Here is a 267015-nt window from a genome sequence, read left to right on the forward strand (position 1 = left end):
TGTTCCCTTTGTCTGCCTTTTGCTTATTTGAAGATTATTGCAAAGTTTTCCAAACCCATCTCTTCCAAATTTTCCTCTTAATTCATAGTTCTAGGCCTCTAATATCCTTGCCTTTCTTTTCACCTTCTCAGGTTTTCCTGTCCTGAAGGCAAACCTGATTGTGTTGAGATTTTACCAGTGTTGAGTAGGTAAAAAAGATTTCGTATGTCTGGTAGTCTATACATCTGCTCATAGTTTCCAGTACGACACTTGATTATTCTAATGTAGTCTGTCTCTCTGAGATTGGCCAACTAACAAGACACTGCAGACGAAGTTGGAAGAAGCACCCAGGATGAAAGTCTGAAATTATCTTTTTGCTGTAACTTGGACAGTCTAATATCTTATAGTCAGGATGAATTTAGATAACATAAGGAAAGTCCCACTCCACCTTCTCTCCTTTCTTTTACTTTCCTCACTCATTCCTTTCCCTAGTTCTGCTCTTATCTGTGGGACTCCCACCTGTCCGCTTTGCTGTCTTCCTTTAACTGTCCAGTAAGGCATTAGAACTAAGAAAATCAGCAAATGCTATTTGCTTCATTTACTACTTTAGTTTTTCTCTGTATTTACAAGTAGACATGGCTCCCTGTGCAACCTAAACCAGAGTAAAAGATGGGCAGAAGTGTGAAGGTGAGAAAGACAAAAAGGGAATAGGATATTGTTTGTCTGTCTACCATAAAAAGTTTGTGTCCTCTCTCAACATTTCTGGGGCAAAGAGCTTTCAGAGAGTGCTCAGTAAGTTTCACAACATTCCTATAGAGGAATCTTTAGAGGAATCTATATCTTCATCTTTAGCAGAGGAGTAAAGCAAAGTCCAGAAAGAACCTTGCTCAGGGAAATTAAGCAAGGTAGGAGGAAAGTTGGAAATAGGACTATGTTTAAAGCTTCTTGTTCAAGCTACTTATTTTCTGCTTTATCTCCACAGCGCACTTCTCATACCAGTGCTGCTTTGCAAATTTACAACATCTCAGGCATCGAATGTTTTAAATACTACTACTTCAAATAATGTCCTTACATATAAAATATGCCAATAATATGGATTTTGTCCAAGGGCATATACAATAAGAGAGGTAAATATTTAAAACCTAGGCAATGTAATATCTCTTAGATTTCTGGACCCTGTAAAAGAATTCCCAAATGATGGGCAACATGTTAACTTTCAAAACAGAGCAAGCTATAACATTATTGAAAAATCAAAGAAGCAAGCAAAATATAGGAAAAATTTGAAAATATTCAGGCCTGATCCTTTGAAGAAGACTTCCCATCCTGTTAGCACTAGTGTGAAGCAAGATTTGTCTGGAGCTTACAAGATTCATGCATTAGCCTCTATAACCAGGATCTGCAAAGACACATAAGAGATCTGCTTACAAACTGGTCTTAAAGCCTCAGCCTAGTCAAAAGTCACTTATGTCTGTCAACTGTTTGTATATCCCTAAATAAAGTGATTAGAAAATCTATTAAATGGCTTTGATTTGCCTTTTCCCTCTGTTTCAAAAACAAGGTGGGACACAAATTACCCTCTGTTTCCTACCCAGATCCAGCTGAGTCTCCTTAAATGATAGCAGTGGAAGGACCTAGCCTAGGCCAGCGGGCATTAGTCTTGCGACTTCTCCCATCTGTGCCACGTATTTGTCAGGTGTTATTTGTAGGCAAGATATCTGGGGAGAGGGTTTTGTTGCTGAACCACTACCTTCGTGCAGGAGAAGAGCCCTCCAGGGCCAAACCCACCAGCTTTAGGTGGGGTTCAACCACCAGAGCTGGGCCCAAAGTCTTGGCCTTGCCCTAGCTGCAAATTCGAACACGTAGTTGCTGATGTACTAATCCCACATTAATAGAAGTAAATCTATGCTAAAAAAAAAAATTAAAAAATAAAATAAATAAATAAATAAATCCTCCCTTAAAATTCTGCTTCTAGTAACCAAGCTAAATATGACATAAATATCCTGGACAAATGTGTAGCTCTGGAAATACTGAAATCCTGGCCCCATGACATGGCTGCTGGGATTCCTGCCATTCGCTAAAAAGTTAAGCTAGGAAACACTTTGTCCAATTACTAAAAAACAATGAAGATATAAAGGAATTATAACCTAAAAACAGAGGTGTTGAAAGAAAGAAAACAGACCCACGTAATAAACAATATTGTTTTAATTAAGGCAGTAGAGAAAAACGTCCACAAGTTTGGATGCCCTTAGTGTGCGTGTGAGCACGCATGCTTCTCTTGGGAGCAGTTTCTGCCTGGGTCCAAAAACAGGTGTCAGAGGCACTAGGGACATAAACTTCAGCTCTGCTGCTCCAACGCTGCTGCAGAGAGCAGTCCTGGCACCACTCCTGACATGTATTCATGGCCTAGACCCTATCTGCAAAAACCACATCTGGTTGTGTGTGGAGGGTGGACACTGAGATGGGCTTTCATGCTCTGAACTTCTGAACTCTGTAGGGCATGGGCTTGGATACCCACACTTTGGTTGTTTGTGAAGAGACATTTATTGAGCTCCATCCTGAAAGAAACCACAAGACATTCTGAAGGGCAAAACTCAGCAGCTAAAAATATTCCTCCAGAATTGGGTATGATGAGAAAAGCTTCAAGATTTAGACAGATGCATGTTTCCAAGAGCAGTATTTCATTCTTCAGCTCAGAAAGTAGTATTTTAGTGCTCTGGTAATTGGTACAAAGACGCATTCAGCCCCCATTGCGTAATATCCAAATGATCAAAGGAGAGCTTCTGTTTTTCCTTTTCAGGTGATAACTAACAGCAATAACATGTTTGGTAGCTCACATTTCTCTAACAGGAATCTCCAGCATGCTTGTGAGTGATGTTTGCTGGAAAGGTGAATAAACAGATACATCAGCAAAATGATGCAGAGAGAGCAAATAAGAGGGGGGGGGGGGGAGGGGGGGGGAAGTGGGGATCTTTTTAAGTGTTTAACTTTGAAATTACATGACTACAAAGACACATGATTTTTTTCCTTTGCCCTGTGGTTTCTGACCATCTCAGCAATACCTGCAGTATGTTTAGAAGATTTCTTTCACACACATGGAGTCCAGAAACTTACTTTAAAACAAACTGTAGGAATTTTAAGATTATCATATGATCACTCTAATACTGCAACAGAGGATCCATGGCCACTCATTCTTTTCACCCTTACCTTTACTGCAACAAAATCCACATACTGTTTCACTGATTTTTTGCATTTTCCCACATTCAGCTACTTTTTCAACATTCTCACCTCCTAGCCTGAACTTCCTTCACAGAAGTTTTCTGCTTTATTTTTTCCCTCCAGTCCCCCAGATGTCACTTTTTATGACTTGTGTATCATGGCAGGAAAACATTCCTATTACCCTTATCCATGCACCTCTTTGAAAGGCCATTCTTTACCTAGAAGAGACTGCAATATGCATCTGATTTTACATGTAGTAGAACTGGGCAGCTTGGAGAAAATCTGCCTGGCACGCATGCATGCCTTCTTTTAACAAAACAAACTGCCCATGATCACCATGAGCACATGCCCAAAGCAAGTGCTGTTAAAAAGTAAGGAGAATTTTAATAAGAGGAGGGAAATGAAGGCAGCCAGGAAAAACACAACTTCTTAATTTTTCTGCAAATTATTCTCCAAACCTCCCTTCTCCCAAACCACCTAGATCAAACAATCAGTATGCAGCATTCACTATGCTGGGTCAATAGGAGCAAACATCCAGCTGTGCCTGGAACACAGGTGTTTGGGTTATGTTTTGCCAACTACAGGTGGACAGATTGATGTGGTTGTTTTTTTCTTGGGAAGGTGGACATGCAGGAAAGAAGGTGAGGGAACAGACCTGGGCTGGGCATGTTGTGCATAGCAAAGCTTACCATCCACTGGAACTGCAAACTTCCCTTACAGAAACAGTGCTGTATCAAGAGCCTCTTTCTCATTTCCCTGCCCTACCCTGATTACTGGGCAATCTGACACTTTTCCACTACTTGCAGTTTACCTCTGAAGTGCAGTTCACTTTGGGTGGGATTAGGTGGACACATAAACATGTGCTTGCTAACAAAAATTCTTTGAAAGACATCCTCAGTTCTGCAGCCCTTCTCAGATACTTAGGCATTCAGGAAGAGCAGATCATGTTGCCATGGGCAGGGGTTCCACACAGCACATGGCAGAGGAAGCAGCCATTGTTCTAGATTGCTTATTGCTGCCTGGATTTTTCCTGTGGTTTTAGTTTAAGAAACAACAGTTAATTCCTCCTGAGTTCCCTCCTGCCTTATCATTTCTCAGCAATATGTTAAAAATCTGAGAATTTCCAGCTGTTGGTATCAGTGAGAGGGCTAAATCTCTTCACTGACTTTAAACCTGAAATGTTTGTATGTTTGATGAAAATTTATGAAATTCTCCTGGTGCAGCTGTTATTCTGAGTTAATTGAACAACTCTGTTCCTCTCTGTTAATATTTCCTCTGAACGTTTCTGCAGTAATGTGTCCCTGCCCCAAGGATTCCCTTTTGACTTGTTCAGAAATTAAGTTTCATTGATGAATTAGCAACTAATTAACAATTAGCAAAAGGGCTTAATTCAGACTTCTCTGAGGTATGCACCACACAGTAACATGAAGAGGAGCAAAGTGTCTTTGGCATTAGACACTGGGAATGCATGAACATCTCTCCAAAAGTGGTTCTATTTTCAAAAGCAAGCTCTGTAGCAATTTCTAGTTCAATATGTTCATATTCCCTGGAATATAGAATAAATTTTGCAGACAGTTTCTATCCTTATCAGGTGTGGAACAGTGTTCTCCAAATTAATGCCACTATCTCCCAGTATCCTAGATAGCTGGAGCAACTTCCACAGTCCTCTGTCTTCTCTCTTCCCTTCCAGCTCACTGTCTTCCACTTTCAGTTGGTGCACTCTCTCCTCTGCTTCCACAGAAGGCAGGGAGGATGTTGGCAGCCCTGCTTACTTGCAGCTCTCCAGCAGAAGGGGCAACCTCATGCAAGCTAACTCTGCTTAGCTCTTTAATGTACAAAAGCCAAAGTAATAAAGCCATGGCATGGGCACAGCTCTCAAGACCAAATCTGCTGTTTGCATGCTGTGCTGCCAGTACTTTTATGTCAATTAATGCTTTTCTGCAGTCAGGTGTTTTTCATTAGCAAGGAAAGAGAGATTCCAGGTGAGGATTTTATAAATGTGTTGACAAATGCCAACATTTTTTATTCAAGTTATGATTGAAATGATTGTAACCTCCTAGGGAAAATGCTAGGAATGCTCTTGATGTGGTTAGCAGGGGGAAAGAATGACTGAGGTTGCCAGAATGAACTCTTTGATTCTGCAGAAAACTGGACACCAGGCCAGAAGGTAGTTTGTTCACATACACATTGTGGATACGCAGCTTAGCACAGTGTGCTGTGTATACAGTTTTATAACTGAACAGAGGTGACATTTTGATCCATGTTACATTTTAAGCTAAATGCTTACATTCAACCACTTTCCACACCCTGAAGTCCAAACCCTAACCTTCTGATATAGATACTATTACATATTATCTGCAGGTTCTTCTCATCAGTAACAGGGCAACAAGAAACAGGACTGACACTTGTCAAATGCTTCTACCACCTTTCCTTTAAGATACAGGCATACTTAACATGCATGTCTTTGTGTTGCATGAGGAGGCAAAGAATTGTACCTTTCATTTAGAGCAGATGTTCATGTTTTTTGATAGAATCACAGAATCACAGAATTTTCTAGGTTGGAAGAGACCTCAAGATCATCGAGTCCAACCTCTGACCTAACGCTAACAGTCCCCACTAAACCGATAGCCCCAAGTTCTTGTTCTATTTACAGATCCAGTCAAGACTTCTGTTTTGTGTTGCACTATATGCAGCCCTTGCATACACTACTGAGAGTGGGTGTGTAGTTTTAGCTAATAATTGAACCTATTCCTTGAACTGGCTCACAGGGGAAGCTCTAACTGTGTGAAATGATTTTCTGCCCAAACAGAGGCATAGAAATGGTAACACTAATCTCATCCTGTCTCTCTCATATAGCGAAGCAGTGCCATTGCTGTCTCAGATAGTGTAATGGAGGATTCCTTCTGTAACCCGAAAAAGCTCCCTTATTTTCTCTTCTTTTACACTGATTTTTATGCATTTATAAAAATGTCCTATTATGACCCTTCAAGTTCAGAGCATCATTATTTAGCAGACTTACCATTCTTCACACCGGGATTCTGTCATGAGTAATGCTTATGTTTTACAAGTGTAGGATTTCCAGACAAAGGCATTTAAGAAAGAGCAAGAGCTGCTGCTGCTGCTGAATCCAGGGTGCACAGGTGGAGGGCTTGCACAGCAGGAACCCAGCAGCCAGCAGCAGGGCTCATTGCTGAAACCCCACTTTCACTTTACTTTTGGTCTGCTCTGGCACCTCTCACACTAAATGTCATTAGAAACCCTTGCATAAGACTCCAACGCTATGGCAAAATACATTTGTATAGCAATTGAAAGAGGTCATCTGTTTTACAAGTACTGCAATCCAGCAATCGTATCAACCCAGTAACCTGCTTATGTCTACTTTCCAAGTCCTTCTATTAATAACCGAAGCTATGAAACAGCAGTTTACTTTCTGTAGGTGAACACCTAACCTAGTAACAAGAAAGGGAGCATGCTCTAAAAATAGACGCAACATAACACTTAGCACTCCAAGGCCTGCGTGATGAAGCTCTGTTGCTTGTCAGTGGATGTGAAATGTGTCTCCTTTGTCTTCAGCTTACACACATGACAGTGGCCCCAGAATTAGATTAGGTCTGTTACTGACAGAGCCAGGCTGAAGTCAAAGTGGATGTTTCTGATTCCTGCCTCCCCATTTCCAAGCCCCTCAGAAAAAAGAAAAAAAAAACAAAACAAAAAAAAAAAAAAAAAAACACTCGTTAACTGCAAGCTGTCTAGAAACAATAGGGAGAAATTAATAAATTATTTGTCAGTAGAAGTACAAAAGAATAAAATCACTATGGAAAGAATTTCTACTTTCAAAAGCAGACAGATGCTCTGTTGTGGTTTTAAAGGAGAAGGGAGGAAATGTTGGTTTGGCCCATTTTGATCTCTAAAGGCTTGTAAATCAGTGATAATAAGCTTTCCTAGTCTAGCCTGGGAGAGGCTGTCCTGGAGTGATTCACATTTCAAAGAGCTCAGGATAAACAGAGCACGGCTCTCCAGTGTGTTCCTGTGGAGTAACCAGGGCAGCACAAACTGGGGAAGACTGCTATTCAGGGTGGACCAAATCTTCCACCAACCTCAAAGCCAGCAGAATAAGTACAGTGGATCACAACTGCTTTCATATTCCAGCCAAAATCACTCCCTTGTTAAACTCTGGTAACTAAATAAAGGATAAATAAACTAAATAAAAGCAAAGGATGATTGTTCTCTTGGTTTTGTTACTGGGTTGTATCACAGGATCTGTTTCCTCCAAGACCCCATACGGCTTTGTCTTTTAGACAAAGTCTGTTTATTTGGTTGGACTCTGCAGAAAGACATTGGTCCTGAGAAATAGAAGAGATTTATGGTAAATATAATTCATCCACAAAAGGTAAGCACACCAATCCCTTTTTGAAAGGCCATGAAAAAAGTGGTATCAAAGCTAATCCCACAGTACCAGGAAGGCATAAGACAGGGCTCAAAAGGGCAGCAATGGAAAAGGTGTCGTAGGGCAGGAATACTGACTCTAGGTAGACCTGAAAAACTTAAGTCCTGTGTATGGAGGAAAGTTTTCCAGTCTAATTTAATGACTACATTTTAACCAGTAAATAAGAATATAGTATCAATTTTTTTCTGATGAAACCTCATTTGTTATACAACAAGAGTCTCAAATGGGTCTCCAGTTGAGAGAAGAAAACAAAAATTACATCTGTATCGGTGCATCAGATATTTAACAAAAACCAGAGATATTCAATTGGATTAGCTGAGAACAGAGAACAAAATCTCAAAGAGTTTTGCAGACTAGGCAGACACAGCAGAACTTGAAAGGCAGCCAGCTGGCATAAAAATTACTATGGAGTATCAGGTCTGGGTAAAACAAAATAAATGGTATAAACTCTCCATCCCAAAAGTACAATAATTTTAACATCCCTGGAGTAGTCACAGTTTTCCAGGGACAGAAAAGGTGCGTGTAAAGACTACAGACCTGCACGGACCATAGAGCTAGTGCTGAATTAGTAGAGTTCATTATTTCTCTCTCCCTACGTGGCTTTGCCGTGAACATTGCCATGTAGAACTCAACACAGAACTGCATGGCACAGGCTCAACATACCTTACACTGTATATCTACTTACATCTATTTTTGTCTTAAATATGTGCCGCCTTACTCAAATCTTTTCAGCAGCATATGGAAACAGACTGACAAAATAGAGAAATCTATTCAGAGAAAAAAGATGTCACGGTAGCAAATGGGCAAAGTGGCCCAAGGAAGAGGTGGGTCATTAGCAATCAAAGGATGAGATTTTGCATTTTGTGTTTGGTCTGCAGACAGCAAAAACAGAGTACTTTGGAAAGACTGAAACTCTCTCCCTCCCTGTTATTTATGTTAAGGTAGTGCCTCGAGACTGCAGTGAGCATTGAAGTTCTGTTGTGCTAGACGTTCCACAAACATAGTGAGAGATAATCCCCCAGCTGAAAATAATTTGAAATCTAACCAAAAATACAAAACAGAGAGAGGAGAAACAAAGAGACAGAGATGGAAGGACTTGGCAACAGTCACACAACAAGTCAGTGGAAGAGCTGGAGACAGAATCATGTCTCCTGTCTTTCAAGTGAGTGCCCTCACTGCTAGCTCATGCTCCAGCTCTAATCCAGGCAGTTTATATGCTACAAACACTGCATATACTGCTGCTCCCACCCTGTCCCTGAAAGGCTCTGGAAAATAACTCTCCTTTCATGAAGGTATAAAAAAAACATCGAAAGACAAAAATAGATTGTGTGGAAGGATGTTGATTCACTTTTTGGAACAAAATTCGTATTTGGGACATTAAATGCTTTAAGGTAGCAAACCATGCTGAATTATAACCATCTTGTTATTCATGAGATTAGATCTATACACACACACACAAAAAAAAAAAAAAAAAAAAAAAAAAAAAAAAAAGTTCTCAGAATTTAAATAAGATCTGTAGAAGAAAGCAAGAAAGAATATACTGGTCCATCCCAGTCCATCTTCCTCATCTTTATTTTTTACACACCACACACTAGAAGAACGAGATTATGTCTGAATTTCAAGGCAGTAAATTCTGAAACAACTACTTTACAGACACATTCTGGAAACATCTTGTGGAATTTGCTTGTCAGGAAGGTCATGCAGTCAAACAAAAGTTGGTCTTTATGAAGGGTTGAATAACTTCGTGAATCATTACCACTAACATTTGCTGTTCTGTGAGGGTAAGTATAAAAAATCTTATGTTCTAGAGGATGACTCTTTACGTTATTCATTTTTAACAGAATGAAAGACTGTGAGTAAGGGAATAAGAAAAAATGTTACTGTTGGGTATTTATCCATTTCTCCTAGTTCAGTTTGCTCTTGCACGTTTATGGTGTCCTTTTCTAGTTGTGTATTTATCCTTTTAGGGAGAGGTTTTATGCTAGTGGTGACATCCCAGCATACAGAATGTAATTATATACTGTTTCAGATGCACACATTCTATATTTGAATTAAATAATAATAATAATATTTTTTTGCTCTACAGTTGGTTCAAATCTGTAGTTGCATGGGGCATGAACATTTCATATTTTGTAAATCCCAAAACTTGGCAGCTTCATATTTTGTACTGTATTATTACTGACTATAACAACACTTCATCCCTTAAAACCATACCAAAATTAAATCTCAAGTGTGAGGCTTGCCACTCTTACAATGTTCACTTAAAATGTCAACAGAAAATCAAAACAGAGGTTCTTATCATTTATTACAAACACAAAGAGAAATCTGTATACTGCCAAAAAAACACTAAAAAACATTAAAATACTATTATTTCAGTAGTTTGAAATTCAATATTCAGTATAATTATGATTCTTGGTTTCAAGTAACCTCTGGAGATGACAAAGAATACAGTATTTCCAGCCAGCTCTCCTATGTGCTCTGCAGTACCTCTGGAGGCACATGCTTCTTCCTGTTGACAATCTAAAGGAAAACTATCCCCCTAACGTTCTATGCTCCCGAATTCCATATTCTTTGGCTGCCTAAAATGATTTAAAATAAATTATGCAGATACCCTTGGGTGTGTCTGCTGCTGCTTATTTTACTCACAGAAGGAATATGACTAATTCTATTTTAAGGCCAATCAGTCCTGTTAGGTCATTCAGTCTGCATCCTGTATAAAACAAGGCATGGAATTTTTGTCACTCCTATACTAAGCTCAATGAATGTTACCTGGTTAAAGCTTGCTTTTAATTTTTTTGGTCTGAATTCCCCAAGAACTCCAACAATTGTTGTATCAATGTAGATTTTTACCTAGATATTACCACTTCCTTACAGATCATCAATAAAAATTTTGGAGTTGACAGAGCTCCTACAATCCCTGTAAAACAATAGCAAAAAGAGACTCGTTCAGTAAAGTTGTCCCAGGAAATTTGAAGAGAGAGAAAAGCAATGTCTCCGTTTACTTCCAAACATGAGAGATTAATCACCATGATCATTTTAAAAGATGGAACTTTATTTCTAGAAGGTGAATTTGTCTGGGGTGTTTAACATCAAGACATTGGTTTCTGAAAAGCTTCTATTTCACTGATTAAAGAAATCTAAAAATTCCCACCCCGTCAAAGTAGTTATGACCCCTAAATAATTACAACTGGAGGTTCTTGTTATACCAGAGAAACAGAGTATTTTTAATCTCTCATTTTAAAGCATTTTGCCAGCCATTCTCATACAGCTTGCATTTCTTCTCCCCAATTTTCCCATCCTTTACGAAAGTGAATATAACCTTCCTAACACTGGCCCAGCAAGCTTTCATAGAGAGACAAGATCACCCCTGCTTCTCCATTGCCTCCCTTCAGCCACGCTAATGCTCACATTAAGTTTCTTCATGCCTCTGTGACCCCTCATATTTGTTGGAACCCTGCTATCTGAGATGTGGTCCTCTCCTCTGTAAGTATAGCCAGCAATCCCAAGTGCACCCAGCTGTCCTCAGGAGGAACTGTCTTCAAACAGGCTCAGAGCAACCAGCAGCCTTCATGAACCAGGCTGCCTGCTCTGCCTCACCACCATTTACAACCCCATCAAGTCATTTTTCATAACAGCATCCTACTACAAATGCCTGCTTGCTATCCAAAAAGCCAATTCTTCAACCGCTCATCATGTGCTGCAACAAGTTGTGTAACACTTTTTCTTCTTTTTTAAACTCAAGTGAGTTTGTATTTTGTAAGATGAGAATGGCCCAAGTTTCACTGAGTCATTTCCCTACGGAGTTGGGGAGAGAAGTAGGCTTCAGATCTTTGGGGTACCTGTCTTGTAGGCTGGGTCATGGCAGGGATAATCCAGATGACTACATCTTTCCTATCACAATCTCTTTCCCTCAAGTTTTCAGAAATGTAACTACACTGGAGTGAACTCCAGCTGGGGTTGTGTTGTAGTGCAGATACCACACCACAAAGCTTATTCCAGTTTCAAGGATACAAACACAATGAGTAATTTCAGACAAGCTACAGCAGCCTAAACAAGAACAAAGGGCTGGTATATATAAATAATAACTGCATCCTCTCAGACTGAAGACTCTAAGAGACATTAAAGAAAACATAAAGTTTCTGAGGTTTTTCACCTTAAATAGAAAGACTAAAACACTCACAGGCTGGAAAAATAGAGTCATCCTGCCACAGGACAGAAGCAAAACAGAGTCTTTCACCAGACCAGTATTCAGGGATCTCTCCTCTCTTTGCAGCAATTTGGTTGTGAAGCCACAGCCAAGCCCTCACTCAGGGCTGGTGTTTGGGTTAACCATTGCCAGATGATACTGGGTTATGACTGCTAATCTTTGTCTTCTCAGACTTGAGGCTGGTGGCTTCACCAGTACTCTTCATCATTCCAGCTCTCTCCATCGCTGGACGGAGTGGACACCATCACTGTTAACCTGAAGCAGGAGTTAAAAGTATAGTTTTAACTTATCTGGAATAAAGCAGAAATTGCACTAAACATTTCCATATCAAAACTTTTTTTTTCCCAGTTACTCATTTTTACCATGTTTTTAGGTTGCAGTTTTTTCCACCTGGCTTTTGCTTATGCTAAACGATTGTTTAAGCTTTTGACCACAAACAGTTAAGCCATTTCTGAGCACATTGGCACAAAAGTGTGTTTGTAAAAATTTGCTGTTTTTTTTTTTTTTTTTTTAATATATATATTGGCAATCTTTTTTGTTTGTTTCTTTTGAACAGTTCAGCATCTCAGCAGGAAGTGGAAGAGAATTAAAATTTGACCTTAGGTCAAAGATGTTTTTTGATGATTGCATGAAACTACTTTTCTTCTACCAACTCTGTAAGATACAGAGCTTGGTTAGTATGCAATTAGATAGTTTGTCAACCAGACAGTGGATCATTCTGGTTTTCATTGTGTTAGCTTTTGAGGTCTAACACCATGCCACTGTTCCTAACTAGCTCTGCTCTGAATTTTCATATGGTGAAATTAATTATTTAGGAACTAGTTGGTGCTAGAGGCATGTTTCTATCATTGTCTAGGATAAATAAAACCAGGAAATAAAAACTTATAAACTGGGTGAACTCTTATGAGTATGTTAAAGTTATGGACTGATGCTTTCATTTATGAATGAAGTTGCTTTAAGTCATGATTTATTGAAAGTATAGCAAAGCGGGATGACCTCTGCTTTGAGAGAGGGCAATTATAAATTTTACCAACACATCCTTCTTCAGCTTTTTTACTTAACCTCATCCAATACTCATCTTAGCTCATAACTTTTGGTATAATATAGAAGGCCAGAACTATATATATTCACTGAACTGTTTTTTAAAAGGGTAGGAAAGAACAGTGTTTTGACATGCTGCCTTTTCTTTGTGAGAGCAATCTAACACTTTGTGGTTTTATCACTCACCAGGTGCTCACACAGGTGAGGTGAGGCACTCCAACCCAGAGCCTTGCCATCTTAAGATCTGCCGGCAGGATGCAGATATAAGTTGTAGCTTGTGCCCAGCAGGAAGCAACTTGTAAACACAAGATAAAGCAATGCATACAAAGGCACTGGCAGAAGCGTGTGTGTTAAAAAAGTTAGCAGTTCTCCCGTCTGAAGTGGTCAGGCCAGTAGATAATACTTTGGAGTAGTTTCTTCCTCTTCAAAAAGTACTCAAGTGACCTTAAGCTGCTGAGCTGGCAGCAGATATGGCTCGAGTTCAGTGGATGCACATGTCTGCACTGCGTGATTCCACCATAGGGACCCGAGACCTTAGGAAAGCACTTTAATTGAATAAAGCCATCCAGGGCATGGACAGCGCTCAAGTTGAATGGCTGGAACAGAATGAACTGAAAGACGCACTATGGCCTACAAGCTGTAAAACTGTGCTGACCACATCCTCCAATCATTTTTTTGGCACTGAATTACACAAAGTTGTCTTTTCTTGTTTTGTTGCACATATATATGACACAGATTATTCATTCATTTAAAAAAAAAAAAAAAAAGAGAGAGAGAGAGAGATCTTAAATAAAAATTATCTTCAGAATGTCCCTAGATACACTGCTGGAAACAGCAGCTTAAAATCCTTTGCAGAAAGCATTCTTTTTTTTTCTTTCCCTCTGTAAAAGAAATATAACAGAAATATATTTCTTCAATTTTGAATGTATGTGTACCTGTTTATCAATATAAATATAAATATCAATATAAATACAGATACACACACATGCAGAAAATGTACATATATTAAACTACTGCAAGGCAGACTTTCTACCAGTTTTAATTTGGGTTTTACTATCCTCAGTGGAACAGCCTAAAGTTCCTGGAGTGTTCATAGATTGAGTATACAATACATGTGGAATATCACTGATAATAACTGACATTGACAGTACCAGCTACAGAATAATCAGTTGAAATTGCTTACTCACTTCCAAAGGGTATCAGTCTCATTTCTTTGCATTTTAAATGGTATCATAACCTTAGTTTTCATTAAACACATTTTTTATACTACATTATAGCCAGAAGCAAGCATGTGAAACCCCAACTTAATTCTACATGGATGATTAAAAAAAAAAAAAAAAAAAAAAAAAAAGTTATCCTCTGTAGAAATCAATTATAATTTTTGTCTTCCACAGACGACACCAACTCTACTTGAAAGGACTTGAAGAAGCTTGCACATGGCTCAAGTCAGAGATTCTTATGTCTTCTGACTGCTCAAGGAGTGAAAATTGCATATTACAAAGTCTAAATCAGTTGGTATTGTGCAGTGAGGAAGTTTTTTTGTTCATTTTTAACCAGACAAAAATAAAAATTAAAAAAAATATATATAAATTCTAAGCATCTTCACTACAGTTTTGTTTTGTATGAGCTTACAAAATTCTTCCCCTGGTGAAATTAAAGCTAAAGAAATGAAATAGGACAAGCTAGAGCTGTAGTCTAACACAGTTCGTATGGTTACTAAACACAATCATATAAGAAACATGAAAATGTTACCTTAGCTTATTTAGACAGTATTGTAGGTCATGCATTATTCACATGTTTAACTTGAGAGTGAAAATAGATGTTGGAAATTTTGCCTCCACACTAATCCTTTTGGCTTAGAAGAGGCTCTGTGATGCTGTTCCAGCAACATGCAAGCTAAAAGGCTGTCCTGTTTGGATGGGTAAAAGCAGCAACAGATGGAGCTATCTAGTGTGAGGTTCTCATAAATCTTGAACTTCTTAAAACACTGAACAGCTTGATATAACCTTAAGAAGACCTTCAGAACACCTTAAGGAACAAATATAAACTTGCTGATTATTAAGTCTTGAACAAGTTACAAATCCTTTGCAGCAATACACAAGAGGCATCAGTAACATTAACTTTAGATCCTGTTGTCCTTGCAGTTAAGCAAACAGTGGACACTCACGAGCATTTTTAAAAGGCTGCTGCTCGTGCCCTCTGATGCAGACTGAGGACATACATCAATCAGTTTTTGGATATCTTTCAAGGCCCTAAGTCCACCTGAGTGTCACTCCAGAGATGCAGGCTATGCCTGCCCTACTGGGCTGCATTCCTTCACATCTTCTTTAGAAAAGAGAGAGGTTAATTACATAGATGGCAGTCTTCCATGAATCTTCCTTGAATCTTTATTAAACAAGTGACCCAGCACAGTATTAGGAGGCATTATTGTATGGTTAGCATGGGCTCTTCTTTCCAGATATAAAGAAAATAGAGGTTCCTTATATCGTTAAAACTACCACATACCTTCCTGTAAAATGACTGGAGTGAAATTTCGGTGTATCCTGTGAATTCTAGCCTTGATAATAAGAAATTTGCCTTTTCATAAGGTTTTGGCTGGAAATATTATTTTTCTGCACAAATTGTGTTATGTGGTTCAGTTCTTCCTCTTTATCATAAGTGACTTCAACTGAGGAGTTAGGGAGGTTGCCACTGCATAATTCCTTGTTTCATCATACTGCTTTAAAGCTTCATTTATATTTTTTACTATGCTGTATATCAAAATCATGATCATGAAAGCTCACCTGTGACATTTCAACAAAGTCAGCAAGTATTGCTGCAAGAACCTTGAGTCTAAACACCTTATAAAAACACTTTCTTAAGCAAAAAATTACCCATAGTTGAAAGCCTGCTCAGTCAGTTTTTTATACCAAGATTGTCATTGAGATTCCTTAGAAGCTGTGGGTTTTAGAAGCATATTTTCATTTCTTTGTCTTATTTTTCTTTCCTTTTCTCTAAAAAGGTTTTTCTGCTCAATGAAACATAAATAGAAGATCTTTCTCATCAAAAGACAGAAAGATGTCTTGGATAACACTGAATGTATTTCCAAACCATTATTATTTTTAAAAAAATATTAGGGCTTGAAAATTTATTCCTTTACTCCAGTATTCCATTTTGTTTATCAAATAAATATAGGGGAAAAAAAAAAAGCATAGAAGTGTTTTTGTCTTTGCGATTGGATATGCTGTATGAGCTATTTGAACTAAGAGAAACTGTATGTGACACTGAAACATGAAAATTTGATACTCTGGTGGAGCACCTCCTTGTAGGGAATAAACTAGCCCCTGTTGGTAAATGCAAAAGTTATACAAACCTCATTCCTCCATATTTCATTCTACCACACTGTTTTTTTTCACAAACAATTCAGTGTTTCCAACTGCTACTAGAACTTATATTATTCCAATATACACGTTTCAAAGCAAATATGGTATATACATTAACTGCACACATTTTTTCAAAGGAATCATGTATGTCAGCTGGTGTTAGAAGCATTAGAAAACACTGTATACCAATTAGCTGTTTAAATGATGCTCAATAAAAAATCTGAATGGAACAAATGCCTTTAATTTGCAATTAAAGACAGCTTGATCCCTCCATAAAAGCATCAGTTCCTCAGTTTTAGCTTGGTTCAGCTTAATTCAGGTTTTAACTATTCATCTATCTATTTAGAGGAAAACATGATACTCCTGTCCTAATACAAGTTATCTAACCTATCTTTTCAGATGTATCGATTTTAAACAGGCCATGTAAGATTTTAGAAAGCCATCCTCAATTTGGAATCCCTAGTAGGAGCAAAGCCCAATGCTGATACTCACAGGTAACAGCTACATGTAATGGTGAATCAGGGGAAGTTCTTCCATGGTATTCATACAATCTCCTTCAGGATAGCTCAAGCTGTTTTCAAACACATTAAATAGATAGATTGGTGACTGAGGAAAAGCTATCTTTAAATGGTAATTGCAACTATTTTTTACCTTGTCTTTTCATAAAACATTTCCCATTCTCCTTTTTGCTTGCTGAGAAATGCTGGTTAGTTCAGCAGAGTATCTGGAACATTTTCAGTGATATTCAGCATACAGAGAACACTTTCTATTGGTCTTTCATCTTCCAGGAGAAATCTTGTCTTCATAAAGTTAAACACAGAACACTAGCTGACTTCAATGGGATGTTTGAGGTTCTTCTCTTGCATCTGTTACCATGGTACGTGAAAATCTTTGGGAATCACAACTAATAATTATGTTTACTATACATGGGCAGTAGTGTCATCCCTTTTACAGAGATGGAAACTGAGACAGAGAGAAGCAACACATTCATATCCAAACACTAAGGACTTACATTCTTAAAGAAGTCTTCAAGTTTTTTTGTTTTCATTTTCAATGAATAGATGTTCCCTGTCTTTTAGACAGGGGAATACCTCTTCTGTTAAAAATTTCCCTGTATTTGTTGGATGGCAAAAGAGAATTCTGGGAATGTCACTGCTAAACATTTTTGAACTCATATTTTAACTTTCTAGTTAAAAATTATGCTCAAAACTGAAGTCAGCAGAAAAAGTAGAGGTTCCAGCATGAAATTCCATATTAACTTTCCTGAACAGTCTTTGTATTCCTTTCTATCATAGAATCATAGAATATCCTGAGTTGGAAGGGACCCACAAGGATCATCCAGTCCAACTCCTGACACCGCACAGGTCAACCCAAAAATTCAGACCAAGTGACTAAGTGCACAGTCCAAACGCCTCTTGAACTCCTATGTTACAATCCAATCTGTTTAGACTGTCCCTTTCTATTACTTAGTCTCCTGTGCAGTGTGGTAACAAATAGTGTTACAAAATATTTCTGAGTCTGGTGGCCATTAGAGAGTGCAGGGCGTGGACACAATGAGCTTAAGACCAGAGTGTGAAGGGATTTACACTGGGGATAAATCTATGCAATCAGAAAAGACTGTCTTAACTCCTTCCAAACGCATTGGTTATAGATTGTGTACTTTTTTTATTCATGTACACAGTGATCTCAGCCTTATGCAGCCCTGCCTCTTGAATGCCCGTATTTCAACTGAATAGGCTTTAAATAGCCAAGAGGGTTATGAAGCTTAGTAGCCTGATAAATGCACTAGTTTTTGACAAGCATTTTGTATGTACCACTATAAAGGCTAGAGAGAGTCAGGAGAGTAACTTATTCTATCACTTCTGTATACTTCAGGTGTTCGGTTTTGCTTTCAAATACATCTGATGAGAGTCTCATTTGCAACTTTTGTCTGCAGGCAAGTGCCAAAGGCCTCTAGCAAGGAAGCATTACTCTCTGAAAAGGCCTACGTGCAAATGACACTGCTGGTTTTTGGTAGCCCTTACTCATCTTTCCAGGGCCTTGCATGACTAAGGTGTACTATGGAAGACTCTTTCTACAGAAAACACCTGTAGCAAGTATGCACACAGGGATTGTTTAACACTAACAATGGGTATGTTTACTAGACCATGATGCATTCATGACATATAGTTGCAGATATTCTACAGCATGAATTATACATGAATCGCTTAAGTTAAGAGACACCTATAGTAGACATTAAAAGGGGGACCGCTTGAGATAGCTGCTGATACATCAGCTCATGACGCTGAAGAAGGTTGTGTTTGCAGGATTCTCACAAGTCTTTTGTCTCAGGATATGCTTCTACTTTCTAATTTTAAATTTGAATCTGTCTGCTGGAGAATGATTCAGAGAAAGGTTGGGTGACTTAGTATGGAGGAAATTAGAAGTTCAGTCATAGTCAACCCAGACTTTTGATCCTGAGCCTGAGTCACATTAGTTGTACATACTGTAAGCCCCACAAATATACAAAGAATCAAATAATAACTTAAAAAAAAAAAAAAAAAAAAAAATATCTGGGCTTTCATGAAGCTCTGACTCTGGCTTAGTCTGGAACTGAAAATGGAGACGAGGAAAAAAGATACCTCATGCAGTTTTTCCAGTCCTATTTAATGAAAAAGTGCATACAGAATCTTGGCCTCACCATAACCATCAGCAACATTGTGCTTGGCTTCACTGGGCTACTCAGAAGTCCAAAGCATGTTAAGCATGTTTGGGATTCTCAGTTGACACAGTATAAATAAGGCTTCTTATTTCCTTCAGAAAACATCATCACAGCTGGTCTTGCTTGTCATTCTCAGAAAAGAGGGCAAAGATGCAAGGGACTGAAAGACAAAGTAGCTTCTCTCTTTATAATTTTTTAAATAAAAAAAAAAAATGTTATGAGCAAAACTCTTACCCTATAATACCATACTAATTTTAAAGTGATTTAAAAATCAGTTGGAAAGATATTTTCCCCATTTTAGAAAGGGAGTAATGGATGAATTTATGGAAATGATCTGCTTGCAAAAGGTCGCAGATAGAGGAAGATACAAGTAAGAGCTCATAGGCTCACCAGCAATGCACCAGTAAATCCATATAATTCTTGCTGATTCGTTAAAAAAAAAAAAAAAAAAAAAAAAAAAGCCTTGAGAATTCATCATGTTACTGTCCCCTTACTTAAAAAATCATATCTTGTGCTAATTTGGTCCCACATGCCCCCACTAAAGACCTCTTGTCATTTTATCTGAACATAAAGTTAATTTTCTGTGGCAATTTAAACCATGAAATATGTAGGAGATCACAGCCTGTACAGTTACAGTTGCTGGAATAACTCCAGTATTCATGATTTCCTTATTTTAAACCTTTTCTTTTTTTTTCCTCACAACTGGGGAACACTGGTTTTGTGCAAATTTCCCCTCAATAACAAGACAATGGAAAGGAGAAAGAAAGTTGCCTGAATATTCCAGAGAGATTCTGAGAGTTAGATCAGAAATTGTGTCCTTCAGGGTGCAATCTTCCCAGCTAACCAGTGAGCTCTTATGAGTACCAGACTAACAGAGAGAATTACTGAACTCTTTTCTTGGAAGTATTCCTCCTCCCCCCTCCCCAAACACACACACTCTTTCACCATCTCATCTTCATGTAATCTTTTCCAAAAGATTAGAGAGGAAATCAGGGACCTTTGGAGGCTCTCAGGACACATCCTCGATGAGAGGCAGACTTCACTATCCAGACCCTTCTCAGCAGCTCTGCACTTTGTAACTCTCAGTATGGAACATGAAAGACAAGTCTGAGGAAGAAAGGTCAGACCACAGAATGCAAGGGGAGATGTCCCTGCTTCTTGAGAAGATAAAGTATCTATTGCTTCTCAGACTTTCTTATTTCAATAACTTCCTGTAGGAACACAATTGTACCCAGGACCATGTCTGCAGTGACAACAGCGAGGAAAGACGTACTCTGTTACCATCAAGAATGCAGCAGTGAGTGCTGCCATCGTTAATCAGTTACTTCATGGCTGGTCCCACTGAAACCAGTGAGCGAGTGCTCTCAGTCGACGTTGAGCTGTTCCTTGGATGCCCTAGGGCAACAGTCCTGTTACACAGTCCCAAAATTATTGCCTTTACTTTAGCTGCAGCACTTGCAATAGTACTTCACAGCCTGAATCAGATAGCAGTATGACCCTCAGTTCTCTCTAACAGGGAAGATGGCAAGTCCCTAACTTTATAATAGAGAAGAGTTTAAAAAATAAAATATTTGAAATTTTAAATGGTGCCAAAGAATGCCTTTAAGAAAGGGAAAGCCCACAGCAATATCCCAAGACAGGTCCCTAACACTACTGAAATCTGAATTTTTCCACAGTCAGAGACTCATTTTTCTATTTTCATATCAAACCCAGAAAAGTTAACAGATTATTATTGTCCACTACACTTTTGCTGAGCTTAAATGGAAAAGGACCAGAAAGAAAGAAAAATCACTAGGCTACCCTCTCTGTGTATTTTAAATCTAATAACTGGTTTGCCTTACTCATTGTGACAGTGAGTCTCCTCTTTAAAAATTGTTTCCAGCAGTGCAGCCCTGAATTTTCTATTCTGTTTCTGCCCCTCAGGGCGGGAACTGTTATGATAAATTGGAGACCTAGTCTGAGATAATCTGTTCAATAGATGTAGTCACTTACTCAATTATATGAGCTCTACTTCGCTGGATGAGTTTCTGGGAATAGGAGAACATGGATTTGGAGAAAGTTTTCTTCTAAGAAGCTCAAATCTCTAGGGATCAGATACTCATGAGACTGCAACCACTCTACATAAAAAAAAAAAAAAAAGGAGCATCTTCTGCCCCCAGTGAAATGGGATGATGGCTCCTTCTCACCAAATAAACTATTTGAATGTTTGTTCAAAGAGAAACCACTTCTACAGCCTTCAGAAGCCATTTTAACAATTTTCTACATAAGTGACATGTAGTGCATTAGACTATTTTCTGGAAGTGAACGTCTGGTGAATATTTTTGTCTGTTTGCACAGGAAAGGTTTCATATGCAAGAGTTAAAGCAGTCATCCCAAAAATGCTGAATTCTTTCCTCCCATTTATTAGCATTCCAGTCAGCAAAACTGCAGACTAGTCATACCCCACTAGTCAGACTACCTGAACAAAGAGCAAATAGTTCATGACAAACTTCCAAATCCAAATGAAGTGATTCACAATAACTAAAACTGAATAGCTAGCTATTCATAAATAACTTACAAAGACAACAAAGGTTAACCTTTGGAAAGTCATTTAGTACTCAGAGTTGGCCGTGATCTCTTTCTCACCCCTTAAAATAACAAGAGTGATAAAAAAAAAAAAAAATAAAAATAAAAAATAGCAAGCTTTGAAAGACAAGCAACCTAATCTCAGAGAGATGAGCCCTTAGATCATGCTTGAAAGGCAATTGCTGGCTGGGAGCAACAATTACTCTGTGCCATTCTATGAGAGGTGGGACCCCTGCGCCAAAAGCCAGAAACAAGGCCAGAACAAGCACCAACTTGCCACTAGCAGTAAAGAATGCAAGAATGTAAAAATGCTGCTTTAACTAGGCATTTCCAAATCCACAGGGCTCTCTGCCTGCTGATTACTTCAGCTTTCTTATTCTACCTGGCTCCACACAGGTCTTTATGGCACACTCAACACAGTATTTGATTATTTTTTTTTATTCCTGTAGTAAACAAAGTGCTTGGCATCTCTGAGCTATGATATTTTATTTCATCTATCCTTTTCCCCAGACAAAGTATGAAGAATCAAATATTTGAGACTTTCTTGAGCATGATTCATGATTCATCATTCCAGCTGAGTAATATATAACTCTCTCTTCATCTCGCACATCTTGTCTGATGTTTTGTTCCCAATGTGACCTTTCATATCACATCTTAACCTAGTCTGTGATTCTTAAGAATTATTGCTGAATAAGTATTACAATTTTCTTCTCTTTATAGGGAGCTATTTTTCAGGTTAGATCTGTTTAATGAAGACAAAACACTTTTGATATATACAATATGTATGTTTCCTGTGATACATAAAACTACTCTTGTGTGTGCATACCAGATCATGGTTGACCTGTATTCACCCATCTGTGTGAGGGAAGACAATGTTAAAGAGCTAAACTGTAGGGGATGGGATGGCATTTCACTGATGATTTTGTTAGGGCCACCTGTATTATTACTACAGCTACATCTGCGATCAGTGTAGCAGAAGAGTCTGTTAGTTATTAGTGTTCCCAGAGGTAGCAAAAATAAACACATCCAAAACACTGTCATCTTTTGATTTCCTTTAATCATAGGTTTTAAAAGCCTGTGTCTTTGGAGCTGTTTTTAGACCAAGATATCAAATGGGTTTTAATTACATTTTTGTAATATTCTACCATTGAAAAGACCTTAATGGGTGTGATATACATAGATCTTCAGTAAGGCTTAGCTTTGCTCTTCTTTACCTCCATAATATATAAAATGTTGGCAATCTAACTCCTGCCCCATTCAGTTTGGTTCAGCCATTGCCTTTACCTATCCAACCCTGCAACATTTTTAAGCTACAGTGAGCCATTTTAATGATCTCTCTGATCTTGATCACTCATGGACTGGAACATCAAACTTATAAAAGATCTCTTACATGTGGCCTGCTTATTTCTGAACTAGCACAATTATCTTTGATAAACTGAGCAATTTCAGTATTTTAATGCAAGTAATACCTTGATTTATGAGAAAGACACATTACATAAAATAGAAAAATAAACCTTTCCAAGTTCTGTCTGCCAGACCACCGAGAACCAAGTAGTGAAGCATGTAGCATGGTGTAGCATGGGTACTGTTTAGATAAGAGAGTCATATCTTGGTACCTATACAGGACACAGCAGAAGTTCACCCTGATTACCTCATCAAACTTTGCACTAATTAGTACCCACTTAGCAATGTACAGGCTTACCCAGTGCCCTATGAGATCCCCACAGGGTAGGAAGGATCCTAAATTGGAGGAGGGGCATTAAAAACTTCCCTTAATTGTTCTGCTTGTCTCTAATGAACATTACAGTTTAGCAGATTTTTGGCAACACATTGCTGAGGTATTATTTTAAACTTTGCTTCCTAAATCAAATAGCCTACTGTTTCAAAGCAATTTTGTTCCCTAGCCTAAGGATTAGCTCAAACATTAACAAAGCTGGCCATGGAGGGCTGTGACAGAAACGGCGTGTGGGCAGTACTTTTGCTAATTTGACCTCTTTTCACAGAAATGAGAGGAAACTGTGATCTGAAGCTGACATTTCCTTAGAACATCGCCCAGCTTTCCTAACACTGGGACCACAATTCACTGATAACAGAGCTTTGAAGTAGCTGGAGCAGAGCCAGGAAACATTGGAAGTATTCTTCAGAGAATATCTGTTTCAGATTACCCCAATTTATAGTAAGCCACACATGCTAACTTTAGCATTTCTTCTGCCTTTAAAGCTTTTCGTCTTCTGGCTGATTGATCTTGAGCCTTTTCCTTTGGCTCAGTACAGCAGCATTTCTTGTCCAAACATTGCATTCCTACTTTGCATCCAACTCCTTCCCCACCATGTGTCACTAGGTTCACTTATCTTTCTCATCCTCTGACCCACATTAACTTTTGCAAATATATGATTTTGCTGGAGTTGAAACAGAAACTGTGCAAGCACATTGCACTGGATGAGGCTAAGCAAGTGCATTTTGTGGGGTGGTTTTTTTGTTCATTTGTTTGTTTTGTCTGTTTACACCTGAAGTCTTCCAGTTCTACTCCTCCCCTCATTGCTATCGGAGGCTGCATAAGGATGTGTATGCAAAAGATAACACAGACAGGAGTTCAGTTTTCTAGTCCCATTTGTACCGGAGTTGTACATTCTGCTTTTTTATAAAGTAATGCAAATCACTAGACATTCTCACAAGTGAGCCAGCTGTTGATGAGAATCTGATTTCCAAGATATATGCGCCACAGCATGTGGTGTTTCCTCATGCTAAGTCTGATCTGAGCCCAGGTACTCAACATTCATGTTCACCTGCAGGGCTTTACATGCACATCTAATTTGGTTTCATACAAAAGGACTCCAGCCCATGAGTACCACAAACTTGCACTGGTGCAAATCAGAGTTCAGTAAGAGGTGATGGCTAGGAATGCTTTCTGATCCAGTCTGTAACACTAGTGCAGTCCTTTAGAAATCCTGGCTGAGGAAGGGTGCCAGGACACTCATCAGAGTGCTTATTGCAAGCTGTGGCTGTACGAGCATCCCTCGCTTGTCCAGCCAGCTTTGCATGTCCATAGCTCTGACCAAGCACTTCCAAAGCAAGGCATGATACGTTGTCTGCTCTTCCATCACTCCACAGGACTGCCAGGAAGCATGAATGCCCAATGCATGTAATCATGGCTGACTATTAGGGCATGAATATTGATATCTAAACAGAGCACATCAAAACCCTTTGCCAGGACCATGGAACAATCAGTGCCAGCATGGCTTTGCATCTAACCTATGGAAATGTTTGATGTGAAAAAGTTTACAACCTACTAAAAAGAGACACTCTGTTGGCTATTCCCCAGCTGGAACTTAATATTAACCATTGCTATAGAGAGCAAGAAAATGGGATGGCAAGCTGTTCTGCTATCACACACACATCTTGGAAATACTTAGGTTTGATATATCATATCCAAAAAAAAAAAAAAAAAAAAAGAAAAAAAGCAATCCATGTAAAAAGGTCCCTTCTTTGTTAAATACAACAAAAGCACTTGCCTTCTTGAAGGAAAACAATATTTTATTTTATCACCACTGCTAATAATCCAAGTTGCTTTGCAATCTAATCAAAGTAGAAATACCAAGATGGACTTTTGGACCTATTGGGTTGCTATTTTCAGGTCTGTCATCTACTGACTGCGATATTCTCCTCTGTCTGGGGCACAGGAGGACTTTCTGAAGCAGTGGGAAGACCAGCTCATGCAAGGGCAAGGAAGAGACCCTACACATAGGAGGTTGTTGTTGTTCCTCAGAAGCCATGAAATAAACAGTGGCAAAAAAAGCATGCACCCATTTGTGTGTCCTGCTCACCAGAAAGCACTATGTACTGCAGTTAGGAAGTGCAGTAGCTTGGCCACAGCCAGATACTGGCAGCAGCCTGGAAGCTTAGGAGAAGCTTTTCAGAATTGGAAAGTCCACATAACAGTTTGAAGAATTTAAAAAAGGTCCAGAGAACTCCAACTAAATCCAAGTGCTGCCATTAAGCAAAAAGCAGTCTCATATTTGCCCAGAATTAGGACTAACTCCCCACGTTTCTTACCCTTCAGCAGTTTTCATTCTTATATAAAATACTGTTCCCAGTGGTTTCAGCAGGACTTCCTGTAAAAAAGTTACTGCTGAACATGAGTAAGATATTCACCCTGTGCACGAAGCCAGTAAACTTTGGGAGAGAGTAACTTCCCTGCTGTTATCATGTGTTTCCGCTCTTTCTCTCCTTCTTGTGAAATTAGACTATGATTTCACAAAAGTCTGTCTCCTGAAGTTTCTGAGCTTTCTTTGCTCTCACAAGAACAGCCAAAAAAGTAATAATTTTGGAAAAAGACAAAAATGGAATGAATCCATTTTCCAGATTGAAGCAAGATTTTGAGACCAAATTTACCTACATTTATTTTCAGTGAAAAAAATATTTCTCTTGATGCATTTTATTTTGAATTGAACAAATACTTAATTACAAAATGTGATGGATGAGAACTGATCTCACCAAGAAAACTGTAAGTCTTTCATTTCAGGTTCACATACATGATGTTTTTTCCTTCCATTTTTTTGTTCAAATGTAATTGTTCAGACTGCCATTTGGCAGATGGCATCAACATTTCGGGGGGGGAGAGGGGCAGTTGTTTATCAAAAGCAGTTGTGGAAGCAAGCAATCCTGTTGGGGCAGACACAGAAACTGATAATACCTTGAAAAATCATGAAATTTGATAGGAACCGCACTCTCCATAGTGACCTAAGAAGTTCAGTAAAGGCATTGTCCTTATTTCTAGTTTTGGTTGCCATCAAGATTATTTTCTCAATTTTAAAATATGCAGTAACTGAAAAGTTGTAAGCAGGGACACTTATTAAATAGCAGTCAAAATGAGTATTTGTCATGAAGAGTCACTTTCAGCTCTTCCTCTTTGAATTGCCTAAATGAGGGCAAACTAGTGCTCGAAAAGACATGGAAGACTCCAGGCAAGGGAGAGGTGTCTGCTTGATCCTGGAGGTCTTTATTTACTGTATTGCATGGAACCCTGTACATTTCAGTGCATTACACTCATTAAATGTTACTCTATGTATAAACCAGAATTAAACTACCTTCCAAATTGCATAAGCACATTGTTAATGGTGATAAGTTTCCCACACACAACTGCAACAACTTTTTCAGGAAGCTGCCATCCAGCACATGAGTTAAAAAATGCCTAAGTACCATGATGTCAAGTCAGGGGGAGGAGTGGTTTTGTCAAGGTCACACAAGGGTTTCACAAGGAAGGTGAAAACAGTTTAGTTCTCCTCTGTCCCAGTAAAGAGCCTTGACAGCAGACTATGGTCTTTCACTGATGTCAGCCTCTGTAATAAATGATGTCTCCTTGGTGGGGAACTGCCCAATTTGACATCATTAGCAGATTTGGAATTGCTAAAAGGTTTAGGACTTCAACATGTTTTGTTTTTAATTGAGCATGAAGCTGTCTTGGCAATAATACCAGAAAAAACCTTACACCCAAATAAAATCTGTTTGGGTTGGCTGGTCTTCATGAAGTGATTCAGAACAACAAAGAAGCACCTTCTATCTTCATGTCGGCACAGTTGTCAGGGCTAAATATTGTGGGTTGCACGTCTTTGAATGAGTGATTGCACAACATTTGCAAAAGCACAAAACATTTGAAATGCATCTTGTGTGGGAAGAAAACAAATGGATAAACCCTTCTCCCTTTTGAATCTATTTGGCTCATTGTAAAAACAGATAAACTGCTGAGTAGAAGACAAATAAGTACGGTCATTCTTGCAGGAAAGTGTGCTTGTGTCACTCTCACCCTGGGTAAAACTAATATATCCTCATATAGCTTTGGAAAGCTTTCTTCTTGGTTCCTAAAATGAACAGTTGACAGTCCATGAAAGCAATCTTAAAAAATAAAAACACATTTCTAAGTTTGGAAAAATAACACATTAAACCCTGAACTTAAAATCATCTTTAATAGCATTAGTTTTCCAGAGATCATTGTTCTTGCTAGAGCACACAACTTACAATAACACATGCTTTTGAAGAGCAGAATCCAGCAAATACTGAAAGACATTTCCCCCTTCTGACTCCTGGTTCCCCAGCTCATGAAGGCTTTCCACATGCTCCATATGCCACACACTTTAATTTCCAGGATGTATATTATCCATAATTGATTTAATCCCTCAGCATTGGGAACTGTATCTGTATAATAAATGGATTGTGTCTGTTTCTTGTTCTCCTCACCCCCATAATACATACATTTTACACAGACGACTAAGATTTTTCTTCTGTAGCATCAGCAGATTTATTCAGTAAGAGTCCAGTCCCACCACATGGGAATTTTACTGCTCACTTCAGCAAGAGCTGACTTCCCAGTTTGCAACTGTATATCTAATGAAGCATTTTCACAGATGTCTTAAACCAATCCATGAAGCACCATCAAAAGGGGTGCCTTGCCTTTTCCCTGTGTACATTCTTGCAGCCATCCCTATAAAAATTCCACTAACTGTATGGCCCTGCAGTCAGGCCAAATCAATAAGCTGACCTGGTGTAGTGGGTTTACGTGGCAAGGTTTTGGTAGCAGGGAGCCATAGGGGTGGTTTCTGTGAGAAAGATCTAGAAGCTGCCCCATGTTTGGGAAGGGCCCCATTGTTTTCCAGATCTGAGCCAATAAGCGATGTTGTTTTGCGCCTCTGTGAGAGCATATTTAAGACAGGGAAAAAACGCTGCGCCAGACAGCAGCCGGGAGTGAGAGAACAGCCTTGCAGGTGCCAAGGTCAGTGTAGAGGGAGGGGGAGAGGTGCTCCAGGCACCGGAGCAGAAGTCCCCTGCGGCCTGTGGTGAGGACCATGGTGAAGCAGGATGTCCCCCTGCAGCCCATGGAGTACCACGGTGGAGCAGGGTTCCATGCTGCAGCCCGTGGAGGAGACCACGGTGGAGCAGGTGGCCCTGCACCGACGGAGGCTACCGCCTGTGGAAGACCCCTGCCGGAGCAGATTCCGGGCCGGACCTGTAGCCCGTGGAGAGGAGCCCACGCAGGAGCAGGTGATCTGGCAGGAGCTGCTGCCCGTAGGGGAGCCAGGTTGGAGCAGTTTTCTCCTGAGGGATGGACCCCGTGGTACAGACCCATATCTGGAGCAGTTCTGAAAGAGCTGCTGCCTGTAGGAAGCCCACGCCGGATCAGTTCATCAAGGACTGCATCCCGTGGGTGGGACCCCACAGCACAGGGGACGAGAGTGACCGAGAAGGAGCGGCAGAGAAGAAGTGCTGTAGACTGACCATAACCCCCATTCCCCGTTCCCCTGCACCGCTCGGGGGGAGGAGGTGGAAGAGGGTGGATGGGGGGGAAGGTGCTTTTGTTTTTTTTTTCCTTTGTTTTCTCACTTCTCTCGCTTGTTAGTAATAGGCAATAAATCTTACTATCTCCTTATGCCGAGTCTGTTTTGCCCATTACAATAATTATTGCATGATTTTCTTGTCCTTATCTCAACCCTTGAGCCCTTTTCACATATTTTCTCCCCATTCCTCTTTGAGGAGGGGGAGTGAGAGAGCGGCTGTGGTGGAGCTCAGCTGCCCACTCAAGCGGAATCCCGACACCTGGCAGAAAGGGAACTCTACCAAAAAAAAAAAAATAAAATTCATCATTTTTACATTTTTAGTCAGATCAGCTTGCTGTATGACTGTTAGTGCCAAAGCAAGGGATGGATGTGAGCACCTAGTTAGAGGCAGCAGCAAAAGTAGACCAGTTGCTTCTGTAACAGCTTGAAGTCAACTCAGCCTTGGAGGGCCATCAAGAAACAACCTTCAGATGTACTGGACCACATCCTTTACTAATAAATCAACACAGTTAGATGACTATAAAGGTCTGGACTTAAACCAGCTGACAATTTGACCCATTATTGCCAGTCTCCCCATGAAGATGAATATACTGGGTAGTTGTCCAGTGAGAATGAAATATATCCTCACCACCAATCACTTCTATTTTCAGAAAAGTCTAATTAAGAAGATGAATTCTTAATCACATATGACTGCAAAACATACTGTACTTATCTGTTCATCAGCCCACAACCATGATTCGACAGTAATTATGATTCTACCCCTAAAATGGCAATTCCATCTATCATTATTACTGCATTTTTTTTTTTAAATAGCAAATAGAATCTACCTATGTGTAATGTAGGAGGACTATTTTCTTTTTGATATTAAAAATTTCTCTTGTAAATTAAGTAAACATTGGCTGAACCTCAGCATTGGTATATTGTTTAGGAATGCAGCCTTGCACAGAGCCAAAGGCTTTCAGGAGTCTTAAGAGAAACCTCAGGCACTGGAATCATCCCCAGTAAGTATATGAAAACGATGTGTACATGTGTCAAAATGCCAGCTTCAACTGTGTGAATATGTCAACATGATTTGAGCTGGTAGGAAGACCAAGGCTGTATGAAACAATAAAAATAAAATTAAAAAAAAAAAAAAACACCTTTTAAAAGGCTGTTTTTTCATATGTATTAACTCAAAGGAAGGAAGGAAAACAAAACAAAACAAAACAAACAAAAAAAGCTAAATCACAAATTAAGAATGAATTCCTGCTGCTCTATAAGACGAGGTTAGCAATTTCAAGTACACAAAATAAATAAATAAATAAGTAAATAAATCTGGAATGTCATACATTGTTCATTCACAGCTAAATGCCATAGCTGTCTATCCTTCTCCAGGACAGCTTAAGATAAACTTTACCTTGTGCCATGACATTCACCTAAATGAGTTAGGCAGTCATAGATACCTCTCATGAGCACTTTTCTGATGAGATATCCCAGGTCAGAGGAGCCTGTCTCAGAGATAACCCAAACACTACAACAATACACCACAAACAAAATGAGGCTGATGTTAGGCTTTAAGAATCTGAAGGGTGCTTTCCGTCTTGATTTCTTTTTTCCATTTCCTGTCAAAAAAAAAACATCATTTTTGCACACACAAAAATAAAAACACATTTCTCCCTCATATTTATAATACAACTGAGCAATAGGGATGACTCAAAAGCTGAAATTCATGACCTAGCTGGAGACTGAGCTCCTTGAATTATAAGAGTAACATGAGCAAGGTATATTAGATGAAGATTTCTGGCTGGTAAAGGAAGGATAGAAAATGTTTATTGGCCTCTCATTAGTACAGCGAAATAACTTACAAGAAAAGAATTTTTTGTCTATATAAGTGAAAGGTAAGATACAAGATAATGATGTGTCTGACCTCAAAAAAAAAAATAGCAAAACAAAATCCATCTGCACAGATGCAGTAATGAAATGGCTCAGTAGTCATTACAAAAAGATGCAAGGATTTGTGGTTAGGGAATCAGATGGGAAAATAAGATAGATATGAGCAATTCTGCCCTGAGTAGTGAGCTGCCGTGGCAGGTAAAATGAATGATACAAGACATTTAACAGAAGTTGCAGGTGTTTAGCCACATAAAATAAAATAAAATAAAATAAAATAAAATAAAATAAAATAAAATAAAATAAAATAAAATAAAATAAAATAAAATAAAATAAAATAAAATAAAATAAAATAAAATAAAATAAAATAAAATAAAATAAAATAAAATAAAATAAAATAACCACATATTGTTGAAACTCAGTAGGGTTGTACCAATGACATTCAGACTTGTAAACTTATTATAGTAAAACATTCAGGGAGCTTACTAGCACAACAGGAAAAATATTTTCTCCTCCTTTTTCTCAAATTAATGAGAAGTCACCATAACACAGAATAGAGACCACCTCCTCTCCACAGCTGATGAGAGTAATTCATTAGGTTCTTCTGTTCAGGCTTGCACACTCTTACCACTGCAAATTCCTTGAAATATGAAATGCAATTCACAATATATGTTACAAAGATATTGAACGGAGTTCATTATGAGCAGAACTACATGTCAAGTCACATGAAAACTAGCACTTTCACCTGCATAATATGCAGTCATCATGTGTTTCACACTTCCTGTTTCTCACTGAAATTAGGTAACAGTTCAAGAAGAAAAACAGTGATATCAGAAAATACAGGGTGTTTAATGGGCATAATGACAAGACCTGGACAAAAAATTTTGTCAAATCCAAAGGATTTTTAGAGCAAAAATTTCTGCACTGTGCACTAGCAAAGGACTTCAAGATTTGCACTGTTCATTTCCCCCCAAGAAAAAGCATTGAAGTCCCAGAAAAACTCAGACAATTCCAAGAGCATACGACAGTCACTGAATTACACAAAGTTGAGGTACGTTTTTTTTGTGGTAGTTTTTCTGATAATTCTTCTGTCTTTGTGACTTTGACCTAATAGTCAGTATCTGCAAACCAAGTTTTGAACTTGTGCCTTCTCTATAAAAAGTCATAAACATCCACATATTTTAGCTCATACTCTTAACGTAGATAAAAGAAAAATGAAATACTTTATGAAACACATGTACACATGACATAAGCACCATTATAGTCACAAACGTAGCCAAATGCTAGTCTTCATTCAGTAGGGTAATAATAATTACAACTATATGTGTGCATATATATATATATATATATATATATATATATAAACAAATTCATTTCCACTGAAATATCCCGCTTTGGTAAAGGTAAAATATTGCATCTGATTTTGCCTTTTTAATATCTTTAATTTCCTTTTATATATATATATATATATATATATATATAATATACACACACAAAAACCTTTAAAAAAAAAAAAAAAAAAAAACAACTTTCAGAGGGAATTGTTCATTGTTTTTTGTTTGCAATGAGCCCAATATATCAATGAAATTTGCCTCAATAACCTGAAAAAAAAAATGCATTGAGATAATGGGACATACTCCATACTCTTCAACCTTATCAAAGCACAGCATTTATTTTTATTTCTTTATGAAGAATCATTTAAATAAACTATTAAAATTGTTAATTTTTCAGCACCCCCTGCCCAGTCACATATCCACCACCCCATCTCAGAAAAGTAACAATAGCTTTATTTCAGAGTATTTATATACATCAAAGGAGCAGAAAGTCCATGTAGCACTAAGAGCAACCTCCTGCCTGTCAGGACATCGTTAGCACTGGCTGGCACAGAGGCAGCTCGTAGCCCTTTTTCATCTAACAGCTATTCGATGTAGCACATTTGTTATTCTTCGCTGCCAAGGAGACAATCTGTTTTTCATTTCCTCTGAAGAAGAGCACAATACTATGAGTAAAACATCAGATATAATTAGACAAAATGGTTGAGTGCCTCACTGAACAGAGAAATGGATCTGTCCCGGATATGAAGAATAGCCACACACCTGAGAAAGAGGGAAAGGAAGAGAAAAGCACTACCTAACCCACTGGAGTATGCAGAGGCTGTCACAAGTTATCCTTTCTTCCTGCAGGTGAGATATTTCCTAGGGCTTTTGCAAACTAATTATGTCCTCTCATAACATCTGGAAAAGAAAACATATATATGCAGATCCTACATAATGAAGTAAAATGTAGCTCAAGATGGAAAACCTGATTCCCACACATTTATAGATCTGTACACAACCCGGACACCATTCCCCAGCACTTTACATCAATTATGTGTGCACTCGTATCTGAAAAACGTCCCTTAACTCACACAGTGAGAAGTTTGTCAAAAGCCTTTTGCTGCTAACAGCAAATATCAATTGATTTGTTACAGTTCATTAAAGGGGAAGATTTTGGAGCAAGGAAAGCTGAATTCTCATATTCCTCTGAGCCACTACTGTGAGCAGCTCTGCCTCACCCATGAGGTTGTTCAGGGCTACAAGACCCTGCTGAAAATGCAAGGATCCTCCAAAAGAAAGCAAAAGGGTCAGCTATCAACTATCTAAAGCTTCTGCTTCAACTCAGGTGGGTGCAGTTCTTGTACCACAACTCACTTCTCAGTCTTCTCCATCAAAACTCGGTAGCTTACTAAATACAGTATTGCTTTGTCCAGTAATAGACCACAGGCTTAACACTATCTCTGCAAGGCCTCAGATCTTGTCTGAACTCATCTTACCCTGCCTAAAGCTTGCTTTCAGCTTTATCATCATGAAAAAACAATTATTTTTTTTGCCTAATCACCACTTTATTTTGCTTAATTTTATTTGTGTTGTACAGCCATCATTTTTATTGAGACTGTCGGAGCAAACAGCTCGTTTGTAGAATGAAATACTTATGAATGCAGCATAACAATATAGTAGGGCTGAATACAGGCAAGATATGGCAGCAGAAGGCTGGAAAGTGAGGACACAGGTTACAGTGCAGAGCAGTACAGGCATTGGATGGCCAGAAGGGGACTGGAGGCCCTGTGAAAGTCAACGTCCTACCAGATGAAGAAAGGTGGACCTTGGCAATGGGCAGAATGGGCTGTAGGGGGGAATAAAGTGAACAACAAATATCCACCAGATGTAAGATGCTCCAAACAAAAATAAATTTGGGTGCAGTGTGGAGCTGCAGACTAATGAAAGAAACAAATGGTAAAACATGTTAGGGAAAAAAAAAAAAAAAAAAAAAAAGTAAAAATAATCCTAAATGTATGCTAGGGTAAGAGGAAAAAGTCTTCAACACTGCCATCAATGTCTTCTCAGTGGAGAACCTGGGACATTCATTTCACACCATAACTCCTCTTCCTCTTTCACACACAGATGACCTTCGTACATACCCTGAACGCCCACAGATATAAGTGTGGTATGTCCATCCATATTAGTGATTGATTGGGGGCAGTAAATTCAGCACTGCCAGCAAGAGGAAGAATCTCAATATTTTTTGCCTGCACAAGGGCATGCCTGCATCACATTTTGTGGGCTGAAGCAAGGTGGCTCTGCTTATACACGAAGTCTGCCAGACACAACCATCTCCAAACATGAAATCATACAGTGGTGGGCAGCCCAGCAGTGAGCCCAAGCCCTGCTGACACTCAGGTTTAGACTACCTCAGGTTCAACTCTTCCCTAAGGTAGCCACAGTGCTCTGATTACAGCTGGCTGGTTCAGAGCACAGGCTTCTGTCCACCCACAAATCACCTCAGACATTAACTCACAACACTCATTAAACTTTTTGTATTCCCCACTCCTTCCTTTTTATTTATTCCTCTCTCTCCCTCCCATCCCTCTCATCACCGATTTTCCCATGAGGTACAATGCTCATCAGCTACAAGAGGCAAATGGCTCTGTTGTTCACTTCAATAGCACATTTGAGCTGTGGCCTGGATGAACACTACTCCATGAATGCTTTCAGATAGCTGAAGATGGAGGTGTGGCTCAGTCTAACTGTCATAGCTGACAGTATCAGGAGGTTTACAATGGTTCAGCAGTTTGGCTTTTAGCCTTAACGTTTTGGGTGGGGACTGTAAAGAACTGGCAGCTGATGATAGAAATGGAATGAAATCAGAGTATCTATCCTTTGTTTATTCATCATCTTAAAACATTTACTGTGGTCCAAGTAGCCCTCCACACACCCCACATCAGAGTCATTGGAGCTTTTAAATATGTGTACAAATTCAAGACTGGCAGCATCTTGAGTCCATCTCTGGATTAACTAAAACCCTTCTCCTTAGACTATTAATGGACACTAACAAGATGAGACCAGAATCTCAGCTAGCCTCAGCTTTGTATTTCTGCCTAAATCCAAATTAACATTGGGTGTTGCATTACTAAAATTATCCTTAATGAACCCAGGAAATGGCACCCTGGATGAAATCATTCAAGGCCTGATTCCAGCCAGCAAGCCTCCACCCTAAATATAAATAAATATATATAAAAACATTTAGGGCCAACTGTCCTTATTAGGGCAGTCTATATTACAGTACCTAAACTGATTTCAAGTACCCTTCTGACTTCAGTTAACATCTCTCATCTCTCTAATTATTTTCTTTCAAAAAGAGCTGTACACACAGCATCCATATTAAAATCATAAATGTCCACAACACTCCTAGAGATCACATCTGCAGTTTTCTTTGTTCTCTTCAAGGAGATGACTGCCAGCAAGGAAGATTACACGTTGCCTTAAATTTTCCCAGATTATGTCTGGATCAAACATTATTTTTCAGCCTCTTGTACGCATGAAGAGGGCAGCTGGAACATTTCAGATACAGATGTGAACCTTCCCAGAGTTAATTATTCACATCACAGTTTGCATCTTCGATTTGAGTTACCCAACTTGTATTAAAGCCCTACATACCGTGCACTGGCTTTGTTGTGTCAATACCTTTTGAGGACTGCCGGCTGCAACCAGTGCTTTAGACATACATTCCCAGACACGTCTTGGTTTGTGTGGTAAAAGACTGTGAGCCTTTTACCAGTATAACAGTTATTTAAAGAATTAGCAGCACAAAGGAGACTAAGAACAGCTCTTCTAAATACCTTTCTTTACTCTCCATCTTCCCTCATACCACCTCTTCCTTTTTGATGTGAAATTCCTAACCTGAGAGTAAGTGAGGAGACAACAGCACTGTGCAGACTACTGTGTGTGTGCTGTTTCTGCTAGAACTGTAAGAGAGTTTATCAAAACACTTTCAAAAGAAGACAGTTTCACAGAGTCACAGAATCACAGAACTGTAGGGATTGGAAGGGACCTCGAAAGATCATCAGGTCCAACTCCCCTGCCAAAGCATTTCTCAAACCTGAAGGAACAGCTAGTTCAAGCCCCCTCCCATGTCATACACACACTTTTTACAGAAAATCTGTGAGGTGTTTATGATGATCTATTTCAGACTTCAACTTCAAATGTTCTGGTCTCATGGTCTGACAACCGATTTATATGTTCTTTTGTGGACTTTTTCCCCTTGGATTCCCGGTAAGATAGCCCAGTATCCACTTTCTTAACCTAATACCATGGGAAAGAGGGTATACAAAGACAACTCAAAGACTGATGTATGAATTAAAAAGAAAGAAGGAGGCAGCTCTGAAAATCATTCAGCATGACTGTGCACACTAAATATGAGTCTTTTTATCACGTAAGGACTCTTCCCTCTCTGTGCTGGCCCTGTACCTTGAGATGAATTTTGCTTTAAATAAGTTTCCCTGGATATGTCTGATTGCTAGGAACACTTTCAAACATATTATCCACTGGGATCAATTTCCAAACAAAATCCATCACACTCAGAGCATAGATTTCCAACTTTACAAGCCATTAGTTAAGCTGGAAGAACAAATTGCAAAAACTACTGTAGGTTTCCCTAAGCTCTTAAGTTATATGATCTTGTCAGTGTATCAGAGGCCAGCAAGACCATTACTGCTGGAATACCTAATGAGAGGCTGAAAGGAAGGACGAGCCAGCCACTTAGGATGTGGAGAAGTCACTCAAACTGCCCGTGAAACTTCTAGGATTCCCTCTGATTTGATGAGGTGTTTTTCATCCACCACTTACGGCAAAGATACAGTTTCTCAGTATATCATAAAACATTTGGTAGCTTATAGAACTGCATTACCTGATTCGTATCCGTAACACACTTCACCCATAACTGCACATAAATCAAACCCTTTCTGAGCTTCCAGAAAGGTCAGCTGGGTGTGTATGTGTTTGAAGCTAAAAAGCTACAAGAAAGAAAAGAAAAGTTGCTTAAATACCCAAATTAAAGATCCTGGTTTAGAAGGGGGAGACAGGTTGTTAGTTCTGTGTGTCCCAGAACAGGAATAACATAGCAAAAACTTATCTTGCAAAGTATTCAGTCCAATACCTGTATGAAAGGTATCACTACAGTTATCCAAGCTATCCAGAACTAATCTTTTCAGACTGGATAAGGGCTTCTGATGCATTTGTTTTTATACCTAGCCATTAAACACTTCTCATGAACAGCAATTTTTGTTAGAATTCCTCATTTTTGAGGATCACCAAAACACCATGCAAATGATAGAATACTAGGAATTTAAACAGGGATTCACCTTTAAAATCTATGTTTACATGTTTCTGTCACTGAAATGTGTGCATGGATTTCAATTTTGTTTACCTTGTGTTTCTTACATATGTAACAGATGGAAATAGCTCATTAGTTCTACAGCTTAAAACCTCTCACAACAAGGGAGACCAAGGTAAGCTCTGGGAAAGCAATGCCCTGCACAATAACTCAGGAATCTGTCAGTTCATATTTTGTTAAAAGTTGATAGGAGAAGGGCAGAGATGGAGGGATATCTCTTACATTACATTTTGCTCTCTTACATTAACCAAATATTTCCCTAAACCCAGCAAGATGCTCATCATACCATTGCTGATGAAACCCCTGTACCTGTGGTGCTCACACCGCTTACAAGTTCAAGTATCCAAGGAAGTGCAAAACAGAGACCTGAATCCAAAAACATGTAATGGATGTTTGCTATGATAGTATAAATCTGACACCAGAGATCAAGTCTCTACTGATCTCTGGTACATCTACCATCTGCTGGCCATGGGAAACAAAACCAATTTTGGCCATAAAGACTTTTGTGATACTAAGAAGGAATCACAAAAAGTGAAACACCCTGTGTGTTGTTATCATAGCCTAAATTGGGCTCAGTTGTAGGATGGACAGGCTTTTATTCAAGATGAATGAATTCTGGGAGCTGCTAAAAGAATTCATTCACCCAAAGCTCTGAGCTTTTTACTGTTTTCAAGCAAAAGCTGGAAGGTTTTCAGATGCCAAGGAAGAATTTTGTAAGTTGGGACAAGAGAATCTTAAACCCTTTTCTTTTTTCTTTCTTTCTTTGTTGTTGTTGTTGTTGTTGTTGATCCTGAGAGCAAGGAAAATTCAGCAGTTTTAGATTATTTGAAGTTTATATTTGGACAAATCACCTGGCACTGAATATGACCACCTATAGAAATGCTTAACTCTTACCTCACATGATTTTTTTCTACTGAAGAGCTTTTAGAGATTAGAGATGAAAATACTTATATGAGTTTGAAATACTATATTAGTTTGAAATTTCCAGAAAAATAAAGTAATTCCACTAAACAAACAATAACCACTATAATAAAACTAAAATACCAGTGATAAAGTGCTTTATGTCTGGCATTTATGTATTAATATTTTATGATTCCACACAAAGACAGACATCCCAAGCTTATTTATTTCAGTATTTATCAATATCGCTTTAAACCTTGACACTGCTTCATTGGACTGGACTATGTATCCAGTTAATTGTGTTTCCTGTAGGACCAAAGTCTGAAGAGGGTTAACAGACAGACTCAAGGACTTGATAAGAAGGGATAAAAACTCATAAAAGGGTACCTCCAAAGGAAGAAAAACAGTACACTGTGGTAAAATGCCCAAGTACATGTATATCTGAAGAGGAGGGGTACGTTTCTCCAACATCAAAGGTGACAGAGCAATGTCCAATTCAAATGTCTGAAAAGTGTAACAGCTGAAAATTAAAATAAACTGTCAGTTTGCTTTAAAAAAAAAAAAAAAAAAAAAAAGATTTTTTAGTTCAAAATAAAATGGACTAACAATTTGCAGATGTTTGGAAAGAAAATGCTTGGGTTGCTTGCTTTCAAAGCTCAAGCCCTCCCTACTTTTGGTTTTCCATTTGCATTTTAACGGCTGTGGTGGCTTTCTGCCATTGCCTGCCCCCTCCATAGCACAAAAGCCATGAGTCAGCAGGTCCCGCACTCACTTTTGACTTTGAAATCACATCATTTCTGTCATCCTCAGAGTTAAGCAGTGGAGGTAGGGAGAGAAACCCAGGAGCTCATTATTTCTGGACAATAGGAATTTATAAAGCTAGAAAATCAAATGTGTATTTACATACATATAGGTCATGCAAAAAAAGTTATACTGGAAAATACTGTGTTGGTGGAATGGTGGAAATCTTTAGTAGTAAAGTAAATCCTTAGAGAAAGGAATATAAGACAGCTTTAGGGATTCATGCTAGCAGTTTCTAAAAGCACATGTATGAAGCCAACCTGTACTGCTAAGCCAGAAATGGACTATGAACAATGATTTGAGTCTTTAAAGTTCCTACATCAAGGCCAATCCTTCCTCCTCCTAGGGAAATAGCAATGCTGGTGACCAGGCAGGTCAGCTCCATAGAAGGTGTTTGCCCTCACCCAACACAGTATCAACCTCAGCCTTCCACAATTTCCAACACAAACAATTGAACAGGCAGACACAGGACATTAATCACTGCAAGAAGAGAGCTGTCCCTGCAGATGCATCCATCCACCCCCCTTTATAAGCCTGTCATCCCTGAGCTCTAGCTCAGCATCCCACCTATAGCGCTGTGTCTCTGCTCTCAGCCAAACCTTAGGCAAGGAATGAAATGGCTACTACCTGTTGTGCCTATTGGTATTTCTTTTAATACTATCCAGTTTATACAGGTCCTGTTACCCAGCTAGGGATTTTTTTCTCTTTTTTCCTCCATTACTGGAATATATGGGATTTTTCTATGTGGAACTCTTTTTTTTTTTAACTTCAAGTTTTACAAATTTGGCACCCTGACACACCCAGCTTCCTCAATGAGAGTGGAAAAATCAAACTTCACTATCTTTTCAACAGATTATTTTCCTTTCTGAAGTTTTCTCTTGGCACTAGTACTTATAGAAAAGGGGAAAGAAATGCTTTTTCCTGACAAATCTTACTCTCTACCCTCCCCCAACATCTTCTACTTCTGAAAGGGATGAACGGTGGGGAATTTCCAAAAATTGATTATTGGCATGGAATAGATATTTTAAGTGTGAATAAGAATATAAAAGCTGAGATAACTAAACTTTTTCCCCAAATATTTTCCCCTCTCCAACTCAAAAAAAAAAAAAAAAAAAAAAAAAAAAAAAAAAAAGTGTGCCTTATCATCTTTACTCTAGTGTTGTTCTGATGAAAGTTTTTCTTTCCATGTTTCTGACAACCTGGGAGAAGTTGAAGAATGGTGGTTATGAACACCAAAGAAATGACTACAGCTGTTTGTATCAAAGCACTGGTAGAAGATTTACTCAGACAGCTAAGGCTTACCCCACTGAACCTATCAATATGGGTCTTTCTTCAGAAATGAACTTTGGAGCCCAGATCATTCTGAAACACATTCAAAATCACCCTGGATACATTTACAACATACCCTGCAAAACTGCACAGACATTTCCAACTCAATCTCTTAACCATTTGTGCCACGTAGTGAAAAAATAAGTAAATAAATTTTTGAGAGAAGGAAGATGGATCTTAGCCTCTCTTAAGAAACTCTTGCAAACCAGCTCTCAAGAATTCTTTGGTAGCCCAGAGCTTTTGTCTAATGCAGATGGACTGCCAGCTTCAGATCTTAGAAACACATGCAAATGAATGTGACCTGTTAATCCAGAGCCAGCAAATCCTTTTCTGTGTCACAGGGCGAATGAAATAACTGGGCCTCACCCTCATCCCCTCACACTAAGTGTGTGAATTGTTCATTACGCTATTGCAAAGTCATCCTGATTTTAGGGATATAGGACTTAACACCTAAACTTAGACACCCCAGAATCTGCTATTCTGCATGAATATTATTCAAATGAACATCTACTTGATTGTGAAAGACACAATGGTATTATCCTGGGGCACAGCTTCCTAAATAGCCTGTTGTTATTTTGGGACCATAATACATTATGAAGACATAGCATTATTCATAGTATTAGCTGTGGTGAGGCCCCAGCCAAAAAAAAGGGGGGGGGGGGGGGGGGGAAGAAGCTTGAACATAGCTCAGATTTACAGTCTAATAAAAGAAGAAGAAAGAGAAATCCTCATTTTACAGGTTAGATCAGTAAAGTTAAAGTCAGGCAGGGTATATTTTAGGCCAAAACCACCCAGAAATGACAGTGAAAGTGTCTGAGGCTCAGAGTATACGTTGATGTCTACAGGGTTTAAGGACCTGCATTGGTTTAATTCTTGCATGGCTGTGATCTGTAAGGAGCCCCGTGTCACAGAAGAAGGATTTTGGAATGGGATAGATTTCTCATGAATCTCTTCCCTTAGCCACTCCTTTTCAGATCTTTACCTACTGGAGGACCCATTTTAGTGCTGGCAGCTGTGTAAGCCTCAGACATGACTCAGGCTGCCATTGGAATGAGCACACCATGCTGGCTCTGCAGGGCCAGGCTGTTGCACCCCCCAGCCACCAACACCAGTCCTCAGAGATACTGTTCTGCTCTGGAGGGGGGAAAGGGCACTCACACCATGGGCTGCAGGTGACAGGGGGCTCAAACAGCCACTCAGATCATTTTAATCTTACATCTAGGTTGCTCATCAGGCAAACCTATAAAAGAGAGTCCAAGGAATACCTTTTCCTTGGCCTCACGTCCCTGAACTGCTTCCAGCACTGCTCAGACCAGGAGCTGAGGAGGGCCACGAGGGTTTGAAGTCCTCAAACCTTTCAAAAACATTAGTTTCTACGGGTTCAATTTGTATGATTTAAGCTTCAGCTCTGAAGTTTTTTCCTAGATTCCAGACCAAAATCCCTAACCAAGTGTTTGAGTATTTTGTCATTTATTATATACGAATTGACCCATAGCAATAATCAGATGCTGTGTAAGGCACCAGTTTAGCTTACCAGTATTTCAAACATAGTTACTTGAGCACTAACTTTCCCTGCAGAGTAACAACCTCAGTTCCAGGACAAACGACAGGTACTTGCACTATTAAATAGTGCCATCTAGTGTATACTGAGCGTCAGATTAAGCAACTACTTTCCCAAGGAAAAATATCCTGAAGGTAACTGGTAGACTCAACCTTAACACATTTCAAATTTCAATTGGTTATAAAATTTAGGCTTCAGCTAATGCAAATTAATTTCATCTGTCCAATATTCATGTCCTTTCATTAAATTCTTACATACAACAAATTCCCAACCACACTGATGTCAGGCATACCTTTTATTGCAACCATATCATTTTCACAGCTTGTGTCCTGAATTCTAAGTGTAAAACAAAGACAATTCACCAGGGAGTCTCAAGCAAAATATGAAGACTGCTGACCAACAGTATCCAATAAGACATTTACAGGAGCTAAACATCTAAATTTACAAACCTTTGCTTTACTTGTAAAAGCAACATTTGCCACAGAGAAAGACTAAAGATAACACTTACAGCACAGAAGACAAAATAAAAGCTTTCAGGGTAGCACCAGATGATCCTGAGCAGACCTGTGAGAAGGCTCACACCTCAGGAAAATCTAAAGGGGTGCTCATCCGGATTCACTACTCCTTACACTGGATAATAGTAGAGTTCCAGATCATAGTACAATGTATTACAGTGCGCGTCAATCACAGAAAAGGGATGTCTACTGCCCCCATGGCCAGATTTGTCATCTCTCCTTAGTATCAAGAAATTTTCTGCACCTCCCTGCTCATGAATGCTCTACCAGAGCTTTTGCAATGTTAGCTACAAGTATAATTTAAAAGGCAACGGATGCCACATAAGGAATTACAATCTGCCCACAGAGGAGAAAACAGAGTTTATCCTTGCATCTGTTAAGAGCTGTATGCTTTTTTGGTCCCAAATACACATCAGTATCTTGAGCCACATTCACATGAGCTGTGATCTCAGCAGTTTCTGTGTGGTGTATCATTCCTGCAGGAGGTGTTAGCATGCAAAAAACATACAGACTGCAGCACTGATAATTCAATATACAGCTGTCTTCTGAATCTGCAGTGATCCAGCTTATCCACATCAGCAGGAAAGACACTGGAGGACCACAGGAGGGCCCAACACTACACAAGGTAGACAATCCTGACCATTTGCTTTGATCAAAGGGTTTAGGGGCTGTTTCAGCTATAGGAGAGATGTCAGCTCAGGTGTCTTGGATTAAGTCCAGGTACATAATGCAATCTTCCTGTCCACATTTTCCTTTTGCTTTCAGTTGGATAAACTACCTCTCATGCTACAGCCTAAACTATCATGTTTTGCTGCACTGCACTCTAAATAGCTGCCATATTCCACCCCAAACTTGGCTGTATTTAAAGGATGGATTAACTGTTCTTTACATATGCAACTTGGAACTGGAGTGCACAGCCCATTGTGTGTTTTAAGATCATTGTTATATAAAATAGCCATTTAACACTGGTATCTTCATCTTCCACTCAATGCTCGAAAGGTGTATACAAAAAAAAACACAGCACTGCAGAGTGGATTAATACCCACAATGAACCAAAATCAGTGTTTAGTTAGCCTGATTGCTGCAATGTTTTTCTGGAGGGGGCTGGGAGAGAAAATGGCCTCTTCAGAATTAAGGAAAAAATAATCCACTTACATCATAGAAAGCTGGAATCACATCAAAGGCTGTGAAAGCTCAGAAATTGGCAGCTTGAAATCCACTAAGAATTGAAATGAATTTATACCTTTTTTTAATAGAGCTGGAACAATGATTCAAACAACTTAATCCCTGAGCAATTTCACAACCTTTTGTTACTTTTCAGAAATCCCTCTCTTGTCCTTACCTCTCAAATATTTAAATCTTTTGCCTATTTAGGACTAAATTCTGCTCTAAGCATTTGATCTTGTTGAGTTCAACAACACCGTAGAAGTGTTCAGGAGAGCTGTAGAACGTGACCTCTGGTTTTTACGCAAAAAGGGACAGCAAAAAAGGCCACCACAGTCTGAGGACAGCACACAAGCTGGTTCCAGGCATAGAAAGCCAGGCAGCCCTCATTTTTAGAGTGGGAGTACTAGCAACCTGCTTCCTGGCAGAGCTGAAAAGCTACAGCACATCCCTGTGACTCCTGGGATGAACTTGTAACAACAGGCTCATCTACCCTTCTAAATGGAGTGATTATAAATGAGTGACCTCTTCAACTCCAAATTGCCAGTGAAGCACCATGCAGTTGCAGGGTGACTGGTGAAATTTAGTATCTCAGACCAAGTGTGAAGTCTTGTTGGTGTTTGAATAACCACTGCCCTGAAATAGCCATGCAAGTTCCTGCTGGCACCAGCACTTTCTACAGCAAACCCTACTGTTCCCTTAGACAGGATGAATTCACACACAAGCACACACATGCCTTTATTGTTTTTCTGCAACACTCATCTTGTTTGATCTCTGCACATTCTAGGTATAAAGTTACTTCTGCTTTCCTCTGATGATAGACACCTTTAGTATCCAGCAGGCCCTCATTGCCCTTCTGAAAGGGCTTGAGACCTCTGTACTGCCAAAGTAACATAACAAGATCTGATGCTTCTGCAGAGCTGCCAAGGGTTCTGGGAAGGCTGACTTGCACTCAAGGGACATCATTTCTGTAGGAGTGTAGCTCTGGAACCTAGGAGAAAAGAATGGGGAATGTCACAGGCACATCTTCTAGAGACAAGTGAGACAGGGATTGCCCAAGGCTTATAGGCTGGACTATTCCCAAAAGCCAGTATCTTTGCTACAACACACTGAGTTCCATGATAATACACTGAGGGAGATCAGCATCTGCAGGGGTCAGTGACCCTCTAAAAACTTAATTTATTGCTGAGCGCCTTGAAAGGTGATGAAATCAATTAACATTCAAGAAACTTGCCAAGGACTAACAGTCCTCCGTTACATTTCTTCCTATCTGGAATAGATGTTTTTAAATATTTAATGGCACATGGGCTAGAACCCAGTTCTTCCGTATTCTCATGCTGGGGAAGAATTGAACCTTGAGCTATTTGGTTATTCTTACCCGAGAAGCATTTAAGTTGAAAGATTAAATGGTAAAATTCTGATTTTCCCACAAATTCTGGAGGGTAGCGTAACATGTTAGTAAACAATGGCTTAGCCTCTTCCGGTTTCAGATTCAAGGTCTTAGCCTGACTGACAGTCACATTCAGATGACTGCAACTGCCAGTAGCAATGTCAAAATAAGGTTCCTTACTGGACTGATAATTACAGTAGTTAATTATTTGCAGTGTCATAGGTGTGCACAGCAATACATCGTTTAGACAAGTCCCTACCCCAAGGACCTTGTAATCTAATCTGGATGGACACAGTATAGATAATTAAAGAATGAGCCATGGAAGTAGGAGCAGAAGAGAATAGAATTTGATCCCATCCACTGTGGCTGTGGGACATGTTTACCCCTTTGACCACTTATTGTTATGGCCAGATTTGCAAACGCATGGCACTCACAGCAATCGCCGCAGTTCACCTCCGTGGATGCAGCCCCACATCTTTATTTCTCAGGCTCTGGAGCCCTCCTGTGGCCATTCGGTTTTACACATTTGGAAGTGTTACAGCCCGCACTTGATTTGAGAGTGTTATTTGCTATTTATTTTTGTAAGATCTTGAAATCCCAGTTACGTTACCACTCCTCAGCCAGCTGAGTTGCACCCTGTCTTTTGTGGGACTCAAAATTTTCCCTCCCGAAAATATAAATTGCTCCTGTTTCCTTCAAAGAAACAAGGAGATCATGAAGAAAAGAGCTAAAGTAGTTCAGGACATGTTGATACTATGTGGTCAATAACATTGACAAAGGGACAGACCAACACCTACACCAGAATCATAAACCTCTGGAGATGTCATCTACATGGCATTGCAGGCTTGCATTAACCATTTAAAATACACAACATTCCCAGGCCATAGGAAGAGGGATAACTACTATATAGTAGTACTAATATAAGTAACAAATATTTGACACTTAGTTATGTCAAAGCATGAGGAAATTAGAAATTGTTCTGACAAAAGCTTGAAAATACATTTCTTTTGCTCTGAACAAACCAGCATAGCAAGCTTCTCATTTCTTGCTTAACTCTTCTCATTTCTGTTCATCATTTTGATTTTGTTTAACTTCCTCCTTTCAAGACAGGAGAATTATTCTATAGCCATGTACACATGTGCTTACTGTAGTCCCAATTTCTCCAAATCAGGCGAGAAGAATCCTCTACAAGCAATTTTTCTGATTTCCAGATAATCTTTCCATAGTCATAACATTCCTATTATCAATCTTTTTTTTTTTAACCCCTTTTATTCTTTACTCTCATAGAATGCCACAACTAGCATTCAGATACTATTTCTAATTGTTCAAGAAAAAACTGGACATTTCTTACCTGTAATGGGGACATTATGATTTATGATTACTGTGCAACAGCAGACTAGCCCATGCATTGTATCTTAACTGATAATAGCACAGTATCAAGACAGCTCTACACCACCTGACTAAAACACACCTAAAGCCTCTATCTGTCAAGATTGTTACAGGCTGTGGTAGATGGGAAACATTAAACAGCACAGAATAACTCTGCTCAGCTGCAGCATGGATAAGCCTACATAACTGAAGGGCCAGAAGACGGGTAGTCACGTATGCCTTCCTGTGCAAATGTCATGAAGGCTGAATCTTTAACTTGCTGCAAGTCACAAATGTACACAATAGTCCCATAAAAAGAGGAAAAAAAAAAAAAAAAAACATCACACAGGAAGAATTCATTTTCTTAAACTATACTCCATCAAGTCACATCTCTGTGAAGCACATTAGTACTTCAGTTGACAATTTACTGTCCTTCCTCCCCCCAGTAAGAAACTTTGTCATATGTGTCTCAGAGTCTGAATGCTTCATGCAGTGCAGTATATAGAATAAAGTCATGCTGAAGACAAACATCAGTAGTGAACTGGACATCTGTGCTGTCTTTCACAGAATCACAGAATTTCTAGGTTGGAAGAGACCTCAAGGTCATCGAGTCCAACCTCTGACCTAACACTAACAGTCCCCACTAAACCATATTCCTAAGCTCTACATCTAAACGTCTTTTGAAGACTTCCAGGGATGGTGACACCACCACTTCCCTGGGCAGCCTGTTCCAAAGTCTAACAACCCTTTCGGTAAAGAAGTTCTTCCTAACATCCAACCTAAAACTCCCCTGGTGCAACTTTAGCCCATTCCCCCTCGTCCTGTCACCAGGAACGTGGGAGAACAGACCAACCCCCACCTCTCTACAGCCTCCTTTAAGGTACCTGTAGAGAGCGATAAGGTCGCCCCTGAGCCTCCTTTTCTCCAGGCTGAACAAGCCCAGCTCCCTCAGCCGCTCCTCATAGGACTTCTTCTTCTTCTTGTTCTTTGCCACAACAAAAGACTAGGAGATTGTACCTGACAAACCAGTATGATCATTTAAGTAGGAAATCAACCTTCTTTACCTGTTTTAACATTTAAATAGTGCAGTTTTAACAGAAATCAGAAGCTCCAACTTATTCACACACAAAACATACAACTTAACATATCCCAGCCCTTCTAAGCTTACAGCCAGTTGAAATTCCTTGTAAAACGCATTATTTTGAAAACAGGTTGATTCTACTTCAAAATAGCAATTCAGCCTTTTGAAACTTTTCTGAAGAATGTCCAGTATTTTTTTGTTTAGAGAAAAAAGTGAATTGATCTAATAAAGCAATTGGCTTTTATTCTTCTCTCACCTCAGTTCCTCAGAGGACTCCAGAAATGAGAGCTGCTTGAGATAGGCCCCCATAACCAAAGCACTGCCAGAAGTCAAGGAATCCATGTGTTCTGTCCACCTCACTGGCGAGCAAAATCAGAAATACTGAGAGCCTCTATTCAAAGAAAAGTTCCAAGATAAACTGACAGAAGTCTGAGACACCCTAAACTCTTCTCTCAAAGGTTCCTGGTAAATCCACACTAGCAAACACTGAAGCCCTTCAACACCAATGAAGACATTAAAGCATCACCTCAGCAGTCATCTACTAAGCTTCAGCCAATATAATCCTTATCACTACTTGACTACATAAACTGAGCAGTTGCACAGAAAGAGATACTTAGAGGCATAGCTTTCAAAGCACTTTCCTCCATCAAAAAAGATTCTCATTTTCTCAGATGCTTCTAGCTAAGAAACTAAGCTAATTAGTCAACACCAAAGTAGATAAATAGCAGATGGTTCATTAAAATCCATCAGGAGAGAAATTGGTTTTTAAATTGCCATGTTGAATCTTTAAGGAAATTGCATTCACCACTGCCCTTCAAACCTCCACCACCAAAATACAGACATACTAGGAAGTCAGATAAGATACTGGTGTAACATGCTCAAACTAACCAAGAACCATCTTGTGCAACTGACATAGCATAAGAGTTTCCAGAAGCTGAAAAGAAAGACATACTAAAGTTTTTTGGAAACAGCTTACTTGGTGACTTCAAGTCATCTCAAGCAAATGTTACAAGAAGAAAAAGATTCTGTAACAAAAACTTTTACTTTAGTACAAGTCTATTCATACTTCATTCATTCCAATGAAATATGTAAAACTCACAAGTTCTATTCTGTAAATACTATTAACTATTTCTAACATTCATTGTTAGATTTACACTATCCCCCAAACAAGAGAAAAGAATCTAGCACAGCACATATGCAATTGCACACCCTAAGCATCAAAACACCCATCACCTTAGAGTTACGTGTGCTGCGAAAATATTTCCTAAATGAGCTGGGAGTTCTCTCCACTTATCTCTGTCAAAGTGTAAGTGCAGAATAACAGCTTCCAAAGGCAATAGACAGAGAGTTACTATGTCATTGTTGTGGATAGACTTTCAAACTTGAAAGGATAGATGTTCTCATACAAAGGCTAAAAATAAAGCCTGGCTCTAGGAAGAAGTTACCATCTTTTCTCATTCTTCAATTACACAATCACCTTCTGATTGCCATCTGCTAGCTATACAGAAATTCATGAATGCCTTCCTCAACAAACAGGTTCTTAATCTAACACCTTTAATCAATACTGTGCTAACACACAGTCAGTGAAAGTCATGTTATACCTAATCTGAAAAAAAAAGCCATTGGAAGAAGACTATTAGTCTTAATAATGCCATATAGTACCCTGGGATGGAGAATAGCTGAAGCTCTTGCCAACAACTGACGAGTTCCAGAACACCCTCATGCTCCAGTGATTCTGTAACCTGCCCCAGCCCTCTGCACTGCCGCATCCTCCAGTAACTACTTCCAGCCTTCATATCCAAATTACTCACAGCTTCCACAAGTGCAATTTGATCTATGCTAATTTGCCAATTAGTTCTGTATTCTGCTTTCCAACATTCTCACCCCAGCAGACATGAAAAGCAGCCATCCAGTTCTACACCAGGATGGCAGAACAGCTGAATGCTTAACGAATTAAATAGTTCAACTCACTGCTGATTAAATCCAAGTGAGGTTTCCAAAATGAACTACATAAACTATTTCCCATCAAACAAGCCCAACTGCAAGGCAGTGAACTTTAGTTTAGAATTAGTGGAAAAGAAATAAAACATTTGCATGTTTGGGGAAATAGAAGTTTTCAACAGGGTCTAGAACTGTTTTGTTAAAAGTCCTATTAGTCATGCTTTACTCAGCTAAAGTGTTAGTAGCCCAGATCAAGTCTGTTCCTTGGAGCTTTTTCAGCTACCTACACAGTTGCTCTTCGGAGCTTTCCTGTCTAGAACCTAGTATTTTTGAATGTGTTTCTTCCAATAGCCCAGTAATTCAAGTGTTGTGAACCTTTCAAAACTGGATTGTCACCTATACTTACAAACATGTTGCAGCTTTTCATCCTCAACCTTGTAAGTGAATGCTCCTGATCAATAAGAATATTTGCCAAAACTTTTTAAAAGAAAATTTGAAACTGAAATGGTTTTTGTACTTCAAGCCAAAATTTTACCATCCTTTCAAAACCCCCACATCAGGTTCACTTTACAATAACCTTGGGAGCATTTGATGTTTACATTGTTGACATGCTTTTAGAAGGCATGGCAATCACAGAGCTGTGCCAATTCCAAGGTTGCACTGCACTCATGGTCCACTGCAAGGGTACAACCTTTAATTTTAAAAAATAAACTTTCAATAGTAGTAAAATCCTGTGGATGATGCATTTTGGGGTGTTTTAGGGATGCTTTGGGTTACTGGCAACAACTGCTTGCCTTTGTTACATTTGAACCATGTAACAGCACTCCCCCAAGAACCATGTTCTGTCAGGTCTGATTGCTTAGGAGCTCTACATAATTACATAAATTGCTTTCACTTCTTGTACACTACTCAGGCATTGATAGAAGAGATTGGGCATTATTTGCCAGCATACCCTCTTCTTTACTGCAAACGTGTCATTAGACTAATTAATATTGATTACTTAGCATTGCATGGCTCAGTAAGGCAATTACCATCACTACAGAAGTTGGCAAAATAATTTGTATAAGTCATATTTTGCAAGTCTGAAAATAAGGAGGTGATACTTTGTAAAATTTTTCCTTTACCTGACACAGTACAAGACAGGGTATTAAGCTTTAATTTCCCTGAACTTGAGTCCCAAACACAGAGCATATTTCTGCAATTCATGGTCACTTTAATGGAAATAGAGCTACCCACAGATGCTTTAATTCTGCAGTATCTGATCCAGATCCTTCTGGTGAAGATGGAAATGTTACTAAATTTACATATTCATATAAACACATAGCTAAACACAGACAAAATGCTAACTCTCCACACACAGCATGGGAGCCTCTACAAAGCTAACAGCCTGCTCCACCTTCCAGCTATGTTCAGTTGCCGGTACGGAAGCATCCATGAAAGATGTCCCTGAACAAAACCAGAAAGAAGCCAGCTGCAATCCTGCCTAACATCGCTTTGCTCTCCATGTTGTGGAGCATCCTTTTACAGAATTTCTACAAGCAGCTGAATTCAGCAGTCTCTGGAAACATGGTTCTCTTGAAGTACAGTCACAAAACATTCTTTGTCTGCAGAGCAAGAGAGAAGAAATCCCTTTATTTTTTAAATACCATCCTCACTACAAAGACAGGGAAACTCCACCAGCACCACTCACTGGAACAGCCCTTGTGCCTCTTACAGGTGTGTTAAGTCAAAGCATGATGGGACTTTTTTTTTTTTTTTTTTAAGTAATTTTCCATAGACACATTGAATTCAGAAGTCTTGCCTGAGATCAAACATTTATTCTGTGAGGAGTACCTGGAATGATCTAATTCCATACATTTCAGTAGTTTCAAACTTCAGTCTAGTAAACCATGAACACAACAAATGCTTTCAGTTCAGCTATGATTTAAATCTAAACTAAAATATTACAAGATAATAACATAGCCTGTGATATCAAAGCAAATTAGTCATCAAAGCTTCAGACTATTCTCAAATATTTAATACACAATGCCTTGCAGTGGAGTTCTCTATTGTCTGACAATGGCAGAACCAGTTTCACTTTGAATTAAAATCATGTTTTCCTCCCCCCTCTTTGAAATTGAATTAAAATTCCAGGGAACAAAAGTCTATAGCGATACCAAGTCATCAGAGCCTCAGGCCAGTGCCAAACCACTGCCTTTATTTCCCATCCCTTTTTTCACCACCAACACACACTTATGTGCCTATATGTCTATAGTTTGTATGTGCCTATATGCCTATAGTTTGTGTTTTTGGGAATATAAATGAAAATATCTCTATGCTATCCCCCGGATGAGACCAAATTAGTAAAGTATAGACCCTCCAAAGACAGAACACAAGGACATATCTAGAGAATAAAAATATTTGTAGATTATGCACAAAATGAAGCTGCAACATCAGTTTAAGAATGGATCTCCTTTACTAATGCTACAGGAACCAACATGGACAAGCACAACTCACATGTGGCACAGCTTATCAAGATGGTCCTTCTGCACCGGAACACAAAGTATGAAGTTACCACTGTCTGACCAGTGCATGAATGCCTCCTTTTAGGGCCTTCCCTTTTCTTGTCACATAAAGGAGAGTCTGAAAATAGATACATTTGAAAACAAAAATGCTTGAAACTCTTACCTTGAGAGGAGTTGTTGGTGATGCAGTCACAACACGTGGAAAAGAACAGCTCCAGGAGGACCTTCCTTGGCCATGCAACCAGAAGTACTGAAGCACCAGTTTAGATTTTGTCATGAACAGAGGAGGGTTTTGTAGTTTATTAGGTAGAGCAGGCTCCACTCTTTCCTGACTGCAGTCCACCAAATGGGAGAACATGGTGACTGCCAGCCTCTCTCTGCCTTCACAGGAGATGCAGAACAGCTGCAGGATCGCAGACCTGAAAAAGGAAGCACTAGAGTTAGGTACAGGAGAGGGTAGAAGGAAATACAACATGAACTGATAAGGTAGCAGATTTCAGGAGTATAACTCCTTCCGCCAGCAACCTGTGCAAGGGACTGGTGGCAGGAGCTATATTATAGTGATACTATGATATCATCTAGAGGTTCGTCCAAAAGTTGTCAGGTTTGTATTTACACAAGGAAGCACTACTTGTAATGTAGGATTACATTACAGATCCTGCAGGAAACTGCACAGGGATACACTGCCAGGTCAGAAGGAGAGGAGCTCACTGCTGAGGGTACTACGTGCCCTCCTACAAAGACTCACCTCAGTGACAGCAACAAGAAAGTTTTAATTCTAAATAACTACACCAGGACAGCTAAAAATAACTAACATCTCAGATACTGTCTAAGAATTTCACTCATTCCTATACCTATGCAAAACACATAAAAGTCTTCAGTATACATTACATTATTACAGGGGGGCCAGCAGTCTTGATCTTTTATGCTTTGCTCTTGTAACAAGATGTGCTGACAATGACTAATGATGGTAATGAAAAGCACATGATGTCTCTGGCCCAGAAGCAGGTGTTGCCTGTAAGGCTTGCTAAAGCACAAAGCCTGACTTTATTTCTTGATTGTAAATTGTTTGCATTTGTTTAATAGAAAAGACTGAAAAATTAAAAAGTAATTTCAATAAAATATTTAAGTGCTCTTTAAGGAAGAAATCATAGCAGTTTGGGTGGTGCTTTTTCACCTGAAAATTCATGAAGTACTTAATTAATATTTTCCTTTCCAAATAATATTTAACACAATCTCGTGATTTTAATTTTTAAAAATAAATAAATAAATAAATACAAAGTGTTTTAGAGGGTTTTGCAAAAGTCACTGAATGAGCATTTTGGTGCTGTTTATCATTCACCATAACAATCGATTTAAAATCTTTTTTTTTAATAGTAAATTTTAAGAACATTTAATCTTCATTTTATGTTGTTTTGTTCTTTTCCCCCAGCCTTGGGCATTTCTTTCATTTATCCCTTCATCTGGCTTTCTGCTTTGTAAAGGGGCAGCACCGGTTGATTTGGGAAATTTCCACTAGAGGGCTCGGTACCACAGGACTTCAAGAGCACAGCAGGCAAACCTCTCTCTAAGCATCCATCCCTGCCAACCACATCATGCCATTACGAGTAAGACACCACGATTCAGCAACAGCAATAGCTCAGCTGTCCAGCGCATATTTATTGCCTGATTTATGAGAGTGATTGTTAGACTCAGTTTTTCGACCTACTTCAAGGTGACGTGTAAGTATGGACATCTAAGGCCCATGGAAATAACTGGAAGGTTTTTCTGACAAAATAGGAATTGGTCAAGATTGAGGGAGGAGTGAAAATTCACTACACAGGCAGTAGTTCTTCATATTGTAAAATTCTCAGTTTCGCTCAAGAAATGTAAAACACCAAAAAGTACACCACTGCCCTAGTGTCCATCCCACAAGTGGATACAGCTTCTGCTTTCCATGTGTCAAATCACCCTTAAGGAGTTTGTCCACCTCACAGCCACACTAATTTGCAACAAAGCACACCTGAACCTCACACGCTCCCACATTAGCTGCTGGTCACATTGGCGGTGGGCACCTGAGAAAATATAAAGCAGGACCAGGTGTCAGCAATTGGGCAGGCAGTTCTGTACCCTTGGAGAACATATTCATCACCTGCTCACCACATCTCTGCTAGGAGAGCTGGGTTCCACAGTATACTAATTGTAGTGCTACCAACAGGAATAAAATTATGGCAAGTCTCACAACATGGCATGGATTTATTAGCCGCCTACTTGCTGAAATTGTGGGTGGCTTCAGCTTTCATCTGGGAGAAATTAAGGTTCTAGTGTTTCTGGTGCGGGAGGAAAATGACAGAAAAAGCTGAAGAAAGCACATCCTGGAGGCTAAGGTATCCTCTTTTCCCCCCTCTCCTGTGACAATTCAAGCTATTTTACGGTTTCAAGGAGGGAGGGAGGGAGAGAGAGTAAACTGCAGTCATTTGGCCTTCACTTACCCCAAGTGCCTGCACCAGTATATGTCAGCGTGCTGCCTGTTCAGACATCACCACCCAGTACAGAAGACCCAGCTTGCAGGACCACTGAATGCATCAGCAGTGTAAATGTGCTGCATGCATCCTTGGCCGTGCCAAGAGCCAACGGTCCTTCTGTACGTGTGTTACACATTCCATGTGTCCCTTCTCTGCCCACCATGAGATGTCACAAGTGGAGGAGGGAACTGAGAGCCCCTTGCTGCCAGCAGAGCCATTTATGTAGCTTGGGGCTTCAGCAAAGCACAAGCTTGCTGAGCACCAGTTTCCTCATTTGTCCATGGGGTTGCAGCTCTGCCTTTCATCTGTTCTCTTTCTAATGTGAGGTGATGGCCTTTTCCCCTAAGAAACACACAACATAAAGTGGCATGCAACAGTCCAAAGTGCTAATAAAGCAGCATGAATTATCTCCCCTCCACCCCCCCACCCCAACCCCCTGAAAAAAAAAAGAAAAAAAAAATGTACCTTTAAAATAAAAATGAGATCAAATAAAAAGATACAAAAAAAAAAAAAAAGAGAGAGAGAGAGAGAGAGAGAGAGAAAGAAACCAAAGGCAGATACCTATCCAAAGGACAGGTTTCCATACAGTGAGAGGCAGGTGTCATTCAGGCATTGGACAATGATACCAATAGGGGCAGTATTGGCTGTGTGGCTGTGTGGATGTTGCCTGCACCCCTGAGGAGAGCTCTGTTCTAGGAACACCACAGGAGTAGGGATGCAGACAGCCCAGACTGGTGCCCTTGCTCAAGGCAAGTACTGAATGGGCCTTGTTTGCAAAAGCAACACAAGTGCCAAGGACATGCAAACATTTATAACATCCAGAGATTAAGAGAGTTCAGGGTATACAATTCATCTTTACATACAAAGAGCAAATTCTTATGAGGTTGTTAGCCACCTCATATGGGCTGCAGATGTGAACTCAAGCCATGAGGTGAACCCAACAGCTACTGAGAAAGGCTGATAGCAGAGGAGCAAACTCGTTGTCACCAGACTTCTCTGATAACTTGCACAAATGGGCCCCGGGATTTGCGTCACCTGAATCTGAAATCTGCTGCGTAGGCAGAGGTTTTGTCATGGTGTCTTGCATGTAGATGGGTTTTCTCATGCAGTGAGACAACCTCCATGAGAGACTCAGCAAGGCAGGCTCATTCTGTGAACTCAAGAACCTCATCATTTGTGTCAAGTAAACCTCATTCCATGAGGGCAATGTCTTACATCCAGTCAGAAGTACTTTAGCCATCTCCAAAGAAAAACAGATATGTCCATTGTACTTGAGAAAGTGCAATGAACATTTTTTGCATGTTACAGTTATGATAGTTACTGGGTTCAAACTGTGTTAATTGCTCTGGGTGATCCATTCAGTCACAGTATCTATCATTTTTATTTAGAATGCTTGAAACATCAAGAATGTGCAGAAATGTGCAGAGATGCTAGCGTCACAAGTATTGTTACCTTTGCACCAACTGTTGGTAGCATGCAACAATGATAACAACTGAACTACTTTTTTCCAGTTTATGGAACAGAGAAGAAACAAGGACATTCACATAGGAACACACACACACACAAAAAAAAAAAAAAAAAAAAAAAAAAAAAAGAAGACTGCAAGACTGCCACAGACATTGAGACATTGGGGAAGAATCAGTTTAAAAATGATATTTTTTTTCTAAATATATATAAGAAAATATTTTTAAAATACCTTTAGTCAAAGGGACTGGGTTTGGGGTGAGGGATTGGCCTGGTTTATTTTTTAATTCATAATCATGTTGAGCCTTTTGGAACAACCAACTTCTACCTTGGCTCAGAGGTAGACAGTCCAAAAGAGAAGATGAATGACTGTGCAAGAGAAATGATTTCCAGAAAGATTTTGGAGGAAAGATTTCAAATTAAAGGAAATGCAATAGTATTAGTATTAAATTAGTATTTCTTACATCTCTTTCCTTAGATGGTTCCCAGACTTTGAAATAATTTTTTTCTACACTGTCTTGTTTTCAAATATTCCTATACATGGAACATTTTACCACTTCTACTGTAGAACTCTAAATTCCTCTGGAAGTTCCTTCTTAAAATCCACTACTTCCCTGCACATTGGTCTCACCTCCATCATCACAACCAATGTTTAATACTTAGCCTTCCCTAAGTTAGTAATTTAGCAATTACAGTTCCAAGGCAGGGGTAGAATGAAAATCTCTTTTCTAAGAAATTAGAATAATGCAAACAATGACTAGGGTGGAAAAAAAAAATAAAAAAAAATCTAAGGATCATCATAGTCTGGTGCAATTGGGTATAAAATACCCTTCCTAGGACTTCTCTCCCAAATTCTAATGACAAGGTCCAGAAATGTATATAGAAGATACTTTTAACTTCATGCCTCATCAGAGTTTAGTGATCAATGGACAGATTTATGAAAAAAAAAAATGTTTCCAAAGGCAAAGAGAAAATGTTCTCTCTAAGGCTTTTTTTGAGATGAAGATCTAATTTAACAAAGATCACCTTGGCTGAGCAATTTCTTAAGACTTTTATACCTGAAATTTGTTGTGTTCATCTTAGATAATTACAGCATTGCTTTTCTTTCTGTAAATTATTTTAGCGCACCACTATTCTTCAGCATTGCCAGCTAGAAAACATAGTGGCTTATTAAATATTTGATTAAATAATCTTTAATGCCTCTGCTTGCTATATGAATATGTAATATTGTTCAAAATACTGCATAGAAACTCCCTGGATAATATTATTTCTGTAAGAGAAAATTTTCTAAATAAGATTTTAAATCGGATTTTGGGGGAAAGGGAAGTTAAGAAATAAAAGTACTGTGCAAAGATCTTCCTTTACATACTTCTTCATTGATGCGTACTTCAGATGAGGACTGAGCATTGGGGTCAACAGTTTATTCGTTACAATTTCCTGGAATACTGTTATAATTTCCTTGAACGCTATGAGACCATACACCAGTTAGCTTACAGCAGCCAATCAGCACATATCCCCTGTGCTATTTCAGCCACTTTTATCCAACAACATCTTGAATCATTTGGATATATTACTTTGGGATTGTTTGCACTCAGTACGCGTTAAGTGTTGCTGGAAGGGGAAGGGAGAGATGGACAGACTAGCACTCGATGACCTGTCTGTGCTTTAAACAAAGGTATTCTTTCCCTCAAATAGTGAGCTGAACTATAGAACAACTGAGGAGTCCAGCAAGAGGTCCCTCCCACATCCAAAAAGGCATACACTCAACACCTGCTCCCCAGGACAGTGATGTGGAACACCCTGCAGGGACTTCAGTGAATTTGGATCTTCAACAGACTGAGAGTTCAACTGGTCATAAAATCACAGAATGGCTCAGGATGGAAGGGACCTTAAAGATCGCCTAATTCCAACCCCACTGCCTTGGGCAGAGGTGCCACCCACTAAATCAGGTTGGCCAAGGCCACATCCAGCCTGGCCTTGGACACCTCCAGGGGTGGGGCATTCACTCTTGGCAACTTATTCCAGTGCCTCACTACCCTTACAGTGAAGAATTTCCTCCTAATGTCTAGTCTAAATCTATCTTCTTTTAGTTTAAGACCATTCCCCCATGTCCCATCATTATCTACCCAAGAGTCCTTCTCCATCCTTTTTATAAGACCCCGTTAAGGGTCTTTAATGTTTGCAAAGACTTGATATTGCTCTTGCAGAGGGAACTCACCTGTAGCTAAAGTATCACAGATGGCAATGTGACCCATGTAACAATTTGACCTGCAAAACCTTTAATAAAGAGGTGAAAACAAAGAACAAGGAGGAAAGATTATGAGACCATGTCCTTCCTGGTACAAGAACAGCAGTTAGTATGGTTGTGAGTGCCTCACAGACCTGCTCAACACTGCAGCTCCTCTGGTACACTGCTGGAGGACCACCCCTGGGAGGCAATAGTGTGGTGTTACAGGTCTCACTGTGTGCAAGGTTAGTGTACAAATATACAGAATTATAGGTGTAACAGAGACTGGCAGCAAGGACAGAAAATTCTGGCTTTAAACAAGAGCAAGACATTTTTGTTTGCAAAATATTGGTGGACAATAAATACAGAAGCCCCTGGAAGCTGTTCTCAGATGCTTTCCAGGGGACCATTATTCTTCTGAAAAGAGGAAACCCCAACACTTAGGAAAGTGTGGATTGGTAGCAAAATGGAGCTTGACTGACACGATGATTCGCCTCACCTTTGACCACCAGTTTCAGTTTTTCTATGAATCATTATTATTAATTATTAGTGAATCAAGAACTAGCCATACGTTGATAACTAAGGTACATGAGTCAAGGTGAAACTTAACTTTGACCATGAATCCAAGATCATCAGGATTTTACATCTGCTGTGCTTCAGATTAGACTTCTACTGAGACTTCAGGATATTGTGGTACTGATTCTCTTCTGATTTATTCCAGCATGAACCACAATTAATTAGTCATCAATTAATTCAATCATCATCATGTTGATTAGCAACATCAACATGAAGCCAGTGCAAGTAACAGAAGATTTAGCTCAGTGCAATGTTTATCAGGCTTGCATCTCTGGCCTACGTCAAGGCAAAGAGAGCGACACTGAAGGCCTTGCTGTTACATCACAGCTCAGGAGACTGTATTGATCTTCGAGTCTAAAGGTGGAGAAGGGCTGACTCAGCCCTTACTTTCCACACCTCAATGACCTCCCACTTTATTCCAGTATTTTACTGGCATCTCACCTTTCCCTGAGGGATTTGGTACATGGTTTGGGATAGGGTGAAATGGTATTGGTCACCTTCCATTCTCCAGAAATAAACCCAAAGTCTAAGCAGGCTGCTTTACATGCTTTAAAGTGAGTCCCAAACTGGACCCTGACTGGAGGGCAGCAGGGTATATGGTGATACAGGTTCCTTCCTTATTCAGCAGAAGCCTATTTAGCACCATTCCATAAAAACAATGTTGCTGAGTGTTGTAGTATGATAAATCATGCATTCCAGCACACATGGAGGAAGCTGTTGAATTCCCACCCACAATGTCAGCACGTTCCCTGACCTTATTTGTAAATCTAAAACTATGTCTATACTGCTTACAATGATCAAGGAAACGTGGCTCTAATTGTCTGGGCTGCAAACCCAGCACTTAAAAGAAGATTGTGGCCAAATCATCTTAGAATAGGGAGGCAAGAGAGAAGGTGAAAAAGGAAACTGGGAATAAGATGGGGAAACGGCAGAGGATAAAAAACTTGCTGGTCAAGCAGACTTAAAAAAGCAGAGGGATGAAGACTAGGACCTGATAATGGGGATGTGGAACCAAAAAAAAAGATTTAAAAAAAAAAAAAAAAAGATGGAAACATTGAAAAGAGTTTGTGTCTAATAGCAGCAAGAAAAGTGTTAGAAAGGCATTCAACAGTTAGAAACAGTTAGAGCCTGAAAAGATGAGAAAGAAGGAAAGCTCAACTATATGAGGATGAAAGGGAATGTATTATATCAAGTGCAGAGGGATAAACACATCAGATCCTATGTGTCCTGTGGTTTTCTGCTAATTTGAATCAGGCCCAGACAGATGCATGTGTAACCACTAAGATAACAATGGGCTGGTGTGGCCTCACCTTGAGTACTGTGTGCAGTTCTGGGCACCACAGTACAAAAAGGACGTGAAAACAGCTACAGCTTCCTCACGAGGGGGAATGAAGGGGCAGGCACTGATCAGTTGATCAGTTCTCTTTAGTGGCAAGCGACAGGACCTGAGGGAATGGTGTCAAGCTGCCACAGGGGAGGTTCAGGCTGGATATCAGGAAAAGGTTCTTCACCAAGAGGTTGGTCATGCACTGGAACAGCCTCCCCAGGCACATGTTTCATGGCACTAGACCTGTCAGAGTTTAAGAAGCATTTGGACTGTGCTGTTAGTCACATTGTCTGAATTTTGGGGTAGACCTGTGTGATGCCAGGAGTTGGACTCGATGATCCTTGTGGGTCCCTTCCGACTCAGGATAGTCTATGATTCTATGATTCTATGAACAATGATACCATAACCCATTCTGATTTTGTTTTTTTGAGTAAAAACTAAGGTGTCATTCAGTTTATATTAAATTAGCTTATTTCACTCTGGGTCACAAGTGCCTGACTGAAAATGCAGAGCAAGTATGGAGCAGGTCATTGGGGAGCACCTTTGAAGTACCACCCAATACTGCCAGGGAATTCCCACATAAAGTCTAGGTTTCTCTTACTAAGTAGCTTCTGATCAGAAAAACAAGTCTGACAGAAGCTGTCAAAAGCCAATACTCTGCTGTTTCTTGCTGCCTCCCCTAATTTGTCTTGGTGTGAAGATCCAGCTCTTCAGAGGAAAGCCTGTTCTTGTGATAGTCAAGTGGACCCACACAATGTGAGTCTTCCTGACTCCTTGCTGCCTCCTCATGGTGATACTATCTGTACCAGTCCTTCCTATACTAAAAAGAGGAGAAACAAAGCCTTTTGTAGTTTAGAAGCCCTGCAGTCTACACAGAACACCTTCCTAGTATTACTCTGACTTGTAAGGACTAAGCTGTCACTTGTTTCAACAAGTTCAGTTTCAACAAATGAAATCAAAGAAGAGAAGGAAGTCATCAGAGAACTGCTGCACTTAATTTTAAGGTGGCTTTTTCCCCTCCCACCTTTGGAGAAGCTTTCCAACTTTAGTGTAGTTGTTTGCCTTGTTGGTACTCTTTGCTATCATACTGGAACCCACTATTTGACTACAAAGCTCAAGGCCCATTCAAAGCTCCCAGCAGCAGCAGCACTGTGTTTGGGATTTCCAGCCCCATGTGTGCAGTCCAAAACCTGGAATCAGTTACAGAAACTCTGCAGCATGAACGACAAGGTACATTTTCCAAATAGCAGGCTAAATAGACCAAGTAGTTTATTAAGAACCCCATATTGTCTAAAATAAATGTTTAAGTTGTTCTGTGTATAACATTCAAGCTCAGCAGATTTCTGGCTACATGGTGTGGTAAACAGATAATAAATAAGGGAACTTGTTCATGCAGATTATAAAATCCTTCATAACACAGAACCTATACTTGCAGACAAATCCCATTCAGCATTCAGTAAAGGCTGTTTCCTGGCTGCTTTTGTTTGTCTTTCACTTAAAACTTCATCTTTCATTTCCTGAAATACATTAATTGAATTGTATGTACAAAACAAAGTCTACAGAAGGGCATCATCCCTTGACTGCCACAGGCCTGGGACCAAGGACCAAATGAATGGATTCCTGATGCAACAGGTGAAGTACATAGCTCGACACAGGTGGCAGCTACCAAGACTGAAAGCCACACTGAGCACTCCTGTCTGAGGGCTGAAGAGTAGACTCATGAACTTAGTCTTTGCACTAAACCTAAGCTATTTACATAATAACTGATGTCAGTGAGTTCAATGATTAAAATATATCTACATGCATAAACTCTGGTGTGCTAACTTGTAGCTGGACTCAACATCACAAAGTCTGAAGTCAAGATGTAGCAACCAAGAAACAAAAGTTACGCATGCTTCTGAGACACCTTTCACTGTAATAAGACTAACTACTCAAACCAAACCCTGCTAAAAGCAAAATTCACATAAAAAAACAAACAAAACCCCCCTAATTAACAGGAAGCTTGAGAACTTTGTCTGTGTTTTAAACTCTTCAGGCTCAAAAGTGCCATTCATGTTATGTTTACAGTATGTCCGGCAAAACAGGGTTCTGAGCTTCACCAGTTCTCAGGTGCTTTCCTAATAAAGGAACATTTCACAATACTGCATGCAATAAATTGTAGGGCATTTCTATACGAGTTAATGTTTTTAAATGTTTGCTCCTTAGTACACATTCAAACAACTTCAGAGAGTTTCTTAACAATGCTCAGCTGCACAAACAAAATTTGGCCTTTCTAATATAGTCTTATCAGTGAAAGCCCAGAGGTGGGGGGTGGAAAAGAAAAAAAAAAAAAAAAAAAAAGAGAGAGAGGATGAAGGTATTGGTTTAGTCAGGCAAAATAAGCAGCAGTGATGAGTGTCAGAGTGGAGGTTCATATAGTTCAGTTCTGCAGCACTTACAATAACCCTTGGTCTCAGAGAAGGCAGAATCACTGGTCTTTCAGATCAGCAGAACTTCTTTTTTAAGTAATCAGAGTGAAAGGTTAAGTGTCTGGAACCTTTACTCAAAATCTGTTTGACTTTTTTCTTTAAAATGTATAACAGCAGACAAATTAGTCACATTTGTTTAATCATTCATACAAGAAAAGTTGCCTATCTCAAGGGAAGTGCCCTTGTAATCACTTCGGTAAATACAGTTGTATTAATCTGGTATAGGATAACAGGTTCAAAGTTGTAAACCCTGGAAATCTTTTACTATATGAAATGTTATTATAAGCACTAACTCATTGTGTCTGCTTGTTATCATGACAACAGCAGTTCCTTAGAGGTCAGGAGGTTTATGCTAAGGTGCATATACTTCAGAGTGCTGAGTAAAGAGCACATGTAAATCTCTATTGTAACTGAACCCCAAACACCTGCTTTCCTTTCCCCCCACAGATACAACTCACTGATATTGAGACACACACAGATGCATCCTTCTTGATTTGTATTCATCCCAAGCTCCCTAAAATGTCTTGAGACAATCACAGATTGGAAGGACTTTCTGTACTTGATCGAGTGCTGCTGCTGGGATGCAGCTGGCTGAGGTGGCAAAGGGGCAGAGGAACTGTCTGTGTGTAGGTCAGCTTCCTTGCAGCCCCAGCTGAGGGTCAAGTTCTTCCTGTACTCCTGAATTTTCATGACTACCATTTTTGAGGTTTCACAGGTATTTTCTTAACAAGCATTATTGCAGACTGTCTGTATTGATCACCTTCTCCAAATGGCTTGCAACTAGTCAACACTGACTTTTCATTTCTTGTTGTTATTATTATTACTAAAACACACTTCTCCTTGGTGGTGGTAACTGGACTCAAGCTTTTAATGTCCAACCTCCAGCTCTAGATATAAAACTGAAACACAGATGTGTCAAGAGCAAGTTCATGCTTGAGCTGATTGCTCATTTAAGCCCTAGACTTAGCTGTGCATGTCCCTTTTCATTTTTTCCAACTCAAAGCAGACAGAGAGCAAGTGTTGGGTGGTAAGCAGAACAGGCACAGCTGCTGCAGTGCCAGCACAAGAGAGATGGGCAGCCCTGGACAGATGGGCAAGGGATAAAGGAGATTAAGGAGGTGCTGGGTTACAAGGGGAAAGAAATCTGAGGAGAGCAAGGGGAAGGAAAATAATCAAAGGATCAGGTGGACCAGAGCTGGGAGCTCTCAGATAGAGTCAGGGTGGAGCACGGACCAGCAGGCTTGAGGAAAGGTGATAACAACATGTTGGCTTATGGGAGTTGTCAACAGCCAAAAGAAAAGTGCAGCCAGAGTGACTACCCACTGAACCAAGTAGCAAGAGGACTTCTCTTGGAGGACTGACAATTGCCAGCACTTGGCCAGCCACAATCTTTTTCTTTTCCCCCAGGCATGTCCAGCTAACATCTCAAGACAATTTTTAGCTCCTCTCCACCCAGATCAACCAGAGCAGTGAAAATTAGCGTGAACCTCATGAATCAATTGGTCCTCTTTCAAAATGATAAACAGAGGAGGGATGTAACAGATAGAAGGCATCAGGGATATACTCAGCAAGCTGTATCTGTATCCCGCTGGGACTCAAGTAAAAACTCTTATTTGTTGAATGGTGATGGATACGCTCACATGTATGGTGGTATATGTGTGTGTGTAAGCAGAAATATATGCATGTATACAAGTGTGTGCCATAAAATAATGAGGTTTCTCCATCAGACCCTCCCTGCTGACTCCCTTTCAGACTGCTGCTGGCACTTACTGTGGAAACAACCTCCGTCCTGCGAGAGACACACTCCGCTCCTCTCACAGCTCACCGTCCCCAGGCCACCTTTGCCGCAACTCCTTTCTGCTGTGTGTGTGTCCCATGCCAAGAAGGCTACCCTCAGCCCTGCTGGCTTCACAGACAGCACAGGCAAGCTGCCGAGCTCCTGGGCCAAGCGAATGAGCCCTCTGAAAGAGCTCTGTGAGCCAGGCTCTTCTTTGTTCCCCTCAGCCTCCTGTGGCTGCTGTCTCACGCGATTGCTCTTTGGCCAGGACACAGAGTGCTCAAGAGAGCCAGTATTTGTCTTTCAGAAGGAAACATAACATAAATGCTAGTTGGGGGTTGAAAATATAACATAATTTGGGGAAGCCTTTGACTTCTGCCAGAAAGAGTATGTATTTCAGAAAGCTGAAAGAACGAGGACAGCAGTGTTTGGGTCTGCTGGAAGACACCAGCCTTGCTCCCCAAAATCACCCATTTATTGGAGAAGCTGTACCCTGCTTTGCAACCAGGAGGTGGGGTTTCTGGGTCCATGAATGTAAGGAGCTGGTTGGTTGAGACTGGATTTAATATTTTGGGCACCAGGGATGCAAACTGCAAACAAAAAATGCTCACATCTGAAGACAAAAGCAATTAAGAGAAAAAATAAGGGAAATCGTTTAAAAAAAAAAAAAAAAAAAAAGCCTCAGCTCTTTGACAGTCCCTCCCTTTCATGTCAAAACCATCAGCAGTAAGACAATGTATGCACCACTGCCCACTTCTGGACGGACTCAGAAACAGTGCCTGAAAAGAGCTGATACTCAGGGAATGGGGTATGTGGGGCTCTGACATGGAGAAGGCAGAGGGCTGGGGAGCAACTTCTCAAGGCACTCTGCACAGGCTCACTTTTATTTCGGCGACCCTGCATTTCTTCCTGCACCGTGACTTATCAACCCAGATGATTTAGGGCTGCCGAGCTTCACTGTTAGAAATGACATAATGCCAGAGATGTTTACTATCAGAAGGGTGATCCCCAGCTAGTAGTGTGTCCAAAATCATTTTGGTGCAAATGCTGCACCTCTGTTTGAAGCACAAGAGCTGCAGGGATGGATGGTGTAAATTGTTATGGGGCAGATCCTGTACATTGCTGGCCTCTTACGCCAGACTATGCCATAAGAAAACATTTTCTGTGAATATGGGCAAGTGAAGGAAACTGGCCTATACAGAAAGGATGACATCCCTTTTTCACATGTCATTTTTAAAGAGAAATTGCTATTTAAAACAATTTCTGCAAGATTTCACAACATCATTTGGTTTGCTGATTTGCAGTAGCCTGGCGTGCTTTATGTTTCAAAACTTGAGGGATCTCATCTGCACCAGATACTTCTTACAAGATTTATTTTTAGTATTTATACTGGAAAATAAAATAAAAAAAAAAAATTGTTTTCTTTATCTTTAATTTTTCCATCCTTTAACCACTAAACTTGCTGTATTCTAGGCTGTGGACCTCTTCTGCCATTTCAATAGCTTGTATAAGGTCTTCATGCTTTCATTGTGCCATACATCCTCCAAAGCCTCATGCCATCATTCTGTTCCCATCTCTTCACAATGAGGTGGGCAGCAGTGTGTGGCCAGCCAAATACAGAGCCTTCTAAAAATGGGTGGACAGTAAAAGTAAATATAAAAAATGTTCTGGGACTGGAAGCAGGTAAAGCAAAGTGCAGTGCCATATCGAACGTGCCACTTGCCTTGCACTTCTTGTTTTCAGAGCCATGCAAGCAGCTGCAGTGATAGCGTTATCTGCTGAGTGCATTGCTGATCCCGGCAGCCTTTCCCCTCCCAGCCCGCCCTGCACTGACACAGCACAGCATAGGCGTGGAGAGAGGAAGCCCTTCAGCCCCACTGGCTACCAGAACTGTTCACGTCCTAAGAAACCACCACCTATTTCATCTCCTTTGTGTTTTGCAGCTACTGCTACCTTGCAATACACAGCAGAGGCTCAGCGCCCGAGGGCCACATCAATATTAGTAAGTTAAATAGTGCCTGGGGGTGTTTCCAGGCACTGAACCATGACCATCTGCATTAGTAAGCTGTTCAAACATTTCATGGTCTGTGCCAACTAGCACTCTCCCAAACAGTTCCAGGGCACAGTCCAGAGTCAAGGACCTTTTTGTAATTGGCCATTATCATGCAGCCACCCCCTTTGAAGTGGACAATATGCAAGCTATGCCACGCTGCTATATTTAATGTACTATTATAGAAGTAGTCAATAATACTTCACTATTATAGAAGCAGTTGATAATACTTCACTCTTATAGAAGCAGTCGATAACGCTTCATGGTCATTCAAATGCCTGCTATGTCTATAAACCAAGATATGTGTTTCCTTCATCAGACATTTGCTATCTCACTGAAGAAGAAAAAAAAATCCCATCAGCGCAAGGGACCACACTTCCATGGCATTGAAGTTTCACCACACTTTAACAGAGACAAGTACAGCCACATAGTAGCAGGGCTGTTCTAGCAACTTCCAGACTTCACTGGAGAGTTCATGGTGAGCACTACAACCATGCATCTCCACCTAAAATTTTATAGCAAAATAACTCTCTGGTGGTAAAATGCAGTTAGGACTCAACAATCAATTCCATGTTTGCATCAAAAGGCAAAGCCGGTGTCCCTGAAGAGACAGAGGCTGATTCTTCTCCACTGGACACCTCATTCACACCTCTCAACATTTCACTGCACATCTCCTGTCCTCAGATTGATTGAACCTTCACCTTGCCCTAACTAGAAGAATTAGCAACTTCATCCTAACTATGTTCTAAATTTGAAAGAGATCTTAAGAGACCCTTCATCTTCCCCTTGTGACCACTATTATTTCCCCACTTCCTACCATGGCCTTGGACCAGATCAGGACTCCATTAGATCATAAAGAATTTGTACCCAGCTGTGGGGGACCCATAGCAGTCTCTTAAAATATTCTTAGACAGGTATGTGTCTAAAACCATATGTGAAAGTCCAAAAAACTGTAATTGTAAATAAACATTAAAACCTGAATGCATAAGCAATCACTTTGATGAAACCATACAGATTGTGGATATTTTTAGGAATATTTTCGTATAACTTTTTAAAAATGTAACCTATTATGTCCAGCCCAAAATCTTCATTCTTCTGTGGATTCCTGGAGGACAGGAAAATATTGAAAAGCAGCAGCCCTACAACACAGAAAATATCTTCTGCTCCAGGAGGACAAAGATAGAGAATAAGGGCCTCTGTGTAGACGAGAAGACCTTGAGTTCCAAGGGCCTTATGCAGACTGTGCAGCACGGAAACTGTCCATTAAATGCCAGGGTTAAACCTGCACATTCCACAGCCATAGCCCTTGCTCTTCTTGCCTGAAAATGGTGGGTTTTTTTTCAGCCTTTATTAATATAAGCATAACCTTATCTCTATGAATCTCTAGGATCACTCAGGCAGTGTTGATGCAATGGTTTTCATCAACCACCAACAGAAGTTAGGTTAACAACCGAAAACAAATGTTGAGGGTTTAATTGATTTTTCCTTGAATGTATAGATTTTAATTTTACAGATTTGTGTTAGTGTCCTCCAAACCACTAGTGCTCTACCAGCTACAGGCTGAGGGACATTAACTAAGCTTATACAACTTGCCAAGCACTACCACTCCTTTCAAACCTTCCCTTATTAAAAAAAAAAAAAACCTGTGGAGCTACATGGACAACTGAAGAATCAGACATTGTCAGGTAGGCCCCAGGCAGCAGATGACAACACTGATGCTAAGGAGAGGGAAGACACTCCTTATTGCTACTAGACAAACAATGGGTTTATTTAAAAATGCAATTTATTTACAACACATTCAAACTTTATTTTGAAAAAAAAAAAAAAGTAAAACTGTACATAAAATTCGGTTTTCTACTAACAGTTAATAGAACCACAGTGAGATTTACAATTCATTGATTCAGCAATCATGGAAATTACATTTTGGCACATTATTTAAATCACATTGTGAACAGAAATGCTGAAGGAAGTTTTAAGCAACATAACTCCATAAATGTAACAACTTCATAGAGTGACATCCTCACATCAAGGTGTCACTGTTTAAATAAAGTATTTAACACAAAGTGCTTCCACTGTACAGCAGAGTAAATACTAAAACCTATAGAAATCTTCATAGTATTTGGATTACTTTTCCAGAAACATCCCTTTTACCTGCTTTCTAACAAGCGGTCCAAACTTTCCCTTAAGGTGTTTAGGAATGACTCCCCTGACTTCATTATACCTTCTGAGGTTAAGAAACCAACTTTCTTTAAAAAGGTGGTTCAGGGGGAGTGTGGTGGAATTTATATATATAGAGTCCCAATCTGTAGACAACACTTCTATGCTGAAGAAAGGACATTAAATAATCCCATCCACAGACCTTGGCCTCAGAATAAAAGGGTGCATTCAGAAAGGTAAGCATTATAATAGAGAAGGGAAGGGGGGAAAGTGTGGGAAGAACTGAACAAGGTAAACAATTGGTTTGCAATGGTAAAGTACATTACACAGCAAGAACAGACAGTGGGGGGACTTGAATAAAAATGGAGTGAAGAAAAAAAAGCCAGTACATAAAAAAGGTATTTGTAAATTGTGTTACATATCCATGACCAGAAGGATAGCAAAACTGATCTGCTTTTATTAAAGAAAAAAAAAAAAAAAAAAACATATTAGGAGGAAGGAAAAAATGGCTAGACTAAAAATCAAAATAAGTATCTCAAAGGACACAAGGAAATCAACTGAAAACTTGGCAAAACAAAGACAATACTGCTTTAAAAAGGCCATAGTTATATATATTTTTTTTACACAGAAGAGCAAAGGCAAGATCTGCACTTTGTTGCTGAAGAAAGATTTAACAATTGAATTTACACATTTGGTTAAAGAACATACGACAAGGTGACAAAAGTTTGAATTCACTTTAAACAAGGCCCACAATTGATGAAGGCCAGTAAATTGTTTTTACATACAATGTCATGTATGCATACATGTTAATTTATTCCAGATTTAACTCTTGTTCCAGAACTATCTGCCAAGGCTAGCACATTTTGTTGCCATACAGTTAAGTCACTTGTGTCCCCCAGATCCACAACCTGCTATATATAAGCTGGTCAGCTGTTTGAAAAATCACCTGTGTTTTAAGCACATTTCCTTTGCTAAAGGACTTGGAGGAGGGCTGAAATCACTGCAAGAAAATCTGACTGCAATAACAGTGAACTCAGAAGGGAGTACTTGAAGGGGACAGGGTAGCACAATCAACTTGCAACAGTCAGAAACTTTACATTACTGAATTGGAGGGGAAAAAAAGCAATTAAGTTAAAGAGGCCAGAAAGGAGAATTTATGACAATGCAATATGCTCCAAGACTGAATTTAGAGTAAGTGCCACAGGTAAGTGCAAATACCGAAGCATACTGTATTTCAAAATGAGGTAAGCATACTTCAAGAGAATTGGAAGAGATGCTAACAACTGAAGGGAAATTAGCCAACACAAGATAGACACTTATTGGAATGATGTCTACTATGAAAGTAGAAAGGGACCACCCAGCAGAGCGCACACCCAGCACACATTTAAAACAGGACAAAAATATTCTGTTGCAGGGCTCAAAGACAGGCCAGGATATTCAGTCAAAAACCCTATCTGGATACCCTGAAAGCCCCTACATAGAAAATGCAAGGTTCATCTCATCAGTAACATAGCTCTGCTGGTTTTGCTTGCTAATAAAGCATTTTTTTTTTTTTTTTTAACTTAGCCTGTTTTCTAGACCTGAAGATTTCTATATTCCCTGGTATTTTCCTATTTATTTACAGACAAAAATTACAGTACATTCAACCAGACATGAAAGTTCAAGAATGTTACTTCATTGTGTTTTCAGGTTACACCACTTTTAAAAACTTAAAAAATAGATAACCACTGTTTTTACAAACACCGGAAGGATAGAGAAAAAGATAGTCCATTTTATCAAATACCCCAATATTACACATATTCTTTTTCTCTAATTCCAGGGTAAAACAATACTGACACTCCATCTTTCAACCATTAAGTAAAAGGTGTATATAAAAAAAGATTACCTGATTTAAGACACAAATGCATAATTATGAAAGGGTGCTTGTTTTAGAGGATATCTTGGAGGTAAGTTCCTGCACAGACTTTGTTGTTATTTGGGGAAAATTCTACTCCAGTTCTCAGAAAACAAGCAAACCTATAAATACATTTGTTATTTAGATCTACACTCCTCCATTTAAACATCACAGTAAATGAAAATAAGTACAAAAAGAACAGAAGCATGAGCTTACTTCATGCCACACATTTTAAAAGGACAGAGCAGTTCTTGAAATGTTTCCTGATTTACATTAATTTGTGCAACAAATGCAAAGCAAAATCCTGCTGCTGCTAACAGAACCAAACACACTGGAGGATTAAGTTTTTAATGTTATTAACAAATAGTTTAATTTATATAATACAAACCTACCATGAAAGACTATAAAATACATTAATTCACCCAAGAATTGGTTCAAAAGGGGTAAGTACAAACCTAGAGGTGTGCAATTTAGACTGCAGTCACTGGTCCAGTAAATATCATTTTCCAAGCAGCAAAATACCCTGCTGTGTGTTTTAATGTTCATTGACTTTAACATAACCATCCTTATTAAGGAGCTGGCTTCTTTAGAGCCAGTCGTGGTCCTACCAAGCCCTGGTATTTTCCCAGCCCAGCAGGAAATCAATTTGCCCTTTCTACTAAGCAGTCCCTGAGGTAAAGACACCACTGTTTTTTTAAAAGGTGTCTCTGTGAACTGATAACTAAATAGCCTGTCCAGGCCACATGGAGCACTGAAAAGCTGCTTTTGAAAAAAAATATATTTGAAAGCTTCTGGATCAGATCCACAGTGAGGCTAAGCACTGCACTCAGTGAGTATTAGGTAGTGGATCCCCTCTTCCAAAAACCCGGGGAGCAGACCTGACCAAAATCCAACACTGCTGACAGGGCAAGTCATCTTGTTTTCCTTAAATCACCCTTGCATGTCTTCAAAAAGAAGCAGCAAAAAGGAGAATGGAAACGCTTCACTAAATACTTCAAAATGCACCTTTGGGTTTGGGAAGGAGAAGCAGGGCAGAGGGGAGGGCGTAAACTTAAATAAATCAACTAGAAATAATTGAGACTAAAATAGGAAAATCTCCCAGTATTTCTATATATATATAAATTATACAAAAGCTCCCTGTAAGTTATAACACTGTTTTAAAAAACTTCAAATGGAATTTCTCAATTAATATTAAATCATCTCTTAATAATAGAATTGCAGAATTGTAACTATTCATAATAGACACATTAGCTTATTTATTCAGCATGAATAAGGACAGATGCTCAGTGTTAAAGATACTGCAATCATTCCACACAACAAATGAATTAAGACTGTGGCTATTATAACTTCTGTTGCTTGGGAGGTTGGGGGGTAGAGGCAAGGGATAAGAACTGAGTTGTTTAATCACAACAATGAACAAGATAAAAGTTAATTGGATGACTACTTGCATTTTTGCTTGCCAAAATCAATAGAAACAATGCCAGTAATTCCTTAGTTTTATGACACAGAGCATATTCCTTAGCATCCTTCATCTGTGATTAGGTTGGCTCCAGCAGTTCTAGTAGAGAAGCAAGACCAGATTCTGCTCTGTCCCCACACACAGGGGTCACAAAAACAATGCAAGCCAACCCTTCCCAAGGGCTTCCCCTCTAATCAGACACCATTATTTTCATTCATCCACTTCAGAAGCACAACAGTTACTGCTAAAAATGAACTGTCTATGCAAAGTGGGTTTTAAGGATCAGTAAAACATTTCTACATAAGTCCTTTATAAACATACAGTACCTCAGCCCAGTACAATCATTAACTTGCTACAGGGCTCTCAGGAAACAGCTCACTTTGACAGAAAGGCAAGAGTTTCGTTCCCAGTAGCACTGGTCATACACTGCAAGCACCAGGGTGGACAGCAATACACCTCATCCACTCTAACAACAGGAATTCACACACGGTTTGGTAAGGAACTCTGTTAGGCTGTATCTGAAAAACGTTTAGATGAGTGCACACTTTTCATGGAAATATTAACCCTTATTTCAGATATGAGCTTTTTTAGGTGTATTTTGGTTTACAGCTAAAGCACAGAAATCTTTTCGCCACATTAACTTCAGCTACAACCACTGATGACCCGCTTTCCTGCCTGGACACCTTTGTTCTATGAAAAATTTTTACAGAGTAGACCAAATTGTTTAAAATCGCGTACTGCTCAACTGTGACTTGTCAGACACTTCACAATTTTTCTCGTCTTTAACACTATTCTCTGTCAGTGCACACTCAATAGGGATTTCAATATCACTTTTACTTGAACCATTGTCTTTATGCAGTGCAGAAAGGCAGCTATCATTTTTCTCAGTATAGCCATTACTTTTAGCCAGCGGTGCCTCCTGCTGACTGCAGCAGAGCTGAGAGTCACAAGCTTTTGAGATGCAGGGCGAGCTGCACAGGAGGTGGGAGGTCTTGCGGTCAATGTACTCAGGTTGGATGGTCACAGAATGGATCCCTGCTTCGTGGAAAATCTTTCTTATTTTATAAGCAGCATCCTGGTAATCAGTAGGGGTTTGACACTTGACATGAAGAGTAGCAATATTCTTGCCACCTGCAAGCTCCCACACATGCACCTCATGAAGGCTGATAACCCCTGGTACACGAGCTAGTCTGTCAGCTGGAAAACATAAGAGAAAGATGTTAGATGGTTTGGTGTGCTGGCTAGGCCTCATTGAGAGCCTAATCCAAAAAGAGCTGTCTCTAAACTGTCTTTCAAGGAGCTGTACTTAATAACATACATCTGCTACCTGCTGACTTTGGTTCTTATGCAAGGTGACCACGCAAGCAGTCCCCTCCATTCTTTCTGAGCCCATACCATCTCTGCCCACTGGCCATTTACCCACAGCTTATAGAAGCAATGCTGGAGTACCACTTCCTTGGCCAAGGTCCACGTATTCTGGTTTGTTTAGCCCTGAGCATGGTAGAACTCCAGAAAGACATATGTGCTATGCTACAGTTAACCAGTGCAAACAGTGCTAGAGAGCTACAAAATTAGCCAGCCTTAATAGAATTTTCGAAGCTGTTTTGGAATCCCTTCAGAAGAAGCAACTGCAGGGCTGGGAAATATTATAATTCAATGCTGTTTCTTTCACAAACACCCCACACAAAGCATTAACAGCTCAAGACCTGGTATTTTTGATGTTGTTGGAGTACCACATTCTCAAAATGCATGCTTTAACTAATCCAGAGAGATTTGAGTCATGTTGCTAGGACACAGGCACGTGACCATTTCCTCACAGTTCTTGAGAATTTAGGGCTATTATGAGTAAATACTCCAAACATGTCATTCCAGAAATAACATATGCATTGAAATCTATCATTAAAATTAATAGCATTTCAACAACAAATTTGACTTACTCAGTAGTTGCATATTAACACCTTTGGGAACCATCTGCAACAAAATAATTGAGGTCTCTTTGATGAGTGGGAATGCAGAAGACAAGATGATGACCACCATAATTATTGTCAGGCTTGGATCAATGTAGCACTGCCAGTTACAAGGAGCATTAGGCCCCAGAGGAAGTACATGGAAAATTGTAGCAGCAACTACCACAACCACAGACCCAAGTGCATCTCCCATAACATGCAAAAGAACACCTGAAACAAATGAAAAATTCCATTAGTTTTTTCAGACTTTTTTTTTTGAGCAGCTATAATGCTGTATTTTTCAAGTCTGTTCTACCTGACATGAAAAATGCAATATTCCAAGCACTCAAATCATTACCAGATTTTTCAATAACAGCTTTCAGAACAAAACGTCAAGGGAAATACTGACTCCGAACCACAGCTGCTTAAGTGGGATGCATTATTAAACACATAGGGTACACTAGCAACTGCAGACCAACTCCAATGCCATGGCAACACAAAGTGTCTTTGCCTAAATGCCTACAGATTATTAAGAGATCCTGGCACGTGAAATCTCAACTCACAATTAAAAATTGATGACTAAATCTATCAGTTCTACCCTGGAAGCTAAGTCAGCCAGAGACCACCCCCAGTGACTAATAATTATTTCTCCTCAATCAGTTTCTACTACTCTGTTGAAATCCCAAAAAATTACAAGAGTGAAATGTAAGGAATGACTATTCTTACAGTTCCAACTGCTCCCAACTCGATTTTTTTGGATCAAGCTTGATTACTTATATTAAACTTTGTCCCACCAACACTACTAGCACTCAGACTCAAAAAAGACCAGAACCCAGTTCAACAGTTAGGTGCATGGATGCTACAGGTGTTTTTGTTCAGTTCATTTTTTTTTAAAGAATGTGCATGTACTATTCTAAATTCAGAGAAATGCTGTGTGCCACTTCTTATGTCTATAGATACATTTTTGCACTCAATGTAAAGACAGAAAACAGTCTCTTGTAATAACTCTCTTCACTGCTCTTTCAAGTGCAATGAACAAAGTAGTGTTCTTGCTACAGTTACAATAGTCTAAAAACTTCATTTTTTTTCTTTGTTTTTCTCACTGCATAATCTTGCCTCTTCCTGTCACTGCTAAAAAGCACTCCAATTTTTTCTGTCTTTACTATTCAGACAGATCTCATTCCAACCTGTGTCTAATCTGTAGTACCTTTATATATATGAGGTTAATTCCTTTGACAATACTTTTTATTCAGAGGATGAAACAGGCCAACTCCTTTTAATGTCCCTATTACAAGCAATTTCCAAAGCTCCGCTCCAATGTAATCCCTTCCTCCAGGCCAGAGAAGCTGCGAATGGCTTCCTCTGAAACTCATTAACAGCACAGCTAAGAGTTCTGACTCCTGTGATGATGGATTCTGGGTCTCTTCAGACCTAGAACCATGCCCATGCTGGTTCTCCATGCAGGAATGAAGATCCTTAGCATGAGTAATGGAAGCAATAACCATTGGGGTTCCTTGGAACCACTTGGATAAGATAAGAAAGCATAAACTCGCACTGAATCCAGCTCTTTCTGCTGGAGTCAGGAGTATTCTGCCCCATTTGGCAAACTCCCACAGGGTTTCACTTGCCGTAACAGTGTTGCAGTGTTTCCTCTTTCATTTATAAATAATCTGGATTCAGCATGTGCCATCAGCTATTGCACTAACAAGAGGGATAGGCAGGATGCAATTTCTAAGGTAACTAACTGAAGAGCGGGGCTTGAGAAGAATAAGAGTGTTCCAGGAAGGCTTATTTTGAATTGAGAAAAACAGCACACACTTAAGAATTTGGAAAAATTATGGATTGAGAATATAAAATTTGAAAAATGTGTATTTAACTGACAGGCAAAGTTAATATGGTTAATACATATGTCTCAGTTATGCATCACATGAGGAAAAAGAAGTGATCCCATTTCCCTGTAGACCCCCAAAAGCTTTAGATATAAAAACAGAACTGGAAGGCAATTCTTATTTAATAGTTATTAAGGTAAGACTATAGACAACAGTGTCTAGACAGTTTATAGACAACAGTTAACAGTGTCTGTTAACTGAGTATAGCTATATAATTAACTTCCAGCAGCAAAGCAAAAACCAGTTTTGAATTTTAAAGACACATCTGTAATGCTTGCTAACAAAAATAAATTTTGCAAAGACAAAGTTAAAGTAACACCTAAAGAAAAATCATCTTTTTAGAATTCAAGAAAGACAGACATCTTAAAATAACTGATGCAGAACTCCTCATTCTTCAGACATTTTTGACACTTGCCAGCATCAGTATGCTTAAACACTGTAGTTCAGGCAAATACAGCCTTCCCTAAAATACTCCTTGGTTTCTTATCCTTCTCTCCTCCTTCCCTGAAGATGGCAGTTTGCTATGCCAATACTCTAAGCACTCTCTAATGCCATAAAAGCCAACAACACTAGTGCCTAGATATTCAGGCAACTGTTGTCACTCTAGCACGTGGTTTAGTTTGCAAGGTGTCATCCCCTACACACATATTTGCATAACTCTGCAAGCATTTTTTTTTTTATCTGTTTTGAATAAACAGATAAACAAGCCAAAAAAATAGGTGCCTGACTGCCATGACAACCTCATCAGATGAATTCATGTGATGCCAACTTGTATGACTTTAGAGGAACACCACACCTTCTCATATGCTGTTATGCGACCACAAGAAGCCTGAGGCTATCACTTTATTTTTGTCTTTGCAACAGCCCTTTCCTAGAAGGGAAAATTATTGTTAAATACACTACTTTCGTTTCTGTTAGGAATAGGTACATAAATCTGTATGCATATGAATACCTATATGCAAGGACTTGGTTAATTTATTCCTAGATGTAGTCATAATGTTTCTTTTTGCAGATAACAGAGATCTGCCAAAGCAGAACATAAAAGGGGCTTGACTCTGTCCCAGACTCTCTCAGGAAGAGGTTCACAGTTCAAGGACTTGGAAAAAACACATGCAGAGATACCAGTTTCAACACCTTTCTCCTCATGCTGACTACAAAACTTGTGATTACCATTGCTGGGATTTAAAGAAGCTCTGTTTTCTGCCTAACAGCATTTAAAACTTGAGAACTGCCCAACTAGTCATGCAATGACAAAGAAAAGTCTCACAGATACCTGCATGACCTTCCTGTATGGCCTCTAGTGGCTTGAGCTAAGTGCAAGGAGCTTTGCTCCTTTCCAAGAAGTCCAGCTGCAGTCTTCTACAGATCCAAAACGAGCCAAACCAGCACCACATTGATTTGCCATTACCCGTGCTATCTCACATGACCAAAACCTTTTTGCCAACTGTGCCCAGACATGCAGAGGGGTCCTCAGCTCCATCTCACGCTGACATTTTGGGGGAGAAACTTAAATGGAAGGTAAAAAGTGTTTAAAGTTAATGCAACATTAGCCTCCTGCTGCCATGCCATACATACCTCTGATGTTCAAGGCTTCGGACTTTTTCTCTACTTTCTTCCCAGACCCCTCTTCAGGGCTTTTTTGGTCGTTTGGGGATTCACCTGCATTCAAAGAAGAAACGCTGTGTTGTGTATAAGTTCTACAAACAGAAAAAACATCAACCTTCTCAAGACCAGCTCCTTTCCAAGAGACGACGAGAAGCCAAGCCCGAGGCCACCCCGCACCCCCACGGCCGGCCGCGCATAGAAGGGGGGGCCCGACGGGGAGGGGAGGCACCGGGGGCGGACAGGGGGAAGCCGGGGCTGGGCAGAGGGGGACCGGAGCCGGGCCGGGAGCGAAGCGGGGGGAACGGGGAGCGGGGCCGGAGAGGCTGCAGCCGAAAGGCACCTGCTCGGTCGGTGGCGTCCCGCGGCTCGGGCGCCCCCCCCGTCGGGGCGGCGGCGACAGCGGGCGGCGGAGCCGGGGTGCGGCGGCAGCAGGCGGCCCAGTCCTGGAAGACCAGCAGCCCCACCAGGTTGACGGCCAGGCCCAGGGCGCCGACGATGAGCACCAGCTCGGCGTCGTCGATGCGCTCGGGCCGGGCCAGGCGCAGCAGGGCCTCCACGCAGATGGTGAAGCAGAGGGCGGTGAGGAAGACGGCGTTGCTCAGGGCGCCCACCGCCTCGGCGCGGCTGTAGCCGTAGGTGGCGCGGGGCCCGCGGCGGCTGCGGCGGGCGATGCGGCCGGTGGTGAGCCCGACGCAGAGCGAGATGAGGTCGGACAGCATGTTGAAGGAGTCGGACACCAGCGCGATGGAGTTGCCCAGGTAGCCCGACACCAGCTCGGCCACGAAGAAGCCGACGGTGAGCACCAGCATGAAGATGAGGCGGCACGTCTTGCCCGAGTACCGCCCCATGGCCCGCACCGACACCGCCGCCGGCACCCGCAGCGACCCCGGCCCGGCCCGGCACGGCCCGGCACGGCCCTTAACGCCGCCGGCACCGCCCCGCCCCGCGGACCGCCCCCGCCCGCCCCCCGCCCGCCCCGCCCCGCCGGTACCGGGGGGCTGCGGGGAGCCCCGGTGGTGGCGGCCACGGGGAGCTCGGGGACATTGTGGGGGGGATGCCCGGGGACGACCCAGCACGGGCGGCGAGGAGAGGTCGGGGCTCGGGGGGGGCCCCCCCCGGTTCGCCCGGAGCACCCCCGCGCCGCCCCGACGGCGGGAGGTTCGGTGCGGAGGGGCCGGCCCCGGCCGCGGTACCGACGGTCTGGGCGAGGAGGGCGAGAGGGGGGAGACAGACGGATGGACGGACGGACGGACAGACGGACGGACAGAGCCCCCTGCTGGGCCGGGCGGCGGCCGGGGGCGGTGTGCGCCATCCCGCGGAGAAAAGGAGGCTTCGTGCGGGTGTGTCCGGCACGGGGATCGCTCTGCTCCTCGTGGGGGCTTTGTTGTGACAGTCCTCGGGACAGTGGCAGCCCTGCCTGCAAGGGGAAGAGGACAGAGCCCGGCCGCCGACACAGCGTTTTGAGGCGAGGGGAGCGGCTGGTGATTACAGGGGGTGCCAGGAAATTAAGCCATTCGCAACTGCTTGGTCCTCAGAAACAACAGCGGATGTCACTAGACTACAGCGATCCCAAACTGGGCTTGGGGTCATCATGCGGTTTATTTATTTTTTCCTCTATCACTTCAGAAGCAGATAAAGTAAGAAAATCAGAACCAGGCCTAAGCAGAGTAAACTTAAATAAAAGATGTCGGGCCTAAAGAAAATAAGGTCCTTGAAGTTATACCCTGTGAGATGCCAAGTGTTTCTGTTACCCACAGCACACAGCAGTGCTGGAGCTGTGCTTCTGCAACTACAATCCTCACTGAAGTGCCACGTCAGGCACTTCACCATGCTTGACAAACCATATAGTGCAATCAGGTTATGGACCAGCACAGCTGGGCAACGCTGTCATGTCCCTCCTACCGAGCTGCTCTTCTCTACAAACAGAAATTAATTAAATGCCACGAGAATCTTAAGTCCAAAGCAATTGCATTGGTACTGTTGTTAACTAACCTCGATGCTTTGCTTAAATACGTCTTTTAAATGAGGCCTCTTAGTTCCATCTAAATTCTGTGTACACAACCAAAACTTTTTTCTTTTTTATAATGTAACCCAAAACACATCTCAAGTTGTGGAGTGGACATAAGCAGCCATCCAGAGTATGACCTCTCATGTATTTGCAAGGATTAACAAGCACAACTCCCAGTTACTGGACATTGTTGTCTACGTCCTTCCCACATTCAGTGCCCAAGTGATGAAAGTACCCTGCAATATTCAAAATTAACAGATGCATAAAAATAAATGTATTGAAAAGAAGACTTTCAATAAAAGCTTATAAAGACAAACACAGTAGTGTGAGCAAATAGCACAATTGCATCAACGCACATTGCAGCTACAACATTAGACCTAGCGACATATGATGAGAGACTTTAAATGGTAGTGCCAGATAAAAAGCAGCGTGACGGAACTCGGAAAAAGAGAGAAGAAAACTATGCACAAATTACAAGAAGTTTAAGCAAAAACTTAAAGAAGACAGCCTATATCATCTTTAGTATAATTAATGACAGCAAACGCTGCCTCTGGCACTTCACTTTACAATCAGAAAAATCACTAAAGCCCAGTTTATTGCAACTGCATAGAACCAGAATGAATTATCAGTGGTTCTTGTTCTAGGAGTATGTATAATACAGTAGCTGAAACATCATTAATCCTCCTGTGCAAAATATACATTCATTCTCTTTGAAAAGTATGACATGTCATAGCCCAGAACTCACTTCAAAAACATACATATATCGCAGTTGCTTTGAAGAAACCATGCTAAAAATATTATTTTCACCAAATAAGGTTGTGACTAAGTTCCCTCAGATGGAGCACAATTAAAGATGACTCACTGAACAAGTCAGGAGCAGTACTTGCTGAGAGCCTCAGCTCCAAGTCTGTGTCTGCTGATCCATTGATTTTTCCTCCTTCTTCTGGATAAGGGTCTTTACTCTTTCCCCACTCCTGCCCAACATTTGATTTACTTTCTGTCCTCTAAGCACTTAGCAAACATTTCTTTGGAGCATTCAGTGAACACTTCTTTCAACCTGATCATTTTCTCCTGCTTCTTGTTTCCTGGCTTCTGACCAGTTTATCCATGCAAAGAACTTTCCCTTCATCTTGTGGCTGCTAGAAAACCTCTGGTCGGAAACATCTCAGAAACCCAAGCCTTCAGTCACCCCATAATGCACCCCACAAAGCTCCCCAGGTCTGTTCGACGCACCACAATCACTTCCAACAGACTCCCCAAACTATCATCTGAACAAATTTACATCAACCATTCTTGTTTAGTAAGTCAAGTCACTTTCAATAACAAGAATAATTAATTTGGTTCATTCTCCAGAATAATGGGTCTTATCCCTGTTGCTCCTTTGCATTTGGATTCCCTTCCACATAGACCTAAAGAAAGGCTTGATCCTGCCCATAGGAGCCACCAACCCTTTTACCAAGGATTTCCCTTGTGGGCACCATGGTTCCGCTTGCACCGATCCACTTTTAGTACTGGGGAGTTGGACCTTGAATCCCTTTAGAAAGGAACCAATCCTTTTAGAAAGGAACCATGGTCCCAATTGTTCTGCAGAGTGCTTCACGCTGACTGTAGGCATTCAACAGTATAATGCTGTAGTACCACTCCCCCCTCCACAACTGAGATTGCCTGAGCAAACTATGTGCTATAAAACAGAACAACCAGTCCAAATATCCCCATTCCCTCTACTTCTGAATACACTGAGTTGAACAAGTCCTTAATGGCAGGTTCAGAAAATGTTGTCCAATGCTTTTTGAATTATTTGTCAACTTCATTTTCAGCTACAATACTGCTAGAAAACCTGTTGCTGCAGTTTCCCCACCCTAATCAGAAGCAGGAATTGGTAGAATTCTTCTGAACAAGACAACTTTCCTTCTGAACAGCAAAGTCCCAAAGCACTTTTGCAAGCTTCAGGATTTCTTTGTGTCAAGTGTTCAAGGCTCTCTGCACAACTGTTGTTAACACTCTTAGGTGAAACAGCCACGAGGGGTCATCCCCTATATCTAACAGCCCACTCCAACTTTGGCCATATGGGATGCTTAAGTAGCAGTAAGAGTAGAGTAAGCATATACAGAATCATAGAATATCCTGAGTTGGAAGGGACCCACAAGGATCATCAAGTCCAACTCCTATTGATATCATATCCTATATGATACTGCCCCATAATACTCTTCCATCCTTCAAGTGTTTTCAGCTCAAGTGAGTTTCTGAGCTAGATACCTCTTCACCTAGTAGCTTTCAATGATTTTCTCTTCCATGTACTTGCCCAGCCTTTCACTCATCAGTGTAAACTTAATATATCTTCTACCCATGGTGACTTCACCTCTTTCTCTCTGTTTTGGACCTGGATCCTTAGTTCTTGAATCAGAGAACAGAATGAACAGGCAAGGACTACTGACCTTCCCCATGCCACTCATGCTTTTGCAGGCTGTGATCACCTCCTCCTTAAATTACCTATTTTCAAGATGACAGGTTAAAATCTACTTAGCTGTTCCCTGCAGAGAAGTCATTACCAGCCTTTGAAAATAGGATATCTCTGAATTATTATGAAGTATTAGACAACAGTAGCAGCAGTAACAACAGTAATGTCCTTCCACTGCTGAATGAAGAATGAAAATAACATTACTCACAGCCTCGTGTTGCTATAAGATTTAGATAGTAAAATAATAATAATAATCACCAAAACAAAGATGTAATTATGGACGCTATATTTAAGAGAGATCAGTTAATGCTGCTTATCAAAGTCCTGACTGAGATTACTTTTTAACCTATCATAAAAGTAAAATGATTTACGAAAGCTATTTCGGGAACAATCTGGAAGAACCTAAAGGATGAAAGAAACAAACGCCCACACACCACCAGACGTGAGGAAGAAGAGTCGTGCCTCTTTAAGGCTGCAGGAAGAAACTATTGCACTTGCAGTGAGAAGCCAAGGCTGACACTAGGCACATCGCATTTAAAGACCATCTCTATCTGTAAGAGCCTGAAATCCAGCAGGTGGGTGAGACAGGACCTTTGTGCTTGTGTTTCTCTTCTTGTACAGAGCCCAAACCATGGCCATTCCAACAACACCTGGTGGCAGCCTTGGGAGGTTCTTGCCTGCACCTTGCACAGCAAATTGCTCTGATGGGCTCTGTAAAATAATCTTTTGTGAAACGTATTTCCGTAGATTAGGAATATTGGGTCAAATCCATAAATGGAAGCAATGTGGTTGGCTTCTGTCACAGATAAATTTGACTGCAAGATGAGTCACAAAATAAACACCAGCAAACTTTAGTGCACAATACAGTTGATACAAGAGCACTCTGTAGGTCTCTTCTTCCTGGGCACTGTATGTTCACTGATTTGTATCTCCCTCTAGTTCTAGTCAGGTCAGAAAGGGGTTTCTTGGCACACACCAAAGGGCTGAAGGACTGAAGGAAGGGAAATCATTAGGTCTGCTTCACTCGGACAGCAGAACCCTAAAAATTGTCCCTCCAGCAAGACTCGGCAGTCTGGGTGAGAGCTTTGCCAGCCTCCACTACCACATGCACAGGTGGCAGCTCCTGCTTGCTGCCAGGGCAGCTGTGACTCTCCACAGCAGTTCTGGGGCTGTCCCAGGCAGAGATCACCTTCCACCTCCTTCAGGGCATACCCAGTCAGTACATGCTCTACCACCTGGCTAGTGCTTTCTTGAATATTCTGACTACTTGATAATTCACTTCTAAAAATGTGTTGTTCTGCTAAATTTCCCATATCTACGTATTCCCACATAACCTTTCCAACCCTGATTTAATTTTGGAAACCAGGCAGTTATGTAACATGTTGCACAGACCATGAGGAGAAGACTGCCAGTCACTGATTTCATCATTGTAAATTATATTGAGTCCTACTGCAAGAACTTCATTTTCTGTCCCAGCAGCATTTCTAGTCTAAAGCTGATTAAAAAAAAAAAAAAAAAAAAAAAGGCAAATAACAACAACAGAACCGTACCTGTGCAGAGTAGCTGTCCAAATAAAACAATAGCAATGAACATATATAGTGTGTCCTTAAAATTGCTGTTGTATTGAGACTGTTTATGACTTTGAACTTAGTTCTCTTTCAGTCCTTTCATTTCCTTACAACTCACCACAGATACTGTGATGCAACACAGCCAATCTGTCTGTGCCATTACTATGAAGCTGGTTCAAGGTTGAAAGAGAATGTAGATACCCAAAGTTCAGTAGTACCAGTACTGTTGGAATCTGGGTTCACAAGTTTTGAACTTACCCTTATATGATTGTTTAGACCATGCAGGGATAGTTTTCTTTCTTTCCTTACAGACTTAAAAATGCTCATCCTGCACTTTCCATTTTGGCCAAAAGTTAGCCCTAAAATATTTGGGTTTGCTTCTTTGGATGCAAAATATTCTGCTTGAAAATAACTGGGGAAAGTGAAAAATCTCCCCCTTAGATCAGCTTTTGAGGCTTATTTGAGGAGAATAAAGCATTCAAAAAAAAAAAAAAAAAAAGGATTAACTGAAGAAAATTCAGAGAAGCATGCTGCTATGTAGACTTTCACAGTCTCTTCCCACCTGTCTTGTCTGTCTTGAAGACTCTGCATTACAGCTTCAGCTAACATGTTAACACAGATCTGGTCACCTTTGGGGGTAGCTGCTCAGAAAAACTTTGGAAGATTTTGGTGAGGATTATCTGGCACACTATTAAAGTAAAGAAGACATGCAGCAAAGATATGTGTCCAGTCTTATGTATTTGATAAATGCTAAAAATTACTTTGAGAGTTTCCCTTGCATTTTTGTTCTACTTGAGAGGACTAACTCCAGTGATGCTATAGAATTCAAAGCCAGAAAATCTAGATATTTGGTTAGAGTGGGCTTTTGTTACCTGCATGCCAATACCCTAACACCTCTGGGATTTATGGAAATAAACACATATAAAAGGACATTTGTCCCCTTATTTATATATATTACTCTGGTAACATCTAGGAGTTGAATACCATGGTGCACTACATAGGTAGCACAGATCTGTGAGGATGCATTGTGTGACTGCAGCAACTGTTTGGTGGTAAACTCGGGTTCTGCACATGTGACCAGCATCTGGCTGTAAATGCAGTCAGGGCATGAATTGGCATGAAGTGTTTACTAAAGATTGATGCTCTCAGGGAAGAATAGCATCAGCCTGATGAAGATATATTTGAAATAGAGGTAAAATAGATGTAGTAATGCTGACCTTCAGGAACAGCTTTTAGGCTTATGTCAGAAAAGCATGGTAAGCCCAAGGTTTCTTGTTATAGGTGTTAAACCCCAGGGCTCTTCACCATTCCTTGAAAAAGTCCCCAAGCCATTGGGCTGGTGCAATCTGGTACCAGTTCAGCAACACTTTTGAGAAACTTGTTCAGACCAGAGAATGCATTCTTCTCTTCTTAAATGGAGGTGAATAAAGTGATTGGTTTTAAGCATTTACATGGTGACTTCTGCATTCCAGAGACAGACCAATCTCATGTATTGAGCACTGGTTTCTTCCATTCATTTTTCCTTGCAGGGAGACGTGTCAGTCAAGTCACATTTTCTTTACACCACTAAAAATGGGGATAAAGAAACAGTTCCTTTAGTGAGTTGTTTTGAGATCTGCAGCTCAAGCTGCTTTGTAAGGCAGCCTTTACGGGAAGAGGATGCAAAAATTAATTAAGTGCTAACAGAGCACCCATTTCTATGCTTGTGGTCACACAGCAGTGTAACTCCAAGTCTCCATTTAAAATACAGTTTTGAGCATTTTAAAAATGCTCAAAAAAATTTCCAATCCCTAGAGCACTTTTATCTCCTGTAGTATATATATATTGCTGGTTCTGCTCAGTCAGCGAGCGCAGAGCAAAATACAATTGTGTTCCAATATCTGCATGGTTCTGCTCACCGGGTCTGCTCTGGGATGGCCCATGGCATTAAGACACAGGTCAAACAGCCGCTTATCCACTTCTTTTGGCCTATAAATGTTCTCACATACCCTGTGATCAGTATGTTTGCAACAATATACACAAAAATTGAGTTCAGAACACTATAGCAACAAAACCCTCTCAAATCACCCAGCCAGTTAAAGATGCTCCCTTTCTTCATCTCAGTTCATTCACACACATGTATCCCCAACCCAATTCTACCTACAAAAGCAAAAAGAGATATGCCTCAGAGCAAGGCTCAGAATAAACGCTCTTACTCTGCATAAGGTCCAGGAGGAGAAAGTATGCATGTTTTCCATTTATGTGACTGCTAGCTTATATGCTACCTCTTATCTGAGAGGCAGGCTGCTGGTGCAGAGTGAGATAGGAGAATGAAGACCCAGGGTCTTATCACGTAAAAAGCTCACATAAAATGCATGCTACATTGCAGCTACCAACATAAAAGCAAGCCACTTATCTTTATTTAATGAATTGTGAACTGTGCAAGGACCATGAGCCCTTTTATTAGAAGATTAACTTGGTTTCTCACAGCACCAGATGCTGTATGCGTGGCTCAGTGCTGAACAGGTTGGGCTGGGCGGTGTCTTCTTCAGTCCCTACTGCCCCCCAGTCTTCCCCTCAGTACAGATCACAGGACAACAGGACAAATGTTTCCTCCACATTAAATCTTTATTATTTTTCTCAAGACAAACAACAGAGAAGTACTGTAACCAGATTAATGTGGTGCTTTTCAAACTGTGGTCCCCCAACTGTTGAAAATCATACAGAAATGAGCAGAAGAGATGATTACACTGAGCTACACAAACAGAAGTAAACTGATTTCTGTGTGCAGTAAAACAGGCTTCTGCACCTTTATGACTGACTGTAAAGTGTATGGTCAATTGTCTGGTATTTATTGTAAGAACCTGATTTTATTTTCAGCTGCTTATTATGCTGTCATAATCTTCATTTCCGTGCAAGATACCAGACCTCAAAATTGCCAGAAAACTCTGGCTAAAGCTGCTCTGTCACTTCCAACAGCAACAGTAAAAAGAGTGTTTTGTGAATGATAATTCTGGTAGAAGTTTCCTGGGGAAGCTTTAATATTTCTACGTTTTAGGAACTATTTCCTGGATTTTCAGTCAAAGCAATAACCGGGCTGTGCTGCCTTCAATGCTGCCGTGGGCAGCCCAGCTGGCCTAAGCACCTCTACAGGGCAGTTCCAGTAGAGTATAAAAACATTTTATACCTGTAATATATAATGTAGCATGGGGAACTAGACTGCCTGAATCAAGTGCAAAGATAGACCTAGACGTCCCTCTCGCTATCCAGGATGGATTCAGAGATCATCATTTAAGCAAGCAGGGAGAGGTGGGTGCTTACAGCTGGCAGACATGACCAGTGAGAATCTGAATGTCTCTCTTTGTGAGAGACAAAGGAGAATGCATTGGATGAATACTTAGGACCTGGACAGAGCCAAAGGATTGCAAGAACCAGAGAAAAGACCAGAGCAAAGGGAGGAGTGGAGGAGTGAGGCGTGAGAGGCACGCCAAGCCCAGCCAGAGGGCTGAGGATGTTGGCTGGGCCTGCCTGGGTGAGCAATGGCAGCTGGCTGTGGCAGCTCAGGAAAGTGTGCTTATGCTTGCTTGAGAAGAGTACATGTTTAAGACAAGAACCTGAGGAGCAGATGTTGCAGTGAGCTGAATGAGGAGGGGCAGAACAAAGGAAAAGGATGGTGAGGCGGGTGGGCGCTTGTGAGCAGCGCTGTCGGTGCCCACTGGCGCTCAGACCTGAGCAGCCATGTTCCTTGTAGGCACGGCTCTCCCAGCCCCTGCTGACTGAACCACTCTGTTTTTCGCTTTGAGTTTTTCAAAGTGAAGCAAAATCACATAAAAGAGAGAAGAATGCTGTTTAAGTCCATTCCCTACACAGGGAACGGATATCTGAAGCCAGCTCTCCCGCTTCCCAGAAAAGCCTAGCAAGCAGAGAGCTTCTCCGCAAACCTTTAGCCTTCATTGATCACTGGACGTCGAGAGATTGCACAGGTGTCATCGAGGGTATCGCCTGTGCACCACTGGATTGCTCCAGGGTGATTCAGAGACCATGACCACCCCCTTCCATTTCTGCTAATGCTGTTGATGCACCAGAAAATTTGCTTCGATTTCCGCCTCCTAAGTGAGAGGAAAGAGTGTCTTTTCCTCATACGCAGAATGAGGAGAGGAAGAGAAGGAATCCCTCTTTTCTTTCACATTTTTAATATATATATAAAGTATATGTATAATGTAAAAGCGTACTCATATGCTTTCAGGATACAGTTTTTTGAGCATTTCTTTTCAAAGAAACATTAAAAAAATCCTACTCAGGTTGAATTAGAGGAAATAAATGTGAAATTTTACTTAAAGTGAGGATTATAAAATCAAGTCCAGAAAAATAAGCATTCTCTCTACAGTACTAAATGGCATTGTTTTGCCATTACCACAGGCAGAGAAGACCTACCCTACCAGAAAAAAAAAAAAAAAAAAAAAAAAAAAAAAAAAAAAAAAAGACAAAACCTAGACAAAACTATGCACTGTATTTATGGCACAGCACAACACTCATCAGTGGCTTATACAACTGAAAGCAAAATGGAGCTGCCAGGCATTTCTCAGAGCAAAACCTGGATGTATGTCCATGGCTGTGCTGTCCCAGTGAGCTGTTACAAGCAGCATCCTTGAAGTTCAGGGAGAACAGCATTTACCTACACAATTGCATTAATTTTGGTTAATTTCCTAGTTAGTTGCCTGACACTCTCCATTTGTGGCTTTAAGTACTGATGTGTTTCTCCACCCTGACTGCACCCAGAAGTACAATTTTCTGAATTTTCTGCTGGGATGAAACAGGTTTTCTTCCATGAAGCCACCACAAACAGAGATCATGATTTTGTGAAGAATTGGTGACAGTCCCAAAGGTAAAAGACCATTATCCCCCATTCTTGCCCCCCTCCCACTCACCCCCCCCCTTCCCGGCTAATTACATCCTGCCACTACTTTCGTCTAAGAGCAGCTCAAATTTTAAAGAATTGTGCATCTGAAAAAATGGACAGACAAAAGCTGTGCATGTGGCTTTGGTGTAAAACACCAGTAAAATTAAACCTTTAATATTGTTTGGAAGTAGCTGTAATGAACAAAAATATTTTCCACTTTAAGTCATACAGGAAACATACTAAACACTTAAATGTAAACTAACAAACTTTATTTTCCAGCTTGAGAGAACAAGAACCTCCAAAGCCCTGTCCAGCCTTCAAGTTGAACCTCATATAGAGCAGTGTATAAAAGCAGCTGCTTTGTTAGACAGGTCTCTCAGCTATTCCACCAGGATGTCCAGTTAATGTTTTGCAAATATCTGGTTCCTATCCCAACTCAAATATTTGTCTTTTTAAGAAATATGGTTGTATGTATGTGTGTAGATATAAATATGTATACACATGTGCAGAGAAAGAGACAGTGTACACACAGGTCTATCTTAAGTGAAATAAAGTGAGGCATTTTCTGCAGGAATAAAATAAAGGGTCCTCAGCTCTTTGGATTTGGAATTCCTATGCTAAGATTTGAAATTTGAAAAACCTGTCATCAGAAAAACAAACTGAAAGGCTACACCTCCATGAGCTCAACAGAACCTCCTGCAAATTCTTTACAAGGGACTGTTTGCAGTCTGACATTTTTGCAGGCATGCGGACAAAGTATTTAGGCAGCAGAGTACCCGTGGTTCTCCTCTGCCTCCCTATAAAGCTCATGCTAATGAACAGCAGCAAAGAATTCACAACTTTTTCATCGTTCCAATATTCTCAGAACAGGTTTCCTCAACTGTTTAGCCCCAAATCAAAGAAGGCTGAGACTCCCCTTTTGTCTTGACCTATTCTTTCGTCTTGTAAAAACTGTGAATTCTTTGCAAAAGATAATCAGGTCCTGGACAAAAGTTACAGCAGAATTACTCAATTATTGAGAGTTATTGATTGTGGACAACTGGTATTTCAGGAATACGTTTTTCCTAGTAAGAATCTCCTTATGGCCATAGCACATCTGTACTACAGCTTGTCCAAGGTTTTGCCAGCCAGAGGATTAGGGAGAAAATTTCTCTAGCATGTCACTCTTCACTTTAGAAAGCCACTCTATACACAACTTACATGTTATTTACTGAGAAGCACATGTAGTAATAGCTGCCTTACAGAGTAAGTGGGAAGCATGTACAGGCATTGCATTCATTACCCTTGCTAATAAAATGGAAAAAAAAAAAAAAAAAAAATCTGACATTTTACTCGCCCATCTCAGAAAAACAGCCAACAGTCTCTAGAAAAGTCATTAATTGGAAACAGCATGCTGAGATGCATAGTGACTGTATTTGATTATTTACCTTTTTCAGGGTCTCCTTCGGGTGCACGACAGTAACAGCAGTCCATGAAGATAACATAGTTGAACACATTGAAGAACAGACCTGTGATCCCAACAACGAGGACAAGCAGAGCTTTCTCTGTCTTCTGAGGATTGATGTACCTCTTGATAGCCTCGATGAAGATGCTGAACATCAGAGCGACAGCAAAAACGGAGTTGCCGAAGGCTCCCAGCACATCTGCCCGGGAGAAGCCAAAAGTGTTTGCCTTGTGCCATCTGATGCGGCTGAACCTCACCCCAAGCAAGCCGATGATCATGGAGATGAGGTGGGAGAGAACTGCAAAGGCATCTGAAGCTAAGGAAAGAGAATTGCCAACGTACGCTACCGAGATCTCGACAGCAAAAAGGACCAGGCTCACAAAGCACATGAAGATGAGCCTGCTGCTCCTGCCCGAGTAGCGACCCATTCCTACTGCTCCCTGTCCCTGCAGGTCTGTGGGACCAAGCTGTGTGGGGGACAACTGCCCTCTGCGCTTCTGCCCTCCGCCTGTCAGTGCTGCTCACACGTGGGAGCCACTTTTATAGGCAGCGGTAAAGCAATAAATCAGTCTAAAGGGCAGCTTAGTGAGATTCATCATGTGAAGGCAGCTTGAAGGCTCCACTCCCGTGAGTGCTCCACCCTCAGGAGACATTTTGGTCCTGCAAAAACAAAAACAAAACAACATAATACCAGGAGCACTGGCAACATGCGCTGTAGAAATGGATCCCTGGGATTCTGGGCACTGGCTGCTGTAAAGATGGGCCAGATCAGATCCCAGTGTCTCAGAAAGAAAATAAGGCACAGAGAGGAGATCATATGGCCCAGAATTTTAAGCAATTAGAGAAGGCATTTCTTTTTACGTAAAATGTGTCCCCTGATACCTGTTTCAGCCATTTGTGTTGTCAGTAACTTTAGGTCTGAAAAGCTCCTATGTACCTTTGAAAAAAGACATTTGAAAACCAAGCTGCGTTGACGTTATTTTTAAGAACACAGTGAACACACGCTGCTTGCGAGTGTGGTTGAAAATGTCCAAAAGGCACATTTTGAAGACAAAGGAATTGTTCCTCGATTTTAGCAATCTACAGGTCTCAGCTGCTTGTACTGTTGGTACATTTTAACATTACCCATGGAAATGGAGCCAGGTTTGAAGCCATTTTCTAAATATGTTGCCAGTAGACATGAAGGTTGAACAATAAACCCAAAGTGCACTCTTTATTTGCTATTTAGAAATCCCTGCCCATCTCAAAATCCCATCGTAATCCTTTTAAACTTGCAAGGAAAATAAATAGATTTGGGGAAAACACGACCAGAAGTTAAAGGGAAAATAAGAGATACAGAAATCTTAGATTATATTTGAAGCCATTTCTGGAACAGAGTGAAAAGAACCTGAAGCAGATACTCTTCTTTCCAATCACTGCAGTGACTGTTGAACTCAAGTGTATGCCTTGCTGTTTTTGCACACTCCCAAATCAGAATGTTTAAGGAAATCTGTCCGCTAACCGCAAACTAGGCAGTATAGATAAGAACAGGTGCCTTCCTTGAAAAGTTTATGATCCAGTTTTTGTTTGGAAAGTTCATCTGTGTAGATACATACACACAGTTAGTTACAAGATAAAACGGAAGGAAATGGCATGCAGCACCACCATAGAGAGATAAGATAATAACACTGATAACCTGAACTGACCAACTGTCCTTGCTGGCCTTAGATTTACCCAGTTGAATTAACTTAAGGTCAAAAACTCAAACACTCACCCCCAATTTTCATTTATTTTTTGCTCACCGGGATTCAACAGCCAAAATATTTATGTTTAAAGTTCAGTATGCTTGCAGCATTGCCTGCCAACAAATGTAATTTTTAACACATGGTCATTTGTCTACCTAAACAGTGCAGCTTCAACTCCTGAGGTTGGTTTTGTTCACCCTGTTTTCAGAACACCAGTAACACCTTTACAATAGCCAATAACAACATTGAAACTAGTACATGCTCTTCTTCCTCTCCCACATGTACAATTTTATTCCAGCTATTTTTATGGTGCTTTCTTCCTTTTTCAATGAAAGTGATGTTCAACAAAATTATTTTATCTGAACTACATAGCATGAAAAGCGAGATTTTTTCAACTATTATTCTCCTTTCAATGAGAATAGGCCAAGTTCAAACTTCAGAGCTCTCAAAAGTCCTATCTTCTATATACAAGGTTTCAATTACCAAAACATGAGCCCCAGCATTACCTTTTCAGCAGAGCTAAAGTGCTCAAGTGTGCTCTATTTTGTCAATAGAGAGCAGCACTATCACTGTATCCCACCTTACAAAGTTTAACCCAAACTTATCAACCCTAAGAAAAAGAAAACTATCTGCAATTCTGTTATAAAGTAGTATCAGTTAATCAACCACATGATGTTATTCTGATTCATTTACTTAGTTTCTAATAGATAATTTACCAAGAGATAAAGTTTTTTATACTGGTGTAATTAAAAGTATGAATATTTCTACTTGCAGACAGCTCAGTTTGTGCTTTTAGTGGAAGGACACCTGAGACAGAACCATCTCTGCCAGACAGGCATTAGCCTCTCCTCTGTGGAAGATCACCACAGGAGATTCAATCACCTTCAGGTACTTCAAGTCCTACTGCAACAGAGAGAAACATGCCGGGGGGCTGCAGGGGAAGCTCTGTCTTCAAACCCATTACAGAATGAGAGCACCTCAGTTCTAAGAACAGCGTCGTCAACATGTTTACTCATGAATTTAATCAAGTCAACTGGTTGAAGGTTGGCTGTTTGTTCAAACTGATAAGGTTGCAGTATTTGAGACTGTATTTAGTTTTGCCTTTTCTTTGTTCTGTGCTATTAGCAGCTTAAACATCTAATTTTTAAAATACCAGTTGTAGTGTTTTGATGAGAGCTGAAACTGCTTATCAGTTCTTAATAACCTGTTTTGCTCTGCCAGAAACTCTTGGTGCTCTTCAGTCACTTATGCCTGAGGACACCGAAGCTGAGCGCTCAGTGTGTATGACAGTGTAAGCAGTATGCAATAGCTCTTAAAACTAGATTGATTTAGCCATTATGAGAGTCTGGGAGAACAACACTCCAGTCCTCCTACTAAAACTTATCCTCAAAATACAGTTCCAGTCCATGCTACAGGCAGGATACCAGGACAGAAAGGTCTTAGGGACACTCTTCTGTTAAGTCAGCTGTGAAAGAAGTTGAACACATAGACTGATGTATCATTTCCCAAATCCTTTGCTAAATACCACCCTTGAGACTTTGTCTATATAGTGAGAAAAAAAAAAATAGATGATTTTAAGATGCAACCAATGCAAATCCTTTAGTACTAATCATCATCAGAGAATTTGCAAGTGTTCAAGCATTCTGAGCAAGGTGGTCTGAAGTATTTAACCATTTTTGCAATTTTCTCGCAAAACCTGGGGTATGACCACAAGTGATAATATGCTGGACAAGCCACTGGTTCAATTTCATATTCAGTATTTTGACAATATTTTGAAAGCTGGCCACATGCATCTATGCAAAAGCAAACATTTTACATGTTTTTGAAAAGGTGAGAAGTATGAAGACCTGCACTGTAAGTCTCATATATGCTTAAGACTTTTGGACTATTGATACAAAAATTGTATTTTGGAAACAGGCAGAACAGGGAGACATGTAGTATTGATCTAGGAAGAGTCTGGGGAGGATCTTACTGGTGTAATTTTTTAATTGCCATGTTTTCACTCAACTCTTCAGGACAAGGGGTTTAGGTAACCTTCCATCATGCAGCAAAATCAAGAATGAGGAACAAGCTAAGTATGCACCATTCAAAAGTTACTCTTTGGTGCTATTTATTGCCAGGACTTCCTTCTTTAAGCCAATCTTATGCTAAAAATGATAGGTTTTTTTCCTCTTCAAATCATTTCATACCTCTGCAACATTCAACCTTCTCTGCTAAAGCTACACATAGTAAGTGAAGGAAAAGAAAAGGGACTTTAAGGAACATGGCATAGATATAACCACAGTCTAAAATCTTTAGCACTTAAAATACCTCCCTTCAGATTGCCTATGCATTACTCATTGCAGTATCACTGTGAGACAGCTATAAATGCCAATTTATAAGATAACAGAAACAGAACTTTGCAAAATACCTGCAATGTCATTAACCTACATCCAGCTAACAATGTGGCATTTATTTTAAGATAGTCTTTCAAATGTGATTCAGGATGGGGTGGATATATTCTTTGAAACATCTGGCTCAAGAGGCAGTTTCCAAAAATAGTAGAATTTACCTTGCCTAAAAGTTAACAGCAAGTTTGTATTGAAAATTGAAAAATTTACAAGCTTTGAAGGCAAAACTAAAAGCAGTCATTTTATGTGTAAATTTTACATAGGAACACTGAACTGGAGTGTTTATGATGTTCTTTCCAATCTTTCAGACATTTTCTCAGAGTACAAGAAAATATGCACCAAAAATGAAAAAAAAAAAAAAAAAGACAGACATGAGCAAGGTATATTCCATCCTTCCCATTCAGCAACATAGAAAAAACAACCAAAGCATATTACAGCTCACGATACATGTTTATTATTAGAGGTGTTTACAGAAAAATCTGCGAATTACTGCTAGTCTAAGACTGACAACTGGGGGTGTTTATGGTTTATGGCTTTGTCTTTTGAATCATCTAAAAAGTCACAAAACTGATTAAGTTTAGGGGCTATTTCAGTCTTATTAAAAAAAGTTCAATTCACAGATAAAGGAGAAGGTGCTTTCAATAGCAGTTTAATAACTACGACCAAATAGGGTGTAAAACTTGGCAGGGTTTTTGCCGCAGACACATTTTGCCCCGCTCTGTAGTTCACGGAGAGGCTGAAAAGGTATGCAGAGACTTTTTGCTCCCATGGAGGGGGCGCCAGGCTCAAGATCTTGATCCCTGAAATAAAAGCATATTAATAAGTAAAAATCTTTATTTAAAAACGAAGATACAATAAAGTGTATTATGTATAAACTCTCAAAAACACACTAATTAGACTGAAAGTTTCAAATCTAAGGGTGTAAGTATACTGTATTACACAGGACAGCAAGAGTCAAGGACAAAGACTGTACATGAGTGTTACACCCACAGGCATCTTATATGCCTGTTTTACATTTGGAACATTTTTATTTTGATCGTGGCAGATCCTCTGCAGTTTGGTTATATTTTACCTGGCAGTGGTCTTCTTGATCCAATCCTCACACTCAATTTCCCCACAGAAAGGGATTTGTACAATCTGAAATGAAAGGGAGAAGGGGTAGAAAAAGTGAGCTATGCATCTAGAAAAACTTCTCGTCTCTGGAAGACTGGAGGACAATGTAGCTACTAAATTCTGCTTGCAGAATCATTTTAATTCTATCAATATTGTGAATAAGCTTTACTGATCTGTGGTTTTCTTTCACCTAGTTTACATCATTAGTGCAGAATTCTCAATTTGCCTTGAACTGGAGCACACCTTTAGTAAGCTTCACTTCATAGCTTCACTTTCTTGCAGTGAAAAAAGGAACCATTACCACTCTAATTTTGCTCACATTAATCTTTTGTTAGTTAAAGTTTCAATACACATGCAATTATTCTTATAGTTTGAACTAAACTTTGCATGCAGCTTAAAAGAACAGAGAAGCGGCCCATATTTTTAAGGAGTTAATAGCCTACATTTCAATTACAGTCAGCAGAATACAGTAACAGGAATTAGGCAGGAGTACTTCAGCTTACAAACTTTCTTCTTAAACCACAGCCAGTGCTAACAATATAATTTGAAGAAATTACAGAATACACGTGGCATAAAATATCATGCATACAACATATAATGGTAGATGGGGAGTCATAAAATGACGAACTTCAGTTTTCTCAATTAACTTAGAAATCTAAAAATATTTATTCATATTTCAAAGTTTAATATATAAACTATATTCAAGTTCTAATATAATATAAATAGTAAAATTCCCTTGGCACTCTCTAGAATCTAGCTGTACATGAACCTGAGTACTGGATATTGAAGACCAGGCATTTTACACATTGGCAGACAGTATCATTTGATAATTCTGCAGGAGGAGAAAAAAGGGTATACCTACAGCATTCATGAAAATTAAAAGGTAACAATTTACGAACGTGTACAAATATACAATTAACTCCACGTTGTATTCTTCCTTTTGGATTGAACTTGACTCTCCATTTAAACTGATTTTTAAATAAAAGCGTATTTTTTCCTCAACTGTTTCTCTGTCTTGAAGACTAGTATGGTTTAAAGGAGCGCTTATTTTGGAAGCATATCTTGAAGTCACATGTAGTTATACTACTCAAAGAACAGTAGTACTATTTGAACACCTATGTGGAGTAGAATTATTTGTTAAGCAAAGGCTAAAGATTTTTATGTTAAAATCTACCACCAGAATCATGAGATGCTTTAAAGAGAGCTGCTCTAAGCAAACATTACTTTGTAGTCAGCAGGAAGAACCCCAAACCATTCCAAAACAGAGTATTTTACACTTTTATTTAGTTTTGTAAAGGAAAATAAGACAATACTGCTACTTCAGCACCTATGCACAAGAACGTCTAAAATATCCATATCCTCAACTTCGTAAGCATGCTAAATCAGTCCCACCTCTGACATTCACAATCATTCCTTCAAAACTAGCTATAAATCAGATTCAAGTGCAATAGAAGCAAGAAAAGAGTATGATCAAAAGTCAAGGCTAACTTAAAACTATTTTTGAAGTCAACAAGAGTAACCGAGTTCTTGACACTATCACTTTCCATCAGAAATTCTGAAGTTTTCAGAGTAGACCTAATTGGTGTACAAAAAAAAAAAACAAAAAACCTCAACAACCGATCTCTCTATAAAATGCAGTCTTAATGATTGATTCTGAAGATTGTACTACTTGAATACATTCGCCTAATATATGAAGAATTTCACAGGCTGACAGCCGGTGACAGAATTTCAGGGTTAATGGGAGCAGATCTCTAAAAAAGAATGAGGCTCAAATCTCTGGTGAAGATTTAATCACTCATGTAAGTTTCAAATGCTTTGCCAGAACTTTAAGTTTTTCACAGATCTCTAGCATGTCTATAAAGATAGATCAGACGAACTCAATCATCCACCATCATGGGTTATTCTTACTATCAACCCAAGGAGGGTTCTGATTCCCAGCAATTCTCAATGAACTCAATGGCTTCTACTCAGGTCATAAAGGCAAATCTTCTCTGACGTAAGTAGCATGTACTTTAGACTCTAACTTGGACGCTATCACAAGATTTGACAAGAGTTTTTCGCTGTTTTTATTAGCACAATGACAGTAGCTTATCTTAATCTGAATAAAATATTTACATTAATCTCTCTGAAAAGCACCTTCTAATAGAAATACAAACACTTTAAATGCAAATTATCAAATTGCAGCAACATAATTCACTTCAAGGCACTCTCACCTCTTAGATAGCACTAGAATTTTACATCATATTTAATAAATACAGTATTTCAGCAAAAGAAGAAATAAATAAATTAGCTTGGAAAAGATTATTTTTCTTTGTGCAGCTCTACAGGCAATGCTTCATCTGCTTGTTAGGGGAGAGTTCCATAACAGCTACAACATGGATGGATGTATACAGTCTTTGAAGCTTTTAGCCTCTGATTATTTGTAAGGGACAGGAAGCGTATGAAGGCACTTAGAAGGATTTTGGAATGAAGTAAATACCCTTACCTTTCCTGAATCAAGCTCTTTTTGAAAATCTTCCATATTATTGGCCACCACCATATGACTTTTTAGGTCCTCAGAAGCTCTATAAAAAAAAAAAACAAAAAACAGAGTCACGGTAGGCTTATATACATAATCTCACTGGCTAACTGAACCAAGTTTTCAGAGCTAGCCAAAACAAAAATTACAAGAGAAGCTATATATTAATTTGAATCTTCTTAATCAGATTATGTTTTTCCACCATTCTGCCCTCAAAGAGATGAAATCTTGATTAATTGCTAATGGGTTGTGCTGTTAGCTGCATATTTTACTATGTTAATTCACAGTTGTGCACATCATTTCAACATTGACCAACTGTACGCAGTAACAGAAATACTACAGGCAATTGTGTTTTATTTTGTTTTTTAAATTACATTCCAAATCCGAACAACAGAATGATTTTTAAATAGATAAACATATTCTGCCTGTAAACAACCTGATCACCATGAAAGGAAGAATATTCCAGCAGTCAAACTCATCTGACATGACGCTTGATCAGCCAGTTAGATCTTTCCAGGTGTGCTTTGGAACAAGAATTTGCAATAACAGACATGCATGGGATTTGGGATATGCAATAACCGAAGGTGACAGAACACTGGAACAGGCTGCCCAGAGGGGTTTGTGGAGTCTCCTTCTCTGGAGACATTCAAAACCCGCTTGGATGTGATCCTGTGTGACCTAATTTAGGTGTTCCTGCTCTGGCAGGCAGATTGGACTAGATGATCTTTTAAGGTCCCTTCCAATCCCTAACATCCTTTAATTCTGTGTGAAACAACAGTTTGAAAAGCATTTGATTTCTTATGAGAAAACAATTGTATGAAAGTCAAGAGGACATAGGGTCTTACCATACACTTCTGAAAATAGATCTTCAACTACTGAAGCTTCTTTGACAACTTTGTATCTTTCAAAATTCCCTACCAAAAGCATCTTTTGGAAATGAATCCCATAAAATACCATCCAATTAACTATTTATGATATATACTTTTTTTTTTATTAATACTTTACAAGAATTCAAAGAAGTATTTTTAAAGTCAGTTCACAACCTTTAACATTGTGTTTCACAAGCACTTAAGGAAACTTCTGTCAATGTATGTGAACAAGTTCTGGAGGCGGAATATGAAACATCACAAACAGAAAGATGGGCCAAACCTGTCTTTCTGAACAGTCTAACCAATAAATCAAGAAATTCTTCCGACAGGTAAATTACATGTGTGATTAGCATAGCCATTTGTTATATCACTCAATTTACCTGTTATATAGGTTAGTGTGGATCTCCTCCAAAATCTGCTTCAGTTTATCTTCTGCCTCATGTTCTGAAAGAGTCAGCTTCTGTCCTGTATCTCTTCTGACAGCTACAAACTGTTGGCTTTTCATGTCTCGTGGTCCCACTTCAACTCTGACTGGAACACCCTTAATGAAAAAAAAGTGAGAAGTTACAATGAGTGATTCTCAGAGGAGTTAATATTCTTTCTTTTGTTTTTTGAAGCACAGTCCTAACACATTATTTTAAAAACTTAAGTTTCTTTGAAAGAAATCAGCACATATTGCACCGCTTTTATTAATTTCTGTCTTTCCCATTCACACTCTCTTGCTCCAGTCTTGTTTCGCTTTCAGATGTGTATCACTTTCAGATGTATGAATAAGAAACAGCAGTTCTGTTAAACACAGACTTAATATCAGTGTCGATGGCATGGAATACTTGACTATAAACAGATAGCTTTTTTTATGTAAAGCTTTTATGCTTCATAAACTTCAGTGGTAAGAACCATGTAATTTCTCATCTCCCTTAAACAGGCAGACAGAAAGTTCCCATTTTACTAGTTAGAGTCTATTGAGTTCTATCTATTTTCCTCTACATCCTGATGTCATGTGTGTCATAAGCTGTACGTTTTTTCAGTGGAAAGGGTAAGAGTGCATAGGAGAGTGGGTACATGAGCATGTGTTGTGTTGTGCGGACTTTTTGGTGCTGCCCAGAGGTAGGACAAGAAGTAGTAGGCAAAAACTGAAACACAGGAGGTTCCATTTGAATATGAGGAAAAACTTCTTACTGTGAGGGTGACAGAGCACTTGAACAAGTTGCCCAGAGAAGTTATGGAGTATCTTTCTCTAGAAATAGTCAAAACCCACCTGGACATGAACCTGTGCAACATGCACTAGGTGACCCTGCTCGAGCAGCGGGGTTGGACTAGATGATCACCAGAGGTCCCTTCTGACCTCAACCAGTCTGTGATTCCCCATACCCCATATTCTTCATGCCATGAATTAATACATTAAAATCCATCTCAAGGATGCAATATCTACTCCTCCTGCAAAGCTACATAAAAAGCTGTTCAAAGTTATTCCTAACAACTTAAAAATTTTAATTTATGGTATATTAAAAAAAAAATGTATTTATCATTTCCATCCCATTTTCTAACTGTAACAATTTTCCAGTGAAAGAAAGAATCTTAATGGCCACACAGGAAGACTACCTAAGAAAGAGCAATTGAACTACAGCCAGACACTATAAAACAACTAGCAATGACTTGTCTGTCTTTAGAGGTAGCGTGAGAAACCTGGTAAGCTGAGAAACAGATAAGGTAAAATGCTTCCCAGTTCATTCTTGTACTTATTACTCTAGTATCCTTGTATGTTTTACCCTATTAACTTCCTTATCAGTACTCAGTAAAATGAGTTCACTCTGTCTGCAATTACTTTGATGATGCAGTTTATGTATTCTACTTGTTCTTAACCATGTCAGAATTTAAGACAAGGAGATAAAATAAGTTTTTTTGGGGGGGAAACATACAGGTTGAAATTCAGAAGGGGTGAGGGGCACCAGGTAACTTAGTGAAGTAGCACATAAGCCATTTGTGAAGTTATAGCTGCAGGAGACCTGAACTATGCTGGACTACTACCAGGGCAATAAAATTTTTCTCGTTGTAAGCTGAATACCCAAAGTGCTTGTCTACTGCCAAAGCTCTATGAAAACCAGCATTCATGCTGAGAATACTAATTCATTGTTTTAATTAGGTCTCTTATTTCTCAACATGATTCTAAATGAAGGTTTTACGTATGTATTTTGATGACATCTAGCTACAGTTCAAATATAAGACGACACGTATAAATGGCTTATTCTGAATACTTTAGTATATTTTATAAAAAGCATCAAGTTTGCCCCCTGCTGCACCTCCTTGGTAAACCTATTTAAAAAAAAAAAAAGCCTCATAACATGGGTTCTTGGCATTAGAGCTTCATTTTTTAAAATGTAAGAGGTTAGACAAAAGAAAAAGAACTTGGAAACAACAGGAACTTTTGACAACTCAGGGAGCTTCTATCATCTTATAACGAAGACAAACATATTAATTTCAAATTCCAAATGAAAACGTGATCCTGTAACATCACTCTCTACATTGTTCAATTCCTAATTATCATAGTTTCGTTCCATTCTGCTATTTTTGTTTTACAAAAACCTCTTATAATTGTTGAAACAGAGCTGTTTCTTTTAACTGCTATATAAAGGGCAACATAATAGTGTTTTAAATCAACAAAATTGCTCCTTTCTTTGTCAGCGCTATACAGGTTTATCTCCTCTGTTCCACTGTGTGCAAAGAACACACCATTGTGATCCTGAAGACACTTTGTATTTGTACAAATTTTTAAACATGCAGTTGATTGGTAGTAATGATGCCATTTTCTAAGTATATAAGGTGAAGACTTTAAAGTTCAAAAACTGCTAATGACATGTTTATCCTAGCAAATAGCAAGTCTTGGAAAACACTTGTTCTTCATATATTAATAAAGAGAAACCCTAATAGAGGTGATCACTGATTATAAGGCAGTAATTGTCCATTTAGAGAAAACATCCACCTTCAGAATAAAATACACACATACATACCCCACATTTCAGCTTTGAAAAACCTTCTAGAAGAAAAAAAAAAAAAAAGTACCTTAAGTTCCCAATGATTAAATTTCCAACCAGGTGAATAGTTGTCTCTTAGATCAGCACGTACACGGATATTAACACCAAGCAGCCTTTTACGATATTCATTACATTTCTTCAATAAAGCCTCTTTGTCGTCTTCAGAAAGGGAATTTGTGATACCACAGGGAATAATTACGACCTGCAATATAACATGACAGGTATTTCACATTAATATAATAATTATGAGATAATTTTATTAAAGCTTAAGAAATTATTGTGGCCCAGTAATTTATTTCACTATCTCAGAAGTAAAAAAATATATTTCCCTTTTCTTTGAAATGATAGAGATAAAATTATTTTACATGGATGGACTATTAAAGGGAGCTTGTCCATCTCAAGCACCCTAATGATTTGTATCAAATTTATACAGCACATTCTGTAATTAGACAGCTGTGTTAAACTCTTCAGTGCGTGATAGGAAAAGCTCAAGAATTCCAAGACAGGTAAGGAAAAGAAAGGGTATTTGAAGTCATATTATGGACAATTTTTACATACCTGAACACAAGCTACTCGAGGTGGGAGCACCAATCCCATGTTATCTCCATGAATCATTGTCATTACACCAATAGTTCGAGTTGTAATGCCCCAGGAATTCTGATATGCAAACTGTTTTTCTCCTGGTTTCTTGGGATCTTCAAATACAATTTCAAACATCTTTGAGAAGTTCTGTCCTAGGTGATGTGACGTTGCTCCCTGAAATAGTGACACGCAGAAAATTCTGCTCAATTGAAAGTTAAGTCTCACTAGTATCAGTTCAAGGCTTCCATCTTACTGTAATTACTGAAAAAAAATCTTTATTAGATAAATACCTGGATAGCTCTTCCACTGGCAGATATAAATGCTTCTACAGTTGTTGTATAATCACCCCCAGCAAACTTCTCCTTTTCTGTCTTCTTTCCTTTCACAACAGGTATTGCTAGGAGATCTTCATACACTTGAGCATACAGATCAAGTATCTGCATCACCTATGATGAACATGCTATTTTAAGAATTATTTAGTATTATGTTTTTCATAAAATATGAAATATATTTATAATCAAAGTGTTAGCATCTAAAAATCTTTAAGAAAACAATATTTTCCTCAAAACTGTGATAAAAAAATAAGATTTCTTCAACTGCTTTTCATTTTGCCTCATCTTCTATGAATGAAATACCAACAAATACAAACCATAACAGATAAGAAGAGTCATGGCAAGAATGTAAGTCCAATGGTTATATTGACTCCTACTTTCCATCTCAAAGTTTGAATATCTACTATATAAATAAGGATACACCATGATATTCAATGAAGCACCTGTTTCTGGACAAAGTACTAAAATTTCTTACAACTAGCAAGTTAACTTATTATTTAGACTTTCAAGGAAAATTAACATCCTCTATGAAGATCACACTCTTCCAACTTGTCATACTGTTTGAAATGACTAAAGCCTTACACACAAGGTACATCTGAGATAAAACAGCTGCTAGCATAGTTGACGTTTATCATGATGGCTCCCAAAATAAAGTGAGACCGATTTCCACCAGGTCCTAATTAAAAAGATTTGTTTGTGTTGCCATGGAGTAAGATAAGATAACTTTCTGAAAGCAAAAGCGTCAGTGCATTTGCTTTTTTACCTCCTCTGCTGCTTCTTCGTATGTTGCAAATGCTGTGTGACCCTCTTGCCAAAGGAACTCACGAGTGCGAAGGAAAGGTTGGGGATGTTTGAATTCCCAACGCTATAAACAAGACATAACAAGGAACAAAATTGTATGCCATGATTAACACTAAAAGGTCAAATTATTTATTAAAAATAATATTTATAAATATGTTGCCACTTAAAAGTTCAAAAAATCTGAATAAAGTTAAAAAAAGTCAACTATTTACAGATTTGTACTTAATATCAATATACCTTAGTAACATAGATTATATCAAGTGATAAAAACAGATCACAAACCATGTTTATACTTGTGACATGAAATATGTGCTGTGATTAGTATCATCATGCCACATCCACATAAAATAATTGCCATACACTGCACTTATGATAGAACAGTTCAGTCAGAAATTATGTACTGACATACCACAACATTGCACCACTGATTAAGCTTGATTGGAAGATCCCTGTGTGACTGCACCCACTTTGCATATGCAGGATACATGACTGTGAAAAGAAAGCAGTTTTGGTTCTTTGCACAATGCAGCCACTTCATGCCAAAATTTTTTCTTTGATACATGTAAGCTTAACATTCTCTGCTGTGAGAATTACACTTTTATTTATAGTTTTCTTTAAAACATATTTTTTGTCTTAACACATTTTCACTGAAAAAAACTTTAATTTTATCCTGTCTCTCTAGAGAATAGCTTGATGTTTTTATGCAGGATGTGGATCAAAGTACAATCAAACCAAAGCTTAGTATATATTTAATTAAAAAAAATAAAAAACATTTTTTTGAAGTCAGTTAATTTTCAGGGTAGTAATGAAAAAGTTCCTGGAATGTAAGTTTCCCAGAGAAGTCCGCTGAAGGGAACTAATAGTGTAAGTCACATTTGCGGCAGACAGCAGTAAATTTTAGGAAATATTTTAAGGAGTTACAGTAAAACATTCAAAAAGATGGGTTTCCACTTTTCAAAAGGGACTTCATTTATCAGCTTCACTATATCAGTAACTGTTTTCTTTACAGTCAAACTGAATGACAAGACGTTTACCTGTTTCACTTGTGGGACGTACAGCAATTGGTTCAGCCAGATCTGTTTTCCCAGATCTTGTGACCCACGCAACCTAAAGGAAAAAAATAATTAAAAATCAAATAAAACAAGTTTGAGGAAAACTTCCTTTCATAGTCATGTGCAGACTAAGGGGTTGGGTTTTCTTGTACTAAGATTAAAATAATGTTTTGAAGTGTACCTCAGGGGCAAAATCAGCAATATGAGTCTTCTCTTTCTCTAGTGCAGCCTGGGATACAAACATGGGGAAGTAACAGTTTTCCACGCCAAGTTTCTTGATCTCTGCATCAAAGAAGTTCTTGATAGATTCCCAAATAGCATAAGCCCAAGGACGAAGCACGTAGCAGCCACTCACATCATAGTATTCTATCATCTCTGATTTTGTGATCACCTTTCAAAAGAGTCAGATACTGATGTTTCAATTTCATACAGAAAAAACACTCGATAATTCAAGCCTATAGCATGCAACTCCTATTTAAAAATATTTGTGCTCAAAATTTAGCAAAGATATGTGATGAGATTGCTTTTGTTACCTATACAAGAAAGTTAAGCAGGAACATTAAGTTCTATAATAGATCTGAATACTGTAAGAACTTAGCTAAAATTGAATTTCATGAATCCAAGGTAAGAGTCAGTAGCTAATTTCCATGAACCAACAAACTGCTTTTGCAAGAACTTTCTCTAGCTCACATCAGAAGATTTTTATTCCTTTGGGCTTATGCAAAAATTGTAGTAGAAGCAAGAAATAATTTATAACACTGATATATATTTACAATCTTTAAGTAACCTAGTCATCTCTTTTCTGCCCTTGTATGACAACAAACTCCTTCAAGTATCAACAGATCATAACTTTTGTCATACATCATCTTGAGATGAAATAAAACTTCCAAGCCTGTGAAATTCCTATCACTTCACTGAAGTTGTGTGCACTTAATGAAAGAGGAATTTACACATGCACGCAAATTATGAGAACACACACACACTCATACTTTTTACAGCCTACTTTAATTTATTCAGCTCTTCAATCTAGGCATTTCATTATTTGAGACAATGATAACAACATAAGAGCAAGTACTTCAATACGCATTTGAAAAAACAGAAATACAATATAATATATTAATCAATATCTGCTTCGGCTTTATAAGAGAATGGAATAATTCTTTATTAAAACTGGTGTGCACTTACCTGAGAGAACCAGTCTGCAAGATTTTCTTCTTTCTTAGCTTCTAGACCCAGCCTATGGTATTAGAAAAGAACCAGATTTGTGCCATTGAGCATTTAGCAGTGAAATTTATCTTAATCTTTCTTTTTTCCAGCCCTTTGGTTGAGGTGGTGGGACAAGGAACAGAATATTTTAGTTTTATTTCATAATGCCAACTTTTCTCCTTTTTTTTTTTTTTGTTTTTTTCTTTTTTTTCTTTTTTTTCTCCTGACAGCTCAATATGAATTGGCTTGTATGAATTGCTAGTAGTTCCTCACTGAGATAACAAGTATTTTTAAAAACAGCTCAGTTTCTTTTCCAGTGTTTGAACCCTTCTAATTCTCACTCAGGGTTTTATCAAGGAACCTCATTACAAAAAAAAAAAAAAGCACCACCAATAAGAACATAAGACTAACCAGATATATACACACACAAGCTGTTTTACCATGTATTTTTAAAAATTTCTTACCCAGCCTATGGCTGTGGTTTCAATAAACAGATGCAACTTGAGCTATCCAATTAAACATATCAGACACTTTAAGACAGAAGACTGACTCTTTAAAAAATAAAATAAAAAATAAAGATAACTAGTAAATCTCCAAGATCCTAAAGAAGGCTAAAGCCATCCAATTTTAACCAGATTCAAATGACAATAGACCAAAGTAAAGCTTACGTATATCTGTAAGCAGAGATGTTTTTTAAGGGTGAAAAATACCTTTCTCCAGAATAATTTTGATACAAAATAACCACACCTCTAACATGTAATCTATATATCTGAAACAGGAAACAAATAGTATTGCATAATATTTGTTGTGAAAAGATCTCTAAACTTTCAGCACATGGGCAGGAGAAGGGATGCACCGCAGTCATCGCTGGAGAGTTCCATGTGCAATAGGGGTGCCAAGCTCTGGGTTGGGCTTACACACTTCTCATGGTACTCACAGTACGTATTTTGGAAACCTTGGTAAAATAAAACAAATACAAGGCTTCACCCCCCCCCCCCATGGTTTATACTGAGCAAAATATAGCAGAAGCTATTTATTATTATTGCAGAAGCAAATAATGAAACACAGCAAGTTCCTAATAGACTGTGTGTATTGCCTTATGATTTCTACAGGCTAAGCAGGAATTCTCCTCACTAGGAGGATGAGGTACAACAGGCACTAAAGCTTCGGTCACTTGCTTTTGCTTGATCCCAAATATAAAAATTAATAATGACTTTGTAATTGTTCATGCTTTCAAGTGAAACAAGAAAGTTGTAAATATCTAAAAATCTGAATAGATGTAAACAGTTCTGGTTCTTAGCAAATAGATTAAAGGTCATATCTTTACCTGGTTTGTTTCTTAGGGCCTTGACCTTCTCCTGATCCACTTGAGGAGAGATCACTACCACTCTGTCCTTGCAAAGGCTCTTTTTTCGGTCCATCATTTTGCTTCTGTTGCTTACTCTGCTTTTCTGACTTGTTCTCTTTCTCTTTCTTCTTCTTGTCTTTGTCATCAGCACCACTAGCAGAAACTGGTTTATAGTCAACTCCTGCAACAGACTTATACTGGGCCTTCAACTGAAGAAGTTCCTTAACAGCTGCATCTATCTTTTCCTTGAAGGACAAACAAAGAAATTCATACAGAAACCACAGAAGTAAACGCTTTATCAAAAAAGCGAAACAGATCTATGTTTGGCATTATGGACATCCATAGTGTTGGGGGAAAGCCTCTGCAAAAGCTGATACTTAAATGTTTTAACATTTTAAGGACCATATCTGACAGGAACAATTTAAAAAGCACATTTCAGATCTCGAATTCAATTGCTGCCTATTCTGAATGCACATTTCTAATTCCTATAATCACACTGATTTGAAATAGATTTTCAAATTTAAATACCCATATAAAATTTAATATTACAGTATTTTATTTTTATACCTTTTCTGCTTTTTCTGCTTTCAATTTCCTAACTTCATCTCCTTGAAGAGCTACTTTGTTAAATAGAGCTTTAGCTTCAGGTGTGTCAGGACCACTCTGTGCTGTATTTGATGCTTGGGGCAAAGCACCTTGAGCTGCTGGCGGATGTCCGGGCTTGTAGTCCTGTCCAGTCTTTTCCTTATAGTCAGCTTTTAGAGAAAGAAGGAGTTTTACTGCTTCATCTATTTCATCCTATAGGGAGGATAAATAGCAAGATGTACTAGTGAGAACTAAAGACTGAACCGACAAGAAGCATTGATTTTTAAGCTAAGAAAATAAAATTTCCATCTAGCAATCAACAGAGGGCTTCATAGTTAAGGAAAGACTCAAGTAATAGCACAACATTGCCCCTAAGCAGCAGAAGTGTTTTTAAGCACTATCACGTTGTATGAGAATGCTTCCCCTACCCCACCAGGCCAGCTACAATCAATAATTGCAGCAGAATCTACACTGAAAAACACAACACAATGTTTTAGAAAATGACTTTAAAAAAATCCGCAAGATAAAAGGATTCTACAGCATAGAAATAGAGAGAGGAAAACAGCAGCAGCTCCTGAAAACACATAGGTTTGTCTCCTGCTCCTTTCCACAGCTCTCACAGAATGTGCTAAGTTTTGATAAATCTTGCTATCGTTGCAGCACGCTAGATACTTTTATCTTCATTTGTTACAAACACAGCAAGAAGTATATTAAAATTTTCTGCAGGATTGACATCTGTCATGCTTATCTCTGACATCTAGATGAATAGACAAGTTTGACTTTTTATATCAGTAAAATTTAGAATGAAGTTTAGAATGAAGTCTTGAAGTTGAGAAAGTATTCAGTATCAGAGTGAACTTGTGTGACATTACCAGACCATGCAAGTTTGATAGCTAAGCTCTGACCAGGATATAAGGGAGTTTATTACACCATTTGATCATTACTTGGTGAAATATTTCCCCCCAGCGGCAAAATGTGGTAAGAATTGCAACTGATTACTCTCTATTTACTGTTATACCTTGGAAGCTTTCTCTGCTTTCAGTCTGCGCACCACTTCACCTTGTTCAGCTACATTATCATAAAGTGCTTTGCCATCCACTAAACTACAGGATCCCAAGTTACTGCAGCATACAGAAGATGGAAGTGTAGCAGAAGACACACAAGGAGAAGCTGTAGGTGGATTTCCAGGCTTGTACTCTTGACCTGTCTTTTGTTTATATTCTGCTTTTAAATTGAGAAGAACTTTCACAGCCTCATCTACTTGTTCCTGAAGCAAGAAAGGAAAAAAAGCAGTTGCAGATAAAGACAGAAACAACATAGATACAACACAATAGCTAACATAACATAACCTTTACTAGAGTGGGCACTAAGGTAGCTGTTGTAATACAGCTTCTAGAGGTAACATGTTAGTAGCAGTTGTCATTACCAAGATCTGCACTAAAACTTTTTAGCCAGAATACCTATGAGCTGAGTCATGTAGGATTTAAACAGGCAGTGTATATGTGAGGGCTGATTTCAGTGCCAAGAAAGCTCCCCATTTAAGTAGCTTAGTTCCATGCAGTTAGAGCAGTGCATAGCTCTGTGCACAGGAGAATGGGAGCAAGTTCTCACGCTGAACGAAGAATGGGTTCCCTTGACACTATCAAATTACCACCAGATTCATAATTGCCATTCTAGCCTTCAACCTACAGACCTTTTTCTGAAGTTACGGCCTATATTCTCCTTCACTTAGCTTGTACCATTAAAAAACAAAAACAAAAAAATATTTTGTTTTTTTTTTTCAGGCTCGCCATGCACTACCACAGAACTTGTGAAGTCAACCATATCAGCTTAAGAGAATTCACGAAAGCATTTTATGGAATTTTAAAGTATTTGCTTAGATTTTGTTCCCCAAGTTTCACAAAGCCTGTGATTAGGTTTTAATCTAAACTGAAAATACTGTTCCACTCAGAAGTATTCACTGCTATTACACCTTTGAAGCTTTCTCTGATTTAAGTTTGCGGACCACTTCGCCTTGTTCAGCTACTTTGCTGTACAGAGATCTGCTGTCTACTGGACATGGGGGTGGAAGAGTAGAAACAGGAGAAGACTGAGCAGGGACAAAGACCACAGGTGGGCTTCCAGGTTTGTACTCCTGGCCTGTCTGTTGTTTATATTCTGCCTTAAGGGATAAAAGGACGTCCACGGCAGCACCTATCTGATCCTGAAAGAAAGAAAAGGGTAGAAAGAGGGAGAAACAAAGATGTAGAGACATGAGACTCTGAAGTACACGTTAAACGCTTTTATGAAAAGACCTGCAGATTATGTACACCTATTCTGTTTTCTTAAGTATGTAGTAGTTGTTTCATCTATTATTCTCCTAATGCAACAAAGTATCTGAAGTTAATGAAACCTCTTTATCTATCCTGAATAAAATCATAACAAAGTTTAGATCTTCCCATTGATTTAGATTTTATGGTGCCACCAAGACACTATTATGAACAGTATTTATCCACCAGGCACAAAGTATATTACTTCCTCTCTTTTTTTTGCTTTGCATTAGAAAGAATGAACACAGCTACTAGTAGCTATGTTTCTTATGCTCAGATCCAGCCAAAAAGATGTCTTGAAGATATCTGTTGTATTTGGATCTTTACTTTTCTTTTTTAAAATAATATTTAAATAGCAACAAATCAATCCTATGAAGTCACATAATTTGACTATATTTAATAAAATTAATAAATAAAAAAACTGCAGGACATTTTTACCCCAAGGACCAAATTCAGATAATCAACCCATGCATTGGCATAAATGCTTCAGAACTAAGAAATGTTTGTTAATATCCATAAAAATGCAAGCAAATTCCTAGCATTTTGTCATATTTCTAGCTAAAAGATTAATATTGGAAAACACAAGTCTTGATAGAACACAGCTCAGTGCAAATTATGATCAGTGTGATCAACCCATTCACCTCCAAAGGCAGAGGACAATGGGCTACGCAAACCCCCAAAACCCAAACAAAATAATAATTTAATCAGCCACCTTAGGTGCCTTCTCAGCTTTCAGTTTTCGGACAACTTCTCCTTGCTCTGCTACTTTATCATACAGAGCTTTACTGTCCAGGGTACCAGAGGTCTGAAGCTTTGAAGACACATACTGTTCATTCACAGACATTGGAGGACTTCCAGGCTTGTACTCCTGGCCTGTCTTCTCTTTATATTCTGCTTTCAAGGCCAGCAACTGTTTCACAGCTTTATCAATATCTTCCTTTGCTGCCTTCTTAGCTTTCAAGTCACGAACTACATCACCCTGTGCAGACACCCTGTTGTAAATAACCAGATGGTCTTCAGATGCTGTACAAGTTGGAGTAGAGGTACCACCACCAAGAGGAGCAGACTTTCCTTTTACTGCTGAACTAGCCTTTAAAAAAAGAAAAAAAAAAAAGCCAAATATTCAGCATGACCACCTTGTATAGTAATACATTTTACAGCACTTTTTAAAAACACAAATTTACCTCTTTCTTCGCACTTTCAGCCTTGGCCTTCTCTTTTGACCCAGATGTTGGCATTTCCTTAGTATGTCCATCAGGAATGTAAATCAAAATGCATGGGGCTTCTTTACAGCTGTAAGGACTATAGGAAGATTTATAAAAAACAACAAGAAATACAAGATAACACACAAAACATTTATTGCAACAAATGTTCTGCTCTTCAAGTCTCTCTTTCACAACTCCGTATTTGCCTTTGTATACAGTTGTAGCCATTCAAATTTACGTAGCTGGGGATCCGTATTGATCCCTGTTACGAACAGCAAGTTCTCTTTATATAATAATGCTATGCTGAACAGCAGTGTAATTTTAGATGTTTGATAATTCTGTAAAGAACTGTTACAAAGAATATTTGTGCACACTAATTGGGCAAATGACTGTTTTAATCTGTAACATTGTTTCTTAATTTATATTCTTAGAATCAGAACAAGGAAACCTGATCTCTACCAAATCCAAGCTAGTTGAGGTGCACCAGAAAGTGCCACACGCTTGCCTTAGACAGTTGAAGACACAGAAACATAGACAAAAAACATGATAGTCCACAAAAATAACCCACAGAAAAGTGGTAAAGAGGAAGATATCTGCAGCATTGGCGAAATATTGGCAACATTACTGTTGACATGACGTGTGAACATCTTAAAACACAGCAAATTAAAGCAAATTCTGTGATGTCTGCTTGGCCTGTTCTTAAGTAGCTTACCTCACTGGCTCATATGGTTGATCACAAATAAAGAATCCTCTTCTCTGAAGTTGTATTATGTCCCCTTTTTTTAAATCCCTAAGGCAAGGATCGCCTAACATCAGTTCTTCTTGCTGTAAGAGTTAAAATAAATCAGTCCAAACCTAACAGGGCACAAGAAACAGTAAGAAAAATGGTAGAGCTGTTGAAGGATAGTGCTAATTTTTCTAAGTGTTGAAATGTCAGTTGATTGCAGAGGCAGCGGAACAAGTACTCGCAAGAAGATGCCATATTATAAGAATGCAACATGACCAAAAAAAATTAAACTATTACTCCCACATGTAAGAGCCAGGTAATGCATGAGTATACAAAATCGCAATTAAAGTCATATTACTACATTTCAATTAATGTTATTATGAGAAGCTGAATGGAAAACATACAAACAAGAAACACACCCTTTGCTTGTTTGACAAATTAAGTTTGTCAAAGTTTTAAAAACTGTCAAAAACCAGTAACAAGAAATAGCAATGGCAAAAAAAAAAATAAAGCTTTGTAAAATATAAAGGGGAAAAACATCTTACCTTGCTATTTTGGTTGATATATTGCTTGAAATCCTCATCTTTACCTAGAACTGGCTTAGTGATTAGATGTTCATAATTAACACAGACAGTTGGGATGAGCGGTGCACGTGGAGTGTCTGCTAACCAAGTGATCTTAGTAGTTTTTTTGAAGTCCTTATTCTCTAAGTTTAACTTGGTATCAATGGACAGAATTTTTCCACTTGAATTTCTACAGGAAAACAGAAAGGATAAGAGCAAAACCTAAATGATTTGTTCTCATTTGATACTAGAGTACATCAACAGATCCACTGAAAAAAAATTGTTCAGAGTTCAATTTTGAAGTGTAGGAAATGGAAAAGTATAGTCACTGCTGTTGAAGTTCCCCTTTACTTCTGATTTTTTAAATATCACAAGACACTTTGGAACATGAGAAAAATCTCTAAATCTCTATGTATTTGCTTTACATTCTCTGTACCAACTCACTCCGTTCTGCCACTGCCTCAACATAACTATTTCCAAAATATTATGATTTCCTTCCCTCACCAAAAGTTCTGCAACTTACATTTTGATCGGTTTAATTTTTTAGTATGTAAAAGCATGTATTTCTACAGAATAAAAATTGTTAAAATTCCAAGGGTTTTTGTTGTTGTTGTTGTTGTTGTTGTTGTTTTTTGTTTGTTTGTTTTTTTGTCTGACAAAGCTGTTTCACAGTAGAACACCACCAACAAACACAGAACACTGAATAAGGGAGACATGCAGTAGGACCGACCGGTGATAGACCTGATCTATAGTAAAGTATGCTCTATGCCAAACATCCAGCTTTGTGATATATTTCAAAGTAGATATCTCTATATAAATGGACACCCACTGAAACTGTTAAAAGATACTTACTACAGACATCAACAAAAAGTTGAAAAACAGAAGTTAATTTCATCTCCCAGTATTTTTACCTGTTTAATTTAGTGATGATAATATTGCCCCAATTTATGAATGTAACCACCTCTCCCTCTGTCAGGGTCTCTGCATCTGCACCCTCGATCAGCACTCTGGAGCCATACCACACGGGTTTCAACCCAACATCGGCATTCTGTGAAAAATGATGTTTATTTCAAAAGAGAGGCTATTACACAAACTGGCTAAATTTAATGCAGTGCTCAAACACTACTTTCCTTATGACAGAATACAGACGAATATAAAAGACTTAAAATAACAGTAAGTTACAGTATTCCTCTATATCTATCTCTCAAGTTTCTAGTTCATAAGCACTGTATATGTTCCTCTGACAGTACATTCAAAAATTACATCCCCAACAATAAGTCCATCACAACTGACAGCACGCCCTATTTCCTTCAAGTCCACACATTTTCAAGATCTTACATGTAAAGACTAACTAGCTTTTAACAAACTTGCATCTTGTTATGCAAGTTCGCTTCAAAACAAGTTTCTTAACTCTCAGCTTCACTTTTTTACTAATAATATGGAATTAAATATGCATCTTCTCTCAGCTGGATAGATCCTTAAATATAGTAATATTACTGTATTGCTTAGAACAATAAAAATACTCAGCTTTATAGCATCTTGTTTTTGCATTTTGTTTGTTTTTAATTTAATTTTATTTTTCTTTAAATGCAAACAGATGGGAGCTCAGAATTGTTCAACTGATCATGAGTTTGAAATTTGTTTCTTCTGGTCAGTACTCATTTCATTACATACTGGAGGCATCATTCTTAATAGCAATATTTTAGCATGTAGGCTTGTATCTTACCAAACTTCTTTTTGACTCTAAGAGTCACAATTATCACTTGTATCTACTCAAAACCTGTTTCCCCATGAATCCACCACAAGGAAAAGGGCAAACCAGAGGCTGACCTTTACATTAAAAGAAATTGCCACAGATGTATTCAGAGCAACAAAGTGAAGAAAAAAAAAAAAAAAAGATAAAAACTTGAAAAACATTTACTTGCTTCTTGGTTAAGTTTGATATCTAAGGGGTGCTTTCAGAGAAGCTGAAGCATAACTTCAGATGTCATGCTCAAAGTAAAGCATCTTTCCTAACTGTAGCGGAAAGAAAAAAAATTGTACCAGCAACAGAGGCCCCTTCTTGAGGAATATTACTCTGAATTGATTACTAAGAGTTTCAAATCAGTAAGAACCGAACTCTTGCTAATAACTATTTGCTATCTGAATTTAAAAGCCACATCCAAAAAATCCAGATAATGGTAGGATTAACAGTTTAATATTTCACTTTTCTACTTAAGTCTAATTTTACATAGTATTTAAAAGAAATCTTCCCCTTCATCCTTCTCATCTCACATTCTTCACTCATGGATAAGCATTACCTACTGTATTGTAACAATAAAGCTTGAATTAAACTTTATATTTAAACTTCTCTGTCAAAGTTTATATTAAACAATAATAAAAAAGGTCTTAGCCTCACTCCGCGTTTGTAATATCTCGCCTCTTCTCAAAACTCCCTTTTGTCATGACTTCATCTATATGCTTTTGTAAATATATACACTGCAGTTTCCTACATCATTCTCTTAAATGAACAAACACATTCAGTAATTGCTGACTTTCTGACAATTTTATGAAAAAAGCACACCTTGGTTTTATCTCCCATGGTCCAAATAAGTTAAAATGAGGGACTCTCCTTGCTGACTGCTCTAAGCCAATGTACTTCCAACCTTACTGATCTGCAATACAAGAATATTAAGAGCAAAGCGAGAACCTTTGGATGTTTAGCCACTTCTTTCATCTCCTCTTGAGCTTCAGGAACATTTACTGGGACCACTGCATCTTTCAGTAAAGCAGTGTACCGAGGAGCTACTGGGTCTATAACCTACAGAAAACAAATGAGGGGGATCATGAATATATGCCATTGATAGAGAAATAAGATGTTGTATAAAACAATAAAAAAGGAATATTAATTGGTATTCTTTATGTTACTGCATTTTTTTTAATGTATGCCCTAATGTTACTTTGATCCAAATGTATAAAAGATAAAAAGTGAGAGAACAGTGATAATAAAAAGAGTTTCCCTTCTTTAGTTTTTACTTTGAGTAAAAACTGTGCACTGGATACTGCCATCAGAAGTAAGCAAATTTATGAGCTGTTACCTCATCAGGAAGATAGTAAGAAGTACTTTGATAGTTTTACCGGTATTAAATCTGGACCACTTTCTTTCTAGGTAGCTGAATTTAAAGCAATGCAGTTTGGTGCAGTTTTCTCTTTTGTCCAGCAGCACAAAACCTGATCCCATACTAATTTTTCAAGTGAGTACTCCAGGAATCAGGGACAGACTTAGCTATAGAAGAAGCACCAATTAAGAGTAAAATTTTAATACAGCAGCATCAGATACTATAATAAGGCAACATCATAATATTGGCTTTGTCAGGATTTCTACAACTTGAGCCTGGCAAGAAAAAGATACCACCAAACCTTCTCCCTATATTTTTATTGTCCATTCTCAAAGTCGGCCCAAGCAGTTTTCCACGGTGTTTCTCATACCTGAAATACTGGTCTGACTAACTTTTCCTAGGAACTTAAAAATGTAATCCGAGAGAAATTGTTCTCTAGGACCAAAAAAGAGATCTACCAGTTTAACTGGAAGCTAACACAAAAGAAAACATCTGCTTTTATTAATATAGTGACTTCCCTCCCACCAGTTTATTCCTGCACAAGTGAAAAACTATGCAGAAAATATAGGAAAAAATATTTAGCATCTAATTACTTGATATAAGCAAGTAAGCTGAAGCCAGACTCCAAGATGTTAGAGACATTTTTAAAAAGGACTTTTGTATGCATTTCCAAGTATATGTATTTTGTGATTTAATATCGTAATTTTCATAACTAAACGACTGAATTTTACCATGTTCTTACTAGGCTCTTTTATTTTACTCATAACCAACAATCCTGCCTCAGACTGCAAATATTAAAAATTTTGTAAATGTAAATTTTGTACTGATTAACAAGTAAAATAAGTTCTCACACTAATCAAGTTCTCACACTAATCAAGTCTTTGAGCTCATAACTACCTGTGTGCAAACAATAGCTTGCAAACCACAGTATGAACAAAAGCAATCTGCACAGACAGATGTGAATGAAACTGACTAATAAATGTGGTGCTGTCTAAGGAGTTGGAGATCTAAGAAAGTCAGTTTAAAAGGTGATTCGAAAAATGAGCCCTGGCAGTCCATCGTGGATTTCCCTCTCAAATTCAATTCTTCGTCATGTGTATGCAGCAACAGAAAGAACCAATTCATAAACCTTTGTGTATATAGAAGACCAAATGCAAAATACATGAATGAATACAAGACGCATGCCAGACAAGCAAAAGCTACTTAAATGAACAGATCTGGGTACTACCTAAGCAAAAACGAGCAGGAATCCCAATGCAAAATAACAGGTGTTTCCACAATCACACAAAATATGCAATCAGCATTCTAATAATTCGCCTTATTATAGTGTCCAAGCATCCGCTGCCAAAAAGCAACTAACCATGTCAAGATGCAGTATTCCTTATTTGACATTCAGTTAGAAACATCAGCAGTGCTGGCTTTATCTACACAGGCAGTATACCCAGCATCTTAGACTTTTGCCACTGAAAGGAAGAGTGGCTAACATGAATCAAATTGAGCAATACATATGTTTACTTTTACGGATAAGCCAAACCAGAAACGGGCAGCATTTTAAAGCTAGGAATAATGCATTTTCAGTGGGTTTGTAGAGCTCCTGTTATATACGCAAATGTGACTGTGCTATGAAGCTGCAAAAATGATTGCTTATGCTATGTATGCTTACAGCACTGTAAGCTATATGCTAAGGTAAAAAGCATTGAGTAATACCTTCTTACAGATAGCTCGCAGCTTGAAAGCAGAAAAATGAAATGCAGTTTTCATATCAGCTTTACATATATCATTATATTTTCCCATACTAATAATTAAGGCAAGTAAGTATTGGTTTAGGATAATCGACAGGATTAGTGCTAATTCAGGTTAGAAAGGGGAGGCAAGGGGGACATTCCATTTTCCTGAAAGTGTGCCAAATGATGCAACATATTGCAACTGCTACTTGTGTTGATAAGCACTCCAATGAATGCTAGATTTTCTACATATTCCAGACAGAGGATATCACAAGTAGTTTCAAATTCAAGTAAACACATACCTTTTTGTTAAAGGACCAGATTTTATCCCACTCCATATTCACAACAGATCGAGAGGAGCCCTGGAAAACAAAAAACATCCATGAATACACAGTCCTTTACAGACTAAGAACCCTCTACTATTTGCATTCATCAAAACAGTTCAGATTGGCACCTCAAGCTTGCAAAACAAGTAATTTTTTAAACACAAAACCTGTTACAGCATTTTGCAAGGACTTGCTCCTATGTTTTAAAGCAGTACACGTGAAAGCAGCAAGCCTTCAGAAGAAATCTAACAGTCACACAAGTATTTTAACTGAAACTTCATGAAAACTTGTCCTTACCAAGTGAAACTCAAATAATCAGAAAAGAAGGAAATACCCACCTGAGCAGCAATAAACTGTTTTAGACCTTCAACTGTCATGCCTCTTCTCAGGACACCACGCACAGTGGGAAATCTTGGGTCATCCCTAGCAGAAAAAAGTTTTTATCAGTATCACGTGTTAAATTCTACCTATTAGTTAGATCATTCAAAAACTTTAGTAATACTGCTGCAAGTGAAAAGCACAGCTTCAATGCACTGTGCTTGTGTGAATTAGATGAGAAGACCTAACTGAAAAGACTAAGCTCTTATCCATAGAAAATGTCTGGTGCAAATTCTCATCTACTGTGTGTTCCCACAGCCAGGTCACTGTGGGGAAGAACCAAGGAGGAGTCTCTCTACACTTTGACCTAACTGCAGAAGCATAAACCCACTGCTCATCCTTTCTAGGAAAATACATAAGGTACCAGGCCACCTAGAAGCCTCTATCTTCTGCAGAAATCCAGTTAACAATCAAAAAAGAATGTAAGAGGAAGAAGCAGGGAACAGAAGGGAGGAAAATTTCTGGCATAGCTCAGGAATGTATCTGATGACTCAGTGTGGAAAATGTGTAAGTTGCAAGAGCTACAGCCCCAAAATAAGCTACCTTATATTTATTTTAGGATACGAAAATGCATATACACAGTTACTGTAGCGTAGTAAACAGTCACATTGTGCATTCAGAAGCCATTGTAATTAATCTGTTCACAAATTCTGTTTAAATTCATGCTGCTTTGATACTTAAGCACTGTCCCAAACATGCATGCATCAGTCAGAAGTATCTTCAACAACAAAGCTGAACTACAAACGAGTAACATACCATCCATCCACGAGCCCTTCATTGACAAACCATGTAAGCTTTCTCTTGGATAACACAGTGTTGTTGAGGTTTAGCCTGCTGTACTCCCATATATATGGCTTTCTTATGCCCAGTGCCTCGATGATCCAGTAGAATTGTTCATCTCTGTCATGGTATTCAGTTGTTCTAAGTGCATGTGTGACACCTTCAATAGAGTCAACAATGGGGCAGGCAAAGTCATATGTAGGATAAACCCTTGAAAATAAAGACCTTCGATTTGCAAGGCAGAAGAACAAAACACTTTCCTCATATTTAAACATTTAAAATAAGCATCGTTTATATTTAGATATTAGAAATATTTAGCATATGATCCTAAATATCTTCAGATATATCTCTACAAATCTTTTTTATTCTTTATAATATCTTCTTTAGGAGAGCATGTACAAAAATAGATAACCCACAAAAAAACAGAGCAACACATTTTTAAAACAAAGAAAGCCATCAGGAAATTAAATTATCATAGCATTAATATTCAAGACTAAAAAAATCCTATACTACTACTGTTTTCAAACAAACAAGTTTCAGAAAGTCAAGAGACTCATTACATATTCTGACAGAAAAATGCTAGCAGGTTCCAATTATTAAGTTTACTATGGAATGGTAAATACCCTGAAAAAAGTAAAAATTACATGCCACACAAGAAGAAATTGAACATACTTGTAGGTACTACCAGTACGTGGGTGAGGTTGGTTTTTACAACGATAAAGAGTTGGATCCCTCATACATCCATTGTTACTATTCATATCTATTTTTGCTCGTAGACAACAAGTTTGTCCATATTCTGTTCCCTTTTTCATTTCTTCCCACATTTGTAGATTCTTATTAACACCTAAAACCAATAAATTATTTTCTAAGTTATTCTGAAGTTGATACAGAAACACACTTTATTACTGCAGTAACGAAAGACAAAGCTACCACCTCCCTTAGACACATTTTACATTTTGAGTTTTTTTTTTTTAAGTGGTAACGAATGGTGATGAATTCACACGTACTCAGATTTACTGCATCTGTCTAAAGGTATAGTTACTTCAGCCCTATAGCAGTAAACATTTGGGGGTACTGTTGGATGAAAATTTCAATGTGGGTTAGCAATGTACACTTGCAGCCCAGAAAGACAACCTTCATCCTGGCCTATTGGTGTGACCAGTAGGTAGCAGGAGGTGATTCTCCACCTCTACTCTGCTCTTGTGAAACCTGACCCGGAGTACTGTGTTCAGCTCCAGGGCACCGAGCACAAGCTAGCGCAGGTCCAGAGGAGAGCCACAAAAAAGATCAGGGGGCTGGAGCACTAGCCATATGAAGGCAGGCTGAGGGAGCTGGCATTGTTTAGCTTAGAGAAGAAAACGGAGACCTTTGTAAGTGTTTTTTTTTTAATAATTAAAGGGAGCCTATAACAAAGATGGGGAGAGACTCCTTATCAGGAAGTATACTGACAGGATAAGTAAGGGGCAATGGCTTTAAATTACAAAAAATGTAGGTTTTGATTGGATAAAAGGAGGAAATCCTTTATTTTGAGAGTGGCGAGACACCGCAACAGGTTGGATGAGGACTTGGGCAACCTGATCTAGTAGGTGGCATACCTGCCCATGGAAGAGGGTTGGAACTAGATGATCTTTAAGGTCCCTTCCAACCCAAGCCTTTCTATAATTTCCAGGTTTCTAGAAGAACCTTACAGTTACGCAATTAGTTAACTCATTCAACTTTTCATAAAAATCAAGTTTTGATGCCAAATTAAAAAGATACAAAAGCAAAAAGGAAGCTTAAAACTGCTTACAGTTATTTCTGTGCTTAGATTCCGTTCTTTGCTCACGCTCTGCTTTCATTTGTTCTGCAGGAGTATCATCTACATATGCCTTCCCTTCTTGAATAAGCTGCTCAGCATATTTCATTATTGTTTCAAAGTGATCTGAGGTATATGTAAATTGATCTGGTTTGATATGCAGCATAGCAACATCTTCAAGAATAACCTGCAAAGTGTGAAATTGTATACTGTAATATTCTAGAAAGTTAATTTTCTTAAACCTCTATCCTCTTCATGCCAGATGAGGTCTTTTAATGCTCCATAGTGCTAGAATGCTAATGCATAAAAATAATATGACATGTATGAAAGGACCAAGAGGCAAGCACTTACTGATTCACAGCCTATGATTATATGAGATCAGACAGATAACTTCAAGAAAGAGGTAGGACAAGAAAAGGAGATGAAAATTCAATCTGTAAGAAGTAGTTTCTTTAAGTGATATTTATAATGAAGACACGAGTATTACAGGAGTTGCGTATCTACATACTGTAAAATACACATTGGAGAAAGGGAAGAAATAAGCTACCAATAAAAGGTATAAACCTTTTTTATTTATTTTATAATAAATAAAAGGTTTTTAAGGTAAAGATTATGTAAATTTCTTGCAAGCGTGAGACTTAAATGTAATACCTTTGCCCTAAAAATCTAGTGCAAAAAAAAAAAAAAAAAAGTGCAACAACAGATCTGTATGTCATTTACCTTTGAATTTGCTTAATACAGTCAATGTATTTCCCTGTTCTCTTATCATACCTTTTCAAAGTCTTCCTTCTCTTTTTCTGGATTCGTGTCATCAAACCTCATAATAAGTTTTCCTTTGAAGTTAACTTGGTAGTGCTGATTTAGCAGGGCAGCTTTGGCATGACCGATATGCAGATATCTAAAAATAAAGAAAAATAAACAAACACACTAGCACTATTTTGGTTAGACTTTTTGGTTTTGTATGGGAAGAAGGATGAATAGAAAGCAATACATAAGTTAAACAAAAAAGAATATTTTTTAAAACATGGTACATTTATGAAAATAGATTATGCTTTTTCTACCATAAATTTACTAGTTAACCGTTTAAAGTATCTAAATCAGTAAATTTCAGGGTCATCATGAATATAAAATTAGGACTTGAATTATCTCCAGTTTTACAGACTAACTTAAATTGACTATTGATGATACTTAGTAGCCACAAGATAATCTGAACCTATTGCATTCAGAAGATTGGAATTTTCTAAAATACAATGAAACCACCATTTTTGTGTGTAAGCTACTAATAACTTAAACCAAATATAAAAAAAGTCTCTCCCAAAAATTTAAAATATACAAGCCCCTAAAGAACAGTTTTAACTAAAACACCAGAATTAAAACATTAAGTGCTACTGAAGTAATGTGAGAACCATCTATGTTATACACATATACATGTATAACTCACGATAGAGTGACAGTTTATACTGGACTAAAAGAGTAAGATCCACAAGCACAGAAGTCACATGATACTGAGCAGACAGTTTACTGAAGAAGTGTAATAGGAATTTCACAGCTTCTCAGTCACTTCTTAGAAGAAGCAGAAAATTAAAAGCTTGACAAAAATTTTGTTTATGAAATTGGCTGCGCATTTTTAAATTGTCTTCCCTATGTATCTATAGATAAGAGTAAAGTTCTATGTACGTGACACATTTGGTAAATAATATCTCTGCTGACTATACTCCTAAGTCATTTCTGGCTACCCCTGCATTAACCATATCAGCAATTAAGATGATATAATAGATGAGATCAACAGATCAAAGAGGCTGGCTGTGAGGCTCATCACATCTCCACTGTTTGGTCTTCATGGGTTTGTTTGTATCTTGGACTACATATAATCTGGATGCCCAGGCTAAAGGCCTCTGTTACACATTTAGTCTAAAGCTTCCTAAAGGGATGCTATCCTATACACCTTTCCCTTCTCCGAGTATTTATGCCTCTTACCCGCTTGCTTCAGGAGGAAACCTTACGATGACCTTTCCCATCTCTGCACCAGGAAGTTCAACAAACTTCCCAACATCAGCTTTCTTTTCTGTTGCCTTAAAAAATAATGGAAATATAATTACAGATCACAGTTGATGAACAAACCTCAGATACGTGCCTGTGCTCCAACATCATCTTTCAAAACAGACAACAAAGAACTGTCATACTGGACCCCAAATTAATCTCTTCAAAACTTTCACATTACTCTTAGCACATCAAAACCAGATTAATTCTGGAGTTCCAAGTTACTCTGTCTTCAGATTTGATCCAGGACTGAAGAGTCCTCTAAGTTGTTTAATTTACTAGACAGAAGAAAACAGTTGCTAGCTAAGTTTATCTCAGTGTTTTTAACCTGATTAACAAGTTCTATCAATTAAAGACTTTGCAGGTCTATCAGGATGCTTGAAATCATTGTTAGATAAAGGAAACAATATAGCTAGAGAGCGTGCTGGCTCAGAGGTGGCATTTTTACATTATTCCATTTAAGCTTTGAACTACATCACTCAAGCCCTTCTAAATACAAAATCGTTTGTTTGTTTTTAAACATGTGTTTACAAAATAATAATTTACATTGTAACTAATTCCTTTTAATTCTCTAAGTTAAAAAAAAAAAAAGTTCCTTATAGTATATTCATGCAAATAAAGCTACTGTCCTGAGAAGATCTGAGTAAAGCTTACCATTTTGATCTTTGGTGTACTGGAAACCCACTTGGCTCCTACAGACTGAAAAGTTTGTTGTACCTCAAGAAAGCCGTACCATCGCTTTACATGGATGGGAGCTTCATTTTTCTGTAATTGTTCTTGCCAGATGTTATTGTCTGTTAGAAAACAAAATTTTCAAGCTATTAAATTATCAAAATGGAATGATTACCAACAGTAGTTTTTAAGACCAGTAAAAGATTATGATTTTTTAAAATGTACTTACTCCTTCTTCTGAAAAGACTTTTAGCCACAAGGACATAAGTCATTTTAAACCATATTAAATAGGCCAACTCCCTCCAAACCTAAAACATAGTGCATTCATTTTGGATTCAGCAGAACACAAGGTGCAGCAGACTGCACAGCATGCACTTCTCTTTGTATCACTCACTCCAAAATTAGTAACTTTTTATTTTCAAAACAGAAATGCAGGGTGAAGCATGTGTCAATACTGCCGTTTATTATTGAAGACTCAATTCCAACACTAATATTCAAGGAGCAACTTCACTAAAAGGACTCACTAAAAGAAATGCACCCATTTCAGTTCTCTCTCAAGAGCTATAACTTTGAAAAACTACTGAATTATGCTACCCTTTACCCTTGAACATGCATTTTACTTTCAAGAGGAATTTTGTCATACTGAATGATGGACTGGCACTTATCAGTTTTAGGCATACATCTGAGAGAATATGAAAAAACAAATCCATAAAGACAGACCATCAAAGCTTATTTTATCTTCTGAAGAGTATTTCAAACTGTAACATATACATCTTTTAGTAACTCAAATTAATCACCAAAGAAATGCAGTCTGCTAAGGTAACAAAACTGCAAAGTCTGTGTATACAATTTTAATTCGTAGTCCAAAATTCAAATACGCAACACAACATTTTGGCCCATGGAAAAGTGTCTTATAGAAGCAGCTGGTAATAACGACATTATTATAGTTAACACAAAACAAGTTTTTGTGCTAAAAATAGTATTGCCATTCATAAATACATCATGTGAATTTCTACATATACAAATTCAAAAAACTTCCAAGGCTTCCTTGTCCATACTATTCCCATCTCTAGTGATGTGTAGACCAAAGCAGTATGCACGACAGTATAGACTCTAGCATAAAGCTAAGAGTTGCTAATAGCAACCACAAAATAAATAAACTAACTATCAAACATACATACATACATTTGTGAACTCCTGCTATACTATGACAGGAAACCAATGAGAATGAGAACATATACCAGTACCTTTTAGGACAGCCCAAACACACAAGTCTGCAAGACTCAGCGAGTTTCCAACCAAGTAGGTTCTCAGAGATAGACAGTGGTTGAGCTCCTGGACTGCTGAAAGAAACTGGGTGGCAGTAGATAACTTTGTAGCACTGAACTCCAGCCAGTGGTCAACCTAGTTTTAAGGGACATATTATGAGATACTAAAAATTAGTAAAGGAATGAGAAAAGTTTGTCAAAAATCTGAATGTACACTTAATAGCCGAACAGAAAATATTAACTGGAATATTAGTCTTACATATACTGGACATTAAATCCAGCAGATGCATAAAGAACATTTGAAATAAAATATACTGAAACATTCACCCAGAGCTGTACTAAATGATTAAATTCAATTTCTTCCTTCAGGATGTATTCAAACTGCTGAAATTATACTGACTTAATTGAAACTTTTCCCATTGGAAAAATAAATAGTAGTTCTTAAACATTTATTTTATCACATACAGTATACAATAATGGCAATCCTCCAACTGTTAGGGACCACATTTGTGCACTAGTTGATCATTCCGGTATCGCTGCTGGGTAATTATGCCATTTCCCCTTCAGTCCCTATCTTCTCTGTGTCAGTTCCTTTTAGGCTTGAAGAAACCAAATACCTACCCCACCTCATTTCCTTTCCCCCTTTCCCACAAAAGTCTTTTTTTTTTTTTTTTCCCTATAAAAGGAAATACATCTTGCTGCATAAACTCAAAAAAAAAATAAGAATCAGGTCCTTGGTTGATACATTGCTCCGTCCACAAATTGAATCCTTCAGTTCTGTAAGAGACATCTCTTACAATCCTCTGTCCCTGTTTCATATTCAAGTGTTCTATAAACAGTGTAAAGAATCTTTCCAACATCTGAGCCTACGTGGCAAGCACAGACATAATTACATTGCTACAAAATTGAGTTCAGTTGTTTGCAGTTATGTTCCAAAATATTTTGACTACAAATGCAGCTGTGGATGTACTTCTCAAAGTGCAGCATTATTTTAAAGGTGCAGAAATGTAAAGTATTTTATCAGAATTACCAATCTTAAAAGTGTGTTTGCAGAGGTTGTGGGGTTTAATTTTAAAACAGGTTTTGGGCAGAAAATTTAAGTAGCCACAAGACACACTATAACTTTTTTAATGCCTTACAAGCAATATACTAAAGACAACACTTCCCTTAAGACCAGCTATACAGGATGAAGATCGATTTGTACTAGCTTCAAGTGGTTGTAGAAAAGAGTTGAATAAAGTCCTTCTGTTCCCTCCCCAGGTTTCAGAGGAAATAAATTTCAATTCATCTACTAGTTCCAGTCACCAACTTAAAATTCAGCTAGAGTCAGGAAGAATTCCATCTCATTTCACACCATATCCACAATTTATAACAACTTTTTACAATTCCTGTAAGGAAGGATGACCAGGAAGTCCCTCTTTGGGAGAGAAAAAAAGTTCAGTGCCTTCATGGCACCACTGGGGAAGCATTATGGAATATAGGACTTTATATAAGGGAACATCCCATCACTGTGGTAAGATTCCTGAGCCAGAAGGAGCCAACTTGGATCTCAAGCACTGAATGAAATCAGGGTCAGAATTTTATCTGTCATATACAGCAAAAACCAACTTAGTACCAAATCACAAGTACTTTACACGGTGACATACTTTAAGTTATAACATACTTCGCTAAACAATTATTTTCTAATTTGTAGCTGCTGTAGGTAGCATGTACATATACTGTGTTCTTTGGTGTTACGCTGAAGTGTAACATGGTAGAGGTGTTACATGGTAGTAAGCAATGGCAACAGAGCTGAAAAAACTGCAGACATCATCTTAAAACTTCAAGTATCCTGTGTTAATGAATTGTCAGGTTAAGAGTAGCTGTTGCAGGGGTAGGAAAGGGCAACCCTTTCAAAGCTCAGGTTTATAACTCTTTTAAGCAGAAGCAAGATTGAAGAAAAAAAAAAAAAAAACACATAACCCCAAAAAAACCTTCAGCATCCCACATAATTAGAAACTCAGCCTAATAATAAAATGCAGAACAGATTCAAGACCTTTAAAAAAAAAAAAAAAAAAAAGGAAGAGTGATCACAGTCAAATAATGGGGGAAGGCATGATTCTTTCTCACCTCAGTGTGTTCCAAAAGGTTTGAACCATACAGGCCAGCAGAACTAGCAACTCTAGCCAGGTAACGAGCTATTGAATTCACATCAGTAAACGATACATTTCTAAAAAAAGAAAGAGGCAAAATAAAGGTATAATATTAAATCCAATCTCAACTGTACACACATAGTTGAAACAAGTGTAAGGCAAAGAACAACAAAATTTCTGGGTGAAACAGAAATTTCCAAGTCACCAGAAAAAATATCTAGCAGAAGAACTTATCGATACTCACTTTTCCATTACCAGATGGAACAACAATCTCTTAATAAAAAAGCAATTTTGTTTAAATAGAGAGAAATGAAGAAAATAAAGTTCTTCACGTGTGACAGAATGTGTAACTTGAGCTATATATTTTCCAGAATATAAGGAGCTAAATTGACTTTATTCTTTTCTTTTCTCCATTCTCTTTTCTTTCCTTTTCAGACATGATGGATGACTTTGAAGAAGATTCCTAGAGAATCTGCAGTGGAATAAAGCAGTCTCCACCCCGGTTCTAAGGGCTAGTCAGAAGAGGGGAAAAAAATAAAACTGTTCATTTACTTCACTCAATTCATACTACATAGAGACCATCCTCTGTTGAACAGACTTGGCTGTTCCCCGTTCTGTTCCCCAGACTTGCTTTCCCCATTCTGCTATTGAAAATTCTTCAGAGATCTGGAGGCCAATGGCTCTCTGAAGAGCATACTTCTTCCTGTGTTTTAATCTCCTTTCTCCATCCTATATATAGCATTTAAAACCTGCATATTCTCAGAAACCTAGCTTCAAAATAGCCTAACATAAAAAGTGAATATTTTTATTAACATTTACTGAAAAGCTTTGGAAGAAATAAGCACCACAACCATCAGTTCTCCAGATAATACTGACCTCCACAGACTCACATAGTTTACCAAATTATTATTTCAGTTAATTTCTAAAATGCACTACAGAATGGTTCTGTGCAGAGGTCAGAAATACCAGCATAATAGTAACATTACTCTGAAGCATGTACATGCTCATGACACAAAACAGAAAAGCTGGACTGCAGTTTGTTACCTGATAGATGCAGGTATACCAGAACACTCCAGAAAGCCATCAATGCTTAGCAGAATGGTTTGTTTGACAGCTATTGCCACACGAAATTTTGAAACTCAGGCTTCAAAAACAACCTTTAAAATACTACTAAGCACCTCAAGTTAGTGATAAACTTTACAGACAACTAGCTGACAGCCACATTTCAGCTAGTTAGCTGAGATTTAGATTTTAAATGCACTTTAAATTATTACCTAGGCCAAAAAAAAAGCAATTAAAATATTGTCTTGTTCAGGTTAAGCCTTTTCAACAAATGGTCCCCCCCCCAAAAAAAAAAAAAAAAAAAATCAAAGTCTGTAATATCCCAAGTGAATTTAAAGTCATGCCAAAATAAGATAGCTTCAGCAGAATTGATGCCATGAAATCCATTTACCAGAAGCATTAGTTGAGGTATGCATTCAGCTGATGCTTCTGAAGTTACAGATACACTTTTAACTGACTTTAAATAGAGAATCAATTTTTTTCAAAATGATGGTACAACTGAGCAAGAAAAAATTAATGCAATTCTGAGGTTTGGAATAACTTCTGAAACATAATCCAATGCCAGGAATGAGATGATACTAATGCACAAAAAAATCCATGCGATGGAACCATGAATTTAGACCTTTTTTGCCTGGGACCAAAGAGATAAAGGAGTTCTTTTGCTTTACGTTTCTGACCATTTCCATAAGAGCTAAAATGAGTGGTTTTGCAAGGCAGTGGAAGGAAGGCAAATTAGTATAAAATTATTTAATAGAATAGAGGAACAGATTATTTCATAGCTCATTATATAAATTTATAATATTCCAAGATCACCCTGATGTATTAAAGAAATGTGTATGAGCATATCTTGTGTATATGTATATCTTCTCATACATACACACACATATACATACATATACACATTATCTAAACTGAGAAAGGAGTTTGAATTCAAAATCTAAGACTACTCAAGAAAAAAACACTCGGGCAACTGAAAAGTATCCCATTATATTCTTACTACATTCTATAACCCACATAACGTGCACTAAAAATTATTAATGCTGTACCAGTTAAGTCCCCGCCACATTGCTGTAGCTGTCAACACTGCAAATTCAATACCATTGCTAGATAGGTCAAGAGACAATGTATAAGAACAGAAATTACATTAAGGAAAGAACTCTCATTTGAGCTCAAGTCTAACATTTTAACAGTATCTTCTACTGGAACAGCTCACAAAACATGAGTTTGTGAGCAGGTCTGTGAATAAAAGATTATCTTCAACTGTTCTTCTAAACAACAATCAGGTACTCAAAAACTACAGTTAAAATAAATGATACTGAAGTCATCACAGTATCATTATATTTTAAGAATTTAATGTCCGTGGGCCAGAATTTGTCCCTTACTTACAAATATGAGAGATTTTCATGGATATGTCAATGGTTTTTAGGATACTGGGACACCTCTTGTTATATCCAGACACCTTACATGATATAGAGTCCAAGATTACAATGCAGCTTCCCAAAACTTACAAAATTAGCCTGCATTTCTGATATGCATCAGAATTCTGTACAGATCATATAAAACACCCTCACATACCAAACTTGAAAGTACTTATTGCAATGACAGATAACTTTTAAAAGGACAGACAATAAATTTCTACAAAAAATTATAAAAGTATTTCAACAGGATGCAGATGGATACAATGGATAGCATGGCACAGTTAGTTAGCACTTTTCTGAGATAACATCATTTGCTTACGTGCAGGAGTGAGACCAAAGCAATGTCATATAAACCTTTAAAATTCATTCTATCACATATGTACACGTCGAAGGAATCATTTATACCACTCTTTTGAAGTATAAAATGGCCTTTCTTTTCGTAAATGGTGGTACATCAAAAAGGTAAATATTTAAACAACAGAGTGATAGGTACTACATAAATGACTGAAAGAGACATAAGTGTCTGCAAATAAGATACATTCTTTCCATGAAGAGGAAGTTTAGGATATATTGTAAATGTTTTGTCTGTGCTACAAAAAGAAAACAGTAATGCAGTCATCAATAAAGCGATTCTTTTCTTTCTCCTACCTGAAAAGGTTACCACCAGTCTTAAAACCACGTGATTTTAAAAACTGCTGACCCAAAGCCAGAAGGAGAGATGCAAAGTCACTTACTCAGATACACGAAGGATGGTTTCTTTGCCTTCTTCCACTGAAATTTTGATATCATTCTTCACATGTTCCACCGTCAGCAGAGCTCCTTTAAAAAGGAAGAGAAAAACATGCTCACCTTTCTTTCAGGAAAAATATATTTCACAGGAACAACGATACAGTAACATTCCTTATCAAATAGGACAGAGCACCAGAACTGGCTCCTTCAAGTAAGATTGCTCAGGGGAGAAAAAAAAAATAAAAAAAATCAGTGTTCAATCTCACACACAGGAGACTTCTTATTCTTGGCAATCCCTACGGCTTCAAATTGATAATGCCCAGCATACAATAATCTGCAGTGAGCTCAGCAATTGTCAGCAGCAATACATTTTGCTTCCTAAGGGTACTGTAAAAATGAGTCCTGTCCTCCAGAACGCAAAGAGAGCATGATCAAATTAATTTCCTTTAACAGTACAGAAACTTACACCACCACAGCCCTGACAAATGCATCAAAAGAGATCAATTATCGAATATACCAGTACTTTCTGAACATGGATGAGACTATTTTTAACCTGATTTAATGTTTATGAAATGATTAGCCATCCAAAACCAATAGAATTCTATTCATGACAAATACAGGAAGCTTATACAGGGTTTTCAGAGTAGTTCATCAGTGACAGTAAAGGATGGCCTCTAGAAATAAAAGAATTATTGACGTTTTTAGGCTATATCATCAACTTGAAGACAGCTCTGTCCATATTCAAAGTAGTGGTTTGATGCAAACCTGCTCTGATCTTGATGTTCTATAGCACAACACAATAGCTCAAACAGAGCACCGAGATAACTTGGCTGTCTTATTTCTGGAGTGGCTCTGGTCCAGACCCAGCCTGCTGAGCCTTAGTAGAGGAGCTGGTGTTCTTTTGCTCTGCTCAGAAGCACGTCCTGACAGCAAGCTTTCCATACGCACGTATTACTTAAAGGAAACTAGCCAAAGGGCTATGCGCTAGGTCTGGAAAGGCACCTAACCTGTTACAGTCTGCACAGTGCACCACGCACTTCGTCTTCCCTGACGAGAACAGACAGACCACCCAAGGCAGCTGATGTGGCAAGCTATAAATACACCACCCCAAACACAAGTCTCCGGAGCTAGGAATCCCCTAGCTCTCACCTCGGCTGCAAACCCTTCTGGCATTAAGCTTACGTTAACAGTAATCCATTCGTGAAAGTCAGGATGACGACACTTATGCAACGTGCTTGCGAGACACGTTCGGTATTTTAATAACATGCATGGCAGTGCTTTGAAAACGACGAGCATTGTGCACGCCCGGCTATGTAATTAATACTAGTGACACTAATAGCTACTACACTCTTCCCAGCGCACAGCCATGACGAGTAACACCAAGTAGGATGAGTGTGCTCGTCCTCCTAACACATACGCTTGCCACAGCGTTTCATCAGGAAATTGCAATATTTCTGACATAATTCTATAATCTTCACAAGTAGATCTCCAGTGACACTTACCGGCCATTAAAAAACAAAAAACAAAAAACAATTCCCCTAAATTAATGGTAGCATCGCTCGTGTTGTGTCACATCTTCTCTATCGAGCCTGTAGAAGCAGGAACCTGGAGCAACCTTACCCAAAGCGTCGGTGCTGCCACACCTCGAGGCTGCACCGTGCAGCTTGCACCCCAGCCTGAAACGCACCGGGGGTAACAGCAAGGAAGCAAGCGATAAACTACGGCGAAGAGCGGGCAGAAAACGCACTCTGAACGCGGCAAGATGGAGAAATGGCACGGAACGAGCGTGAAAGGCATCATCCTCCCGACAGCAGGGAAGGCTGCGAAGACGGCTCTCGGGTTTTAAAGGCAAATAAAAGACGGACAGACCGGAGAGGGCGAGACCTGCAGCGCCGCTCTGCCGCGGGAGCCCGGTCCGGGGGCAGAGCGGGGCAGCAGCCTTGCACGAGTCACGCTGCGGGGCCGAGGCAGGCCCTGCGGGGAGCTGCGGGGCTGAGGCCGCCCCGACCCGGCCCTCCGGGGGGCTGCCCGCGGCCCTGGAGCCGCCCGGATGGCCGTGGAGCTGCCGAGGGCCGCATGATGCAAGGCGGCGGCCACGCGGCAGGACGGGAGCGGGCGGGGAGCGGGGTCCCGAGAGCCCCCGGGGGATGGGGAAGGGGCAAGGAGGGTCCGGGGGGATGGAAGGAAGGGGACGGAGGGGGAACGAGGGGGTCCCGGGCCCCGGGGTGCCGGCCGCGCTTACCGAGCGGGGCGCTGCCCGCCGCCACCGTCAGGCTGAGCGCCGCCATCCTGCGCGGCACCGGGGCGGGGCGGCGGCGGCGCCAGCTCGGCGGGGCGGGGACTCGCGTCACGTCCTGGGGGCTGCCCCGGGGGTGGCCGCGGCCGGCCAGGAAGGGGGTTGGAGCGGGGTGAGGGCGTCCTCACAGGATGCTTAGGGTTGGAAGAGATCATCTGGTCCAACCATCCCCTTTCTACCAGTGTCACCCACTAAACCATGTCCCCAAGCACCACGTCCAACCTTTCCTTGAACACCCCCAGGGACGGTGACTCCACCACCTCCCTGGGCAACCCGTCCCAACGCCTGACTGCTCTTTCTGAGGAGAAATGTCTCCTCATTGCCAACCTGAACCCCCAAACAGCAAAGGCACAGCGCACCGGTTTGCCTCTTTTCTCGCCCTGTTGTGCATTCCCTTCCTCACAAACACGCCGACCCCGCAGTGGGTCTGACCGGCCTTGCAATGGGTTACAGAAACACCGCTCTCGCAGCTTCTGGCAGGGGCAGCCCCAAGTTCACATTGGTGCAAGGACAATGCACTGTCATGGTGCTTTTTTTTCCTGCTCTATTTTATAGCTGATATGCCAGCATCTAATTTGCTCGCAGAGAAATGGTGAAATGCTTGATCAGTGGGCCAGAGCTGTCCTGGGCAGCAGGCAGCGAGCATGACAGCACCCGCTACACCAGCTGGTGCCCCTGGTCCCTGTGTAGTTTCATCTCGTTTTCTCTGTATCTACCCCCATTAGAAGGCATTTTAGTTTCCATAAGCATGGGAAATGGCTCCATGCAGAATTATGTTTATATCTTGGATAGGAGCTGGTGTACGCTCTCCTTCCAGTCAAGCAACAGCAGATGAGCAGAGATCAGTTACAGACAAATTAGAAAGGGGCTTATGCAGAGGAAATCTCCAAACATACATCAGATGTCAGTTGAAAATAAAGATATAGAGACACAAGTGAGTATTACTAAGCTCTGTACTTGTATTTTGGTGACTATTTCAAGGAAAGACACACGAAAGCAGGCTTTAAGTCATTCTACATTTTAAAGTGTTTTGCAAATTCGTATGCCAATTTTGATGTGAATTCTAAAGCATGCATATCCAGGAATCCTGGAGAGAATTATGTAGAACTGAGTGAAAATTAGTCTGTACTTACTAGGTAGCAAACCTCAATCGCATTCAGTATATGGAGTGACTCAAGTTATGAGAAGCCAAAATATGATGAAGGCTCTAATTAAAGCAGGCTGAATCTGTCTTGTGCGCTCTTAGTAGTCGTGCACTTGTGGAAGGAGAAGAAAGGTAGGCTCTAGATGAAAGGATTAGAAGCATGTGTTGTTCTTCCATATGCAGCTTTAATCCAGTGTAATGATAGCATTATGGACTGGCTGATGATGATAGGGTGAGGTAAGTGATATTCTTGCTAATTTATCAGTAAATGTTATAGGGATAAGCTGTCCTCACAAAGGAAAGAGCTTCCCCTGTTCCTTTTCCATGTTTGCACATAGAGAGACTGGGAACCCTTCAGCAATAGCTGCCTCGTTCATATCTTTTGATGTTAAGATATTCCTGCTTGCTGGAAATACAGCTAGCTTTAAGCCAGTTAGCTTTAAGAACAATCTGGAAAAGCCTGGAGTTGCTTCACTGAAGTCATGTTGGTACTACCAATGAGAGGAAAACATCAAATCCAAGGACTCTAGTTGCAGTTAGAAAGGTCAGACTTAAGTATGTTGTTTGATGACAGTAGGAATAAATTTGTATAACATGAACACTATCAAAAACTGTATTTGGAAATTTTTATGGAAATTTGTATGGAAAACAGAGCATTTGTATCTTTAAGTTCTGTGATAGCTTAAAGACTGAGTGGACGCAGAGTGTGGTTATTAAGAGGACTTAATCCTGTGGGCAAGGAGGACATAGAAGGGGTTCAGTGCAACTTGCAAGCTACTTTGCTAGTGTCAGGCGAGATTAAAGGAAACAAACCATGCTGGAAGAACTTTGCTATTCAGGCTTTAAGAAAGTAAGCAGACAAATTCAGACACCCTCCCTAGCACCACAAGCCTGAGAACTCAGCAGATGTCACTTCTCTGTGCACAGAGAACAAACAGAAAAGAACAACTGCATATAGTCTGTTGAAACTGGCAACCACTCAGTATGTGTCGCGTTTTTAGGGGAAGGGGGGCCCAAAGACTCCTTGATTTGAGGGTGAAGGGCTTACATCATAAAATCTGGAGAAAACAGAAGTGTCCCCCTGAGTCAAGATACTCCAGAGCCTTCACTCTTCTTAAAGAGACTTCATCTGTATTAACTAAGGTTGCCAATTTTAGCTGATGATACCTAACTTCCTTCTTCCTGTTCTCTTCTGCATTCAAGTAGGCTGGACAATTCAATGCTGCTTCTTTAGCCCTCACACCTATGGGGGAAGGCTGACTGAAACAGTCTTTCAGTTTTTAAGTTCATTTTAGGTCGTCTTGACCCCTGCTGTCCTGTCTTTTAACCTGCACTCCATTAGAGGGGAACATGGTAGTGTCGAGTTCATTTGCTCTTAGAAAGGCACCTGGAACTTTTGCTCTCAATTTAGACACAAAAAAAAATCAGATTTCTGTGGTCCACACATATGAGAGAGTAACCTAGGACCCCCAGTAAAGATGCTTATAACTCTCCAGGATTGAGGAGGCATAGACCCTGCCAGAGGAATCAGAGGAAAGCTGGGAATTCCTTCCCCACACAACATTACCTCCAGCACACACTTTCTAGTTTCAAGCATGCTAACTAGAAATGTCATAGAAGTGAGTTACAAATTTCACAATGCTCTCAAATATATCAGTGCATTTAATACCTCACAGTTGTAATCGTGTGTCTATTCTGTACACAACTTTAACTTGGTTGGTACATACCTTGAACTGAAAGATACAGTCTTTCATAAAGTGAGAGCAGGCATTAAACACCAAAGAGAATCTTAAAATATTTGGTAAGCAAAATAAAATGTATGATCATAAAACAGCCAGATGAAATGGTTACTATTGGCTGGTTGAGTTCAATGAATGCAAAAATAGCTTTTAAACAGCTTAACTGTTTTGGAATTATGAAGCATATAGAACCCCTCTAGAACTAACTTAAAATACCCTAGTTTGGCTAGATAGAAAGGACCACAGCATCATTGTAAAGGATTACATTAATTACTGCTACATATATATGACAGAAGTCCTGCAGGAAATAAATTACCTCAGGAGTTGCCTGTATAGAAAACAGATCCTGGTCAACATTTTTAAGGGAATCCAAACAAAAAACAAAACAGCTTCATTCCATCCTGAAATACACATGCCCCTGCCTATAAAGAACACATTTCACTTCTAAGAATCAAAACAATCAACTTTATAATAATGAGTTAATCCATCCAGACAAATTCTTACTCCATTTGCATTTAACACAATAAACTCTTGTTGAGTACATACAACAAAAAACATTAAACGAAATTTGTTAAATGACTTAACGTGATTTTGTGCCCTGAATTTGAAGATGATTTTTGGATTGCACTGTTACAGTTAGCAGTAGTTTACCACAGTCATATCACATGAAGAATGAACACTCTACTTCCAAAGAGCAGGGAAAACAACTATTGAAGAAATGTCATTATTGTGTTATCTGCTAAACACAGCAAAACAATCTGATCCAACATTTTATGTAGACGGTCTGCAGGTAATTTTGAAATTATTGAACTGTTTAATGTAAGAATTAGGTTCAGATTTTGTAAAACAATTTCAAGCTCAGTTTTCTTCTTCTTTCTTTTCCTCCAAGCTTACTTTCTCGGCTTTCCAGGCTGAGTGAAGATGCTTTACTGCTTTAAGGCACAAGAGATTGTTTAACGGTGCTAGGAATACGACTGGCATAATAGTCATAATTTCTCAAGGTGGCAAGGACCCCAGCTGAATTCATGTGTTTCACTTCCTTGTTATACTGAAATGAGTTTCCATGGATATCAGTTATCTTGCCTGAAAACAAAACAAAAACATTTCATTCCAGCAAACAGCAGTTGGAGAGGGATAATCTAATTTGTTAGTATAGTGATATAACTAAAAAAACAAATCAGTAAGAAAACAAAAGCCAGACATTCTTTGAGGTACAAACGCCTGTCTTTAGATGTGAAATACGATGTTTTTGCCCTGTTTGAGCACAACAGTTTTTTATTCACTGAAACCAAATAACTAATCAGTTGTGTTTTCTTTCAGCAATACTTCAATTCCTCATGTTTCAGGAAACAAAAAACAACAGCTCTGTCCTATGGATAAATTAAAATGCTTCCTGAGTATTTAATACATTGGCAGTTGACAAGAAGGACAGTAAAATTCTCAGTTCAGGTAAAAGCCAGGGCGTATCTATAACACAAACTACAGCATAAAATAGAAATACCCCAGCTGGTTTTAAAAGAGTTTAGAGAAATCCCTTAGCAAGAGCAACACAGATTTTAATGCAAGCTAATTTAACCACACGATACCTGCATAACTAGGAGGCTAAATACAGCACTGTGCCGCCCCAGATTGCTTGTTTTTTTGTGCCTGAGCTAACCTGTTTAAAGCTTTCCCAGTTATCAACACTATACTGTAGACTACAGAGGAGATAAATAAATCATGTTGTCATGAAGCCCATATATTTGCTTGACAGAATTCAGGAGATTAAAAAACAATATTAGCATATACTGGTTATCAATGCAAACAACAGGAAAATATTATATTCAAATTCTTGTTAGTCAAACTTTTCAGAACTTCTCTATCCCATTCCTCCCTAGAACGGTGAAGTGACTTATGTTGGCTGGAGACCACTAATTTTACTGAATTACATTAATGACTCAATTTTGGAGTTTGTATATCCAAGGAACAACCGCATGATTTAGCCTATTTTTGCTGTTATAAAGAATGCAATATCCACATGTTACACAACAACATGTTAGCAATAATGAACTCTTGTGTCTAGTTAGTAGGACAATGTGATTTTACTGTATAGTAGTAGCCAATAGAAAAAATGCTTTGAAAATACAAAAAATAGTATACTCAAAATTCTGGAATTTGTTTTTTTCATTATTTGACTATATTAGTGCAGGGTAAAACAGACAACATAATGCTTTCCTGAGCATAATTTGCTGCCCCTTTGGAGTTACTGTTGATTTCAGAGGGCTCAGCCCCTAGTGAACCATGACCACACACACATATATACATAATGTAATTTTTCTTTCCAAAGGCATGTTTTGAAATTCTTTTCTTTCTATGAAAAGTATAAATGATTTTAAACTGATGCAGTTTCACTTACTTCAGAGAGAAATTTGAATACTGTTAACTTACCTCCCACAGCATGTAAAATAGCTTCAGGTGCACATGTATCCCACTTCTTGCATCCAGGACTGGCATATACATAAGCAGATGCCTTGCCTTCTATCAGCTGAATGATCTAATATGAAAACAGAGTGGTAATCATTGCAAAGAATCTAGGCATTTAGAAACAGTTAAAAAATAACACTAGGAAACTGGGATTAGATCAGTTTATTCTGTAAATTGAAAATAAGTACCAGTCCTTTCATGTATGACAGAATACATATATATTAAGATTTAGAAAGATACACTGTATTACCATCCCAAGGGATCTATTTTGATTGTTAGATAAACATTCTAAAGGGTGAAAATCTGCTTTTAGTTCCAGAAACAAGATTCCTTATCTTGTGCAAGTATTACAAAAGTAAAGTGGAAACTCTCTCTGTGTTATCTTAGAGACATTTGGGCCTATGCACATGTTTGAAAAAAGACATTCAAGGGTCTTTTTGACAGCCATGACAAAAGTAAGCTTTCAAAACTGTGGTACGAGAGTATTCCGTTTGCAAAGAAGGTTTGCAAAGGACATATTACTGTGTACTGCTCCTACATTTATCCTTAGACATGTGTTTCTTACAGGGCTTTTTCTCCAACTATCTAATGTGAACAGCTGGAAAAGTCTAGTTATGATTATACTGCATTCCCATTAGTCATCCTGGTCTTTTCTTACCTTTTTAGTTTCTCTTCTAGTAACAGAATACTAGGGAAAGACAGACTTCAGCTATGTCCAGCATGACCATTGTTACAAATGGTATCTGTACCAAATTTTGACTCCTTACCCCATGGCAGACTGAGTGCTAGGAAGACAAGTCATGCCAGGGAAGGAGGAGGAAGACTCCTGTACACTCATGCAGGTAAACAACAGTTTTCTTTCATAATTATCCTTCTTCTTCCAAAGGTACCACCTCCCAATCAAACCAAAAGATTTGGAGTTTTCATACCTTATTTCCTGCTCCTCCAACTCTGATGACGCTGTCTGGGTTCATAGCACTGATGCAGTCATTTACCAGGGCACTGCTGTGAGAACGGGTGGTAACAATGATGTGTTTGCCGGCAGGTGCTTCTGTGAGCTGAAATCCAAAGGCACCTAGGCCCAGGACTCCCCAAATTGTCCTGCCCAATGCAGCATTAGCTCCTGCCTATGGAAAAGGTACACAGGTCCAGATGATGGTTAACCACAACAGTCAGTATTTATAGGACAAATAGAAAAGAGTAGCTAGAGACATCTTTCCATCTTAGGGAATATAATATTAATACTGGAATATTCATTTAAATGGTGGCACTTAAAAGGAAATACTCTAGAGTCCAGAGCAGAAAATCAGGACACCTCAGATCTCTTTCCCTCTATGGCAATGATGTCATATAACCTTCAGAAGTTCATTTACCATTTCTCATCTGTGAAATCATGGTGAGGCATTATATTCTGCCTCCCTCCACTGATAAACTAATACGTGCATATTTCTCTACTTAATTCTAGTTTCAAGTGTGCTAACTAGAAATGTAATAGAAGCGACAGTTACAAATCACCAAATGCTCTCAAATATATCAATGCATTTAATACCTCATAGTTGTAATATGGCTGGTTAATAACTCCTGCTATTGCTTTGCCTCCATAAGCAATTCCAATGAGAACTGTTACATGGTCAAGGAGACCTGTACAGAAATAATATGAATACAGTTATGACTGAAAAAGAGAAAGTATTAAAAAAAGTAAACCATGAATTGATATGCAAAGTGGTATCTTAAAAATACAAACACTAATCAGGATTTTCCAGTGTAAAATGTTTGATTTAGTCAGTTTGCCTCAAGGTCTGCAAAAAACACTCCAAAAAGAATTTCTCTAGTGTGAGCTATGTTATAATTAATACATAATGAGAAAAGTTTCAAGGTACAACTACACAGCAGCATACAGAATGGCCTGGTTTGGAAGGGACCTTAAAGCCCATCCAGTTCCAACCCTCTGCCATGGATGGGCAGGGACACCTCTCACCAGACCAAGTTGCCCAAAGCCCCATTCAGCCTGGCCTTGAACACTACCAGGGATGGGGCATCCACAGCTTCTCTGGGCAGCCTCTTCCTGTGCCTCACCACCCTCTGAATAAAAGTATTTAGTCCTTATACCTAATCTAAATCTGCCCCCTTTTAGTTTAAAGCCATTCTTCTTTGTCTTCGTCACTCCACTCCCTGACAAAGAGTCCCTCCTTTAGGTACTGAAAATTTGCTATAAGAATATGATGACATTCTTCTAAAACTGTGAGTATAAATTCTTTAATGGTTTTCAAAACCAGCAACTGGATGACAGTTTTACATCTCTCTCCCTGAAAATGGGGAAAAAAAAATCTCACTAAAAGATTTTATGTTAACCAACTAAAAGATGCAGCAGGAAGGCAGGCCATTTTAATAGTTTGAAGAGGATGATGTAAATGCAATTGAGCATATTCCTGTGTGTACAGGAGATTTAATCCTCCAGTTCAAAGCATGTAAGAAATTGTAAGCTTATTTAACTAAAGAATTTTTTAAGACAACCTGCTAGCAATTAAAAGCAGCCCTTTGCTCCTTGAAATAATAAAAACTGGTGGGAACTTGGTAGCCCATCAGGAATATTCAATACTGGTTGGAACTGAATGTAATGATTAAAAAAATCCATAGTACTTACAGAGTACAGAAACAAAATCAGCTTTATGAAACAATATTGTATGCAGCTTCTATCATAAACGTACATGCTACTTTATTGCATTGCTGTAAGTTTTTGAATCTGCAGAACTGAGAAACCAACCTTCAGTGTACTCTTTGGTTCCATCCAAAGGATCAACCCATATTACAAGCTGTTAAAAAAAATAAAAATTTAGGAACAGCATAAACTAATACAAATCACGTAATAAACACATGAACTATGTATTTTACTTCAGTGCATTTTATTTCCTTACAAAAGACAGCAAACAAATACATTCAAATTTTTAGCATTATGATATAGGACTGAAGCCTACATTATTAGTATTTTACCAAAAAAAAAGGTCTTGAAAACTGATTGGAACTTGTCAGCAAGTATCTTAACAGAGGTATCAATATTTAAATTGAACATGGAAATGACATTACTTTCTCATGTCCAAAGTCAATCTGGTTCAAATAAATTTGAATCACAAGTTGTAAGAATCAAATTTCCGTTTCCCTTTGTTGCACAATGGGATATCCACCACTCCAGAGGTGTGATTCTCGAGACTATATTTCAGTTTTCAGACCAAAAAGAAAAATTGGCAACATTAAAATAATCTTTCTTCTCAATGCATTCTTAAAGTCAGTAACCAGTAAATAGAATAGTGTAAAATATGAAAGCCAACTTATAACATTACCTCTTCCTCTTTAATTCCAGTGTACTGAGCAGGACAAGTTTTCTTCAGTATTTCTTCACAGTGTCCATCCTCAATTAATTCCTCATCTACCTCATCAGGGGGTAGTTCCTAATAAAAGGTTTTATTATATTATAGTAATTATAATATTAATATAATAAATATAATAAAATAAAAATAATAATTACTATATTTTAATTTAAAAGGTGCTGGACTCTCCTCAATTTGCCTTACGGATTGGCTTGCAACTTACTTGACAAAGCTAATGCAATGGAAAGATAAAATGGGATGGGTATCTATGTCTTTTTTCCAAAGAGGTATTTCCTTAAACTTGCCGAAGTAAATTCCACCGTGAGTTACCACATCCTAAATTGTTAGTAAGAAATAAATCAGGTACTTACTTCTTCTCCTATGATCGTCACCTTGGGAAACTTCCGTGCCAGTGAAGCACAAATGCTCTTTTGTACCAGTCGGTCAGCTTTGGTCTGCAAGTCATTGGCTCCAGTCTGTCAAAGGACAGTTAGAAACTTAGGTGCTTCAAAACAAAAATAGTATAACGACTCATATTGCAACCTGAATATCTACCTTGTAAAGAAAAAGAATTTTAATTTGACAAATCATTAACCTAATGATATTTATTGTCCTGAGAGAGGCAGGCTAATGACTAGAAGTTTCTTTCCCTGTATACCTCCGAACTAAGATACACTGGTATGATATGGGAACAATACATGCCGTAAATGCTGCATTCTTATTCATGGATGCAAACATACTGAACGTGTATTTGTGCAAATATTACACTACGTAAAGAATAAATTAATACAAGTATAAACCCAGATATAAGAAGTACAAAGGCAGAAATTAAGGTGTTAACAGGTAAAAATAAGTATTTTAAGGCACACTGGAAAGATAGAGAAAATTCAGAAAGAGAAGCGAGATAGAGATGATGGTAAAAGGTGATTTAAAGGTCCAATTAATCTAACTTGTAGTTCTTCAAAACAGTCATCAATAGTAAAGGAATAGCAGGACAAAATGTCTTCCTAATCAAAAAAAAAAAAAAAAAAAAAAGTAGAAGGGCTACAAAGAGAAGCAATAAAAATGGAGATTTTTGAGTTGACTGGGAAAAAGAAAACTCTGAACATCAGGGGAGGGAGTGGAAGAGCTAGCTAAAAATTCAACTGTCCTTGGACCTTTTTTTTCCTCATTGTGATAAATGGATGGGAGGTCACTGTTGTGAGGGAAAAGGTGGAACACTGTCTTCCTAGCTTTTCTAAAGCTTTCAATAAAGCCAGATGGAATTGGTCTCGAGGTTTCCTGCCTGCAGAAAGTGAATAAATGATGAGAACTTTACGTTCTTTTGCATCTCTCTTCTCTCCCAACTATAACGCATAGGCACATACAGGTTCTCTCTTACACTCTCTTTCTTTCCCAGCCACCTTTGATAAAAAGCTTGCAGGAATTCTTTGAGATTGCTAGCTCCTAAGACAGGAACCTTTCCTGTTGGTCACTGTTTTCAACCTGATTTTGTGTGTTTGTAGTATTCATAAAAATAAGGTAGGTACAATCAGTGGTCTTATTTAGAAGCTATATCACCTATTACTTCTGCCAGTTTTTGTTACACTGTACTTACAATTATTCACTTGATCAGAGTTCAAAATTGCTTGTTTGTTGGTTTTATTGTTTTAGATGATGATTAAGCAATGCATCTCTGATTTACTGGGAAATAATATTAAACTTCCTGCATTAAAAAAAAAAAAAACACAACAAAAAACTAAGCTGATGAAACCAAACAATTATTTTTAGGTAAAATTACCTTAACATATGTGGACTCTCAATAAATAAAAAAAAGAAAGAAAAAAAAAGTAAGCTTAATGAAATCTGTTTATGCATTTAAAGTTAACCAGTTAATCTAACTACAGATAATGGTTCCTTTTAATCTCTGAACAGAAGTATTTTAGGGCTTACTAATGCAACTGCACTACAAGATTTTCCAAGAACCTAAAAAAGCAGGTTATGTTAGAAAGCATACCGTATTTGTTTCAGAGAACACTGTTATACATCTAAGTTCTTTTGAAATTAGATCATTACCTTCCAGGTTTTCTAAATCCTCTCTCCCCATACACCTGATTTTAAATGCTCAGAAAAAAAAATGGGGAAAAAAAGGAAAAAAATGCAAATATTTTCTCACTAGTGAGTATAACTGATCAAATGGGAAGAAGTAAAAAGAAAGCTTACTTTTTTGCATCTACTCTCTGATCTGACAATAAAAGTCATAAAGGGTCAGTCTTCTCTGTACAACTGGCTGAAAGTGCTTACTTCTAGAAAAACATAAATATCAGCAACGGCTTCAATGTAAAGACCAGGGCAGGTTCCTGGAATGCGTTGATGCTAACTTCCTTCTCCAAGTGGAGTCAAAAAGGAGAGGTGCTATGCTGGACCTTGTTCTCACTAATAAGGAGGGGCTGGTGGGGAATGTGAAGCTCAAGGGCAGACTTGTCGGCAGCAACCATGAAATGGTGGAGTTCAAGGTCTTAAGGGCAGTGAGGAGGGCACACAGCAAGCTCGTAACCTGGACTCCAGGAGCAGTCCTTGGCCTCTTCAAGGATCTGCTTGGTAGAGTACTGTAGGACAAAGCCCTGGAGGGAAGAGGGGACCAAAAATGCTGGTTAACATTCAAGGATCACCTCTTTCGAGCTCTGGAGCAACGCATCCCAACAAAGAGGAAGTCAGGCAAAAATGCCAGGGGACCTGCACGGAAGAACAAGGAGATCCAGGCCAAACTGAAATACAAAGAGAAAGCCTACAGAGGGTGGAAGCAAGGACAGGTAGCTTGGGAGAAATACAGAGAAATTGTCCAAGCAACCAGGAATCAGGTTAGGAAAGCTAAAGCACTGATAGAGTTAAATTTGGTCAGGGACATCAAAAGTAACAAGAAGAGCTTCTGTAAGAATGTCAGTGGTGAAAGGAAAACTAGGAAATGTGTGCCCTCTCCAGAAAGAAACGGGAGACCTGGTTACTCAGCATATGAAGAAGGCTGAAGTACTGAACGACATTTTTGCCTCAGTCTTCACAGAAAGTACTCAAGCCACACCACCCAAGTCACAGAATTAAAAGGTAAGGACTGGGAGAATGATGAACTGCCCGGTATAGAAGAAGATCGAGTTTGAGATCAACTAACACACCTAAAGGCGCACAAGTCCTTGGGACCTGATGAGATGCAGGTCCTGGGGGAACTGGTGGATGTAGTTACTAAGCCACCGTCCATCCCATCTGAGTAGTCGTGGCAGTCTACTGGAGTTCCCACTGACACAACCCCATTCTTAAAAAGGGAAAATAGGAAGACCCTGGGACATCTTTGTTGAGGACATGGACAGCGGGATCGAGTGCACCCTCAGCAAGCTTGCTGATGACGCCAAGCTGAGTGGTACAGTCAACACGCTTGAGGGAAGCATCCAGAGAGACCTTGACAGGCTAAAGAGACGCACCTGTGTGAACCTCATGAAGTTCAACATGGCCAAGTGAAAGGTCCTGCATCTGGGCTGGGGCAACCCCAAGCATAAATACAAGCTAAATACTAAAAGAGGGTAAGTTTAGACTAGGTATAAGGAAGAAAATCTTTACTCAGAGGGTGGTGAGGAACTGGAACAGATAGCCCAGAGGAGCTAGCAATGCCCGAACCCTGGTAGTGTTCAAGGTCAGGCTGGGTGGGGCTTTGGGCAACCAACCTGATCTACTGGCAGGCATCCCTGCCCATGGCAGAGGGGTTGGAACTAGATGATCTTTAAGGTCCCTTCCAACCAAAACCATTCTATGATTCCATAAAATAAATAAATATTTAATGCAGACCACAACACTGTAACCTACCCATAAAGCTAGAATTAACCTTAAAAATTAATTCCACCACTTCCAGTACTGTAGTCATAACCCAGATCCTGGTTTATGCAGCATACTAACTTACAGCAAATTAAGAACTTCACACAGATTATTGTAATTTCAGGTCTATTTCCTATTTACAATTAATTTTGAAGTGCCAAACTAACTTTGAAAAGCATGATTTACAATAAATGCTAAGTTTTTTGTGTTTTTTTTTTTTTTTCTTAAGAAAAAGAGATTGGCTTGTCCTAACACAAAATTCACAAGGACCAGTAACATATGTTGCATTACAGATGTTAGAACACATGTGGAAATTAATGGGAAAGATGCATTAGTATGAACACTGATTTGAAATTTGGATTTGCTATCCAAACCTTGTGTTTTGTGCAAAGTGTCAGGAAAAAATGTGTTCCTTTTAACCATCATAACATCCTTCAGAAATACCAGTCAAAATATACTTCTACTCCAATGCTCTTTTAATCCTTTAACAACGGTTTTTGTATCAAAGAGGTGAGGTCAAGCAACTTGAATCAACTGCATTGCCTTTCCCAGTTCTGATCTTCAAAAATACCAGCTTGACCTGTATCTTGATAAAAGAAGTGGAACTGGAACAAAGTAAAAGAAATACCTTCTCCACTATCCCCAGGTCTCCTGTAGCCATTACATTTCTAACAATTGTCGCAGCTTTTTCCGCAACGGAATATGCAGAGGCAACCACACGCATAAGCAGAGTTGGAGACGCCATACTGAATGCTGAAAAGAAACAAAACCAAGTTTGCACACTTCTTTAAAAATAAGGGATGACAAGAAGGAAAATATTTTATATAACATTCCAAACAGATACAGGTTATTTCAGCTGAGTAGGAAGGGGGAAGTGAATTACAGTGGGTAGTAATAGTGAGCTGTGACTTTTCAATGCAATTCACTATGCCTTCAATTTGTAATTAAAGAATAACTATCCCTGTAGCTCAAGGCCAGTAATCACCCTTTCCTCTCAGGTTTTTGGTACCTGGAATTATTATCAGGAATAAGAAGTGTTGGCAATCATTCCATAACCTTTAAAATGCAGAGTTAATTGCTTTTTATGATTTCCTTACAATTTTTCTACCTGTGTAGACTGCAACTTTTTTTGGAAGACCTCACATACATGATTTACTTCCAAGGAAAACACATGAGCACAGAGCTAGAAAAAATGCAGAGGAAGCAATTAATCACCAAACAGAATACGATAAGTATTAGCCTCCTCTCACAGCCACAGACTATTTGCAGCACTTTCAGCAAGTATTGCTTAAGTGGCAATAAGTCGTTATACAACACCGCTCCTTTCTTGCTTGAGATATCTACTAAGTATAATATAATGAGGTGATAAGTCCAGCTACTGTATATGATGTTGATGTGACCCCAAATTCACCTCTATTTAAAGCAAAGGCAAATGGCAACGTTAGAGGCATCAAAATCCCAAATGCAGCTGGTTTAAGGGCCTTTTCAGCATTTTAGAAACACTGCAGAGGTATCTTTAAAAGTCAGAAGATCTCTGAAGCTAAAAGAGTAGACCATTTGTATATTCAGAAAGTACAGTTGCTAATGTTAATTATTATTATTTACTGCTCATGGATAGGAGCAAAGTGCTCTGGAGTCATGCACAGAATAGCCAAGGTCCATACCCAAAGCATACACTGCCTATCTTGGACAGGCAGCAATGGCTACAGAGGAAATTTTGGAAATGCTATCAGTGGCAAAAAGCTGCTCCCAAACAACTGAAAAAGTGCAGAGCAAGTATGCATCATAAAATGTAGAGAGAAATACACTATTATAACATACCCCCACATGAAATAACGTAGAAAGAAGTAAAATAAAATGTCGCTTATTACATATTGAAAACATCTGGATCACGCACACTTTTCAGAGCAGACAAATTAGGACAATTAGATGGGAAGTTTGGGATAAAGAACTGAGTTATGAAGAAGATAATTCAGGTTTTAACCCCAGCTCCCCATCCTTTGTGTGGCCTTTCATTGCACATTCACTTCTGCTTCATAAAGTGAGGCTGAAACTTAGTATTTCGCTGCTCAGCGCATCAAACGTGTGCATGAAGATGCAGAAGCCTCAGAAAGCAACAGGGAAACGCTGCCTTGGGGGCTAGAAGCTTGACCCAGCGTGTTCCTTGGATGCACTTTCCTTGGATTTTCAAAGCTTTCTATGGAGAAACCCTACGAAACCTTTAGGCAAAGTTTAACATATCCCCATGAAAACCAAGATTTGCTGAGGAGGAACCGAAAAGGCAAGTTGTATGCCCCTCTCCCCGGCTGGGAGCAAGCGATGAGGCGAGAACACGCAGAAGGTGCCTCGCATCTCCGTAGGGCTGCACCTCCCCGCGCGCCAGGCCTCGCCATGAGGGCACTTTTTGGTGTGAATTAGGCCAGATCCAGCACCCAACCCGCCCCCCCCTCATCCCCCAGCCCTCACTCACCCGCTGCGGCCCCGTCCCGGCGCCTCCCGGCCGCGCTCCCCTCTCCTCAGCGGCCGCGGGCCCGCCCCTTCCCACCGCAGGCCCTGCCCCGCTCCGCAGCACGCCCTTGCCGGCCGGGCCGCCGCCTGTCGCGACACACGACAGCGACCTGGCGGCGGGGTGGCGCGACCCAGGGGGCCGTCCCCTCGCATCCTCCCCCCCCTTCTCCCACCCCGCCTCGTTCCTCCCACCGCGCGGCAGGGAAACGCGTTGCGGCGCGGCGTGTCCCTCGGCGCGGCCCGTCGGCGCCGGCCGCTCGCCGTAGCGCAGGCGGAAGCGCGGCGGAGCGCGGAGATGCTGCGGGCCTGGCGGGCCCCGCTGGCGGCCAGGGCCAGGGCCGGGGCCGGGGCCCGGGGCCGGGCCGGGGCCGCCTCGGAGGCCGGGAGCCGGCAGCCCCTGGCCGAGGGCGGGTACCGGGACAGCGTGCTGCTGCCGCGCAGCCGCTTCGCCGCCCAGCTGCCCGGCCGGCTGCAGCCCGACACCGAGCTGGAGACGCAGCAGGTGGGGTGGGGTGGGGCGGCGTGGGGGCCCGGCCCCGGCCCCGGGGCGCCGCGCAGGGGGGGTGCGAGCGGCCGCCGGCTGTGCTGTGTGCTTCTCTCCGCAGAAAAGCGGCTTCTCGGAGCTCTACGCGTGGCAGAGGCAGCGGAAGGCGAAGCAGGAGTTCTGCCTCCACGACGGACCCCCATACGCCAACGGAGACCCCCACGTTGGCCACGCGTTAAATAAAGTAAAGGCGCAGCCCCCGCCTCCTCCGGCGCTCCCCTTACCGCTCGTGTTAAGCACCCGTCCCCGTGTTTGGGCACACAGGCCTTGTAGCTTTCGTGCCACAGATAAAAGAGAGTAACCTGGTGACACACAAACTGTACAGTATCACATTGATATGGGCACCGTACCCTGACCTAATGCATGCCCAGATATCGCACCTACATGCTAAGCGTTCATCTATCGTGCTGAATATTTCAGTAAATGAGTAAGCATTTTTAGAGAAAGTGTAGCCTTTAACTTGTTCTCAAACCATTTTAAACGCATGGTTTGTGTTTAATGAACTTATCACACGTACACGTGTAGGTGAGTGTATACATGTACATGTAAATATTTACTGTAATGCATAGTTGACCCATGTTTTATTCTTCTTTATGGGGGGATAGTTTGCAATTTCATTACACTGCATTTAGTCTTTTATTTTATCTGGGTATCTTCAGTAGAACCACAATGATTAAATGTAGGCAGCTTGTAAAATATGCATTTCAGGTTCAAAATAATATTGCTAAACAAGTGTGGGTATGTTTAGGTTCGATCTTGAGAATTAGAGTGTTGCATATACTACAGAGTGGAAAAGAATAAAATGTGACCCACAGCTTCTTAAGGTACTAGTTCAAAAGGCTGGACTTCTGAAAACCGCAGGTTTTGTTAGGTGATCATTTATATCAAGAAAAAATAATGTACACTAAGCAAACTAAGTCTAGCTAAATGCTCAAAAAAGAGGGCCAGTAGGATTTGCTCACTTAAAGTCCTGCAAGTTTATAAGCTGCATCTTTCAATTATGCTGAATGTCAGTTCTTTCGCTGTGAGGCCCTTTGAGGTTCTGCCAAAGTGTAAGAGAAAAATCAGAAATATGTTAACTCTAAAATAATTATGCTACCTTTTGTATTTAATTCTAGCATAGTAATAATGTCGCTCTTCCACTTGGGGGAGCCAAAGTGCTAACTGACCCTTCTATCTTTTCAGATCTTGAAGGACATCACTAATCGTTTCTATATGATGAGAGGTTATAAAGTACACTATGTTCCAGGATGGGATTGTCATGGATTGCCAATTGAGTTGAAGGCATTGTCAGAAGTCAAAGGAGCTGAAAATCTTTCACCAATGGAAATTAGGCAGAAAGGTAAACTACTGTTTGTAATATCCTTACTGGAAAAAAGTTGGCTTAGATATTTCTACATCCGACTCACCATATTTTGAATTTTATTCTTTATATATAGCTTTTATACTTTTTTGTGTGCTTTTTTCTGTGAGGTATTGGTGACATTTTTGAGGATCACTGTATGTGTTTGCCAAGCAGACTGAGTACTGGTTTTGTCAGGACAGTTTGGCTCAATATCATACTTAAGAATGTATTGACTCTGCTTTCAATAACTCTGCAAAACTATATGGGTGATCCTTTCAGAGAAAGTTGGTCTGCATTATATGGAAACTTTTAAAAAAAATGCATTATGTATTGAAAGACGTCAACATTCAGCTGCAAAACTATTTGCAATGAGCAATTGAAACCACTTTAGCGTGAAATTGCAGCAACGAAATCAGCTAATAATTTAATGTGCATATTGCATTGAAAAGTTTAGATCAGCATCAAAATCAGGTGGTTTATTTTCATTCTTATTTTCTGGTATTTCATAGCACATTTTGAGAAATTGTCTTCATGGTTAAATACGTTTATTTTTTTCCTCTCCCTTATAAAGGCAGCTTATCTTCTAGAGACGTTGTGCTGTACGTCTTCATATTAGTCAAATAATGCGTCCTCTAGGCCTTTTTACCCTTTATGGTCACTTTATATAACTAATTCTCTGAAATACATAATTTTTTGAGCCTTAATAATTATTTAATACATATCTGTAATTAGTGCATAGTTTCGATATGCTCAGCTCAGGCTCTTCTCCAAAATGCCAATAGCGTATTTTAAATGACATTGTATTGACCTTATCAGACTTACCAGAGAAACCGTATACTTAATGGAACTATTCCTTTCAGCCAGAAAATTTGCAGAAAGAGCAATGGAGAAACAGAAATCTGCTTTCATTCGTTGGGGTATAATGGCAGATTGGGAGAACTGCTACCGTACATTTGATCCAAAGTATGAAGCGAACCAGCTGAGAGTCTTCCACAAGATGTACGATAAGGTATGCTGAAATTCTGCTGAAGTACGTTTTTGATTGTGTTATGAGTTTTGATTCTTTTAACTTTCTTTTTCCCCCCCTTTAGGGTTTCATTTATCAGGACTATAAACCTGTGTTTTGGTCTCCTTCAGCAAAGTAAGAATCAGCTTACTATTTTGTCTTAAAATTTTAACAAGGATATCGACAGCTTTTCACGTTCAAGTGTGCTAACGTAAGTTTGATATCTACCCAGAACAGCCTTGGCTGAAGCAGAGCTGGAATACAATGAGCAGCATGTCAGTCGTTCTGCGTATATAAAATTTCCCCTGTTGAAGACACCGCCTAAGCTGACCTCTGTGATAGGTATGATTCTTGGATGTTTTTTAAGTCTTAGTGCTTTTATTTTTACGATAATTGTAAGTAAAGCACTTTTTATTTGCATCTGTAGATGGATCGTCCCCTGCTAGTGTGCTGGTCTGGACCACACAACCGTGGACTGTGCCAGCGAATCAAGCAGTTTGCTACATGCCAGATTCAGCGTAAGTCTTTAGCTTAGTTCACTGATCTGTGTCATTCCTTAGCAATACTTGACAGTAAAATGAAATTAAAACATTTTGGACAACCATTAAGTTTTATTTGATGCATCTTACTTCCTTTTTAATTGATGCAATTGTAAGCTTTGTTCTGTATCTCTATTAATATACTAATTTATTCTTTCATTTTTAGTAATTTCTTCTTTCTTATGTTGTTCTATCTTGAAGTTGTTTTGACATTGAGTAAATTGAATATATAGATCTTAAAACCCATTATGCCATCTTTTTAGAGATTGTTTAAACAATTTTAAGCTTTCTGGTGTTTGTAATTATTTAGTATCATCATAAATATATATTTACGTTGTAGATATTCAATTGTGAAATGTACAACTACTGGTGAATACTTCATTCTAGCTGCAGATAGAGTTGAATCTACAGCTGCTGTTTTGGACACACAGTTTGAGGTTATTTCAATGTGCAAAGGTAGGTTTTAATATTGTTAAGTTGCTTAGAAATTGTGTAGGTAACTGAAAACTGATTCCATTTTGATGTTTTATTATGTTTGTTGATATTCTGAGAACATGCCTCCCTGAAACAATATGAAGAGTAGTCTGTCAGACTCAGTCTTGGTGTGTTGAAATCTACGATTGAGAATTTCAGATACAGGGTACTTTTTAAAATCTGGATTTACACTTGGAAAATTTAAACGTGGAATGGAAGTGTGTTTAGGCTCAAAATCTTCATTACACTGACTGCAGTATGTCTGTCTTTCAGCCCTTGTTCATGAGAATAAGCAGCTAGTTACAAGTATGCTTAATGACTGCATAATAGCTAAATTCTATGAAAACTATTGAAAAAACACCTAGCGCAACATAACTTGTAGTTCTGTTAGCCATTGTCATTTAGGATTCCTAAGTTTCTTCTTGTTAAGAGGTGTCTTAAGCTTTCTTCATAACTATGAAGACTGCATCTGTTGTCTGTACTAAGGTACTAAAGCCATTAAGTTTGCATCCTAACATACTGCATAGTAATATTTCTTAACAGGCAGACTTCTGATTCAATGTTTTGCGTTGGGATTTAATATGTCATTTGTCAATTTTATTCATTTGCTTATGTCTGTGATGCAAAGCTGGAAATATGTGTACCTAGAGGAGGTGAGAAATCGGTTTCTATGACTTTTCATGTTATTCTGGTCTTTTGCCATGTCTTATTTTTGAGAGCATTGTCTCAGGTAGAAGTAAAGCTTTTACTTCAATAAAGCTTTTACTTCAAAGAGAAAAAAAAAGGTTTGCAGAATTAAAAATGTAGATTACTTGAAAGCATTTGGATGGGGACCTACAAATAAGATAAAATAGTATTAAATATGGAAGTATCAGCAAGCATATGCTGATGATCAGTTGTTCAGTTTCTGCTCTCTGATGAGACAAGCTGAATGCATTAATTGTTTCTCTATTCTCTCCTTTTTTCTATTATTTTTTTTCTCCACACCAGGTGCAGATTTGGCAGATGGTTCCTGTGTTCATCCTACAATTCCTGGCAGAGTATCTCCCCTGCTACCTGCAAATCATGTGACAATGGCAAAAGGAACAGGATTAGTTCATACAGCCCCAGCTCATGGTATGGAAGACTACAGTGTAGCTTCTCACCATCAGCTACCCACGGTACTTTTTTCAGCTTTTGTTCTTGCTTTCCTGTAACTGTTGATCACATACCCTTAAAGCTATTGTCAAACTTTGTGTATAAAACTTGAAAATGTTTAAAAGCATTCAGATAAGTGTATCACTAACAGCCTAAAGGAATGCAGGACTAAGCTTAAAGTGTGTATCAGAATAAAAGGATAGTTTTCCAGCCATCTGTTAATTAAAGCTTCCAGGAAGGTGATAGAAGTTGATTTTTTTTGTTTCTATGTGTTTTTTTTGTTTGTTTGTTTTTTTTTGTTTGTTTGTTTTTTGGGTGTGTTTTTGCTTTATTTCATCTTTTTTTTTTTAAATGATAATATAGACAACAATTCTGTCAGTACAAGCTGTACCTTGCAGACTAGTAAATAACTGATTATGTAGGTATTACTAGAATTAATAATTACTATTATTTTTCGGTAAAGCTTGGAGTATTCTTGAATAAGGAAAAAAATTACAATTAAGGGACTAAATTTCTTTTAATACATAGTATCCTTGTGTGCCAATAGTTTTTAAACATACATGCTATTTGGTTATGCATGCTCAGTTTGTGTTTGGTGGAAATGAAAATACGGGATGTTCTTTTGGGTTTTTGAAGAGTTGGCTCTTGAGATGTTTTAAAACCTGTTTATTCTCTTATTTCTTGTTTTGCTTTGGTTGCTTTTGTTTTTGTTGTTTAACTGATAATTTGAAAAATCATTGAAATACTAACCAGGGATTTGCTGGAAAACAGTTGTGGAATTTTTGTAAACCTCATGGTGCTTGTTTCTTCTCGTAGGTCAAAATCGCTTGTCTGTCTGGTAAACTACTAAATTGCAGTTTGAAGTGTATGTAAATAAAACATAGTTTGCTTTTCATCAGAAAAGTAGCTACTTAGCATAGCACTTAACTCGCTTTTGAATACCAAAAATAGTAATTAATTGTCATGTAGTATTTTATTGATACAATTAGCATTTTTATTTTTAGGAGTGCCTTGTGGATGAAAGCGGATATTTTACTGAAGCTGCAGGTCCTGAACTTCAAAAGAAGAATGTACTCGAAGAAGGAAATGAAGCTGGTGAGTATTTGATGTTCAGCCATTTGTTACTTTATTATCAGTTACATTCCTGCAGGTTCTTGAGGGTTCCTATGAACATACAGTCATATGTTTTGAATATGGATGAGACACAGGCACTTCTTATTATGTGTCAGTTGTGGAAATAAATGAATCAAGGTTAACAGGACCACTATGGTTAAATCTGATTTGTATCTTGCCTCATTTTTTCACTCAGTCATTAAGATGCTTCAAGCAGCTGGGAGTTTGTTGAAAGAGGAGAAATACATGCATAGCTACCCATATGACTGGAGAACTAAAAAACCAATGATTATTCGTGCCAGCAAGCAGTGGTTTGTAAACACAGCAAGTGTAAAAGCTGCAGCACAGGTATGTTTTACTTTTTTTGTGGGACATTCCAAATGACATCAGCTGCTGTTAAATCAGGAAAAGTCTTGCTGTAGGTCACTCTGAAATGTGTTCTGAAGTGTTAGCAACTTGTAAACTAGGTAGTGTCTGTAGTTATTTGTAGAAATGACTAGTGCTGTCATTTTATTTTTTGTCAGTATTGATACATTTCGGGATAAATAAATGACTGAGATGTTTGTTCATAGCATTTATGGGGGATGCATAAGATTCTTAAAGAACTACTGAATTTCTTTTCCCCAAAAGAGAGTTTAAAAAAAAAAAAACTCTTCTTATCTAATACCTTTAAGCATGGTGTTTCTGTCACTAGTAAAGTTACCTTTGTTATTAAAGTAACCTTGCATGGCCATACGTCTTTATTTGCTCCTCTGTTCGTTTGGCCATGGTCTTATTTAAAATTACTTAAAAGCACTTTCTTTTTTTAAATGAAATTATGTGTATCAGCACAGAAAATTCTGACCAGCGCATTGGGCTGTCTTCGGTAACAGTGATTTTATTCTAATTAGGGCATGAGTCATTCATTCCATGTCTGTCATTGTCTAGAAAGAAAAAAAAAAAGACACTTATTCAGTGTGATTGGGTGTGAGTATCAAGATGTAGTTTCAAAGACACAATGAGCTATTAAGCATCAGATAGAGATACTGAAGCCACTTCTAACTCACGTTAGTGTGTCTGTGAAACAGAGCTGGCAATAAAATATTGGTTGCTCTCTGGGAACATGTACATAGTGTTCTAAGTATATTACTGAAGAGCAATGTGTGGTGGAGTAAATTAAATGTGACAGTTGCCTGAGAACATACTACTCAGTACTGGGAGTAGGACTGTAGGCATGGACCTTTCTTTACTGATAGCACAACCACCGTGTGTCTGAATGCTGAATCTTGTTCAACAACTCACTGTCTTACTTTATAGGAAGTGCTGAAAAAAGTGAAAATTGTTCCTACGTCTGCAGTGAACAGAATGCTAGAAATGCTGGATAGAAGGACGTTTTGGTGTATATCACGGCAAAGATGTTGGGGTGTTCCAATTCCTGTTTTTTATCAGAAGAACACGGGAGAAAGCCTGATAAACAGGTATTTATATAACTTCAAATACTGAAAAATGAAAGAAAGAGCACTGTGGTACTGCAGTTATAAAATATTATGAAACTTCTAAATATATAGGTATAAATACATGTTATTACTTGCAATTGTTTATACACACACCTAATAATCAAAAAGTCATTACTGAATATGACTTTTTAAGTGATAGGAATCAAATTGCTTAGGTACTGAAGTTATCTGAAGAGTCCCTTTCATAGCAATTGCCACTTACATCTCCCATCTTCAAGTTAAGTGACCTGGCATTAGTCACTGGCTTTTACATTTAAGCAAGGAATAAAATGCAAGTTGTAGCTGGTTTATAGATTATAACTGTAATCTTAGCACTATGAATTGAATAACGTAGATATTTTGTCAAAATAACTTTTCAGCATGTCAGTTACTGAAACTCAGTAACTGACACTGAGAAATCTGAAGAGGAATAACCAAGTCAGTTGCAAAATAAATAACTATACTTTGTTTCAAAGTAAAATGAGAGTGTTTTTGAAGGAAGAGACAGCCTCAATAAATGTGAGTGACCTTTGGCTGTATGAGTTGGTAGGTAGGTCTAATGCTTCAGATGCTAGCCTTATTCTGCCATCTTCTGGTTAAGTTAATAGTAGCCAGTTATTGCAAACATTGTGTTTTGGGAATGCCAGGTAGTGAAATGTAGAAAAAATCCAGCTATGGAAAACAAGAAACCTCGACCAAATGCAATCCTTTTTGTCTCTGAAGGCGTAATAGGGTGCTGCTTTGTACCCCTTTGGCGAGCAGAGGAGTATCCAACTGTGAATGTTCATTCTTATGAAACGATCTCTTAATAACACTGTGGAGTTCCACATTCATTGCTTTATTCCATAATAGTCTTCTGCCTTAATATATGCTAGTGTAACTCCACTGAATACGTCTTAACTTCAGATTTTTTTTGTGGAAATTCATTACAGGTAGTACAGTAACACAATTTAAATTGTGTTCCAGAACTTTTTATTACTACTGTGTTGAATAAATATACTGCAAAGAGACAAACTTATTTTCCAGAGGATAGATTGAGAATGTAAGTAGTGGATAGTAAGGCTTGGGGTGTAGGAAGGAGAGAATGGACTTTAAGCAGTTAGTCCTAAGCTTCACCTGGCGTGATAGGGTGTGTTAGGTGCACAGATATGTACTTTGCCTCTCTCGCAGCAGGCAATAACTGTGAGAAATGACTACAATAACTGTAGTCATTTATGGTACTTGAGTAACCCTGAGGCACATCAGGAAATAAACGGATGGAGGCCTCGTGGGGTGTAAAATCATTTTACCTGCAAAAATTGTGACTATATTTTAAAAGAAAGTATATGTTCACATCAAACGTTACAATTTCTGAGGAATATTATTGTAGTCTGTCTGCAGAGTAGGCTTGATGCGTTCCTTGTACTTGCTTAAAATTGCTAAATATGCGCTTTTGCAACAAACTAAGAGTATAGTGAAACACAATCTAGCAGTTCTCAGTCAAACATGAAGTGCACCATGAAGCAGTAACTCCACCAGATGTTAGAGGAGCTGTCCCCCAGTGGTTTTAAAAAAAAAAGATGTCTTCTGTAAGCGTTTGAGCTGTGTATAAGTATCAGTGGAGTTGTATATGCGCCTGTCAGGGCGTTTTGATGTGACAGACTGTGTGTAGGTACCAGGTTAGAGGTTACACATGTTAGTGACTGAACAGAGGGATGGTATGGCATGTTTGACGGGCATTAATCAAGGGGAAAAACAAAGACTTAACCAATATACTTGAAAAGTTTAGATTTATTTCATTCAGCTGACAGTTTCTGATGCTCATTTATAATCAGTATTCCGTACTTCTAAAATATTTTGCCCCAAGGTGAAATTTTCAAAGAAAAAGCGTAGAATACTTGTTAAATATGTAAAGTTAGCCATAGCAGACTTCTGCAGCCAGAGTAGGAAAAGTGCGCAGAATATTGGCCTACAGAAATGACAGGCAAATTTTGAAAGCAGTCTGTCAATTCATAGGTCATTTTCCTGGGCACCAGTTCTTACTAAAATACATAAATAAGCCTAAATATTTTGTTGCATTTGCGTTATCATTTTTGAGAATAAGCTGCTGACATATTTCTAACACCTGAGAAGTTTCATTTGTAGGTTGTACAAAGAAATATCATTAGAACAACAATAAATAACTTACATTTCAAAACACAAGCTTGTTTTGTTAGAGTGCTGGATGAACGTATTTCCAGTAGCATCTGCTCCGCAGTCTTTGAGTGGCTATCAAAAGTAACAGCATCTCCACTGGAAGTCAGTGTAGTCCACATGGAGTTGCTGTTACATGTGAGAGCACCAGTGGTCTGTCTTGAGTGATGCTGTCTAAGTATCACCTGTAAAAAAAAAAAAGAAAAAAAAAAGACTTTAAAAAAATAAATACATAAAATAAATTGCTGGATTTCCCTCTGTAAGTCAGACCATATTCATTTGGTATGAGAAAGTCCGCAGGAAACTTCTCTTTTAAAATGCAACTGCTGATGTCTAACAGACAGGATTTTTGGTAACTGAAAAATATTCTTTCTAATGTGAAAGGTAAGAGCTAGATTGTAATATTACAAATGAGATTATATGCAACAGGTTTGATGCCAGATCTCCATATGAGTCTTCCCATTTGCTGCTGTGGCCCCATATAGCCCTTAAAGAGATTTGAGTGTACGATACAGTTGTCTGAAGTTATAAATTCAATTTTCTGCTGAAGATTAGATCCATTATATACAGAGTGTATCTCATTACATTGCAATCAGGAACTAAAAAATAGTATAAAATAATAAAAACCTATAAAAGAGAAAATATTTTTTCATGATTGCAATTTGTGGTAAAAATTATGAAATATAAAGGCACAGGTCTGCAATTTTTCTGCACAAGGGGAGAAAAGGACCTTAAGTAGAATAAATGCACAAATGAACACGCTGTTTGATCGCTTTCTTGAGAAAAATGTTCTGAGTCTAGAAAATTGTGTAACTCATGAAAAAGGAGAGAGAGATCCAGAAGTGAAACTAGAGATTTATATTTCCAGTAGTAGCTCAGACCAGGCAATAAGTGTGAGATGCATTCTTTATTTTTATTTCATGCATTAACTTATTTTAAAATTCGCTGTTCAGATATTTGTAACAGTAATACCAATTTTGCAAATAAATATTGCAAAGGTTATTCAAATGCCTGAGAGCTCGTCCCCTTCTCTGTGACTCTGATTAGCAAGTAACTTAAATTTTGATATATGAAAAAAAATGGTTTTGATATATGTCTACCCTGCAGTCTAATTTGCTTTTTAAAATATTAAAACATTTCAGTCACCTGTAAGCAATAACAACTTACCGTAACATAAATACTTACAGCTGAAGTATCAAGATTCGTATGAAAAAGGAAGGTAACTTGTCTTCTTTACTGTCGTTGGAAAAGAGGTTGAGAGAACATCAAGAACTGTATTCTTCTCCTCCTGGCTATATCTTAATGCTGTCTAATTTCTGTTAACACATTAAATAAGTGTTCAGCATAATCAATATCAGACTTCAGAGTGATTGGCTGGTGTCGTGGTAGCGTGAATTGCCGTAGGGGTTTCGGTGTTAAAAACATAGCGAGTGACACGTAATGCAAGTTCTTCTAGATACGGTGTATGAATACAGGGCAAAGTTTTACAATGGTGTTTATTGCTAACTCTGTGAATTATCATGCTCACGTTGAAGCCCACAGATTATAAAGTGATGAGTAGTTATTTGAGAAAGGTGGTTTTCACTTGCACCTTGAATAAAAGTACTCTGCAAAAATCTTCCTCTTACAATACAGATATCTTACATATAGTTACTTCTTTCTCTTGTGATCACAGCTAGTTGTATGGATCCTGGGAAGAATGAGAGGGATAGGGTGGGGCATTTGTTTGTCTTGGATTTTTGAAAATGTAGGAGGAAAAGGTTTCATGAAATTATTTCCTCAAAGTTTTAACTATCTTCTCTTTAAAATGTTTGATTGGGTGATGGTTCATGTTTACTCATATTCTGTGGGGAAACTGAACATATTGGAAAGAATGCACTGCCAAAATATTTATTACTTGATTTGATAAAGTGATGTTATTGATCAATATTCCCAAAATTATAAGTTGACCTAACAGTCATGGGCTCCTTATTTCTTGTAAGTGATTCATAACATAAATTGGACCTCTTAGTTGTCTGGGAACCTTAATCTGTAGCAGAATCATACCTGCTAGTCACATCTGTGTCATGAAAATGTCTCTGAAAAAATTTGATAAATTAATACTATAAACTTTTGCATCACATAATGATACACTTGGTGAAAGGTTAGTTCATATTATGTTTTGTAGAAATGGTGTATGTTCAATGGTAGATAGTTGTAGTTGGCTACTACACTTACAGCAAATGAAGACAGTTTTTTATAATGGTTTCCCAAGGGAGGCTGACAGCAGAGTTTTACTTCCTCCTTTTTCTTCTCCCTGCCTCTGATGAGAAGGGCATGCTTACTACGGGCAATTTGGTTTGCACTACCATAGTGCTTCTGTCCTGCAATTAATTTCTGTTCTGTTCTGCAATTAATTTCCTCAAATATGCGTGATAGACCATAATCTCCTCCACTGAGGAGAGATGTCTAGCAGAGTGGAATTAGAGAAAATGCTTCTTTTTACTCTAGAAGAGTTAAGTAGGTAGTCAGTACTCAATTTAAATATAATCTTTTCCTCTTATTGCTGCAGGACAGTGAGCATTTCCTATGAGATCTGAAAGGATCTGATGCATAGTAAAAGTACATGTATGTATCTGTACCTATACATTTTATATATATTATATATTATTTTAAATAAAGAGCAGTCTTGATTAGAGACAATTTTTTTAACAAATGCTGTCATACAGCTCATCTTGATCAAAGTGAAATGTTCAGCCAATAGAACTACTAGCAATTGCAACTCCAAAACAGCCTTGCCAGCAGCAAACATTACAGTGTATTTCACAGTTCCCCTCCAAAAGACTTAGAAAATTTTTATTCAGACGCTACCACTGTAAATCACCAGCCTGTATATGTTCTGAAGAACAGGCATTGTATAGAAATGTACTGAATTTTATGACAGATCTTCTCATGCTAATGGATAACTGTCAGTCTTCCTTAAGACTGTGTTGTTAGTTAGTTTGCTTGCTTTGAAGCTGAAGGAATCAGAGAGCTACCAGACTGAACATAGATTTAGAGCAGCTTTGTCACATCTAGGCTTTTGCTCTCCAGAATGAACCAAAGGGGGGTTTCGGGGTTATTCTATTTGGAATCCCACATTTGTCAGTCCTTTTTGTTTGTTTGTTTGTTTTTATTATTATTATTACTGTTCTGTTTTAAAAAGTTTCCACTTCTGTGGAATTCTGGGTTAAATTAATAGTTGCAAGTCAGAAAAATGAATTAGAGAATATCCAGAGTCAGAAGGAATCCACGAGGCTCATTAAGTCCGACTCCTGGCTCCACACAAGACCACCCCAAAATCAGATCGTGTGTCTGAGTGGTGGTGCTTCAGACTGTAATTCCTTAAAGCTCAGAATATCTAACAAACTGATTTCTGCTGTCATAATGGTTTTTTTTATTATTATTTTTTTCCTGAGAGCTCTCTGAATTTGGAGATCTAGCCAGAAGAAAGCAAGGGACAGTTACTGGCTAGCCTTGGAGAAATTTACTAGGGCTGGATTCGTTGTTTGTATTTATCTTTGAGAAGTAACACTTCACAACTGAAAGTATAGGCAAATAGGCCTCTGTGCAAATATTTCTGAAAGGAAAAGATACCAGTCAGAAATGGAGCTCTAAATGTTGTTTTACCAAGATAAATGTTAGCAGATACATTACGAAGCCATAAATTGTGTCCCACGATCATTGAACTGGAAAGTGAATGGCATCCATTCAAGTCTGAAAGGGTTAGAATGGCACTGGTATGTTAGCTGGCTGTCATTTTGAGAGTGTTACTGGTTAGTGTGCCTTCTCTCCATAAAGTGTACTGGGACATTCTGCTTGGATTTACTTTGAAAAGACTATGACAGGTTAATACAAAACTGTTGCTCTGACATAGGCATTTTATCTCCACAATGAACAGTAAAATCGTGTTTTCTTCTCACTGTCATGTCTCATGTGGTGTTATTACGTAATAACTAGTTTTACATCTTCTTGGAGAACATAGGTTTTCATGTTTAAACTGTGTGTAAGAGTTCACTAAATGCTGTGGTGATGCGGCTCAGCTTATTGTAGTACAGCAAAAACATGGTGCTGATGTACAAATAGAAAACCAAGTGGTGACCCAAAGCAAGTTAGATTATAGGCCTTTTGTAGTTTCGAGATAATTGTACAAGATCCTTATTTTACTGATTCCCGGTTTGCAATATTTTTTCAAGAAATTAATTAATTGAATAACTTGAAGAGTGAACATTTAAAAACAGATCTCTGGTGACTTGGGTAATGCAGTGGTTTTAGTTTGATGTTTTCAGGTCATGATGGTCTGCTGTACTCCCTAGGTACAACAGGAGTTCTAAAAATCACTTCTTCAGTAAATGCTCTGTGAGTCAGCAAGATAAAGTGTGTTTTATGGTGTGTGTTTTATTTTTATTTTTTTATTTATTTTGTTGTTGTTGTTAAGCTATCTTAATGTATGCCCAGACTTGCCATTAAATAGTACTAAAAATCACCTTGCCTACTGTGGATGATTAAATGTATCATAAGCAGTGAAGAGAACTGTTCGCTTTTTGGTTGTGTTATCTGTTCACAGCAGAAAGAAAATGCTTTTTTTTTTTTTTCTTTTAATTTTTCCATAGTGTGTATATGGTTCAGAACCTTTGTCCTTACTGGAGCTGTACCATATGGATTCATATATGCCTCAGAGTGTCTATTGAATGGTTAATTACATTCTTCCTCTACTGGATACAAAAATTGCAGTTTTCCCCACATTTGGGAATAATATTATATATATACCTATGCTGCTGCTTATAAAAAAATAAAAAATTAAAAATTAAAAAGGTAGAATCCAGCCAAATGGAAGTCTGATGTGAAATCTGTACATTATTTTAAATGCTGATGTTTCTTAATTCTCCATTTGTTTGCTCTCTATCCAGTGGAGAAAAACCTACTGTCAAAAAGAGCAAGTGTTTTTTGGAAAATAGTTGTTTATTTCTCTGTAAATCTGAGATTGAGAAATAGCAAGTGAAATGAATTTTAGAAGTCTTCAAGCTGCTGGTATCTTTTCCAAGTGCCCAGTTACTGAGTATTTGCAGAAAAAGCTGTTCAGATGCATCTGGATTTCTCTATGTCCAGTCTTTTACATAACCCTGCAGCTGGTGTCTTGGAAGACCGAAGTTGGAAATCTTTTCTAATACAGGCAGAAAGTCTCTGGAGACTTGCCTGGATTAGAAGCTGGAAAAATCAGAGGTTTAAATAGCTTAATCTCTTTCTCAGTATATCTCACTGCTTTGGATCTGGAATACTTGTAGAAAGATATGGTTAATTCATCAATTCATAAAACCCTTTTTTTTTTCCCTGCTAAACAGTGAAACAATCACAGATGTCATCAAAATAGTGGAGCAGCAAGGAACAGATGCATGGTGGACCCTTCCTATTGAACAACTATTATCAAAGGAGGCTGTAGCAAAGGTAATTTTTTTTTTTTTTGTTACTTAAATACAGAAAGTGCTTGAGAGATGGTTCAGTGATGAGAAGTAATATAAAACCTTTGTATATTCTCGTGATCCTTTCCAGTCTTTTGCCTTTATGTGAATGTATCCTGTGAAAGGAATATTCAGAAAATGATACCTGAATGTGACAAGAATCAGATTTCAGCCATTAATTCTGGGCTGAGATCTCCAACCTCCTCCTTTTAGGTCAGGAGGAAAATAACATCCTACTTAACTAAATTATGAGTGCAAAATATATTGAGCCTTTGTAATTAAAATAAATCTGAATTTGTATTTAGTTATTCCTATCTTTATATTGTTGCTTTTACATTTTTGTTCATAAGCTAATAAACTGCAGTGTTACTCTGCCATCTCTTTTCTTTTTTTTGTATTTTTTTCTTGCTCCGTTTGTGTTTTCCATCAGTAATTATCTGTGAATCATTGTTAAAAATTATCTGAATTATTTTTTCTCATAATGTCGGTAGCAGAACCTGTACAAAACTGGTCCAGAAACCAAATATATTTTATTTCTAGCTTTGAAAAACACTGATGATATGGAGTATTCTATTTGCATTTTTTAATAATTGTTTTTCCAATAGGCTGGTGGTGGTCACGATGTTTTGGATTATGTCAAGGGACAGGATGTCCTGGACATCTGGTTCGATAGTGGAACCTCCTGGGCTCATGTTTTGGAAGGTACAGTATTAGTATGTTGATCATTCTTTTATAATACTTGGAGAACAAAATATAATTATTTTACATGATGCTGTTGGTATCAGCAAAACTGAGTCAGATTATGCCAGCAACAAACTGGTTGTGATTTCTTGTAAAGGTGCTTTTGCTCGTAAAGATTATGGTTTAATGTTGGCAAGCTCATATTCAGTATAGTTGAAGTTGAGATTTTTATAACATGCTATTCTGACTGTGGCATACAACGAATCTCCTCCTGAGAACATATTTGTTCTATTGAAATTTCATGGCACAAATAGCCAAGGTATTTCACTGCTAGTTGGTAACTTTTAAATTATTTTTTTCAGTAATAAATTTCAGTTTGTGTTAGAGGATTCTGTTTGAAGCAAAACAAAATTGAGATCAACAGCCGAAATCTAAGAAGGTTTAATCATTTTAACAGTGTGGGTATACAAGAGTACTTCTTAATTTCAGATTACTTTCAGTAACTAAATCAGTATCTTGTTGCTTAAAATATGTTATTTGTTGTATTTTATGTATAGTTCCAACAGCCAGTAGTTGCTACTCAGCAGGTCTGCTACAAGTGAAAAATGTTATTACAGAAAAATTGGTACAAATTTTGTATTCAGCTCAGGTAATATATACTATATAACATGTATCGATCTGTCTGTCTATCTAAAACACACTGTTTGCCTGGAGGATAGTCCAAAGTCAGGAGTCCTTTCTAAAGGAGGAGTCTGGTCCCATGCATAAAGTCTGTTGGACTTTAAACCCTCAGTACACAATCGTGTGATAACAATCTTGTTGAATTATAAAACACGTTAGTACCAGAGGTTTTATTTCTTAGCAACATGGTCAGGCAACAGTACCATCAGCAAACATTTATTTTCTGGAAGACCTTTACATATATTAAGGTTCATGATCTTAAAGAAAAAAAAAAAAAGAAAAAAAAAAGTAAAAAAAAAAAAAAAAAAAAAAAAAAGAAGAAGTTTCTGGTTTGGTTTTTGAAAGGAGTAAGGAAGTAGTGGTATTTTATGTACGCAGTTGCATCCTTGCATTCCTTGATGGCTTAACACCTCAGGATGCAAAAAGCATCTCTAATCCTGTATAAAGAAAGGACAGTGTTTTTAATAAGCAATAGCAGAATCAAGACCCTTGATTAATTTGTATAATGCTCCCATATGGATTCTGTAATGTCTAATAAATGTCTTTCCCAATATCAGATGTCTTCCTTCACAATACCATTAAAAGTGCCTCTTCTCTATCTACTCATGTATTTTCATGAAACTTGTTGGGACTTGATGCGTGTGAGGCTTCTTATTTTTGCTGTCTGACATGACTGGAGTAGCCCAGCTGGTTCAAAAGCTATGGGAAGGACTAACAAGCAGTGTGATTTCATAAGCCTCTTTATCTGCAGAAATGCTGCAAAAAGTTGTGTTACCTTTTGTTTTGTGTAGTTGAGGCTCCCAGACACTGCCAGAAGTGGAAGTACAGAGCCAGAGATTTGTATAAACTGATGGATTTAATTTAACCTTTATGAAGAATGCAATTTGCAAGAGAATTTGTTGAATTAATAGTTTTGTATTCTCAATATACTCCAGATTTTAGAACTTTTTTCAGAACTTCTTCCGATGTAAGTAAATTGGCAAGGCTTACAAACTGACTAACTGGTGGGATTCCTTTCTGAAATACTTCTCGGGGGGGGGGGGGGGGGGGATGAAATCCATGGAGAAATCCAAAATTCCGTAGTGATTGTCACAACAGGAAGAAGAGCTTCGTCTGGTTTAGACTCATGAAAGCACGCTGGCATTTGGGAGCTGGCATGCTACCTATTAATTTTGTAGTAAGAGGTCAGCTATAACAGCAGTTACTGCTTGCCTGGTGAGGACAGTGTCATGCGTGGCAGTGGTTCTTTTAAAGGATTGCAGCACATGAGTTGATTTCAGGACAGCCTGAAGATATAGTAGATGACTAAAACTGTGACTAATGTTTATAATTGTTGTGCTGTACAGTGAACTCAAGTTATTGAAAATTATAAATCCACAATTTTTCTGCCAGTAACCAATAAATAATGTTACGGATTTTCCTGCCGGTTCCAGTCTCACAAGAACAAGTAGTTTGCTGTCAGCTCCGTGACTTGGGGAATTTGCGTCTGAGCTTGCACAGGACTTGAACTACCTGTCTGAGCAAAACACTCATGAAATGAGAAGTAGCGGTTTTAAAATTCATCCCTTTAGCTGTTGGTCACACAGATTGCTTTCAAAAAATAGGGCAGGCTGGGAAGGGAGAGAGGAAGAGAAAGAGGAGAGATTCTGCCATCTGAAGCGTTTGAATGGATTGAAGGAATTGCTCAGTGACAGCAGCCTCAATGGCCTAAATCATAGGCTGCATGGGTACAGTAGTATTTCAAAGACTTGCCATGCTGCATTTCCTTCCACAGATAGTGTATAGTTCCAATGGAAATGACCTCGAGTTGCTCTTTTTGCACTAAGTTACAGGTTATCTTTCTTTTTTCAGCTTAGTGTTATCGAAGGTTCCACTTCCAGCTAACTGACAAATTGACCAAGTTGAGATTACTGTGCCATTCTGCACTGGCACCGTGACAGTGAGGTGTGACCTGCACTCTGAGATCAAAGATTTAATTACTGTAGTCACAAGCCTAAAAATGGACAACTATAACTAGAGCGTGTGTAAATTACGTAATAAACAGTTTGCACCGCTGAGAACACAACCGTAAAGTTCTTTAAGAAAAGATCTCTGCTGCTTAAAGTTTTCTGGGGATACTTTTTTCTTCATTAATGCTCTGTTTGCATAGCACTATTTTCACTGAACAGTTTATTGTTGTATGATCTACTCCCATTTGTTTTTGCTACACATGCTTCAAATATTGTTTGAAAGAAACCATTTCCACATACTTTCATGCAATGTTAAAATTATAATGTGAATGCTTTGTGTATGAATAAATTCCTTTTCACAGTACTGCTGCTGTGAGATAAGTGTTACTGGTGCTAATACACTGCATACAGAAAGGTTTGGTAAAGGCAAAATTTGGTTCTAAAGCATTTACTAATTTGAAATGCCTTGTTCTGTGATCTCAGGGACTATTTGCTTGTTTCTCCTTCTGATAGTGCTTATTCCAGTAGCTGTGTTTGGAGTATCTCTCTCAGAGAATTCTGTCTTTAAATTATCTTACAGATCTTATAATTTTCCTCATGGGCAGAGTACCAAGTGTATTACAAACTTGAGATTACTCTTTTTCAAGATATTTCATATAAAAAATGCCCACTGAACTGTATTGGTGTGTAATCTTCTGTCAGTAAAAGTTGTGCAGCTTTTTACCCCTAGTTGTGAGTTGCAGTGATGGTGGTTTTCAGCATAACTTTTTCCCTATCTTATTGACTAATATTTAACCAAATGAATGTGACTATTTTACAACTTACCTATCTATGTGTTTAAACTTTTGTGCTGACTGAGAGACTTGAATTTATCTTAGCTGATTCATTCCTGGCATTAAAATACAATACGTTTAATCTAAAAGTCAAAGTCTGTAAGATCAAAGATACAGAATCTTGAAATCCAAACCAGAAGGATCATAAATTGTAATTCTCTTTAATGACCTATGTACTACAATTCAATGTAAGATAAACAACGGAAGTCTCCTCTGGCTTCTTGAACATATTCCTCCATTTAGAAAGAAATGTGCACTGCTCTAAATAATTTATATATAACCATTGTAACTTTAACAAAACTGAGAAAGGAGAGCTACCAGTATGCTTGAAAGGCAGTCTTTGTATATGCAAATCCTATGTTTGCGCTTTACAGAGATCAAATGTTCAGGCCCCCATTAAACGTGCAAGTTACATTAGCCAGCTTGCCAGACATTCTTGTTCCTGTCAAAAAAGACCAATACAATTTGCTGTTTGTAGTCAGTTGTTTGTTTAAATTCTTCTCTTCTGTAAGTTTTAACTTGTCATTGCTCTGAAAATGTCACTTCGCTAAAAACAGTGTGAAGGAAACTAGCTATTTGTTACTTACAACAACTTTTTGATTACAACAAATGTGTTGCTGCTGTTTTGTTTCAGAATTTACACTGTTATGTTCTTCATAGTCACAAATATTCTTTTAAAAAAAAAAAATCTTGTTCTCACAGGTAATTTTGCAGTCTGTTAATACAAAGACCGATCCCTACTTCTTCTGCTTTTAAAACCCAAATTCTTTGTAGATTTTCTTGAAGAACTAAACAAATGCGTTAAAAACCATTACATCCACCCACACATTTTTCCTGTGCTAGCTGTAACTGCATGGCCTTGACCTTTGTAATGTTGAACTTCCTTTTATTGCAGGATGGATCTAAATATCGAAACTTCCATTAAGTTAAACAAATAAATCAAGTGTGTCAGCAGCAGAAAGAAGCATTGTCTCAGGGGTCCTAGGCAGAGGACAAAAGGAACTATAAGATAAAAACTGATAAAAGATTAAAAAAAAAAATTATCTGAATATCTGGAAAATTATGCCAACATCTTTTAGAATCCTGCGTTCTTCCTGATAGAATGTTGCACACTTGTGGGTTTTGTGACCTGGATGTTCTGCTGTGCTCTGCATTATTCTGTTCTCACTCTGCTGGTGACCTGGCTGAGATTGTTTAAGACTAGGAGGGACTACTGGAGTCAACAAATCTTGCACCCTGTCATACAGTGACTGAATTCCACCAGCAAAGCCACTAAGGCTTTGCTGCCCTCTTTCCAGCCCTGTGGGAAAGCTGGTTTTGCTCTTCTGCTTTAAATGTGCAGCTAATACTTGCTCTTTTTTTTTTTTTTTTTTCTGATGCCAACAGTATTCATTAGCTACAGTTGTCCTTCTCTAGCATTCCTCTTTGTGTGCATTTATAGAGAATAATATTTCTACTTGGCCTTCACATGGATAAGCTAAACAAGCCAGGCTCCTCCAGACTGCCCTCTCACACAACACAACAGGCTTTCTGTTTCCCATGTCTCCACACTTTCCCGATATTTTTTAACCTTCCTGGAACACCAGTGACCAGAAATGTAAATTCTGTCACAGGTGAGCTGTGGTCACAGAGAAAACTTCCTGGTCTCCTCTGAATATACCTGATGCAGGCTAGTCAGTCATGTTACATCTGTGACTTGTATCCCGAGTAACTCCCAACTGATGAAGTTTCAGGCTGTAGCATAGTTTTTTATTAATTTTGAAGTATGTGATCTTTTCTTGGATCCTTCATTTTGATTATGAGTATTTGGAAAGTAATTTCAGTCAAGCATTCTGAGTGTGATAGCTTCTGCTTTCATAACTTAATATTTTGTTCACAGGAAAGCAAGCTTACTTGCTAAATCCTGGAGTTCAGCCAGCATTGGATTTTAACCAACTTTGTAATACTGATGAATCACTTGTATCATGTTGGAGTAACCATACACCATTTATAACAGTAAATCTAATTTGAATCTCCTGGATTTAAAGAGCAGAATAAGTTTTAGTAATCACTTGCAAAGAATTTGTTAGGTATTTAATTGTTCAGAGTTACAGGCTGACGATATCTGAAACAAACAAACACTCTCACAAATCTCCTATTTTTAAAGGTACGGAACAAAGAGCAGATACATACCTTGAAGGAAAAGACCAGCTGGGAGGTTGGTTTCAGTCCTCACTATTAACTAGTGTGGCAACAAGGAAAAAAGCACCATTTAAGTAAGTGCATGGGTTGCAAATATGTCACTAGTTCATTTATTAAATATTTTGCTTGTGGTAGTGTAGACAGTAGTGCAGAAAGAAAAAAAATCAAACCATTACTATGTATCTGACTTGTGTTTTTGTTTTTTTTTTAAATTTTCATTATGAAGTTTCTTGTGGGTTAGATTGCAATGGATTTATTGTTTTAAAAAATTGTGTCTTAATAGATGTTTTCTTAGTCATTCAGGTAATATCCTATTACTTTATCAGATACAGGTCTTACAGGTCTGTTCTTCAGCTGTCTCTCGCTTAATAATCAAAGGGATTATTATGGGAGATACAGAATGAAAATCACTTACGATCATTGGCAGGTGTGATAGGACTAGAGGGAATGGCCTCAAGTTGCACCAGGTGAGGTTCAGGTCGGAAATGAGGAGACATTTCTGCTCAGAAGGAGCAGTCAGGCACGGGGATGGGTTGCCCAGGGAGGTGGTGGAGTCACCATCTTGAAGCAAAGGTTGGACCTGGCACTTAGGGACATAGTCTCGTGGGTGATACTGGTGGTAGGGGGATGGTTGGACCAGATGATCTTGGAGGGCTTTTCCAACCATAGTGATCCTATGAATGTTAGGCTATAAGGCATTCAGAATTACCATTTGCATGCCTTATAGCTGCGACGTACTGCCTGTCCCCTTGAAGACAAAAACACAGAGGAGGATAGTATGAGTCAATTTGCAGGGAGGCTGTGCAATTTTTAGAAATGCATCGGCTTAAATAGTAAATAAGACTTTAGTTTTTAATACATCTGAAACATGTGCCCTGGATATCTGTTAAAAATGTATTGGTCACATGGTAAAATGAAATGAGGAAAAGGAAGATATAAGTGCTACTTAGATGGTATATTCCTGGTTGGTTGAACTCTACAGATGAAGCCTCAGGTTTACCAAAGTAGATTTCCTTGTGTTTTCACTTGCACATATCCTCATTGGAAATGTATTCTTAACATAGATTTTTTGGTGACTTTTTTTTCTTCTCTAAAATTTTTCCTTCAGGACTCTGGTAGTTCATGGATTTACTCTTGGGGAGAAAGGAGAAAAGATGTCCAAATCCATTGGCAATGTGGTTGACCCCGATGTGGTAGTCAATGGAGGTGAAGTAAGTCAAACTCTTGTGTTTCTTAGAATTACTTGTTAGAATTTTTCGCCACCAGATTTTGCAACTGTCTCCTGGCATGTATTTCTCTATACAGCTGTCTTGCAGCAGAACTCTAGAAAACTTTTCCGAAGACTTTGGCTACATTGCAATTCTGTTTGGCTGAAGTAAAAACTTTGTGTTGTTTTATGTCAACTGTGGTGCTTAAAATTGTTCCATGCTAAGGAAAAAGAAAGTATTTAGAAGATGTAGATAGTTCCTTTTTTATTTGAGAACTTTGTTGTTGAAATGATGGGGAGGTGGGATTTAAAAAAATGTAAGCATTGCTTTCAAATCAATTGGCACTTACAAGCTGGGCCTAGCAATGCAGCAGTCAGAACGGGCTGCATCCCAGCAGCCTGCCTGCTCTCAGCCTGGGCTGGTTATGGATTCAGGGATCTTGATTTCATTCAGGGGTCAAGGAATTTATTCCTGTGAATTTATTCCTTCCCCAGACCCGCTGTTGCACCTTCTGAGGCTTCTAAGCAGATCTTAAACTCTAGACAAAAGAATCAGTCCTCACAAAGGCTTATTTATCTGATCCAATAAACCAGCAAATAGTTTCTATTCTTTCAAGGAAAGAAGCCATTTCCAGAGTTGAAAACAGTATGAAGCGAAAAATATATAATCTTCAGATATAAACATTGATGTTTCAATGTCAGGTATTCAAAGGATTCAATATATAAGATTAATTTATCTTAACTTACCTGAGTTCCAACATTGCTCATACACAGACTGCTCTGAGCACATGCTATTGTCCTGGCTTAACAAGAAACCTTGCTAAAAGAGGAGTGAAGGCCTCCAAATACATTGGCCTTCTGGGCACTGTTGCAGATAACATTCACAGCACTGGCAACATGGAATTGCAGTGTTCGCCATGCTGCATAACCCTCCCACAAACACACCAGTTTTTCTAGTGTGCCTTTCTATCTCTGCTTAGGATCACACCAAGGATCCCCCCTATGGTGCTGATGTTCTGCGCTGGTGGGTAGCAGAATCCAATGTTTTTACCGAGGTGCTGATTGGGCCGGTGGTACTTAATGCTGCAAGAGATGATATTAACAAGGTAAGAACCAAACATGCTAATCTTCTTCATTTTAAGAACAGGTTCTCTTCATATTTGGTGTCAGATGAGTAGAATTCATTGCAACAGATTACAGTGTTTAGACTAAAAATGACTTTTCCAAACTCATTTAAGTAGGTGCTACTGCTCTTTACATCTGTGAATCAAACAGTAAAGTGTGCTAATGAAAAGAGTGCTTTTTGCAGCATGCCTAGGTAACATCCAGTATTCACAATTTCCATACATCCTTTTGGCATATGTTCTTCATGGTATTTTGTAATTATTCAACCAATCCATTTGAAAAACAACCAAATTTAGTTAATTCATTATAAGGTATTACCAATTTGTGTTTCATTTAAAGTGCAAACCAGCAATATTTAGTTTGTCTTGTCTGTTCCTAGCTTCGGAATACACTACGTTTCATGCTGGGAAATATGGCTGACTTCAATCCAGAAACTGATTCCATCCCACCTTCAGAGATGTACATAGTAGATCAATACATGCTACATTTATTGCAAGACTACGGCAGCAAGGTATGGGTAAATTTTATTTAGATGAGTACGTGTATGTGCCGTGCTTTTGACTGGGTATAGACTCTAGGGAACTTGCTTTAAGTATATGAGTAAAGAGTATGCATCCTGTAAGCAAATTATGACCACTAAGGTTTCTTTAAAGTAAAGTGCACTTCTTTTAGTACATATCAATTTCTGAGAGGAAGGCTTTGTTATTAACATTCTCAACTTGTTTTTGACATCAACGTGTTTTTTGCATGTACCCCCACCCAAGACCTCAAATTAGAAATCTTTAGAAATAGTTAGGAGCTAAACAAACAAAACCGAAAACTTAATCTTAGAACTTAATCTTTAAAACTTATCTGTTGTATTCCAGAATTTAATAATTTATGTCACTTGGAACCCTTCTACTGAATGGGAAAGTATGGACGTAATTTTTGGGGTTCCCCTGCCTCAAATTTGAATAGAATTTTTTTCTTTGTTCTAACTAATTAATTGAATTAATTGAATTAATGCTTTTCCCCTCCTACAACCTTTTAAAAAAAATAATTCTCCCAGACTTCCCTTCACTCATCACAGCTTCACCAAGTTCAAGTTTCATCTGGGATAGTCATTGTAAGCTTTGTGATAAAAATTAACACCCTGTTCTCTCTCTGCTCCCTCTCCCAGGTTACAGAAGCATACAAAGAATATGACTATAGCAAAGTTGTTCGATTATTGCAAGCATTCTGTTCCAGAAACTTGTCTAATTTTTATTTCAGCATAATCAAAGACAGGTAAGTTTATTACTGCTGTCTTAAAGCCATCATGGAAAAGGGGGGAAAAACACCAAGTTAATCATTTTGAGATGGAGGTGATAACACTTCAGGCAAATGTTGAGCGAATCCAGACCTTTTGGGAACATTTAATAGTTCTGTGTTGTCCTGTTGTACACTAAAATCCACAGGTGAAAGTTTAGCTGTCAGCTGTCTTTGTCATCTCTGTTTCTACATTCTGTCCACTAGGGGTACTGAATCATTTTGAAAGGTAATCAAGTATTGTACACTTTCAAAACTACCTTTTAAGGATAGATTTTTGAAATTGTATTTCTACCTAGAAATGCATACATGTATGTTATTTGTGAGTTTACAGGAAAGGTATTTTTTTTTTGCATTTATCTAGGCAACTTGATGTCTTTTAGTGATCTAAAAAACTAATGAAAAATCCTAAGGATGTGACCTTAAGCACGGATTTAGTATGGTAGCTTTGTACGTTTTGAAAGGGCTGTATCATAGGGCAAGGAGGTCGGGGGTTATACTAATCAGGCATTACACTGATCTGTGATTTCCAGAATGCACCTAAAGGAGCAGGAAAGCCCTAATACTAAATTTTATAAATAGACTAGAACAGAGGGCTAACAGACCTACAGGCTCGCCTCCCTGTGAAAAGATTATTTTCTATACAAATGAAGTAAATTAACATGCCATGTACAAAGTCTCCCTTCCTATGACAAAATATGGATGCACATGCAAATGCTCTTGTACCTGTATCACTGTGCTTGCCTAGGAAATTAGAAATTAGGAAAAGCTTTCCTTAGGCAAGCTAGGTCAGACTTGTACGCTTTCAAGATGCATAGTACTACATTCCATTTAAAGTATGGTTCTTCAGTAACAACAGTAACATGGAAATACTAAGATATAATACTAGCTATAATACTAACAGTTTTCATCTCTGTCTTCCAGGCTCTACTGCGAAGAGGAGAAAGATCCTAAACGTCGCTCGTGTCAAACTGTACTAGCGGAGGCTTTAGACATAGTAGTTCGATCCTTTGCACCAATTCTTCCTCACTTGGCTGAGGAGGTTTTCCAACACATCCCTTACAAGAAAGGTAAAACCTGTATAGTTTCTAAGGACTTCTTCTAACGTACTATTTAACTGCATAGTTGAAAAGAATGCAAATACAGAGATAAGCCATTCTTTTTTATTCTTTTAATAAACACTTGAATAGAAAAACACTAAATTAAAAATTCCTTTGTTTGCTTTGCTCTCAAGACTCAGAGGGTGTGTTTCGCACTGGCTGGATTAAAGCAAGCTCAGGGTGGAAGAAACCTGGGATTGAGGAAGCAATAGAAGGTGCATGTGCAATGAGAGATTCTTTCCTTGGGTCCATCCCTGGCAAGAATGCTTTGGAATATGAAGTCGTCATTGTAATTGAGCCGGGATTGCTGTTTGAATTAATGGAGGTAAATTTGCAACTTAGAATTAGTTGTCTGTGCAAAAAAAGCTAATTTCTGTAAACATTCTTCTTCAGTCTGTGCCTTTGTACTCGCCATAAAAAATTGCAGAATCCCAGCATAGTTGAGGTTGGGACTGCTGGAGATTGTATAACCCAGCCCCTCCGCTTGAGCAGGGTCAGCTAGAGCAGGTTGTCCAAGGACCCTGTCCAGCTGGGTTTTTAATGCTTCCAAAGACAGAGACTCACATCTTCTTCATGCCCTCTTGTCAGATAGTTATATACATTAAGATCTCCTTGAGGCATCTCTTATAGGCTGAGTTGCAGCTCTCTCAGCCTCTCTTCATGTGAGAGATACTCCCTCCAGTCCCTTCATCATCTTTGTGGCCCTTTGTTGGACTCACTCTATCAGGTCACATCTCTCTTTTACTGGGTAGGTCAGAATTGGACCCAGCACTGCAGATGTCTTGCTGGGGCTGAGCAGAGAGGAAGGCTCAGACCACTTCCCTTGACCTTCTGGCAGCACAGGCTGTTGTTGATCTGTGCTGCAAGAGCACATTGCTGGCTCACGGTCAGCTTGTCTATGGCGACACTTTCTCTGCCAAGCTGACTGTTGCTGTGTGCTGGTTCTTCGGGTTATTCCTCCCCAGGGCCACACGTTGCATTTCATATCACTGAACTTCGGGACATTTCTGCTAGCTCCTTTCTCTATTCTGCTGAATTCCTTCTGACTGTTAGGGCAGCCATCTGGTGTGTCACTTCCTCTGAGCTTTCTATCATCTGCAGACTTGCTGAGGGCACGCTCTGCCCCAGCATCTAGTTATTACTGACTATGTTGCACTGTGCTGCACACCTCACTGACCCTGGGCTATACTGCTTGAATAATACCTGTTCTAGTGCTGCTGGCAGTGATCCTCCAAAGTAATCTGCTTTCTTGTTGTGAGGGTCAAAGTAACCTGAACACATTTGACCAGGGAACTTTGAATGCTGCCATTCACATGTGTAAAGGGTTGGGGGGGGAGGTTAGCTTCCTGGCCAGGGCAAGTAAATTGGATTGTTGGTTCAAATCTTCCATGCTGATGAGGAGCCATCATCGTTATTCTTAGCATTTATTTTAAAGAATGGAGCATCTTAGAGCTTGCAGTGGCAGACCTCAATTTTGATGCTGGATTTAGACAATGTTCTATATGCATCTATTTATACAGATGTACATGGATGTGTAAACAAACTTGTGTTCTCTTCCCGAGAAGGCTATGGCAATTCTTGCAATCATCTACATAATAATCTTTTTTTTTTTTTTTTTTGCTTTAACCTTTGGTAGCAGGAGGATGCTGGGGAGCAAACACAGGTTGCAAGTCTGAAAATTAACTCTCTTCCCTAGGCATTGCAGGCTGAAGAATCTTCTAGTGTTTCACAGCTCAATGAAATAATGATGGCTTCCCAAACAACCCTGCTGAGTGAGCTACCGAAAGAAATACCTACAGATGCAAACATTATCAAAGGGACCTTTCTGATTAATTTGGAAGGTAAGAGAACTATTCCAGGTACACTTCTCTCTGCTAAGCAGTATCTGGATCTTTTCTGTACTACAACCTATTTGATTGTTTACTTCATGTGTAGAACTGAATACTCTAACTACACCTGCACTTAATGACCTCACTACCTCACTAATAATCCTTTTTTTTTTTTTTTTTTATAGGTGGTGATATCCGTGAAGAATCTTCATATAAAGTTATAGCCCTACCTACTGCCAAAGCAAAGTGTCCTCGCTGCAGGAGGTACACTTCTGATTCCTCAAGCACTCCTTGCCCACGCTGCCTGAAAGTCCTTGCTGGAAAAGGAAGCACATGAGGATGAAATGCCTTTGTGTGAGCTGCTCCAACATAATAAGTATTGAAGTGCATAAAAGTGGTGGTTACCTGAAAGGTCTGCGTACTGAAGACTACAGAACCCCCTATGCTTAAGCCCCAGCTGGAGCAGAATTATCATGTGCTTTGGGCAGAACCGTATGTGTATATAACTAATTGTGTATATCAATTTTCAGCTTAATAAAAAAGATGGTTTAAAGTAACTGATTTACTTGTTCTGATTTACTAATGTGTATTGTTTTAAGTTCACCTAAATGAAAGTGAAACTCCACCATGAGACCTACTGTTTCTTTCTATACTGGCAGCAAGGAATGCTGTGGAACCACAAAGAAACAGTCCTCCATCCTGAAGCATTTCATTTAGAAGAAAACTAGCAAGAAGAAAAGGTGTTAACCGCTACCTACTATAAAGAAGGAACAAACACACTGAAACCTCAAATTTTATTTAATCAATTTACACAAATCCACAGCAAATTAGACACAAAATAGCACTATATACAGAATATTACTTACAATACATTACAGATTTGATTGGTGTTGAGTGTCAGCTCTGACCAATTCAGTTACAGTAAAATCCTTTACACAGCTGTACCAGGATACAGGAATGTAATGCAACTAAGACACGTTTTTGTTTTTCCTCAGGTTTCATGATGACTGATTCGCTCACATATTTGTTTCTGCAGAAGTTTGACGTGCTGTCAGGAAAGGTGGTACAGTCGCTGCCCGATCTTGCATTTTTCCATTTTTCCCCTACAGCCATTTTTACTTTACTTTCATGACTGAACTAATCTGAAAGGCAGACTGGTACCAGTCCCTTAGTCTTACTGGAACTCTTACTATTCTTTAGTCACTCATTTCCCATACCGGTGTGGTGTCATAACACTCAGCATCAAATTGCTTCAGGAAGCCTCATCACCTACATTAAAGTGCAGCGATAAAACAGGATGCTGAACAGACAGAAGTCTATATAGAACAAGCCACCTATAGAACCATTTTTAGGGGGAATCTAACCCTAAGGTGACAGCAGCACATACTTCAGAAAGATAAGACCAACTTCTGTCTCTAACAAGGCAGAATATGTTCTTACATATAATGCAAGAGCAGGTTACAAGATGGAGACAGTAATTTCAATTGACTTCAAGACAAAAAACAGCTTACACCACTATTACACCAATCTTTCCTGGCTTTCCTTTAGGTAGAAAATAAACTACTAAATGATGCAAGATAATTTTTAATACCACTCCAACAGTGAAGATACTCACTATGCAGTTCCCTGTAGGTATTATACATAAGGTTTGCTTCTTTTTTGTTTGGTTGTTTTTATTTTTTTTTTAAGGCTAAGGTATTCAGTACTGTAGAGCTTCAGTGAAGTTGGGTCAACTATTTAAGCAATTTTTGACTACAAGTCAACATGTGCAGAGATCTATAGCATACTACATCTTCTATAAGGATAAGATGGGAACAATCTTACAGTAAGACATTCCTTGACCTACTTAGACTCAGCAGAGCTTAGTAATAAAGGAGAGAGTTGTAAATCCAGTTTTAGCTGAAGCCCAACAACCTAGAGACAATGCTGGGAAACTGAAACTGGACTAAAAGATGTGTCTATGTCTGGAGAAGTGAGTTCTCCCATCCAAGCTGATTCTTACTACATGGGATCTTCTTCCTTTGCATAAGGCCCCAGCACGTTTCATTCTATGTCTAGTGCAGTTGTTATTGTCACACACAACACAGTTACTAGGAATGAGCCCCACACCCATTCTATCTTCTGAAAAAGCAGTATTGGCTTTACATTATAAGAGACTGAAGTTTTTCCTCAGGTTTAATTCTGCAGCTTGTTTTGATAAATCATACATGGAAGATAGTAACTGTAGCAGTTACTGCTAGCATGAAATACAGAATTTCACAAGATGTGATTTTGTAAATAGACTAAAACTGCTGTCAAATATACCCAATTTAGACTACAGCAAAAAGCGTTCAAGTCAAATAAATAAAGCATTTGAGATACTGACAAGTATACCAGAAACTAAACATCTTTCTACTAGTGCAGAATTTAAAATACGATCCAATTTTATTAAATTATCTTCCAAAATTCTGGGGTGGGTAACATTGTTCTTTTTGTTGTTTAATAAAAGCCACACAAAAGTTGATTTCTGTAAATTTCAGCCTCATTCTGTAAAATCATGCATTGTAGCACTATATAGTAGAACCATTCCAACAAAGAATGTCATGACGAGATTGCTTCTACAGCCTCTATCAGGTTCAAAGCAAGGCTATACTGCCCATGATTCTCTGGTAAGTTCTCTATTACTCTATTAATTAGTTTAGCTGTTGTAGCAATTGGCACTTCTACATTTTGAAGTTCCTGGGGGTCCTATATAAAAAAAAAAACACAGCATTAGAGTGTTTTTACAGATGATGATCTGCATATATGCCCTGCTGGTTTTGTATAAACCAGATTACTACCCGAGAACTAAGCTGATGCTTTGACCTAGAATTTTGCTACTGATCATTTTGCTCCTCAGAGCCTTCTTAACTGGCTCCTCACACTGCTGAACAATATTCTCAACCAAATTTATTCATGCAATCTGGAAAACATCACACCTATGATTTGGAAAAACAGAGGCACTGACTTCTGAATATTGCCAATAAAACAGATTGGCAATAGCCTTTTCAAAACAAGCACATATTTTACTACAACTTCAGAAAAAAAAAGGTATTTCAGTGTCCCAGGGGCAATTCTACATCCAACACTCTCAGTTCTCTCCAGTGAGTCTTCAAATTGTATTGTCATGCTGTGTAAACCGGCAAGACTCACTGCATTTATGGAACTGAGTGCCTGTCCTTTGGAGGAAGAAACAGAGAAGTTTAACTGTTGTTGTTACAAAAGTCATTTTCCTATTTCCCTACCCCATCATGCTCTCCCCTCAGAATTTAGTCAAGTTAGAGTTATTTAGGTAAGCTCCAGAAACATTTTCCACAAAAATTTTCCACAAAAAGTTGAAAAGTCTGGTATACTAGATATTTTGACTTTTTAATATCTAGTTTTCACATGGGCTATTTAACATCCTGACAACTCAATAGAAAGGAACACTCCCAAAAACAAATTAATTACAACTGAGAAGTGGAGTTTTGCTGGTTTTATTCTTGAAAACTAACCATAGAATATCCCCAGATGGGAGGGACCCACTCAGAAGGATCACTGAGTACAACTTTTGGCTGGAACCACCCAAAGAAACAGACCTGAACATTTCCCAGAGAGCAGAGCTCAGCACCTGCCCCTCTGCTCCCCTCGTGAGGGAGCTGCAGGCCGCCATGAGGCCTCCCCTCAGCCTGCTCTGCTCTGGGCTGAACAAACCAAGGGACCTCAGCCGCTCCTCACACGTCTTCCCCTCCTGACCCTTTACCATCTTTGTAGCCTTCCTTTGACACTCTCTAATAGTTTTATGTCCTTTTTGTATTGTGGTGCCCAACCCTGCACACAGTACTTGAGGTGAGGCTTAACCAGTGCAAAGTAGAGTGAGGAACCACCAATTACCAGAGCTACCCTGTTTTTGCTAATAGAACTTGAGTTAAAATTGAGAAACTTTCTCCAAAATTTACTTAAAGAAATCGGCTTTAAAGTCTGAATTAACTAGCACACAATGCTTCGCTACTTTGTTTTGGGTTTCTTTATTACTTATTTGCTGACTTTTCTGTTATGAAAAAACAATGCAAGGAACAGAACTGGCATCAGATAAAACGAGAACTAGTTCTTGTTTCCATTAGTAAGAAAGGTTAATTCAGATGTAATCTGTGTCTGAATAAACAGAACCTTCTGTTAGCCAACCTGTTTTCCTAAATCGAGCTTAACTTACCATAGCTTTAAGCCAAGTACATAGTGTTGGAGGAAGTCTAGCGAGAAGTTCCACGCTCTCTTTTGACTGTACGTGAAGTAGAGAAAAGGCCAGTCTCTGTCCAGCCAGTATGAGCAGCTGTGATGCAAGCACTTCTTTGTCAGTCACCTGAAGAAAAGCCTGAAAATAGAGAAATACACAGAATTAGATACTATTTGAGCACGACACAGATCACCTATCTGTAGGCTTGAAAAGGTTAATCTAAAGAAGTCTTTAGGACATTAGGAAAAATGGCTTTGAGACCATTTCTTGTGTTACCTGTCACTGTAAAGAAAGCATGTTATTAAAAAGCTTCTCAGCAGTGGAAGAGAGAACAAAGGCAGAGAATTACTCTGTACTTTACACAGTGATTAGCATGATTTGGAGGTCTGTTTTGCAGTTCAGCAGCTTCCTCTTAGTTCTGTTTGCTTTTCCCCTGAAAAAAGCAATGGATTTTCTGCCCAAGGACTGGTAAACTTCCTAAAATTCTAATCAGAGAATGCAGATGAGTGTGGTTTTTTTTTCTGTCTAAACTATATATTGGTCTCATTCTCTTTATAGGCAGTTTTACGTGTCTTGTATGAAGATGACAGAAAAGATGCCTACTTAGGCAAATTTTTCAATCCATATGTCAAATTGAAGTAGAACATCCCCAAAGGAAAAAAAATATATATAATTTCTCATTAATTTCACCACTTATTCCTATATGAGTATGATCTGCAAAGGTTTCAGATCTACTTTGCTTTTTTACTAAGAGCTCATACTAGGAATTTGCACATTTGTTATCATGATTATCTCCATTAATTACATGCATGAGAATAGCTCATCAACTCTTGATGGACTTCCACCAGAGGTTCCACCTCAAGATTTTGTCAGTTGCAGAGATTACAAGTGAAGGACAAAGTCCTGAAATATCAAATTCAGTATTTTGAATACAAGGAGTTGTACTAGTTCAGACCAACAGTTTAACTCCCTGTCATGTTTCCAGATTACTGTTGAGAGGAAGGCAAAGTAAGGAAGATTACTGGTCTTGAGAAAGTACTTCTCCGGCTTGACTTTTTCAGTCTGGGCATTTTTTGAGCCTGGCAATTTTTTGAGCCTGGCAAGACCTGCCTAACCCTTCACAGTAAGTGAAAATGTAATTAGCAGAGTATCTGACATAATGCCGTATTGATGTAAAATTAATAAAAAGGTGTTATTACCTCTTCACCAAGATGATCCATCCCATAACTATACAGTTCACAGACATAATGTCTTCTGACCACATCCTCACAGATTTGAAGATACTGAGCTAGATCCACAGCCAAAGTTGGCCAATTCCTTGCCTTTTCAAAGGGAAACAATTCATCTTCTGAGACTTCTTTAGTCTTTTGTGATGAACATAGTTTTTGAACCGCTGCACTCACAACTTTGATCAAAAACTTGAAAGCAAGAGTTAAAAATTACTTCAGTAGTATTTGAAATTTTAGAAGTTTAGCAACTTTCAGTACAAAACATATACCTACCTGTTGCCGTATGGATAACACACTTTGATCCATATCCCCACTAGGTAGCAGCTGAATTGAAGTAAGGTCTTTGAAAAATGCATTCTTGCCCTAAAATTGAGAACCAAAGACAACTGTCACAGATAAAAGTAAAGGAAAGTAGTTCACTTAGATCCAATACAAGGAAGCTGAATTTTTTTTTTTTTTTTTTTACATTTAAATTGCACTGCATCTTCCATTTCTCTTTGGGAATGAAAATTAGTATTTTAAGTTAAAACTACAGAACAAAACAATCCTTTACTCATGCAATTCTTATTCAAGGATTTCCTTTCAAGCTTACATAATTTAGTGGGCAGGTGTTTGTATCTGATACACTACCAGCTGGAGATGAAGTCGATATATATTTATTATTCCCCAGCTTATTGTTCTAGATTAACATGCTAAGCATATGGAGGAAGAAATACCAACTAGTTAATACAAATTTTTTTTTCAGTTATTATCAATTGACTTCACTTAAAATTAAAGTCTCCTTGACTACAGATTAATCAAATTTCAGGTAAACCGCTGAATGATGGCATATGGTAGCTCTCGTTTCAGCCCACCACCACCTCCAGTGATGATACACTAAATGACAAACATCTCTGGCAGTCCTGCTCTGTACTGACACATGGAGTCAGAAAATAAAAAAAATGGCTGTTTTGAAAGAAAAATCTTTGTAGCGTTGTTCTTATATACTGGGGCCATTCTCCAAATTAAAAGAACAGCCAGGAGAAATACCCAATGGGATGCAGGAAATTATGTAGAAGTGGATTACAGATACTGGAATGGGGCAAGTGACAAGCACACAAGTCTAGACAGTGACTTGTGTTATCAGAAATACGGTAATAAAAGTTTTTTGAAACTTTTAAATACTTCTTTTCAGACATCACTCAATGTTCCCTAAAGATCTGTTAGAAGTTCTCTCACGAAGCTCACAGGGAAATGCGAACCTTGAGTGTGTGAACATTTTTTTCTTAGTGGTTGATATGCATCTAAATGACAAGCTGTATTCTCTCTTCAGCAAGCTCAGAATTCTGCAATAATAATCAGCAAAAGTGGATACAACAGCAACACCAACATAACATTTTTGAAGTATTTGTGTTTTCTGATTTGGCTCTTCTCAAAGCAACTAGAAAAACCTGTCATAGTGTTTTTACCATGCAGTGTTTTCAGTCAAACTAATTGTTAAGGAGCTAATTTTCATGCATCTGAGGCCACTACAAACCTTATATTCATCATAAGAAGTACCAAGCTTGTATGTCATCTTGAATTCTGGTAACAACTTCATTAACAGCACAGTGGGCTAAACGTCTGTCGTAACAGCATGCATGACCAGTTTAAGAAGTGAAAGCTAGCATATGTTATAGATACCACGAGGAAGGATAGTAATAAGTAGGTGTATGCATATCAGCTTTTAGAAGACGTACCTTGCTATCAAACAGTGAGAGAGGCTTTACACTCTTCAGAGAAAACCTCATAATAGCGTACAGGATTGTACATAACACAAACTGGTGTTCAACAAGCGGATAGTGAATGCGTTTCTGTTCAAGCGCTAGTTCTACTATCGATACTGGTCCTTCTACTGACATCCAAGCATCTTCAGTATCCAGGACAGGAGCCTGCATTTCGTCACTACTAACATCAGCCTACCGGAGGAATACATAAGTAGTCAGTCACAAAATATTACCTATATTGGTCTTCTATGCAAAAAACACAGCTTTAATCACAAGTTCTCTGCTATGAAATTAAGAAGAGAATTTTATATTCTCTAGAAAACAATATCAACATTTGTCTGAACAATACAGAGATTAGTATACACATATTATTTAAAAATTAAATTTAAATTAACGCGTTCCTTACTTTCTACAGATTAAAAACAAAAACTTACCTCTAGCAATGTTTGCAGAAGATCTGAACAGCAGCCAAGAAAAGCCGTCATTGCTGTGTCACCCATGCCTACATCCTGTTAACAGTAGGTTTTGAATTGTTTCACATGGAATTGAAACAGACTTTAATAGTTCTATATGTTTGAGAAGACAGTTGTTGACATTAACACGCTAAGCTCAGTTTATTAGCCTATTATACTTAAAGCTAAATAAACATTCACCTAAGCACAAAGATTTAGAAACAGCAGAATAAGAGAAAGCTTTCCATTATCTTGAAAAGATTAAATTATCTCAATTTAGCCATTTGCAATACTGTATTTGTAAAGATGACTGAGTAGCTCACGTACTCACACCTAATACATGCCATTTTCTGAGCAAATCAGTTGCCTTCCAAGAGTTTTAACTAATAATTATGCATGAAAAATAGTATTTTGTCATGTTGTATCTCAAGTTTCAAACTTAAAGTTTCAAAAACAAATCACAAGCTAGTATTCAAATTAAGGTGTGCCTTTTTTTTTTTTTTTCTCCAGTTAGACAGAAGTAGTATTACTTGCCCTTCTGCATAATCTGTCCTTCGGAGCTTTTCCCACCTGTTTTTAAAAATACACGTATTTTAGCACAATTAAATTATTTTTATTATAATGTATCTGTTATTAGCATTTTCCTACTATAAAAAAATAAAACAGTTCATTACAGCTACAAAATGCAACACACTGGATTGAAAAAGTAGCTAAAATATTCCCAGTGAATTCTGTGATACAGAACTAGAGGTAAAAAGAGCTAACACACTGTGATATTATAAAGAAACAATGGGGAACACGGGAAGAGGAAAGGAAGAGCAAATTCTGCAGAATATTCATTGAGATAGAAAAGGTTTAATGAGAATCTTCTCTAAACTTTTCATGCTTTGCCTATATGAATTCTTCAGAAGAGACACCTCTGTCATTGCTGTTTAGGAAAGTTATTACAATGTCACTTGGGTCTAATTTCTACACACTAAATCACATTCTGCACACAATGAATCACATAAACCAGTGAAAGGTCTCTTCCACGGCAGAAAGAAATAGCAATAATCATTATATTGTGGCAGAGCCTAAACAACACCTGAAGTGAGATAGCAGGGTCCTGAATCACAGGAACATTTAAACTCTACTTCCGCTACACTGATTCAACATCTGAAATGAAGACAACTTTTGGGGACTGATCAAGCACCACCTGTTTGGAAATTATTTCTCTGCGAGTTGGGGAAAGGTCAGACATGCTTTTACTTACATAACACAAACCCTGAGGAGTAGTTCACAGCTTTCAAATGTATATAAATAGAACCTAGCAGTATTTATTGCATGATGCTTGTTTGAGGTAATAGTCATTGTGTGCAAAAACAGTTAAAAACCCTTATTTCTTCTCCTGTGGATGTTAATGTAGGCAGAAATAATCTTGATGGATGTATATAAATGCTGGAAAAGAGCTTTTGCAGAAGGAATATCTGCTACACCTGTACACAACTTTGTTGAAAGGAATGAGGAAGACGATACATTCCAATTCTTACACAGCTAAGCAAAACGCAAAAGCAGAAAACGAGAGGAGAAAAGGAGGAGAAAAAAGATAAGTAAATTATTGTCAGTTTTGGTTTGTTTGGTTGTGTTTTTTTTTTGTTTGTTTGTTTTGTTTTTGTTTGTTTGGTTGGCTAGCTTTTTGTTTTGTCTTTAAATTACTGTCAACACCTCTCTTTTTTATATCTGGACTTTTATGCTAAAAATCATTTAGCTGCTGGTGTACATCTGGCCAACCAATAGGTAGATTCCCCTTCCACAACTTAAATAGAACTATCATTTACTGACAGTTCCTAAACTGCCTTTCAGTCCTTAAGAGAACTGTCTTCCAGTAAACAATCTGCTGCATATTATGAGCATGAAGCTTAGCAGTGACAAATGACTGATAAAACTAACAGCAAACAAGCCACATACAAGAAAGTGATTTACAGCAAGAGTTAAAAATGCTCACCACCACCCAAAAAAAGCTCTGCATTTTGCAGAATAAAAGCTCACACACCCAAAACATAGACACTCAACATTTGGAAATCTTGCTGCATGTAGAAACCTGAAAGTTTCACATCAATAACTTAACCAGGAAATAGGCACGGAGGAACACTATTATTTTCTGAACTAAAATTTGATGTGCACACAAACAGTTTCAAACTGTTTCACACTTTTTTATTTAGCAATTACGAGCTAATGCTGCATATAAAGCCTCAGTATATCAGCCAGTGTCTGCTACTGCTTAAAGCTACAAGTTGATCAGTCCAAATGACAGATTTAGTACTTTGAAGTGTGCATTCCTTCCTCAGCTCCCAAAACTAGTTTACATAATAAATCAAACATGGGATTTTTGATATTTAAGTCAAAGATGTTCCAAACACTTTGTTTAAATCCGTAGCTTAAAAATATTAGATTCACTTTCAGTTAAAATTAAGAATTCAGCCTCAAATCTACAGTCAGAGTGTGGCTCTTACCTTGTCCATTAGATACGTAGCAGAAGAAAGCCTTTTTACTATGAATGTATTCCACATCATCAGAGCAATACCTAAAACAAACACAAACTTGTGAACTCTCTGCGACTAGAAGAGAGATTTTAGGTAATGTAAGTATGGAGCAAAAAGCCATAGGCCAAAGTTCCTTTAATAGTAGGAATTAAGATGATGAATGAAACAAGAAGGAATTGTCATCCTCATTGCTTAATACCTGAACTTCACATTCCTCAAGGAGAGACTATCTCAGAGATCAAATCCAGCCAGAAGTGCAATGAATCGTTCATTGAAATTGTTGTATTTATGCAGACTGGGTTAAACATTGCAGGTATGCAGAAACTGAGACTAGGCATGGAGGTACAAGACTAGTGTTTTAGGCACAGAATACGCCTTATTTGTGTATATAATCTCTAAAAAAGGGAACTAATCACATTCACTTAAACAGAGTATTAAGAAATGTATGAACTCTGATTGCAAGGACCATGTGTCACTATTTTAAATGAAAATAAGGAAATATGTTTCAAAGCAATTTTTAGTTTTTAGTTGAATGTTAGCTTTATCAAATCAACATATTTCCATATTTCTGATGGAAACGGTTAAAGTCTCAGCAAGAAAAATGTCAGCAGGAAGTTTACTGGGGGTGATAGGGGTGCTGACAAAAAGGCCATTAATACTATGAACTACATCTGTTTACACTTGTCTATAGAAAATCGTTTAATCTGTATAGTCTTTACAATTGCAGAGGTCATTTTTAATGATTGCATCATACTTACCATGCTGAACGTGAGCATTAATGATGCATCTAAGATGGTCTATAGACCTAATGAGAAAACATGCTTCCTTATGTAAAACAAAAAAAAGTAAAAGAACAAGTTACTACATTATTTAAAACTTGTCTTAAATGTAAACTATTTTTTCTTAAGGGGCCCAAATAGATTATTTTAAAGCTACTCATGTTTGACTTATAGAACTTGTAAGTTATTCTGATCTTGCAGTCTTCTCTGCTGAAAAACATGCATGCACATGGCAAAGTACGTTCCAGCAATCACAAACACATTATGATTTCTTCACTATTTTCAGGGTTTTGTTACAATATATGTACCACTAACATTCATTGCTGAAAGATACCTCCAGTGACTAACAGTCCATTTTTCAAATACAAGAATCTATTTGTGCTAGAAAAATACATTTTTTTCACTCCATGTCATTATGATGGAGTAAGTTTAAAACCTCAAATTAATCTTTTCTGTAGCAAGGTGTTATGCTGCACAGATCACAGCAGCACTGACATTAGTTTTCATATCATCTTAAAAACTCATCATAGAACTTCATTTTCTAATATTAGAAAAGCTGTAGGAGAGCAATGGAAAACAAGGAAAAGAAAAAGGCAAAATTCCTGACAATTCCCAGCAGTAGCTAGAAGGAAGAAGAAAAAATCCAAGAAGAATGTTCAAGAAACTTCTCTTTAAATGGAGTGGATCTAGTCTGACAAATTGAGTATTCTCTTTTAGCACATATAGAGCAGAGGAAGGGTTCATCACTATTTTGTAGGAATTAATAAACTTTTGAATTCTCACAAAACAGACACAGAACACTTCACGTTGCTTACTTGAAGCAGTTTTGAGAATCTGTTAGCTCAGAAGTATACTGTCCTGTCACTGTGAGGTACCATTCAACTTAGGACTCGATTCAATTTGTACTTGACACTTACCACAGAAAAAGTGTAATGAGTACACTTTCAAACTCAGTGCTTTCTTAATGAAAGTTTTTATGAACTAAAACTTGAGAAACTAGATAGCTGTTCTTAACCATTACTACCTGCAAATGAAATTATTTTACCTCTGGGTCCTTATTCCACTGCACTACATATTCCCAACAGCAATGTGCATGGAGTACATCCAGTTCAAGACTACATGGAAACTGCTGATATGCTAGTTGCAGCAGCTCTAGGGAAAAAAAAAAAAAAAAAAAAAAAAAAAAAAAGTTACAAGACAGACCTCTTCCCACTATAATTTCTGTTATTCACAACAGCAGCATCTAAAACAGCTCTGAAAGCATTTAAGATTTCAAAGAGTCATGTTATTTTCTTACCTAGGATTGTTTCCAAGCCTTCATCTGCTTCTGGTTCCTCAAGAAAGATATTTGTATGCAATTCTGCAGCTTCTTCAGTACTCTCTGTATTGTTCCTGTGTTGTGCCAAATTCAGTACAAGAGGATTGAAGCCTTGCTTAAAAACCCACTTTGCTACAGTGTCAGCAATACCTCCTGGGAGGGTAAAAACAATTTTAAAAAAGTTTGGGATAGATACACAGAAAGTATTTCATAAGATTTGTAGCTCAGAATTGAAATACAAGAAAAGAGAGATGACTTAACCATTAATTATATTAGGATGGTTTTGCCAATCAAAAAATTCGTAATCAACTTAGAGGTTTACAATCAATATAGTCCTTTCAGTAATACCCTTTTACCATTTTGAAACAGCATTCTACATCAATTGCTTTGTTTTTTTTAAACTAATAAATACTACCAGCAGAACAATTTCCAGTGCAGTGTATTTCACAAAGTAGGTACGGATATCTCAGAAGTCTATCAGAAGGACAACCAACATCTTTCCAAGAAAAAAACGTACCTTTTCCACCTTCCAGCAATTTCTTTACAGAAATCCTACCCAAAGGCTCTGTCTGTAGAGATGAAACTTTTTTTGGCCTCTTGCTCACTTGGCTGTGCAGTAGTGTCTGAAGTATCAGACAATCCTCTAACTGTTTCAGCAGAAGTTGCCAATATTCGGCATCAAGAGAAAGTGCTTCCCAGGATTCCGTGTCTGAACCTACAATTATTTGGGAAAACTAACAGAACATAAAAACTGTTTTAGATCTGTTCACTTAAAGTAACATGGTTTTGTTTACAAAAATGCACAGTATTAAAATTGAAAGCTATATCTCAAGAGCGACTCTATTTTAAAAACAGTTTAGCTTGAGATGCGGATATGAACTGTTACAGGAAGATAAATTAATACCCCATACTGCTCATAGTGCTCAAGCCACACAGATTCTTAACAAAAAGTATATGGAAACAAAAGGACTTGAAAGGCCATCTTATAATTATTAAGTTCATGTTTGAAGGGATTCTAACCTACTTTTTGACCAAAGAAATTTAATTCTAAGTCCTTGAATACAATTTTTCATTCCTTACATATGATTACTCAACCCACATTTCAATCTCCTACCATATAAAAAAATATTTATTACACCTCATGCATCTGGAAGAATTGGATGATACCTTATCTGTGCCTTACTTTGATATTCTCATATTAATCAGCAAGTAGTCTGATAGGAACCCCAGGAATTTTTCCAGGAGGTTGTAGACCTGATTTTTAGCTTTATCATACAATCATCATAGAAAGGCTTGGGTTGGAAGGGACCTTAAAGATCATCTAATTCCAACCCCCCTACCATGGGCAGGGATGCCACCCACTAGATCAGGTTGGCCAAAGCCCCATCCAGCATAGCTGGATATTTAAATATGTGTAGCAAATAATTCTGACATATCTTTCGTTTACCTCAGCATAATATTCTTCACATTCGAATACAAGTTTTCAGGCTTGCAGGATAGCATGCTTATGCCCATGTCAGAACAACAAGTGAATGTTGAGGATGTTACTCTATTACAAAGACAGCAATTTGCATGGAGCTGACACAATAAACAGCACTGAGATGAGAAGTACACAGTGACTGACCTTCTTCTCTGTCACACTGTCAATTATCTGTGCAGTAACAGAGTTTCCAACGTGAGCAGATAATAAGGCAGCTGCATTATTTTCAGACTGAATACAAGCTGTTCGCATTTGCTGCCACCAGGGGGAAACGGACTGCGTGTCCCAGGACTCATCGATAGCAACTGCAGAGACAGAGACAGTAGGAAACTTAACTTGGGTCGTGAGATGTTAGAACCAACCCTAAAAGCAGCACTTACTAATGCAGCATGTATTAGGAGCGATTTCCAATTACTCTACATTATCTTGTTCTAGATGTGTAGCATACAATTCCTAGATTATATGTCAAATGTAAAATAAAGAGCAGAACATGAATTACTCATTCTCCAAATTTCACTCATAGGCAACAAACAGGCAACAAATCTAAACCACTAGGCAGTAAATCCTGCTGAACACTTAACTAGATTTAAGGAATACAACAAAAATGACACTTCACAATTCAGCCAGCTTCCTTTGTGATTCAAAACACTATACTCATTAAATGCACCCACTCTAGCTGGCTCTCTTCAGGGTATCTCATGTTCAGCAGAATTAATTTGTTCAGACAACAGCAACAGCTTACTCATGCTTCCAGTTTCAAGCTGATAATGGTGTCCTCTAGTGAACTACATATAAGGGAACCTGGCAGAGACATATCTATAGCAGTTTTATGTGAGGTAGAAGAATCCATGTTTGTTCATTCCATTATCTGGGGTAACTTGTGTAAAGTTGACTTTATAAAGCACCCCTCGAATTATGGAGTTGTATAGTAAACAAATGTTTCTAGAATAATGGTGTTGGTGTCTCAACATGAGTTAAAGCAACTCGAAGGACTTCTGAGCACCAGGCAAGCAAAAGAGTCAGAACTATACACAGAAAAACAACAACAAAAAAAGAGGAAAGCGATATGAACAGCCACCTTCTGGTGCCGAATAGTAGTTGTGTCTACTTGTTGGTGAGTGAGAAAGCAAGGCATGAAGCAGGCCTTTAATTGCAACAATCCTCAGATTTTGACTGCATTTTTAAGTTAGTTGCTTGTTACAGAATAAATCAAAATGCAATATTTAGTCCTGTTACAGTTTTTTGAGTGAGGGAACTAAATGATAACATGAATTCATCACAAAAAAAATAATAATAATTAACAACCACCAAAAAATTCTAATAACTAACATCTGCAAAAAAAAAATAATCTAGTAACTAACATCCACTGTGTTTAAATGTTCCAAGTGCACATTTCACCTTTCATTTTGCTCAGGAGGGACAGCATAGTATACAGGCAACTGGTAGAGGCTTGTTTCTCTAGAATGTCTTTTTCCCTGGAAAGCCATAAATTGAGAAGGAGTGACTGGAAAAGAAGAGAATACAAAATTAAAGCAACAGAAGAAACTGTGATATTAAATACCCGATGCAATCACTTTCTTGAACAAACTGCGTGTCATGGAGCTGAACTGTGATATCAATGAGTCCTTATACTAATATAGAAAGTTAAAAATATATTGCATAAGGAACTCTGACAGACTGAAAGGAAACTATACAACCAGTGTTCTCTAAAATATCTGAAAGATACTCTTCTGAATGCACAGACAGCTCATATAAGTTTGTTAGCAATCTTAACTTGGTAAAAAATAGTAGTTGTTAATATTACAGTTGAAAATCTTAACACAGCTAAGTAATACATAATTACTTATTAATTAAAAGTAAGTTATTTCATTCATCAGGTAGTTGATGAAAGAAAGATGATTGTCTCAACACTACTCATGATTCTGACGAGTTTACTTCGACTTTTTTAAAAAAACTTATTTGCTTACTGCAACAAGGAATTATAACAAATGTCTCTGTACCTGAAATTAACTACTCACATTATTTTTGTTTCTCTTTGTAAAATAAATTTTCAGCAAAACTTTACATGACAACACTTGTAGTCTACTCAGTGCATACTATAGACGTTCCCACTAGCATGGCCACATTTTCTACTTGAGGAATTGTTTTGAAATCTCAGTGGTAAGTGTAAATATGAGCAACTAAAAAAAGACAAACGTTGGGGGCATATGAACATGAAAAACAGCCTGAGAACATCATTAATCAAAAGGCCAACATTCGTATTTTTCATTTCAGTGTTTTGTTTCTAAAACCAGAACATTTTAACATACATAATAAATACCTTACTAAATATCTTACCAACAATATTTGAGGGCTAAAACCTGCTGATTCCAATGCATGACACATTTCCTCTGCGGAACTCTCTCCACACAAACACTTCCAAAAGAAAAAGTTGCCTGAAGTAAAAAGATTAGTGAACACGATGAATGAAATCCAATGCCACAGCCTCTCCCTTACATTTATACAAAATCTATTGATCAGGTCCTACTGAGTGCAATAAAAAGGACTAACTTATGTTGAGGATACTCTGACACTTTACCCTTGGTGGAGAAGGTGGTTCGTTACAAAGGACATCAGTGTTTCTACCATTACAAGAGGCAGAGGAAAACAGATTTATCAGAAAAGTTATTGTACTGTTATTAGTTCCATTCAAGGAATAGCTAGATGTGTTGGACAAGTTTATCCACTAAGTAACTGTGGAATCATACTGTATCTAGTATAGCAAACAAGATGTACTTCAAGCAATTAAAAAAGAAATCCAAAACAAACCAAATACATAATCCAAACTTTATCAGAGCTACAAATCTCTGAGCATCCCTTTGAGGCAGGGGAAAATTGGAAAAACATCTTCAAGAAACCATCCAAATTCCTCAGCACAATATTCATATTTAGAACAACAAGAAAGGCTTCTATAGATGAATCAGGGATAAAAGGAAGAATAGGGTAACTGTGAGCCTTCTCCAGAAGGAAATAGGAGACCTGGTCACCAGGGATATAATGAAGGCTGAGGTACAAAATGACATTTTTTGCCTTAGTCTTCACCAGCAAGAGCTCCAGTCACATAGATCAAGTCACAGAAGTCAAAGACAGGAACTGAAAGAACAATGAACTGCCAATGCGGGAGAAGATCAGGTTCGAGACCAGCTAAGGAACCTAAAGGTGAACTAATCCACTGAACCTGATAAGATGCATCAGCAGTTCCTGAGGGAACTGGCGGATGTAGTTCCTAAGCCACTAACCATATTTGAGAAGTTGTGACAGCCTGGTGAAATTCCCACTGTCTGGAAGAGGAATGAAACACCACACAACAATGCCAGTGTACAGAATTCCATGTCTGTACCAAGAATTCCCCAGAAAAGAAGTCATGTGGAAAGACAGTGCCTTTGAAACAGATTTAACCCAACTTACTTCCACTAGATACTTCTCAAGAGCCTCTCAAGGTCAGTTTGGAACAGATTTGCAAACAAAAGCTGAGTTCAGACAGCAACTCTAACGCACACCCCAACAGACATCTCAGCAAGGTTCCTGACCTCTCCCACCATCAAAATTTCGTATCAGTGTCAAAAGCCTCCCCAGCTCCAGAAATTAGAGGTCTCTATTCCCTCATGTAATGGTTCTGGTCATCTCCTCTCATCTCTGAGGTCCTATACATGAGGTAACTCCTATCATTAACTAAACTCTCAAGGTGCTGTAACCATGAAGAAAATGAGAATACATTTGCTCTTTGAAGTACTTAGTTACCACTGTCCAACTTAGTGGTGTTAATAAATGAAGAGTGATAACATCGCTTTAGGGTAAACATATCCACATATGTAGTTAACTTGTATTAATATCCACCTAGGTAGAAAGACTTGTCCCATGGCTAAAAAGGTCAGAGTCTAGAACTATTACTGTCACAAATTTCTTTGAGGTAGACCAACTTATTAGAGGACTCCAAGTTCAGACTAAAATATTTATTGTTTACATCTCAGAATATAAACAATCTTTAAGGTAACCTGACAAATAGTTCAGTAGCTCTTACCTAAAGCCACGTATTTGCTGTCTTCCATATTTTTCACATTAATCACATCCTTTTCATAGTCTAAATACTCCAAGAACATTTTCACAGACAATACATCATCATTCTCATCAGCAAACTGAACAGAAGTTTGGGTGTTTTCTTTCTTGTAGTTCTCGAGCAATGTTTGGAGCCTCTGAAAATCTTTTTCTTCTAGCCGAAGCAGTTTAGCCAAGTCCTTAAAAGCAGAAGTCCCCAAAAATCTCATATCCCAAGAGTATTAATTATTATTTTTTTTGTTTGTTTTAGAGAAAAACACAGCAAAGACTTAAACAGAAGTCAGAAGAGTCAAAATATTTCATTTTGAGCATTAGAAATATCTTTTTAAAAAGGATAAAATGATCAATAATCAGTTACAACTATAAATAATAATAATATAATATATAAAATATATCATGATCACATATAATATTCATAATATATAATGTATATAATTCTATTATGATCATAATGGATTAAGGAGACCTTGTTTAACTTAATTTTTAAGGACTTCAGTAGGCATGTTTCCCACACTTAGATCTTGCTCATGGTGTAGCTATTGCCCATATGGGCATTTGCTTGATAATACCACTCTGTGTATCTTCTATTAGTTTATAAGCACTTGTCATCTATTATTTAAAAAGCAAGCCAAATTACGATGCTGACCACAGAATTCTGCTTAAGAGCCCATCTTCTAATGTTTGTGCAAATATCAGAATTTGTGATTTCCACTGCCAAATGGAAATCTCTCTCAAATTAAGTTGTTAATATGCTACTCTGGATAAAGGACTGAAATCAGGGGATCCTGATTCTATTTTCACTTCTGTCTTGACTTTCTGTGACTACCAAATAATTTTAGGTATATTATTTACGATGCATTCATAAGGTAGATAAAAAAAAAAGATCAATAGAAGGTATTACAAAACAAGTACTTCATTAAAAGTTTTAGCCTACAAAAATGGATTTAGTTTACCTACTTATTTTTATCCAAGGCCCTGAAAACATTTTATACTTAAACCATTGTCAATTCTACAAGATAACTGAATTTTGAATTTACTCACATTTTCTGAGGGTTTAGTGTCTTCCTGTATGCTTTGGGAATTTAGTTTGCTCACTAGTTCATAAAGATGTAACAGCTTTAGCTTGTTTGCACAGAACTGCAGTAGTCCTTCATCCACACACTCGAGCTCTGAGGAGGAAAAAGACCCTGCATTTTAACTTGTATATATAGCCTGAAGTAGTGGAACGTATTTTGCAGCCACATTAAACTTCTCCTTTTGGAAATCACACCAGAGGACCTATATGTCAATCTAATTTCTGATGCACTGCTGTTTGCAAAGATTACTTCTAATTCCTGGCATTATAAAACAAGAACTATTTTTATGGGACTTATTAAAGAGAAAGATATTGGGCTCATTTTAAAAATGAATATGGTTGATAACGTGGAACTGAACAAAACAAATATTTGTCTTTTCCTGAGTTAAGGCCAAACCACAAATTGCCCCAAATTAAAAGACACTGAGTCTCAGATTCTTTTATCAAGAAGTAATTACCAGACTATAACCTTTTATTTGTTCTGCCAGTATTTTAACATAGTATACCCATTATATCAGAAAAGAGCCTGTCATCTATTTCTATGAATTCAGTTTCATCTCTGCACAACACTGTCATTTTTATTTCTACAATCTTAGTCTTGGAAATCTAATGCATGTAATTGTTTCTGAACTTTTAATAAAGCAATCTGAATATATGCAGCTAACACCAATGCAATGTTGAATAAAAACTTATTCCAACTTATGTGCTGGAAAAGAAAACATTTCATAGAGATTCTAAAAAGACCTTTCTATATGGAAGGTATCTCTAAATCCATTAACTTCATCTACAACAGCTTCTAAATATGATCTTCTCCCTATGAAGTTTAAACGCTATTGTCCCATTGCTATTAAAAAATCCTACAAAGCAGAAAAATGCAGTGTTTGCCACACACAGTCACTTGACCTCTTCTTCACAACCACAACATTCATGGAGCCTGGCATCTGTTTCACATTATCTTTTGCCTACTAAGCACAAGTGGAAGATATGCCACTACTCTTGTGAAATGAGAAGACTGGAACATTAGAAAAGTTTGTTCTTTATTGTGACTGTGAGGAAATAATGTTGTGTATGACAATACGGGATTAATGGGAGTAATACACAAAAATACACACAAAGACCTCACTAAGTATACAACTGTCAATTCCTCTTCAGTGGAAAAGGACACTTAAGAAAGAGAGTTCTTACAGAACTGCATATGTGAAAACTCCCTCTCTCCTTTACACACCACTTCAAGAAACTGGTCAAAACCACGAAAAATGTCCTCAGCAAGATTTCCCCTCAAAGCTTTTAAAATATGAAAATGTGTTGCCACATTCTCAACTGAGGCTGTCTCAAGGGAAACAGCCATTCTAATTGGCAAACAGTTTATTTAGGACTATGACACAACAGTGGTAGGGATTTCTTGACTCTTATTGTTAAGAGTCTTCACCTCCTAACAAGCTGAAATGAATCCAGGGAAAACAAACAAACAAACAAAAAATGCACAGATTTCTTCTGCTGAGAAGTGGCAACATACACAAAGTGGCAGGCACATGCTTCTCCTCTTTATTCCTCAATATCCAGCTGGATCTCCTAAATGAGGTCACCTCAAACACAAAGAAGGTTCTCCTGATTTGGAAAGATCCAAGTGCATTATTTCAAAGAAAGAACCTCACAGACTTTAGCAACTACGCTGTTTTTTTTTGAATGGATAATTAATGGATAATGACGAAACATGAAATTTAAGTCAGTGAAGCTTACCAAAAGAAGACACTAGGCATCTGACCAGAATTCAGATACTCAGTGCCTCCAGTACATTAAGATTTACAGATCCAAAGTACTATATCTTTACTGTCTTCCTAAGAAAGAGAGAGAGCACTAAAATATCTCCAGTCTGTGAAGCCTTTTATCAAAAAGAAGCTTTTTTCTAGATGCAAGTGCTCAGTCCAGTTAATTTATTCTTCTTTTTATGTACAATCACAAATTGTTACGTACGTGGCAAGTATAGCAAAGCATATTTGTTAGCAAGCTATTTGCTGTCTGCATGCAAAAAAAGATAAATCTGTAGAAGCAACATACTGTGAAATCTAGCGTCAAAACTAAGCAGATCAAGTCTGATACCCCTGTGGAACAGAGCAGTTCTACAATTGCCTTACAGCACTGCAGACAGTGCAAATGCCTCTCCATATTTGCAAAATAAATATCCACCTACCCTGTTTTTCTAAATTATCCATTAATGTCTGAGTGATGTTTGTGAGAGATGAAAGTGGCACGCGTTCACTTGTCAATATACTTTCCAGAGCCTGTCAAGCAGACATTCAACAGAATTAAACATTTACTTCATTTTACTGTTAAAACATATAAAGTAAGCCAACAACAGCAAAACTTTGACAACTATTTTCAGTTGTTTTTTTTTTTTTTTTTGTCTTCACATATACTTGTGGCATATTTTGATTCTATAGTAAGGTCTGCTGGTCTGCTCTATTTTTATTATTTCAATTCTTATCATGGAAGATGCCTTGAGGAAGGAACAAGTAAAAACAATAGCTCAATCATTTGCTTCAACTCTAGGAACAATTAAAATATTTTTAAATATTTTAAAAGCATTTAGCTCTAATCTAATAACACAACATTTTTCTAATATTGAACTATACTGACTTTAAATATTCACCTGTTTCTTTGTAGCAGGGTATTTAATATCAAGTATTAATTCCTTCGCTTCAGCTTCAATCGAGTCTGCAAACAAAGACGATGATATTAATTCATATTTTTCAAAATGGATTCTGACAAACAAGTCTACCTGCACCACAGCTGAGATGTACATGATCAGTTCATGCTATAGAGTTGAAGACAACATTAGAGAGCTTGTCGAAATAGGCTTGGTGAAAACAAAACAACATAACACCTCAGTGGCATCTCCAAATCTATCTTCTGTAAGAATTATATATTATTTCAAGGACGAAGGATATATAGATTCAAACGCTGAGCATTACGTAGCGTAACAGGTTGTATACAGATCATGTTTCTAGCAAGCACTCAAAGTAGATTTTAATCAAAGATTTAACTACCAGACAAAACTTATACTGGACCTTTGCATGAGATAAATTTAATCCAGTAGTTTACAAAAAAATACAAGCCACTTAAAGATCATAATTCATAGCACATGCAGCTGTTAGAAAGCACTGTTACCATACCTGTGTTTCTATACTTACAGGACAAATAATAGACAAACCATTTAATAAATAATTTCTTCAAACTGTATGTTAAGAGAACCTACCTGGATCTGAGGCTTTAGCTTTGAGTAAAACATTTAACTTCTTCACTAGATGCATATCCTTTGCTCGCTCACTTTTTTTGTCACTGTAGAGAAATAATTTAACTGTATGAAGAAAACTGAAGTTTTCTACTTTACATTTATGATACTTTAAGGTAATGTTATATTAATAAAAATAAACTTAATGCTTAAAAAAAATAAGGATATTACCAGAGTAGTACTCAGCCTGAGAATGAACACAAGAATCACTCTCTATAAATAAAATAGTTTCTAAAAACAATAATGAAATTCAGTTGCTTAAATAGAGTCCATGAAGTCCTTACCTCAATGCAAAATGAAAAGGTACATGGACAGTTTTTACACTTCCAGCAACTGGATCAACAAGACATATCTGGTAGGTCTGGGGCTGCCATCCCTGACTGGTCACATTGTTTAAACCCATTATTTTATAACCAGGATACAATAACCTGAAACCAATGAAAAAAACATGGCATTTACAGTAAAGAATGAAATCAGCAACCTTCAATTTTCGTATCTTGAATAAAATGATACTCTTTTTTTATATATAAAGCTAAAGCTTAACAACTGCTAGATGTGTTTATCAGTGATGTCTGTAGAGTGATGAAGCATGACAGAATCTCATTCTATAAAATAAGTTGCTGCTTTCACTAGAAACACTCCAGAGAATGCAGAAAGAGCCTGCCAGTGCTCTCCTCTTTTGTCACTGGAATATGCATGTACTGGTGTACTGCACCAACACAGCGTAGTGTGCCCACATCCTAACCATTTCTTACCGACAATGCTTCCCCACATTGAAGGCCCCAACACGAGGCCCTTGCTGTGTGCTCCACACTTCCAAAATTCCTCTTCTTGGAGCATAGATCACAAGGAACTGAGCCACTCTGCTTGGACACTGTGCATTTCCAAAAGGAGAATAATCCACCTTCTCAGTTTCCCTCTCATGGAGGTCCTCTACAGTCTGTATCCAACCAACTTCTGCATCACGGTACCCTTTGTAAGAGAAGACAGAAATTCATTAGTGTACAGAAAATAATGCAAGATGAGGATACATTACCACCCGCTTACCAGTGGCAAGCTGTCAAACTTTTCAATAGCCCGATTCCTGTTAAGCTTTGGTCCCTGCACTCAGAGCAGGGCCCATCAGAAGACTCCTCAGAGACAAACCAAATGCTGCCTCCTGCAACACTTTTGCGAGGAACAAGTTCTTCTGGGAGAAGCCACAAAAAAAAAACAAAAAAACAAAAAACAAACAAAAAAAAACCTCACCTGGTCTGTACTTTCAACATTGCATCAATGCACAAACTTCTCAGAGAAAAGAGACGCGTCCAAATTTCTTACATTTCAAAACTAAAGAGAAGATTTAATGAAGAAGGAAACTTGCATAGTCAAGTAGGATATGTAAGTTTTTGTTCATATATTTTTGCAATTAAAATGCAATTCTTAGTAAACAATGCTCATCTTCGCTTTCTCTCTGGGTAATGCAAGTACAAACTCTTACAAACTTCATAAACAAAAGAGGAAGAAATATTCTGCTGACATCACTAAATGCAATGTTTTATAGTAAGCATGAATGAATACTCCAATCCACAAGTGAAACGTTAATGCATAGAACAAGCTTACGACAAGATATATTACACCAAGAAGGCTGCAAAGTATTCACAACTGTATTAATGATAAAGATATGGTCCAAAATATTTAATTCATTAGACAGATTTGCTTAAGATAAACAAACAAACTCACATCTCAACACTCTCACTCAAAGCTGCTGTAGGGAAAGGCTGGCAAATGTGTCTGACAACCAAAAAAAAGTTGGGCCTCTGACAGTACAACCTACATTATATGAAGCTCTCAGTAAGGAAGAAAAGATTTATTAAAAATTTTATTTAAAAATATTTAAAAATTACTATAGCTATTACACTGCCAGCACGTCCCTGAAGTTGCTACTATATTCATGACCACTAATCTGAACTGTCAGGAGAGAGAGAGATTTACTACCTATACATAAAACATCTCTCTCATCTCATTAAAAAAAAAAACAAAAAACTGCAAGATTTTAATTCTGTAGAGAGAACAGATGTTATAAGATTAGGTATGATTACAATTTGAAAGCTTAACATCTACATTTCCTTAAAAAAACTCAGTTCAGAAGACACTGAACACTCACTTGCTATGCAGTCACCATGATGAAATGACAGTGTAATGAATTGTGTGTCTTCTAAACAGAAGTTTGAAAAATCGTTTACTTTATCAGCAGAATTTAAGAAAATACTACAGATTATCAAGCGAAGAAATCTTGGATAATAGAGCTAAAGATCTTTAAAAAAAAAATAGGCCAAAAGCGTTCTGCTGGGATACAGACTGCAGGGAAACAATACAAACCAAACTGTTACTATATGCTATTTCGGTATTACAGAGATTGGTACAATACCTGTATGGAGTTCACAACAAATCCATCTTTAATATTCAGTTTGTAATAAGACAACATACTAAAGTCTTTCATAATAATGGAATAACATTTGGAATTCTAAGTCTGAATATAAGAAGCCACAGTATTTTTGAAAGATATTTGCTGTATTTACATGTACTATCATACCTTTCCACATGCGAACTGCAAGTCCTCTTGTAACATCCAGTAAAATAACTCTTCCAAAATCATCTGTTACTGCTGCTAATGTGTTACATGGAGAAAGACATATTCTTTCACCATGGCGACGGGAATCTGGAAGTCCAAACCTAAAAATCAAAGAAAAACACTAGATACAAATTTTTCTGAAAAAATACTAAACAGTATCCTATAAAGACTAATTTTTCTCTTCCTATTTTTCCTACCATAAAGATTTGGGTAAAATGAAGAGCAAATGATGACAACTCTTTGTGCTCTCTACTGAGAGATCCTGTAGGTCTGTCGATGTCCTACTGAAAACCAAACTTCAGAAACTAGGATAAGCAGCTGCCTTGGCAATGTGTTGTCACACAAGGTTCTCAGAGCAGTGTTACTTTGTAAGCCCTCTCTGACTGCCAAATAGTCTTGAAAATACTTTAAATTCAATCTTGATTGTCCTTCCCAATTTCTTAGTCTTTATCAGCCTTCTTGAAAGCATTAAGTTACAACCTTTTTTCCCCCCTTTCTCTCTCCTCACACAACAGGAAATGGAGATGCCTTTTTTTTTTTTTTTTTTTTTTGAGAGGCTTTAAGTTATAAGCAACAAGCAACTTATGCAGCTTCTTTGAAGTACTTCAGTGATAAACTTCAGGGGATGTTCATGCACTTACACTAATATTAAACTGTGCAAACTTCTTTTACAGCAACAACAAACACACAGTAGAAGTTGAAGAAATGTATAATTTGCACAGAATAAAACTGAAATGAAACAAAGCTTAAAACAAGTGATCAGCAAATTATCATCACGGTTTAAAGTCAGGAAAAACAAACAGGTTCAGTTATGCACTTTTCAAAATAATTCAAATAATTAAGAAAAGATTTTTAAAGCAATTGAGACAGTATTATCAAACTTGCCTCACTGCCAATGGGGTTGCTGGTTCAACTTTTGGTTTCTGTTTTTGGGCAGGTTCTTCTTCATGTTTGCTCTTCCAACCAAGCCAGCCACTTGCAATAGAAAATGGTATTAGGAGAATTATATTAATGTTTCTGAAAAAAAAAATCTCAAACTATTAGGTAGTTACTAAAATTAAAAAAATTTAATATTATTTTTTATTTCATTACCTAGCAGCATGAAATAATGCTGAAGTCAGTTTACTTGCAACTGCTAAGGCAACATGAGACAACAGAGGCTGTGAGCTACCCTGGAAGGAAGAAACAAAAAGTTTAGGTAGTTTTTTAGGCCTCCTGTGGACTTTCAGCTTATAAAGCACAGCTTTAAGACTCTACAAAATTTTAATTAATTGCCCCCCGGAAGAGCCATTCTGACATCTTTACCATTTCAAAATCCTCCCGCAAGTCACTGGTAGCTCAGTAAATTTGGCTGCAACAGAAGTTAAATAAACTCTGTGTATGAGTTATCATGAAGAGTTAGCTGGTATATGGCTTTGATGTCCTTGCAAATACCAATGCTAACAGTTCTGCCATAAACATATTGCAAAAGCAAGTACAAAATCAAAATTCCAATTCTGGCATTTTCAGTCAATTTTTAACCCTGATAAGGCCAGCACAGATGTAGGGTCTGAATGTACAAGACACACACAGCTACATTGCCAACCTTCTCCTCCAATACAAGAAACAAAGGAAGTTTAAGCGTATTACAGGCAACATTAAGCAAAAGCTGTAGTTCTCTTCTACAAGTAGCATTGTCACTGTATGAAGTCACCACAGTATACTCAGGCCAAATGCATGACCGAAGCCCAAAAGCCTGCAAAAATCCCTAAGAGACATGTTTACACAACCACAACCTAATTATAAATAAAACCTCAGATTACCTAATTTGCAATAAATTAACAAATTTCTATCAAATTTGTTTTAGGATAAATAATCGACAGAAACCTGTGGCAGACGTTACTACCATTACCAAATGATTCCAATTTCTGATGAAGAGGGGGAATCATCAGCACACAATGTCTGTAAGCATAACTTAGAAATATATAGAAATAAAAAGAATTACTTATTCAAACAGTTTCAGAAAGTCAGCTTTGTGGTACATACCTCCAGGGCAAAAAAGAAACCAGTGAAAGGATTGGATCCAACAGTAACATACTGAGACATAGCAGGTGGGCTGTTTTTTATAGCTGCATTATATCCACCTATATTGGAGGCAGTCTTCATTTGGTCAAAAGGACATAGTGTCATGATGCCTAACAAAAACATTGAAGTGAGTGTCTTATACTTTCAGAACAAAAACATGCAATGCAAGTCTGAATACATTCCTGCCTTGCTTTCTTGACTGACCAGCCAAGATTTGGGAAGGAGTACCTCTAACCATATACATTCCAAAGAATACAGCAGAAATAACCTAATGTCTTTTAGTTAATTATAATGCATAGTTTGCTTGTTTAGAAGAGCAAAAGTAAGACAAAGCGTCCAAGTTTTCATTAAAAAAAGCTGACTTGTGATGATAAAAAATAGGAACAATCTTACATGATAAGAAAAGTGAAGCTTCCCACATATTTGCTGAACATTAACAACTACAGAACCAGCAGAGATGCACCCTGAAGAACAGTATCAGTATTGCAGAGTTCAGCAGCAAAACACATCTATTGATGGTTAACCAAATGCACTTCACTTGCTTGTTTAGCCCTCTTCTGACCTCCCACATGCTTTTGTGAAAAGATGGAAGAGAAATGAAGTTTACTGTCACTCTGATCTGCCTGTCTGACAAGAATTTGGGCTTCTGCAAATTCCTAAGAAGTAAAAGTTGGAGTCTAGAAGTACATTTGCCTTTTTTGAAAAGGCACAATCTCAAATTTTAGTTTCTTGATATGCTAGATTCAGGCAAAACCCCCATCAGGCTGAACTTGCCTGCCAGACAGTTCTTTAACCTGGCAGAAAAGGGAAGAACTGCATCTGATCTAGTCTCTCTGGTCTGTTTCTTGCCAAATTAGAAGACAAGACAGATAGCACTGTAATATCCTTTCTCTCCCCTCAAATGGACAGTGGATTGTCAAAGAGACTAGTAGACAAAATACAATGTACTTCTGATGGTGGTAAATTTTATCATTCATTACACCAGCCTTCTCCCAGTATTTATTTTTATCCAAACACTACCACTTACAAGTGCTATCACCTCAAGCTTAACAACACTAAACCGTTCAATTTCATTCAAGCCAAATATCTGAAAACAAACAGAAATGCTTACCAATACTAGCATGGTCAACAATTGTATCCACATCCTGCAAACCCCACTTCTTATAAGCCAATGGTGGCGGCTGAACATTCTCATTGCCAGATGCTGCAGCTGACAAAATTTGATAAAACACAGAAAAACCTCTACTGAGTCAAAGACAAAGCAATAGCATAATAAAGGAAAAAAAAATGAGAAGATTTTAAGTTTATGTTTAGAATGTGCAAGACAGTCAATATCACTCAGGCAACTTGCACTCTGAGGACATTTTCTGTTGTGGAAGGAATCTGCAAAGATGCAATAGATGCATCCACATTAAAGGACAAGCAAGGAAGATACAAACTTCACCATGATTTGATATCTGACAAACCTAAGTAAATTTCATGTAGTGTAATGTTCTATTAACAGACTCAGAAATAAGTATTTCCTCTTAAACATACCTCTTGCTACCTGATTGCGACATGCGCGAAGGGACTGAAAGAGGCTGAAACCATCAATTGTCACTATTGCTGCTGGATACAAGATACTTAGTTCTTCATTCTGTGAAAGCAAATGGGAGAAGACAGTTACTGTTCTAACAGTACAAACTAGAAAAGAAGCTGTTAACTACACAAAAAAAAGCATTACAACCAAAGAGTTAATTTCTAACAAGCCCCAGGCAGCAAAACCACTAAAATTAAGTATTAACACTGTCCCATATACGAACAGTTATTTAAAGCCCATCATTTTATATATTTTTTTTTTTTATCTTGTTTCAGTGACTTATGTTTGGTTAATATATTTTATGTCTTAGAGAGAAAACAAAAGTTACAGCAGCTTGTGAAGGCCACAGAAAGACACGTTTATCTAGAATACAACTGTCAAGGTTTTACAAACAAAATTAGCAAAGGAGATTAGTATCTGAATTACCAACCCCTTGGGCACAAAAATGTCATATAAATTGGAAGATTCAAATTCCTTAATCTTTCCGTATTTCAAAACTGAACGTCATACTAAAAATCACATGAGCATCTGCATAAAGCAAGCTTGGAAGTTTTTGTAACTTCATTAGTTTTCTGCATAAAGCATGTCAACTCAGCCAAGAGCAAAGAAAGATGACTTTTCTACTAAATAGCCTGAGGTCTACAAAACCTTCTCTATACAGGAAATACTCAAAATTACATGCAGATTCTTAGCACCACCTCCAATAAACACTTTTTTTTTTAAATTTCCACTATCTTCTCTGTGAAGCACGTGCTTACAAATGAGTATATGTAGCTCTTGGCATCTATCAAGATGTGTTTTCTCCTTTCATCAATATATTATCATATTTTGTGCACATAAATGAAAAAACAGGAAATGAATGAATCCTTCCTTTGCAACACTGTCACAGACAAAACAGAAACAAATCTACAGAGCAAACTCAAAAAGTAAAAGAAAACTTGAATCCTCTAACTATACAAGCAAAAATAGTTCTAGAACAAGAAATTCATAGTCTCTTGTTCCATAGAATTTTCTACCCATCAAACACTGGTAAAGGATGTAGAGGATTCACAGAGAAGACTCCCTTCCATACCCCTTAACATTGCCACTTCGCTTTTGAAATAATCTGACAAAACCTGTTCTGTGACACCAGGATGCCTGGGAATTTCATAGGTTCTGCACTTAAGCTGCAGGACAGGATCTTCATTTAGAAGCTGTGCAAGAAGCAGTACTCCACTCTAAAAGAGAAAGAATAGTGAGTGTGAACAATATTGTCCTTTTTTTTTTTTTTTTTTTTTTTTTTTTTTAAGGGAAGGCAAAAATCAGTAACTACAGAAATAGATATTTTATAGAAATGTTTATTACAGTTTATTACCTTGTGGGCCTGCCATGCTGAGAAACATACCTCAGTATAAAAACGAACATAGCCAGAGGTGAAGCCAACCACAATGCAGGTCCAGTCAGGACGACCTGTGGAACTCCTGTTTCACAAAGACATACCAGAAGTTAAAAATAAATCCTGTTCTAAGCTGCAGACGTAAGCGTAATTAATATAAGGAGACTGACAATGCATATTCACACGAATATCAATTCTTACCTCTTTTGACTTGCCAGTGGGATACATAATACACTACTCACACATTCACTAGAAACAGAAAGATAAAACAAATAAGTGCATTTTATCCTCCAGTTGTGAAAGTTTGCTCTACATGACAGATCTTGCCAAATCAGGATTTTTAATATTTTAAAAAAATATTAACTCAGCACATAATTTATCAAATTCATACCAAAAAAGGCAAAAAAAACCACTTTCATTTAAAAAATGCTTTAAATTACAAGTTCACATGAACAGTGCCCAAATAGATTGCATAAGTACTTACTGCACCTTTTTAATGTTCTTTCATCATTCACAGACTGATTACTCTGACAATACTTTTCAGTAAAGATTTAAGTCAAACGACACATATATAAAGGAAAATACATTTGTTCTGATCTGTATTGATATATACCAAGTCTTAAAAAAAAAATTGAACCATGCTTATCAAAATGTACTTCAGAAGTACATTATGTAATTGAGTAAGATTTTACATCCACCGCATTTCACCACTTTATAATTTGAGAGCATTTCAAGAGCATGGTCTTCTCAGCTACAGAAGAATCTGAGCACATTCAATGTAAGGCAGGCAGGGCATGCAAAAGGCAAGCAGAAGGGCAGGCCACAATATTTCAAATCAAAAGTTATTTAACTGTTACCACAATAGGAAGTTTTCTGGGGAAACACAAGCAGTACAGAGGTTTTGTGAAAAAGCATATACATTCAAGATGACATTCCAAACATCACTTTAAGCATAAATGCCTGCAGTATTGTAGATTATTTGCATTTGAGGTCGCCTTCACTCCCCATGGAACAATTAAATTACCAGGCTAGACAATTACAGACAGAAGCTTTCTAAATGCAAGTTTAACATGAGTTGCAACACAATCGCAGCTCAGTGAAATCTCATCTTTAATAGGAAAGCTTAGCCACCACAGGGCATTTTCAGGTGAAGGCAACTCTGGGCAAAAAATTCAAGTCTTCAGACAATCTGACAGTATCTGTTATATTTACACTTACCCAGAAATAAAACCCTCACCTACAGGACACCCTTAAATCAAGCCACAGCAAATATAACTGTTTATCTAAACAAAGCTACCCATTCCAGTATGACAGCATCTCTTGGGGCTCTGACAATATTAAGACCCCAGAGTTCGCTTTTTTTTTTTCTTTGTATTCAATAAAAAATGACAGGGTAATTTCAGATAGGGAAAAGTCCTAAACAGACACACCATAAAACAGTTCAAATATATGGCAGCAGCAAGCTTATTTTTACAGATTGGAGATAGACTGGTTAAGTCAGTGCCTCCTACAGAATAACAGAAGGTTGATGCCAACGGTCATGTTCAAAGGCAGGCAGCAACTCAAGACTGCAAACTCCATAAGGAAATCCAAATCCTATTCCATATGGGAGATTCCAGAAATCATCAGTCTGGTTATCTGAAGACAAATCTAGCAAAAATTTCATATAAACACCACATGTATGACCAAGGCAAATTTTCCAAGTCCTCTTAATGACTTAGAGCCTAAAACCATTTCAAAACATGACAGAAACATGTAAAAGACTATTTACTATGGAGGTCAAAGATGCAAAGCATAGATGAAATTCAATGCTTCTAAGAAGATTAATACATTAAAAAGCATGTTAATGTTGATCACTGTTTGTAACTACGACTGACTTCCTAATTAAAGAGCTGACTTTCTACTTGCTTTAGGTTTTGAAAATGTGAAGAAGAATTTCTAAAACTTCATACATTTCCAGTTACAACATGCCCTGACATAATACCATCTAATCCATAATAAATAATCCATAATAAAAGAATACATATACTTCTATCTTCCGGTAACAGGAACTTGTAAAAAGCTTGATAATCCAGATTTGTTCAGAATGCCTAAGTTATATGGAAATACAGTGATTTGCAGAGAGCATTTCTCAATTTTATGAACTTGTCTTCAGATATCACACTGCCCATGAAGAGTGACCTATGCAGACAAAGGTCACACAACTTACTAGTGTTGTTTTCAACATTAAAATGTATAAAACCGTGAATGTGCTTGGATAAAAGCCAAAAAACTATATGCTACCAATTATTAAATACAAAAACATTTTAATCACAACTACATTTCAAGACCTACCCTTCTTCAACATTCAGAGAGCCACTCCAGCCAACAGCATACTGCATTTCTTCTTTTCCCTGGTCACTGTGCTTCCATTTAGCTGCCATTAAAAACAGATAGCATCTATTGAACTGTAATGTCTTGCATCTCACAGATATAATTCTATTCTTAAATCTTTGCTTCTGTATAACACATCCTACCACACTTATTTTAAGCACCAATTAGATACCTTGAAGACTGTAAATAGAACACTTTTTACTATCTTTTCTTTAGCAATCTTGTCTCTTACAAACTCAAATAGAACATTATGCTGTTACAATCCTTCTGAACACTTGGTTTTGTTCGAAAACCTACATACAATAACACCCGCTTCCTGAAATTTTAACAGGTTCAATTAATATAACAGGCATCTTTGGGATAAAAGTATTAAGCAAGGGCAAGCTTCTTCTGGAATGATTACTGAAGTTGAGCTCAAACAGATAGCAAAACTTTAACTCCCCAAAACAGGCATGGGAATCCTACACTAAATCTGACATCTTTTAATGATCGCATCATAACCAAGGTTAGAAAACGCTACGCTTTCTTATTGACAGGGTTGAATTGCAACTGACATTTTACTGTTGAATCATCTTCCAGTTTCAAATGTACAACTCACGTTGCGTGGGATTTGTCTGACGCCTAAAACTTGAGACACAGGGACAATCTACCACTGCCATGTGGTAGGTACAGTTACTACAGAGCAGTTCAGCCGCAGCAGTTCTCTAGCAGGTGAGCTAAAGTATCTACTTATTCTTGATCCATTAGGAACTTTCTGAGGAGTACCACTGTCATTTTATTTTCTGTGAAAAATTAGCAACTAACCTACATGTTTTTTAGAATATATAATGGCACGTAACTCCATTTGCAGCATGACAAAATAACGCACATTTGCTTATTCACGCAACTCCAAGCTTCAACAATTTTTTGTGTGTGTGTGTGTGTGCATGGTTTTGTTTTTAAAGGATATTAAAGAATCACAGAATGGTTTGGGTTGGAAGGGACCTTAAAGATCGTCTAGTTCCAACTGCCCTGCCATGGGCAGAGAGGGACACCTTCCACAAAATCAGGTTGCTCAAAGCCCCATCCAACCTGGCCTTAAACACTTCCAGGGATGGGGCATCCACAGCTTTTCTGGGCAACCTGTTCTGGTGCCTCACTACCGTCAGAGTGAAGAGCTTCTTCCTTATACCTGATCTACATCTACCCTCTTTTAGTTAACGCCATTCCCCCTTGTTCTATCACTACGCTCCCTGACCAAAAGTCCTTCCCTATCTCTCCTTGTAGGCCCCCTTTAAGTACTAGAAGGCTGCTGTAAGTTCTCCTCTTCTCTAGCCTGAACAACCCCAGCTCTCTTAGCCTGTCTTCATAGGAGAGGTGCTTGAGACCTCTGATCGTCCTCATGGCACTTCTCCAGACCAGCTCTAACAGGTCTGTGTCTTTCTTATGCTGAGGGCTCCAGAGCTGAATGCAGTTCTCCAGGTGGGATCTCATGAGAGCAATGGGGAAGAATAACCCCATAGCATTAGGTTTCCCAGCATCAAGCACATATACCACCAATTGCACGTGTTAAGAGAAATACCCCAGGCATTAGCACATTTGCAAATGGAAGATGGCTGATCAAGTGTTTATATAGTATTCAGGGTACCTCTAAAAACAGTTTGAGAACTCTGCTTTAGAGTAGAATAAAAAGCCACACATTCTTCAGGATGGAGAAGAATTTTCTATCAGACAATCCACCTCAATTTTCTCACCTTCAAGTGTGACTCAGTTGATTTTTTTCAAAGGAGAAGAAAAATAAGTTAAAATATTTTAGTAAGGGTAAAACTAACAGAAATGTTTTGTTTTGCTTATTGGGCATGATTAATGTCAACAGTGCTGATTAACAGGGTATTTATACAGCATATTTTGGATTTAATTATTAATGATTAAATATTTTTCTCAGATAACACTATAGATGAGAAATAAGGACAAAATAAGTAACTTAGCAAGCAATACCTAGAAAATGCACAACAGCTACTACAGAACATTACAAAATTCTTCAAAATATGACTTGGGAGGGTAAGTAGACAGGAGAAAAAAAAACAGATCTCACTACTATTAAATGTACTAGCACATATACTTAGTAGAATGTATACTTACACACTAAGAAAACTGCTTTCTGCTCATTGGCTATTACCATCAGGTCATTTGTTGGTGACAAGGATAACACACAGTCTTGAAGCCAGTAATTTTTCTGGTTCTTGGAAGCAGATTCCTCTTCTTCCTACAGGTAAAGCTTTAGTTAATGCATGCAATCATTTTTACATACAGAAACACCTCTAAGATTCATGACACTCTGACTTGCTGTCAATACCAGTGCTGAATGCCCAATCACCTTTCAAGTTGCTGGCCCTCCAACGTGCATAAAAAGCCATGATACACTAAAAGGCAACCTTGCACAAATTATATCTGCATGTTTGCACATCAGAAAACAGAAAACTCCCCATTGGGAGTTTAGATTGTAAGTAATATTTATTTGGGGTTGTAGTGGGTTTACGTGGCAAGGTTTTGGTAGCAGGGAGCCATAGGGGTGGTTTCTGTGAGAAAGATCTAGAAGCTGCCCCATGTTTGGGAAGGGCCCCATTGTTTTCCAGATCCGAGCCAATAAGCGATGCTGTTTTGCGCCTCTGTGAGAGCATATTTAAGACAGGGAAAAAACGCTGCGCCACACAGCAGCCGGGAGAGTCAAGGGAGTGAGAGAACAGCCTTGCACCAAGGTCAGTGTAGAAGGAGGGGGAGAGGTGCTCCAGGCGCCGGAGCAGAAGTCCCCTGCGGCCTGTGGTGAGGACCATGGTGAAGCAGGATGTCCCCCTGCAGCCCATGGAGTACCACGGTGGAGCAGGGTTCCACGCTGCAGCCCGTGGAGGAGACCACGGTGGAGCAGGTGGCCCTGCACCGACGGAGGCTGCCGCCTGTGGAAGACCCCTGCCGGAGCAGATTCCGGGCCGGACCTGTAGCCCGTGGAGAGGAGCCCACGCAGGAGCAGGTGATCTGGCAGGAGCTGCTGCCCGTAGGGGAGCCAGGTTGGAGCAGTTTTCTCCTGAGGGATGGACCCCATGGTACGGACCCATATCTGGAGCAGTTCTGGAAGAGCTGCTGCCTGTGGGAAGCCCACGCCAGATCAGTTCATCAAGGACTGCATCCCGTGGGTGGGACCCCACAGCACAGGGGACGAGAGTGACCGAGAAGGAGCGGCAGAGAAGAAGTGCTGTAGACTGACCATAACCCCCATTCCCCGTTCCCCTGCGCCGCTCGGGGGGAGGAGGTGGAAGAGGGTGGATGGGGGGGGGAAGGTGCTTTTGTTTTTTTTTTTTTTTCCTTTGTTTTCTCACTTCTCTCGCTTGTTAGTTGTAGGCAATAAATCTTACTATCTCCTTATGCCGAGTCTGTTTTGCCCGTTACAATAATTATTGCGTGATTTTCTCGTCCTTATCTCAATCCTTGAGCCCTTTTCACATATTTTCTCCCCATTCCTCTTTGAGGAGGGGGAGTGAGAGAGCGGCTGTGGTGGAGCTCGGCTGCCCACTCGAGCGGAACCACGACAGGGGTCTTCCCTTCTACAGTTCAAACACAGCAAAAGCTTTAGACTATATTTATTAGCAAACTATATGGTTCGCAGCAGTAAAGTACAAATCTCAGTTTAAGCTAGCTTCAACCCAGACTTTGTAAGAAACGCCTGAGGATTAAGTGAAGAGCTAGTTGTTTTCACCTACAACTCCCTAAAGTGAAGTAACAGGAAACTCCTCTATTAAAAAAAACCAGCTACTTCACACACTGACCAATGACCCTGCACTCTCTATGCATTATTACACTTATTACACCTCATTGCTATGTGTGAATTCTACATTTCCCTCTCAGCTGTATTCCTGGTGACAGCAAAAAGGACCAGAGGGATCAGCATGGAGCTGGGACAGGAAAGGTTCAGACTGGGTGTTAGAAAGGTTCTTTACTGATAGCAGTCCGGCACTGGAACAGGCTCTCCAGGGCAGTGGCCATGGCACTGAGCCTGCTAGAGTTCAAGAAGCGTTCGGTTCTGGTTTTTGGGTCATCTCGAGCAGACCCAGGAGTTGTACTAAATGATCCTCATGGGTCCCTTCTAGCTTGAAATATTCTATGATTCTATGAAAGGCTCTAGGAAAAGATCCGTGCATGACAAGAGATTGGCTTCTTCCCACTCCTATCCATCATCACTATGAATGGCCTAGTCCTTGCCTACGCAATATCAACAAGAGAAAGTTCCTTGCAGAAAGGCAATCCTGTCATGAAGTCACAAAAAACTTTTTCCTTCCACAGAAAATGTACAGTCATGCAACCTCAGCAGGGATACCTGAGGTTACAAGACTGCAGTCCCAATTGCTAACAATTTTTATCCAGGTATTTCTAACACACAGAGCACACTGGCATTTTTCAAGACTTTACAAAGAGATAGTGATAATGATTTCCTGGGACACTCATGATTTTAACTCCTTGTGACAAAGGTAAACGTATTAAGTGCAAAAACACATAACCAGAAACCAAAGAAAATCCCTGCAGTTATTTTTAATGTAATGTGTTTCAAACTGAGGAAATAGAAACCAAAATCAAAGACTTGTTTAAAGATTAAAAAGAATTAAAATACCTCAGAATTCAAAAATATCTGTATGCATAAACAGGTAACTTGAAACATAAAAGACTTAAAATATGGCCAACACACTACTGACAAAGGTGTTAAAACAGGAAAAGTTAAGTTAACTTAAAAAGTCAACTTGTTAGCTTCCTAAAGTTAACTTTAAAAGTTAACTTAACTTGTAAAAAGCCTACTTAAAAAAGTGAAATACAGCATTATTAAAATCAGCTCTTAAAATGAGATTTCAGCATCACCATCCCTACTAAATAAGAAATCAGTTGCATAAAAAGACACCTTACAGAAGAATCTTTAAAAAAAATTAATGTCTTTGTAAAAGTTCCATGTTGTCTTTGTGAAAGTTCCATGATACAGATACTTGTTCAGGTGACGAATAATTCCAAGAAGAGATGCAATTTATGCTACCTCTAATGTTTTTAAAACTATTGTTACAATATTGTAACAGAAATATTGTAATATATCTTTAGCAACATAACATTGTTATGTTATAACATAACATGTTAACATAACATTACAATAATAGTTCTCAACTCTATTCTAGACTGATGAACTCTGTTTTGGTGCGTGGTCTCTACTTCCACAAATATGCTTCTACACAGAATCATCATCTTTGTGTGGATGACAGTTCCTTCTTTCTTAAGAGTTTAACCTAGAACCACCAGCAATTTCGGATGGAAACAAATAAGCAGAGAGGGCTTCACATGCTTGGCCAGAAGCACTTACAGGACTTTAGCAAGAAGGGTGTGAACTACATTGCATAAGTTTGCCATTTTAAAAAGAAATGAGCATAAATGATGACAGTTACAGCTCAGCTACACCTGCTTGATCTATTTACATCGTAAGCAGAAAACATTGAGGCAATTACGAACATTATGGCACATGTAATAAAGATGCAGCCTGAGAAACACATTAATTTCATCAAAATTATAGTGGATTTGAATACCCATCCTATTCAAGAGTTTTTATGCTCCTTTCATTCCTTGACATCAGCTTGAGAGTGATTCATCCCTGGGAGAAACCATGCTCATTTTAACTTCTCACCTCAGTTGTAGTATGTTTCCCTGCTCAAGTAAATAGCTAAAAAGATGCCGTCCCACTCCTTGGGCGTACCTCCTGCATATTCAGACAATTACAACAGTTAAGAGTTTTATTAACAAGGTGAGGTCCAGATTCCTCAGTGTACCTCATTAGCTCTAACACGGACTTAATCAAGCAATGTTGTTCAGATGATTCATTCAGATGCGGAGGATTTCTGCAGACAGCTTTCCTAACAAAACATCGTATTCAAGTCAGCTGGCAGCTAAAAGTCTCTCAGCCTTACCAGCAATCTGAGACCAGCTGTGTTATTCCCAGCAGCAGTAGCTGGGCAGAGGGATGATTTCTTTCCCTTTAAAGAGCAACTGTTCTGCACCCATCCCGTATGTATAATTTTGTCTCTCCTGTAACATCATCCACACATCCCAACATAAGAGTACTTAATCACAACATAAGAGTACTCACTGCACAAGCATTATAAAGATGTTTATGTCAGTGGTTCTGGATTTAGGGGTTCAGTTTAGATCTTAAAAAAAAGATTATATTAGTTCTCTTAAGAAAATCATCAACTGAGCAGCATCAACACTGCTGAGAGGTAGACATCAAGGCAGTACTTGTCACCATTACAGTTTACTTCACACTACAGCATGAAATTCTGATAGTCTTACCTACAGACCATGCATTCACAAAGTTACTTAAGATCCGGGATAATGCACTTCAGGACTGGATGCGTTTCTCTACTAAAATAGAGTAATATGTTGTTCTGATTATGGTTGAAGGTACTGAGAATCATAGAATCATTTAGGTTGGAAAAGACCTCTAAGATCACCTACTCCAACCTTGTTGCTATCTCAAAATAAGCAGTACTCCTGAGGCTGTTGCAGTTCCCTTTTTATAAGCATCAGGTACCAGCCCACTCATTTATAAGGAAGCTCTCTTCCAAATCCCAGAAGAACATTTAGTTCAGTGTTTGTTCTCAGCATGGTATTTTTACATGCAACTGTGAACTAAGATTTTTCTAAGAGTAACCTAGATCCTGAGACTAGATGGATGAATTTGTCACTCCACAGTTACTGCTCAGAAGCTGCAGAGAAAATGGGACAGAATTGGACAGGCCTACTAACAACAACAACAACAAATTATATATATATATATATATATATATATGAAGTAGTTTATATTTATAAATATAAACTGAAGCTGGTTCTGTTGCCTAGTCCTTAATGTCTATGTTTCACCAAAGTTGAGGTGGATTTTAAATACTAATAAGATGCGTTGTTTTTACTTCCTCAGAAAGGACTGCAAGACTGTTCCCACCAAAGGGACTCCAAGCGAGACAAAAACAAGGCTTACTGTCTCTGGATAACTATAGGCAAAGACTAGGCAACAGCATCACAGAAAGAGAGAAAAAAACCTACAGAATACAAGAATGAGTAATTACCACAATAACTAAACCATTCAAGCTATATTTAGAAACAATTACGAGAGCAATGGACAAGAGCAGAAGCGTTTAAAATGCTGTTCAAGATCCATTTTAGCAAGTTGATAACTACCAAGGGGAAAAAAAAAGTAAACGCAAACAAGTAAAATAGTCCTTTAGAAAAGATAATTTTAGCAATCAATCCTCATAAATATGAACTTACAGGTTCTGGTAATTCTGCTTCATCCCAGGCTCCCCAGCCACCATCTTCCCAGTTCGTTGGTTTACCTGCTTTAGACAAAAAATATTTGTCACATGAATACAGCATAGGCAAGCAAAAATACAGTCAAAATGAACTGCCAACTGTTGTTTTCCTTTCCCCGTCAATGCATAATAACTTCAATAATAGCAGATACTAAACAAGTACTACAGGAAAAAAAAAAAACACCACTAAGTGGTAGAAATGGATCTCTTATTTCCACGTTTGAAACTATGAAAAAGTAATAACTAGACGATCTAATCTAAGTACAAATTGGAAATGGGCATAACAACACCCATGTTAAATTAATTCTGACAGACTGCATCTAGAACTCTGGATCACAACTGCTTACAGTGCCTGGTGCACCACATCGCTGAGACTTCAGTAGGGCCTCTGATTAATTTGTTCAGTAATGCACGCAATTTGGTCTTTTCTCAGTTTCTCCACAGCCATTTCAAGAGAGCCAAGATGAATTTCTAGTTATATACAGCAAACTGAAATGCAGAGTTGGGAGATAAGGACAAATACCCTGCGTGTCCACTTGACAAAAACAACAACAACAAAAAAAAAAAACTTTCTACAGCTGGTATACAGTTGGTATGGAGACCTAAGACCTTAGTGTAAAATTTAAGATATGCTTGATTTCTAATTGTTACAACTCCAAAGACAGCAAAAGTACTATCTTGTATGTATTAGTCACAGAGAGAAAATAAGGGTACAGTATGCACTTTCCAACCCTTCAAGACTTCATGTACCTGTCTGTGAGCATCAGACCAACTGCCGTAAGAAGCCCTGCAACATCCGAAGAACCATGTGCACACAATTTTATGAGAAATAATATTTCTGTACACGAGTAAGGTATCTTTCTTTCTTTAATGATGTGGGTTTTTTTAGTCAATTGCAGGATCAGCCAGTAGCAACATAAGTTCCTTTTATGAATGAGTGACTGCACACACAGAAATATACCTATGATAAACAAAGCACCAGAGACCAAGATGATGCAGATTCCACAACCACCCCAAAGCAGCCACAACAAAAGCTGACGCTGTGCTCTCTGAAGGCAAAAAGAGCACAAGGACATTGGCTATTTACCTCTCCGCAAGAGGAAAGAAAATCAGCTAGACACCAATCAGTTTCAATTATGTCATTCAGAAACCTCAGGGAATCCGCAAGCTTACAAAATAAATACCTGAGAAAACTGCAGTTTGTAGAGACAGGCCTACTTCTCAGTTGCCTTATAAGGGTTAACATAAGTCATATGTAAAAAACGTTTGAAATTCTTTCATCTAAAAACACATAACTTAATGAGAATTAAAAAGCATTAATTACTGCACAGGCAGTAAGGATTAAAAAAGTGGAGACTTCCTACAGTCGGTGAGTTCGGCACAGTTCTCAGCCATCACTGGCACCCACAAGTAGATAGGCATCGCTGCAGCAGCTTAAAGCGCCAAGTACTGAATGTTACTGCTGATGTTACAGCTGATGTTACTGCTTCAGATTTCATAAGACATCAAGACTTGCCTGAGGATTTCACTCAAGTTCTTCATTAACTTGTCATGGCTACATTGACCTTAAGAAGTAGTTTACGCATCACGTCTCAAATTTGCTCAGATTTAGTTTTAAGCAAGCCAAACTTTCCCATTTTGGATGGCCAAGCAGTATGGATAAGAAGGTTTGCATCTAGAAAGCTCCAATTTTAATTCCTCTAAAAACTCTGATTTCTTTAGAAGAAAAATAAGTAAATAAATAAAAATAAGAATCCAGTACAATAAAATAGAAATCTGTACTCTGTTTAAAAAGGTTTTTAAAGCTTTTGTATGGCTAATGAAAACAAAAGACTTCTTTAAACAATATTTTAGCTTATTTCTTAAGCTTTCCAGCAGTGCTGTTAAGAAGGTGTTTCACAAGGTTGGATGACAAAATGACTGTGTGAATAATCTTTGTTAAAATTGAAACATCTGCACCATCTACAGAAGGGGTGAGTCAGCCAGTTTTACCGCATCATTGTCAATACAAAGCTGACGGCACCGCTATCTCAGGCCTAACTATAAAAGCTTCCAAGGGTCAAAGCCTCATCTTGTGCTTCAGCTTGAGAATTTTCCAGTCTACAAAATATAAAGGACAATTACAGCAAATACTGTTGAATATAAACTGCAAGAAGAAAGCAGTAACCAACTTCAGTATTTAGGTTAAGGTAGTGCCGTGGTTTTATTCATCTGGGCAGCTGAGCTCCACCACAACTGCTCTCTTACCATCCTCAAAGGGAAAGGGGGAGAAAATATGATGCAAAAGGCTCAAGGGCTGAGATAAGGACAGGGAGATCACTCAACAATTAGCGTCACAGGCAAAACACACTCAGTGTAGGGAGATTAATGAAATCTATTACCTATTACTAACAAGCTAGAGAAGTGAGAAACAACAACAAAACTAAAAACACCTTCCCCCCATCTTCTACCTCCTCCCACCAAGCAGCACGGGGGAATGGGCAATGGGAGCTGCGGTCAGTCCCTGATGCTTCATCTCTGCCGCTCCTTCTTGGTCACTCTCTGTCCCTCCCATGGGATGCTGTCCTTCCCAAACTGATCCTCTGTGGCTTCCCACAGGCAGCAGCTCTTCAAGCACTGCTCCCACATGGCTCCATCACACAGGGTCCATCCCCCAGGAGCAAACTGCTCCAGCACAGGTCCCCCACGGGTGGGCGGCAGCTCCCCCCAGACCCCTGCTCCTGCGTGGGCTCCTCTCCACAGGCTGCAGCTCCGGCCCGGGGCCTGCTCCTGCGGGGGCTCTCCATGGGCCGCAGCCTCCTCCAGGCCACATCCACCTGCTCCACCGGGGGCTCCTCCATGGGCTGCAGCGTGGAGATCATCCAACACTGTTTATTGGCTCGACCCTGGGCAGCAGTGGGTCTCTTTGGAGCCAGGTGAAATTGGCCCTTATCTAACATGTGGCAGCCATATCAGACACTTCACCTATGCACTGAAACAGTGAGTGAAGCAGGGTATTAAGCAACAGACAACTAAACTCTGAAACAATGACCAGAGAAGCTGAGGGACACGCCTGTACCTTACTCCACCAAAGCACAGTGTAGTTCACTGGCGCCAGTGAATCACACAACATCCCACAGAAGCTGTCAGCTTGCCAAAACTGTCCTGTGCACCAGCACTTGATAACATTGGTCAAGCGAGAGATGACTCGGTATCCAAGTTGCCTGTAACAAAGATTTTGAATCGTTCCCCCACAATTTCCTTTAGTAGTATTGTAGATCAGAAAAAGCAACTGTAGAATGAGACACCAATAATAATCAACACTAAACAACTCTTGAGTTGTAACGTTCATTTTTCAAGTCCACTGTTGGGAGATCAAGCTCTGTTGTGCAAGCCTACATTTCCATTACCTCTATCTCAGACCAGTAACGGATGTCTGGTATATAGTTCTCCCTAATAAAGCAGCAGCAGTTAACAAAGAGCAGCAGCAACATGACAGATTTTGCTTTATTGCAGAGACTGCAAAAACAGAAGTTCATCTACTGGGTCTATAAAAACTACTTCATTCTTCAATTTGAAGCATTCAAGCAGTAAAACTTTATCATCAGTGCATCTGAAACTTTAAAGGTGCCCCCTATGCTGCACATTTGCAAAATTGATGCTAAAGCATAAGAGACTTTGTTTCAAGCATATTTATCATAAACTTAAGACCCAAAAGAATAGTTTCTATACTGAGGAGCATGTTGTTTAAAAGACGTGAAAACAGGAAAGAAACTTTAGCAAGAGATCTAGACTACTGAGGTTTACCTAGCATTTAACACATCAAATTCAATATGTAAAGTGTTTTTACTCAGTCTAAGACTTTCTTCCTGAAGTGCAGAATGTATCCGAGTACAGAGAAGTGCAGAGAAGGTACCAGAGCAGTCTGTTTGTCCAAGCTGAAGAGCTCCTCTTGGAAACCAGACCCCCAAAGCTCAACATCATACTACCCCTAACTGCATCAATAGAAGGCTTTAGAACAAGCAAGTTAATAGATTTTTTAAATACGAGAGAAAATTTAATACACACACGAGATAATCTGTCTTCAATAGGTTTGTATATGTTGTCTGTAAAGTATCAAGCTGCATCAGGTAAAAATCTAACATATACAATCTTTTTGCATATAAAAATGATAAATAAAACCAAGTCATACCAATTCATTTCATACATTAATTTCATGTGTACAGTTTGATGAGTTTATGATCTTTCAGTTTCCTTCTCATCTGTGCCTTAAGAACTTATGAAATTAATATGTAACAATTTCTTGTAGAATTATTAAGTGAAGAGTTACAGATTCTTTTCTACATGTATGTACAGCTAATCTGATATCACCAGGTTGCATAATAAGTGAAGAAATACCGGTTTCTTTTCTGTATGGGCCACGGAATTTTAGAAATGGTTTTAAATCTACTTGCTATTCAGTAATCAGAGGACATTTTTCCTCAAAGTTCCCCTCAAGTGGGAACTGTCAGATATACTAGACAGCCTTGCCAGCATTACTAGCAAACCCTTTCTGAGATCAGTATTATGTTTACTCTTTCTTATCACTTCAAATGTCCCTAACAAGTGAAAAAAGAAAAGATGACATTCAAGCTAAATTAGCTCACTAATCTGAAAAAGAAATTGAGAAACATTTGGAACAATTTCTCCTCTAGATGGTCACAATTGCTTTAACTTTTTTTTTCACTGTTTAAAAATCAATCCATGTACTACACAGCTTTTTCTTTTTTTAAATAATGTTGCAAATTTCTATGCTTTACAGTTATAACTTAACCCTAAAACCAAAGTCTAAGGTACCATTGAAGGGGAGGAACCTCATGATACTACACAGCACAGGATACAAATTAAACACACGATATCCAAAACACGGTATTTCATCTTTCTTTCAAATGAAAGTCACAGATCAGGTTATTGCAAGAAAGAAGGAAGAATATCCAGCTAAGGAGATGTTAAAGTTGCAAAAAAACGTCACACGTGAAGATGGTTTGGACAAAGCACTCTGATGCCACTCTGTCATGTGCTGAGAACATCACTTAGTCTTTCCAGTACCTCAGAGCATATTAACGGTTATGCACGAAACATAATGCAGCAATAATATTTTTGATATTTTACATGAATACAGACATGGAAAGAAAGGAAGCTTAAATGTGTATGATGAAATCTGGATAGAGAGAATCTGACTGAAAATGCAGTACAGAAAAGACTGTCAGAAGGCACTTCAAGAGGAATATACCAAATTCAATAAGAGGCACACAGAAACACTTAAGAACCCTGCTGATAAAAGCAGTTTAGAAATTAATTTGTAATGCATTTTTTTTCTTTTTAACCTAGTTTCAAACTCTGAAATAAAAAGCCTGGCTTTCCGTATTTCTGAATTAAATTAGCTGATCCTGATAAAGCGAAGTGCATAAGCACAACTCCGAAGATGAAGTTTCGAGGAACCGAGCAGAAGAGCGTTTTTCAGGACACTGTCAATTTAACACTGCTGGATTGTGCAGAAGAACTCTTTTACCAACATTCAGCTATCATTCCTACTGTAAAAAGAGGAACAATAAATAACCCACATAAGGGTCAAAACATCCCCCGCACTTCCAACAGCCCGAGCCCCACTCCAAAATAAGCAGAAGCATCTCAGAATTGTACACTGGGCCGTGAGCCGCCCTGAAGTGACACACGTGTTATCAGACACATAGGCATCACTGCTTGGGAACTCCCAAGGAGTAGTGGTGTTTTGTTTTGTTTTGTTTTGTGATGAATTTCATTGATGTAGTGGGAAATAAACGCATTTGGGAACTATAAATATCTGCAAACCAGATTTTTTGTTTTGTTTTGTTTTTGTTTTCTTTCATATTAACACCTCCAAACTCCAGCAAAGCACCAGTCTTAGCTGGCTATGGCACTAAACTGCTGTCATCAAGTCTATCAAGAGATTTAAAATGCACAGTTCAAGCTCAGTGTCTATTAGAACAGGCACATGAATTCCTCAAACAAATTATAAACATTATAAAAAATGCTATGCCTTATTGCTCGGTTTTCTGCTCTTTGCAGTTATACATCCATCAATTTCTTAATACTAGAGTTCTGTTATGCCTGTGAAGTTTGATCATATTTTGCAAATTGCATGGATTTAATGATTTTTTTAATTCACATGCAATGTTTTATTATAGACAGCTGTATAATGGAGTTAACCGTCACAGCTGTTCTTTGATCTGGCCAATACATCATCCAAGAACATCTTCCCCACAGCAAGCTGTCAAATTAAATGCAATACAAATACTTCCTATCCCTAGTATTTGCACACTGGAGGCAGCAGTCTTCAAAGCCACTTAGATACCACTAGGCTCAGGCTCCACAGAGGATTCATGCTTCATTATCAGCAATAACTTTTCCCAAGAATCATCATCATGCTTAAGAGTCCCATTCTTCATTAAAATGTGAAATGGCATTCAAACTCTTTTTTTCCCTCCTAGAGAATAAAGGGACAAGAACTCGTTATTAAGCACCATTAACCAGTTTGCTCCATAACACTGGCAAGATCTGCCCCAACACCTTTTATTCTAATACATCCGATAAAAAGTAGCTAAATGTTTTTAATCACAGCAGAGCAGTCATTATCTCAGGCAATGGACATTTAAGCATTGTACTATTAGGTGTTCCAACGTACGACTGCATAGTGCAAGCGGGGAGAAACACGTCAACCCTTCCTTCCAGTGCTTCCTGACCTGCTCCACTGGCACTTACAGAACTGACTTTGCATCAAGCTCAGAGGAGGACATAGTTATTTTTTCTTCCACTTTATCAGAAAAGTATATAATTTGCAAAAACTAGACAAACTGTTGGGTTACTGCAAAAGGTTAAGTGTAGTTGATAGGATGCTTTCTATTATCTTTTTCTACAGCTGAACGTGTTTAAATTTTACCTGCATAAAGGAAGAAAATATCTTAAAAAAAAATCTGCGTTTTTATTCTAAGTCAGTTACCTACATCCATATTTTTAATATACAGAGAACTTAAAAAAACCTTTTATAGTTAAGCCTAAATGTAGATTAGCTTAGTATGTTGTAATTAAATGAAACATGCTATGTTAAGCTACAGCTGTTTTATTCATAGGAAAGGTATCTAACTTCTGACCCTACAAGCTTTTAATAAAAGTCATAGTATCACATACTGATTTTAAAAGCCCCTTGCATTTTCACAAATATAAATATTTATATTTATATAATGAAAAACACTTTTACAGTGTTATATTTACATTGTTACATTTGCATGTTACATATTTACATTGTTCTGTGAAAAACACAGAGAACACTTTTACATTAATCTCTGTAGATTTTAGCATACCAAATAGTCACAAAAAGTATTTGTCAGTTTGCTCAGAATGAAAAAAATGGGCAATGCTAGAACAGCAGAAAAACTTAACTTCAGATGACAAGTTCTTTTTGTTTCTTAGTTGTTGAAAGAAAAAAAGATAGATAGCTTCTCAAAAAATCCAAAACCTGAAAGGTCCTGAAATCACCTTTGCAAAAACATTTTTTTTTACCCAAAATCTGACAGCAGCTATAAATAACTAACAAGTTAGGACAAAAAAATAAAATAAAATAAAAATATTTTTAAGTTATTGTTTAATAAAAACGTTTAGTATGTACTTTTTTTCCCTAAGGTTGTCAGCATTTTTCATTTAGCTATAAAGTTTAAAAACTAGTCAAGGAGTTTCCATACAAATGCAGACTAACTTTGAAAATAAAATAAAACCCCTCCACTTGTGGTTTCTTCATGGCAAAAAGTTCTTCCATGTGAGCCAAGTAACAGCCAAAGCATACAGCAGAGAGGAAGCAGAGTGATTTTGAACTGCCATGCAACAAGTCAGTTGCTTACATGGAAAAGTGAATGGATTAACATGCAGGTGAAAAACAGTAAAGGAACAATCAAAAAACAATTAGATATTTCCAGCCAGGGAAGCAACTCGGAGCACAAGACCTTGAGAGTAGCAGTGACTGTGGCAGATACACCATCTCAGCCTAACAGGAGTTCCCAAGCCTCGCAGCTCCAGTGATTCAGGTCCTTGGGCTGCAGAGCAGCAGCAATGCAGACTTCAAGAAACAAGTGTAAAAGGGAAAAAGATCTCCTATGCCATGCAAACAGATCTTTTTTTTTTTTCTAATTTCAGATACAACTTACTCGTTTCTAACTTAAGACACCTCTGCAAGTTGTACCAGTGTATGAAAGATGAATGCACTAATAATTTCTGCTTCAAAATGATGAGACCATATTCCTATGTAAAAGTCACTTTGAGAACTCTTACTCACGTTCATGCTCTTGAGCCAAGGAAATGGTTGCAGAATTAAAAAAAAAAAAAAAAAAAAAAAAAAAAGCTACAAATCTGAAAGACTCAGGTAAGTCTAAATTTTGAAAACTTCTAAATTCCAATACTCTGCCATGATGTCTGAACGACCACATATAAATATTCCTGAATACTATCTACTCATTAAAATGGATGAACAGTGCATTTTAGGATGTACGTTGTCCTTGATGCTACCATGTTTTGTGGTTTTCCAACACACTAAACGCTTCCTCTCTTCACAGCGGCCATTTGACAAATCCACACCACCGAAAGTATCCAGGTTGTTACTTTACACCAATTGGCCTTGCATGCGCTACCAAAAAAGAGAGAAACGCTTTAAAGGCATTCAACACAAGCTTTTAGAAACACAAACACGCTGCCATCTGTTGCTTCTACCTTCTGTTTCTACCAAGAGGCACAGACAGGATGCTACAGGTACCAGAACCCTTCCTTTCGATAGGGATGACACCGAAAGAGGAGCCATACGGAGCCTGGGCATGTTTTTTGGAGCATTGCAGCAGCAAAACAAGCACAGGTAGTGGAACATAAGTGTTTTCTACCAGAAGTTTTGAACAATCTAAGGTATGACAAGTAGGGGTGGTTATATAAAACTCTTGAGAATTACCCTATGCCAAGTGCACTTGAACAATAAAGTACACAAAGTCTAACCCTGAGCACAAGAAGACCATGGATAAAACAGGCTACGGTACGCGTACACAACTTTTGGTGGTGAATTCAACTGGCTGGACGCACACTGTTTTCTTAAAGCCTTCTAACAGCTGTTGTGTGACCCCTCCTCCTTCCCACCCCCTCCCAAACCTTGCACGTCTTCAACTCCGCCGCCTGCTGCTCCCCCTCGGCGCCCCGCGCACCAGCCCCGCGGCTATCCCTTGCACCACCTCGCCCTGCACCGCAGCCACCAGCCCCACGCAGCCCCCCTGCCCCTGCCGTCCTCCCTCCCTCCCTCCACCCCGCTGTGCAGCCCCGAGCCCCCGCCCCGCACTCACCGCCCCCCACGGCGCCGCCGTGCCGCCGCTGCGGGCAGAGGAAGTCCCGCGCCGCGCCCAGGTCCCGCAGGCGGCCGAAGGGGACGAGGGCACACGCCATGGCGCCGCCGCCCGACCCGGAACCGCTCCGCGCCGCCCTCCCGCACGGCACCGGCCGGGCGCCTGCGCGGGGCCCGCACCGCTCCCTCCGCCCCTCTGCTCCTCCTCCTCCTTCTCCTCCTCCTCATCCTTCTCCTGCTGCTGCTGCTGCTCCGCCGGGTGCCGACGTGGCCGCTCAAGGCGGGGCCGCCGCCTCCCGAAGACATTCGGAGCTCGGCTCGCCTCAGGGCCCCGGCCCGCCAGCGGCAGCAGCGGTGGGGATGAGTGGGATTTACTGGGGGCGCCGTCAGTTAGCACACGGCATCAAAAATCCCCCTCCAGGGCAAGGAGAAGAAAAGCGTGTGAGAAGAAGGCCAGGGGATGTTCTCCGAGCCTCAAAGGAAACGTGCTGTCCGCAGCCCTTCACAATTTTAAATAAATTCTACTTTACCGTGGCTTCTTATTACTGCAAATAAATCCTACTTTACCGTGGTTTCTTATTATTTTATGCTTATTTTTAGCATACTCAGTGTAGTTTGGGGTTGGGGGTAGGCTTCTTGGGTGCTGGTTAAAGACCATGCAAGACCGAGCACTGACTTATATTTTTATTCATAGAAGTTTCAACCCAAATCACCTCAGATTTTCCTGAAGGAACAGACCATATACACAGTCTGGGTATACTGTCACAGGCTATAACCTCTAGAAAATATGCGTCAAATTTTCCAATAACCTGTCTTCAACTTGTCCTGACAGCTTCTAATGTTCTCACCTGTTCTATTTTGCTGCAATAATCAGGACCCAGTAACAGTTTTGCCCTCAGCGCCAGCACGGATATTTATTTTTACATTTAAAATCTGTGGCTCCTTAGGCAACACAAGGGTTAGACGTGGATTTAAGCAGGTGAATAATCCCGCACCTATTCAGTTCAGAATGGCTGGATCCTGCGTTTTTCTGAACAGGCATAAAATTGCATGTTGTGTACCAAAGGAAGGAGGCTCTTGGAAATTAAGGTCACAGTGGGAAACGTTGAAAGCAACAGGTTTGGAGGAATGACTAATGACTTTAAAAACACTAATTAAACATATAAAGCCTATGGGAAAGAAAATAAGGGTAAATGTGTAACATATACAAAGTTGCTAGTAACACCAAGTAAACAAATAAAGAGCATGGAAGAAATTAAACAAAGAACATGGTTTGTCATTCTCTAGGGATACTTTCATCATCTAATGAAAATATCCTCCTCTGAGACTAGTAACTAGTAACAGTGTAAGACACTGTCATATCCCTGCCTGATTTGCTGTATGCAAAGAAGTTGTGTTACAAAACTGCCAAGATTCTAATTAATACATAAAATAAGGCAATAAATAATTCAACAAATGAATTAATATTTAAGACAGGATTGAGCTCTGATGAACCCATGTTATCACTTTGGGTACTGAATTACCTTTTGTGTGTTTGTTGTACCATTTTCAATACGTATTAATTTTAAAATATTCATTATAATTATATGTGAATCCATTAAAAAAAAAAAAACAAACTTTGAAAAAATAGTCATAAATACTAATCAAAATTCTGGAAGCCACTCAGATAAATGCTCAATCAATACCCAAAATTAACCATACACTTACAGTGACAACAATACTTTGCATTTATGTAGGTTCTGTCATCTGGAGCCCTTACTGCATTTTACAAAAAAAAAAAAAAAAGAAGTACTCTGAGTGAAACTGTTTTTCAGTGATGATCTCCACTTGTTGTTCATTCATGCTAGTTAGCATAAATAAATATGCAGAGTCCTGAATTTGGTCTTTGATAATAAAAGAAAATGAAACCAACCGTTTATTTAATAGCTATAGCAGACTCACATATACTGTCATCTCAGCTTGATACAAGCAATTACCTTCGGAAATATATCATATATGGCTTCCCAGTAACGCAGTTAGCCCTGTCTTGGGATATCCATATGCAAGCCTCTCTGTCTATCCAGTGGTTAAGGCGCTGAGCTCTTTGTTCAGAGCTCCCAGCAGGCACGTGGCAGAACTGGGGCAGGGCCAGAAGCATGAAGATTAAATAGTGCTGTTACAGGCAGATCGTGAAATGTAGTAAATGCTGCATTTGAAGAGCAGAAGACAGAAAAATGCCTTTGAAGACTATGTATGCCACTGGTATTTCTCTCTTCCTATAAAGTTCTTGCATACAGTGAAGTGCATTCTAGGCCCCAATTTGTGGAAGGAAAACAAAATACCAAAGAAATGACTTCCATTTAGTCACTAGGCCAGATGTTCTGACTCACAGCACATGCAAAAGAGGAGTGAAGACAGGGAGGGCTGGACAAGTACGTCTCTGGCTGTTCTGCGCTGGGTTATGTCTGGATGTGAACAATCTTTTTTCCACTCTGCATACTTAGGCACGCAAGCGTAGCAGCTCTAGTTGAGATTTATCTACAAGAGCCTACAAGGCTTAACAAAATTCTGTATATGCCCTGCCACAAATTCATCCTTTGAAATTTGTGGCAGTGTGGGAGTCATGAACATTAACATGCTCTTCACTGCACTAAAGATTTTATTCACAAATTGGTATAGAGAAATGTGTTTACTATCCCAATCTTCCACTAAACAAACAAATAAAACAATGAAATCCTTCCCCACAAAATGATAGATAATCTGAATCTTAGATTCATATTCCAGACTTTTATTTTTGAAATAACAAGATTTTTAAGATCACACGAATCTTTTGTCATCATTGAATGCTTTTGATTGGTGCTGCCCTCTTAGACTCTTCCTTTCCATTTCATGACTTTTGCCTAAAGACGTGGTTTAAGCAGCATTTTAACAGCCAAAGTACATTGCCCCACAAATATACCTATAGATGATGAAACCCCCCAAAGTTGTCATCCCACAGTTTCCTCTGCATTTTTGAAGGGCAGTCCTGAAACAGAAAGGATCTGACCTGTGCTGAGCCAGTATTTTTTGTTCCAAAAGCCAGTTCTGGAAATGAAAGCAAACCCTGCCTCACTGATGTATCTGCCAGTTTGTAGCAATGTGGTGTGCAGCTGCAAAGCCTTGAGGGATGACAATCTGTCTTGCCCCTTTTTTTCTCACCTTTCTGGGCCAGGCTCACACTGGCATCCCTGCCTGCCTGCTATCTGTGCCTGCAAAGGGCAGGTGTTGCTACGCAACTGCGCACCAGCCACCACAGGCTAGCTTTAGAATGGAGAATTAACTAAATTAGTTCTGATGAAGACAAGATACATCTGGAGAGCACCAGAAATAAAGAAAAGAAAAAAAAAATAAAAAAAAATAAATAAAAATAAGAGCTATGATTTGCACTAGAGAAAAGGTGGCCAATCAGAAAGGGTAGTTTTGAAGGGAAACTAGGAATGGCATACAATACAATGACATACAAGTGGAAGAAGTAAATACAGAATTAAGCGTCTCCATATCTGTGCATCACATAGCACAGCAAAGCTCCAAATCTAGGGTGCTGGCTTCAGGATACTGCCATAGCATTAGAGAATAGAAATTACTGCCATAGCAAAAGAGAAAAAAAGTGATGCCACAGAACCTTCCACCTCACCCTCACGCTAGTCCCAGTTAAATATGGACTCTCACACACCTCTAAGAGGAGGTAAAGAATATGGAAGAAAAGCAAGACAATTTAATAGCTCACTTTTCTGTCCTGGGAAATTGTTACCTCCATTTCCTCCTTGAGCCACCCTGGCTTGCATGACATCAAGCATGCAGATGCCTTGGGTGACTTCTCAATAGCTTGGGACTTGCTAAATATTTTTTTTTCCTAATCCTAATAATATAATTATTGGATTAATGCATATACCATCATTACTTTTTCTTCCAATAGGAGCATTCTGTGCTCACTGAGCATGGCCAACTTTCATCCTTTCGTATTGCCCAAGTTCCCCAACCTCAGAATCCAGACCATAGCATTCCACGGAAAAGTGCATCAGCTATTAGGTTCAATATTTGTATAATTCCTCTAGAGATGTAAGGGCCAAGCAAAAATATACAACTTTTCCTGAGCATATTCATGTTCTGTCATTAAGCTTACTTACTCCTATCTGTGCTCACTGTTCATGAATATTTCAGCAAATAATCTCATGGGCTGGAACAATCCCAGAAAGAAAAAAGTATACAACTATTGAAGAACATTGCCAGAAAAGAAAAAAAAAATCTATGCTATGACTGTGATTCTGCCATTTATAATTCTCTTCACCCCCCCCCCCCCCTTCCCCCCCCCCCGTTATGGAGCATATGCATACCCCACTCAATTTCTGGTCCATTCACGACAAATCAGTGTGAATGAGAATTCAAATACTGAATATTCAAATCGGAAAATTTACAGGCCAAGGATTCTTTGTCACAATGAACCTGAGAGTGATCCTAAACCAGCTTAACACAGTTTTCTGGTGTTCAGAAGACTGAAAACAAAAGCAGAGAGAAGTTAGGAAGGTCATTGCTTTTCAGCATTGCAGCTTTGCTTATAGTTGTGATAGTCCATCATTTAGTCCTTTTCTCTCCTGCTCTTAAAAGTCAGCAATAAATTTTAAGAGCTCTTGGCTCACAAATGTATCTTCACACAACTTACAAATGCTACTTCGAGTCGTACTCAGCCCCTTCAAAATAAGATAGTGACATCTTGCTGAGGTGATCGGCTCCGGGGCAGACGCGTTCTGCAGCGGAGCGGGGGATCGGGCAGGCAGGGCTAATTTTTCCAGCATCGAGCCCACTCGAGGGAGCCACCAGGACCCGGCAGCCCTCGTGAGGGAGGTGAACGAGGCGAGAAGGAGGCGCAGGCAGAGCCAGCAGCGCCCCCTCCCCGGCCGGTCAAAAGCTGCCCCTAGGGAGCAGACAGGGAGAGCAGGAAGGGCAGAGCGCTCCCCCCTGCCCATACGAACAACTCTAATGGCGGTCTGCGGCTACCTCAGCTGCAATGGTGTACACCAGGCACAGTGCTCTCTAGGAAGTCTGTACGCACCCAGACCGACTGCCCGCTCAAAACTGTGGCAGTTCAGGTCTCCCGGTGCAGGGAGTGCCTGAGCCTGTTGCTACCACCTGCGGGGGGCAGAGAGACTGTGTGCGTGAGGTGCGAGCAGGTGGATGACCTGGTCCGCCTCATGGCAGAACTCAAGGAGGAGGTGGAGAGGTTGAGGGATATCAGGGAGTGTGAGTGGGAGATAGACTGCTGGAGTAACTCCCTGCAGGGCCTCAACGAGAGGTACCGGGGTGAGACACCCCAAATGGGGGTGGACCCCCTGCCCCGTTGCTGTCGGGCAGAGGCAGGGGACCTAGGAGTTGAGGAGGAATGGAGACAGGTCCCTGCTCGACCTTGCAGGCGATGCCGTTCCCCACCGGCCCCACCTTCGCAGGTGCCCCTACGCAACAGGTTTGAGGCGCTGGAGATTGAGAGGCTGGTAGCTGAGGAAGAGGTAGAAAGTGTACCCAGGAGGATGCCTAGGGTGAGGAAGTCGACTCCATGCCTCAGGACTGCCTCCACCAGGACAGAAAGAAGGGTGATTGTTGTGGGAGACTCCCTTCTCAGGGGAACAGAGGGCCCTATTTGTCAGCCTGACCCTACCCGTAGGGAAGTCTGCTGCCTCCCTGGGGCCAGGATCAGGGACGTTGCCAGGAAGCTTCCCAACCTGGTTCGCCCCTCTATTATTCTCTTTTAATAGTCAAGGCTGGCAGTAATGACATTGAAGAGAGAAGCCTGAAGACCATCAAACGGGACTTTAGGGGGCTGGGACAGTTAGTGGATGGAGCGGGAGTACAGGTGGTGTTTTCGTCCATCCCTATGGTGGCAGGGAGGGGTACAGAGAGGACAGGAAAGCCCACCTGATAAACACGTGGCTCAGAGGCTGGTGCCAACACAGATTTTTTTTTTTTTGACCATGGGATGCTTTACTCGGCACCCGGCCTGATGGCCGCAGATGGGTCCCTATCTCTAAGGGGAAAACGGATCCTGGGCCAGGAACTGGCGGGGCTCATTGAGAGGGCTTTAAACTAGGTAAGATGGGGGATGGGGCTGAAACAAGGCTTGTTGGAGCTGTGCCAGGGGGAACAATGGCAAGGCTGGGAGAGAAGGCAATGGCCCAGCTGAAGTGCATCTACACCAATGCACGCAGCATGGGTAACAAACAGGAGGAGCTGGAAGCCATCGTGCAGCAGGCAGGCTGCGACTTGGTTGCCATCACGGAGATGTGGTGGGACCACTCTCATGACTGGAGTGCTGCAATGTCTGGCTATAGGCTCTTCAGAAGGGACAGGCAGCACAGAAGGGGTTGTGGTGGTGCTCTCTGTGATATAGAGAGTTTTGATGTCATGGAACTTGAGGCTGGGAATGATAAGGTTGAGTCCCTATGGGTTAGGATCAGTGGGAGCAGTCTGTCCCCACGTGCCCAAAGACAAGCCGGCGGGGAAGAAGACCGGCCTGGCTCAACAGAGAATTGTGGCTTGAGCTTAGGAGAAAAAAGAGGGTTTACAATCTTTGGAAAAGAGGTTGGGCAACTCAGGAGGACTATAAGGATGTTGCGAGACAGTGCAGGGACAAAATTAGAAAGGCCAAAGCTCATCTGGAGCTCAATCTGGCTACTGCCATTAAAGATAACAAAAAATGTTTTACAAATACATCAATGCAAAACGGAGGACTAAGGAGAATCTCCATCCTTTACTGGATGCAGGGGGAAACTTAGTTACAAAAGATGAGGAAAAGGCAGAGGTGCTGAATGCCTTCTTTGCCTCAGTCTTTAGCGGCAAAACCAGTTGCTCTCTGGATACCCAGTACCCTGAGCTGGTGGAAGGGGATGGGGAGCAGGATGTGGCCCTCACTATCCATGAGGAAATGTTTGGCGACCTGCTACGGCACTTGGATGTATGCAAGTCAATGGGGCCAGATGGGATCCACCTGAGGATACTGAGAGAACTGGTGGAGGAGCTGGCCAAGCTGCTTACCATCATTTATCAGCAGTCCTGGCTATTGGGGGAGGTCCCAGTCGACTGGTGACTAGCAAACGTGACGCCCATCTACAAGAAGGGCCAAAGGGCAGACCCAGGGAACTATAGGAGTGTCAGTTTGACCTCAGTACCAGGGAAACTCATGGAGCAGATCCTCTTGAGAGTCATCACGCGGCACTTACAGGGCAACCAGGTGATCAGGTCCAGTCAGCATGGGTTTATGAAAGGCAGGTCCTGCTTGACAAACCTGATCTCCTTCTATGACAAAGTGATACGCTGGGTGGATGAGGGAAAGGCTGTGGATGTGGTCTACCTTGACTTCAGCAAGGCTTTTGACACTGTCTCCCACAGCATTCTCCTCAAGAAACTGGCTGCTCTTGACTTGGACTGGCACACGCTTTGTTGGGTTAAAAACTGGCTGGATAGCCAGGCCTAAAGAGTTGTGGTAAATGGAGTCAAATCCAGTTGGAGGCTGGTCACTGGTTCCCCAGGGCTCGGTAGTGGGGCCGGTCCTCTTTAATATCTTTATCAATGATCTGGATGAGGGGATTGAGTGCACCCTCAGTAAGGTCGCAGATGACGCCAAGTTAGGTGCGTGTGTCGATCTGCTTGAGGGTAGGAAGGCTCTGCAGGAGGATCTGGATAGGCTGCACCGATGGGCTGAGGCCAACTGCATGAAGTTTAACAAGGCCAAGTGCCGGGTCCTGCACCTGGGGTGCAACAACCCCAAGCAGAGCTACAGGCTGGGAGCTGAGTGGTTGGAAAGCTGCCTGGAGGAGAAGGACCTGGGAGTATTGGTTGATAGTCAGCTGAATATGAGCCAGTGGTGTGCTCAGGTGGCCAAGAAGGCCAATGGCATCCTGGCTTGTACAAGAAGCAGTGTGGCCAGCAGGTCTGGGGAAGTGATTGGCCCCCTGTACTTGGCTCTGGTGAGGCCGCACCTCGAGTACTATGTTCAGTTTTGGGCCCCTCACTACAAGAAGGACATCGAGGTGCTTGAGCGGGTCCAGAGAAGGGTGACGAAGCTGGAGAACAAGTCCTACGAGGAGCGGCTGAGGGAGCTGGGCTTGTTCAGCCTGGAGAAAAGGAGGCTCAGGAGTGACATTATCGCTCTTTATAAGTACCTTAAAGGAGGCTGTAGCGAGGTGGGGATTGGTCTATTCTCTCACGTGCCTGGTGACAGAACAAGGGGGAACGGGCTGAAGTTGCGCCAGGGGTGTTTTAGGTTGGATATTAGGAAGAACTTCTTTACTGAGAGGGTTGTGAGGCATTGAAATGGGCTGCTCAGGGAAGTGATGGAGTCACCATCCCTGGAGGTCTTTAAAAGATGTTTAGATGTAGAGCTTAGGGATATGGTTTAGTGGAGGACTTGCTAGTGTTAGGTCAGAGGTTGGACTCGATGATCTTGAGGTCTCTTCCAACCTAGCCAATTCTGTGATTCTGTGATCTCATAGGCTTAGTCAGAGATGGAGTCCAATAAGAGGGATTTATTGCATTATTCATATCTCTGAGGTACATTTTTTAAATAATTGGTTATCTGAGCAGAATATTACATATCTGTCTTTTCAGTACATAAATTAGGACTCTCTGGAGTGGTGATTAAAAGTTGCGGACCTCTCTTTTAGTTTTGGAGTTGTTAAGAAGGCAGCTGACATAGCCATAGATGCTGTTATCAGTACAACTTTGCTAACATGGTATCAAACAAGCAAAAATATTCATTTCCTGTGTTTGAAGTTCATCTTTTCAACGTCTTCATTCATTACAGTGAGACTTTGATGTCACAGATCTGAGAGAAATATCAGGGAAAGGATCAGCAGAAATATAAACACAGAAGAAAGGAAGCCTACTCTTCATGATCCTTAATGAAAGAAAACCTGAACGTCAGCAAAACAAATTTAGCTTCTCTGAGGATGAGTTCAGACTGCCATCTGGGGGATTTAGGTCTGATAAGTCTGACTGAAGGGCTGAGAAATTTAGCCTGCGTGGTCAATCCAACTGGATGCAACGGTATCCAAACACTCACTGCAAATGTCTTGTCCTATGAATTTTGTACTGAGTTGTTCAGTTTGCAAACTTTTGCGAACCTGGCCTAATTACTGAGTACTTCCAAGATTGTTTGGATGGATAATTTTCAACCTACAGCCTGTCTTCAAACTTCTTTTCAGTATTACTTATTATTTTAAATACCATGGGTATGGTAGGTTTGATTGGACTTGCAAACTGCATTACGGCTGTAGACATAACATTTCTATTGAAGCGCTTTCTTCATCATCTTCCCACTTAACCAAGGTAACAAATCACATCAAAATCAGCATGCCACTTATTAAGGTGTATTTAAACATCTGTAAAAGTGTTTTCTTGAATGAAAATAGTATTTTGTCTTTAAAATTCCCCATTGAGAGCATCAGTAGATAACCAAGCTGTTTATATAATGTGGGAAACTTATTGCCATTTAAGACATGATGAATTTATGCCCTGTTGTCATCTGTTCCACTCAATGGGATTTCAGTAAATTTTCTGATTCCTAAATGTAACTAAAGAGACAAGGTTTTGCAGATCAGTTGATCTCTCACCCCTGTTAGAAGACACAAGGAAAAGGAACACCCATAAATGCCTGGAATGATGTACTGCATGCACAGAGCAACTAGCTGCATATGGCTGAGATGGATTACATGTTTAGACGTCCAGGTCTTGGATAGAATGGTATGAAAAATGCATGTCTTGTACCTCCAGAGAGAAATTAACCATCTCTAGACAGAGATGGGAGACAGGCCTTTAAGCTCTTTGTAATTTCTTTAACTTCATAGTGCCACAGGCTTGTTAGATTGGCCTGTGCCACAAGCACCGAGTATGCCAGTGGGCTAGCAGCTAATCCAATTAACATTAGCAGCTTTGTTTCTAAAACGGGAACTGAAACACTGGATAACAATCTTACTCCACTTTGCTATTTGAGCTAGAGCTCTCCTTCAGATCTGAAGACCTACACAGCATGAAAAATAAATTCTCAACAGAAATGAGGTTGCCAGGGAAAGAGTTTCTCATCCCACTTTTAACCTGTCTGCACAGAACAGGGTGTGTTTATTGTGCAGAGGGAGAGGGAGATTACAATGGTTACATAAACAGCTTGCTAAATTGGCATTTAAAACAAACATTTACAGGTGATCCAGTCTGGAACTACCTATTACACTGATTTAAAATGATAAAGAAATATTAACCCCCTTCTTTATCCAATTTTAGTTGTATGGGTTTCAGGAGGAAGATATGCTTTCCTACACTTTTTATTTATGATGTTATCCTTTTGAGAGTCTGTCAAAAAAGTCCTACATTTGCATGGAGTGGAAACAAACTGAGTAGCTAGCACAGAAACCTATTCACAATCTCATCTCAGAAGTTGCAATAATTCATGTTATAAATCATCCACGTGGTTTCAGAGAGAAGATATCCTGAAGATAACATGCCATTGAAATTTAGGGTGTTGGGTTTGGGTTGGTTGTTTTTTTTGTTTTATTTGCCCTTTTTTTTTTTTTTTTTTTTTTGTAAATGCGGCTGTGGCTATAATTAACTTCACAGCACTTGCCTCCTGTGTGTACTTGAAGTCTAGAGATACTAAGGGAAAGAATTAAAAAAAAAAAAAAAAAAAAAAAAAGTCCCCAAAGACACTTTCTTGTCTAGAAGGGTTGTTCTGCTTTGTTTCTAAAGCATGATAGTGCTGGACGGAAGGCTCCAAGCCACACATACTGACAGTCCCTCTAGATTTCTGATGGCTGCGTGAAGTCAGAGGAGCAGTGATCACTGCTTGGCAGTTCCAGCTTGCCTTTTCTCTTCCTAAGCAGTAGGGAAACAGAAGCAGGACACATTTCTGGAGTAACGGGAGCCAGGAAGGTGTGTAGCTCAGAGTAAGATGAGGTCCTGTGTTTTCCAGTTGACGAGTTAAAAAACAATATGTGGTTCCTAAGTATTGCTGTTAGAGGGCAGCAGATATCCTAAAAAACGAAGGTCTCCAGACACTGTATGACCTACTTCTGCCACGGCTTTGTAGCGTCCACAGTGGGAAATCTTGAGCAGCAGAGAAAGATTGCATAGCACTCATTTCGACCCCTGTTATTAGTTAGCTATGAATTTTCTAAGTTATAATTGCTCAGGTTAATATTTTCCATGCTTTACCTTTTTTGTAACTTGGGATTTCTTGAGAATTTGAGCAACTTTACAACCCTTGGCAGGCTGGAAATTAATTTAGAACCTATTATTCTGTCAATGTTAAAAATATTCTTACTATTCATTTCTTCAATTTGTCTTCAAAATTTTCTAAGGCTTGGGAGAGGAATTTGTACAAGTATAATGCTGGAGTCTAGAGCTTTTTTAATTTCTATTAACACACCAAATTCTATTACAAAAACCTAATACAATCATTTGACTTTTTTAGTATTTGCTTTTTAAACTTCCAGGTATCTCATCAGTACTGTGCTTTTACTGAAGCGTCTTTGACAGGATACCCGCACATCTTTCTCTTCCTCCAGCTCTCACCAGAATGAATATCAGTGGTGTCAGGGAAAACAAAAAACAGCCTAGGATTCTGGAAACCACTAATTTAAGTTTTACCTCTTTCAATGACTGTTACTTAGCAGTGCCCACTCCTAAGCAAACCCATGTATCCTGACCTAGGAGACCATCCTGGGGCAAGTGAGTTAAGTACTACAGAGTCAATTCCCCAGAATGGGAACTGTATGTTTAAGTGTTTGTCAGTTTCACTACAGCACTTTCCAAAGGAAATTGTCTGTAGGCCTAGCTCTGATACTTATAATTACTGCTCTAAAAAGGACATTTAATTTGCTCCTCTGGAATTTCTGTTTAAACAGTGGAAAATTCTGACCTGAGCCTTTGAAATACTTTCTTTACGAAACGGTGTATGATCTCCATCTAAAGATGGTGTGCAAAACAAACAAAAAAATAACAGCATTTTAGTTTACTGACCACTTGAATCCAACAAATCTGATAAATGAGTCCAGGCATCGCTGTTGTCAATACACACAGAATTGGTGAAAGTTCTTTTTTTTTTTTTTTTTTTCATAAATTGCCTAGGCCTCAAAATTTGTCTAGTTTTGCTTGTAACTGTTTGAAATAATCACACACCAGATACCTGGAAATGCCACAGTCAAGATCATAGCCAACAGCTGCCAGCACAGTCAGAGGATAATCCTCAGATTACAGTTATTTTTAGGGTTAGGATTCAGGTTCGGGTGGAGTGAAAGCCTAGAGGTGGAATGGTGCTACGGAAGGAAACTGTGGGCTGCAAAGAGAAGGGCTTTCAGAAGTTCTTGTAACGAATGTGCTTGTCAGAGGCTCAGCCTAATTTGGGGTTGGGAACACCATGAGCGTTTGGGTCCAGCTGAGAAAGAAAGGCAGCCTTGAGCTGCGCTTGGAGGGTGGCCGGGAGGGGGCTGCCAAAGGCGAGCATCATCTGGGAGGAGAACTGTCCTCGGGGGAATTTTTCCTGGGGGCTCACGGAGTAATCATGATCATAACACATAATTATGCATAGCAATCCTAGTAGAAACACTGGCCAGAATGTGAATAACCATTCAGAAAAAAATGATGAAGATGACACAGTGTGGACATCATATCATTAAATGTGCTAACGTCCCCAAGAGGCAGCCTCCGTGACCACTTTTATTTTAACTGGTTAAAGAAATTATTCATTACTGCATTAAGCATCTTACTTTTTTTTTCATCTTCTCTGTGGCAATTTAAGAACTCATTCCACTTTCCCCATACTTATATATTTCGAGTCCTCTTATTTTCTAACACTTTTTTTTTTTTTCCTTTTAATGCACAGGTATTGTTATACCAAGGTCAGTGACAGCAACATCTGGCCTGTATTTCTGATGTGCGCTTAGTTACATTAAAGTAATTAGTTAATTTGTAGGTGTGCAAACAGCTGTTAGTACCAGGAATAATTTGTTTCAGCTGAAAGCAGAAATGAAATCATCAACGTACATTATTTCTTTTTACCCAAGGAACAGGGTAGATTTGGGAAAAACAAACAAACAAACAAAAACATTAAACAATGGAAAAAAGAAAGAAGTGCCCACTACCTGGTGAAGGACCATGGCACTTTCTCCAGTGGACTGCTATCTGCACGTTGTCTCAGATGCCACACACCCACCTCTGCAAAGCTTTGGGAGACTACAGTGAGTGTAGATGGGATATTTTTCCCCATTGATGCTTCCCTTGAGATGTTTTTGGCCTGGCTGTGCATCAGGGGGAGCACCTGGTGCATCCCACTGCTTGTGGAGGAAGTAGAGGGTGTTGGTTTGGGGCCAGGATTGCATCCTAGCCAGAGGGAAGGGCTGCTCACTTCTCACCTGTCCTGCTATAGCTCCAGCTATACAGAATTTGCTCAGGTCATTTCTGGAGAGAAAAAAAAAAAAAAAAAAAAAAAAGCAGCGAGGCTAGAAGAGCAATCTCCCATGTTGCTCTTCTGCCAAGCCAGTACTTTCAGACATGTATTATTATTGTCTGGATACTCCAACCTACCTGAATGAAAAAAAAATAATTTGAGCAGACAGCCAAAATACCCACTAATTAACTTCTTCCAATGTTACCATCAAAGCAGGCTGTAGCTGGAAATAATCAGTTATAACAGAGCTCTAAAACTTTATTAACTGTTTCATTCTTTAGCTGCTTTGTGCTAGCTGGACATGTTTTGCAGCTAGGAGAACAACCCCGTTGGCACTTTGCTTCTGCCCTGGCCTTTGATGCGGGGCTGCTCTGAGGCTGCATCTCCTCAGACTGGAGGGATCTGACATGAACACTGAGTCAGCACATCAGGCTGAAATAAGGAACACTGCATTTTGCAGACCACTGGCAGGATAAAAGCCCACAGCACACCCACTGGTAAATCAAGCACATTCCTTCAAGCCAGGGAGCAGGGGCTGAACTTCTGCAAGCAAAGGTTGAAGAGCACTTTTCATCTGGAGTTAGAGAAGGAACGCAGCTGGTAGTGCTCTACATGGCTGCTCCAGGTTTTACCCATCATTCCCCAGAAAAAAAAAAAAAAAAAAAAAAAAAAAAAAAAAAAAAAAAAGGACAATTTTTAGGTGGCAGGCTGGGCTTTTCTTTTCACTTGGGGAAGATTACAAGATTCAAGACAAGCATACTAAGATCACACATCTGCAGCCACTCCCCTTCCTAGGAAGGGAACAGCAACATTTTTTTCCCCCTCAGCTTCTACAGAGGAGATCTTTCTGTGTGCCTTCTGATAGCACCTGCTGAACAAGAAGGGATTTAGGGAAACTAGAGCTATCCTGGCTAAGCAGAGAAGCACAGCAGCACCAGGGGGCTATGCTTCTAGCTCAACAACCTAGCTCAGTGCCATTTCTCGGGGTCCTGCATATCATCGATCTTTTGAACTGACTGCGACAGTCTGATGATGTTTAATTGCTCTCTATTGTCCTAAATTGTGTGCTAATATCCTCTGTGCTCTCCATACACTGTAAATTTCCTTTGTAGCCAATATCCCAGCTCAGCAAAGACTGAGAAGCTACCAGCTTTCTAGAGCCCCAGTGCCTTTTGTGCAATCTAGCCGCTGTCCTGTTGCCCACAGGCACTCCATCCCCAGAGAAACCTGGAGTACAATCACACACACCCCTTAGCTCAGGAGGTCTGTTTCTCTTTCTGCCATATAGAAGAAAATCCCTGCTTAACCAGCTCCCCAAATGCATGATTATTTTTTTGTCAGAGCTGCATTTCTCACCTTGAGCCCCCTGCCCCCCAGGCACAGTTACACTCACTTTTACACTAAACTGATTCCAGATCCGGACGTTGTGTAAAGGGAGCCTGGGCAGCAGGGTCTGCTTGGACTTGAAACTACAGCTAAAATTACTTTTCACTCTTTCTGTGCTTGTCCTTAACCACAAAGCCTACGTCTCCCAGAGGATACACCCCTTGCGCTCCTTTCCTCTTCACCCTCCACAACCGCACAGCTCTTCTCTCCCAAACAGGAGGCGAGTATCAAGTTTTACTCCTTTATTACCAAAACCACCTCCCTGATCACTCCCACAGATGCCCTAGTGCTCCTTTTCCTCCCTCCCCTTGCCCTACTCCCAGTTTCAAGACCTACCTTTCTCCCAGGTGAGGGTTGTTTTGGTTTAATTCCAAAACCCACCAACCTTACTTGATTTCTTATTATTTTGGTTAAGATTGTTTTTCAACTTTGAGTCTCTGTTATACAAAGTAAATTAATAGGCATGACATTACAGCAAAATACTCTCCCACATCATAAAAGGCAGGGTTTATTTCATTTTCACTACAAAGCTGACAGGTGTGTTGCCTTTCCTCTTCTTCAATTAAATCCAGATTCTTTCTGAACTCTGTGCAATTATATTATAATAACATTATAAGAAATTATCTTGTTTGGTAATTTACAATGCCTTCTTGTGAAATAAGTTTCGTTATGTTTTGAAATTCTCTCCTGAAATAAAGTTAAAGTTAGTGTCACTGCTACCCAAGGCTACTCTGTGTATGGAGAAATTCCTAGCCTGTTTAATAAATGGTATAGCTTAAGAACAGATTTTCTTCTACAAAATTTAGGCTTTCTCTTGGATACATTGAGGTTCAGACTTCTCCTTGTCAAATTATATGTAATTCCTTCGTCCCAAAGTATTCTGGACAAGCGTTGCTCCCAGGAGCAGGAGAGGGACAGTGCTGCCCAGCAGAGACAGCGCATTGCTCATTCAGAAGGAAAGCTCCCTCTGCCTCCCTCCACAACTGCAGGCTTGGGCAGATCATAGATACAAAACTGCATTACAGAAATCTGTTTGCAAAGCCAGTGCTGTGTCTTATCTTAATTTAAAAGGCAAACATAGCTGCTGAATAACAGTTTATACAAAAAATTTGGTTTCAGTAATCCTCCATAGAAGACTAACAAAATATTCATTTGTTGTTTCCACACTGGCATTGGTGAGACAGTCTCTTTTTAAAAAAAATATTCGAAGCATTCAGAGACATTTCTTTTAGTTGACTATTAAGTATTGTATCTTTTTCTAACATTTTTGGCCACATATAAGTATTTTTTTTTCTTCTATTAGATTATCTATGATTATTATATATTAGGTTATAGCTTTTACATTGTTTTCTGAATATTTTCATGCATCATGAAGGCACTCTATTGCTGTAGTTCATGTTACTTTATTTCTGACAGGTTGAAATTAAAATAAAATAAAAATAAAATAAAAAAATACTAAGGCGACCCCCCCAACAATATAACATTAACTCAACTTATTGATGTGCATCAGGTTGGACATATTACCCCTGGTTCACAGTAGTTAGAAGGAAAAAACTGCCATATATTTTGTAATCCATAATCTGTAATATTCTGGTACAGATCAGATATCTGTGAAACAATTTTTATAAAAGCGTAAGGAAGTGTTCCTGGCACCCATCTGGTTACTATATTCCCATATGTAATGAAATGTTTCTGGTTAAGCCTACTTGCTTTGTGGCTTAGAATATCTTGTGGTGACTACTGACTTCAAATCATGTGTCTGCATGTGTCTCACTTCAGAGCTTTGCCTCTCCTGATTTATTGTAAAACACAGCGAAAGAGTTGCAGTAACTCCATACTGAAGTTTAACAGCAAGATGCAGACTTGTGTTACTTAAATATCAAGGAAGCTGATATCCAAACCAAAAATCAGGTGTACCTGAGATTCAATAGTTTGTTGTTGTTGTTGTTGTTGTTGTTTTTTCCCAGACCATATTTGGATCTAGTTACCTTTCTTCGGCATTTGTTTTTATCCCAAAGTATTTATTTTCAAATAATGTTCCTCACCCTTCAGTAATATGAGTCAAAAAATATAGAGTTGAAATGTGAGTAGCAAGCCCAAACTGTACAGAATTGAGACACTTACTTCCAAGAATGAACATTAAAAAGGTCATTCAATGCAGGCCTTGCTGGAGCAAGGTTAAAGGATGGTATAAAGCTGTCTTTGCAGCTCCCAGTTTTAAGCCTAGGAGGCATCACCCCTGGAAATGCTAAGAGCATATTGAGCTATGTAGGCTCAACCTGCCCTGCTGCAGCCGGCCTTTAGAGATGCAGTGCGCATCATCTGTCCAGTATCTACCGGTGCCATGGCTGGAACACAAGCAAATCACCATGAGTTCATAAAGAGGCTCCCTAACTTTTATTATTAGTAGTATTATTTGCCATTTAAAGGATAATAAAAATTATTTGAGTGAACTTCACATTTTAAGGTGAGTGCTTTTAAAGACTGAGCAAGTACCTAAAGAGATGTGTATTACATATTAGCAACATCTGCATCAACACTATGAACACTGCAGAGAAATGCAGCCAGATCCTCAGGAGATACTATGTCTGTGGAGCAATACCAGTTTACATTAGCTGTGGGTGGAGGCCAAAGAATTCAATGACCTCTGAAATGAATCTGGTAATGATAATACAACTTCTGCTGTAATAAATTATATTAAAAATAAACAAACAAAACCCCTGCCAGGTTCTGTTTAAAGCTGGAATGCTTTATCAGCCTTGGAAGAGGCAAAAGACCAAGTGAACTAAGATCTTATTCACAAATGTAGGCTTTTAAAGTCCAGGCTGGGAAGCAATGGGATAGAAGAGACAGAACTGCTTTGATTTTCAAGCCCTGAGAAGCAAAGATGGGGTGAGCTTGTAGAGTTTTCTCTGAATCATTTATACATGTATGAGTAAAAATGTATTTTAGTCCTCACATCTGTGAATCAGGCACCTCACAGTGGAATTTAGTTCACACACTTATGTGGAGAAGACAAGGGAGTTCAGTTGGGTAGTTTTGTTTTTTGAAGAAAAAAACAAAAACAAAACAAACAAACAAAAAAAAAAAAAAAACACACACACACACACACAAAAAAAAAAAAAATAATAAAAAAAAAAACAATGCTAAGAAGGATTAGTCCAGAATATTGAAAACTTCCCATAAATGACTCTTTCCATTCTTTGACCCAGTTCAGCTCTGGGCTGAATCTGTGAAGCTGCATGGGAGCATTTTATAAACTTAGATGAGAGCATGATGTGGTTTTATATCCACATTTATATATAGGATCTTGCATAGCGCTCTGCAAACAATGACTTAGATGCTGGTAATGCATCAACTATGTAAGCAAATGTGGCAGCAGCTCTATTTCAGTAATAGCTGGCACAGAGTAGACCCTGTCTGACTGAAAAAGGAATTGTTGGCCAGGCCATCAGAAGAAGAATTGCTCTCCAGCCTTTTTCTAAAGGAGTGATGAATGCTTAGTGTCCTCCTGGATGCTGTATGATTTCATGCTGGGTATAGGCTTGCTTGCCTTTTGTCCCACTGTGCTTTGAGTATACATAATGTCACCTAACCTATTTCTTGCCTAATAGTGTTTTTATAAACACACATTAATTTTATATTTTAAGTACTTTTCAAGTTATAACAGCAACTGTTGAAATGTTTGTTTCTGGTTGAAATTGAGGAGCACATCCTATATATAATAATATTGCTAGTCGTAAGCTTTTTCTTTTTGGCAGCAGATTTGAAGCAGTGCTCTTGCTTTACAATGAGAAATTGCTGATCAGCTCTCTTAAGGGGGGAGAAACATAGGAGTTTACAAAAAAGTTACCAAAGTAGAAAGTGAGATAAGGACTGATTGGTTGTATTAATGATGGTACCATAGGATGGTGCCAGACATTTAGTTGCATCAAAACCTTTTGGTTTGTTGTTTAAAAAGTGTTAGCTTTGTATTTTCTCTGGCTAAACTTTTTCCCAGTTGAAGGAACAGTGGAAGTCTATACTGAGCCTGTGCTGGCTCGCTACACTGGGGCTTTCAATCTGGCTGTCATTGCACCCAGATGGCATAGGAGGTTTTCTGTTTTTATTGTTCTGAAAATATAATTGGTGCTGATTTGGAGTTGTGCATCCCAACATGAGGTCATGATAGCTTAGCTCAGCTTTGATCCTACCATGTCAATTCTCACCTGAACATGAGCTGGCAGTGTGCCCAGGTGGCCCAGAAGGCCAACGGCATCCTGGCCTGTATCTGGAATGGTGCAGCCAGCAGGAGCAGGGAGGTGATCGTCCCCCTGTACTCGGCTCTGGTGAGGCCGCATGTCAAGCACTGTGTTCAGCTTTGGGCCCCTCACTACAAGAAGGACATCGAGGCCCTGGAGTGGAGCGTGTCCAGAGAAGGGCTGCAAAGCTGGTGAGGGGCCTGGAGCACAAGTCCTGTGAGGAGCGGCTGAAGGAACTGGGGTTGTTTGGTCTGGAGAAGAGCAGGCTCAGGGGAGACCTCATTGCTCTCTACAACTGCCTTTAGTTGGTGTGGGGAAGGTGTGGGGAGCTGGGGGTCAGCCTCTTCTCACAGGTAACTAGTGATAGGACTAGAGGGAATGGCCTCAAGTTGTGCAGGGGAGTTCAGGTTGGAAATTTGGAGACATTTCTTCTCAGAAAGAGTGATTAGGCATTGGAACAGGTTGCCCGGGGAGGTGGTGGAGTCACTGTCCCTGGGGGTGTTCAAGGAATGGTTGGATGTGGTGCTTAGGGACGTGGTTTAGTGGGTGACATTGGTGGTAGGGGGATGGTTGGACCAGATAATCTTGGAAGTCTTTTCCAACCCTAATGATTCTATGTCAAAGCCCCCCAGATTAATACTGTATATCAACCCCCCTGTTGCTCATAGCCACCTGTGATGGTGACTGAGCAAGTCAATCTTTGTGGCAATTATGATGCTTTTGGGGTTTGAACATAAGAAAAATTCTTACAAGTAGAAACTATATAGTTTCATTCAATTTAGTAAAAACTCTAGAAACAAAGACATCTTAGAGAAGAGATTATGTGCCTGTTATGCCTTGTAACTCACTCTTGAACACAGCGATCTGATCATTACTTTTTTTTTTTTTTCCATTAATGTTTCTCTAAAATTAATTTTCCTGTATTGCAAGGTTAAGTGAACCATTTCTGATATTTTCAGTCCATGACTGGTAATGCTGTTATCATTTCCTGAGTACATGTTTAGGAAAAAAAAAATAGAGCAGTAAAACTTTCAGGTCAGATTTTCAGTGAGATCAATGGATCTACAAAGATTGTAGCCACTGCAAACTAGGACTTTAAGTTGGAAATGGGCCGGATTCATGCTTTTGTAACACTGATGGAATTCAGGTTTTGATCCTGACATAACTGGCCAGTGTTTTGTAATGGGAAGCATCCAAATCTGGAACTTAAATATCCTGAGGTCTAGAAGTGTTTATGTTCCCATCTGAAGTTAGGGAGCACTGCTATCTCTAATTTGTGGTATGTCTGCTCCACAGGATTTGTGGTCTCTTTTCCCACAGACAACGCCTCCTACAGACTCTTTTTCCAGCTGCTTCTTCTGATTTTATAACCAGTCAACCCAGAACAACACAGCAGATAAATTCTAATATACAGCATCAGCTGCATTTCTCCATTTGTTTATTTTCCTTACTGATAGAGATGAGTGGTTTCAGTGGCAACAAGAGCAACGTGTCCGGCTCCCGTTTTATCCCTGGTCTGGAATACATTAGTCTTCTCTTGTCCTACTTTGGTTTTACATGTCTTCACTGTAACAATGTCTTTTCCAAAACTGCAGGCCATCCACTAAGGCGTATGATGAAAGCAGAGGGGGTGTGATTTTTGTTTATAGTCAGCATCACTCCAAGGCTTGTGCTAGTGATGTTGTTAAAGAGCAAAGGTTAAAAATCACTTCTCAGTATTCATTCAGAACTTTGGAAGTATTTTGTGTATGAAAAATTTGGATGGCTTGCCTTTATGAATAAAATTGCATATGGCAACCTCACAGTTTTTTATTCAGGTAAGAATTAATTATTTTCTCAGATTGAAAGACACAGAAATTAGAATGCAGAAAGCTCAAAAGAACTACAGAAAAAAATGAACTGGGTCCAATATCACAGGTAAATTCCTGGACTTCTAATTGCCTGTTCATTCCTTTTGCAATTTGCACACACTACATGAAACAAGAAGTACTTGGTGTTTGTCAGGCCATTTTAACAACACAATCAGCTGAAAAATAAGCAGCTCAAAAAGTAGTAATTCGGGGTCTGTTTTTAAATATAACCAAACAAATATTTTGCCATAGCTTCTCACTGTAGGACAGTGACTATAAATTTAGTACTACTTTGTCATTTTGCAGTAATAAATGTGACATTTTAGTTTAAAAAATATTATGTAAATGCAGTAGCAGTCAGACTTATTGCAACAACAGATACTTCCATGGACACAATTGTTCTTGAAATGGCATTATGGAATTCAGGTTTTCCCAGACACTCTTCTTTGCATTTGTTGCAGGGTGTGAGGTTGCCTTTCTTCCCTTTATCCTTCAATGTGGCTAGCAGAATGCAGTATCTGATCTCCTATTGTTATTCTAAACAAAAATGGAGACATAGGGGTGTGGTATATTACTGCATAAGTTAAGCTACAATTTTTATTTAAAGAATTCTACATTTTCCTAAGCACACTCAGATTTGGAACATCACTGGGATTGCAACAGATTCTTAATGGGAACAAGAAACTTTGTGTTTACATAAAGTCTCTCTGGTGACTGTCTGGTTTCTGGAACATGTGGTAGCATATTCGTACTCCACACCCTGCATGAGTGATATAGTTATTGTAGCCTTCTTACAAGTGTAAATTACAGAATAAAATCTGCATTCAAAATAACTCGTAGCCCTTTCACACTGCCTGTATACCTGCCTGCTTTAGGATTCCCTTGCTCTACAGAGGTGTAAGAAGGCCTTAATGAAAATGCAACTCATGGCCTACTACTTTGATCGTCTCACTTGTCTCTCCTTTACGTCACCCTTTCAACTACATAGCCAAAGAGAAGGTGGGTGGGAGGAGGGGGGGTGTTGCGATCTAGTGTTTTGCATTGCAAAATGCTACCTAATTTGTGATGACACTTTTTGCAACGTTATTATGGTGATACTTCCTAAATAGGCCTGTCCATAAGTAATGAAATAATGACAAGCTAACGCTTTGAAACTTCCTACTTCATCCTTGGGACGCTTAGAAATACTGAGAAGCTGTGTTGGCTTGTGTTTTCCACGGGAATTTCCATGCTGCCTGCCTGGCGTCAGGCAAGGGAGAGCAAGAGACGCAGAGACTCCACATTTAGAGATTGGTTTTCTGCTGCCCTCAAGCATGTAGGTTGCTTATAGCTAACCAAAGCAGGTAAAAACCCTGCACATTTGTTGCTTCCCTGACACATCTAGCCAGGATGTAGTCACTTTCTGCCATTGAATACGGTGCCTTGCTTGATTCTACCTTGGCTGCTTGTCCTACTGCAATTGTTTATGTACCTCTCCTGGGCAAAGCAATCTATGAGTTTGCTCATCATGTACCATTACATACCATAATGAGTGAACACACTCTGGGAAAATGTATGCTGAGTACAGGGTTTGGGTCTATAAAGTGACTTTCATAGAACTTTGGGGAGTTTGGGTTAGAAATCATTCCTAATTATTTGCAACAACCTTTGACAGCGCGCAAATTCCGATGTACATGCATTAAAGGAATAAAAGTAATACTTCATACTGCTGGGGGTATTATCATTATTCCAGATAATGTGCACCATCACAATACTGACTTAAAATTGGCTTAGCACTGAGTAATACATGACTTGGAGCAGTCATTGAAAAGTCTTCGCGAATTCTGTGGCAAAGGCTAATGTAAATAAAGGAAGATCAAAGTAAACTTTGAAGTAGGAAGGGAGCCTGACATAGCCTATCAAGACATACTGTACTCAGGCATAACCCAACAAACTGGAAATATTTCATTTTCAATTTCCTGCCCAAGATACCAGCCTTAAGCCTTACTTTTTTTTTATTATTATTCTTATACCTTTTGTTTTTCACTGCCATTAAGTAGAAGCTGTGCTGGCAACTTACTTTACAGGTTTTTCCTAAAGATATGGGGTATATTTTCTTTTTTTTTTGTAAGAACTGTTAATAGCATTTCACCATGCAGCAGAACAGTGCAGCTTACCAGCTGCAGGATGAATGCAGTCAGTGCTGCCCCAAAAACACCATGCAGCAAACAAGGAGGAAAAAAAAAAAAAAAAAAAAAAAAAAAAAAGACAAAAAACCATAAGAGAAGGTGCCAGCATATAAGTATATCCATGCATTTAGCAGTGTCCTTTCATTCACCTCCATTTTCATCTTCACGTAAACCTCTCATAAATGCTCTTTTGGAACCAGCTGTGCAGAGTCTTATTTTCCAGACCTGTCACATACACTTAATAAATTCTCAGCTTATGGTTCCAGCCTCATATGTCTATGCAGGCTTTTATGGGAAGCAAGACCTTTCTTTGTAACCATACAGGTCTTTGCAATTCTCCATCTCCAATGCTGGAGGCTCTGCGGGACAATCTTTATGCCTTGTAGGCTCCCCAGTGCATATGGATGGGGCTTTCTCTCCACCATTTCATTCCACTGAAGAAGATGAATGACCATTGTTTTCCCGTGTGACATGATTTAGGTGTTCCTGCTCCAGCAGGGGGATTGGACTAGATGATCTTTCAAGGTCCCTTCCAATCCCTAATATTCTGTGATTCTGTGATCAACTGCAGAAAAATCAGCTGCAAAAATCTCCATCTACTGTAAGTGCATGCTTCTACACACAATCACACCTAAAGGCAAACTGCTGGAGTGTCTTCTTGCTGATGTGTAATGCAGCTAATCGACCACTGGGCTATAGCAATGAGCTATAGCTCATTTGAGAAGTGAGAAGCAGAATCTTTCTTGGTGAGTTATGTCTTTTGGAGACAAGCCCGAGCAAGAAAATCCAAATCCTAACCTGGATTTCTCTGGAGCCCCTGGGCATTAACATCCCACAGGTTAATGGACGTCTTTTATTGCTGTATCATAGACAAAATTTAAGTGAATTGGATGTATCACTTGGCAAGCCATTAGTAATGAATTCTGATAATTTGGTGATGTGAAAGTGGCAGAGATGTCCTGCCCTGTTTGCTGCTGGAGGCCCTGCAGGGCACAGTGCTGGGGGAGCGGTGTGGCTGGGCTGCTTTCATCCGAGCAAGACCACAAAGAGCAATCTGGCAGCTGCTTGCCTTCCCAGCTGAGAGCAGAAGGCACAAGGTAGCAGAAAACTCCTTTGTACTCCCACTGCATAGCTCTGCTGCAGCCAGCTGCACACCTGGAAATCAGGACCCCCTTTTGAACTGTTCTTGAGCATATGGTGAGAGCAATCACCGTGAGAAAAGATCTAGATCAAAGTGATGGCCAGTAGATCAGCTCTAGCATAAACACTTCCATTTCCAAACAGACCTAGCTTCTTGCAGAGATTAAAGTAAATCCCATAGTATTTCATCCTAGCTATAATCCTAAATAACAAGAAATCTGGATGCTCTGTATAAAATTATGTAACTCTTCCATTACTTTTTGTCTTCTCTGTCTCAGAGAACATCAGGAGCTTCAACAGTCAGGTAATCAGCATCGGGGTGCACTCAAATGCCAGATGCGTTGTTCATATGGAGGAGCGGCCACCCCCTAACATGCAGTGCACCACTCACTGGATTTATTTCATTACATGCTGTCTTCTAGAGAAAGAAACTACCCCCAGCTGAGCAATTGCAGGGCCTGCACTCCCAACTACAATTGCTAGGTCAGTGCTTTCATTATTATGGGTTCTTGGTGGAGGCATAAACCACCAGAGCAGAGAGCTCTCGTGGTTTGTACAGCTCAGCAGAATGCACAGGCTACCTAGTTTAGATGTGTTTTATTAACACTTGAGCATTCACTTCATGGATAGATAGCTTTTGACACTGTAGGCACATATATAACAGAGCCCCTGTTATGCAATATATTTTTTTGGGAAAAAAATGATTTTCTTTTTTAAAGGCATGTGCCTTTGCAATGTGAGGTGTTGCTGTGTCATCCCTCTGCCTTAAGGGTTGTGGTATGACTGGTATATCACTGCTTGTAGGAAACCAGACTCTGGGGATGCAGCCATGTTGCCAGAAAGTCTGCACACTACAGACATATCTTTTGAGCACTGCCAGTAAGCTGTGGCTGTGACTGCATCCCTAAGGGTTCCTGAAGTGTTTTGGACTGTAGGTGTAGCTCTGTGCTGCCAGAAAGCTTTTGGTTGTGGATGTCTTTGTCTACAGGGCTGAGAAGTTGTGGGCTGTTGATGTATCAGGATGGGCTATAATAAAGCCTGGGTGCAGAAAGTGTCTCTCTCTTCTACTAAAGGCCCTTGGGCCATCCTAGAGCTATTTGCCTCCAGAGAATCTGGGACACATGCTGTTATGTTTGCCATAGCATATCTACATGGTAATAACGTTCTACGTGTGATAGCAAGTTTGTGGCAACTTGTGGCCCCCTCTATTAGCATATGCGCCATCCCTCTGAGGATCTTGAGACAAAACTTTTCTAATTAATCAAAATTAATCAAAATTAATTAAATTAATTAATTAGAATTACTTACTAATTAATCAAAAAATTATAAATTTTCTAATTAAGGCTTCTTACACAAGTAAGGATTATTATGCCCATTTTACAGATGGACATTGCCATGTTTGCCAGAACGCCAGTGTGCCGCCTGCTGGTAATGTTTTTAAAACTTTTGTGCCTGTTCAGGCTGACTAGCTAGCTCTTAACCACATATAGGACTGATCTGAATAGCAGCTGAAACTAGCACTCTGCAGCAAATAATAAATCTTCAGCTGGAGCTGTTGGCAAAAGGAGCTTAGCTGGCATGTATACAGCATACACAGAAAATACCACAGGCGTTTTTTTTCCTTTTTTTCAGGAACAGCATCTTATGGTTCAAGGGCAAGCCCCAAATGCACACTCTTGCTCCAGATCTTGGGCAGCCTCAGCAGAACCTAAACACCAACTTGGGCATGACTTTGTAGCACAAGATAGCGGTCTGTGCTACGCGCAGGCCCAAAGCAATGAGTTACCCTGCAGGACACAGTGTGCAAAAACCTACCAGGGATCCCATCCAAATCTTTGTACTTCTGCCTGCTGCGTATTTCCCCCTGAACAATTAATTGGCTCTAAGGCTGCAGTCTAGACAACACTTTCTTTCTGAAGTTAAAAATAAGGAAGTGTGAAAAGGTGCTGAATCTTTGCTGAGGTGGAACAGGCTAAAGTTTTAAGAAGGCTATGGGGATTCTGCTTTTTATGTTTGCTTATTACAGTCGCACCTTATGTTTTTTCCTCTGCACTGGAAGAAACAGAGATTGCCTCATTCAGTAGTAACATAATGCTGAGTACTTTTTTCCCTGAGTACTCAAAAATACAGATCCTGATATGTGTTTAGCCAGGAGATGTTTCTGATCATGTGCCCAAATGAAAAATCAGGCTCCAAATACCCATCTGGATTCAGAAATAAACTCGGCACCTCAGGCTCATCACTCATGGAAAGAATGACACATACAAGCATGACTTCATGGTCATAAGGCCTTGAAAACGTACATCCAAAATGTTTGTAACAATGTACATTTTATCACTTTTGGAAGATGCTAAAAATAAGAGCCAAATGATGAAACAGTCTGGAGTATCTGCAGAGAAAAGGTGCTTTGTGCCAGTAAGTCAGAGATATTAGCTTTTGGCTCACAAGTCTGAATTATTTTCTGGCCATACACCCGAAGGTGGATCATGCAGATCCTGCAGAAATGCAAGAAAGCAGATGCCATTTGCTTCCTTATGCTCAAACCCCATTCTAAAAACTCTATCAAGCATTTCATATCACATATGTTTCTACCTGTTTCTCTTTTCTTGAAATAAATATAGAAAAGCAGTCAGTCTTATTAGATGGACTCAAAGTGAATTTCCAGATGCTTTGATTTTTATTTCTTTCCTCGTCTTCCTTCCCCCAGGTAAATCTGCTCTATTTTTCTAATGAAACCTGCAGTATGAACTCGTTACTAATTATTTTATTTTATTTTATTTTATTTTATTTTATTTTATTTTATTTTATTTTATTTTATTTTATTTTATTTTATTTTATTTTATTTTATTTTATTTTATTTTTGTGATAACCATAGGAAATAGAGCTATTTTTTCCCCTAGAATTGTGTGATTCTTGCAAGAAATTTTTACATAAATATTTTCCAGTTTGAGTCTTTAAATTACCATGCTTCAGGCACAGCTGCTAAGTAGGCAACTGCACTAGAGTTGACAAGCTGGAGAAGCCCAGGAGGTGGCTTGTGAAGAAAGAGAGCGAGCAGTGGGGTTTGTACTGCTCACGGCTGAGTGCATGCTCTGTTTCACTTCCAACACCAAAGGACCAGATGAGCTGTGCTAGCCCCCTGCTTTGTTTTGAGTAGATCTCCACCCATTTTCTAAGCACTCCAGTAAATTAATTTAATGGCATTTTTGCGTGGTAACAATGGCATTATAAGGAAACACCACAAAAAGATTTTTTTTTTTTGAACCTGCAGCCCTGCCGATTTACCTTGCAAAGGTTTTTCTAAGAGCTACCTTCCTTCCATCGGAGAGCAGAGCGATACCTTGTGAGCTTTGTGTCAAGGCAGCTCAAAATGGGAGGTGCCAACATCCCAGTGAGCCATGAATTGTTTCTTCGTCCTGCACAAACTCAGCCACATGGGGCACCCTCAGCTCCCCCTTCAGTTACAGGCGAGCCTACTTCTCCCTCCCTGGCCCTGCTGAGGAAGGCTGGCACTGGTCCCAAACCTCCTCCAGCTCTCTCCTAAGGCTGCTGCAGGTGACCTGCCAGTTGGGCTGAAGGCCAGATTGCAGTGCTCTGTCCTCAGGCAATGAGCAGTGAACCCTGAGGAAAATGGGTGAGAACCACGGGGCTGGTTTGGGGTTTCTTGACCCACAGAAGAGCAAGATTCTCCAAACAGGGCTAAGGGCATTGTAGGAGACAGGAGAGACTTCAGCCTGTCCAGTACACTAGGAGAACCGTATTCCAGGTCACCTTCAGGACGTGTAAGGGAATAATGTGGGGAGAAGAAAGGGAGCAAATAGCTTGGAGGATCCTGAGTATCTTTCAGGCAGGGAACAAAGTGAGGTGACAGCCGGGGACACTTGGACTCACTCTTCTGTGTCTGTCCCAGACCTGCTCCATCTGCTCCAGCAGCTTCCAAGTGCTTTATCAGCTCTCGCAGCTGTGAAAGTGGTGTGTGAATCCCTCTCTTTAGCTTATTTGTAATCAGCTACATTTTTGATGTGCTGCCAATACTCTACTTTCAGCAATTCTACCATGAGTGAGGAAATAGTAAGTATTCAATCATTTACACCATGGCGATACCTGAAGAGAAAGTCACAGAACAAAAAAAGGAGGTACTTGTCTGTACCGACTGTTTTCCTCCTGCCAGATTTCAAAGCATGAGACACATAATAAAGGTGTTGGGATTCCTCAGAAAGGGCATCAGGAATCTTTTACCTCATGAAGCAGTGGTGGGGATCCCTGTGAATTGCCTATGTCTATAAAGCTGACATCTGAATTTGGCCCACGTGCATTAAACAGGCTTAGAAGGTGCTAAGGGGAATTTAACCCTGTGTTAACAAAACGGCGCGAAGCTCTCCACATCAGAAACCCTTTTGTGAGAAACACCACATCTGACAGCAGCGATCCCCCCCTCCTGTCCCAGTGCCACCCTTCTGCCTGCAGGTGAAGGTCACAGGAGCAGACAAGCCACCAGAAGGCTTTTAGCAGCTTCCCATTGCATCACACCAGGCAACCACCAACAGGAATATTAGTGCTAGTTGAGCTGGTATGACATCGGTTTTGTTCTAACCCCAAAGCCTGTCTAAACCTATTCCATCAACACTTTTTGTCATGTATGATAGGTGTAGTGATTAATGTGGAGAGACCGCGTTGAGAAGGGCCGGCCCACACCCTCATCCACGTGTTATCAGTTCCCATCTACAGAAAACATGTCCGGGCAAGACTGGCCTACATTAGTGTGGTGAGGTGTTTTCTCAGGAAAATAATGAGATTATTTACCCAGAGATTAGGGCGCTGGGTTCAACCTCCCCACGGAAGGCCAGGCTCCCCAGTGACCCAGGCCTCTCCTGATGATGCCATGCAGCTGTGTCTGCTGTGCTGGGCCTCAGCCTGAACCTCCTGGCTCAGGTGTGCGGCTCCTACCAGCTGCTGTTCACTCAGAAAGCAGAGCTGGAGGCTGCACAGTGCTTTCTAAGGACGGTTGCAGTGCCCAGCTTTCTTAGAATAAGTTTAACTGACTATTAAGGTTGTTTTTTTTCTTAAAACAAATAATCACTGCTGCAGATGCATGAAGATACTTCTTACCAGGGAAGAAACTATGTGTTGAAGAAATGCCTTTACAGTACAGTTGTTTGTCATTAGTTTGTGCTACTCTTTCAGATTTACTGCTGTAGTTAAAGTGCTTTCATCTGGAAAAAAAAAAAAAAAAAAAAAAAAAAAAAAAAAAGTTTTAATTTTTGATGGCTTATTCACTGAATTAAGCTGGCATATTTTTGAATTCCAGCATAGACATTTATAAACATTTGTTTCCTTGATGCCATCAGTTCCCTCAGTCCCAGCTCCAGCACGGAGGTATTTTTTACAGTGGGAATGTAGCTATTTTCACTTAATGTGATGTTTATTTTGACATTTCTGCCTGTGCCCTTCCCCAAACACTCACTCTGGGGCACCTTCACAAATGCTTGTTGCACAGAACATGCTGAGGTCCCAGTAAGAAAAGCAGAGCAGAAAGACTTAATTTCAAACCAGGTCTCAAGGCAGCGGGAATTTTAAAGAGGCAAACACATATTTGTTAACGTTTTTTCCCTCTTAATTGCCTATAATTTGTCATTTTGTTTTTTAGTTTCTTGAGGATTGTTATGAGAGAAAGGCAAACGAGTAAAATGCAGTGCAGCTCAAAGCAGACTGACTGCCAACTAGATTTAAAAAAAAAAAAAAAAAAAAAAAAAGCTGTAATAAATCAGTGAGTCATCTGGCATTCAGAGGAAAAATGTAGGATGTACAGTAGGAAGGGAAAGTACACCACGGAAGGGGTTGCTGCAGCACGCCCCATTTTCCTGCCGTGCCCGTGTTACTGATGACTGGAAGCAGGCCGCTGGGCTTGGGCCTTAACCAGCATGTGAGAAAGAAGCTGCTTCTCCATCATTTCAACAACAGCAAAGGGAAGAGGAAAGTTTGCCACTTTCGTCAAGGGTATTGCCAGAAAAAAAGGCAGAGAAAGAAAAAAACAGTATGAATTACATCTAGGTATTTGTATGTATGGCATAGATTGACGTAGATTGGAAAACATTTCAGAAAGCCAAGCAGAAGTCGTTAGTGACTGTGACAATGGGGAGAGAGTAGGGCATGAAGAAAAATGTCTTCTCTTTTAATTATACTGTAGACTTTTTCCCTTGGGTTCTCTCTTGGTTAGAGTATTAATGCTTTGTAGTTAATTGGCACTTCTTTCCTTGAGAGCAATTGTATTATATTAATTAATATAGCATTGTTAACCTATTAATCCTGCCAATTGGCTTGAGGTGTTGCACAAATGGTTAAAAACAAATGATAATTAAAATGGATCTGCTGTTTATCAGTGTTTTAACATTGAAGTAGACGACTCAGCCCAGCAAACAGAGGCTGCGGGAGCCCTGCCTGTAGGGGATTCTCTGCAGGCACACTAAAGGCAATTTAGAAATGCAGGTTCCAGCCCTGAGATACCGTCTCAGGTGAAGTTAAGTCCTGATTCAACAAGCCTTTTCAAGTCATACATAGCTCTCAAGACGTGAACTGTCTCACAGGAATTGAAGGAATTAAAAGATTTCCTGAGACCTAAGTGGTGTATTGCAACCCTGGTGATGCTGACCCAGCTATCAAGGTTCACTTCAGAAGGATTTTCAGGTGCGTATGGAGCTACAGCATCAAGGCCACTTTGTCCATCAGATGGCAAGAAGTGCTCAAATTTTCGAAACAAACCTTCAGACATCATTATAAAATGCCTTCTGGGAAGATGTGGGAGACGGTAAAGCAGGAAGAAGACTTGGTTTTGAGACAACCAGTAATTTAATGTTCTGCAGAGGGCCATCAGTAAAATATAGGGAGTACTGTGGTTGAGTCTAGACAGCACTTGCACTGAGCTATACTCGTGGTATGACATATTGGCACCTCCTGTAAGCTGCTATTTTATTCTCCAGAAACTCAAGCTTCTTTAAAAGAAATATAGAAAGATAGAGAAAATATGTGTATAAATAAAAAGGCAGTCTGGGCAGAGAGCAGGGCTGAACTTGCACAGAGTTTGGGACACTGCCATGGGGAGGTCAGAGGAGTCAACTCTGCAATGATAGATGAAATATCAACATTTTAAGTGCTGTATTTGCTTGTGTAATGGCTGGGTGCATGGAACAGGCACACCCTGCAATCACACCCCCGGCTGACAGGGAACAAAAGATCTTTGGTGGTTTTAGAAGGTGTGCATGCAGCAGCGAAGCTGTCTTTTTAAACTAAAATCACAAGGTCTACCCCACTCACTGTTACTTGCCATCTTGTTTTTGATTTTTTTTTTCCTCCTGTAAAGAAGGAACCAATCCTTCAACATCTACTGGAGTTCTCAGGTCCTTTTGACACATTAGGCAAAAGCAGAGTTCTGCCCTGTAAAGCTTTCCATCCTCCCAGGTGAGGGTAATTTTCCAGAAAGCTGTGGGAGTTATTTGGATGGGTCAGTTCCACGTGGAATTTTATTTTGAAGAAAAGTATGTTTCTGACAGAATACTGGCAGCATTATTTTTTGTATTATATTGGACAATAAACTGTAATGCACTGCAGCCCGGTTTTAACAGAGAAGCTTCACAGTCATATTATAAAGAGGAACATTAGCAGTTTTATCATCTTGTTCCAGGTAATCATCTTGTTCCATGTAATTATTAGCTTTCGCTTCTTGGATGAAGTAATCTTTTAAAATCTGTTCCTATTTAATTAGCCACATTCCCTACTGACTGCCACAGGCATCTCCTGTGCAGGTGTAGTCTTGAAGCTGTAAATTCACTTTCAGAAGCGATTCCAAAAAAGAGCTACTCAGGCTGGAATCAGCAGCAGAAAACCTCTGCTCTGTAAGTCTTGCCATTCAAGACAGGAAGGTGATCAGGATGTGTAACAAGGACTACATCTTACTTTTGGGCAGGAAACCAACCAAGCAGTGAGACCTGGTCAGGGGTAGGTGAAGGGATAATCATTTTAAAGATGGGGCAGAAAAGAGGGCATGCTGCACTGTGCTGGATTGTACTGCAGACTGTTCTTGTAATGCTTCTGTGCTCAGTACTTAGAAAGCTTGATTTTAGCTCCCGTGTTACCTTGGGTTTAGGTATTCTTATCATCTTATCACTTACTTAGCATCATCCAAAAGCAGATCCTAATTAGCTGATCAAAAGGCAGGTCTCCCAGTGAATAATAGCCTGGGGATGGGCTTTATATCCCCACTGACTGAGGGATAAATCCAGTGATCACACATGCACATTCATATCCTGCCCTTAGTCCATGATGATCTGCTCCATGTCATCTCAGGCTTTAATGCCAATGTAAAAGGCAGTAAAACTGACAGCAACGTACAGCCACTCCCAGGATTTCAGACTGTTTCCTGACTGGCTGTTTTTTTTGTTTGTTTGTTTTTGTTATTGTTATTCAGGCAAAGAGGGATGGTGCAGCTCTGATTGTCGTGGAAAGAAGAGAGTGGAAAGAGAAGAAATTGGGGCTTTACTATATTGCACAGTAAAACACAAATCAGTCTTTGAGCACCTCTGCCATACAACAAGGTAGGGCAGAATCAAATATATTCAGTTCTAGCAACCATGGTGATCCAGCAGTCTCCAGCATTCAAGGAAAACAGTGTCTGAGGGGAACAAAAAGGAACGGTAACTCTCTGTCCTGGTTGGACCCCTTAAGCAGATGCTGCTGGCAAGTGTGGTATCCCTGCATTGAACATCTTGTCCATGAGTTTCCTGTTTGCTATCTCAGTACGTTTGTGCCTACTCTGAAGCAATAAACCTTGCCCAAACAGAGCTTTAGATGATGTCTGACTTAGTGAAGGTAATGACCATCTGCTAAGAAATATAAGCCACTTTAAAAAATGAAAGCTGAGTCTTACTAGTGGTAATTTTTTCATCTCCGCAAGCAGATGATTTTCTTTAGGTGCTACAAAAAGAGACTTCTGGGTCCTCTGTAAGGAAGAGGTTACATTCTGGTAGGTTACATTCTTGTCTGTGTTCAGAGCTAGAATAAATAGCCTAAGGTAAAGGGAATCCTCCTCTGCTCAAAAAGGTTTATTCTCCTGACCCCAGGCTATAGCAATAAAGAAGTCCTTTGAAATTACTCCACAGTCCATGATAACCTTTGTGAATCCCACATCAGGAAGGGATCTGGCAGAGTTACAGTCACTGGTGGTGCCATTATACTTTCTTTGACCCCCATCCAAAGCATCTCTGTATTGCAGTCCTCGCTGAATGCCTCTGTACCACGTGGGTGGGAAGAAAGCCATTAAGGATCTCCTCTCCTCTCCTCTCCTCTCCTCTCCTCTCCTCTCCTCTCCTCTCCTCTCCTCTCCTCTCCTCTCCTCTCCTCTCCTCTCCTCTCCTCTCCTCTCCTCTCCTCTCCTCTCCTCTCCTCTCCTCTCCTCTCCTCTCCTCTCCTCTCCTCTCCTCTCCTCTCCTCTCCTCTCCTCTCCTCTCCTCTCCTCTCCTCTCCTCTCCTCTCCTCTCCTCTCCTCTCCTCTCCTCTCCTCTCCTCTCCTCTCCTCTCCTCTCCTCTCCTCTCCTCTCCTCTCCTCTCCTCTCCTCTCCTCTCCTCTCCTCTCCTCTCCTCTCCTCTCCTCTCCTCTCCTCTCCTCTCCTCTCCTCTCCTCTCCTCTCCTCCTTGCTGCTGCATTTGGCTGCAGTAAGGGTAAAAGACAATCTTCATGCGATAGTATCATAATTATTATTGGTCTTGGCTGATATCCCAAAATGATATCAAGCTCACTATAACATATAAGAAGTCATTAAAAGGATTAAACCAAGCTTAAGCTCAGTCTAGTTCTCAATATCTATTGCCTACCTACTTGCATCTGAAATGGAAGAAGACTGTTCTTTGACAGAGAGCCTGTTTTTATTTCCACAGAAGGAATTTCACAGAGGTAAACCCATCAGTTTCAGGGGAGATGCTCTTGGTTGGACCTAATATAAAAAGAATGAAAATCAAGCTCATAATATTAATTTTATATTAACTTTCTTCTTGGTAACCACCACCACTCCTTATCCCCACCATAAAGACATTGATGCTGGTGTGATTTCTGGATATAGTTAAATGGAGGCCAATCAATTAATTTTTATGTAGGTGGATTGCTCACATACCATTCTGTGCATGTGACTGGCATGAGTGAAGGACCATCAGACCCCTTTTCTGCTTTTTCTACATATTTTCTTTGATAGTCTGACAGTGTCTGAGCACTTCAAAAGCATACAGGGGTTCAACCTCACAGCAACCTTGCGCAGTGGGATAGTATCCCAGTTTACAGGGGGTTACACATTCACACTGCCAAACTTTAAGCTTCTCACTTGGTCTATAGGAGCCTTAGGCTCCTTAGAGAGTCAGTTAAGTCTCAAGCCACCTAAATTAGGTATTTTTAATTATTGCAAAGAGATTAAAACCCTGACTTTCAAGCATGGCTTCTGGTATGGGGAAATGCCATTTCTTACTGCTCTTGAAGCATCTTGACCTTGACGTGCTCATAGGAAAAAATGTAGATCCCATGGACTTCAGCTGGAGTTGGAGGCATTAAAGGCCAAGCCGCAGGTAGATCAGACTGGGCACACACAAACAAAAACAATGAAAGTAGAAGCCACTTTTGAAAACAAGCCCTAAAGCTTTCTACTGAAGGAGGTTTGGGGTAAATAGAGATTACTCCCCTAAATTTTGAGCCAGATGGCATGCCTTCACCATAATATTGTCCTTTGCTCTTCGTCAGAGAAGCTGCAGAAAAGTCTGAAAGCATGGCAGGTCAAGCCAAAGTATTTCATATTTTTTTTAACCCATAATGCAAACCTCTGAAAAAGAGTGTATGGCAGGTATGGTCAAGTACTTCCGTCTGGGAAGTTACTGTCCATGTAAAGAGGGGCAAAATAATTTATTGGGAGTGGAATATATTTGGCATCTTCCTACAAATAAACCACTTGTTCATAGTGACAAAAATATGAATAAGCATGTTAGCTTCTTGATCTGCAATTATTGATTTTTTTCTGTAAACGATCTTGTGGTTGCACTGCCTCTGAGAAGTGCAGGGTAATATTGATCATTATGGAGTTGTTAACTACTCGGTAAGGTCTCTATCATTGATTTTGTCTATTACCTTTTCTCTCCTCTGTTTCAGATTTTCTTTCTCTTTCCCAGAAATTCTGCCTGTCTGCTTAATATTGTGCTCTGCTTTATATTTCACTGCCTACAGTGAAACATATTTCTCAGATACCATAAGCTATAACATGTGCTGGGCCATGCAAGTAATGTAGCTCACACATATTTGCTGCATATCTTTGGTGCACCAAGCATCAGTCACTGCTGGAAACATGCATAGTCTAAAAGGATTTTCTTGTGATGAAAGAATAGGCAGGAAGCTAAATTTTAAGGTGGTGATCTGCCTTGTGTCCTCAGAATGCAAGGAGAATGGAATTCAGAATAAAATACCATGTAACTGCAGCAGTCAGCACTTCTGGATCCCTGTGTAGAACTGACAGTGCAGGTGAAATAGCATGAAATGTGAGAAAGCAAAAGCTATGCAATGTGCTGGTATATATTAAAGCTGAGAAAAAACATATTTTTATTTTTTCCCATTCTCTTCCAGTTATTTTATCATCAGACATTGCTACAAAGAATGGAGGGATGAAATAGACTAAATCTTGGCATTTTCTTAAGTCATTGAATTATTAATGGGAAAACAAAACAGTAACATCCCTATTAACCTGTATGAAGCACCTCTTGACATGAGCAAAACAAAAACAAAGCCAGTAGGGAATCCTGAAATTGCTGGCATAAACTACTTGATAGTGTAGAAAGAAAAGCACTTTGAAAAGACTTCTACAAATCCTCAATAAGTCCCTATATCTTATGTAATCCTGAAATGCCTAACGGAATGATATAGATGTAAACTTTCATATCAGGGATCAAAGGTAAAAACTATCCCCAAATTCCTCAATAAAAAATCTCCAAAGTCCTCAACTTCTTTTGTGAATCTGGTCCACATTCTTTAATCTCTACTTCCTGAGCAAGCAGAAAACTAGATGAGTTGTAAGTCTAGGGACAGGAGAAGATTTCACAAGTTCCAAAGCACTAGGTTTCTCCTCTCTGTTTTTAAGGCTATCTGCCTTGAAAACAAAACAAAACAAAACAAAACAAAACAAAACAAAATTAAGCTGTGTTTTCCTGTCTCTTTCTCCCTTCCTCTCCCTCTTTATGATGTTGAAAGCAGGCCTGAGAAAACTGAACCTCTAAATCATGTTGCCTTGCTTTTCTTTCACCTCATACTATTTGGATTGTTGATTTGCTGTCTTTACTAGTTTTGCATGAAGATCTGTTGGCATCTTGTAAGGGTGTGCGTCGATACATCTCATGTGCAGGAGGATGTGATGCAAAAGGAAAGATATGGTTGGTGCTGAATAGCTTCATAACATGGACTTCCTTCCACCAACATGTTAATTCAAAATCAAAAAAGAGATAGAAGCACCTGCAGCTACATCTGGGCCTGGATTTGGGCAGGTTAGAGAGCACCTTTCAGGTAATCATAATCACAGAGAATTAAAAAAATATATATCTCTTTCAATGTTTTTTAATTCTGTACCGCAGGTCACTTTCAGATGATATTCTGTGGGCGGCACACAGACTCGTCCTGCGTTCTCACCTTCAGACATATTTGCACTTTTTAAAGAAGGCTGTGTTGCTCATGTCTGTCATCACTTGTTGCTGTAACTTTTTAATTAAAAACTGACAACATGAAGAAGACTGAATATGCAGTTGTCAGTGATTGATTTATATGAAGTTTCTTGAAAGATTTCTCTATGAATGGAGGCTCTTTGTTACTCAACCAAAAGGAGAATGTGCAAGCCATGGACATGTTCTCAGAATCTGAGGAGGCATTATTAGTCATGACAGAGCATGAGCTTTCATTTGAACTGCTCATGAAATTTCGCATGATAGATTCCATTTTAAAATCAATCTGGTGGATTTATAGTTTCCCCAGGCAACTAGTCACAAGTAATGCTGTATAACTATTTTTGAGGTAAAAGTACCATGCAGTGCCCATCATTTTATCCGCTCTTCACTGGTGCAGCTAATCCTTTTTCTCAGCCTAGGGGGCACAAAGTGAGACATGGAGCAGAAATTTGACATCATCCAGTTGTCTGACAAATCAGATGACTTGTAGAATTGTTACAACAAAAAGCTGGGATCGGCAAATGATTCATAGCACAATCCAGCTAATGATCTATGTGGAGTCTCTGGAATATGAAATCAGTCAGTGGCATTTTTAAGAGACCAGCACCATGCTCATCTTTAGCAGTAGCTGCTTGTATTTGCCTCCATTTCTTCTGTTAAAATTATCTGTGCAATGCTGTTGGATGACATCAACAGCAATTGACAGTGATATTCCTACAATATATAGTGCTGTGATGATTTGTTCAGCTTCCTAATTAATCTTCTTCCACTTTATTAGTTATTTGGCCAAAGAGAATTGATACAGTATTTTTGTTCTCCTAACTCTGTATGTTCGTCAAAGTACTTCATCAAACGATAATCAAAGTTCTTTTTCTTTTTTTCTTCTTCTTTTTTTTTTTTTTTTTTTTTAACATAAGGAGATCAATATGTCCCCTTTAAGAATGCTAAAATGAAGTTCAGTATTACTAGGTACTGGTACACTATCACTTTAGCTTGAGATTGTGAAATACACCACTGTCTTTACTGGTGTTGCAGGCAGGGTTAGCTGGCATGGTGGTAGAAGCCTCATTACCAACTTGTAACAATTTTACTTAAACTTGTGCAGTGGAGTGGCCTGAGAGATTTTAAGGGAAAGCTTAGTGAAGATGGATCATTTATGATTTTAACAAAGCAGCCAAGTTTTACCTTTTGGATCAGAGCAGGAGATGTGTGCATTGGTCATGTAGCTTTAAATCTCCAGAAAACACACAGCATGTGAATAGCTGCATGGAAGGTTACAGAACCTGTATTTTCTCACAGAGAGGCAGGTAGCAATCTGCTATAAACATGCAAATATTTAGTCTGAAGAAATCAGAACTAGCTGCTCTGGTAACAGAAGTGCTGACTATGAAGTTACAGTGTGTGGCTAGTGACCACTGCAGGCTGTGATATGAGAGGATATATTCAGTCCTGCAGTGGTGCTAAGGAACAAATCTGAATTGATGTCTTAGAGTTTTAAAGCAGTTTTCAGAGGTAAAATGAAAAGTAGCAGAGCATTAAGCATGTGTCATACAAGGTTTGTAAGATATTTACTGTGAGGAAGTAGTTACCAAAAGCAACCAAATCCTAATGGCCAGCAGAATTTCTGTAGTTAGAACCACATCCCCCCTACATCTGTTTCCTACATTGGCTGCTGCAGCTTGTGGGCTCGAACATGGGCCACAGACACTGCCACCACACACTGTCGCTGTTGGCAAGCTGTGGGTTTGGGACTTGCCAGGTTCCCCAGGCTAGGCTTAGATCAGGAGATAGAGAACTTGGGGTCAGACTTCATATAGGGATAGTTTGGGGGTCCCCAGGTTAGAATATAATGTGTAAAGTTACCACTTTTTGATATTTTAACGAAGTGTCACTACCAGCATTGTAGCAACTATGCCCTAGCATGTCTTTTCTATGAGCTAAGTTTCACTGGCATTCCTCCAGACCTTCACCATCTCTCTCAGAAGAACCACTAGAATATGGAGGCCTTTAAAGAACACTTCCAAGACAAATAGGGAATAATGAAGACACTGTACTGGTTGCTCTATCCAGGCAAAGCTAGAGAACACCGGGTGACTTACCCACCAACAAGATGGACCGCCTTTTTCCAAGCATTGCAGGAAGTGACTCTGAACGTTACGTGGTGGTTATCTATTCATAAAGTACCAAAGACTGCAGATCAGGCACTGAAGGCAGCAAAACAAACTGTGTAAAACCCACTGAAAGCTCTTTTGATCTTGTGTATGCTTTGGGATTCAATCAGGAGACTTACAAGCAGACAACACTGCACAAACCTTCAGGGCTGAAAATTGCACAAGAGCACAGCACAGAGAGGAATACTGAAGCCACTAGGCCACCACCGTGACAAAGTCCTTTCTCTTGCATAAGGCCTTTGTAAGACTATGATTCCTCAGACTTGCCCTCACTGTAATGTCCTCCTATACAAAAAGAAGCTGGGGTCACAAGGGAATGACTGATCTGCAGACCAATGTCCTGTATTTACATGAAATACTATGATCTCCCTCCCCCCCAGCTAATTACCCCTTGCCCTGCCATGTTCCAAGGCATCTCATCTTTGCTACACGAAGCCCTAGAACAAGCACAAGTGATTTGCATTACACCTCACTACCACGTCTGGACTCCAGAGTGTGAAATGAAGACAGGGTGTTGATAAGGAAGCTGAAGCATTTTATTGCATTTGGCCTGTGACGGCACCCCAGACTGCTGCACTCTGAAGAAGGTAATACACCATTCAGGGGTAAACAGAGGGGCCTCCCACAACAAGAAACATGCAGTCCCACCCCCTGGAGGACAGAAGAGAGCAAATGCATTACCTGTATTGTTGATTCTTAACCTTTTTGATTTGCAGACCTCTTAACGCTTTTCCAATGGAGGTCCTGATTTATAAAAAATTAATTTGAACCCTCTCCTTGCTTTATTACCTACCTACATAATTACCAAAAGGTGAATTCACTAGAGAATTATTATTCAAGACACAATGGGCTGCTTATACTTTTACATTTATATTCTGTTATTATTCATCTTTAAATAAGGTTATCCTGATGCCGCTCAGTTGCAAAATTTCATTGCAATACGACCTATAAATAGTATAATATCCTTCTATGCTGTTAACTCCAAATATGAGTAAATGCAAACACATATTCTTGGTTACATGACATTCCTTCCCTCCAACTATTTTCTGGTCTCTAAAAGCAGGCATAGGATCCTGTTTCCCTGACTACATTATACAGCTCACCAATGTACCTTCTTTGGCTTACATATGTCCAGAAGATCTCTTGACCTACTGTTCCACACAATCCTTCAAAATCTTTCTTTTCCACTCACAAATGTACAAAAAACATCAGGCAGCTAGCATCACAGGCTCATAAATCTAAGACACATCAGCTTTTACTCAGCGTTTCCTGCTTATTTCTGCTATTTCAGATCATATTTATAGCACTCTGCAAATACATAGTTCAGAATTAGACCACTGTTTTCCCCTGCCCAACCAACAGGCAAAAAGTTTCAGAAAGCAGAGATGCATAGGACAAGCTGTTTTTTTTTTGTAATGGTATGGAGCACTGAACTGACATGTCAAAAGCCACTGAGAAATAACCATTCTCACTGATGATTCCATTACATGAAGGGTGTGAAAAGAGCTTAGGTTTGCATAAATAACCTCTAAAAGAAGGAAACCAAGGAGGTGATCGTCCCCCTGTACTCGGCTCTGGTGAGGCCGCACCTCGAGTGCTGTGTTCAGCTTTGGGCCCCTCACTACAAGAAAGACATCGAGGCCCTGGAGCGTGTCCAGAGAAGGGCTACGAAGCTGGTGAAGGGCCTGGAACACAAGGCCTGTGAGGAGCGGCTGAGGGAACTGGGGTTGTTTAGTCTGGAGAAGAGCAGGCTCAGGGGAGACCTTATTGCTCTCTGCAACTGCCTGAGAGGAAGGTGTGGGGAGCTTTTGTGTCTGTGCCTGTTGCTGATGCAGGCCTGAGTGGAGCATTTAGCTCTCCTGGGGAAGAGTTGCTCTTGTTGGTCACCCTTGGAGGGTGTCCACACCGCACTCCACTCACCTCTACACCAAAGCTGGTGCTGCCCCGAGCCGAGCTGTTGCAGATGAATGCTCTGCTGCAGTACTTGCTCAGTTTCATCGTGACCAATGCATAGCGAAGAAGCAGGGCCATTTGTTTCCACTTCCCCAGCCCCCTACACTTTGTGGTGGCCACCCCATGGTGTGCTGTGAGAGACATCCCCAGGTACAGGACAAAGTGGTATATCACCACAGCAGGGGCTGTATTCCCAGAACACCATGCTGTTCATTCAAGCAAGATCATAGCTACGTAAACACAGTGGTCAACAAGGAGGATACTATAAGCCAGCATTGTGGCTTGGCTATATTTACACTCCACAAAGTTTAACGAGGCTTGAGCAAACAAAACAACGCAGTGCAATATCTGTGTGTAAATGTGTCTTTGTCACAGAAAATAACGCAGTGCTGGTTCTACAGGGGAGGCCTCTCCCTCACCCGGATCCAGAGTGACTCCTGTGAGCCACTCCAGCAGCCTTCGCACAAACCTGCCTTCCACTAGAAAGAATCGCATGAATGCAGAAGGCGATATAAGTTCAGATGTAGCTCATGGAAAATGTTTCAGAAGCCATTTGGCCTTGATCCAGCCTCAGGACAGCTGAGTGCCTGTGTGAGCTCCAGGCTCCTTGCTGCGAGTGTTGTCCCAGTGCTGACAGCGCCACGACACACCGAGGAGGCTTGGCAGGACATTTCACTTTACTCAGTTTGTGCAAAATATTGGTGTAACATACGATGTTTTGGAGTAACCGTCTGAGTTATCAGTAAAGCTCTTTGAATGTGGTGATATTCCTCCACTGCCTGAGGCGTGCAGAGCCATCTGTTTATCGGATGCGAGTATGAGGGACTGGATCACGCTCCAGACATTTTTCATGTCAGCCCAGCACAGGCTGCCTTAAGAAAAAGAGAAATTGAAAAGGAAATTCCTGAATAAAAGCAGAAAGTTCATGCCTTATATGGTCATGAGCATTTGAGAATGACATGCCGATAAAAAATGAAGATTAGAGTTGCACAGTAGATTATTGCCAAGTGTTCTGATGAACACTTTTGGCATATCTCATTTTATGGTGTCCAGAGCTTCTAAAGTGTTAAAAAGAACTTCTCTAGAGACAATTAAAATAAGTGGGATCTGCCTTGTGACTCCTTTGGGATTTGGAACTTAAGTGCTAAACACTGTCACTATTTTATCACAAGCTTAGGTACTTCCTAGTGAATGTTACGTGTCTTAGATTTGAAGATCAGAAGCCTTGAACAGATTACAAGAATTCCAGAATGAGACAGGCAGAGAAACCTTGATAAATATATAGGGTAGGAAACAGATAGATCCAGTATACTATGAGCATGACAGACATGGGCATAAATAAAGATGCCATCATGGTCAATATCTTTTTTTTTTTTTTTTTTGTAATTGACTAATTGACCTCTAAGCTGCCAGGGGTGAGACTCTTGCCCCACTGAAACCAATGAGATTTGTGTCACTGACTTCAAGACAGACAGGATTTTACCCCATGCAATTAGCTATGAAACAAAGCCAAATCCCATGTCTGCCTTGAACTTTGACTGACTTGAAATCCAGTTTTGAACTTCATAGCCCATGTTCAGCTTTATATGTAACAGATGCAAAGCAGAGGCTGTCATCTTGAGAAATACATCCGTAGGGGAGCTAGTCCCAGAGACAGCTTTAGGAAAGAAGAAAACCACAATCAAAAAATCTGTTTTTCATGTTGGTCTTGCTACTGCAGCTAACTGTACTGGAGCGTTTGTCTCCGCTTCTCTCCAATCCAAATGAATTTTTCCTCCTTCTCTTGAAGGGAAGCATTTGAAGCCCCCAAAATATTGCCAAAAATCTGCCTGTTAGTATCCCAGACCAGTAGGAGTGATTTTTACTAACACAAGATGATTTATGACCATATTTAGAAGACAACCAGGTTCGTCATATTTTCATGGTAGATGGGAGTTTCCCTTGGAGAATCTTCCCACATCCAAGCCCCCATTTAATAGAAGAAAAAGATTCCTCTGTTGATAATTCTGTAACATAGAAG

General features: G+C 39.1%; 6 protein-coding genes and 3 long non-coding RNA genes across 18 annotated transcripts; 2 read left to right on the forward strand and 7 right to left on the reverse strand.

Annotated features, from left to right (window-relative positions):
* Nucleotides 1-44406: 44406 nt before the first annotated feature.
* Nucleotides 44407-52910, reverse strand: LOC311433640. Its single transcript, XR_014690870.1, has 3 exons — nucleotides 52726-52910; nucleotides 52141-52396; nucleotides 44407-44684 (listed from the first exon to the last, which is right to left on the reverse strand). It is a non-coding gene; the product is annotated as an uncharacterized lncRNA (long non-coding RNA).
* Nucleotides 52911-72498: 19588 nt separating this feature from the next.
* LOC311433641 (calcium/manganese antiporter SLC30A10-like) lies at nucleotides 72499-78308 on the reverse strand. The gene is made up of 4 exons (XM_084512964.1): nucleotides 77661-78308; nucleotides 77291-77374; nucleotides 73818-74057; nucleotides 72499-73077 (listed from the first exon to the last, which is right to left on the reverse strand). The coding sequence occupies exons 1-4, from the start codon at nucleotides 78166-78168 to the stop codon at nucleotides 72605-72607; spliced, it is 1305 nt and encodes a 434-aa protein (XP_084369090.1). The 5' UTR covers nucleotides 78169-78308; the 3' UTR covers nucleotides 72499-72604.
* Nucleotides 78309-78550: 242 nt separating this feature from the next.
* On the reverse strand, nucleotides 78551-90105 carry LOC311433642 (calcium/manganese antiporter SLC30A10-like; the record flags this gene model as incomplete). The annotated part of the gene is made up of 3 exons (XM_084512965.1): nucleotides 78551-79564; nucleotides 84572-84920; nucleotides 89661-90105. 2 exons carry the CDS (start codon nucleotides 90103-90105, stop codon nucleotides 84913-84915), a joined length of 453 nt encoding a protein of 150 aa, XP_084369091.1. The 3' UTR covers nucleotides 78551-79564; nucleotides 84572-84912.
* Nucleotides 82132-90881, forward strand: LOC311433643. Its single transcript, XR_014690871.1, has 2 exons — nucleotides 82132-82361; nucleotides 89670-90881. It is a non-coding gene; the product is annotated as an uncharacterized lncRNA (long non-coding RNA).
* Nucleotides 90882-94222: 3341 nt separating this feature from the next.
* On the reverse strand, nucleotides 94223-131779 carry EPRS1 (glutamyl-prolyl-tRNA synthetase 1). 7 transcript variants are annotated; one of them, XM_084512966.1, is made up of 35 exons: nucleotides 131698-131779; nucleotides 129461-129545; nucleotides 126224-126323; nucleotides 124094-124250; nucleotides 122829-122968; nucleotides 122112-122206; nucleotides 120906-121032; nucleotides 120129-120321; nucleotides 119012-119183; nucleotides 118316-118549; nucleotides 117520-117604; nucleotides 117158-117217; nucleotides 116839-116859; nucleotides 114723-114833; nucleotides 112945-113081; nucleotides 112016-112223; nucleotides 111456-111568; nucleotides 110723-110840; nucleotides 110251-110628; nucleotides 109202-109432; nucleotides 108248-108496; nucleotides 107212-107442; nucleotides 106624-106889; nucleotides 105276-105327; nucleotides 104272-104481; nucleotides 104073-104145; nucleotides 103448-103527; nucleotides 103001-103102; nucleotides 102196-102351; nucleotides 101882-102079; nucleotides 101352-101525; nucleotides 98672-98832; nucleotides 97390-97468; nucleotides 94864-94928; nucleotides 94223-94591 (listed from the first exon to the last, which is right to left on the reverse strand). In XM_084512966.1, the coding sequence occupies exons 1-35, from the start codon at nucleotides 131741-131743 to the stop codon at nucleotides 94441-94443; spliced, it is 5058 nt and encodes a 1685-aa protein (XP_084369092.1). In that variant the 5' UTR covers nucleotides 131744-131779; the 3' UTR covers nucleotides 94223-94440. The 7 variants fall into 7 exon arrangements, with proteins under 7 accessions (XP_084369092.1, XP_084369093.1, XP_084369094.1 ...); XM_084512967.1 differs by lacking the exon at nucleotides 116839-116859; XM_084512968.1 differs by lacking the exon at nucleotides 109202-109432.
* A 3300-nt stretch (nucleotides 131780-135079) lies between these two features.
* BPNT1 (3'(2'), 5'-bisphosphate nucleotidase 1) lies at nucleotides 135080-147647 on the reverse strand. 2 transcript variants are annotated; one of them, XM_084512975.1, is made up of 9 exons: nucleotides 147579-147647; nucleotides 144931-145055; nucleotides 140834-140938; nucleotides 140436-140543; nucleotides 139862-139910; nucleotides 138647-138738; nucleotides 138027-138224; nucleotides 137062-137167; nucleotides 135080-135717 (listed from the first exon to the last, which is right to left on the reverse strand). In XM_084512975.1, exons 2-9 carry the CDS (start codon nucleotides 145045-145047, stop codon nucleotides 135569-135571), a joined length of 924 nt encoding a protein of 307 aa, XP_084369101.1. In that variant the 5' UTR covers nucleotides 145048-145055; nucleotides 147579-147647; the 3' UTR covers nucleotides 135080-135568. The 2 variants fall into 2 exon arrangements, with proteins under 2 accessions (XP_084369101.1, XP_084369100.1); XM_084512974.1 differs by lacking the exon at nucleotides 147579-147647 and adding an exon at nucleotides 146773-146943.
* Nucleotides 146937-175522, forward strand: IARS2 (isoleucyl-tRNA synthetase 2, mitochondrial). The gene is made up of 23 exons (XM_084512973.1): nucleotides 146937-147312; nucleotides 147416-147538; nucleotides 148540-148696; nucleotides 149560-149708; nucleotides 149791-149840; nucleotides 149938-150047; nucleotides 150133-150223; nucleotides 150585-150700; nucleotides 151709-151878; nucleotides 152860-152950; nucleotides 153165-153316; nucleotides 154265-154425; nucleotides 161976-162078; nucleotides 162698-162794; nucleotides 168383-168491; nucleotides 169526-169628; nucleotides 170605-170730; nucleotides 171129-171260; nucleotides 171909-172015; nucleotides 172961-173106; nucleotides 173271-173461; nucleotides 174833-174977; nucleotides 175151-175522. The coding sequence occupies exons 1-23, from the start codon at nucleotides 147106-147108 to the stop codon at nucleotides 175300-175302; spliced, it is 2988 nt and encodes a 995-aa protein (XP_084369099.1). The 5' UTR covers nucleotides 146937-147105; the 3' UTR covers nucleotides 175303-175522.
* Nucleotides 153449-158051, reverse strand: LOC311433647. Its single transcript, XR_014690872.1, has 3 exons — nucleotides 157801-158051; nucleotides 156611-156800; nucleotides 153449-153891 (listed from the first exon to the last, which is right to left on the reverse strand). It is a non-coding gene; the product is annotated as an uncharacterized lncRNA (long non-coding RNA).
* Nucleotides 175523-175745: 223 nt separating the features above from the next.
* Nucleotides 175746-224062, reverse strand: RAB3GAP2 (RAB3 GTPase activating non-catalytic protein subunit 2). 3 transcript variants are annotated; one of them, XM_084512977.1, is made up of 35 exons: nucleotides 223918-224062; nucleotides 214512-214576; nucleotides 209310-209433; nucleotides 207150-207231; nucleotides 205017-205064; nucleotides 204825-204900; nucleotides 204556-204657; nucleotides 203398-203497; nucleotides 202973-203071; nucleotides 201823-201971; nucleotides 200890-200969; nucleotides 200683-200772; nucleotides 199759-199898; nucleotides 197939-198155; nucleotides 197468-197611; nucleotides 197148-197230; nucleotides 196542-196606; nucleotides 196083-196173; nucleotides 193858-193985; nucleotides 192782-192995; nucleotides 191059-191156; nucleotides 190120-190225; nucleotides 188866-189026; nucleotides 187759-187975; nucleotides 187221-187394; nucleotides 186969-187075; nucleotides 185903-185969; nucleotides 185115-185185; nucleotides 183157-183192; nucleotides 182605-182679; nucleotides 182144-182362; nucleotides 180699-180788; nucleotides 180396-180614; nucleotides 179176-179334; nucleotides 175746-177692 (listed from the first exon to the last, which is right to left on the reverse strand). In XM_084512977.1, exons 1-35 carry the CDS (start codon nucleotides 224015-224017, stop codon nucleotides 177546-177548), a joined length of 4143 nt encoding a protein of 1380 aa, XP_084369103.1. In that variant the 5' UTR covers nucleotides 224018-224062; the 3' UTR covers nucleotides 175746-177545. The 3 variants fall into 3 exon arrangements, with proteins under 3 accessions (XP_084369103.1, XP_084369104.1, XP_084369102.1); XM_084512978.1 differs by having other exon boundaries at nucleotides 202973-203065; nucleotides 214512-214579; nucleotides 223918-224032; XM_084512976.1 differs by having other exon boundaries at nucleotides 214512-214579; nucleotides 223918-224032.
* Between the last annotated feature and the right edge of the window lie 42953 nt (nucleotides 224063-267015).

The sequence above is a fragment of the Aythya ferina genome, assembly GCF_964211825.1.
Source record: "Aythya ferina genome assembly, chromosome: 3".
NCBI lineage: Eukaryota > Metazoa > Chordata > Aves > Anseriformes > Anatidae > Aythya > Aythya ferina.

What these genes read in the sequence shown, in the direction of transcription:
- EPRS1 (XM_084512966.1), bottom strand. Translation starts at nt 131,743, where the DNA reads ATGGCGGCGCTCAGCCTGACGGTGGCGGCGGGCAGCGCCCCGCTCG. An exon ending in ATCTAAGCACAGAAATAACT is followed by an intron (nt 119,184 to 120,128) that starts GTAAGCAGTTTT and finishes TATTGGTTTTAG; the next exon opens with GTGTTAATAAGAATCTACAA. An exon ending in CCAGTGGAAGAGCTATCCAG is followed by an intron (nt 102,080 to 102,195) that starts GTATTTATCTAA and finishes TCACTATTTCAG; the next exon opens with GGAGCAACGTCACATCACCT.
- LOC311433641 (XM_084512964.1), bottom strand. Translation starts at nt 78,168, where the DNA reads ATGGGGCGGTACTCGGGCAAGACGTGCCGCCTCATCTTCATGCTGGTG. An exon ending in GGACGCCACCGACCGAGCAG is followed by an intron (nt 77,375 to 77,660) that starts GTGCCTTTCGGC and finishes CTTTGAATGCAG; the next exon opens with GTGAATCCCCAAACGACCAA. An exon ending in TGTTAATATGCAACTACTGA is followed by an intron (nt 73,078 to 73,817) that starts GTAAGTCAAATT and finishes TATGTTTTCCAG; the next exon opens with CTGACAGACTAGCTCGTGTA.
- IARS2 (XM_084512973.1), top strand. Translation starts at nt 147,106, where the DNA reads ATGCTGCGGGCCTGGCGGGCCCCGCTGGCGGCCAGGGCCAGGGCCGGG. An exon ending in TTTTGGTCTCCTTCAGCAAA is followed by an intron (nt 149,841 to 149,937) that starts GTAAGAATCAGC and finishes ATATCTACCCAG; the next exon opens with AACAGCCTTGGCTGAAGCAG. An exon ending in TGCAAGACTACGGCAGCAAG is followed by an intron (nt 171,261 to 171,908) that starts GTATGGGTAAAT and finishes TCCCTCTCCCAG; the next exon opens with GTTACAGAAGCATACAAAGA.
- RAB3GAP2 (XM_084512976.1), bottom strand. Translation starts at nt 224,017, where the DNA reads ATGGCGTGTGCCCTCGTCCCCTTCGGCCGCCTGCGGGACCTGGGCGCG. An exon ending in GGATAATTTAGAAAAACAGG is followed by an intron (nt 193,986 to 196,082) that starts GTAGGTGGATAT and finishes TTTCCTCCTCAG; the next exon opens with AGCTCGAGTGTGTGGATGAA. An exon ending in AGGCTTGGAAACAATCCTAG is followed by an intron (nt 187,076 to 187,220) that starts GTAAGAAAATAA and finishes TTTTTTCCCTAG; the next exon opens with AGCTGCTGCAACTAGCATAT.
- BPNT1 (XM_084512975.1), bottom strand. Translation starts at nt 145,047, where the DNA reads ATGGCGTCTCCAACTCTGCTTATGCGTGTGGTTGCCTCTGCATATTCC. An exon ending in ACCTGGGGATAGTGGAGAAG is followed by an intron (nt 140,939 to 144,930) that starts GTATTTCTTTTA and finishes GTCCTTTGACAG; the next exon opens with ACTGGAGCCAATGACTTGCA. An exon ending in TTGGAGGAGCAGGAAATAAG is followed by an intron (nt 137,168 to 138,026) that starts GTATGAAAACTC and finishes TTTTCATATTAG; the next exon opens with ATCATTCAGCTGATAGAAGG.